This window comes from Hyperoodon ampullatus (genome assembly GCF_949752795.1).
Source record: "Hyperoodon ampullatus genome assembly, chromosome: 5".
Lineage (NCBI taxonomy): Eukaryota > Metazoa > Chordata > Mammalia > Artiodactyla > Ziphiidae > Hyperoodon > Hyperoodon ampullatus.
The window spans coordinates 81,169,317-81,457,674 of NC_136918.1; the positions used below are offsets into that span (position 1 = coordinate 81,169,317).

The following is a 288,358-nucleotide window of genomic DNA, read 5'->3' on the forward strand; positions in this document are numbered from 1 at the left end:
AATTACTGTGTTTTCCTGGTGTCTTGTTTCTTCTGCTAGACTGTGAGCTCTTTGGGGTATTCATTTTTGTAACTCCACCATCTACATAGTCCTTTTCTTAACATAAAATAAGTGCAAGATTTGTGGCTGAAGCACGACTTCGCGGCTCGGTCTCCTTTACCTGGTAGTGACTTGAGCTCAGGTGATGTCTTCGAACCTCCCCCATCTGTAAAAAGGGGGTTGATAACTTGAACACGGTTGTTACTTGGAGTCCATGAGATAACAGGAATGAGCCCTAACATGGTTGTCCGCACGTCGTTGGAGCTTGGTGACTGAAGCCGTTGGAGGAAATACGTTGGTTAGTGCTAGCGGGGAAGGCGGGACCGCGACACCAGCGGAGAAGGCGAGTTCTACTGCGCAGGTGTACGCAGGACGGAGTGCGGTGCTCACTCCCTGGCTCTCGTGTAGTTCCGGGGCCAGTTCGCGGCTGGGGCGGTAGGCCGTCGCGGAGCTGACGTCACCACTGTGCGCTGCCACGTCTGCTCAGCTCCGCGGTAATGGAGGCTGAGGATGAGTGCTGACGGGGCCGGGCTCTGCCTCTAGCTTTAGCTCTGGATCTGACTCTGGCACTGACTCGGTGTCTGGGTCTGGCAGCTCGAAGCCTGGACACCTTTTCTGGACTCTCCGGGAGGGGACGGCCCGCGGGCAAGCAACTGGTTTGGAGCGCCTCAACCTGGGCAGGGAGTTCGCTTGCCTGGGGTCCAGCCTGTAAAGCCGCCTCCTCCCAGGGATCCCTCCCCACTGGCCTGGCTTCCTCCATGCGTGAGTATTACCGAGCTGCCGCGCTGTCCGATTGTCCCTGGCCTGCTTCGGCCCTCCAGGTTGCGCAGCGGGGGGCGCTTTGTCATCCCCTCTTAGGGGCCAGTCTATTGAAGTTTGTGGTCCTTTCGCCGCCCACCTTTCCCCACCCCATCCTCTCGCCCTCTTCCGTCCCAGTTTTTTTGCTCCACACTTTTCTTTCCCTTTGCTGGTTAATTGAGCAAGGACCAGCTGCCCCTACACCCAACGGTTTGAATGCTTTGTCTCACCTGGCGTTTGTTAATCTGCAGCCGAAAGCTGTTAGGAATAGGGAACAGAGGATATCTGCTGTAACGTTTTGAAAACCAGGGTTTTTCCACGGTGTCAGTCTTCAGTTTTTAAGTTGTATTGTTTAGGAAACAGATTTTTGGTATCCATATTGGCGGAGCCGTGATTTTGCCATAGATTGACAAAAACAGTTTCTTTTCAGTGATGGTCTTTATGTATTACTTGTCTTTTAATTCCTGCTGTTTCAGTAATTTCTAAATGATTTTACATCAGTTTTTCTGGAGTGGTCATCCACTTGAGCTCTTTCCAGTATTTTCACTCTAACATATGGAGATACCACTTGAACAGTTTTACTTTTAAAGCGTTAAAAGACCTTCTGATGTACTTCCACGCATCTTTGTCAGTCCTGACAACCACCTCTGTAAGACAAGGAACGCTTTTTTTTCTGATGAGGAAACAAACTCAGAGGTTAAATGCCTCCAAGTCAGATAATAAGTGACCCAACTGATCTCAGAATCTAGATTCCCTTGATAACAAAACCTAACATTCTGGACAGTGCTGATTCTTCTGCATTTCAAGTGACTTACTGTGAAATACTACTTTTGAACTGGAAATGTATATATTCAGTGTTTCTTGTAAATTTCTACCTGATTGTAATATCTTTCAAACAGAGCTTAGATTAGAACTTAGGCTTCTGACCCATTGGAGACTGAGTAGTCCTTTCATTAGAATAAACTAGGTAAGAGACATTGGGAGCATTTGTTTGACAATCTGGTTTTACAAGGTCTGCTCACTCAGTTTTTCTGGTTGTTTTGTTACACTGTCTACTTTAAAAATAGTAAACTGATATTTAAATGTCTCTTTTTGTTCAGTGTTGAAACAGGCTGACAACCGTTAACCTGGGTTGCAGCTACAGGTGGCACTGGAAGCAGACTGGTTCCTGGACATGCCCGGTGGAAGGAGGGGCCCTAGTCGGCAGCAGCTAAGCCGTTCAGCTTTACCTTCTTTGCAGACTTTGGTTGGTGGGGGCTGTGGCAATGGAACAGGCCTGAGAAACAGGTAAAGAAGAAATAAGACTTTGCGTAATTTGTAGTATCCTATGATCAGTAAGGCTAATACAGAAGTCATCATGTTATTCAGATATTTGCTTATCAAGATTGTTTTCTGACACTGAAGTAGAAATCCTGACCCTAAAGATTGAAAACGAAGTATTTCAGAATACTTTGGAGATAGAAAGTTGTGATGCCCACAGAGTGAAAACAGGCTGATTCATACTTACGGCTGATAATCCAAATTCTAGTCATCACCTTTTTTTCCAGCTATTAAAAGAAGGGAGAAATGAATTACAGTTCAAGATGAATGTGATGGTTTAACTACTTACTAGCATTCTTTTTTGGGGAGGGCAAATTAAAATAGACAGTTAACATGAGATTCTAAAATTGTCATATTCTATCAAGGGTCTTAAAAATTATTTTGTTCAAAATGAAATGAATAAACTATCAGCTGTAGCCTAAACATCTTAAGATTTGTGTTATGTTGTATGAGAATAAAGAATTTGATTTTCTTAATGGAAATTTATCTCTATTCCTAATTTTCAAAAGTTAGAATGAATTATTTCTAAAATTATCCAGGATAACTCATTTCATCAGGAGGTTCTATCATGTAGCAGTAGAAAGAGATGGCTTTTACTGGATTGTTTGGTCAAGATAATTTTTTTTTTTCTGCTTCCTCCCTGAATAGAGTTTTCTCTGGCCTGGATTCTAATTTTCACAGCTAGCAGTCAGTACTACTCTTGTATTTTCAGGCCCTCCTGATATTTGTGCACTTTCTCTTTCTGGCCTGCCCTTCTTTCTTTCAGACCTTCCACCCCAAGCTCTACTCAGTCTTCAAAAGCAGTTCTGAATTGTCATTTCAGTGGGGCTCTCCCTGAAATTCCAGTTTGAAGGGACTTTCCAGGCTCTGATTCTCATTATACTAATTTTCAATCCAAATTTTATATTTACATATGTATACAGAGTACTTATAATTTATCCTAGAGTAATATTTCTACTCTCCTGTTCTTTGGGTTTCCTCATTTTAAAAACGGTGGTACTTTCTGCTTCATAAATAAATACTTTCTGCTTGGAAGTAAATGAAGTAGTAAATTGCAGTAACTTTTAAAAACTTTACTCTGAATTTTCCAAAATTTCTACAAATAACGTGTTGTTTTTTAAATAAATAAAAATGAAAAAATGAGACTATGTGAAAATGCTATTGAGGAAAGGTACTGTCCAACATAGATACTGAGATGAAGGATGTTTCCTATTTGAAGTTCATGCTTTAATTTTACTAATATATACTGACCATCAGTTTAGTGATTCAGTGCTTTCAAATTGCAGTAGAAGATCGTAACTGTGCCTAGCTAAGATTCTAGCTAGCTACAGTATTCTAACTCTACCTCTGTATTAACTACAGTAGTTCTTTGTTCATTTACTTTGACTTTGAGGATTTCCCTAGATTCTTAGATTAGATTAGATTCTCATACCGTCCCATGGAAACCCTCCTCAGTGTTTTGGGCTGCTGTAGGAGCACAAAGAAGGGGAAAAAAGTCATTCAGGCCTAGTAGTCTAGGCTTTAGGTTTCCTAGTCCTCTCTTAATGAGACTAACTTTTTCTCCTGTGTATTTTAAATATTAGGATACCATGTAAAATGTCTTTTGGGGGAGGGAATATGAACTGTTCTGCTGTTTAAAAAGAGCTGAAAACCACATTCTCAGATGGTTCTGCATGTACTTGAAGTCTGCAGATAGAATACTGGGAAGAACTAAGAACATTTAGAAAATACCTCTGCTCTTAAATGAGTTTAGCTCTGAGCATGTGATCTGTCTTCCTTGTAGCTCTTCTATCCTGGCTTTCCAGGTTCTAGTTATGGTTGCCTTGATCTACCATTCTCCATCAACTTTCCTCCTTTAACGTATATTTCTTTAGCAATTAATGGGGTTGGTGGGGAGAAGGACTTATTTTTCAACAGATTAGAATAAAGTGAAAAATAATAGTTGCTCATGTTTTGAAAAGTCACTAAAGCTATTATGAAGGATTATTTTGTGACATTTTTACCTAGAGGGGTTATTTTGGAAGAAGACAGACAGTCCTATATTTGTTTCTTGATGGGAAAGAAGCAGCCTAGAATAGGTTGTTTTACAAGACCTGGGGAAAGGGTATAAAAAGTGTGGATAAAACCAGTGTTAGATAGCCTAGAATATAGTTTTAGGAAGGATGTGTATAAAGAAAGACAATGTCCAGATGCAGAGAACTCATTTCTGGAGTGTCTGTAGAGTATTGAAGAGAGAAATAGACAATTGCTTAAGTGTGATGTAATTTTGGATGTTATACTTGATTCTGCAAGACAGAAATCAGCAGCAGAAGAGAGCATTTGCCCCTGTTTCTTAGGTGTTTGTGACCTGTTTGAAGTTAAACTTGAAAATATCAAAGAGGTAGTTTGGTGACACAATCAGAATTGAAATCCATCCTGTCCTGCTTTCTACCTGCGGGGAGCAGGGATTTGTTCTTGGGACTATGTGCTTAGATGATTGCCTTCTAAAGGAGGATATACTGTGAACTGCTGAGTTTTTTAGAGAGCTTTTAGTTGAGGGAGAATCTTATTTGAGAAGGACTAAGAGTGATTTTTTTTCCTTGTTTTGTTCTTGTATGCTTAGTTAATAATATCACCTGAGCATGTCCAAATGATCACTGCTTTCTCTATCCCTTTTAGTTCTTTTTTATTCCTTTAAATTTTTCTTGTTTTATCTGTTTGCTTACCTAAAATTTGCTGCTTGCTAGCTCCGTAAAGGCCAGTCTTAGGTCTGCTATGTTAACTCTTTCCTGCATACAAGGCCAAAGCAGGGTCCACCATAATTCATATTGTTTGCACAAATAGTTTAGGCACAGTGAGCCACTCTTATTATTTAAGGAAGCTTTTGTATCAGTGGAGGGGACTATTTACCAGTCAGGCTCCCAGATGCCAACCTCGTATGCAGTCCTTTCTAAGGATTGTTATGCTGATCATCTGCTTTCCTTTTGGGAGTCTGGAATTTTGGTAGTGCTAGGTAAAGAGTATTTACATGGCTAGTCTCCAGTAAAAACCTTGCCTGCTCAGTCTCTAATGAACCTCCCTGGTAGACAGCACTTCACACATGTTGTCATAACTAGTTGCTGAAGGAGTTAAGTGCATCCTATATGACTCCACTGAGAAAGGACTCTTGGAAGTTTGCACCTGGTTTCCTCCGGACTTTGCCTGGTACCTTTTCCATCTGCTAGTTTTGATTTGTATTCTTTTGCTGTTATACATCGTAGCCGTGAACATGACTATATGCGCAGTCCTGTGAGTCCTCCTAGCGAATCATCAGGCTTAGGCATGGTCTTGGGGACCTGCAGCACGGTTTGAAAGAGAATATTCAGTGATAGCATTGAGAAGAGTTCTTTGAAGAGAATCTTTTCCAACCCTTGTATTATAGATGAAGAAACTGAGGCTCAGGGATATAAAGTTACTTTCTCAAAAACCACAACTGGTTAGTGAGAAATCTGGGACTAGAACTCTCCCACATTGTATCTCAAACATTTGTGTCACTTTGCTCTTCTTGAATCTATTTTTTATTCTTTCAGAGGAACAATACTTTTTTTAAAATTTATTTTATTTTTGTTTGTGTTGGGTCTTTGTTGCTGCATGCGGGCTTTCTCTAGTTGTGGCGAATGGGGGCTACTCTTCGTTGCGGTGCGCAGGCTTCTCATCGCGGTGGCTTCTCTTGTTGCGGAGCATGGGCTCTAGGTGTGTGTGCTTCAGTAGTTGTGGCACGTCGGCTCAGTAGTTGTGGCTTGCAGGCTCTAGAGCGCAGGCTCAGTAGTTGTGGCACACGGGCTTAGTTGCTTCGTGGCATGTGGGATCTTCCCGGACCAGGGATCGAATCTATGTCTCCTGCATTGGCAAGCGGATTCTTAACCACTGTGCCACCAGGGAAGCCCTAGGAACAATACTTTTAATTTTTCTTAAATGATACCTCTGTAATTAATTTTCTGAGATGTATTGACAAAGTCTATTTATTTTAGCTCTTTTTTTTTTTCTTTTTTTGGTTTTAAGATCTTTGGTCATATCTCCTCTCAAACTTTTAACATATAGGAATACTTTCCTCTTTCCAACTGATTCGCTGGATCACTATATTTGATGTTTGTCTCTTTGTCTTTTGGCTTGAAGTATAATAGCCAAGGCTGTATAGGCTATCACAAATAACAGAATTTTTTCTTTTTAACTGACAAAGCAAAAGACTTTATTTGGAAGGGGCACCCGGACAGAGAGCAGCAGGGTAAGGGAACCCAGGAGAACTGCCCTGCCACTGGCTCACAGTCTCGGGTTTTATGGTAATGGGGTTAGCTTTCTGGGTTGTCTCTGGCCAGTCATCTTGCTTGTGCCGTATTTGGTCTGACTTGGTACTTCCTGGTGACGCACGCATCTCTCAGCCAAGATGGATTCTAGCATGAGGGTTTCTGGGAGGTTGGCGGGACATATTATGGACTGGCATCTCCTCCCTCCTTTTGGCCCCTCCCGAATTCTCCCAGTTAGTTTTCAGCAGCAGCACCATGTTCCTTATTGGGATCTCCTGTTATGAGATAACTCGTGCAAGCAGTTATTATTGTGTCTGGCCAAGGTGAGTTGTTTTGGTCAGTAGTTCCCTAACATTTTGATTTCTGATTACACGTGGCTCACTGTCTACCAGGGAAGAGAATATTTCACTACTGTATGAATGATAAGTGTGATAAGGGAACTAGGGACAGAATTTAATGGGCGTACAGAAGAGCGGTGCTTTTCCAAGTATGGGGGAGGAGGATTGAGCACATCATTTTTTAAAAAAATTTTTATTGGAGGGCAGTTGATTTATAATGTTGTGTTAGTTTCTGCTGCACAGCAAAGTGAGTCAGTTATATATACACATATATCCACTCTTTTCCCATATAGGTCATTACAGAGTACTGAGTAGAGTTCCCTGTGTTGTACAGTAGGTCCTTATTAGTTATCTATTTTATATATAGTAGTGTGTATATGTCAATCCCAATCTCCCAATTTATCTCTCCACCTTCTTTCCCCCTGGTAACCATAAGTTTGTTTTCTACATTTGTGACTCTATTTCTGTTTTGTAAATAAGTTCATTTGTACCTTTTTTTAGATTCCACATATAAGCTATATCATATGATATTTGTCTTTCTGAGTCTGACTTACTTCACTTAGTATGACAATCTCTAGGTCCACCCACGTTGCTGCAAATGGCATTATTTCATTATTTTTTATGGCTGAGTAATATTCCATTGTATATATGTACCACATCTTTTCTATCCATTCATCTGTCAGTGGACGTTTAGGTTGCTTCCATGTCTTGGCTATTGTAAACAGTGCTGCAGTGAACATTGGGATGCAGGTATCCTTTCGGATTATGGTTTTCTCTGGATATATGCCCAGGAGTGGGATTGCTGGATCATATGGTAGTTCCACAAATATAGATCTTTTGTACTTTGTTTTGAATATTTTTCTTGAAGCCCAGAGTGTTATTAACTTTGTTAACAGCAGAATTAGTCTGCTTTACTTAGGAAAATTGTGTAAAAACCTTTAAATCATAACAGATATTTTAGCATGTACTTTTGACTGAAGAGGAATAAGAAATTTATTTGTTCTAGAGAATGTTTAGTTTATTCTAGAGTAGAGGCTCCTCGTCAGAATTTTTTGTGTCCATATTTTATGATTAAATGGAGTGAGAGAATAGAATGGCTGCTGGCATTAATTCTCTCCAAGTTCACCAACTTGAACAACTTCAGAGGGCACCTTTCGTGTTGTATTCTGTGTGAAAAATACCTCCTGGAGTTGTGCAGTGCTGTGGCCCATCTCCCAGAACAGATCAGAGGATAGTGGTGTATTAATGATTGGTTTATGATTGAGCAAATAAGGTTTTGAGACCTACTGGTAGATCACAACCTACTCCTTGGTAAGCTTGTTCCATTGGAGTGTACTCTTGAGAATGAGGGGAAGAAATTTTTATAATTTTTTCCGACCCTCCCCCAATCCCTGTTCTTCCCTTCTAGCTCTTCTGAGTTTCTGCCATGGTATTCTTAACTGTTCAGAATGAGCAGAGTTCATACTCCCATGAGTCACTTAAAGTACTGTAAATGTCACATACTAATGGTAGAATTCTATATTTGAAAATTTTAAAGTAGAATGGTAACACTAATATTGTTCCTTCTCTAGAATCTTCTTTGGAAATAACCAAACCAAGCCTCTTTTCCTTGTTCTATTAGCAATAGTAGACCCTTAGATCTCTATTCACAGGCATATAAACAATGGGAAATTTTATTCCTTACCCTCATCTTATCATTTTATTTATTTATTTATTTGGCTGCTCCGGGTCTTAGTTGTGGCACACTGTATCTTCGTTGCTGCGTGTGGGATCTTTAGTTGCAGCATGCAGGATCTTTTAGGTGCGTCATGTGGGTTCTAGTTCCCTGACTAGGTATTGAACCCGGGCCCCCTGCATTGGGAGTGTGGAGCCTTTACCACTGGACCACCAGGGAAGTCCCTCATCTTATCATTTTAGATAGCCCAGCTATTTGTGACTTACAAAAGAGCTTAGGAGAAAGAACAAGAAGATAGGGATTAAAATCTCTACATTTTAATTTGTGTTTTAAGAGATCTCCCTCTTTTTCATGACTGTATTGGTCTGCTGTCTCCTCAACCTACAGGTATGTATTTGCAGTGAACTAGGAAAAGTACTGTCTCTGTCCTTAAGATTATGATCTGATAGACAAAAAGATGTATGCAAAAAAATTATACAACAGTATGAAAAAAACTGTATAACAGTATGAAAAGTGCAATAAAGGCAGAGTTTAGGTATAATGGTGGCACAGAGGAGAGATGAATCAGTTTGAATTGAGTGAGTCAGAGTAAGCTTTTAGAGGATATGTTGATCATTTTAAAAGTCTTGAAGGGTTTTGTCTGTAAATGTGTATGTGAAGCTTTAAGGAAGGTGATTGTGGAGGGCATTGCTGGTAAAAAGAATGGTGTATACAAAGGAATAGCATGTATATTCACAGATAGCAAATAGCATGGGTAGTATATAGGGTGCATGTGGAGGAGTGATAAGAGATGAGAGTAGTCTGTTAAGCAGAGGGCCTCATAGGACAGACTAAACATTTTTGGATATTATGCTATTAGTGGAGAGCCACTAAAGAGATTTAGTCAAGGGCTTCCCTGGTGGCGCAGTGGTTGAGAATCTGCCTGCTAATGCAGGGGACACGGGTTCGAGCCCTGGTCTGGGAAGATCCCACATGCCGCGGAGCAACTAGGCCCGTGAGCCACAACTACTGAGCCTGCGCGTCTGGAGCCTACGCTCTGCAACAAGAGAGGCCACAACGGTGAGAGGCCCGCGCTTGCTGCAACTAGAGGAAGCCCTTGCACAGAAACGAAGACCCAACACAGCCAAAAATAAAAATAAATAAATTAAAAGAAGGCTCAGCATTTAAGAAAAAAAAAGAGTTTTAGGCAAGAGAGTACGCTATCAGTTTCACTTCAGAAAGATCTTTGAAGGCAGATTGGAGGATTTGGTCAAAGTAGAGTTGAATTTAGAGGGATTACCTCAGTAGTTCCAGTGAAAAATGGTAACTCCTTGAACTTAGGCAGTGGGTTTAGAGAGGAGAGTGCAGTTTGGAAAAAGATTTATAAAGTGGAGTATATATGATTTAGAGAAGAAAATTCCTAATATGACTCCCAGGTTTCTGATAGGGGCAGCTAACTGGGTGGGCCGTGGACTAGGGTCAGGATTGTAGGAGGAGAACCACAGAGATGTCCAGTAGACAACTTGATATCATGGATCTAAAATGCAGCAGTGAGCTTTTTGGAGAGAAATTTTAGTTTTCAGCATGTAGGAGATAATGGAAGCCATGACCATGTATTACATTACGGAGAGAGAGTGTACAGAGGGAAAAGAGACGAGCAAAAGGTCCCAGAATAGAGTCTTGAGGAGGGCCAACAGTTATAGTGTAGGTGAAGAAGGAAGCAGAACCCCTTTGTGCTCTTTGACACTGAAAGGTATCACCATTGGAATTAACCATAATTTTCTCTTTTTAGGAATGGTAGTGCTATTGGCCTTCCGGTCCCACCTATCACAGCCTTAATCACCCCAGGTCCTGTTCGTCATTGCCAAATTCCTGATCTGCCTGTGGATGGGAGCCTGCTCTTTGAATTTCTCTTTTTCATCTACTTGCTGGTTGCTCTGTTCATTCAGTACATCAACATCTATAAAACAGTGTGGTGGTATCCTTATAATCATCCTGCCTCTTGTACTTCACTGGTAAGTCTTAACAGGCCTTTAAGTTCTTCATGTTACTTAGCCAAGAAACTAGTAGGAAAACTTATGTGTAGAAATTATTTTTCTTAATTTTTCTTGGAATAAAATGTTTTTATATTAAAGCACAGATTACCTTCAGAATATAATGTCATAAGATTGTTAAATATCTGGCTTTGGTCCATAACCAGAAGTAGTAAAAATATAAATGAAAATGCAGAAAACATTTAAGTATTTATTATAACCATATCACAGAAGGGTTTTGATATTTAGCTTTCTCTACACCATGTTAAATTTGTTGAAAGTTTAAGGTGGAAGTATGATTATATTCCAGGAACTTTACCCTTTTGATGGCTATATGAGGATAATGATAGCTTCTGTAACAAATAAACCGCAAATTGTATAACGCCTCAAACATGTAACAGTCTGAGGCAGTTGTCCTGGTTGGCAAGAGTAGCACACTTCCATTGGCAGGGGACCCAGGCCGATGGAGACTCTTCCATCTTCTAGCAGGTGGCCTCCAAGGTGGCTGTGGTCTGTCCCTGTTCTCCAGAAAGGGGAAAGAACGTAGGGAAGCATAAAGGAGAATTTCTTATAGGCCAGGCTCACGTCATTTTCACATGTACCCACTCCTAACTCTAAGGGAGGTTGGACAATATAGTACCTTAGCTGGGTTCATTGTTACCCTGAGTAAAATTGGGTTCTGTTACCAAAATAAAATGAGATAAGAACTAGCCATCTCTGCTGAAGTACATCAGCAGTTATAACTCTTTCCAGTTATTTAGTGTGCTGTGGTAATCTTGATGCACAGAGCGTTCTCCACAGATGGGTATATAAAGTAACAGTTCAGGATAGTCAGGTGACCTAGTAGGTAAGTGGACAGCAGTGGCAGATTTGGATGGATAATGGAGATATGCTCTAGGAGAAAGAAGATTATTGTTCTGGGTAGCTTGTATGTGTCTGACACTTATAAATGATTAGAAAACCTCCCTGGCCTGGTGAACATAGAAAGGAAATGTGGACCAAAATATTCAAGATAGTATGAGAAGGGAATAAACATTTTTATTTTAAATCCTTCTTTGGCCATGGTATTGTAAAATGAGGTTGGATTAGGTGATCTTTAAGGCTTCTTCCAGCTGTATAGTTTTATAAGTAAATACCTCAGTATCTTAACAGTGACATTGGCAAATACTTGCTAAAATATTTACTGTTATTTGCAAGTATTATCTCATTTATTCTTTCTAAAAACAGGTAGGTACTACGCTAAGACTCCCATTTTATGTGAGAAATATAAGACCTAGAAGTTATGAAACTGGCTTAAAATCACATATGACAAAGTGAACACTCAAATTCAGACCTATCTGCTATGCTTTACTTCCTGTATTTATTCTGTGTTTACTCCATGAGTACCACTGGTTAGTTCTGTTATACTGTTTTCACTTTGACATCCCATGGAAACTTCTCACTTACTGAATTTTAAGGTAATGAAAGAGCTCTTTGCCCAGTCAACCATTTCTGACAGGAGTTCGTGTGAAAGTCCCTTATAAATGTTGCCTTGAAATGGAGGGAGCCAGGGCTGCTATGGCTGCTGACTCCAGAATTATGCTTCCTTTGCCTGACTTATGCCACCAAAAATGGGTGCCTTTTACCCTGCCCCTCTCCCCACTTTACTCAGTTTATGTGATTGGCAGACATTAAATCAAATCTAGTAACTTTAGTTACAGGAAAGTTCGGAAATGTAGTTTTTAGCTTTCCAGTCCCTACAGTAGAAGAAGGCACACTTAAAGGAGGTTATCATGTGGACTGGCTAACTTATCTGCCACACATAATCCTTGATCACACAAAGCTTAAAATTTAATTGTGGAGCTAAGAGTAACATATGTGGAATAGCAAATAAGATTTTAGCCCATGAATCTGAGGGCCTGCATCAGTGAGCTGTTAAAGGTGAATGGGCTGCTACAGACCTAATCGCTTCCCACCACTGAAGGTATTCAAGCATGGCAGGTGGCAACTTGACTGGGATGGTCGCCAAGGGACTTATGTCTTAACTAGTGGTTTGTCTCTTTTAAGTTTTCTTCTGTTAGGCATGCCTGACTCAGAAATTTGTCAGATTTATATATATGGTTTTTCTTTTTCATTTTCAAGATCTTAATAATTATCAAAAAGAAAATGTGGGCACCTGAATATGTAAAGTTTCATTCTAGCTATCAAATAATTAGCTGAGTGAGTCTTATCCCTAAGAAACGTAAAAGCTAAAAGTGGTGTAGTAAGTTATTCAGAATATTCAGGAGTGGAGCGCTTTGATTAATCAAATATTCTGGTTTATAAAGAGTTAATCGTGGGCTTCCCTGGTGGCGCAGTGGTTGAGAGTCCGCCTGCCGATGCAGGGGACACGGGTTCGTGCCCCGGTCCGGGAAGATCCCACATGCCGCGGAGCGGCTGGGCCCGTGAGCCATGGCCGCTGAGCCTGTGCGTCCGGAGCCTGTGCTCCGCAACGGGAGAGGTCACAACAGCGAGAGGCCCGTGTACCGCAAAAAAAAAAAAAAAAGAGTTAATCGTAAGTAGATTACTAGTTTTCAGTGATTTAGAATATAACAAAATTTGCTTAACAATGAGGTACATTAGGCACTTAAATTTTTCGATATAAAAAATGTCTTAGATGGATTGGTGATACATAAGACCCCCCAGACATTAGCTAGGGGGTGTAGTGTATTTGCTTTCATTATTTTGGAGGAGTAGGATGAGCAGGGAGGAATCTCAAAACTAAGAGGGGATAAATAATTGTTAGAATCCAAACACTTAAAGAGAGACAGGGAAAAGGAAAGGGTCTGAGGAATGGTAAGCCACTCTCTTGATACTGCTTTACCTTTAAAATGTATCCCAAATCTGGCCACTCCATCGCTACTGACCCTGTTCAATCGATCATGTTTTCTCATCTGAATTGAAAGCAATAGCTTCTTAACTGATCCTTCCCCAATACAATGTATTTTCCACACAGCAATCAGTGTGATAATTTTAAAATACAAATAGAATCATGGCACCCTTTGCCTAAAACACTCTTATGACTTCCCCATAGGAAAAAATATATAAACTCAATCTTTTATTGCTCATTACCTCATTCCAGCCTTCTTGCTGATTTTCAGACATACCAGGCATATAATTTCCCTGCCTTAGAGCCTGTGTGATTACTTTTTCCTCTGCCTGGAGCTCTCTGCCCCCAGATCTTGTCATGGCTTGTGCTTTTTTGTCATTCAGCTGTCAGCCCAAGTGCCACTTTCTCAGAGATATCCTCCCTAAGCACCAATTTAAATTGGTTCTGCACTTCCCAGTCATTATTGTTTTATTTCTTACCAGCAGCATAACTATTTGAAATGCTTTTGCTTGTTAGTTTGTTTATTGTCATTGCCCTCCCCCCTTAAGCAACTTTATTAAAGATGTGGGTTTAACTGCTGTAACAGGGTGTCTAAAACAGAACAGATGCTTATTTCCCTATTGTATAAAAAGTAGGTAGGTGATATAAGGCCAGTGTGGCAACTCTTCGTATCTGTTGCTCTGCCACCCCCAGTGTGCTTCTTTCAGACACCATGGTCCAAAGGCTCCAACTCTTGTCATCACATGCAGCTGGCAGGAAGGAGGAAAGGAGAAAGAGACAGCTCTTTCCTTTAAGGGCATGGCTTGGAAGTCACACACATGACTTTCCCTCATATCCCTTACCCGCAAGTAGTTATTGCAAGGGAGGCTGAGAAATGAACCTTTAGTCAGCTAGGAGTCAGTGTCCAGTTAAATTCTGTGATGGCAGAAGAAACAACTAGTAATCTCTGCCATCCCCTTTCTCTCTCACACTGCAGTAAAAAGTAAGATCCAGGAAAGCAGGAATCTTGTCTATCATTCTTCAGCTTTGTATCCTCAGTATCTAGAAGACTACATGGCACGCTGTGGGTGTCTAGTTCATATTTATTGAATAAGTTGAGAAATTCTGGAAGGAGGACTGTGGAAACTTACAGACCTTTTGACCATCAAAATGAAAATACATTCCAACTTTTTTTGTTGCTAATGACTTTTCATTTTGTTTATTATCACAGTTATATATACAGACTTAGAACTAGAAGGAACCATACACGTCACCTAGGTAATGCTATCATTTTATAGGAAGAAGAGATCAAATATTAGACATGTTTTTAAATCAAGTTAAGGGGAAAGACTGAATGTATTGATGTATCAGTGAGTAGGGAGTTTAGATTAGTAGATGCCCAATTAGATTAATATAAGCTTTCATAAAGAGAGACCAACAACAGTAACTCTTGAAGCCTGGGAATTTAAATTTGACACTCATTATAAATATGGCATTTTAGATAATTATTCTTGCCATAATTCTGCAGGTTATCACTTATTAACCCAAAACTGTAATCTTTTCTTTCTAATACAGTAAACTTGCAAAAAAAGAGAAGGTTACATTCCAGATAGTTTAAAATAGTGTTAGAAAAGTTAAAGCAATTTGTCATGAAAGAAGTAGAAGGTAGGTAGTCTCTTCAAGGTCCCTCAAATTCCTGTGGTCTGTAAGTGTAAGATGATACAGGACAATCTTTTGAGGGGGCAAACCTCTTCATGTAGTAGTTCCAACTGGATACACGTATTTCTTTCTGATACAGTTATTTGTTTCTCTTACAGAATTTTCATCTCATTGATTACCACCTGGCAGCATTCATCACAGTGATGCTTGCGAGGAGGCTTGTATGGGCCCTCATCTCAGAGGTAACAGCTCATTCACTGTATTCTATCACTTGTAGCTAGAGCTAGTTAGAGGTTGAAAATGTGAAATGTCCAAGTATAATTTGAATGCAATTATAAATTAATTTCTTTACTCTTACATGAATTGTGCTAGTTCTTTTTAAAAGGTTTTCTTACAGTATATTTAAAATTCAAGTGTGATATACTAATTCAACTGTTAGAAATCTCATTTGTCCAATAGGAGCTTAGTTCTAGCTTCTGAGTTCTCCAGTACAATCTTTCTAATTTTGATAGTTGCAGTAAAAATAGGATGGATTTTAGGTAACTATTGTTAAGAAGAGTTGTATGTATGTAAATAAAGAGTTGCATCTAAAACATTGTTTCAAGTAACATTCACTTGAAATTATTTATATACCATTTGTGGAGTTGCTAGCAAGAGACATTTGTTTGAGTTTACTAAAACTTAGAATTTTAAAATGACAGCATCCACACTTGCATAGGACTAATCTTGACCCTCCCTAGGTTAGGATCTCCTGTTACTTACTCTCCAATAGCAACATACTCTTTTCCTCCTCACACTCTTCCCAGTGTCACCAGGGCAGCAGAGCTTGAATGTATTCATCATTTTTGCCTTATTCCAAACCCCAAGTTCTTAACCATTGTGCTACCTATATGTGACAGATACTACACAAGGTCCTGGGGATACAGTGGCAACCAAGACAAGTAAGATGTCTTTTTGACGTCCTTATGATGTCTTTATGAGGCTGCCCAACGAAGAAAGACAAATATTAAACTTAAATTTATTACTAATCCTAAACATTTGAGAATGGAGGCAATGGGGTAATTCCATTGGCTTAAATGCCTTCCCTTGACTTTGGCACATGAGGTACATTGGCATGAGGTATGTATCAGGGGAGTGATATGCAACTGTTTGTTCTGCTGGGCTGAGAACAGCTTGAGCCTACTCTACAGTTTAAGGCCCAGGCCGTAGTATTAATTCAACTGCTTCTTTGCATTTATAAGTAACTACACAAATAGTATATATTGTGTATATATTATATATGCTATGTAGTATGTTGGGTGAACTAAGAAATGGATATATAGGAGGGACCTGAAAAACTCCTCCTTTCCCATGTGCTGTTGACTCCAGAAAATTGTTTTTCTGAGTTCTGACACTGCTGTTAGAGGTTATAAGAATCTGTCATTTTCCCCTGCATTTCACTCATTCCTTCCTAGTTCAGTTTGAAAGAAAATGACATTGCAGAGCTTCATGTTTAGACAAGTATGTTTTCTTACTATATTTAATCAGTTTTAAAAATCTGGGATTAAAGAAGAATATTTGAACAGCTGTGATGTAAAGAACTAGAAGTAATGATCATGCATTATTTTCATATTTGCAAAAGTCAAAAAAGAAACATTTATTTATATAGGGATTTGTCAAATAACATCTGATTATTTTTGAAGTTTCAGTAATTTATTAAACATTAATTTAGCAAACAGATTGGGGGGAGGATTCAAGGAAAAATAGAAACACTGTTGCTGCTGTTGAGGCCATTGCAGTCTAGTCCGGAGCCAGATAAATTAGTGGCTCATTATCCTTACATAAAAATCACTCGTTGGTTTGTTAAAATACAGGTTCCTTGACTTGTGATTTTTGTTCCCTATATCTGGTGGTGAAAGTCAGTAGGAATTTGCATGTTCAGTAAGCAGCCCCAGTAATTCTGATGAGTGTGGTTCATGGAACATACTTTGAGAAGCCCCAGTGTAAATAAATTAGATGATATCATAAGAACTTAAAGGAGGTCTTTGTGAGGGACTATGGGAATTCAAGGAGGAAACAGCTAACTGTCCCTGGAGAGATCGAATCTTCAAGAATGAGGAAGATAAGGTGGGATGGGCAGTTTTTCTTCTTTTCTTCGTTCCTTCCTTCCTTTTTTTTTTCTTTTCCCACAGTTTACCTTCCACTAAATCTACTAAGTCCTTACTTGAGTCACATTGCTTTTGAATAAAGTCACTTTTAAGCTTTTCTTTTTGGTGCTTCCAAACTTACAGGCCACTAAGGCGGGTGCAGCATCAATGATTCACTACATGGTTCTCATATCAGCTCGCTTGGTGCTACTTACGTTGTGTGGATGGGTACTTTGTTGGACCCTGGTCAATCTCTTCCGAAGCCATTCAGTCCTCAACCTCCTTTTCCTTGGCTACCCGTGAGTACTCCAGTTTTACTATTTTATTAGTAAGTCTTAAGAAATTACTTGGGTCATGCAAATGATGGTATAAAAGGGAGGGAAATGAAATTCTTCAATATAAAGCAGGAGTTCAGAAAATTGGAAAAATCAGTGGTTAGAGTGACCATATAATTTATTTTCTAAACTGCGATACAGCTGGGACAATAGACATAAACTAAGATTATCCCCAAGAGGTATGCCTCTCCTACCAATGAAGAATATTTTCATTAGCTCTGTCCACCAAATAAAATTCGTATGCAATAAAATTCACAAATCTTGTGTACATATGCTGAGTTTTGATAAATGCATATATCTGTGTAACTCAAAACCTCATCCCAGTATGGAACGTCACCATTACTCCAGAAGTTCTTTCATGTCCCTTTCCAGTTAGACCCAACCTCCCTGTCTCCCAGAGGCAACAGTGTTTTGATTTTTTTTCCACCATAGATTAGTTTGCCAGTTCTAGAATTTCATATAAATGGAATTGTACAGTATGTACACTTTCAAGCTGTCTTTGACTCAGCATGTTGTTTTTGAGATTTGTCTGTGTGGTTGCATGTATCAGTGATATTTCATTGTATGAATATACCACAGTTTGTTTATTCTCCTATTGTTGGACACCTGGGTTGTTTCCAGTTTTTGACTACTATTAAAAAGAAACTGTTATGTACATTCTTAATACAAGTCTTTTTTTGCAAAGATACCTTTTCATTCTCTTGGGAGAAATATGTAGGAGTGGCACTGCTAGGCCACAAGGTAGGAGTTTGTTTAGTTTTATAAGAATCTACCAGACTTTTTCCCAAAGAAGTGATAGCATTTTATTCTTTCAGCAATTCTATGAGTCTGGTTGCTACACATTTTTGCCAGCATTTGATGTTTTCCATTCTTAAAACTTTAGCTGTTCTGATGGTTGTGTAGTGGTATATTATTGTACATATTAGCTTATTAAACTATTTTGCATAGTTTTAACTTGTTTACATTTGGCTAAAACTTTCTTTGTTAGATGTTAACAGATAGCTATCATTTATTAAGCTCTTGTTAAGTGTTAAGTGTCGGGCTAGGTGGTGCTTATAAACATCACCTCATGAAATCATCACAATGACCCAGGAGGTAGTATATTTAGTCTGCTATAACAGATCCAAAATGCTTGTGGCTTTAGAAAGTTAGAAGCTCATTCTTCTCTCCTGTATAGTGTGTATTTAAGTTATCTCGGATAGTTGTGATAGCTCCATGGTGGCAGAACTCAAGCTTCTGCTATCTTTTTGCTCCACCCTGCCTAGCAGGATAGATTGTAAGGGAGGCTGGAAAATTAAGTCTTTAGCAGGGCAGCTGTATCTCAACTAAAAATTCTGTTGCTATGATCCGCATACTGGGCATTAGTCACCTCACTGTGGTCAGGATAGGTAGACCTTTGTGCTCTCCTATACCCTGGAGTGAAGCATTAATAGGCTGAGCACGTAGGTGTTGTCCTTCTCTTCCATCAACTGGCTAAGACAGGACCTAACCACCTTTGACCATGGAGATCCAGGCTGGGTTCTGCTGGTGGCTCATAGAGGTTTACACCTTCTTTGGTGGCATTGTCTCATGTCATGCTCGGGATGGATTTTTCTAGCTCCAGGTCACCCTTTTTGGAAACTCTCTGTCTCAGTTTGCTCTGCTCTATGCCATAATAAAGACTATTATTTAAGCCCGCTTTCATCTTGGTTTTTGTTCACTGTTAGACTGATGTTGAGAGCCATGTTGGACTGTCCGGATGAAGAGGAACAGGTTTTGTGAGTGTTGCAAACTTTGTATACCTCAGTGGGGATAGTATCATGGCAGAGAATAGTGTTCACTCCAGTTGTGGTCTAATTTGCATTGTTGTCCAAGGCCTCCCAGGGTAGACTGCAGGGCTCTGTGGGACTGATGTTGAGTCCTGGATGTCAGAATTTTTGGTGGGTTCAGAGGTCACCCTGAGATGAGGATAGTTGTGAGAACCACCAGTGATTTTGGAGCTGCATGAGAGTGGAAGTCGTGTAGTCCAGGCATGTGATTTTTAGGACCCAGGCAGAGTTCCTGGATAACTCAAGTGGAAACACCTTTCATTGCTCACCAGTCTTCATTGCTACTGCAACAGAATCCCTCCCATGTACAAGGAGAGGTGATGGAGTTAACCTGTGGTTGGCAGAGTTCTACTGAAAAGGAGATTCAGAAAAGAGATTCAGATTTTTATGTGAAGCCAATTTCTATTAAAACTTAATTGAGCTGTGTAGTTGGTATGCATTGAAATGAACATACCTGAAATGTACAGCTTGGTAGGTTTTAATACTTGTAAAGCCACGGATCCATCATCATAATAACAAACATACAACACCAATATCTACCTTCTGACATGTCTCCCAGGACTCCCAGGCAACTACAGTTGATTTACTTTTTTTCCCCACTCAATTAGTGTTTTCTAGACTGTTAATATCATTGGCATCTTAATGTTTACTTTTGTATTTGTCTTTTTCTTTCATGATGCATAATTATTTTGAGAATCATCTAAGTTGCAGGTGTGAGTAGTTCATTTTCTTCCTGAAAAATAACAGAAGGGGTTTTGTGGTTTGTTTCCAGTTTGGCCACCACAGATAAACTAACTATGAACATGTGCATAAAAGTCTTCATATGAATATATGGTTTCATATTCTAAAATGAATAACTGTACCCTTATGCATTCCCGTCAACAGTATGGAAGCATTCCAGTTCCCCTGTAGTCCTCACCAGTAGTTGATTGGTATGGCCAGTAGTTAAAATATTGCCTGTTTTTAAAGTGTGTAGAGGTATCTCACTATAGTCTGATTGCATTTCCCTAATGATTCATAATGTTGAACATTTTTATTGTGTTCATTTGCCAGGTGTATGTCTTCTTTGATAAAATGCCTGTTCTTTTATTTATAACTGAGAAGACAAAAGAAATGTGTTGGAACTTCACTTTTCTTGACTTTGCTGGGTGGAATAAATGTTTCTGCTATTCACACACACAGAAAAATTCTGTTGCTATGGAAGAAACAGGAGAATAGTAGCTATTGGCAGACAATTAGCAATCTTTGCCATAGGTAAAGACAGATTAAGTGGTTAAAAAATTTTCCCATGGTGAGACAATTAATGAGAAAGACTCAGGTCTTTTTGATTCAGAGCCCTTGTCTTAACCATTACTCTAAATTCAGTAGTTCTCAAAATGTGGTTCCCAGAACAGCAACATCAGCATCACCTGGGAATTTGTTAGAAATGGAAATTCTCAGAATCTACCCCAAACTGAAGCAGAAACTCTAGAAAGTGTGGGACAGGATTTGTCTTTTAACAAGCCTGCTAGATGATTCTGATGCTAGCTCAAGTTTGAGAATCATTGCTCTATACTGTTTATGGTGCTGCAGTGTAAGCATGAATTTATATGGGTAGTGACAGTATAAAATAAAGGCATACTCAGAGATTGTGTGGCCAGGGATGGCAGGAAGAGTCTTTCTATTGGTTGTACTCTGTTAGGTTCTAATTAATTCCTTAAACGATTACTTAAGGCACTCATCAACTCAATTCATACAGAGTGAATTTTCTTTGTTATAAACATTATTTTTCATGATTCAGATTTCTTATAAGTTGTATATTTTACATAAATTGTTTCTATATTTCTAGATTAATATTTCAGCTGTTTGATTTGGAAACAAATGATTTAGTTATTCTATTTATCAACAATAGCTGGTTGAATCATTTAGAAGGTTAACCCTATCTAACTTGAAAGGCTTATTATGGATATATCGAGGAATGTTTTGGCCAGACTGAAGAGGATTACCATCATCAAATGGCTAGCAAACATTTTCATTTTTTTAGATATGTAAACTTTATTCTTGGAGGCTCTCCACATCCCTATAAAACAATGAAATAAGCATGTAATTTAAACAAATTTTATGTCTAAATATTTACTAACCCTCTTTAAAATTCATGAATCATTTTCTTTACCTTACAAAGCTCTCCATGCTCTAAGCCTTTGATGTTACCCTGTATCAGTTATCTATTGACATATGATGCTGTAGCGCACATCCACAGAGCCATGGTAGCATACCACACTATGTATTTACTGTGTATATGTTGGGATCAGCTGGAAGTCAGGAGACTCTCCTGATCTTAGCTGGGTTCAGTCACATATGTGGGATTGACCAGCTGTCAGTTTAGGCAACTAGGACAGCTAAGCTCTGCTTCATGAGTCTCTCATGCTCTGGCAGGCTAGCCTGGACACGGTCACGTGAAACTGACAGAGTGGCAAGCTCAGTTCAAGCTTGTGATCCTAGCATCATACTTCTGCCTTTACCCCCTCCCATCCTGCTACTCCAGGGCACATTCACAGTGGATCCCAGAGCTGCTGCTAACCATCCTCTTAACTTAGCAAGAAGCTCATCCTTTCTCCCTCTGTAGAGAACTATGAACAAGTGACGTTTGTTAATTTTTTTAAAATAAAATTTATAACTAAATGTCTTTTTATTTGCTATTTTTAATATCTAAATTTATGTCAGTGAAATGACCATTTTATTTATTGGGTTGGCCAAAAAGTTCATTCTGGTTTTTCGCAAGATGGCATGGGAAAATGCGAACGAACTTTCTGGCCAACCCAGTACAATACATACCTACGTTACAATGTGGAAGTTACTTAATGAGGACTTGGGAAGGTGTTTAAAACTTTTTTAAGGAACCAAAGTTGGAGCAACTATAAGAAGTTATGAAAAGTCTCACAAATTTTCAGTCCTTTAGCCAAGTAATTTTACTTGTAAAAATTTATTGTACTTTTAGAATTGTTTTCATTAATCCGTCAAGTGTTTATTTAGTGCCTAGTATGTTTCAGCCACTATTCTAAGCGTCAAGGATACAGCAGTGAACTAATAAGCAGACTAAAATCTCTGGTTCTTGGAGCTTACATTGTAGTGAGGGGAGGATAGACCAAAGGGAAAAAACCCAAAATAAAAAACATGTAAAATATATGGAGTGGTAAGATCAGTGGAGAAAAATAACCAGGCAAGAGGAACTAGGAGTGCCTGTGGAAGTATGGTGGGTGCTGTGGTGGGGGGGTACGCAGGGGAGCCCCCTCACTAAGAAGAGGAAGCTTGAAGGGCAAGCCATTCAAAAAATACCAGGTGTACACAAAAATCTGTGTGGGAGGGCTTCCCTGGTGGCGCAGTGGTTGAGAGTCTGCCTGCCGATGCAGGGGACACGGGTTCGTGACCCGGTCTGGGAAGATCCCACATGCCGCGGAGCGGCTGGGCCCGTGAGCCGTGGCTGCTGAGCCTGTGCGTCCGGAGCCTGTGCTCTGCAACGGGAGAGGCCACAAGAGTGAGAGGCCCGCGTACAGCAAAAAAAAAAAAAAAAAAAAAAAAGCTGTGTGGGAAGTTACTTATCCCAATGGTATTTATACTAGTGGAAAGTAAGAAACAGCCTGAGTTTCTAACAAGAGAGAAATAGGTAAGTTATGGTGTAGCTACATGAGAATACTATAGTACCTTTTAGAATTGTTGCAGAAAAATATTTAACGCCATGAGAAAAAGCTCAATATATACATGCTACATAATCACACCCAAAGTTAAAACAGCAGTATACAAAACAGTTTATACTGTATGAGGCTAAACATATAAAAGAAAAAGTATAAAGTCTGTGCACCCAACTGTAAAAATTATAAAAATGATTATTTCAGGGTAATTTCTATTGTCGTGATTTTTTATAGTTTCCTATTCTACAGTGAATATATATTGCCTTTGTGGGAAGAAATTAAAGAGCTTCCCAGATAATGAATTTACCGTCAGCAAAGTCCCCATTATATTATGTTCACTCTGATGAATCATGACTATTTTACTAACACAGTTATATGATCTGATCTTAGGTGGCTTGTGTGGTCTCATTTTCATACTCCCTTTTTTCTACAGGTTTGGTGTTTATGTTCCTCTCTGCTGTTTCCATCAAGATAGTAGAGCTCATCTTCTTCTTGCAGACTATAACTACATGGTTCAGCACCAGGCGGTAGAGGAAAGTGCCTCGACTGTGGGTGGCTTGGCCAAGTCCAAAGACTTCCTCTCCTTATTGCTGGAGTCTCTAAAAGAACAGTTCAATAATGCCACACCCATCCCCAGCCACAGCTGCCCCCTGTCTCCAGACCTCATTCGCAATGAAGTAGAATGTCTGAAAGCAGATTTCAACCACAGAATCAAGGAAGTTCTCTTCAACTCTCTCTTCAGTGCCTACTATGTTGCATTTCTCCCCCTGTGTTTTGTGAAGGTAAGTGGTTACTTGCTTTTATGTGCTTCCTGGATTTGTGTGTGAATGACATAAACTGGGTATTTCTTATTTAATCCCCCTTTTCTCTGTCTCCCCTTTGGCAGCCTGGATGGTGGAGTTCGGCTGCATCTGGAGTGCACTAATACCTGGTTGGTGGATAGATATTTCCATATCTGTGATGCACCCGTGGTGGTCCCCTCTTTTTTTCTTTTCTTTTCTTTCTTCTTTTTTTTTAAGATATTTTTCCCCCCCCAGTTTCTGGGGAGAATAAACTTGTACTTAGAATCTGTATGTGGTAGCTTAAGAGGACTGAGGTTTCAGTAAAATTCAGCCTACCATGGTTGATCTTAACATGGTTATCAGGAGTTTCCTTGAATTTAATCTAACCTTTAAACTTTACTTTAGTAGAAAAGAAAAATGGTCTGGATGTCACTTGGGCCCAAAATCTTTTGGGTCATTTTAGTGCCCTTCCTTCACCCATTGAGAAGCATATCTGCAGCTGGAGTGGTCATTCACAGAGAGCATTCACTGCTAGAAAGGAAGCACTTAAAGTATAATCGCCTCTCCCTCCCAACCCTAACTCATACAGCCAGAAAGTCAGGTTGAAGGATTTTGGAGGACTCTGCTCTTGAACTTTCTGCACAGACAGGAGGACAACAAATGCATGTGTGACTCAGAGTGGCATTTGTCTGCAGGGCGTATGTACACGCACCCATCCCTGCCTTCTTGCTCACCAGTACATGGATCATTTCTCTCTCTTCTGATCTCTTCCAGAGTACCCAGTACTATGACATGCGCTGGTCATGTGAGCACCTCATTATGGTGTGGATCAATGCTTTTGTCATGCTCACCACACAACTGCTGCCATCCAAATACTGTGATTTGCTACATAAATCAGCTGCTCACCTGGGCAAGTGGCAGAAGCTTGAACATGGGTCCTACAGCAATGCTCCACAGCACATGTAAGTAGGTTAGAGGAAAAAACCATTTAACACCTTTTTACATGCTGCTGATCATGTTTATTTGCTTTGTATGTCATTCTTGTTCTTGGCTTTGAACGCTTAATTTTTAGTTTTTGTCTACGTGGGTGCTTATCATCCCTCTAAACTGAACGCAGGGGATATTAACTCATTTCCACCACCATCCCCAGTCCCTCCTTAAACGCTTCCTACCTTTCAACTACCCAGTCACTCTAGAATGTGTAATTTATTTCCCAAGCTATAATCTTGGAGTTTTCTTTTCAGTCCTAACCCTTTGCCCAAATTCAAAGAGTCATGACATATTTTTAATTTTCTTTAGAAGACTGTGAGATTCATCTTCGCATCTTCATTGCCACAGCTGAATAGCTGCTAGATAATTGTCTTATACTTAGGCAGCTGGAATTTGCTTCTCATCTTTTCTTTCTAATAAATGTAAATTTGGGGCTTCCCTGGTGGCGCAGTGGTTGAGAGTCCGCCTGCCGATGCAGGGGACACGGGTTCGTGCCCCGGTCCTGGAAGATCCCACATGCCGCGGAGCGGCTGGGCCCGTGAGCCATGGCCACTGAGCCTGCGCGTCCGGAGCCTGTGCTCCGCAACGGGAGAGGCCGCAACAGTGAGAGGCCCGCGTACCGCAAAATAAATAAATAAATTAAAATTAAAATCCTAAAAAAAAAAAAATAAATAAATAAATAAATGTAAATTTGTTCTAGTGATTTTCCTAGCCCGCATTTTATTTGTTTATTTATTTTTGCTTTTTGGGTTTTTTGTTTGTTTTGTTGTTGTTGTTTTAGCCTGCATCTTTAATTGTGTTTTTCTTTTCTTCCTAAACTCACTAATGAATGTTGCCCTGCTTTTCCTAAATTTAAATGAAAACTGTCCCTAAGTGAGTTCTTTCTGAGTATTCCTCTCATTGTGTCCCCCTATTAGTCATTTCTCTTCATGGTCCCTGTGGTCCAGAATGACTGACTTCAGAACCCTTTTATTCACTTGCTTCTGAGCCTTTCATCATGCCTCTCAGACCTGGACCATCTTCATCTTCCTTTTATAATTTGAACATTTCACAAATTTCATCACCTAGAAATTCTTTCCTAATTAAGTGGGACAGATTGAGGTGACATTCCCTTCCCCCTCCCCCTCAGAGTGCTCCCTTCAATTATTTGCCTTGATGTCTGATACAGATTAGCACAGGCCTTCAAGCCCAGGAACTGAAAGAGATTGGGCCAGGCTGAAAAGAAACCCGACTGTGGGCAAAGGACAAATTTCAATAAAAATTGAAAATACAATCCACAGTACTAGTACTGTGCATCTTCAGGCTCCTGATGGCACATGGCCATGAGGTGTATCATCACTTTAATGCTGGTAAGTGTGAGCAAGGCCGACGGAACATTTTCTGAACTGGGAAAGCTTCAGGGTGCTAGAATTTTTTTTTTCTTTAACATATTTAAAATGCTGTCCCAGTTCTTACCCTAGGAAACTAACCTTTCCAAAATCAGGAAGAGATGAATTAACTTAGATTTTTTAAAAAGCTTAACCTGAAGATCCCCATCCCCACCCCAACTCCATTACGTTGGTGCTGGAAAGAATGAAGCTTCTTCCATAACTTCTTTTTCCTAGAGAAACCTCTATAAAAAAAAAAACCCAAGAAAGTGGTAAAAAGAAAAGTCTGTGTGTCGGTACCTTGTGTGTCTCTGTGTTCTTCTGTATAGCTTCTCACATATATGAAGCATTTGAAGTGTGTGATAAATGAATAGATTTTCTGTAGCTTTTTGGGATGTAATGCTGCAGTAAATGTCATGCTAGTTTGATAATGTGTGAATTTCTCCACTACTCTTATTACCATCCACTCTCTCTTCTTGTTTGTTCCCTCTAGCATTTCCACCAATAGACTCTGCTCACTTGGAATTGAGGTGACAGTCCACCTGCTTATACTGGATTTTCTGGCTCATAGATGCCCTCCTTACACATTTATTTCTGCTTGTTCTCCTAAGCCTCTTAAGTCCTTTGACACTGAGTTAACTTTGCAGTTTCTCTCTACTATATAGCAATGCAGTTATAATAAATCCTTTTGACTGCTTCCAGTTTGACCATGGAATTACTGTATTTTCAGAATTCAGGCAGATGAAGCCTTGAATACTTAATCCTTTCCATAGAAATATAGCTGGCCTTGCCAGACACTGTCTTATCTGTAATTGCCAATAGGCTAACATTGCATTTCTTTCTCCCCTAGTTGGTCAGAAAATACAATATGGCCTCAAGGGGTGCTGGTGCGACACAGCAGGTGCTTATATAGAGCCATGGGGCCTTACAACGTGGCAGTGCCTTCAGACGTATCCCATGCCCGCTTTTATGCAAGTACAGCTTATTTTTTTTCAAACATAAGCTTAGGAGTAAGTGTTAGGAGGTTACTCTGTGTGTAAGCATCTAGCACAGTGTGTAGCACATACTAGGAAATTAAGACAGGGTAATTATTTTACTACTATAATGGCCTCTGTCCTTTGGAAATATCTTCTGAAAGGCAGATTGAAGGTGAAATAACTATATTTCAATTTTAATAGCTTGACTGGTTTCTCTAGTTACATTGGAGTTTGTTGAGTCTAGTATTACTTGAAACAAGTACACAATTATTTAAGACTTCCATTTTTCATCTTACAAATTTTATTTGTAATAGTTTGGTTTAATGGTGTCCTTATTATAATATATCTCTGTATCCTTAAGCAATATTTAATATAGTAATAATGTGATGGTTTTATTTTTTGGTATTTGTCATATATATCATCTCCTTAAAATACTTTGACTTCCCCTTTGAAACTCAGGCAAATGCCATGATCTGTGGCCTTTTACCTTCTCTTGGATTAAAAGGAAAAAAGGCTTAAAAGTTTAAAAGGAAAAAGCAGTAGACACCCACTAAATCCAGCTTCTGTTCCATTTGAATTTACACCTTGGGTTATGTTCTATTTGATCTTTCACTTTTCCAGAAATTCTGGCTCTAGGAAGCAAAAGTATTTACTTATAAGAGAAAGGCCAGCTGATTGACGGGAGAGGGGAAAAGAAGGTACATGCAGGGAACTGTTTTTAGTAAAAACATACATAGTGCAGTGCATTGCCTTTGAATGGAGATCATATTCTGAAAAAGAATTGGAGATTTTTAAAATTTATTTATTTTTTAGATACTTGAATCCCTTTCTCCCTCCCATCACTCCCTCCACCCCTCCCAGATCCTTACGAGGGTACTTGGATTTCCTGGTTCTGCGGGTGTTTGCTACTAAGGGCCTTTTAATTAAATACTGGAAACTTGCATCAGTGCAGGATGCTTATAAATAACATGGTAGGGGAGGATGGGGCAAGGTGAAAGGCCTTTGAATGAGGGAAATACCATAATCTCCTAGACTCCTGTGGGATTGCTTTAAGATGGAGGAGTGGACTTAGGTTACAACTACATAAGCATTTGGTTTCTACACAGAATATTTAATTCAGCCAGCTGAGTTCCACAGGCCATTAAGGACATCTGTTGGCTCTTGCAGTCCCCTGGAAACCTACAGTAACCAGATAGTTTATTAAAATTTTCTGCTTGAAATATAAGTATTTTCCTTGCTAGTGTTGGACAGCTGAAGAATCAGGTGGAATCCATAGAAGAAAGATTAAGGAAATTAACTTATTACTGATTTTGCATGACCAGAGTAAATCAGTGCTTCTCAAAGTGGTGGTTGGGTCACTTAGAGTCAGAATCTCTGAAGGATCCTAGGAATTTGCAGCATTTGCATATTTGGAAATGATTCTTAGGCACGCTGTTTAAGAACACTCACTTAAAATGTGCCTATTACCTGTAGCTCTGGCTGTCCTCACATTTTTACTCATTCAGTTTATAGCTTACCTACACGTTTAATTATAATTGTTATAATTGCCACAGAATCTGAAATTGCCTAATATTTTTTTTTTAGAATGTTAATTCTGAGCCAATTTTATACATGATATTACTGGAGATCATGTAATAAAACCCAGGTTAGGGCTTCCCTGGTGGCACAGTGGTTGAGAGTCCGCCTGCCGATGCAGGGGACACGGGTTCGTGCCCCAGTCCGGGATGATCCCACGTGCCGTGGAGCGGCTGGGCCCGTGAGCCATGGCCGCTGAGCCTGCGCGTCCGGAGCCTGTGCTCCGCAATGGGAGAGGCCACAACAGTGAGAGGCCCAGTGAGAGGCCCGCATACCACAAAAAAAAAAAAAAACCCAGGTTAAACATGTTCTTCCTCCCGCAGAAGGATCCTGAGAACCCAGTTACCTTTCAGAGCTGTCATGATGATTTGGTTTTATTCTCAGATTCGAGTCCTGAGGTCTAAATTATTCTTTTAGATCTGATATACTACCATTACCACAGTTTGCAATCTTTGACCTCTGTCTTCCTATTCATAATACATTTTTATTAGTCAACCAGGATTTAGCCTCTTAGACCGAAGAATTTGGTGGGAATGAAAACAGGTCTGTTTTTAGCCAAACTCGAATTCTGACTAATTTTTCCTTCCTTCCTCATTGTTCTGTCTTTGTTCACCCTACTTTTCAATATCCAGAAAAACTGAACAAAGTAAGACAGCATGGTGGGTAACAGTTTAAGAAAAAAATTAAGAAATTACTGTATTGATATTTCAACTTGTATTACCACTGCTCCCTGCAGACTTGTCTAGTGTAGGTGTTTATGTCTTAGACCAGCCCACAAACTAACAATGATTTTTGTATTTTTAAGTGGTTACATTTTAAGTGGTTATGAGTTACCTACATATAATATCCTCAATTTTTGTCTCTTGACTTGAGAGTCTAAAATATTTCCCATTTTGGTCCTTTATCCAGCCCCTGACTTAGATAAATAAATATACTTTTGGTTATCTCAAATAAAATATATACCTAAGATAAAATCTAGGAAAATTTTTTGAGGCAGAGTTCTTTTGGATATAATCCCTTTTCATGTCTCAGGGCATTGAAATAAAATGTATTTCATTATTCCTTGAGCAAAAAAGAAAGGGTTTGGGTCTCTATAGCAAGAAATAGCCTGATTGATATTCAATAAGCAGATCTGCTTGTTAGTGCCCATAGGAGCCTGTAAATATGAAATGATTTTAGAAGAAAAATGTGAGAATAACTGCAGTCTTTTCTATGAAATAACATTTTGCTTTTTAACTTCCTTACAGTTCCTGTTTCATCGTCCATTAAGGCTGTTAAATCTGCTTATCCTTATTGAAGGCAGTGTTGTCTTCTACCAGCTCTATTCCTTGCTGCGGTCGGAGAAGTGGAACCATACACTTTCCATGGCTCTCATCCTCTTCTGCAACTACTATGTTTTATTTAAGCTCCTCCGGGACAGAATAGTATTAGGCAGGGCATACTCCTATCCACTCAATAATTATGAACTCAAGGCAAACTAAGCTGCCTCTCAACAATGAGGGAGAACTCAGATAAAAATATTTTCATACGTTCTATTTTTTTCTTGCGATTTTTATAAATATTTAAGATATTTTATATTTTGTATACTATTATGTTTTGAAAGGTGGGGAGGGCAAGGGACATTTAATGTATCCATAAACAAGATGATGTGATCTATCATGTGTTAGTATATTTGAATAATATACAGAGGAGAGGTGTGCCTCCCCAGTAAAGAGATTGATTTGTTTGTATGGCTCTGGAATAACTTATTCACTTATGAACACATCTCGTATATCACTTGACACAGTACCTTTTGTGTATTTACTTTCCTTCTAGTCTTTCTCATTATCTTTAGTCCTTAGCTGGCCTTATTGCTACAGAAAGAGAGAGATCAGTGGAGTTGCCTGACAGCACTCATTGTCTTTTTTTTTTTTTTGATTGGCAGATAGTATTGGAATGCATGGGGCAAAAGTGGGTTTTCGTCCTGGTGGGGTTCTCTTTGCTGCCTACTGGGAGGAAGCATTTCTAAGGTAGGAACTCAGAGTTGTATCTGCCGTATGACATTTAAATATACTTTTGTGTAAGCTCTTACCCTGAAACAGGATATTGTTCTCATTTTCCCTGTTCTTTCACTTCTTTTCCTTGTAAAGATTTTCCTTTTATTGTTAGCTGTTTTGAAAGAATACTTTTTAGGACAGAATAGAGTGCCCAAACTTATGAAGGAGCTGGTGTGTGACTAGATCAGTGGGAGAAGATGAGCACAGATGCCCTGGGCTGGGGTCTGGGCAGGTTGAAGACACCAAGTAACTGGAGGAATGGATGCAGTCGAGCAGCAACCCTGCTACAGTGGCATGTTTAGAGTTACCAGCAGAAGTGAAATATGAGAATTTACTTTTTTGTCCTCAGGTAGTTTGATCTGTGTGTGTTTTGAATTTCATACTCCAGAACCTTCATGTCTGTGAGCATTAACCCCTTCCAGTCCATTTTCTTGAGAGGTGATATACTTAGTTGATGTCACTAGTCATCTGAATTTCTGAGGCCTTGTCTTGAGAGCCTGAAATATATTCTCATGTGTTTTCTATGCTCACTTTGGCTTTTTTACACTGAAACACAATATGGCTTATGAAGTGTAAAAAAAAAAAAAAAATCACGTAATTCATAAACTGGCTCTGAAAACAGTTCTTTCAGAAGAGTTCCCAACAGGTTTTCAGCAAAGGCAGCATTGTGAGGAGTAGGTGTGTGTACAGCTACGCAAGGTGACTGCTATGTGTAACCATTGTTTCCTTAAATATTTTGATGGATACACTTTTTTGTTTTTTTAAGTTACGTAATTTGGCAGTCAATCAGAGTGTATTCAGTCATTCAACAAATACGTGTTGGCCACCAGGCACTATTTTATGCACTGGGGATATAGCAGTGAGTGAGAAAAGCAAAGGCCCTGCCTCACAGAGCTTACCATGCAGGGGGGTGTAAAATATGCTGTAAGCAAACATATAATTTAATGTCTCCTGGTAGTAGCAATAGGTGTGGTAAAGCGAAAATTAAAAACAGAGCAAGGAAATAGAAAGTGCTAGGAATGGCATTGCTAGAAGGCATCTTTTTTTTTTTTAATTTCTTTCTTTCTTTCTTTCTTCCTTCCTTCCTTCCTTCCCTCCCTCCCTCCCTGGGTCTTTGTTGCTGTGCCCGGGTTTTCTCTAGTTGCGGCGAGTGGGGGCTACTCTTCGCTGCGGTGCACAGGCTTCTCATTGCAGTGGCTTCTCTTGTTGCGGAGCACGGACTCTAGGCATGCGGGCTTCAGTAGTTGTGGCTCACGGGCTCTAGAGCACAGGCTCAGCAGTTGCGGTGCATGGGCTTAATTGCTCCGCGGCATGTGGGATCTTCCTGGACCAGGGCTCGAACCCGTACCCCTGCATTGGCAGGCGGATTCTTAACCACTGCACCACCAGGGAAGTCCCTAGGAGGCATCTTCGAGGAGATGATTTTTGAGCAAAGATCAGATGAAGCAAGACTAAGGAGAATTCCATGTTACAGTAACAGCAAAGTGAGTGCCCTCAGGTGGGAATAATTTTGGTACATTGGAAAAATAACAAGATAACCAGTGTGTTGGTTGTTTTTGTAAAGTGGTTCAGCCTAAATATGGTGGTTCTTGAGTGGGGGAAGGTGGGAAAGCTGCCATCTCGATATTCTTTCCTTAGGGTCTTGAAGATATGCTTCTTTTGACTAATATTTTGGTGAGATTACTTGACAGCTAAGAGAAAAATGGGTGGCCTGGGCATAAAGATGTCTCATCACGATGGCCCCAGATTGGTCCTGTCATTGAAAAGTAGCCCAGATAACTGGGCTAATAATAGACTAGTCTATTATTAGAGATAATAGACTAGTCTTGAAAGCTGACATGATTCCCCCTTCTGGTTTGACCTGTCTTGGCCATATTCTAAAGAAGTAGCACAGGAGGACCAGATGCCAACCTGGCCAAACAAATGAGTGAATATAATAAATAAAAATTAATTTTGACTAAAGGAATTGCAAAATGCCCCCCCTTCTCCTTCCAGATATGACAGCATCAGGGAGATAAAACCCTTCAGTTCATCATGCTTCTGCTCATTTTAGCTGACATTTGTAGGTGCCACATTCAGATGGGGGAGAGAAGAATTACTAGTTACCCATGTGTCCTGTTACTTAGGGATCATGTGATATAAAGGACACCATCTTTGTTTAGTGATGGGGGAGATGCATGCCCATTAAAGAATGGCCTTTTTTTTGTAATTGTTAAATATTGGGAAATGGTGTGTGGAAAAAGTGGTATAGCAAAAGATCAGTTAGGTGAACTTGGGATACTGGAAAAGGAAAGAAGATGCTTGACCAGTTGTCTGGGTGGCTTAAGGTGAGTAAATGTGTCAGAGTGGAGGAGGGTAGTTCACAGGCATTATTAGCATGATGGAAACGTTCCTCAATATCCTGTTTACTCTGATTCCGTGTTTTATTCTCTAAGCTGCTTTCCCTCCCCTCCCTATCAATTACCTCCACACCACCCCTCTCATTTCTATTTACTGAGCAATTACTATGGCTAGATACTGCTGAGTGCCAGAGATACTCATGTTCAGAGTGCATTTACTAGAAGGCAAAAAAGTAAATCAATAATTGTAACACAGATGTGCTCAGTCAAGGAAGTATATGCAAGAGACAGAATTAATGCAGAAAAATGATCAACTTTGCTGGGAAGCTGCAGTGTCAGGGAATGCCTCACTGCGTCAGTAACACACATGATGCATTTTGAAGCAGCACTAGTTTACTACAGAGATGAGAGAGGGAGGGAGGGCTCATGCAGTGTGAACAGAATAGGCAAAAACTCGCATAGATTTGCACTAAGTTGTTAACTAATAGTTCAGTAATGCTAAAGAGCTAGGCAAGGAATAGATTACAGAGGCACTCGAGTTCCACATTAAGTGGTTTGGATTTTTATTATCTTGTAGGTCACAGATTGTCAAAGGAGTGATCCTTGGGCACTGCATCAGATCTACTAAGTCAGAATCTTGAGGGTGAAGCCCAGTAATACATACTTTTTACAGGCACTTCAGGTAATTCTTAAGTGGACAGAAGGCTGGGGACTTTTGTAGACAGAAGCTATCCAATGAGAGATTTTAAGCCGAGGACTTAACGATGACCCAAAGAGTTCTCAGGTCAAGGGTTCTGGAAGTGTAATTTTTGGACCAGCAGCATTGGCATCACCTAACTGGGAACTTGTTAGAAATGGGAATTTTCAAGCCCTAACCCAAACCTAACAGTCAGAAACTCTGGATGAATACCTAGGTCTGTTTGAACATACTCTCCAGGGGATTTTGATGAGAACCATTATCCTGTATTAGATAACTTTGGCAGCAATATGTAGGGTAGGTTTGGAGAATGGGGGGATGTGAGACTTAAAGCAGGGAGACCAATTAGCCAACTATTTAAAAAGTCCATGTAAGAGAAAATGGGAAAAGTGGGGGTGGGGTGTCACCACTGTGTGATAGAAAAAGCCACGGACATGAATAAGGTAATGTAGGGAAAGTATGTACAGTGAAAAAGGAAGGACAGAATTCTGATGAATAACAACATTTAAGGGCAGAGGAAGAGGAAGCTTTCAAATGAGCAAGACTAAGGAAATGGAAGTCCAAGAGATGAGGTGAATTAGAGTTTCAAGAAAGGAATGATTACAGTATCAAATATAAAAGGTAAGTCAAGAGATTAAGAATTGACTGTTGGATTTGATTGTGAGACCACTGGTAACTTTAGCAAGAGAAGTTTAATGAAGCAGTGAGGGTGGAGCTCGGGTGGCAGTTGGTTCAGAGTAGTGAATTGGGAAGAAGGAGCCGTTTGGAAGAGGAATAGCACTTCTCCTAAGTTAGAAAGGAGTTTAGGGACACACGTATGAATAAGGGAAGTGGCAGTGTATCTGATAGCATAAACTTGTGAAGTAAGAAGTAATTATGTTTTCGAAGGAGTGGTCCATCTGGGAGGGGGAGTAGCCTTTGTGAGTTTTGGGAATGAGGCCACTGCTGAGGTGGTAAACCATAAATTTACAAAGGCTTTCATCATGGTTTTACGATTTTCTGTAGTCTAACTCAATAGACACAGTAAAAGGGTAGTGAGATGGGTGGTAAGTGTCCTGGTCCTGGTTTGGAGGTTTGCCAAGCAGGTATAGCTGAAGGACTAGTAGCCAAGGGAGTTATGAGAATAGCTGAGATGATGCACCTTGGGGTCTGGAAAGGCTGGGGAAGAAGAATGAAGTCTGGTGGGGGTACTGGCCATCAGAAAGAGCAGGCCTGGGTCAGGCATTAGTGATCTTGAGCAAGTAGAAGGAATAAAGGAGCAAAGATAGGAGTTCTGAGAAGAATATATGGGAGTTCAGGATCATAGAGTTCTGGGTTATGAAACAGCCTGATGTGTAACCCTGGAAGCAGATGGTCAAAGTTCAGTAGAGGCAAAAGCTGTAAGCAATTGTAGCAAGGGTGTAGGATGAGTTTTCCTCAGGAACGTTGAAGTCACCCAGGATGACAATGGGACAGGAGGTAGAGAGGAAACAGGGAGTCTGGTGCCGAAAACTGGGAAATCTGGCATATGGACTACATCATGGCCACAAAGAACAGAAAAGGTAAAATAGCTGGATGCCATAAATTTCAGTAATGAGATTTTTGCTAGAGATGGGAAGAAATGGTGCAGAAGCAGGAGTGGGAAACTGGATAAAATTTCTGGGGTTTTTGTAGTCTGTGTAATGTGGGAGAAATGGGCAGGGAAAGAAGTGTCCTCAGGTGAGTGTCAACTTTTACTGAAGTCTAAGAAGTGGAGGCAACGTTCAGTGAAGAGATTCAAGGAGAGAAGGACTCTAGAGGAACTGGAGGAAAGATTAGGAGTGAGGGGAACTGTGTATTGCCAGTTTGGCAGGGGGGGAGGGTGGTCGGCTCACTCAGAGAAACAGGAGTGTGGGGATCTGGGAGTATATAGGATAAAAGGCATTTATGGCAGCAATGAGGGAACAAGAGCAGGCCTGAGTGGTGTAAAGTTCTAAATAGAATATTGCCGAAATGCTAGAATTTTAATATCCTTGGCAACAATATTTTTCACTGAAAATATCACCAAGTTGTGAGCCTAGGCTGTATGATTGTTTTTTTAAGGGCCTGTCATTTCAACTCACTGAGTGCCTCTCTCCCCTCCCCCAACCCCCTTCTGTGATAATATATGCCAGGATAGCAAACTTTTGCTTTTTTTCCCTCAGAGCACCATCAACAAAAATCACTGAAAAAAATAGTCCTCCCTGACTAATTCAAGAAATAGGAAAATTGAGTTCACATCTTTGCAGGTAGACCCACATAACTCCTTAAGCTGTGGAGTTTTGAGAAGTAATAGCTTTTTTTCCTTCTCATTTTTCATGACAACATCCGTTGATTTATACTGGGTATATTGGGTGACATGTATGATTGCAACAGTAAGAGAGTGAAGTTGCAAATATTTGACAATTATTAAGATGTAAAATAACAAAGCAAGAAAATTTTACTGAAGCAAACGATCAGGACTTGTGCTGTGAGGAGACCAAACCTTGAAGTAATAAAAAAATGACATCAAACAGAACAAAGTAGAACAATGAGCCTGAATGCATAAAGTCCACTTTTCCTATTATTGATTTTGCTGATCCCATGTCCTCTAGTTCATAGTGCCGTCATGAGCATTATGTTTTATATCATTTATTAGAGTATATTTTTAAAGCATAACAATCTTTTAATTACACTTAAATGTCTCTAAGGATAGGTTTAATATTTATGTTTTTTTAATCAATAGAAAAACATTCTGATTATATCTTTGGAAACATATTTGTCAAGTTCAACAAACAGCTGAAATCATGTGGCTTTCTAATAGACTCCTTTAAGAAAGTGCTTTACCTTACAGAATTATAAGCCAGGAAGTACTATGGCATTAAGTTAATGCAAAGCATTGTGATTCATCCAGTAAAACACATGGCTCTGTATTTCATAGGTTTCTTATATGTATCCTCCTTCATCCTCATAGAAGTGACCCCTGCATTGCTCATGAACTTCAACGCTACTAAATGTGTGCCAGTTGATCAGTGGTGGCCCCAATTTTATACTATCTGGACTTATCCTGATCTTAGGCAGTCACCCTTCTACCATCTCCCATTCCTCTCCATGCTTGGAAAGGTGCTTGCTCCCTCTTCTGGTCTAACCTTGCTAGGAAAGGTGTTGACAGGGGAGGGCACATGCTTTGTCATTCCACATTTTGAACTGACCTTCCTGCTGGAAATGCCTGAAATCATACTCCTGGCAACATTTAACCCCAAGATTCATGTTGTCATCAGATAGGACAGGCCATGGTAGAATGTAGTCCTAATCAATCCTGGTGGGAATTGGACCTACCCTGAACCTCTCCCATTCCAATCCCAGACAAATGAATCTTAGGTTTCCCAGTAGCTCTTCAGGCAGAACACAAGGCCTGTGTAGACAATCGACTGACCCACCCAACTTCAGGCAGATGTGATTATCATGTGCTAAACATTAGACATGAAAGTAACAATTTATCTTGGACCTATGACTTCATCATCAACAGGAGTTAACCCATTTTGTGATGATGGAAGTGTCTAAAACCCCCTCTCAAGGAGTATGGAACCCTGATGTTACCTGGCTCATTTGCCGAGATCCAACAAGACTTCACAGCCAAACTAATTAAGACCATGCAAAACCTCAGAACTATTTATTCTTAGTTACCACTCTAAGTTTTTAAGTGATCAAAGCAAAATTCTCAACACCTGAATGTCTTCCTGGTACCTTCTACTGGATTTGTAATTGTGTTTAATTTGATTAAAGTCAGTAGGTAACTTGAACACTATTAGCAATCATATTAAAAGATGCTAAGTTGCTACCTGTTTTCCCCTGCTTTCATTTGGTAACTTAATGGTTCGAGATCTTGCTCCTGGTTGCTTATAGGCGGTTTCATTTGCTACCATCCCTCTCCCCTTTTTCATTAGACTCTTCAAGAATTTCAAACTGAGGTACCCAGTGCAATATTACTAAGCTCTTGATAAATATTGTCTGTTGAGGATGATGATGTTTACATTTTGTCTCCCCAGAATTCAGAATTTTGCCTTGGCCAATATTTTGAATTTTAGGGCTTAGATTAGGCTAACAGTGTCTTAATGGGGTTTTTGATCAGGACCCTTCATATTCCATTTGAAGCAGAGAATAAAAACTAAATTCCCTCTACCTGCTACATTTTGGCAAAAAAAAAAAAAAAAAAAAAAAGGTTGGCCTGGGAGGGCCATTTTGCCAATAAATATAGGTTATTATCTTATTAGGCAACCATTAACACTGAAGGAAACATTAGAATATGCATGCATTTCACTTTAAATTCAGCATTTAAAATCAGCCACCCCATTTTGATGACTCATAGTTTATTTGAAGGTGCCTTTTGAGAATTTGTTTCTGTAGCCCTTTCTAGGGCACCATGTAGATCCTCCTATAAATAGCAGTACCTCTTCTCTCCTTCCCCTAGATGGAAGCAGGCAGTCTGATTTCCATCCAGCCATTCTCAGGGGGTTCATTTTTCAGTCCCAAGTGGATGACCAAATAGGTAATCTCAGGAGATTTGGGGGGAACAATTTCAAGGGGAAAATGTAATGAATTTCCCTTGTCATGGAATGGAATTTCATCAGTGCCAGGCTAGCCCCAGCTCACAGGAAGTTTATGATTATAGAGAGGTCCATATTTTAGCAGCAGGACACTGACTAAGAAGGTGAGTCAGCTTCCAAGGCCTTCTGGATTGATTGGCTGGGAAAGCTCAGAGTAGGGAGTATCTCCAGACAGTTGTCACACACACTGTGTGTGTGTGATGACATGTGGATGACATCCACACACACTTCTGAAGATGATGCTACAAATGAAAGATGTCAGAGTCTAAGGAACATGGCAGTCATTTAATAAATCTACATAGGTGCCTCAAGTTGAACTCACTTGTTATGTAAATGGTGGCTTCTCAGTCTATCCTCAAATAAAAATATATCCTCTAAGTGTTACAGAAATTTTAAATAATCAAAATAGTTTAAATATTTCATTACTTGGCTCAGAGTTCTGATGGTGGAGCAAAGTGCAGTTCCCTCCCTCTCACATCCTAACTGGAACATGGTCTTTATCAAAATGTAGACACCACAGTGTACTGATACTGACATAAAGCCTGTCTGCCACATTTTCTAATAAGGCAGAAATGTACTTTTCAAATCTCCTAAACACGGCTTTCCTCATCTGGCACCACTATATTCCTTCACCTTTCTTGCCTAGGGAAAAAATGCTATACCATAGGACTGTTCTTACGGGTTTACATCTCCTTGGCTGTTGGTCCAGTGTCTGCTCACCCAATGCAAAAACCACTGACCAAAGGCCTATTAACTGCTCCCCCTGCTCAGTGCCCTCTGAGAGCAGAACTCGTCAGCTGGCTTGCCATTTATCTCTGTCACAGACACTGGCTTAAAAGGTATAGGACAAGATTTCAAAACTCTCTGTAAGGCTTCTCCGGGAAGAAGGGAGAGAGGAATACATATCTGTTGCAGGACATCAGCTTCCAATTTCTCACTGGAGGAGGTAACTTCAGATCAGCCCCTACCCAGCCCATTGCCAGCCTTGGTTGTGAGGTCTACCCAGAGGTACTGCTAGCTCTTAAGAGAAATGTCTGCAGCGACTGAGGTTCTGGACAGAGTTCAGCCAGCCTTGAACCTGAGAAGAGGTGCATAGAGCTAAAAATAGGTCCTATCTTTCTTTGTTTCTCAAACAAGATAGTTGTCTTGGAAGGTCTGAAAGTGTTGATACCCTGATGGGTTTTGCATTGAGAAGGGCTCCTGTGAAGCCCTTTTTGGAAGAGCACCAAAAATCTGCCAGCAGGTTATGTTAATTCTTCCTCTCTCCAGCTGAAAAGGAAAGAACCATTTGAAGTTCTAAATAACTGAAATAAAATCAGATTGGTTTATTGCTTCTGCTTGCATATAGACAGGAGAAGAGCAAATTTGAGTGCCTGGGGTGGGTGCTGGATGAGGGGGATTATGGAAGGGGGAGGGGTGTCCCAAATCTGCTCTTGACCAATGGGAGAAAGGAAGGTACCCACTGGTTAAAATGAAATACATTTTCAAGAAGGGCAGTTCTCACCAAGCGGGAGTGATGGCCACCCTGCAAGGGTTCTTCCCGCTCCTCCTAGGGCTCCCCCTAGGGCTCCCCCCTTATCCTCTCTGGTACTCTGGCCCCAGCCTAGTGTGGAAGGAGAGTGAAACTGAGCTAGAGGTGTCTTCTGTGAAGGTCCCACCGACTTAAACACTTAACGTTTGGAGGGTAGTTCTGCCTCTGTGTGAGGCTTTCCTCTATGATGACAATCTGTTCGTGAACTCCGATATTGGAAGGAGAGCAGACCACTATCTCGTACTAAATGAAGATTTCACACATTTCACTGAGGTAACCCTCAGCTCAGCCCCCGCCCTGCCCGACTCCTGGATTTATAAATCACAGGGCAGGATCATGGCAGCTGGAGTCCCAAATTAATAAAAGCCAGAGCCAGAAAGTCTTCTTGGATTGTGCCAGTCTCAGAGTTTGCTCTTGAGTATAGATTCTGATTTTCTATGCTGGGATATGGAGCCATCTGGGATAGATCTGCAGGGATTCCAGGGAAAGCACGGCTATATTCACCCACCTGGATGTATTAAGTGTACGTTAGTTTGCATTTCCAAACCTGCTTCTACTCTGGATAGTACACTTTTACAAAGCTTATCAGAAAACTGGTCTAAAAGAACACATGCTTTAAAGAGCATTAAAAAGCATGAAGTAAATAGGAGGCCTTCAAACCTCAATAGCAACATTTTCCAACACAGGCAAAGGATTTCTTTCTTTCAAAAGACATTATCACATCCAGCTCTCAAGAGTACTAGATAATGGCAATGGGGGAGTGATGCAACTTATAAGCCCCAAATATCACTGGAAGCCAGCATTTCATCCTTTTCCCTAACCTGACTTTTCCCTGCCTGCTCAAATAGGCTTATTTAAATGTCATCTCTTGGTCCTTCCCTTGACCTCTCTTCTGGCAAATGGCCTAATTAATAAATGGTCAAAAGGCTGAAGAAAGAGAAGAGGGCAAAATAAGCCCAAACTTGGATAACCTCTGCCTGGAATAAAGGCAAGTTGCCTCTGTAATAACTTCCAGATGAATCATGACATTTTCTCAGACACCAGCAGGTGAACTGATGTCATTCTATTTGCCTCCCACTTCTGCCATCCAGAATCACTGATCTCCGCTGGGGCTGGTAAAAACAGCTTGTTGAGGTCTCCAGTCTCTGGCCATTCTTAGGGATGGTCATTTTATTCCTAAGTGTAACCCCTTCTGGTGTGACCCATGTGTTTTCTGCCAACTCCCCACAAAGAAGGCCAGGGGAAATTGTCTGGGTGGGACTTCTGATGGGGGACAGCAGGACCTTGGAATCTGTCACTGTAGATGAGGGGGGCGGGTGGTCCATGATGGGGAAAGGAGGACTGAATAAGATGAGGCTCTGAGGTCTTCCTGGTCTTGACCTGTGGAAAGGCTTAGAACCCCCTGACGGTCGCTCTATTTTGGAAGAAAGAAGGTTGTCCCCAGATGGCTCTGTCTCTGATGTGCGCTTTCTACATTGCACTACTGCATCCTGAGTGGAGAGCAGGTTAACTAACCCTGGTTCTGGAGAAAGGGTGGATCCCTCGCACATGCGAGATGCAGTGGCGTCCATTGGCAAGGACTCAATGGCTCCTGTATCTTGCTTTGGTTTCTCTTCCTTTGGGCTTTCCAAGGAGGAGAGAGAATCATCTTGGGCAAGTTTCTGAGAGGTGCCACCAGTTGAGCCGGGTTCCTCTTGGTTCCTCTGCAGGGGCTGAGCCCCACTCTCCTCTGAGCTCTGAGAGGGCAAGGGCTGTGGGATCTGGGTGTACTGAATCTTGGGTGGGATGACTGGGACTGCCCTGGCCTTGCACATTTTGACCATGAAGGAGGTTCTCACAGCTGACACACTCACAGGAGCTGAGTTACGGCGGCCCGTCAGGGCATGAGCAACAATGTCCAGGTCCTGAGAGTCCTGGGAGTAAACCCTCCAGGGGTCTACTTCACAGTGAGATGAGGTCATCCATGTGATCTTTGGGTCCCCTGGCTCAGAGAGCTGCATTCCAGGTGAACCAAATGAGGCCACATTCTCAAACCGGAAGAGGTCAGTGATGGGAATGGCAGAGTCCAAGTTGAGAGAAGAAGGCCTATTTTTCCCCTTTAGGGGCCCACATTCAGTGCTCTTCAGCTGTAACTTTGGGGGATGCTCTCCCGGTGAGGTGCTGTCCTGCACACCCGGTGAATTCTCCTTGCTGTTTTCTGGCCCAGGATCACTACCTTGCTCAATTTGAGGGTTGTGTGGCCCCAGGTGTGTCCCCAGTTCCTTTCCCTCTGCTGGACTGACAGGGCTGGATTCTGCTGATTTGGGCTGCAAACCACCTGGTCCCTTCTGGTTGTGAGGAACCTCTGTCCTTTTCAGGCCAGAGAACTCTTGAAAGGACCTCATGGCTTTCTCATCCCATCCAGTAATCTCGCTCCTGGGTGCCGAGGGCTGCAGAGGGTTGGAATTCCTCTCTGCTCCAAGATTAGCACAGCTGCTGGAGGAGGAACCCTCAAGAGTCCACTGGCTCTTAACCGTGGTTTTGCCATCTAGAGAATGGCTCTGGCGAAGGCTGGGCCTGTGGGAAAGCCTCTTCTCCAGTCGGTGGCCCTGGGGGCCCTGCATCTGGGCCTCTTGTACATCTTTGAGGGTGGGTGAGTGCAGGGGACTTGTCACCCACTGGGGCTCCTCCCAGGGCTCCACCATCTCCAGGCCATGCTGGGCAATGTCTGTCACAGTGTCATCTTCATCGCAGTCTGAGGGCTCCTGTACTAAGTGGGCTACATCCTCCTCTCCTTGTGGGGAAATCTCAACCTCCCTGGTTGGGCTTGGAAAGCTAGAGCCTTTGCCCTCAGAAGCAGCATTCTTTGAATTTTGCTTTTCACTTTGTTCTGAAGAGGCCTCCTCTCCCTGGCAAAGACTGGGGATCCCAGGGCTGCCTTTGGACTTTAGCTGATCTATATATGGGTTTGTTCTCAAATTCCCAGATGAGTCTTCTCTCTCAGGGCCACCCTTCAATAGCTGGACTGGAGGCGCCTCCTCCAAAGGAGTTGGAGGAGGAGGAGGAGGAGCAGGCAGGAGCAGAGGAGACAGATTCCCTGGGCCCACCCCCTCCGCTGCTGCTTGTGGAGGAGACTTCTCAAATGGAACCACTTCCAGAGGAGTCAGGCTGGCGGGGTCTGGGCGCTGGCCCTTTTCAGGCTCGGATCTATGCAGGATGCTGGTTGTCTCCGGCTTTTCTCTATTGGCTGCTGCGGAAGTGCCCTGTGTGCTCTGATTGGTTGGATCCTTAGTCCACTCCTCCAGAGGGGTGGAAACTGGAGCTGGGGCGGAGCCACAAGGCAGGCTCCCAGGAGGCTCCGGGGAAGCAAAAGGCCCTGGACTAGACTCAAGAATAGGCTGAATGGCGCCTGTCTTTAGAGCAGGTGGTGGCAAGGAGGAGAGTTCCTCCTCAGATTCAATAATTTTCAGCTCTTGTTGAATCTCAGGCCAGATCAGGGTGTTGGCCAGATCATCTTCATCCTGAAAAACATCAAGAAACTGATTACTTAGAACCAAAGACTCTCTCAGCGCGGACATCCGCACTGTTTCCCAGGGAGAGTCTAGGGACTGGAGCAGTGCGTGGCGGCGCTAACCTCAGCACACAAAGGATACAGCGTTAGTAATAACTGTGGCTGTTTATTTATGCTTAGCGTGTGCCATGACATCATTAACTGTACTTTCTTAATTTCCCCAAGTCCTATTGGGGAAATTAAGGGAAAATCCGAGTCTCCTTCACCAAGTCCTATTCACTTGACCTTCCAAATAGCTCTGAAAGCCTTCCATTTCTATCCCCGGTTCCCCCACTCTAGTCTAAGCCACCATCTTTTCTCGCCTGGTCTGCCACAGACTAGCCTTCTAATTGCCATCCCTGCCTCCTGTCTTGCCCTTCTCCAAGCCATTCTCCTCATAGAATAGAGTGACCTTTAAAAGATAAAATTCTGAGCAAATCAGAAGAGTTTCCTTTGCCCTTAGGTTAAGCTCCAAATCCCTTCCAAGCAACCCTGCCTGACGTGGCTCCTGCTTTGCTCTGAGCCTCACTTTCTCTAGTCCACGTTCCCGTTCTCCAGCCTTGTTCTTGTTCCTTGAATGTTTCGTGCTCTTTCCCGTTTCAAATTCATGGCACATCTTACGCTTTCTGCCTGACAGTCTCTCCCTTCCTAATCTGCTCCGTACCCCTTTCTCCTAGCTAAGTTCTCAATCTAAATATCTATTCTGCAGAGAAGTCTTCCCTGACCCCCCTCCTCCCTCTGACTAGGTTGCATCCCCCTGTTATATGCTCCCACAGAACTCATACTTCCATAGCACCCTAGAAAAGACTTGGTTAATGACCTTTCACCTACTAAGCTGTCAGCTCCAAGAAGACAGTGATGGTGACCGTCTTGTACACTGCAGTGATCCCAGTGCTCAGCAGAGTGTCTGACACAAAATAGGTGTTTAATACATGTTTTTAAATGAATGAATGAATTGTTGCTTTTACTTGTTTCCACGAATCCAGCCTGGTTCTCCTTCTAGCATTAACTTCATCTGCTTCTCAAAGCAATGTCATTCATACTTGATCCCTCCCCAAATTCAATCCCCATAATACTCTTTGCAACCTTCTCCTTCTATAAATACAAACACACCTTACAGGAACCCTTATTCAGCCCTCCAGAGGCCACTTTGGTGTGCTTGCACTACCCTAACTCCCAGTCCACAAGCCTTTCGTGCGTGTCCCAGAAACCAAGTTCCTGGAAGCAAGTTAAAAGGCAAAGTGTTTTCTTTTCCCCTTTGGCACACTCCTCCACGTCACAGAGCTATTTCTCAAATGCAAGACTCCTCCCTGGATGTCCCTGGAAAACCTCCTCACGACTTCATCTTGAGCAAGAATATCCCCCCCACCCCGCAAAAGACCTTGGAAAATCCCACCTCTAAAAAGTGGAAAAGGTTTAGTACGCTCTGGCATCATGTTTTAAGTTCTCCAGAGCCATAGGAGGAAGGAATAGATCCTGAAAATCTTACAGAAGATTTTTACAAATAAACATAGACAACTGTCCATCCAGGATGTCTGGAAGAAGAGAGCTGGCCCCCATGAATAGTCATCACGTTTGGGACCAGGACATGAGAAGCAGGTTTTGTGCTGCTTCCAGAATTGAATGTCATTACATTCCCAGGACATGTTACTGGTTTATGGTGACTTCAGGTCAGAAATATTTAGAGTTGAGTCGGTCCTAGGGAATCTGAGCTGGATGGTTACTTTGTATCACCATAGGATCCCTGATAAGTTCACTGCAAAAAATCCCAGACCTGATTAGAAGGCTGTGCCGTAAAGTCCCTTTGGCAGAAACTGGTTCTTCAAACAAACAACAACAACAACAAAAACTGTACCAAGAGGCCCTGGGAAAAAGAGGACCCTACTGGCTGGACCAGGCAGTGAGTCCACCTTACCATCTCATGGAGAAACACTGCTTCACCTCTGGCCCCAGGGCTCTCCTGCAGAGCGCTGCATTCCACCTGGCCAGTCTCTCCACCCTCCTCCACCGCCTTCTCTGCATCCAACTTCTTCTCTAATTCACTTGAATGTCGAGAGCCTAGGGAGTGTTCTGAGGTTTTCTTCTCCAGTTGGCCGCCTGGCTCCTGGGGAAGGCCTTTGCTGCATTCCAGTGCTCTCACTGCATCTGGTCCTGGCTTAATATTCTCAAGAGCTGCCTTCTTAGGTACAGATGCTGCAATGAGGATGAGAGTTATCAGTGGAAGGAGACTCCATTCAAGAGAGGCCATTCCCCGCACAGTCTTTGTCCCGGACTAGTTCTGTGTCACATGGATGGAGGGAATTCTCCCAGCTCACTGCTCCCTCACATTCTTTACCCTTTCCTCCTACCAAAGATCTGTCCTCTGATCCCAGAGTCTCAGACTGTTGGAGATGGGAGGGACCTCGAAGATCATCTAGTCCAGTGGTTTTCGATTGGCAACCATTTGCGCCTCCCCTCTCCAGGGGACATTTGGCGATGTCTGGAGATGCTTTTGGTTCTCACAACCGGGTGGGGGTGGGGGGAGTGGCTACCAGCATCTAGCGGGCAGAAGCCAGGAATGTTTCTAAATATGCTACAAAGCATAAGACCACCCCCCACAAGGATTACCCAGTCCAAAATGTCAATAGTGTTGAGGTTGAGAAAGCTGGTGCTAATCCAATCTTTTGCCTGTTGTCTAAGGTCACAGAAACCTGTGATTTACACCAAGCTACAAAGATGTATTATGATTATGATTGCAGCTTCCCGTGTGACTCTTCCCAGGGGTGATCTGCACATCAGTTTGGCTATATCTTTATATCTAAAGTGATTAAGCTCTGATCTTAAACATCTACCAAGACACTAGAGAGGGAGGCAGACTTCATGTTTAGCCCCTACTGCCTTGCCTGAGGAAGGTCCTATTTCACTGTATAAGGCTGTTTCCACAATGTAGGATTACAGACTCAGTACTTAGCACAGTGCTTGTTACATAGCAGATCCTCAGTGATATCATTATTGTTTACATTGGAATTAAAGAAACCTGAGCTCAAATGCTAGTTTCTCAATGAATCTTGTAACCTTGATACCATGGCATAATAATATATAATAATATATTACAGGGCTGTTGTGAGGATAAAGTAGATTAGAGAGGCAAAGCACTTAGTACAGTGTCAGACATACAGTAGAAGCTCAGAAAAGTTTACTGACTGGGAATGAACTCTTCTCGTTGCCACTAGTTATGCTGGTGACATAAGGCCTCTGACCACGGTGCTGGCTTTGAAATCAGACCCAGTAGTAGCATCCTGATGTCAGAACTAATAATGCTTCAGAACTGACAAAGTGCTATTTTCCTCTGCCCATCACGTAGCAGGCTTGTTTTTTGAAATTTAACTTAATTTTTGAATATGTAAAATAACTACAGAGTTGAAAAGTTAAAATTATATAAAAAAGTGGTCTCAGAAAAGTTTTGCTTTCATCCCTGTTGCTTCCATTCTGTTCCACACCCCCCACTGTCTCCTATGGACAACCATGTTTACTAGTTTCTGGTTTATTCTGCCATAGTTCATTTTTGCATACATAAGCAGATACTTGTACCATATATGTTTTATTCCCCACCTTTATTACACAAATTATAGCCTGTGATTTATACTATTCCATGTTTTGCATTTTTTTTCACTTAAGAACGTATCTTGAAATCTATGCCGTATTAGTAATATACGTAGGTTAACTGTTCTTTAGGATGTGGGCTAGTTTGAGTTCCCCTCCAAGTAGAGCCTGAGCCAAGGTCCTGGCAGCAGGTCGCTTATTTGAAAGGTGGTCCCAGGAAGCAGGAGTGAGGAGGTGAGACAGTGATGGGGGAAAAATCAATAAGTGGTTTTACCACAGTGAGCAGCCAGAACTCAGTCCCTGGTGACCCTCTGAAGAACCACGAGGAATGTGCCCCATAGTTATGCCACCAAAGGGTGTACGGCTGGGGCATTAATCCCCTGACTCCCATCTCCTATTGGGTGAGAGCTGCCTCAGTTAACTCTCCATATACTTCTAGGCTTTCCTGAGCAAGGGCTGGGTGAGTTCCTCCCTTCAGAAAAAGCCCCAAGGCAGAAAACCAGAAACACAAGGCAGACACTTCAGATGCAATGCCTTCTGGGTGCAAAGAAACTGTCCCCCACAGATGAACAGGAGTTTGAGGAAATGGTGCTGGGCCCACAAAACTATGGACTCCATGGGACTCAACTGTGAGTGATGCACCTTAGTTATTCAATCCATCTCCTAAAGGTGGACATTTGGATTGTTTCCTGTTTTTTGCTATTACAAATAATGCCATGATATGCATAAACATTTTGTACTTGTGCAGCTATTTATTTAGAATAAATTCTTGGAAGTGAAACTTCTGGGTAAAAGGGTAATGCGTCAGTGATTTTTTTTTTAAATATATCTTTAAAAATATTTTTTTCCCATTTTACTAAGAACTCTTAGTTGGATGTTTGCCAGTGTCTCTTTTTGTAAAGCTCAGGGTCTTCCATTCATTGACTGTGGACTGTTAAAGTGAGGAGTGGAGGAAGGGTCTGCATGACATGTGAGCTTGTTCAGATCACTCACTGTCCTGCTCAAAGCCCTCCTCACTCTGGCTCAGCCACACATCCCCTCTTCTCCACTCCCCTGCGTGACACTGAGCAGACCTGCTACCCCTGACAGGCCTTATACTCCCCTGCTCTGGTCCTCCCTGAGACTCGACTCTAACCCAGTCTTCAAGACGCTAACCTAATAACACTTCTTTTGGATCCTCCGCAGACCACGCTCTCCTTCCCTCCACTTCCTGCAGCACTCACTGTAATAACCTGTGCGGTGCCAAGCCATCAGGTTACCATTTTCTTTTCACTTGTATGTGGTGCCCATCCCTGGGTTAAGTTCCTCAGGACAGAGGCAGCATCTATGTCTAGAAACTATCTTCTAAGGGCCTAGGAGTCCAATACATGTGGTTGCTGGATACTTGTAAGCTATAAAAGAGTCTCTGCAGCTCAGAAGGGAAGGACATTGTCAGGTTCCCAGCATGGGATGCTTTACGCATCCACTTTATGAAGTGGATGACCATGGAGACAGAGACTCCTAACGTCCCCTAGTATCCAGTCTCTTCCTCATTTTGAAATAGAACCTTCCCTGCCGCTCAGGTTTCGCTAGGTACCTGGCCATCCAGCCAGCGATGCTTCTCAGCCTCCCTTGAAGGTCAGCATGGCCATGTGAGTTTTGGCAGATGGGATGGAGGTGGAAGTGACGGGTGCAACCTCTGGGTCCACCCTTAAGTGGAAGCTGCTTGGGCGCCTCCCCTGATCCCCTTCCCACAGGCAGGAATGTGGTGGTGGTGGGGATGCTGTTGCGCTCACTTTGACCACACAGGCAGGAACAACACCCCTGGGGATGGCTGAAGGAACCTGGGACCCCAGAGCATCTCCCCGAGCGCATCCACCTACCTCTGGTATGCAAGATAGAAATCAACTCCCATCTTGTTTGAGCCACTGTGTTTTGTTCTCTATGTGACAGCAGCTTGGCCTGTACCTTAACTAACAGAAGCATGGGTTTATGAGATAGGCAAAACATATTTTTGTAGGTAGACTCCTGTTTCAGATGCACTAAAATATAACTATTTAAAAGAATTCTTTTGTACATTCTTCAGTAGAAGAATGAGGCAACTCCTAATATCTCTTAGGGTAATTCTGGAGTTTGATTGATCGGGCCTCCTTAAATTTATATGGTTACTCTGACCTCCCTCTAATAAGCATTTCTAGAAGGGGACCCAGAGAGTGTTAGTTGTAGCTTGTAAGTCAGCCCTTTCAGAAGGATCCAGTTTGTGGTCCTTTCCCGCCCCCCCGCCCCCCAACCCAAGGATGGAGGTTACCAAGACGTAGCCTTGAATCAGGTAGAAGTCAGATAATTCATTATTATGACTAATTGAATAACCTTTTTTTTCATTCAAAGCGATCAGTGATCTAACTTTCAACACTTTAGTTATAATGCAATACTTACTTGGTATCTCTTACTTTTTGGGTTGCACTGGAATTTTGCCTAGTTTGGCCAAAAGTAGAAGAACGGGTTTGAGCAGAGTGACTAAAAATTTAAATCAGGTAACCTGGAAAATTGTCTTTAATTCTATTTCTTTTACCTATTGCTACCGTACAAAAGAAAGAAAAAATAATTTATTAAGGAAGGTGAAGTTCTTCATTTGGAATAATTATGGAAGAAGATAAGTAACCTACGTGAACCTAACTCCATCAGAGAGAAAGGTGAGGGGCCCTCTGCTGTCGCTGAAGCTTTTGGCATCTCCCTCTGGCCACTGGTCCTAGATCCACGTGGCTGCCTCCTACAGGGTCCCTTGTTCTGCCCTGGCTGCCACTAATCACAGTCAGGGAAGCAGACTGGAGTCTCCATCAGTGTCTTTCCAAGACCAATTTGATACAGACTGGGTATTCTGAATTACAGAGAGAAGGAAGGAGAGAGGGAAAAAAAGTAACACACCGTCTGCCAAAAACCCCTTGGGGCCTGGGGACCCTCTCTTTTGGAAAGGACAGCCAATCACATAAACGCCTTTGGAAACACTTTTCTCCTCAAAGGCTGCGCTTCCTCTTCTAACCCTCACTCTGTTCCACCCACAGCAGCCCATGGAGCATTCTCCAGACAGGGCATCACTTAATTCCCCTACGTTTTTGCTCCTCTTGTGCCCCATCCTGAAGGGAAGGGGGAGGGGAAAGGGACTGATGTTTACTGAGCATCTTCTGAGGGCCACACCCTGAGCAGGCATTTCATGAATATTTTCCCATGCGGACCTCATCCCAGCCCTTGAGATAGGAGCCATCCCTGCTTTGCAGAAGAGAAACAGGCTCAGAGATATCAACCAGCTGTCACACTGCCCCAAAGTGGTGAAGCTCAGATCTGAATCTGCCCAGCTGGGGACCAAAATCTATACACTTCTCACAACAGTCAGCACCTCTCAGCCCATAATGCCCTTTTCCATCTTTTGTGCATGCGGAAGTCCTACCCATTTATGAAGGCCCAAATGTCACCACTTCTGAGAAGTGTTCCTGGAATCCTCCTGAGAGGGCTGCTTCTTTTAGATGCCACTGAAGTCCTTTCTGAACACCCCTTTCATGATACTTTGGGTACTTACGCTCTCCCTCATTCAAAAAGCCCAAAGGAGCACATATCCAGACAAAACTCTCATTCAAAAAGATAAACGTACCCCTACGTTCATAGCAGCACTATTTACAATAGCCAAGACATGGAAACAACCTAAATGTCCATCGACAGATGAATGGATAAAGAAGATGTGGTACATATATACAATGGAATACTACTCGGCCATTAAAAAAAAACACAAAATAATGCCATTTGCAGCAACATGGATGCAACTAGAGATTATCATACTAAGTGAAGGAAGTCAGAAAGAGAAAGACAAATACCATATGATATCACTTATATGTGGAATCTAAAATATGACACAAATGAACTTATCTACAGAACAGAAACAGACTCATAGACACAGAGAACAGACTTGGGGTGGCCAAGGGGGAGGGGTGTGGGGAGGGATGGAGCGGGAGCTTAGGTTTAGTAGATGTAAGCTATGATATATAGGATGGATAACAACAAGGGCCTACTGTATAGCACAGAGAACTATATTCAATTTCCTATGATAAACCAAATGGAAAAGAATATAATAAAAGAATGTGTATATATATGTGTATAACTGAACACTTTGCTGTACAGCGGAAATTAACACAACATTGTAAATCAACTATACTTCAATTAAAAAAAAAAAGCCCAAGGAAGGTGTTAGGCTACTTCCACAAGCTGACCCTGTGCTGCAGGTGGGTGCAGAGTTTCAGTTTCCCTTTCTAGTTTGTGAGCTTGCTGGGGGAAGGGATTGCATCTTAACAATCGTTTTAACTCTACAGCCCATAGCAAACACGTGAGGGATCATGGCAGAATGCTTAAAAGCATGGATTTTTAAAAATCTGGATGAAAATCCTGGCTTTTACACTTCCTTGCTATGAGTCCTCGGGCAAGTTAACAGATTCCTCTCTAAGCAAACGGGGGTAATAGTAACTACCTATACCTCATGGAGTGTGGTGAGAAGAAATGCAATAATACATGTAGAACACTTAGGACAGTGCCTGACACCATGATAGGTGATCAGAAAAAGCTAGCTTATATTAATTTTTATTTTTGTGTATGGTGTTGGGGTGTGTTCTAATTTCATTCTTTTTTACATGTAGCTGTCTAGTTTTCCCAGCACCACTTATTGAAGAGACTGTCTTTCTCCATTGTATATTCTTGCTCCTTTGTCATAGATTAGGTGACTATAGGTGCGTGGGTTTAGCTAATATTAATTGAAATAGAAATATTCTTAAACCACAATGAGCATTTATTGGTTTGTCTCTCAGCCAGCCTTTCCTCTGAGGTTCTCATTACTTCCCTTTTGTGTGACTCACAGTTGGTTGTTGGTTCTCACTCCAGAGACGGCCCAGGGACCCTCACTTGGCCAATCTTAGAATCCTATTAGTCTGACAACAGTAACTGGTCCAAGGCTGGGCATGTGACCCAAGCAGGCCCAAACACAGAGTCCTCCCCGTGTTTTTTTTTAAAAGGAAATTGGGAGGAGGATGCTCTTTCTCACCGCTAGGGCAGCTAGCCATGTTCTCTGCAGATGTGAGGTAGAAATGTGGGATGGGTGGATTGTGTCTGGAAGAGTTAAATCCCCAGTTCCAGCTCTGCATTCCATTCCATAAGCTTTCCCTCCTGCCTTACATTTACTGAGTCCTTACTGTGTATTAGACCCTGTTCTGATAGCTTTACATCTATTAACTAATTTAATATTCACAACTTAATATTAACATTATCCCTATTGTACAGATCAAGAAGCTGAAGCATGAAGTGGTTATGTTAACTTGCTGAAGATTGTACAGCAAAATGGCTGAGCCTATACTTGTACCAGGCAGTCTGGCTCCAGAGCCCGCAGTCTTAACCACTTCACTACATTGCCTCGCAAACTCTGTTTAAGCCTGGTTTTTCCTCTCTTGCAATGGAAAGAGACCCTCTCCCTTACTTTACCTGTAGAAGTCTCAACTCCCAGTGGCTTCTCTTCAGGCCAATCTCCACTCTCTGAGCCTTGGAAAGAAAACTCTTCCAGGCTGGAAAGAGACTGTAGCTCCTTTGGGGGGGTTCTGCATGGGGTGCTGTTGGTGCTGATGACGGCTGACACGCGGAGCGGCACGGACACAGCAAAGGGCTTGGAGATGTTCAGGGCCTTGCGCTGGTGACGGGGAGAGGGCTCCACCTGGAAGAGGCTGCTGGTAAAGACAGATTTGCTGGGGCTGTCGTTTGAGGTGTAGAACATACCCAGCATCTTCGGGGCTGCTTGCTCGCTCTCGGGATCCTCGATGGGTCGGAACACCTTCAGCTGCTCAGGTGGGGCCCGGGCCTGAGCGCCCTGCAGCTGGCTTCGGTCACTGCTCACGTCAAAGCCCCCCTCGGCCCCCGTCGGCATCCCCTCCTGGCCCCATTCGCCCTCTTGCTTGCTGAGGTCACATGAGCTGCCAGTGCTAGTCGAGTGCATTTTCGCTGCTGGAATGAAAAATCCACCAGTGGTGACTGTTCGATTGAAATTTCCTTTGGTTTCTTTCCCTAGTGAAAAAGCAAACAAACGTGGTCAGCAGCCGGAGCACACACATCACTGAGCAGCCTTCCTGTAAGGGCAGGCACACGATACTTGAATATTGGAAAGGCATAGCATGATAATAAGGGCATAGCTATCCTAATGAAGACAGGTACATAACATTTGGTTGACAAGAGGAAACATCTCCTTATGTGCACCGAATCTTGTCATAATGCCCTGATAGAACCATTTTGTTGTATCATATGTATCTGTTTTAAACTTTGCAGGTAGAGCAGTTTCCAAAAGAAAGACACTGCTGAAATTGCTAAGCAGAGCAGTCATCCACCAAGCATTAAATGTAGATCATGAAAAAATAAAAAGATGGGAGATGACAGAATGATGTTTGCTCAGAATGAAGATAAAAAGGCCAAAATAACAGAATCTTGTTTCATTTTAAAACTTTAAAACTTATTGTTTTAAGTCTTCTCTGGCAGATGGATCCAAACAGGGGTTTGATTTCCCAGCAAGGAAACAAATGCTGTTCTCAGCTAGTTCCGCCTTTTCCCAGGCTTCCTCCTGCTGATTCAGAGGATGAGAAACTAGAAATGTAAATTCACTAAATGTTAGAAAGCACAGTTGTGAGGAGTGAGTTCCTGACTGACTTAGAAGTGAAGGCAAAGGAGAGAAAAAATCTGTGTGTGAAATAAATAAGCTGGGAGACAACAACTGAATTGCCAGGGATCTGGAAAACAATTCCCAACTAGGCACTAAGTGCTACGTCTTAGGTAACATTAGGTTTAAAATTCTTAGGAACCACTCTGTAGGAGAAGTGTAATTATCTCCCTTAACACATGAGGAAACCGAGACTTGAGAGGTTAGATAACCTGCCCAATGCCCACGGAAGTGGTGACCTAGCTTTTGGTGTCTTTTTTGTTTTGTTTTGTTTTTTAGCTTTTGAAATATTAAATCCTGCCAAACTGGGCAAGAACTGCCCCCAAGAGGTTTCAAAACCAAGCAAATTGATGAATATAAAGGTGAGAAAATGCTAAAAGGATTGAGCCAGCTTAAAAAGATCTCATTGAATATTTTACAAGTTTAGTATTATTTTTTGAAAGTTGTTCTAAAGATTTTGTTTTGTTTCAGGCTGCCTCATTTATCAAAGAGCAACATACCTTGTATTAAAGGGATTCGAAAGTCATGGTACAATCATGGGGGAGTTTAAACAGTCTGCTGCTAGGGAAGCCCTGTGTCTTGCCAGTTGTAGCAGTGCTTGTTGGCTGCTTAACAAAAACAGAAGCAAGGGCTACAGCCAAGTCAGCCCTTAAGGCTGGAGCTGTAAGAACTAACATGGTGAGGTGCCGCTTTGGTGACGGGTGTCACCTGGCATGCAACTGTATGTACATCTGCTCCAACCAGCAGTGACCAGCTACATGCCAGGCTGGTGCCTGTCAGTGTTTATTGATGAATGAAGGAATGAGTGACTCTACCAACGCAAAATCATGACTTGACAAACACAATGAAGCTAATGCCTACGGAAACACCTAAATTCAAAACTCTTCTTTATGCCCCAGGGGGGAGCCTCTTCTGCCTTAGTTTTCAGGTGTTGACCTTTTACCTGGCTCAGGATTGAATGCAAGGAGGCTGCTGTCTCCAGCTGTGGGGAGATAGGCTGGAGAAAGAGGCCTCGTGGAGTAGCGGAGGTTACTGCAAGGGCTGTGTGCGCCCCTTGAGTTCCGGAAGGTCGGAGGGATCTGGGCCTGGGGGATTGTGTGTGGCCATGACTGGAGATGAGCAGGGTCTGCGGTTTAGGAAGGCAAGTCTGGTGTGGGAGCGCCAGTCTCGCAGTTGTAATCCCCAGTTCCAAATCCAACTGAAAAAATCTCACCTTCCACGGGCACTGAGCACAGCGAGTCCATGCTTTTAGCTGGTCGGATAGTAGCCTTTTCCACTAAGGACAAAAGAAAAAATATCCCTGATGAATGCTTGTTCAGAGAAAGTGTTTAGAACAATAGGTCAGGCTGTAGGTACAAAAAAGAAATTTCTTTAGGAAAGTTTTTCAAGTATTTATAATCTTCCCCTTTGGAAAATATTCCCCACTCCACCTTAGATGTTCCTCCTTTCTTGGTGGGACTGACCTTATAAAAATAGGGCATTTGTAGATCAAAGGTTTATTAACATTTTACAGATAAAGGTAGATTACAATTTTGTCACATAGCTATTAACAAATGAGGAGTCCTGAACCCGATTTTATTGTACAGAAAAGACTCAAAGATTCATCCATGGAGTAGAATCCATGGGGCTCCAGGCAACCCCTCCTATCTGCCAGGCCAGAGAGCAGAATTCTTGGCTGCAGCCACATCGCTCAACGCCCAGGAACTTGGTACAACAGGTGAGAGAGAGCCCAGGGGTGCTTTTCTCCCTTTCTCCTGTGTGTCACCTTTCTCCACGTGCAGCTCTGCTCTTTGATGTCTGCAGCCTGGTTGCTCCCCCAATGCTCTCACCCACCAGCCTCACCCTGGAGCAGATCCCAACCAAACAAACCTTTTCTGAGCACCTGCTGTGTGCCTGGTAGACGCTATGCATCTTTGTTAAGCCACCCAAGTAGGTTTTCAGAAGAGTATGGTTTAAATAAATAAAAACGTATTATTTCAGGCATAGGCTTAGGCACTTTCACAAACATCATCATGTCTTTTCAGGAAGGCGTCCAGGGCAAACTTGCTAGGAGGGGAGAGAGGGCAATTTAGAAGCTGACCGGGAGCCCCAGGACTTGTGGCTTTAAGGTAACTCTGGATCCAGGCAGATCTGGCTTTGAATCCCAATTCTCCCACTTTTGGGGCTGTGTGACCTCAGAGAAGCAACTTACCTTTTTGAAACTTCAGTGTTTTGGTATGAAAAGGAGGAACAGTAGAGCTGTTGTGAGGATGAAATGAGTAGTGCATATAAAATAGGTTGCATTAACCTAGAATAAATGCTCAAGAAGAAGTAACTATTGTTGATGGTTGTTGATGTTATTCAAGATAAACTAGGGCTCAGCAACAAGGGTAAACTCAGGAGATGGTTCTAAAAGAAGCACTCAGTGTTGGCTCTAACCCAAATCGGGCGCTAACTCACACTTGCTTTGTCCCTCTTTTAAAGATCCTTTTTTCCTTCTTGCTCCAAACCCTGCTCCTTCTGAGAGGCTCTGAATTAGCCCCTTGGCCTCCCAGGCTCTGGGCTTCTCTCTGCCTGGGTCCCACTGGGCTCTGGAAGGACACAGCAACGTTCACCCAAAGCCTTGGTGACACCAAGATTGCCTTCCACCTCCTTACTTCCAGAGGTAAGCCAGAATTCTCATTCTTGGAAGATGGACTATTCCCACAAGTTTACAAAATGACTTTTTTTTTTAACATCTTTATTGGAGTATAATTGCTTTACAATGGTGTGTTAGTTTCTGCTTTATAACAAAGTGAATCAGCTATACATATACATATGTTCCCATATCTCTTCCCTCTTGCGTCTCCCTCCCTCCCACCCTCCCTATCCCACCCCTCTAGGTGGTCACAAAGCACTGAGCTGATCTCCCTGTGCTATGCGGCTGCTTCCCACTAGCTATCTATTACAAAATGACTTCTAAAACTGCCTGGCCAGCCTCCCTTCATTCGTGTATTCTTTTTTTTTTTTTTTGGCCACACCATGCGGCTTGCAGGATCTCAGTTCCTGACCAGGGACTAAACCCAGGCCATGGCAGTGAAAGTGCCGAATCCTAACCACTAGACCACCAGGGAACTCCCCGTTCGGTATTCTGAGACAAGATTTTGCCTTTGTTTTCCAAGAGCTGCATTTCTTGGCCTTCCTCTGGGTTTCATGTATCACCCTTCAGGGGTAGTGACCAGGTGACACTGAGTGTCACGGAGGATGGGTAAGCGTTCTGGTTGCAGGGCCATCAGTGTTCACCTTTCCTGCTGGACCCTCTTTCTGACAACACAGCTCCTTCTGGTCCTGGTGGCCACAGTAGCTGCTTTTGGGAACAGTCTCCAAGAATTCCCTGGCTCCTTGTCTGGATAGAAACTAAGCACTCAGAAATCCTTGGCCTATGACTACACAATCGTCCTTGGTATTCTGGGGGGACTGGTTCCAGGACCGCCACGGATACCAAAATCCACGGATGCTCAAGATCCTTATGTAAATGGTGTACTGCAGTCGGCCTTCCCTATCCACAGGTCCTGCATTTGCGGATATGGAGGGCTAACTGTATTTAGATTATATTTTTCTGTCTGGGACCTTGGCCTCATGGAAATGCATCCACCAGTTGTCTTTGGGTCCTTGGGTTCCCCTCTCTTGGTTTATCTCTATGGCTTTATTTCCCTACTCAAGGGAGTTCACTCTGGAGGGTTCCCTGCAATCTTCCTGTTTGATAATATACAAATTCCAGTACACCAGTGTCTGGGAGACTCCAAAGTTTATGCATCTCCATTCAGTCAATACCCAAGTTTTTCTTATCCTTTAGTATTTCCTATTTCTGTTCCATTTTCTAAACATGGTTAAACATACCTTCACCTGCCCCCGCACCAAAAAAAACCCCAATACTATATACATGGTGAATCAATTTTTAAAATGCTCTTAAATATGGAGTTTTTAAAAAAGATTTTAAAAATTATTTATCAATAAATATGTTAATCCACTGATTTCCTTTTTTCACATGCATATTTCAACGAATAGCAAGCCCACGTGCCATTTACAGTGACCATGCTGGTGGGTTATGACCAGAAAGCTCCCTACTCCCTACCCCCCAGTCTTTAGCTTCTAGGGATCCAGCAACACTCTTCTGGTGAAAAGCAGCCACTCGGGCAGTAGTCAAGGTCACAGAGAGCCACTTATATTGACGCTGATGGTTCTTTAATTTCACCCCTGCATCCCATCAAAATTCAGCCAGTTTGATGAACTATCTCTGATTAGCTTATTCATGAGATAGCAGTGGTTTTCAACACCGGCTGCATATCAGAATCACCTGGGGAGGTTTTTAGAAATTACCAATACTCTGACTTCACCACCGAACTCCTGAGGCAGAGCTGCTGTGGGTGTGGACCATACTCTATGGCCGAGCTGAGAAGCTGGCCAGGGACGTCCTGTGCATTCTGTGAGTTTACGACTGTTTGATCCAGCACCTGGGGCTTCTTCCTTTTGAAAACCACATGGGGGTGGAAATCTTCATAAGTCAAGATCAAAGAAAATCATTTAATCTATTTTTACTCGATTGTTTTGTTCTATTTTTTTTAACTTTTTTTTACTCGGGGAACCTCTTTCATTGTGTCACTGATTCTGTAACTGAAGGGCTCTCTGATGTGCTTCAGCAAATCTGTTATTAGATCAGGGGTTTCCTGCCAGGTACTCCCCCTTATATTCTCCTTTGAGAACCCTAATTTCTGATTTGTATCTGCTCGACCATACCTATAGCAACCTGCCCTCTTCACCTGGCCATCTTGCCATTTTGTGAAAGATGTTTTTCCCTATATAATGAATACTGTAGACGCCTACCCAGAATCCATTTCCCTTTCCCCTTCTCACAGAGCCCTGTACACCTTGAGTGCATCTCATTCCTCATACAGGGGTGTAATGCCATTCCTCATGCCAGTGATTGGTTCAGGAACCCAGGCCTGAGCCAGTCAGCACAGGGCACTCCCGTAGCCATAGGGATTGACCCATGTGACTCAGTGAAGGCTACTATTGTGGGGTGGAGGGAGGCGGGCAGACAGACACTTAACTGGGGTTTCCGGGAAAGAAGAGTCCCTGCCCTTAGGAGCAAGCTACCAGAAATGATGTTCTTTCTCCTTCTGGATATAGTGAGAGTCAAAGGTAAAGCCTAGAACTACTGTAGCCACTTTGTGGAGGCAAAGGAAGCCAGTCTGGGGACGAGGCTGACCGACAGAAGAGGGCATAGCTGAGGAAAACGTGGGAAATGGAGACAGAGCCACTGTACTAAACCACCCCTGAAGCCTTCCCTACATCTGGATGTCCCAATAAACTCCCTCCTTGCAGAAGCCAATTGAGTTGGATTTGTCATTACTTACAGCCTAAACCACTGTACTTGCTATACCCTGTGACATCCCTCATTACTCCAATAGGCCAATGTGACAATTTCTAACATCTGTGCTTTATGATCCTTGGAGTACAATTATCACTGGGCTTGAGGAAGGTCCTTAAAAATATTACCTCATTTTTTCCTATTGGCATTAGTTTTTCCTCCCAAATCTTTATTATTAAGAATTTCATACATTCAGAAAAGTTGAAGACCTCTAAACCTATTACCTAGGTTGACATTTGCCACATGTCTGCTGTATCTATCTCTTTTTATCTATCTGTCTACCTACATACATATGTTTTGCTGAATCATTTGAAAGTGAGTTTCAATATTTTGACACTTCATCCTTAAATACTTCAACTTTAGCATATGTCTCCTAAGAACCATCAGCACACTATGAGAATGTACTATTCTTCAATATCATCTAAAATCCAATCTATTTGTCCCCCAAATTATCTTTTGTAGTCCTTTTTTTTCAAACTAGTATTCAATCAAGTTTGCTCATTACATTTGTACATTTACCTTTTATTACTTGCTTTCATAACAACTGCCCTCATTTTAAAAAAATCATGCTTTCAATTTATAACACTAAATGTCTTTGTGGCAAATTTCTATGGCCTCTGCTTTCTGACACAATATTCAGCCGGACTGGTTATATTCCCCATTATATAGTGGTTCCCTCAGTTTCCTCCTGCATCAATTCCTATTCACTACTCAGATATAATTCCCACAGGGCAGCATTCCTATTTAAAAATCATGATCCTGGGGCTTCCCTGGTGGCGCAGTGGTTAAGAACCCACCTGCCAATGCAGGGGACACGGGTTCGAGCCCTGGTCCGGGAAAATCCCACATGCCATGGAGCAACTAAGCCCGTGTGCCACAACTACTGAGCCTGCACTCTAGGGCCCGCGAGCCACAACTACTGAGCCCACGTGCCACAACTACTGAAGCCCATGAGCCACAACTACTGAGCCTGCGCTCTAGAGCCTGTGAGCTACAACTACTGAGCCCGTGTGCCACAGATACTGAGCCTGCACTCTAGAGCCCGTGAGCCACAACTACTGAGCCCACGCACCACAACTACTGAAGCCCGCGCACCTGGAGCCAGTGCTCTGCAACAAGAGAAGCCACCTCAATGAGAAGCCTGCACACCGCAAGGAAGAATAGCCCCCGCTCAACACCACTAGAGAAAGCCCACGCACAGCAACAAAGACCCAATGTAGCCAAAAATAAATTAAATAAATAATTAATAAAAAAAAAATCATGACCCTCACCCTGGGGGAAAAGGGACAGATCTTCCTTACAGTAGAGTTCAATTAATAAATGTAGAAGGAATGAAGGAAATGGAGAATGACCATTTGGCAAACACCACAGTAATAACTGTTGCAGACAAGAACCACTGATGGATGTTAAAATGCATGGATGAAAGTATGATGAAAAAAGGATATTTGCATAGTCTGAAAATATCTCCCACAAGATACTTATTAATTGCAAAGGAAAAAAATAGTAACTTTGCAGGGACAAACCTTGTAGATAGCACTTTAACCAAGTGCTCAAAACTGACATTACCAACAATAAAATATTGACTTCATGTGCCCCCTGGTATGACACATTGAGACATAACCTCAATCTAACCATGAGAAAACATCAGACAATCCCAATCTGAGGTATATTCTACAAAATAAATGGCCAAAACTCTTCCAGAGTGTCAAGGTCAGAAAGACTGAGGGACTGTCCTAGGTTGGAGGATTAAAGAGGCATGACATCTAAATGCAATGCAGGTTCCTGGACTGGATCCTGGACCAGAAAAAGGACATCAGAGGGACAACTGGCCAAATATGAATAACATCTGCAAATTATTTAATAGTATTATATTGATATTAATTTTCTGGTTTTGATCATTGTATTACAGTTATCTAATATGTTAACATTTGGGGGAGCTGTGTGAAGGGTCTACAGGTTCTCTGTGTACTATTTTTGCAAATTTCTTGTAAATCTAAAATTATTTAAAAAAACCAAAAAGACTTCAGTTAATTTATAAGTTTCTCTTTCAGGGTTAGTGAGTTTGACATAATCAAACCAAAGACTTAAGAAACAAAACTGAAAAAAAAAATATATATATATCTTATAAACATAACTGCTATTGATTCTTACCTGAGAGCCTCTGTCCTCTCACAAATACACTCCCATTTCTACTCAGCTTTGATTTAGAGTCTGATCCAGAACGTCCCAGGTTAAATATTGATTTCCACTTCTTTGATTTACTGGAGAGCTTTCTTCTAAAGGAGCCAAGCCACAGGGGGTTAGTTTGGTAACTAGCTATTTCAGTGGGACTTTTAAACTAAGAAGGAATACCCCAAACATGTTCTTCATTATGAACAGCTCTGACATATCAGGAAATTCCTCTCTAAAATCCAAGTTGAGCCTGACTCTCACCCTGTCTGGGAATGCCCATGATGACCAAGCTAGGTTTTCATGAGTCAGAGTGAAGGACCACATTCCCCAGAGGAAGGGACAAAGATGTGCTATTACAGGCAGGGGAGGGGGCAAACAGAGACAGGGGTCGGTGGCAGACTCAGAGGTCACAAGCAACCACAGTTCTGGGAATTCCGGTAAGCAGTTCAGTCCTGGGTTATCAAAGATACTTATTTTTTTTACAGGAGTAAACACTAAAGGCCAGAGACCTCAGTCCTGTTATGCTCCTTGCACTGCAGCCACACTGCTGGGACATCCACAGGCGAGGAGGGGGCTCGGGTAGACTTTAGTGGACTGCAAAGGGGGTGGATGAGAAAGCAACTTAGAAGAGAGCCTGGCCTGGGAGAGCTGCAGGCTGCTGGGTGTGGTCAGCGGTCACTGCAGAGAAAGGCAGAGGGTAGTCACTGTGTTTCTGGCTTTGTCTCTCATTTCTCTGATGAAGCAGGGAAAGCTGAGTGCCAGACTGGGCCAGAGGGCCTGGTGCCACCAGGGTTCATCACAGAGGCCTTGCCTGGCTCTCGCCGGCCTTGCTCTCAAACTTCATAAAGTTCCAGGATGAAACCCTGCAACCTGTGGGCTCCACAGAGGACCTTTTCTCTGCAGGGTTCTTATAGAACATCCAGGTCTCAAGCACAGCATGATTTTACAATCCATCAGAGACAGATCTGCCGTGCTTAGTGGTTTCTATTGGATCTGGCCTGATGTTTTCAAGCACTAGACCTTGGGGTGGATTTTACATAATCACATACCTTGAGGTATGGTATGAAGGCACAGAGAAAGTGAACTTGATTGTCCTTCAGAGGTAGTCTTCCTGACCCCTGAGTGGAAGTCTTATTCTCCAGGGATTTAGGGGGAGGGGCAGTGGGGATCAGTCTTTCAAAACAGAGAGAGAGAGAGAGAGAGAGAGAGAGAGAGAGGACCATCCATGCACTTCAGGAAGTAGAGGGGTTTCTCACCAGGTGAGTCCCAGGTGCCCTTCCCAGAGCACACAGTGTGACAGGCGCCCCCTACCCCTGTGCAACGTGGCAGCACTCTTTCTCCCTCCCCAGGGGGAAACAGCCTCTCCATCGTGTGGAGGACGCCGATGAGAGGTCTGAGAGGTCTGTTTTCATACCTCCTTTCACTGACCAAACAGCGAGGTGGACACTCTCCAGTGAAAAGATTGCCTTTTGGCTCCTCCACCTACTGTCTGCCTAGGATTTCGGACCCCTGCTTCAGTCACTGCCTCCTTTTTACAGTGGGGCATGGGGGTGGGAGAGGCATGTGTGGAGACCAGGGTTACCACAGAATAAGTGAGAAGGAGAAGGGAGGGAAGATATGAATGAGAATCGTGTTTGTTTTTGGAGGGGAGGGAGGGCTCTAACAGGTAAGAGAGGAGGAACAGAAGCCAGGATGCACGTCCCCAGGTGCCATGTTCCCAGAGGTCTCAGTCCAGAGCGGTGCCCTCCGCTCATCCCTACGCCTTCCATAGGTCCCGTGGGAGGTGCAGGATGGGAGGAGGGGGTCAAGTTTTTGTGTTTTGCAACCTTCCTTTTGAAAATGTCAAGCTTATTTTGTCTCAACTAAGGAGTAAAGGGTTTTAGTTCTGACTCTTGACACCTATGAGCCCCACCCACACCATGGTAACTAGGGATCTCCGGTGGGAACTCAAGGTCTTGATGACTTCGGGGCAGTGAGTGAAGGCATCAGCCGCTGGTGAATGTCGTGGGGGCAGCTCCCTTCTCTTCTGGAATGCTTCCTTACCCCCTAACCCAGACCACACCCCCAGCCCATGCTGCCATCACAGCCCCGAGACTCTATCGCTTCCTCCTCCGTCCCCCTCCACCTAAACATCTCCCAGAACTTGGAAGAAGGACACTTACTTGTTGTCTGGTAACTCAAGGACAGTGTGGAAGAGGGTGCCCATGGGAGGGACAATCTCAGGCAGGCTATTCTCTCTCCTCTCCTTCCGGGCAGGGTGATTAGTAGCTAGGCTCCGGGCCTGAGCTTCCTCCAGACTCACCAACTTCATGGGCAGGGAGAGGGCTGGCAACGTCAGGCTCTTCATGATCGGCCGGTTTTCTGTAAAGAGGAGAGAAGAGCTCATAGACCTCCTGGGAGGAGGCCTGGACACTGGCTCCAGCCAGAGCCCCCATCCACAGCCCCTCCATTCCTGACCTCCTGACCGGGGCTTCTCCTGGGAGTGGTGGGGTCTATAGGGCAGAGACTACACGTGGGGATCTGACAGCCCTCCTGGCCGGACCAACCAGGGGGCACACAGGGGCTTCAGAAGGCAGCCTGCATTCCTGTACTTTTCAGACTATTCATTCATTCATGCACACAACAAATGTATTGAGCACTTACTGTGGGCCAGAGTGACGGTAGTGGGTATTTGCCCCTGGGAACCGTCTAATGCTTTGGTCAGGTGGGAATGTGTGTTCAGCCACAGAGGCAGCCTCACTCATCTAGGGTAGGGCAGGATAGTGCCCCTCCTCTCCGCAGCTGGAGAACATAGGCTCCAGGGGAATTGAAGGTTGCAGCCTCGACTTTCCTGAAATTACCTAGCCTTGTATCTCTGCAGTAGAAAGACATTTTATGGCTATGCTATTCCCTAAGAGATAAGTGGCTTTTTATTCACTACCTAATCATCTTCAAGTGTAGGCAAGCCAATTCTTTCCTTGTAAGTTTTTTTAAAGAATGGAAGTGATGATGACAGATCAACGGTGTCCACGATTATCTTTTTTCTCCAAGTCAATTTTTTTTTTTTTCAAATTGGAGCAATCTTGTACCCCCTGTCTCCAGCCAGGGACATTTGGCAATGGAGACATTTTTAGTTGTCACAGGTGTGTGGGGGAATGCTACTGGCGCCTAATAGTTAGAGCCTAGGGATGCTGCTAAACATCCTACAATACACAGGACAGCCCCTCGACAAGAATTATCCAGCGCTAAATGTCAACAGGGCCAAGGCTGAGAAACTCTCATCTAAGCAAAAACGAAGAGGTCTAAGTTTGCCTCTACTTAGTATTTTGGCAACCTTGCCAGTTTTCTGTAACTCTGGAAGGGGTAAAGAGACTCAAGGGTAATTTGGACCAATTGACACTAAGAAATCACTTTTGGTATAGGACTCAGCTAATTTTCAGAAAGCACCTCGGTGGTGGTGCTATTTCTCTTTGCAGAGCGTGACCCTCTCTGAGTGAAATAAAACCACTGACAAAAGGCCTTGCAGACCATGTGACTGTATGTGACTCTGGGGCGTTTCCAAGGAGGAGAGCATGGCCGTCATTCAGCAGGACTACAATTAGATAAATTTGTGATCCTAAAGATGTTTCAGTGAAGTTTCCAACTTTAACCCAGTTTTCCCACTGAATCCAAAGGAGATTAAAAATATTTAAATTTTATTGACTCAATATTTGTTCATAGATCCTAGGTTATGTATGACTTTTTTAAACTTAATTATTTATTTACTTAAAACATTAAATCATTCTGGGAGCAACTGGAACAACAAGAAAAACATAAAGTGCAGGATCAGGAAACCTAGCACCCACCTCTTGCCATGGTTGCAGGCTCCAGTATACTAAGGCCTACTCATCATTTCTGCTTAGATGTTCGATAGGCATCTCCAGCTTTACATCTCATCACAGAGCTTGTGATTTTTGCTCCTTATCTCGAAACTGGTACCTCCTCCCATCCTCTCCAAATCGGTAAATAGCACCATGGATCACCCAGTTGTGTAAGCCAAACCTGGAGTAGGTATTTTTCGTTGATTCCTGTCTTTGATGTACCCCTTCTCCCCCACATCCAGCCTATAAGCAAGTCCTGAAACTCTACCTCCAAAATATATCCTGAATCCAGCCAAATTCCTCCTTTCCACTGCTAACATGCACAAACAGTCCCCAACTTCAACAGTGGTTCAACTTACAATTTTTCGACTTTAGGATGGTTGTGAAAGCAATATGCATTCAGTAGAAACCGTACTTTGAATTTTGATCTTTTATCAGGCTAGTGATATTCTGTACAATACCCTCTTGTGATGTTGGGTGGGCCTCAGCTCCCAGTCAATCATGCGACCCCAAGGGTAAACAAGCAGTAAACTTATAACCATTCTGTTTTTCACTTTCAGTACAGTATTCAATCAATGACATGAGCTCGTCAACACTTTATTATAAAATAGGCTTTGTGTTACATGATTTTGCCCAACTGTAGGCAGGCGCAAGAGTTCTGAGCACGTTTAAGGTAGGCTAGGCTAAGCTATGATGTTCAGTAGGGTAGATGTATTCAATGCATTTTCGACTTAATGATATCTTCAACTTATTGAAGATACGTTTATTGGGACGTAGGTTGAGGAAGATGTAGTCCAGTCCACCATGATTTCCCTCCTGACTTCTGCCATAGCTCCTTAACTGGTCTCCCTGCTTCTAGCCTTTCAGTCTCTGCTCCACACAGCGACCCAGATGCTCAGATCCCACACGCCCTGCTCAAACACCTCCAGTGCTTTCCCCAGCACAGAGGACAAACCAGACTCTTAGTATGACCGACCAGGACCTTCCATCTGCTTTCCCTCTCTCCTCTTTGCCCACTGACACAGTGGTCTATAAAAATATACAGTGAAATTTTTTCAATGTATACTCCCATTGTATACACATATATATAGTTGTAAATTACACATATATACCACTGTATTTGTTTTATGTGTAATAGAAAACATACAACATCATAGAATTACAAAGTATACAATAAAACCAATGGAAAAGAATTCTAATAGTTTCTTCCAACACCCATACTTTGGTACTTTGGTCTTTGGCGTCCCCTGGGTGGGGCACCCCACTTTGGAGACTGCATTTCTGTAGCTACACTGGCTGACTTTCTGCCACGCGATGAGCTCCTTTCCACCTCAGAGCTTTTACACTCCCTGTTCTCTGTGTTTAGAACGTTCATCCCCCAGATCCTCACATGACTGGTTTCTTTTGTCATTCAAGTCTCAGTTCAAAGATCACTTCCTCGGAGGCCATGTCCACTCTGTACCAAAATTATACCCCCAAGTCATTGACCATCGCATTATCCTGCTGTACTTTCTTCCTGGCATTTATCGTCTTTGAAGTGATAATGTATTTATCTGTAAACTTATTTATTGTTTGTCTTTGCAACCAGACTATAGCTCTATGCACGGCAGTGGCTTTGCTGTTTTGGACACTGTCCCCAGTGTCTGGAACAGTGTCTGGCACATAGGAGGTGCCCGATACTACATATTTATGTTTTAATAAACCTTGGCATATCACAATCTCTCTGGCCTCATTGCTCTCATCTATCAATTAAAGGTGTTGGATTCTATGACTTCTAAAATCTTTCTAATTTGACGTAGAACCCTATTTCTAAATCTCAAATTCCAGAGTGTATGACTTATTCCATTTTGTGTAAACATTAAGTATGGTACCAAAGTCCATAAGAATTCATAACAAGAACACTTAAATGAAATGCACTGAATAATAATTATTGGAGGCAATCAAGAGTTAAAGGCTCAAGAGGAAATTGGATTTCAATATGCAGGACAAAAGCTGATTAAGGCAATGGTCATAAAAAGAACAGGCATTTCCAGGTTGGAATTAGAAACATCCTTAACACTAACAGTCATGAATGGAATCTGCTGTCAAGAAGAACATTTCCCAAGAGTCATTAATTCTCCGCAATGGTTTATTTATCTGTTTAACTATTTTTTCCTCTCAGAGTCAGCACAAGGTAAGGAAAGAGCGCAGGCTGGAAGATTTAGGTTCAGTGTTCAGTCCTACCAGACACTAAGCTTTTCTGGTTCTCTGGTTCTTCACGTATAAAAGAGGGTTGATAACTTTATGATGGTTGTTGTGATAAGACCACAAGATGATATATGTGGAGCACCTGCCATGGTTCCCGGCACAGAATAAGTCCCCAGTAAATTACTGGTTGACTCAAAAGGATGAATGAATGAAAGCATATTATTTCTCCTTTACTTTCAAAAAGGATTTATATAGCTTACAATAAAAAATACATCCGTAATGTGCGAGTTAAAATAAAGATAAAAGAAACGTCAGCCACTCCTAAGTATATAGCCAAGAGAATTGAAAACATATGTTCACACGAAAACTTGTACATGACTTCACAGCAGCATCATAATAACCAAAAAGGAGAAACAACCCATATGTCCATCAACTGATGAATGTATAAATAAAACGTGGTATAGCCATACAACAGAATATCATTCGGCCATAAAAAACAGAAATACCGATACATGAGAACATATGCTAAGTGAAAGAAATCAGTCACAAAAGACCACATATTGTGTGATTCCACTTATATGAAATATGCAGAAGAGGCAAAATCCACAGAAACAGAAAGTAGATTAATGGTTGCCAGAGTCTGGTGGGAAGACAAAATGTGGAGTGACTGCTTAATGGGTGTGGGGTTTCTTTTTGGAGTGATGAAAATGTTCTGGAATTAGATACTGGTGATGGTTGCACAATTCTGTGAATACACTAAAAACCACTGAATTGTACACTTTAAAATGATTAAAGTGGTGAATTTTATGGTATGTGAATTTTAAAAGAAGATCATAAACCACATGGAGGACAGGATGGGGGTGGGAACAATTACACCAGAAATCAAAAATTGATATTAATTGCAATTGATTACTTTGATGGTTATACTTGATTTTCCCAAGTATATTAGCCAAAGTAGAAAAGAATGCCTTGATCAGCTAATACAAATATTTTGCAGATACCGCTCTCATACACCACTGGTTCTCCAAGTGTGGGCCCTGACCAGCAGCAGCTCCATCACCTGGAAACTTGTTAGAAACACAGATTTTCGGCAGCACTCCAGACATGCTGAATCAGAAATTCTGGGGATGAGATCCAGTAATCTGTGTTTCAATAAGCCCTCCCAGTTATGTGACATATGCTAATGCTGGAAAATCACCCTCACACAAATCGTAGTTACCAGGCTTATTGATCAGCTGGATTTTTGATTTTTACAAATTAGGCTCATATGAGTTCAATCAGCATAAACCAATACCAGTGCATTCCTAGGGTTACTTATGTTATTATGAGACTACAGGACTGAAACATCATATCTTGCATCTCATCACATCCAGCATGAAATAGCTATATTTTTCTTGTATATAGTGGATTTCAATGCTAGCTAGTCTCTGCATACATGTGCCCACACACTCATTGCTGTATGCCTAGTGCCCTATGCAGGGCAGAACAAAGTAAGCACTCAAGAAATGCTTGAGAAAAAGACAAATATCATATGATACCACTTATATGTGGAATCTAAAAAATAGTACAAATGAACTTATTTACAAAACAGAAAGACTCACAGACACAGAAAACAAACTTATGGTTACCAAAGGGGAAGGAGAGGAGGGATAAATTGGGAGTATGGGATTAACAGATACACACTACCGTATGTAAAATAAACAACAAGGATTTACTGTATGGCACAGGGAACTATATTCAATATGTTGTAATAAACTATAATGGAAAAGAACCAAAAAAAGAATATAGGTTCATATATATATATATATATATATATATATATATATATACACACACATACATACACATACACACTCTTTGCTGTACACCTGAAACTAACACAATATTGTAAATCAATTATAGTTCAATTATTTTTAAAAAATGCTTTCAAAGAGAAGGCATTCTGAATATATATTTGAGTATGAATAGGATGCCTCTTAATTCATTCACTTAGGACTTCTGAAATATCATACTGAAAGTGAAGATGAAATCGAATAGTCAGAGGAATGTTGCCAGTGTCTCTAGCTAATAACTGGAAGAGTTTAAGAACTCACTAAAAGCAACAGAAGGTATTCCAGTTCACCACACCACACTCATGGGATGGGCCATGTATGCAACTGATCAGAAACATGCTGCTAGAGCCACACGTACACATACCACACTTTTGTTGCACAGGCACACATGTATGTATGCACGATCCCCACACACACGCAGTGGAGTCAGCACACACACACAGTTGACACTGAGAGCTAGATCCCAGCCCACTCTAACCTATTCTTGGGCCCCATGCCTAAGGCAAAGAACGGTGATTGGTAGGGTGTATGCCAGAAGGAGCCATTACCATCGTTCTCCAGAGACCCGGGTGCACCGTTGTTAAAGATTTGATCCACATGATTCAGTATGAATTCAATCACCACCTGCTGGACCCGGACTGCAAGGAAGGCTGCATCTCCATTGCAACCAGTGGCTTCAATTTCTTTGGACCTGAACCGTGGAAGAAACACATTCAGTGAATGAGTCTGCCCTACCCCATGAAGCATAAGGGGGAGCCAGTGGGCCTTTTGTACAAGCCCCCAGTTCCTAAATGTATAGTTTGTTAATTTGTATTACTTTAACTATTTAAGATCAATTAAAGGGACTCTCCAAACAAACTGAACAAATTCGAAACAGTTACCAGGTATTATACATTGCAAAACTGTAAACACTATATTAGTGAATAGATAGGAATTGATTGTTTTCTTCATAGGATCTTCTTCCACCTCCACACAATTGTTCTAAGGGCAGGTCATCATTTATGAAGTCATATGAAGCAGTTGATTCAGGTTATAGCCAGCTAGGACCCCACCAAAACCAACAAAAGCAAAGGAAGCCCCAAAGACCCAGAAAGGCCTTTTCAGGAAATTATAACATACAGACCCATAACATTGGCCACATCCTGGTAATAGCCAGAAGATACTTCTGGGTTCCAGAGTTTCCATGGTTAGCAGGCAAAGGCTATTAAAAATCACATTTGGGCTTCCCTGCTGGCACAGTGGTTAAGAATCCGCCTGCCAACGTAGGGGACATGGGTTCGAGCCCTGGTCCGGGAAGATCCCACATGCCGCAGAGCAACTAAGCCCCTGTGCCACAACTACTGAGCCTGCGCTCTAGAGCCCGTGAGCCACAACTACTGAGCCCGCGTGACACAACTACTGAAATCCATGCAGCTAGAGCCTGTGCTCTGCAACAAGAGAAAACACTGCAATGAGAAGCCCGTGCACCGCAACGAAGAGTAGCCCCTGCTCGCTGCAACTAGAGAAAGCCCGCACGCAGCAACGAAGACCAGTGCGGCCAAAAATAAAATAAATTTATTTAAAACAAACAAATAAATAAATAAATCACCTTTAATTCCCACGTGCGACAACCACTTAGCCAAAGGTTTGTCTACAAGGGGCTTCGGTTTTGAAGAGTCCAATCTTTGTTTGAATTGGGGGCTGCTTTGAGCTCACTGGGGTAGTGAGGTGAGGGGTGGTGGTTACCTGAGGAGGTTTGGAGCCCACACCAGGGCCAGGTTCCTGGCATGCATGTTTGTCTTGCTGCTGAAGGAGGCGATGTGGGCCAGGTGTCGAATCAGGTATTCCAAGGTCCTGTAATGGTTCATTTTTTAAAAAGCAAAGTAAGAAACTTTGGAGCCTGTGTGAAGCCTGAATCTGGAGATAATTTCTAAAGTTTGAGTTTAAGAGACTCTAAAATATTTCTATCTCATGAATTTTGGAGGACTATCAGGAAGATATCAAGATAGATGGAAGCAATTTTCTTAGCCTCAGGAATACTGGCTGTGGGTGGGGAAGAGGTGGGTTTGACAGAAGTCAGCTGAGGCCCTTGGAGCACCAGCCAGAGACAGAACAGGGGACTCACATCACTTGGAGCCTGTGCCTCCTTTCACCCAGGGCAGCACTGCCTCATACTGTGTTGAAACTGGGCCCCATCTCAGCTTTTATTGTAATTCTCGCAAATACAGGTACCCTGGCACTTGTTAGGGAGCTCATTTGATGGATGAATAACATCTGTTATTGCTGGGAAGCCCTTATACCACATCAAAACCTGCCCCCCTGGTAAAAGCTGGGCAGGCTTAGGGAGCAATGGGAAAGGTGGTAGGATTAGGGGCTAAATTGTGAGAATGAAATGAAAGGATGAAATGATGGAAGGGATGGTACTGATGAGCATACAGAGAGATCAGTCAACCAAACGCTCAAGAGCAACAGTCAAACCCTGTTTAAAAACCATCTTGGTTTCCATAGATTTGGTTATGCTATGAACCTCAGTAAGAACCTAGACTATCTCTGTGAGGCTGGCTTGTGTGATCAGAATGATTCTTGTGGGACTCTGAGGGGTGCTCTGAAAGTAACTTAGACATGGGCTGTCTCTTCCCGCCAATGTCTCTGGTCAGGCACCAACTCACTCTGATAAAAGTGATCTGTTGGGGCTTCCCTGGTGGCTCAGTGGTTGAGAGTCCACCTGCCGATGCAGGGGACACGGGTTCGTGCCCCCGTCCAGGAGGATCCCACATGCCGCGGAGCGGCTGGGTCCGTGAGCCATGGCCGCTGAGCCTGCACGTCCAGAGCCTGAGCTCCGCAATGGGAGAGGCCACAACAGCGAGAGGCCCGCGTACCGGAAAAAAAAAAAAAAAAAAAAAAAAAGTGACCTGTTCTCTCCCCTCAACCTGCCCTGGGAAAGCCACTGTCCACAGAATTTGTTCCCTTTTATGATGCTAGCCTGCATCTATGGTATTACAACACATTGAGAGGCTGTGAATTGCTTTTACCAAGGATTCTTACCTGTAATGGGATGGGGGGAGCTCCTGGATAACATTCTGGATTCGGGCCAGTTGGCCTTCTTCCGGGCAATGGGACACCGCTTCCTGCAGAGAGGAAATGAAGCAGTCCAGTGAGTGCTCGAGAAGGGGGACACCCACCTGTGTGTGCAGGTTTTATTTAGGCTTCTGGTACTCCAGCCTCCCAACCATGCCTAGAGATTGTCCTTCCAGAAGGCATGCTTTTCTAGAAAAAACAAACCACCTAAAATCTCTGAGGGTTCATGATGGGAGGTGTCTAACAATGTGGGCACACAGGGTCTCTGTGCATCCTCAGATGTTTGGCAGGTATCTGGTAAAAAAGGTGTAGAATCTTGGGTGTGTCCCGTGTGGCAGAGAGAGTCACAGAGACTCACACTGGGAGAGAGAAACAGAGACGGGGAGACAGAGTGAGACGGAGATGAGAGGTTGGCTCCCTGTTTACTCAGCCAGCTATCTTTTTGGGTGCAAACAGCCACTCTCCACCTAGCCTGAGACTATCCCTTGACCCGGCTGCCTGTCGTTGATGCCAGGAAGCAGGAACGACATGAAGCCGTGCCTTCTCAGCAGGATAAGAGCTTTGCCCCTGAGACCTGGTGGCCTTGTCCGGACTTGCTCTCTGGTTGTTTCCTGTGTGGGTATTTGGTTCCCCCCTCAGCCCAGGCCCTCAAGGAGAGGCTGGGGCTTCAGTAAAGGCAGTGTGGTCACAGTCCTGCCCAGGGCTCCTGCACAACACAGGTGTCCCTGGGCAGAGTCCCCTGTGTCCCGTCCTGAGGCTCTGTCCTGCCTGTGCTCAGGCTCAAGGGCCCCTCCCAGTGCAGTGGCTGAGTGCTCAAGACTGCCAGCATGGGAGCCATACCTAAGTTCAAGGTCAATGGTAATTACATCTTTTTTTTTTTTTTTTTTTTACTGAGGTATAGTTTACATATATTAAAAATGTACAAATCTTCTGCTACAGCTCCCTGAGTCCTTTCATATGCATAATAACTATGTAATCCCACTCAGGTCAAGAGATACTTGAAAAGGGGCTCCTAAGCTCACTTCAATCCTTGTGATCCTGAATTCATAGGCATATGTGACTTACACAGTTTTGTATTTCTTCACAGTGCTGGAAGCTTGCTTTGCATTTATATATAATGAAAAGTATAATCAGAAAATATATTCTCTAATTTGAAGATCCTAACTGTGGTGTGGTTTTCTTATGTTGTTCAGTCATTCACTGTCATTTCTTGCTTGAATGTAAAGGCTAAAGTTCAAACCCTCAGTAATGAGAATTTGGGGGCACAGAAAAGTGGAAGGAAATGAACTTTATGGGGCACCTTCTGTTTGCTCACTTGCTGTGTCTGTTCTGGTCTCACTTGGAGGAGAACTCCAACACGTCAACCCAGACCGTCCAACCCCCCTCGCTTGTCTCCATTTCTTCCCACAGCACTTGCCATCATTACTTATACATATAATGTACTTATTTGTTAGGCTTATTGCTTGTTGTCTGCCTCCCTTGCTAGATGTAAGGTCCGTAAGTGCAGGGATGTGATGAGTCCCAGTGCCTAGAACGTGCCTGCCACACAGTAGGCGCTCCCTGTCGATCTGTTGGACTACCCGTGCTCCATTTCTCTAAGTGGGACATCATGCCAGAGCTTTGACCACCAAGTTGTTTTTGTTTGACTTTTTTACTTAATTGAAGTAAAGCATTCACAGAAGTTAACAATTTTCAAAGGCAATCAAAAATTTCTATGTGGGAAAACTAGATTTCATTTCCTAATCAGAAGTGGGGAGAAATTCGGGGTTGGGAGGGTCACAATCACAGGTGTCTCAATCTCTTGGTGGGTTTGCAAGCCTGAGAACAGAGCCGGCATAAGCATGATCTCTGTGGCAATCCTTGCAGGATGTAGAGGGTGAGGACAAGCATGCGGCCTGGAGTAAACACCTGACACCTCTGCCCTCTTCTTGGGAGCTGCCATTTAGAAAACAGATTTGTGGAGAAGACCCTGATTGCCAAGACAGGGAGAACCTCATAAAGCAAGTGAAGGGAGAGAGCTCAGGGGAAGCGGGGGGCAGAGGAATGCGGGTGTGGATCCTCCCACATTCTATCCTGCAAACGGGGAGGAGAGGTAGGCCTCTCTTCCTCTCTCGGCAAAGCTGGGATGAGCTTTGCAAAGCTTTGCACACACCCCCTTCCCAAGCCTCCCTCTCTTCCCCCCACTTTCTAAAAATGTGTCTGGGGAAAAAAAGGTGTAGGTCAATTCAATAGCCCTCATGGAAAGTTCCTTTAATATTTTAGGAAGATGTTAGTCACTTTTGTTCTGAGAGGCTGGGCGGGCTCACCCCTGATGCCTGCAGGTCCCATTTGGGACTGGTGTTCATTTCACTACTTACAGCCTCTCCCCATCGCACTCCAATCTATTTGGAAGCTCTCTAGATCTTCATTTTTCTCCCAGAGGGTCTGCTCACTGCAAAGCTATTTTTCCATCTCTTTGTGTTCCCCCATTAGGAGAGCAGAATCCATCAGTGGGGAATTGAGGGAAGGGAGTTGAAATTTTGCCCACCCCAATTTTTTGCCTGAAAGAGAATTTCACTCAACATTAGCCAAGCCAATCTTGCTAACAGCTAAACCTTAAAAGATCTAGGCTGACTCTGTGACTATTTGTTCTCTTCCAATCAGTATCTCTAAGACCAGCTTCCTGCCCTTTGAGGACTCTAGCGAAGGCTGGACTCCAGTCCCCTCTGGCGGGGCCCAGGCTCTACTTTCCTCTGCTTACCTGAATACCACCTCTACCCCTACCGCCCGGGGAAGGCCCATCACCAGGGGGGACAAACAACCCGTGGCTGTCCCTTCCAACTGCGCCCAGCCGCAACTCAGTTTTTACCCTTTATTTTGTATTAATTATTTAAAAATTATTATAAAGACACCTTTATTATTTTTAATTATTTTAAGCTATTAGGTTTAAAAGTAATTCATGCACACATGATTTTAAAAATGCAAAGCATTCAAAGGAATACACAGAAGAAAGTTAGTCTGCCTTCCAACTGCAGACCCTCAGTCTCCAGAAACAACCACTGTTCTCTTCCAGACAGTCATTATACCTACCTGTCTGTGTCACACCCACGGCAGCAAGCACTACTACGTGACCTGGCCCATCTGCAAATTCCCGGTCTCCCATCATTTCCTCCTTGCCTGCCCCCTATGGGCCATGCTGGTCTCCATATATTCCCTCAAGCAAGCTCGGCATGTCCTCGACTAGGGCCTTTGCACCTGCTGTTTCTTCTTGGCACCCTCCTCCACCAGATATTTGCACAATTTGTTCCCTCACTTCATCCTTGTCTCTGTTTAAATATCACCTCATAGACAGACCTTTGATTATCCTACCAAAAATAGCAGTCCCCATCATTCTCTGCCCTGTACCCTGCATTAACTGGCTTTGTATTGCTTATCAACAGTTCAGATTATAGAGCTATGCTTTAAATTCGTTTATCATCTATCTCCTTCATTAAAATGTAAGTTTCATGAGAGCAAGGATTTTATCTGTCTTGCTTACCATTAAACTCCCAGCACCTGGAACTGTGCCTGCCTGGTATACACAGCAGGTGTTCAACAGACATTCGTTATATGAAATGAGTAAGTGAATGAGTCCGTATTTTGCTGTGCATTTGAAAATGCCAGAAAGCCCCATTTTGGCCACACTTCCAGGACAGTACCATTGAGAACCAAACCTCCTGAGTGAGGAGTACCAGGTTTGCTGAGATTATTCCCCTCAACTTTTGGCTCTGGCAGGGTGACCAATCAGCAGAGTTTGCCTGAGATTGAGGAGTTTCCTGGGACACAGGACTTTTCAGAGTTAAAAGTAGGGGAGTCCCTGGCAACCCAGGACAGTTGGCTGCTGCCCCATTGGCAGCTATCTTGAGCTCACAGCCAGTCAGCCTCTGCCTGATGCCACACACCAGTGGTCCACCCCCAGTGACACTTCAGATGACATGTGTGGGTCAAGCAACCTGCCAGCAAATGTTTACTAGGTAACAGTCACAACATTCTCCAGTAGCTGGAGAGCAGGGAAAGGAAGCACAATAATTAATAAAATAAATACAGTTTCTGTCCTCAGGAAGCTTACAGTTTAATGAAGGAGACTGATACACAAAGACGTAATTTCAATATAAAATTTAATACCTCTCTAAACTGCCTTCTCTAAAATTCCCGAATCAGCAACTTTTCTCTATCTTGGGTGTAACAATTTTAGCTGAATCAATCTGACCCAAATTGAATTTTTCCTAAAATGAACTTTTCTTCTGATAAAAATAAAATGTAGTGTAGTAGGTTGAAGAGTTGCTTCCAAAGATATCAGATCCTAATCTCTAGAACCTGTAAATGTTACCTTATTTGGAAAAAGAGTCTTTGCAGGTGTGATTAAGTTAAGGCTTTTGAGATCAGGAGATTCTCGTGGATTATCCAGGTGGGCCCTAAATCCAATCACAGGTTTCCTTAAAAGAGGGAAGCAGAAGGAGATTTGACACAGACGGGAGAAGGCAGTGTGACCATGGAGGCAAAGATGGGAGTGATGCAGCCACAAACCCAGGCATGCCAGTAGCCACCAGAAGCTGGAGGAGGCAAGGAACAGGTTTCCCCCTCGAGTCTCTGTAAGGACCATGGCCCTGCTGACACCTTGATTTCAGCCCAGTGAAACTGATTTCAGACTTCTGCACTCTGGAACTGTGAGAGAATAACTTTCTGTTGTTTAAGCCACCAAGTCTGTGGTAATTTGTTACAGCAGCCTCATGAAACTAATACATGTACTCGAAGGAAATAAAAAGCACCTGCTATCCCACCACCCAGACATAACTACTATTAACCTACTCACATGTGAAGCATTAAAAGAAGCAATATGTCTGGGCTCCCCAGCACCAAATGTGAACTGGCATCATTTCCTATTTAGTTGCCTATACTGCTTTTTTCCATTTAACTTTATATTGTGGAGAGCAAATAGTCTTCAGAAATATGACTTTTCACAGCTACACAGGATTGAAAACAATAGATTTATTATCATTTATTTAACCCATTCCTTAGTGTTAGAGGCGTAGATACTCCCCATTTTGTTATTGTAATATGGCAGTGAAATATTTGTAAATCAATTATTTGTGTGCACATCTGATTATTATCTTAGAATGGAGTCCTAGAACAGAGTTACTGTATTAAAAAATATGAGCATTTTAGGACTCTTGATAGTAATTTCAAATGACTTTCTGCAACGTCCAGCCAATTTACACCTGCAATAGAAAACTATGAAAGAGCCAGTGTCACCACAGGCTAGGCAGCATGAAATACTAACATTTAAAAAATGTTTCTTTAATATGCAAATATATTTTTCTAATACATTTATATTTTTAAAGTTTTTTTTAAATTAATTAATTAATTAATTTACTGGCTGCGAGGCTTGTGGAATCTTAGTTCCCCGACCAGGAATTGAATCTGGGGCCTCGGCACTGAGAGAGCAGAGTCCTAACCCTTGGACTGCCAGGGAATTCCCCGTTTATACTTTTTAAATAATTATATTTCTTCTATGAATTGTCTGTTGAGGTTCTTTGCTCATTTGTTTTGCAGGGTGTTATCTGTTTATTTTTTATTGATAGGTAGGAGTTTTATATAAATGAAAATATTAATCTCCTGTCATCTTTATTGTAGATGTTTTCCATAGTCATTTGCCTTTTAATTTTGTTAATGTATTTTAAAATTTATTTATTTTATTATTTTTGGCGGCGTTGGGTCTTGGTTGCTGCACACGGGTGGCATGTGGGATCTTCCTGGACCAGGACTCGAACCCATGTCCCCTGAATTGGCAGGCGGATTCTTAACCACTGCACCACCGGGGAAGCCCTGTTAATGTATTTTTAGATAGAGAAAACAATAATCTATGTGTAGTTTAGTTTGTTAAATTTGTCTTTGGTGATTTTTTTTTCCTTTGCTTTTATTCTTAGAAAGCCCTTCTCCACCCTGAAATTCGCTAAATGGTAAGAATGTAACTTGACTTCTCCCCTTTCCCAACACTTAGCCAATTTTCCTAACATTATTTATTGAATTGTTCCTTCACCAGTTTGGGATGTTTTCCTTATTTCATATTAAATTATTTAATGCCTGAGCCTATTTAAGAGCTGTTAAATCTATTTTGAAAATAGTGTGGTAGTTCTGAGACAGAATGGTAAATCTTTACTTCCATTTACTAGCTGTACAAACCCAGGCAAAGTCACTCGGAGCCTCAATTTACTCATCTGTAAAAGAGGCAATAAAACCTATTTCACAGAGTTATTTGAGGATTGAATGAAATAATATTTTTAATAAGCTTATCATATAGTAAGCACTCAATAAGTGGCAGATATCATAATTATTATTCTATTAATATTTTTCTAATTCTGTTATATTCCATTGAAATGTTATTCTACTTCAGCTGTGCAAGTGAGTTTAAATAAATCATTGTAAGAATGCGTGACAATGTGATAGAGCTGTTCCCATGTCCCTGGAGAAGGTCTGCTTGTATTTTCATAATTCGTCACTGTGATCAAAGCAATCTACTCAATGATAAATTTTTCCACATAGTTAACATCACTAGGTCTTACGTATGTAGAACTCAGTTGTCACAACAAAACATTTTTATTTCATTTCTTAGTGTCACTAAACTATGTTTAAATACAATGTTAAGTTTTCTTGAGATTTGACAACCAGCGGACAATAACATTGCTTTGGTATTTTTTGTCGCTGTGGGAGATAGAATGATTAGCAATGTCAGGGAACACAAGTGGGGAGAGATCGGCATGGGTTTTCTTCTGAGCCTCTAAACAAGATCTAAGAAGAAACTTGTATTTCTCAAGTCTCTAGACAAGAATTCCTATCTACCCCCATCTATCATAGAATGAAATTTAGTTAAATTAGACTCATTCAGTTAGTTAACGTGATGATATTGTAGTCTTATTCAAGGATGAAACTGTATAGTGATAAGAAGACTAAAACTATGCAGAAAACAAACAAGAAAGTCTTATGCACAAATTAAAAGAACAGTAAGATATATTTTTGGTTGACTGAGATTGTCAAACAGTTTAACAAATTGAAAATACCCAGTGTTGGCAAGGCTGCAGGAAAAAGAACATTCTTGTCTCTCTACAGAACCATTTGGCAACATGTGACAAAATTTTAAATAAGCACTTTTTACTCAGTAAATCTTTTTCTGTGATTTTTTTCATAAGGATATAAATAGACAAAAGTATAAACATATATGTACAAAAATGTTCACTATAATGTTGTTTATAAAAAGCAAAGTGTTAAGAAACAAAAAGTCCTGGGACTTCCCTGGCAGTCCAGTGGTTAAGACTTCCACTGCAGGGGGCATGGGTTTGATCCCTGGTTGGGGAAGTAAAATCTCTCATGCTGCATGGTGCAGCCCCAAAAAAAAGAAGAAGAAGAAGAAAGAAAGAAACAAAAAGTCTAAATGTCCATCAGTAGGAAACTGGTTTAAGAAATCATTGTGTATATGAGACAATACTCTGTAAAAATAGTGCCTCTCTGTATTTGTTACCATGGAAAGATGGTCACATTGTTGAATTAGCACCATTCCAAAACAGCAATATGTAGTATTGAGGAACAAAAGTTGGGAGAGAGAACGGGAGAGACAGAGAGAGAGAGAAAGACAGAGAGATCTGTAAGGATGTCTCCTGAAATGTTAATAGAAAATATGCCTAGGATGTGAAATTTCAGGTGATTTATACTTTGTCCTTTATATTCTTCTGGATTGCTTTAATTTTTACAATAAAAATTTAGTTTGGTTTAGAAAAACAGAACACAACAAAAACACTATGCAAAAAGTAAAAGAATGAAGGAAATAACCCTGTGTTAATCATAGTTGTCTCTGGTCTTTAAGAAGAGAGACCAAGGGTTCCTTTCTACTTTCCCCCATTTTCCAAATTGTCTTTTATTGAGGATGATTATTTTTATTGAGTATTATATATCATGATGATGATGATAATCTGACAGACACACGAGACCTACAACCTTTCCTCCTGGTTTCTGGGAAAGACTCCTCTGTAGTGGGAGGGTCAAAGGCTGCCGTTATTAATGACTTAGCCATGCAGAGTGGAGGCTCATTTGCCTTCTGCCCTAGATCTCAAGGTTCTCTCAGAATTTTTTTTTTTTTTTTTTTGCGGTACGCGGGCCTCTCACTGTTGTGGCCTCTCCCGTTGCGGAGCGCAGGCTCCGGACCAGGAGGCCCAGCGGCCATGACTTACGGGCCCAGCCGCTCCGCGGCATGTGGAATCTTCCTGGACCGGGGCACGAACCCGTGTCCGCCCCATCGGCAGGCGGACTCTCAACCACTGCACCACCAGGGAAGCCCCCTCTTAGATCTTTAAGAGTCCCCTCAGCTGGTTTATGTTGGCTTTTCAAGTGGTCAACACTTATGCCCACTTTTGTTTGTTTGTATGTTTTAACTAATTTTTTTATTAAAAAATTAATGGGGGGCTTCCCTGGTGGCACAGTGGTTAAGAATCTGCCTGCCAACGCAGGGGACACGGGTTCAAGTCCTGGTCCGGGAAGATCCCACAGCTGCAGAGCAACTAAGCCCGTGCACCTCAACTACTGAGCCTGTGCTCTAGAGCCCCTGTGAGCTGCAACTATTGAAGCCCGTGTGCCTAGAGCCCGTGCTCCGCAACAAGAGAAGCCACCACAATAAGCCCGTGCACCGCAACGAAGAGTAGCCCCTGCTCACCACAACTAAGGAAAGCCCGCACACAGCAACAAAGACCCAATGCAGCAAAAATAAATAAATAAATTTATTTATTTATTTTAAAAAATTAATGTATTTTTAGTGGATTAGATTTTGAAAGTTAAAGTATAAAGAAGCAGGGAAAACTATCTATAATCCCATCATTGAAATAAATAGCTATTAATCTTGTGAACATCTTTCTTTTTAATCATGTCTTAATACACAACTGTGTACCTGCTTTTTCCAGTTATCATAGTGAGTGTTTCCCTGTATCACTGAAAACTCCTAAATCAATTTTAATGGTCCACACCCAATTTTTAAAAAATTTATTCATTTATCCCTATATAATTTCAAACTGAAGAACATTTATATGCTCAAAATAAGTTCATTTCAAGAGCCATAAGAAAGATTCCTTCCCAGGGTTAGAGCCTAGATCTGGTCCTTACCAATAATTGCAACTCCTTCATAATCTTAATTTCAAACATCCCCTCTGACCACCCTACTCCAACAGTCTGCTGACCTCACTGGGATGAATGACCCATTGATCTACTTTTTCATTGTTACTCACTTGCCTTAGGCCCTCATTTCCCTTCTTATCCAGACAAATTTCTACGGTCAATTATTTCAATCACTCCCTTGCACACACTTTCATATCCCTCCTCCTCTTTTTCTAGCTGAGCCTCAACCTTGGTCAAACCCAACTCTTCACCTACTCTGCACCTCCCCACCTGCAGCCAAATGTCCAAGCCCTATTTTTAATGCTGTCTTTAAAGACATGCTCTAAGGGTGAGAGGGAGGGAGACGCAAGAGGGAAGAGATATGGGGACATATGTATATGTATAACTGATTCATTTTGTTATAAAGCAGAAACTAACACACCATTGTAAAGCAATTATCCTCCAATAAAGATTTAAAAAAAAAAAAAAGACATGCTCTAAGCATTTATCCTCCTTTCTCATTTTCCTCTGGGGACCCTATTTGGTGACCATACAGCTGCTATATAGGTGTTCTGCTCTTGCCCATCCACCCTCCACCAATCCAACTCACTGGCCTAACCTGCACTCCCTCTCGGCTGCTTTTCCCAGAATCTTTTCTCTTCCCAGCTTTCTGACCTCTCGGTTGACTTCTGTTTGTTCTCTCTCCCTTCTCTACCCACCTACCTCTTTGTGCAACCCCCAAAAGAAACACAGAAGGAATAGCCTGAAATGAATTAGCCATGGGGGTAGCATCTGGAGCCTCAGGGTCCTGTCCTGCTAGGGGGCAGAGTGACCTTGGGCCAGTCACTTCATTCTCTGGTTCTTAGTTTCCTCCCTATATAATGACACGCATTTGGTTACATAAATGTGGAGATGATTTAACCCAGTTCTTACACACAAACAAACATGATTCTGAAAATTTAAGAAAGGAAAAATTTAGCAAACAGTCCCACTACCTTACTTTCCTCACTATACCATCCTACTTCCATCACCAAGATAATGGCAACCATCTGGTGAGTATTATTATTGTAATTTTAGTGCTGAAACTTTCCTTGGCCCATTCGTGCATCCCACCCAGTAACCATAACGGAAATCCAAACACTCACCGTGAATTTCTCATAGAGCTCATAAGTCAGGAGAGGGTTGGGCAGCTCCCTAAAGTAGAGCTTGCAGAGGGAGCCCACACAGTGGATGTCCTGGAGGTACACTTCCCTTGTCAGATCTGGACATTGATCTGAGCCAAACTCTTGCCTGAAACAACACAGACAGAGACATAACAATCCCAGGAACATGTGTTCCATGTCAGCAGCTACTTGGCTGCTTAGGGGGTAAAAAGACCCTAAACTGCTGATTTGACCATATTTTTGACCTTGATTCAAAAAGACCTTCTATTTCAGGCACAAGGAAGCTACAGGAAAGATTTCCACTTCAGGTCTGGATCTTCCCTGCAGAAGCTGCTGTAATTAGAAAGACATAATCCCATTTACAAATGGATTTCTCATGTCTGTAGTCTCAATTATGAACAGTGGGGAAATATGAAAACAATTTTCCAAAAACACTGTTGAGAGTTCAGTTTTTCCAAAATATTGTTTTAAATGAACTTCTCTTTCTTGGAGGAGAGACCAAAACCAGGGTGAGTCAGATTGTTATCATTCACGTCCACATATTCATGTCAGCAAACCTGTTTTATCTGGAGACTCAAACTCAAGGTTTGAGAACTTCAATCAACTCTCCCTTTGATGCTGAATGGAAACTTCTAGGCTGCTTGATAGTGACTCCCACAGGACAAATGAGCTTACAAATATCTTCTCTTTTTTTTTTTTTTTTTTTTTTTTTGCGGTACACGGGCCTCTCACCGCCGCGGCCTCTTCCACTGCAGAGCACAGGGTCCGGACGCACAGGCTCAGCGGCCATGGCTCACGGGCCCAGCCGCTCCGCGGCATGTGGGATCTTCCCGGACCAGGGCACGAACCCGTGTCCCCTGCATCGGCAGGAGGACTCTCAACCACTGCGCCACCAGGGAAGCCCACAAATATCTTCTTAAACAACCTATAGTGGGGTGCTTGGGAGCATTGTCAGATTCCAGGCCTCATTTCTAATTTAAAAAAATTTACTAACAAGGTTACATGAATATACTGCCTCAAATAATATATACTTACAAGTTAAAAATCGATTTAGGGCTTCCCTGATTGCTCAGTTGTTGGGAGTCCGCCTGCCAATGCAGGGTACGCGGGTTTGAGCCCTGGTCTGGGAAGATCCCACAGGCCGCGGAGCAACTAGGCCCGTGCATCACAGCTGCTGAGCCTGCGCTCTGGAGCCCACAAGCCACACCTACTGGGGCCCGCGCGCGCGCCTAGAGCCCGAGCTCCGCAACGGGGAGTGGCCCCCGCTCGCCGCAACTAGAGAAAGCCACGTGCAGCAACGAAGACCCCAATGCAGCCCAAAATAAATAAATAAATTTATTTTTTTAAAAATCTATTTAAAAGATGATAAATCTGCGCTTTAATGCAGAAGAGAAGTTAGCTTTCTTGAGAGTATTCATTTGGTCAAACATGTACTGACAAAGTCAACCGGACTCTCAGAACCAGCATCTTGAAACAGCTTGCTGCCCATTCTCCTGTAGTAGGGTTCTGCCCCTTTAATAAAGGGAAGGGAAATCCCTGATGCTGTCAGAACCTGACAGGAACTGAGTGAGGCCTTGAAAAGCAAACCATGCAATGGCCTCAAATTCATAGGCATGTGTTTTTCTTACCAGGGCAGAACACAAACAATCTAGAGCTTATTCATTTAGTTAGCCAGAAATTTCCCTTGTCAAGGCTAAGGTCAGTCCTTAAGTGAAAAAGAATTGGCCATTGTCCAAATGTCCTTCCACGATACCAGCTACTGTGTAGTATGTTTCAGAGCTAAGAGTAAACCGTTAAAAATACTTGCTGTTGGGCTTCCCTGGTGGCGCGGTGGTTGAGAGTCCGCCTGCCGATGCAGGGGACGCGGGTTCGTGCCCCGGTCCGGGAAGATCCCACATGCCTCGGAGCGGCTGGGCCCGTGAGCCATGGCCGCTGAGCCTGCGCGTCCGGAGCCTGTGCTCCGCAATGGGAGAGGCCACGACAGTGAGAGGCCCGCGTACAGCAAAAAAAAAAAAAAAAAAAAAAAAAAATACTTGCTGTTGAAACTCTGAAAACTGTCACATGAGTAAATTAGTGAAATGATGTAAGCACATAGATCTGTTAAAACCCTTTGGCTGCAATAAACCAGTAATTTTTTAACAGCTATCACTTCTCTGGGAGTAAAAAGAATGTTTTATTCCTTTGGTATAGTTTCATGACAATTGAGATTTGAGGAGGAGGGACAGAAAACTAAATAGGAGGAAGAAGATAAAAAAATGAATTACCTGCACGATGTAAATTTTACATATTAATCTTGTAACAAGAATGTTTTATTTGAAAAGTCTACATTTGTAACTAAAGAATGTATAATAAATATATTAAAATATGTTATTTTTGTATTAAAGAACAATATTCAAAATACATAAACCTATTCTTTTAGTCATGCAATAGTACATATATTATATATAATGTGTATATTCTATATATACACTATAGGCACTCCCTTTATTTTACAGATATAATACATATAAAGAAGATTACTGTCCTCTTAATTCAGTGTGATAGAAATTTCTTCCAAAAAATTCTAGGATGCATTTTAGAATTGTTTAGGATAAATCCATAGAATTGGAAATAGTTCCTCTATCAATAATTTTAAAAACACAGGCATCCATTAGAGAAATGCACAATCATGCAGACTTCTGATTTCTCGACCAGATGAAATATCAAATGTTGAGTGTGTGCCAGCAGAAAAACTCACGATGACCTGCAAGTTCTGAATACCATGTAATGGGGATCTGAGCTGTGGGTAGGCAAGTGAGTAATAATACATCATTTTTTCCCATCTTGCAATTTAAATCATTTGAGTTCAATTGAATCTACCTAAGAGGGATAAATCTGGTGCAAGGCATAGGAACAGATGAAAAGCCCTCAGGAGTTTTTGTTGGAAAGAATTACATCAGACTGGAGAGCTTCCTGATTAGATTAAGAAGAGTTAGGCATGTGAAAACATCAGCACTTGATCCTCTGCCCTGCCATCCTTCCCTCAATCCCTTCAGCTTTTAATACCCCCAACACCTGCAGATAGACGTATGGACAGAGGAAGGATCATGGAAGAATCCTTTGGGGGGGCTATTCTTTGGCTTACCTTAGCCGTTGTATGTTTGAGGTGACTCCTGAAAGCCGATAAATTCCATCCACAATGCCGTGAGTCTCTATAAATTCTGCACAGCTCTTCAATACATATGGAACTATGCAACGGAAAAGAAAAAATAAAGTATTAGGTATAAGTCTGACTGTCTTTTAAAGATAGCCTTTTAAAAATCCAGGTAACTTCAAAGAGAAGTAAGTATGGAATGCATATGAGCTACAAGTGGAAACAATTACTTGTAAATGGTAGATGATGTTCTTCGATATTTAAAAAAAATCATAGGGTTTTGTTAAAGTTCAGAAAACCCATGTGTTTTAAAAGTTAGGTTTTTTTTTTTAAGAATTTGTAAAATATGCTAACACTTAGATTTCTGAAACCAGCAGTGACCTTGGAAATCCCACAACACAATCTCCTCATGTCACTGGTTCTCCCAGTGTGGTCCCCTGACCAGTAGCACCGGCATCTCCTGGGAACCTGTTGGGAATGCAAATTCCCAGGGCCCACTCGCACCCACTGAATCAGAAATTCTGGAGGTGGCGCCCAGCAATCTGTGTTTTAAAAAGCCTTCTAGGTGACTGTTGTGTGATAAAATTAGAGAACTCTTGCCTAGTCTACACATGAAGAAACCAAGGGGCAGGTAAATTTATTTACCTCACTCAAGAGTACTTGTTGCTTATGAAAAGTGATTTAACACATGGAAAAATGCTTCTGATGTAGGTAGGTAAAAGAAGAACAAGGCACAAAATCAAATATACCCTGTGAATACAGCTATGTTTAAAAAACTGCAAGGGGAAAAAAGACTGGAAGAATATCTGCCAAAATGTTAATTTAAAGGTGATTTAAAGGTGTTAAGTGGTTTTTTTTAAAGGTGAGAACCTCCCCCCCACCCCCTGCCGGCACCACCACCAAATGGGTCAAACCAGTCATTGATAGAATGGACCTCATATAAGGGACCAACATGGCCTCTCAAATTCCTGCCACTCCAGAAGTCCAGTGTCTGGGTAGAAGGGTCTGGCTATGCTGTTCTCTCCTCAGGGCTGAACCTGAGGAGAGAAGCAGCCCAGCCAGCTCAGTGACCCAGAATGGCAGCCACAGGCCTTCTGGATGGCATGGAGAGAGTGGCAAGTCACTTGCCACTTTGGTCCTTGGGCAGATCCACAGGAGGTCCCTCTGTGAGAGTGTTGTAGATGGTCTGGAACTACCAAAGCCTTGGGTGCTGAAGTCCTCAGGCACAGAGGTGGTATGGGAACTCCATGAACCAGGGCTTGGGTTAGCACTGTGCTCACTCCCCCAAAACATACTCAGTCCATTAATGCCTTGGATTAGACTAAAGCCCATCCATTAATGCTTAATGCACATGATCATACCCACACACAATACTAAGCTGGACTGGACCTTTACATGGGTAGATACTAGGTGTTCAGGCTCAATGTTCTTCCTGGATTCTATATTACAATACTTCCTAAACAATTCCCCCATCATTTCCTTCAACCACTAACTATCATTTTAGGTGCTGAGTAAAATTCATCATACTTAAAGTATTCCACCCACCTCTCAAAGGCTGTGCATCCCCAGAGCCTTTCTTCTCCAGGACACATCCATGTTTTGCCCCTTTCATTCATGACCAACTGGTGAGAAGCTTCTTAGTTACCCAAGGTGGAAAGAGGGCAGGAAGTGAACTTGGGATTGGAAATATTGAGATCAGAGACCACAGAGGTGGAACTATTCCCTGTGAGTGAATACAGGGTAGGAGTGGGTGTGGCGGAGAAGGGGCTGTGAGTATGGGCAGGGGTCCAGAGCCCCCTGCCTGGCTTCAATTAGAAAAGCTATACTTTGATCTATTTTATGAAATGGGGTTCTTGTTGAGAGCCCTATTTATGCCTCATGCCTCTAAATAAATTTTATAAATAAATAAATAAGCAAACAGAGTTCCCATGCTTTAAAAAGCTGTATTGTTTAAAAAAAAAAAAAAAAGCCCTATTGTGCACAGTAGGTTGACTCTTTCCCACCCACAACAAGATGTTGTTCTGTAACCTGCCACGCAAGGTCATGGTCAAGAGCACAGGTTTGAATGCCAAACTGCCTTTGTAACCTTGGGCAAAATATGCAATAATTCCATTTCATAGTTTCCACATCTGTAAAATGAGGATAACAGTGATATTAACCTCATAGCTAGGATTGAAGTAATACTTGTAAATACTTAGCACAGACCCTGGCATATAAGCAGCATTCAACAATGACAGTTATTTCTAGTTGAAGCTTCTATATGATGTAAATTTATCATCTGTGAGATTCAGTCTTGGTGAAAACAGTTTGCTGCTTCCCATCTGATGGGCAGTTGGGTTAGCGCTGACCAACCTCTTACAAGTCAACACTCACCTCCCTATTCAGAGTGGCTTTTGTGTCCCTCTCTGGTTGAGGTCATTTTTCTATGCATTGAGGTGTATCTTCATAATACAAAGGCAGCAGTCCTGACCCAACAGTGTACAGATTTCGTTAGCAGTCCTGGAACTGTGCTTGACCATGATGTGTTTCACAATGTGAGTCTGTACCAAGGTATGTGGCTGTTGCACAGCACAGGTGGACTTGAGAACTCGGAGCATTCCCAAACAGGACTCAAAGACAAAAGCCTCAGCCTCAAAGGGCTTCTATAAGGAACACTCCACAGACGGGCAGTGCAGGGCCACCAATCTGTCCTATCCCATTCCCAAAGACCCACCTCCCAGTAGCATGGCTCTCAGTTGTATAACCTCAGGCTCCATTTGTTTTAAAGGTGAGGAAAACACATTCCCGGATGGAGCCTCTGCCATAAATTTGGTACCGAGGCCCCAGAATCTCTAGTCCACAGCTCTGTTTAAACAGGAGGCAATATTAAAACAACCCAAGGGAAAAGGCCATGGTCCTGGTCCCTGAGGCGTGTTAGCTTTCTTGGATTCTCGTCTTGGGCCGAGTTGGAAGACATAGGAATTCTCCATCATACTCAGTAAATGAGAAAGGATCCACCTGATCTCTGTAATCATCCAGCTCTAGAGCCAGAGCAGTGGTTCTCAGACTGTGGTCCCTAGATGAAGTCCAGCAGCAGCAGGTGCTTCCCAGGTGATTCTGATGCACGCTGAAGTTGAAGAACGACTGTCTAGACCAGAGCTTCTCATATTTTAATGTGGATACAAATCCCCGGGGATCTTGTTAACATGCAGATTCCAATGGGAGGGTGGAGGGAGGGAGTCAAGAATTTGCATTTCTAGCAAATTACCAGGTGATTCAGATACAGCCAATCTGCAGCCCATACTTCGGGGAGCAAGGCTCTAAAGGTAATACTGGTCGGTGGTGTTGCAGGGGCTGCCAAGAGTATCATCTCAAAGTCTCAGAATTCTTTAGGCTGTTGTTCCTGGGGCCCAACCAAACTGGGGACGCCCTAGGATTCTGGACAGGATAGAAGCTTGATACAAAATGGCTGAGTAGGTATAGATGGAAAGAAAGCCTCCATTGTCTGTTTAGGTCGCTACAGAAAGTTGGAGCCACAGAACTAGTTCTGTGGGATTTATCATGGACCCAAAGAACATTAAGTCTCCTCCTACAGAGGTACACACAGTTGCTGATTATGATATAACATTATGACTTCTTTGAATTATCGCACTGATGGTTTTCTAAGTCCCTTTTTTGTTTGGTTTGGTTTGGTTGTTCCTGGAGCAGCGATCTTTAACGTTAAATTTTAATCGGAGCACAAAATAAATCCTGAGGTGGTTTCTGACGGAACAGAAGGCTTTGCCTTTGATTTATGCTTTACAATTTACAGAACGTTTTAAAGTCCTTTGTTTCATTTGGTCCAACTTGCTACAACTAAGAGTCATTTTATACTCATAAATAACGTGGGGGTGCTTCTCTCCTCAATTCCAAACGTCTTCAAGGGTTTAGGGCAGAAAAGGTCAGCAATCAAATCATTTCTCTGAATTCCCCCAGAGGTAATGACTGCTAAGGTGCCCCACTTCCCTGTATGGCTGGAATCTGATCAGATCTGGAGATGGAGATTGGAACAAACACAGTTTTATTTGATCAGTTGTGTGATCATGGCAGCCTCATTCTTTCACAGTGCAAATTGCATTTGTGTTTTAGGGAAATACGGCACTCCTCCCGCCCCATTCTGGATTTTTGTTAAGGTCCTGTACTGGTCATATTTCATTCCCTCTCTGGGTCCTGCATCTCTAACCGTCAGAGTAAAGTCTAGTGGTACATATATGCAATGGACTACACTCAGCAATAACAAGGGATGATATAGCATATGGGTGATAGAAGCCATTCTATAGAAGAGTACATGCTATATGATTCCATCCACATAGAACTCAAGAAAATGCAAACTAATTTATAGTGGGAGAAAGCAGGGAAAAGGCAGGAGGCAGGAGCTGCAGAGGGGCCGAGGAAACTTTTGGGCATGATGGATATATTCATCACCTTGACTGAGGTGATAGAGGACCAAGGATCACTGGTGGATGAAGAACTGATACTTGCAGGGGGAGAGTCAGAGAGAGGTAAGCCGCTGAACAGGGAAGAAATCTTTGAGAATCTCCTGCTGTGCACAGGGGAGAGAGTGAGGGCTTCAGGCAGCTCTGCTGTGCTGTGAATAAGCCTGCTGTACTACGGCATTTTTAAAGAGATGAAGTAAAGATTTCAATCACTTTTCTATTATTTCTGGTTGTCAGCAGAGAACTTCCCAGCTTTCCATTCTGCAGGAATCTAAGAGTCGTCAGAGTGGCTCCTGTACCTTCTCCCTCTGCCAGCTCCTGCTCTGTATTTCTCTCCCCTCCTTCCTCGATCCTGCAACTCCATCTCTCCTGTGCATCCATGTCTCCTGCGCCTCCATGTCTCCTGCGCCTCCATGTCTCCTGCGTCTCCATGTCTCCTGCGCCTCCATGTCCTGCGCCTCCATCTCTCCTGAGCCTCCATGTCTCCTGAGCCTCCATGTCTCCTGCGCCTCCATGTCTCCTGTGTCTCCATGTCTCCTGTGCCTCCATGTCTCCTGCGCCTCCATGTCTCCTGCGTCTCCATGTCTCCTGCGCCTCCATGTCCTGCGCCTCCATCTCTCCTGAGCCTCCATGTCTCCTGAGCCTCCATGTCTCCTGCGCCTCCATGTCTCCTGTGTCTCCATGTCTCCTGCGCCTCCATGTCTCCTGCGCCTCCATGTCTCCTGTGCCTCCATCTCTCCTGAGCCTCCATGTCCCCTGAGCCTCCATCTCTCCTGAGCCTCCATCTCTCCTGCGTCTCCATCTCTCCTGAGCCTCCATGTCTCCTGCACCCCCATGTCTCCTGCATCTCCATCTCTCCTGTGCCTCCATGTCTCCTGAGCCTCCATGTCTCCTGAGGCTCCATCTCTCCTGAGCCTCCATCTCTTCTGTGCTTCCATCTCTCCTGAGCCTCCATGTCTCCTGTGCCTCCATCTCTCCTGAGCCTCCATCTCTCCTGTGCCTCCATCTCTCCTGAGCCTCCATCTCTCCTGTGCCTCCATCTCTCCTGAGCCTCCATCTCTCTTGCGCCTCCATCTCTCCTGAGCCTCCATGTCTCCTGCACCCCCATGTCTCCTGAGCCTCCGTGTCTCCTGCGTCTCCATGTATCCTGAGCCTCCATCTCTCCTGCATCTCCATGTCTCCTGCGCCTCCATCTCTCCTGTACCTCCATCTCTCCTGTGGCACGCTCCTCCCAGCCTCTGTGGGCCTTGGCTTGCCTGAGGGGTCGCTGTCCTCCTGCAACTCTCTCTCTTTGATTCTTCTTTCTCCTCCCTGTTTTAACCTCTTCTCTCTTCCTCCTGACCTAATGTAGAATTATAGAAAAGTCTGAAAATTCGTGGTGTTTATTTTTTAAAGTATAATGTTCTCTGTTCTTTACAAAAAGCAAATTAACTGCTTTCCAATTTTCCAAGGAAAAATTTTTTTTAAATATGTCAGGATTTAGCCTGTCCTCCTTGGAGTAAAGTTTCTTTTTCTGTTTCTCTAAACTTTAAAAAAATTGAGATATAAATCAAATGTCATAAAATTCACCCTTTTAAAGCACATAATTAAGTGGTTTACACTATATTGACAGTTAAGCAACAAGCACATTTCAGAACATTTTCATTATTCCAATTCTAGAACATTTCTATATCTACAAGGTTATTCATTGCAGCAATTTTTGTAATAGCATGAGATTGTTCATCAATAGGAAGCTATTTATATAAATAATGGAATATCCATATAATGGAATACTATATAGTCATCAAAAAGAATGCGGAAACTTTCATGTACTGATATACAGCAGTCTCCAAGATATATTGTTAAGCAGAAAGAATGAGGCACAGACCAGTGTAATGGTATACAAGCATTTGTTTTTTTAAAAAGAGAGAATAACAGAACAGCTATACAATTCCTTTGTATATGCATTAAATATCTATGGAAGGATGCATAATAAAGTAATAACTATAGTTGCCTATGGGAAAAGAAACTGGGAAGCTGATGCCAGGGCTATGAGTAAGAGGGAGACTCCTCATTGTATACTCTTTTATACTTTTGAGGGGTTTTTTTGTTTTGTTTTGTTTTTTGCAGTACGCGGGCCTCTCACTGTTGTGGCCTCTCCCGTTGCGGAGCACAGGCTCCGGACACGCAGGCCCAGTGGCCATGGCTCACGGGCCCAGCCACTCCGCGGCATGTGGGATCTTCCCGGACCGGGGCACGAACCCACGTCCCCTGCATCGGCAGGCGAACTCTCAACCACTGCGCCACCAGGGAAGCCCTACTTTTGAGTTTTGAACTGTAAGAATATATTACCTTTCCCCAAAACTTTTCATTAAAAAAATCCAATTCAGCACATACATATTGCAAACCTGCTCTTATCCAGCACTAAGTGCTAGGTGTTGCCTGAACCTATGTCATCTCCATCACTGAGTTGTGAGCTCTTTAGGGACAATGAGGATAGTTCTGTCTCATTCATCTAGAATAGGCTTGAAAACACAAGCACTTGAAATGTTTTGCTAAACAAGGGATTGGTCATTACTCTCCAGATGGGTTTTCAGTCCTCCATTGATTTCTGGGTCTTTCAAAGAAGAAAACACTTTTTATGTGCCAGGCACTACATGAGGTGCTTTTTTTTCTCTCTCTCTCTCTTTTAACAGCATTCTCCATTCTATAATCATAGCCAATCCACAAAAGACATAAAATTCTCCATTTTGAAAATGTGAAAGCTGATTCTCAGAGAGGTTAGGCAAGTTGCCCAGCATCACAATTCCTAAGTGTCAGAGTTGGGATCCAAACCTAGGTTTGTCTGACTCCAAAGCTCATGCTTTTTTCATGGTACCACACTGAGGAGGAACTTTAGAAAAAGCCCCAAGCTACACCTACCTGACTCAAACCCTCCCCATCAAGAGGGCAGATCCCATGAGTTAGTGGCCAGGTATGGAAGCACCATTTAAGGAGAGCTGTTTGGTTCCTTGCCCTTGACTACCCATATGCCTGAAACTCTACCACTGAAGTCCCTACCTTACTGTGGTGATGGCTTTTAGGTGTTCAACACCTAGTGGTTAACATCTATTTTTAAGTTCCTTTTGAAAAAGTTACAGAAGCAATATATACTGATAAAAAAATGAAAAACACTTCCTGACTTCAAGCCATACTATGAAGCTATAGTAAACAAAACATTATGGTACTAGCATAAAAACAGAAAAGAAGATCAGTGGGAAAAAACCAAGAGTCCAGATATAAACCCAAGAATATATGGTCAATTGTATTTCACAAGGAAGCCAAGAATACTCAATGGAGAAAAGACAGTCTGGGAAAAGATTTGTGCTGAGAAAACTGGATATTCACACGTAAAAGAATGAAACAAGACCTGTACCTTATACCACTCACAAACATTAACTTGAAATGGATTAAAGACTGATATGTAAGATATGAAACCATAGAATTCCTAGAAGAAGACATAGGAAAAAAGCTCCTTGACATGGGTCTTGGCAATGATTTTTTTGGCTATAACACATAAAGCACGAGCAACAAAATCAAAAATAAACAGGCAGGGGCTTCCCTGGTGGCGCAGTGGTTGGGAGTCCGCCTGCCGATGCAGGGGACACGGGTTCGTGCCCCGGTCTGGGGGGATCCCACGTGCCGCGGAGCGGCTGGGCCCGTGAGCCATGGCCGCTGAGCCTGTGCTCCGGAGCCTGTGCTCCGCAGGGGGAGAGGCCACAACAGTGAGAGGCCCGCCTACCGCAAAAAAAAAAAAATAAAAAAAATAAACAGGCAGGACTAAATCAAACTAAAAATTTCTGCACAGCAAAAGAAACAATCAACAACATGAAAAGACAACCTATGGAATAGGAAAAATATTTGCAAATCATGTATCTGATAAGGGGTTAAAATACAAAAGATATAAAGAAGTCAAACAACTCGATAGCAAAAAACCAAATAATCCAAATAAAAAATGGGCAAAAGATAGACACTTCTCCAAAGAAGATATACAAAAGGCCAACAGATACATGAAAATATGCTCAACATCACTAGTCATTAGGAAAATGCAAATCAAAACCACAATGAGATATCACCTCAAGTTAGAATGACCATCACCAAAAACACAAGAGAGAGGGCTTCCCTGGTGGCACAGTGGTTAAGAATCTGCCTGCCAATGCAGGAGACACGTGTTCGAGCCCTGGTCTGGGAAGATCCCACATGCTGCAGAGCAACTGGGCCCGTGAGCCACAACTACTGAGCCTGCGTGTCTGGAGCCTGTGCTCCGCAGCAAGAGAGGCCACGATAGTGAAGAGGCCTGCACGCACGGTGATGAAGAGTGGCCCCCGCTCGCCGCAACTAGAGAAAGCCCTCGCACAGAAACAAAGACCCAACACAGCCAAAAATAAATAAATTTATTTATTTAAAAAAAAAAAAGACAAGAGAGAAATGCTGGCGAGGATATGCAGAAAAGGGAACCCTTGTGCACCGTTAGTGAGATTATAACCTGGTACAGCCACTATGGAAAACAGTATGGATCCTCAAAAAAATTAAAAAGTAAAACTGTTATATGATCCAGCAATCACACTTCTGGGAACATATCCAAAGGAAACAAAACCACTAACTTGAAAAGATATCTGCACCTCGCAGTTCATAGCAGTATTATTTATAATAGTCAAGACATGGAAACGTGTCCATCAAAAGATGAGTGGATAAAGAAGCTGTGGCAGGGACTTTACTGGTGGCGCAGTGGTTGGGAGTCTGCCTGCCAATGCAGGGGACACGGGCTCAATCCCTGCTCTGGGAAGATCCCACGTGCCTTGGAGGGACTATAAGCCCGTGCACCACAACTGCTGAGCCTGTGCTCTAGAGCCTGCGAGCCACAACTACTGAGCCTGCATGCCTGGAGCCCGTGCTCCACAAAAAGAGAAGCCACCGCAGTGAGAAGCCCGTGCACCACAGCGAAGAGTAGCCCCTGCTCACCACAGGTAGAGGAAGCCCGCGCACAGCAACAAAGACCCAGTGCAGCCAAATAAATAAATAAATCTTAAAAAAGAAAGAAGTTGTGGCATATATATACAACAGAATAATATTCAGCATAAAAATAAGGAAATCCTGCTGTTTGTGACAACATGGATGGACCTTAAGGGTATTATGCTAAGTGAAATAAGTCGGAGAAAGACAAATACTGTATGATCTCCCTTATATGTGGAATCTAAAAAAAACATGAAGCTCATAGAAAAAGAGATCAGATTTGTGGTTACCAGAGGAGAGGGTGGGGGAGGTGGGGAGCAGGAATTGGATGAAGGTGGTCAAAAGGTACCAACTTCCAGTTACAAGATAAATGAGTACTAGAGCTGCAATGTACAGTGTGATGATTATAGTTAGCGTTGCCGTACATTATATACGAAAATTGTTAAGAGAGTAAATCCTAAGTGCTCTCATCACAAGGAAACATTTTTTTCTTTCTTTTCTTTCTCTTTTTATTGTATGTATATGAGATGATGGGTGCTAACTAAACTTACTGCGGTAATCATTTCACAATATATTTATGTAAGTCAGACCATTATGCTGTACACCTTAAACTTACACACTGGAGTATATCAATTATATTGCAATAACACTGGGGAACAGAAGAATAAAAAATGAAAAAGATATACAAATATAAACAGCCAAGAGTGACTGTCCCGTTTACACAACCCTTCACAATCTCTCAAATCATAAAAGACACACACACTGAAAGGCTAATAGTATGTTTTTGCTTTTCTATATTCTTCATTTTGCTTTTCCGAATTTTCTATAATGAGGGTGAGGTACAAATAATTTTTGTAAAGAAAAAATTGGTTTTTAAAAAAACAAGTTTCCGGCTTCCCTGGTGGCGCAGTGGTTGGGAGTCCGCCTGCCGATGCAGGGGACACAGGTTCGTGCCCTGGTCCGGGAAGATCCCACATGCCGCGGAGCGCCTGGGCCCGTGAGCCATGGCCGCTGAGCCTGCGCGTCCGGAGCCTGTGCTCCGCAACGGGAGAGGCCACAGCCGTGAGAGGCCCGCGAACCGCAAAACAAAAAACAAAAAACAAAAAACACCCAAGTTTCGTTAAAGAAGCCCAAGGGCTTTCTAAAGTTAGTGAGGCAATTTCCATGTTTGTTGAAGTCCTTTCCAATGACCCTGTGAGGTAATTACTCCTTGTTAAATGGAAGTATTTGCCTAACCTGCTGGCCTGCTGTGACCAAGAACCAGCTCTGCTCCGCTGCTGGGTGAGGCTCCTGATGGAGGACTATAGCCTGGAGTCCCCTCCCCTCCTCACTTCCAGGGTTTCAGATGCCAAATCAAGTCAGCTCTTTCCCACACAAGTGTCCAGGTCCCCCCTCTGCTCCACACCCTGACTCATCCCAGCTGAGCTCTCAGGTCTCTGTCATCCGTACACCCACTCCTCCCAATGACAACGATTCTCCTTCTACCAAAGTAGATGTACCACAGGGCTATCCAGCCCAAGGGACAAAAAGGTGAATAAGATCTTTGCCCTCAAGAAGCCAAGAGGGAACAGACAATTACTGTGTACCTACTACGTGCCGACCCCTGAGCACTACACTTTCATGCATTATTTGTACCCAGTGCAGTCCTCACAACCACTTTCTGAGGAAGGTATTTATCTTTGCTTTGTAAATGAGGGAATTGAAGCTCACAGGTATTAAGTAACTTGGCCGGTATGAAATGATCAAGCAAAATATGTTAAGGGCCCTTGAGAGACACAAAACCGTGACAGAAGTTCTTCTAAAAGATTACACAATGGTGGGGGAAGTCAGGCAGGGCTTTTAGGTGTTGAAAAAGAACAGGAAATTGTGTACATTATAGAGAGCTGACAGTCTGAGAGGGACCTTGTTAGAGAGGGCTGAGGCAGGACCCTCACCCCTGGGCCGCACGATGCTGTGAGGTTGATCAGTGGATAAAGGAGGATGTATAAGGCCATGCAGTAAGAACTCAGACGCTGGTTCCTAGGGGGTGATTTGAGATGCTGTGATGTGATAAGATACAATGTGATGCAACTATATACTGTGATGCAACTATATACTGTGATACATGCAGAAAGCTTAAATAAGCCTCTGGCATATAATAAGCACTTTGTAAACGTCACCCACTTTCTGATGCAGCTAGAGCAGGGAATGGTATAAACAAGACGGGAAAACAAGAAATAACGTGGTGAATTCCAGGAATGCTGACTAGACCAGTCTGGTGGAAGAGAAGGTAAATTCAGGTAAATTGGAGGAGTTTTGACAGGCTAGGAAGACTGCATTCTATCTTGAGCTCCACTACCAAACAAATCTTTTAAAACACTATGGAAAAGCTCCCCTATTCCAAAACATTCACTGGCTTCCCATTGCCCTTAGAATAATGTCCAATCCATGCAGCTGCCTCAGTAGGGGTAACCCTGGAATTCTTCCCTTCAAGGGAACAGGCTTTTGAGAAAGGTGGGTAGAGGAGGGGATGATATGAAGGAAAAGACTTGCCACAAACATATCGATCCAACAAAGGAAAATAAGGTGTCCCTTTAGGGTCAGAGCAGAGGACCTCGTACGCTTTGCCGAGGATGAAAGGGGAGGTGAGAAGCCTCACTCTTTTCTAGTTGCTTCCGAAAATTTCTTTAAGAAAGGTAAGTGCCGGGCTTCCCTGGTGGCGCAGTGGTTGCAAGTCCGCCTGCCGATGCAGGGGACGTGGGTTCGTGCTCCGGTCTGGGAAGATCTCACATGCCGCGGAGCGGCTGGGCCCGTGAGCCATGGCCGCTGAGTCTGCGCATCCGGAGCCTGTGCTCCGCAACGGGAGAGGCCACAGCAGTGAGAAGCCCGTGTACCGCAAAAAATAAAAAATAAAAATAAATAAATAAATAAAAAAGAAAGGTAAGTGCCTGGGCTTCCCTTGTGGCGCAGTAGTTGAGGGTCCGCCTGCCGATGCAGGGGACACGGGTTCGTGCCCCGGTCCGGGAGGATCCCGCATGCCGCGGAGTGGCTGGGCCCGTGAGCCATGGCCGCTGAGCCTGCGCGTCCGGAGCCTGTGCTCCGCAACGGAAGAGGCCACAACAGTGAGAGGCCCGCGTACCGCAAAACAAACAAACAAACAAATAAATAAAACGAAAGGTAAGTGCCTTTGTGACTCAAAGATAAAAGGCTGGTTGAGGGCAGTGAAATATCTGGGACCACACATCATCAGTTAATGAGCAAGTGGAAACAGCCTAGGAGGGACTGTGAAAGGGGCCTCCGGGGTGTTTTTTGGGTTTGGGGGAGGGGAGGGTTGTGACCATGAGGGAAGGCAGAGCTGACTAGGGAAACCGGGTGGGGTGTGATGAGGCTACACATAGAACAAACCTGGAGGAACCCTCAGACGGCCTTGGGCTTAGAACTGGCCCTGTTCACCTGGTACACAGGAATGGTGCAGAAAATGTCCCTTTGCTGAGAATGTCCCTTTTGTCCCTTGCTGAACATGGAGGCTTTGTATAGGCTTTGTATAATTTATGAAAACTTTTTTGGCTTGTGCTTCCTACTGTCTGACGTCGCTCTCAGGGGAGTTGTCGGGCAGACGTCACTCACTCCATAAGGCTGCTTGCAGATGCCAGAAAGCTCTTTCAGGCATGCCCCAGCACACTCCCAGGCCCAGCTATGAGCATCAATTCCCTTATCATTGCCAACAAGTCGTTTAACTCCTCAGTTGAACTGCGTCAAGACCACAGTCAGCTTGGATCACCCAATCAAGATTTTAGTTCCTGGACTAACAGACCCTCTCTTTCTTGCCACCTGCTCCTTGAGACGTCACGGATGGAGGCTCTTCTGCAGTGATGGATAAAGAGGATGGCCACGTCTGCCCCCAGAGAGAGTCCCAGAAGGAGAAGGGATGGAGCTGAGCAGGCTAATGAGACAAAACAGGGAAAATAAACCTGCTTCTTGAACTGTATGGGTCACTAACACCAATCATCTGAAGAATGAGGACAATGTAAGTTTTTTTCTCGTCTGAGTGTGTCCAGGCCATTTTTTTCTCTTTTTTTGCATGCCTTAGTAGGTGGTCATGGGATGCACTAACCAAATGCTATGTGGGGTCCCATGCTTAACGATCATTATTTCATTTAATTCTCACAACTCTGAGGTGTACACATTACTATTCCTATTTTATAGATGGAAAACTAAGGTTTGGTGTGGTCGGATGGCTTGCCCAAGGTCAAACAGCTAGTGGCAAAGCTGGGGTGCAATTATGAGTCTGTCTGAATTCCAAGTTCATGCACTTTCCAGAACATTGTATAAACCTAACCTCCACACCAGGAAAACCCAGGCACAGACCAGGCATGGGGAAGACCAGAAAACCACAGAAAGCTGAGCTGATTTCATGTCTAAGAGCAACCTGATGACAGAGAAGGACTTAACAACAAGGAGTTAAGAAACCTGGGTTCTAGTCCTGACCTCCAGGTACTAGATTTCAGACCTTTGAGGAGAGTAACTGTGTTCCTCTTTGAGTTGCCCCCAGGTGACTCACAGGTACTCGGTGCTGGGTACCTATCAGTTAAAGCAACATGAACCAGCTGTATATCCTTGACCAAAAAAATAGCTACTCCCAGCCTCAGATTTTCATCTGCACTAGGTTCAAGTTCTGAATCTAGACGATTGCTAATGTTCCTTCCAGGTCTAACATCCCATGACCTGTGAACTTCCTGGATGAAGCTGGGGAGAAGGTGGGCTAGAAATTAAGAAGGCAGATCTGACTTTTACCTGCAATGTTCAGGTCCTCACTCCTACTTGTTCTGGTTTTTATCTAGGTCTTCTAGGGCAAAGCATTAGCATTCTTTTTTATTAGTTTTGTTTTTGTATTGTTAATTGACTCCCCAACTTGTCCCACCCATGAGAACAGAAATTTGTGTTAAATAAATATAAACTTCAATCTCAGGAGGTTTACACGTATCTCCTTTGGTATGGCTGGACTCCTATTAACCCCAGTGTTATTCTTTTTTTTTTTGAGGTACGCGGGCCTCTCACTGTTGTGGCCTCTCCCATCGCGGAGCACAGGCTCTGGACGCGCAGGCTCAGCGGCCATGGCTCACGGGCCCGTCCGCTCCACGGCACGTGGGATCTTCCCGGACCGGGGCACGAACCCGTGTCCCCTGCATCGGCAGGCAGACTCTCAACCACTGCGCCACCAGGGAAGCCCCCCAGTGCTATTTTGATTACCAGGGAGGCAGTCCTTCCAGGAACCAAACCAGGGAACTCCAAAAAAATGGCCTGAAGTTCCCCCCCAACTGAAGGGGACCGTGCCCTCAGAGCAAGAAATACCTTCCCTTGCTTATTGTACTTCTGGTTTCCTGGGAGGCTTAGCTTCCTAATGGTTTCCAGACCTGTGGCACCATGGTTCTTTTCATTTCTGTGTTTTCCTAAAATCATCTTTGCTAATGAAAGATGGGGAGCGTTTAGAAAAACAACTTCATCATTGGCCTGCTAGGCCTAAGTGAAGAACAGCCAGGTAGCGCTTATCAGCTCCTCTGGCACACCCCCTCCCAGCATCCTTTCATTTCCTGCCCAATATTCCCGAGCCACAGGCAGCCATTGTTTCGAGAACCGCTCTGCTTGAAAGCCTGGGTACTGCGGCCTCCCAGAGCTTCCTGTTGTTACAAGGCCCCGCTTTCCTGCTGAAAACAACGGCACTTCCCTGCCTATGTAACCCTTTTGGGGCAACTCATTTCTTCCATGAGCTTGTTCCGTGCTTGCAAATACTGGATGCTCATTAAATTTATCTTATTTAGCGTTTTCTTTTTTCTTAGTATACAAGTACTGCAAGTAGAAAAAAATGTAAATACAGATGAGCAAAAGAAAAAAAAAATCACCAAATCTCACCCTCTTCTATTAGAACTTGAAACCTCTTTAGTGTTCATGGTTTATGACTATTCATCAACATACACAGAATTTACCCTGGACCCAGGGCCAACCATTCCCAATGGTTGAAACGGAGGCAGGGAATCCTGCCTAAAAACCAGCCTCCTGGAGGTTCTCATACATTAGTGTGCAAAAGAGGCTCTCAGCAGCTTAAGAAAAGTGCAGCTTCCCAGAGAGATGCCCCTGCAAATTCTCAGGACTACTCTTGGAGAAACTCTGAAAGAGATCCTCTTAAAAAGCTTGTTAAGGACTTCCCTGGTGGCACAGTGGTTAAGAATCCGCCTGCCAATGCAGGGGACACGAGTTCAAGCCCTGGTCTGGGAAGATCCCACATGCCGCGGAGCAACTAGGCCCGTGCGCCACAACTATTGAGCCTGCACTCTAGAGCCCGCGAGCCACAACTACTGAAGCCCCCGTACCTCGAGCCCATGCTCTGCAATGAGAAGCCCATGCACCACAACAAAGAGCAGACCCTGCTCGCTGCAACTAGAGAAAGCCTGCACACAGCAACGAAGACCCAACGCAGCCAAAAATAAATAAATTAATTAATTTTAAAAACCCCACAGATCTGATTGCGTTTGTCCCTAGCGAAGACCAAGAGCCACATCGGGGCACGCTCGGTTCTTTGTGATCCCTTGGCCCACACTACCCTCTGTAGTCACAGCAAACCCCCCATGGGTCCCTGAAGCCCATGCTTCATGCCCTTGCGTTCTCCTTCTTCTGACTGAGATGTACCCCCCACGCAGATGCTCCATGGTCCTTCAGAACACTACTCTAGAGCCTTTCCTGTAAACTCAAATAGAGTAAATCGCCAAAAAACTGGACACAAAGCTCTGCTGTATAGTCTAGAATTCTGGACACTAGTTTATGATGCAAATCAAGATAGTCTAATTTCTCTGAGTTTCTGTTTTTTGGCTCTGGGAACATAGTTGAGGGATATGACGTCGAGTATTTTGGAGACTAACACTCCTCCCTTCCCCGCCTTTCTCTCTGAATCGCTGACACATCACAACAAAAAGATATGCTCCTTGAGAGACTGCACCTTTTCCCTTGCAGGGAGTGCATTATTCTTTATGTAAAATCAGGCAAAATTAATGGCGATCTGCGGTTTGTTAAAACAGCGAGGGATGATGATATTCAAGCTTTTATCCTGAGGTTTTGCGACTCATGAATTACTTAGTATTCTCTGAACGTTTCCTATGCAGAACTAGCTTCATTCAGAAGCCAGATACTATAATTCCTTGAGCCTGATCACTCCTCCCCTTACCACTCTGAGACCCCTCCTTTCAGCTCTCTCTCTAGACAAGATCCTCACCAGATCTGTTTAGGACTAAGGCTAAATGATAAAGATGGCACGAAGGATTACTGTCAAAGTTCTGGGCACTTTCTCAGAAGAGGAGCAGTCATAAATAATACCTAAAGAACAGATAATTAATAAAGAAAATGCTAGTTTACCGTGAAGACACTTACTTCTAGAGTCAGAGAAGCTAGGTATCAAACAGCTTTCTATGCTTTTAATTCCTAACTTTTGGGGAATTCCCTGGCAGTCCAGTGGTTAAGACTCGGCACTTTCACTGCCGTGGGCCTGGGTTCGATCCCTGGTGGAACTAAGATCCCATAAGCCGCGCAATGCGGCCAAAAAAATTATTTTTTTCCTAACGTTTGTTCTCCTCACCTTTTCCTTAACAGCTTCAAAACTGGAATTTTCTGCTGCTTGTTTTTTTTGTTTGTTTGTTTTTTTGCAGTACGCGGGCCTCTCACTGTTGTGGCCTCTCCCGCTGCGGAGCACAGGCTCCGGACGCGCAGGCTCAGCAGCGATGGCTCACGGGTCCAGCCGCTCCGTGGCATGTGGGATCTTCCCGGACGGGGGCACGAACCCGTGTCCCCTGCATCGGCAGGCGGACTCTCAACCACTGCACCACCAGGGAAGCCTGCTGCTTGTTTTTTGCTATAGAAAATGTCAGTGGTCAGATCTGATCCAACGGTAGCCCAAGAATGGGCAGTTTTTAAATGGTAAGGCTCAGGTTCTGATCCCTTTTCTTGGGTACCCAGAAGGGGTCAGGGATTCCACCCCGGGTTCTCTGGCACCAGAGGGCAACAGCCTGTGCTGGGAGTAATAGCCTAAAGAGGCTCCAAATGGGGACTGAGTCTCTACCCAAGCTTGCGCACAAGGAGGCCACTGTAAAGCTTCCATGAAGAAAACAATGGCAAGAAATTGGTGTTTTAAAAGATCTGTCAGTACCAATTACAGTGAGGAGAACCTAGAAGCAGAGAAACCTTCTGGGAGAGAATCTAGGCACAGGGTGACTCACCACCAGGTCACCTCTTCGGGGAAGCCATCCCTGATCCTCAAAAGGACTGAGTACTTGTTATATAGTCTTAGAGGAACCTGTACAAAATTCATACTTGATTGAGTAGGTTTTGTTTCTGTGTTTTTAAACATCTGCATTTTTTTCAGTAAACTCCATGAGGAGCTATGTCTATCTTACTCAATTTATAAGACACCGCCCATGATCTAAGCTCATAGTCTAGTCCTCAAGCAGCATGCAGAACAAGGCAAAGTGCACACACGGATGGATGATGAAAAGAAAGGTGGGGCCAGGTGCGTGAGCGTCAGCTGGACTTTACGTAGGACGTGGCAAGATGACATTGTCCTAGCAAGGACCAGATTAGATGCAAAGTACACATTTGTTTCCAGGGCTTTTTCCCTTCCCAGCTCCGTATTTATTTTCTCCCCCTCAGCCATCCCATCCCCACCTGCAAGCATCTGCTCCATACTCCATTCTCGCTTTCCACTGGTTAGTCAACCAGAATCCTGGAATTTTGGACTGCCACAGTTGGAAGGGACCTTAAAATCACCTGCTTGGGGGCTTCCCTGGTGGCAAAGTGGTTGAGAGTCCGCCTGCTGATGCAGGGGACACGGGTTCATGCCCCGGTCCGGGAAGATCCCACATGCCGCGGAGCGGCTAGGCCCGTGAGCCATGGCCGCTGAGCCTGCACGTCCGGAGTCTGTGCTCCGCAACGGGAGAGGCCACAACAGTGAGAGGCCCGCGTACCGCAAAAAAAAAAAAAAAAATTCACCTGGTTGAACCTGCTTGATTCAGTGTCAGGAAACTGAGGCTCCAGGAAGTTTGGGGACTTATCCAAGGTCACTCAGCTGGACGGTGGTAACGCCCTAGCGTTAGAGGGAGACTGAGAAAAGGGTACAGGAGTGTTGAAAAGTCATTAGGATTTCCTTTCTTTCCAGTTTTGAGGATTAGGCTTTAAGTGCCTGGAAGGCCTCTCTCTGGTCCAGACTAACACTTTGGTGTCAGAACTAATTTAGGGTATTTAAGCTGAGGCGCACCCTTAGCAGTCAAACCAAATTAAGTATGTTTATTGGATCTTCACGTGTAAAACACTGTGCCAGATTTTGGGGATTCAAAGAAGTATCTTATAAGACGCTGCCCGTGACCTCAGCTTATAGTCTAGTGAGTTCAATTACATGCAGTTAAACTGCGGGTAGAACAAAAACGTCAGGAAGAGTTCTTTCTTGTTCATTCTACATCTGTCAGGCAGGAGTCAGCTGGGTTTAATGATATCTTTCTGGAGACAGAGGAAAAGGAGGCAGCTGCCAGAGGCTTGTCTCTCCCCTTCTGAAAATGTACTTTCTCTTCTTAAAAAGTAAGTAGCTGACCCTGAGCAAGGAGGAGGCCTTTGTTTATTGTCTTAAAGACTCCATGATTCCCATTAAAGAGGGTGTGGCCTTGCAGTGGCTTAAATTCCCTGAAGAGAAAGAGACGGAATAGCAGCCTTTCAGGGCGCTCTCCCAGCAGTGTGGCAGGTGTGGCCTGGGGACACAGAGCAAAGCGGGCCTGAGCTGGTTGAGGAGACTGGGGAACCTACAAGGTGGATCAGCTCTATATGGAGGATAGAGCAGCTCTGGTACCCTGTGGAGGACCCAGTAGAGGGCAGTCGACTGCTCAGGATCCAGGCCATGTGATGGATTCTCAATCCAGGGGGTCTGAGAGGGATTGGAGAGGACAGGCAGTGGGTGCCTGGGTGTCCACATAAAAGAGGTGGGCAAGGCTTACAGAGCCTTTCATGACTCAGTCTTGAGAGCAGACTTCACAGTGTATGTCCCGACATCTTTGTTTGGAGTCACTTGCTTAGCTCACTTAGTAGTCCTCTCTCACTTACCTTCTCTCAAGCATCTGGGAAGAGGGACAGATCAGGGAAGAGAAAAGGGTCCCTGCCCTAGTCTTCCACACTGTTCAAGCTGTGCTCGTGTCCCACCCCCACCATGAAGGCTTCCCAGACTCATCTGTCCATCAGGTATGTTTTGGCAGCCACTCTATGTGTTGGGTGCTGCATGCTAGTCGTCAAAGATGCCACGGAAAGCAAAACAATAGGCCCCATCTTCAGGGAACTTAGAGTCTATAAGAGGGAATTCATGTAAATGAATCTCCTCCTCTACTGTTCCTGGTTAAGGGGACGAGGTCTGGAGCCATTATGCCTGGATTCAAATCCTCCCGCTGCCACTTTCTGCCAATGAGATGTGGGCACATCTCCTAGAGGTCGATGCCATAATCCTAGTGTGCCGGCTAAGTGCCAGGTTCTGCCTGTCGTTCTGTGTAATTACACATAGTAACGCCTTTCACTTTACAATGTTTCCCAATTTGGGTAAAGAATCATATGCTTATAAGGTTCAGTTTCCTTATTTGTAAACTGGAGTTAATAATAAAGTCTACCTCATAGGGTGAGATTTAAATAAAATAATCTGAAAAGTGCTTGGAACAATATCTCAATAAACTTCCAATGCATATTGAAAATTGCCACTGCTGTTTGTATAGTGACTATCATCCCATTGGACTTGGTCGTCTGGAGTGAGTGGATCCTTATATCCAGGACTGTTTTACTCCTCTCTGGATCCCTAGCGCCCAGCATCATGCCCTGAACAATGGCGATTTTGACTCCATGGCTTCCCAAAGGAATTGTGTCATAGGCTTTAACCACACAAGGGTACACTTGCAGAACAGCTGATTGGTGGCCTGTCCAGAAATGCTGCTTCCTATCTGGTATCAGACAGAATCACAGGAGAATGGAGGATGTTCTCTTAATTCCCTTTCTGAGTAGGGTTGCCAGAGAAAATATAGGGCTCCAGTTAAATCTGAATTTCAGATACACAATGAATAATTTTTAGTGTAATTTTTCCCAATATTGCATAGGATATATATTAAAACATGATTTGTAATTCACCTGAAACTCAAATTTAGTTGAGTGTCTTGTATTTTTATTTGCTAAATATGGTAACCTTATTTCTGAGTCCATCTCCTACTGTTTGCTGTCCCTTCCCCAAAGCAGTGTTCCCTTTAAGCCTCACACTCACAAAGCCACATCCATAAATCTTCGCTGACTCCTATTTACCCTATTGACCCACCTTAGGCCTATCCATGGGATACCTCTCATGATTTAGCTCCCCGCAACCAGATGACAACTGAGAAAGGGGTGGGGCAGCCCCAGGTGTGGATGTGTCAGGGAGCCGGAATCCTCACTGGGTCAGAGGCATCAGGATGTCCAGAAGTGTCGGTGGGCTCCCCTCCCAGTAGAGATAAGGGGAGGCTATTTCCCCACCTGGTCTCTCGGAGAAAAGGGAGAGAGAACAAGGATGAAGCCAGTCTTGACAACCTGATCAGGTTTCTCTTCTCATAGGTTTCTTTGTCCTCTAAGCCTGCCTCGGCATGTTCCCACCTCCTGGTGGCCCTTCTCCTTGCCTACAAAGTATATTTTTGACTGTATGAGTGGGTGGATGGGTGAGGATAGAAAAGGTGGGAGCAAGATACCAGGGTATCTATGACTTGAGGGAATATAAATTTTTGGAGTACCACTTCCTTTTTCCTTAGAACATTTATTGTGTGCCAGGCACTGGGCTAAGTATCTCATATGTATTACATCATCCAATCCATACAACCCTGCAAGGCAAGTATAACTATCCTCATTTTACAGGTGAGAAATCAGGGGCTGAGAGAGGTTTACTGCCTTGCTGATCATCATTTGGTTTGCAAATGGTGGAGCCAGTATTTAAGCTGAGTTTCTCTGACTCTGAATCCCTCTCTTTATTAGCTTCCTATTATTGCTCCTTTTTCAGAATACACCCTGGCACCTACTAGGTGCTCAATCACTGTTTCTTGAACGGATGCTTGATTGAATGTATGAATGAATGTATCTAGACTCAAGGAGCCACACTTAACCTCTGTAGACTCACCAGACAACGATCACCAAAAGAATGATTTATCATGATGTGTCTACATATTTTTTATTTTGAAAATTCATCAAAGTATAATTTGTGATCAAATATTTCATGGCTACTAATTTCATTACAATCTTTGGTGTATTTGTTTATAAATGGAAATGTTTTGGTTGTGGGTCCTGAGTTCCACAGACCTTGATGCTCCTAGTTATAGTCTGCATTTATTACAGTGTTTTGGGGAAACATATTCCCTGTGTAATTCAGGAGTCAGCTGGGTTTTTGAGGAATCATCCTTGTGGGATTCTCAAATCATAGACTCTGGCTGGTCACAGCCTTTTTAAGAATTTTACTGACACATGCCCTGACCTTCAATTTTATGTGAACCAGCAGTAACCAACGGTCTCTGCATAGCTCTGAGTATTCTATTGAGAAATTTATTTTTTCTTTTGATCTTGATGTACATTTGGTATTAATTTTTTTCTTGGTGTGTTTCCATTTACACATGAATGACCTCAGTTTGTTTTTAGCAGGGCATTGCTATATCTGGATGAAGATGCAGGGCTTATTAAACAGAAAAAAATCCTTGAAGCTGCTGGCCTAGGACAGAACTGCTTTTTCAAAGCACATACAGTCATAGCACACATTCTGTTACATACAAATACACACACACACACACACACACTGAGTCAGAGGACATCAGGCTGTGAAACACAGAGGGACTTTACTTTGAGGAATGTGACAATGAATATAAAGAAGTAAAACAATCATCATCTTAAGAAAAAAGTGATGGGGACCAGGTTGGGTACAAGCTGTGCTATGCAGTCTGGTATGGTTTAGATCATCATTCCAGGAATGCCCAGAGCTTCTAAGTCTTGTGTTAGAAAGTGAGAGGACACCTGGGAGACCCCTGAGAGGTAGCAGGAATGTCTTGTGCACAGATTTCTGGTTCTTACATAACATCAGCAATGGGCTTTTCAATCGAGATATGTGCTTGGACATGCATTAGCATACTTCAGAGGAGAGCAAGGCAGAATAATAAATATGGGATTGTCTCATATTCTTGGCCATATGGTCAACAGAATTAAACTGTTCCAGAAAGAGAGTCACTTAAATTCCTCCTGGAGACTGCAGCCTTTGCTTGTGTGTGAAAACAGTACCCACACTCACACTGAGAACTAGGCTGGATACCTCATATCTGTGGGGTTTGATCTGATCCTCACAACACCCTGCAAGGTAAGAATCATCATTCTCATTTCCAGAGGAGGAAACTGAGTCTCAAAGAAAGAGGTCCCTTGTCACATCATCCCTTGTCACATCACACAACTGGTAAGTGGCCCAGACTCTGTCCACCCCACGTAACTATTGCTATTCGACAGCTGATGGGGTCAAATGGTGCCAATTTTCATAGACACTAGAGCTACTCCTATATCTAATTAGTTACTAAATCATACTGGAATTATATACCGCATTTGGAAGAGATACCTCTGGAGACTTTTATGGAGCTCCAAATTTGGAGATACCACTAGAGCACTGAATTTATATGATAAAATGAAAAGACAACAAGTCACCTTAAGAGATGGCCACAGGGGTGAGCTAAGCTCTTTTGCTGGCTAAATTATTAATTTCTATACACCAGACCCTCAATGTCTGCCATAAACGTGTGGCTCAGCAAAATTAAAAATGACTACATGACAAGTATCTCATTGTGGTTTTAATCTGCATTTCCATAGTGGCTAATGATGGTAAACATCTTTTCATGTGCTTATCCATCTGTACATCCTCTTCAATGAAATGTCTGCTCATATCTTTGGTCTATTTTCTAATTGGACGAACTCTCAACCACTGCGCCACCAGGGAAGCCCAGAGCAGGTCCTTTTTAATGCCATCTTCCTTTATATAAAGGAATTATTTTCAGCAATAAGCATATAATAGTAATACAGTAATAATTGTTCATTGTTATTTTCTTATTTTGTCCTTTTGTTTTAAATCAATTTACTTGAAAAGGAAAAATAGAATTCTATTTTAAAGATATTCCTATTCAGTAAAGTGTTTCATGTATGAAATAAAATTTGCACTTATGAAACAAAAATATTATACCTTGTAGCTTACACTCTATTTCACTATTTTAAATTTTGGCCATAAATAAAAACCTCAAGTTCTCATATAATGACTTAAGTTTTGTTTCCCCCTATTTGTAGTCACTCTGTTACTGTTGTTTACTTGACACCTACTGTTTAAATGCAGGAATGTGCAGAACCACGGGGTTGGAGACACAAGCTGCATCTGAAACAAGCTCAAACTATTCAAACCAACACCTGTAGTCGAATCCACATGTGTTGGGGGATGGCTGTACGAGTTGGAGGTCTCCAGACTAACGTCCTTGTAGAATACAATGTTTATTAAAGGACAAGTATTAAAAATGTACCAACAAACCAGATATGTTTCCACATATATTACTAAAACTCACAGTCCCTCAAAATATTAAACATAGATTTACCACATGATCCAGCAATTCCACTCCGAGGTATATCTACCCAGGAGAAATACAACATACATCTGCTCAAAACCTCATACATGAATGTTCACAGCAGCATTATTCATGAAAGCCAAAAAAGGGTAAACAACCCAAATGTCCCTTAACTAATGGATAGATAAATAAATGGTGGCATGTCCACACAAAGGAATGTTAATCGACAATAAAAAGGAATGAAGTACTAATACAGGATACATGGGTGGGCCTTGAAAAGAGTCTGTTAAAAATGAAATAAAATTTTATATAGCTAAGTGAGTCTTCTATAGACTTTTTGTTCAGAAATCACTGTTTTTAAACTCAACCCCAGGATCTAGATTCCCTGTACAGTTGATCAACACAGAGCACCCTATACTGATGAACTGTGAACAATCCACAGATATGTCTGCTGCTCTTTCCAAACCCCAAAGCAGTAAGAGCCCCTGTTCCCATGGCTTTGGAGACACTAGCCCCGTGGTTATCCCACCTCCCAGCCATGGCCCAATGCCGCTGCTCCTCTGAGTCCAGGTCCCCACGGCAGCATGGCTACCACATATGGCCCTTCTCCTGACTGAGCCTCCAAACCCTGTGCGACCCTATGTGTTCTCCCCCTCCACACCCTTCTCCTCCTGTATCCCTCTTCCCCCCCACTCACAATGCCACCAGCTCCACCTCGGGAGGACACATTTCCCCAGAGGCTCTCAGACCTGCCCACTACCCCACCCAGCTCACAAGAGATTTTGTCTCCACTTTGAGGGTCAGAGTTAGGGTTCTTGGAAACCTCACTTGCCTCCTGGCAATGTCATAAGTGGTTGTCAGTTCTTATAGTACTACAAGTGCTATTTTTTAAAGGACATTCATGTACATTGTCTCCTGTGATTCTTGCACTTTTTAGAAGCTAGACATTATTTCTAGCTTCTAGAACATTTTCTAGACATTTTCGCAATTTTGATGATAAAACTGAGGCTCAGAGAGGTTAAGTAACTTGCCCCAAATCACACAGCCCATAAGTAAAGGAACTATGATAGAAACCTATGGCTTCTGTTTCCTATTCCAGTTCAGTATTACATAGAGGAGTAAACCACAATGAAATTATAGGCTGCATAGACTTTTGTTGATTGGCCTTGGAGCCTAACCACCATTTTAGACCTTTTTTTTTTCCATGGGAAAATGCATTTCAAATTCTAAGCATTCAATGTACAAGTGTTCCCCTGCAGCATAACTCATTTTTAATTTAGGGGCTGACTCTATCATCTCTCCACCAAAGTTTCATTTTTATTGATTCCATTATTACACTGGTCAGGACCCAAAGGGAAGATTCAAAACAAAGATTTTGGAGTCAGGCCTGGGCCCGCCACTTATTAGATGTCACCTCAAGCAAATTATTTAACCTTTTTGAGCTTCAATTTTCTCCTCTGTAAGATGGGGGTAACATTATACATATAGGATTATCATATGTATATTACCTGAATAGGCAGGTGTGTAAAGTGCCCATTGTGGTGCTTGGCATTGAGTCCATCTGCAGTAAATGTGTAATGTTGCTTTACAGAGTGACTACAACCCGGAATATATCCCCACTGGCCAGGAAGGGCCCCTGTTTATCCAGTTGTGCAGGTGAAATTAGTAATAGTGCCCCCTTCCATTCTTAAGGTGCTCCAGTATGGATGATAAATTACATGGTTACCTTACATGCAGATGGCTGGCCGGCAGGGCCCAGGAATGGTGACTTCAGGGGAATCACACGGCCCCAAGGCCGGAGCTCCCTAATTACAGGAAAATCTGGCCTTTGTCAAGAGCATCTCACCAGGGAGCTGAGAGCTACTGTTGGGATGTTTCCAGAAGCAGAGTTGAGGGTCTGAAGCCAGGAAGAGAGCTTGCAGGGATTAGGGAGCTCAGCCAAAGGAACCAACAGTCACGCAAGTGTCTGGTCTGCCAGGACTCCTGCCAAGGAGCCAGGCCACAAGGACAGGGTGGGAGTTGGAGAGGGGGCCAAGACGGCAAGCCAAACAGGAGGTGAGGGTGAACCAGGAGACAAAGTGTCAGGGACACCAGTAAGGGAGGTCAGCAAGGTGCTGGAAGGGCGACGGGTCTCACTGTGCATGGAGCGGGTGCCTGGGCATCAGGCCCCCGTGGTATCTGCCTCCATCCTTCCTCATCTTTAAAGGGGTTGAGGCACTGTCTAGGGCACATCCAGGTTGTACCCTCCATGACACTGCACATATGCCAGGGTTGATCAGTGACTCTGAGACTGCCAGTGATAACAAGGACCAAACATAATGTAGGCAGTGCCATTTAAACCTCCCAAGGCAACGTTTCCTCCATCTGCTCGTGTCAATTTGCCATGTTCGATAAATAGAACTGGCAGCTTATTTCAGTTTTACCCGAGTACTGACTTCTCACAAAGTCCCGACTTCTCACGAAGTAGCTGTCTCATAAATGAGGTGTAATGATCAAAAGGCCTACTAATTAAGAGGCAAGCTTGATTAGAAAGAAAGGAATAACGGGGTGAGAGTCAGAACTTCTATCCTGGTTCTGCTTCTTTGTGATCTGATTCTTGAGATGAGTCATTGCACCTCCCTGGGCTCATTTTCCCCAGCTGTCAATGAGGAAATAATTGTTGTGAAGGTAAACAGAGACTATGGGTACACAAGCATTACAAATACAAGCTAGACATAGCTCCAATATAACAATAATGTAGCAATCTCTTCTAAAACAGACATTTATCATCTGTATTAAGAAGCTCAGAGTATAACTGATTCACTTTGTTATAAAGCAGAAACTAATAAAAAAAAATTTAAAAAAAGATCAGAAAAATAACATTATGTTTAAAAAAGAACACACCTGGGGTAGATGTAATGAACAGATTCTAGTATACTAGAATCAGGACCACTTCAAACACTAAAGAAATACTCCTTTACATGTTCCTTGAATACGTTAGTGGGAATTGCTAATCTCACCTCCCTCTAGAAACACACAACAGTTAGAAAACATAAATATCTTCCCCCAAAGTTGGGATAGATACAGGGATGATAGGCCCATACTAGAATATTCATACTAATGGAAATTCAGAGTCCTCTTTTGAAGAAGGAAGGACAACCTTTTCTTTCCAACAAACACTCCTGGTTCAAACCGGAATGCTGAGTTGATCGGTTCTGGTCCAATATTTCAGCAGATGGAACAAACAGCACCTTTGATCAAGGCAGCATAGCGTTATAGAAAATGTGTGGGCCTGGAATCTGACGAGCCTGGGCTCCTTACCAAGCCGGCCCTGACTGCTTCTCTATGACTTTAGGCAATTTATTCAGCCTCACTGAGCCTCGGTGCTCTCATCTGGAAAATGGAAGTGCCAGTAGCTACCTAATCGAGTTGCTATGAGGACTGAATTAAATAACATGTAACACATTTCAAGTATAGCACCTGGCACAGAGGAGGGGACTCATTGTCCCTATGAGAGCACCTTGACCTCTGCCTTTCGCTGCCAGGAAGCCCAGGACAAAGACCATGGCAGTTGCCTGCTACTAGTCAGTGTGGGTGAGCGGTGAGACAAGGCCTTGGGAATGGAAACATAGGGTCTCGAACTTGTGTGTGTGTGCGTGTGTGTGTGTGTGTGTGTGTGTGTGTGTGTGTGTAGTCTGCTCCAGTTAGAACACATCCCACATCTGGAGCTCTGGCTGCAGCTTGCAGAAGCCCATCTTAAAAAACAGGGCATCCAGGGCTTCCCTGGTGGCGCAGTGGTTAAGAGTCCGCCTGCCGATGCGGGGGACACGGGTTCGTGCCCCGGTCCGGGAAGATCCCACATGCCGCGGGGCGGCTGGGCCCATGAGCCATGGCCGCTGAGCCTGCGCGTCCGGAGCCTGTGCTCCGCAGAGGGAGAGGCCACAACAGTGAGAGGCCCGTGTACCGCAAAAAAAAAAACAAAACAGGGCATCGAGAGGAAGGTGAAGAGGAGTCCAGAGGACCTGAACACTACCTCATTTGAAGAGTGGTTGAAAGAGCTGGCGTGGGGGCGCTGAACCCAGAAAAGGGAAGTCTTAGGACAAAGTGAGAACTGTTTCCAAATAAGTGAAGGGTTTCATGCAGGAGTAGGTGAAGACATATTATCCGTGACCCTGGAAAGCAAATCACGACCCAGAGGTAGAAATGACAGATGCACTGTGTGGCTCAAACGCAGGAGGGGCTCTGGATCATGGGGAGCTCTTCACCTAGGGGAACGTCACTTCCCGCAGCTCCTGGTGGTCCAGGATACCGGCGCTGGGCTAGGCGGAGATTAGCTGCCCTGTGAGGCCCCTTCTGAGTCAACAGGCGCTCAGCAGAGCCCTGGGTCTTACAATCCTGTTATAATTTTCTGGTCCTTATTAAATCATATTTTATAAATCTCAAATTTTTAAAAATGGGTGATCGAGGTGATTATGCCTGAGACATGTTAAAAGCCAGAGGAGACAGTGAACATGTTAAAGTTGTTTGCCTTTGGTTATTAGATTCAGAACACTTTTGACGATTTCCGTTCCAGTCTGGAATTAGAGAATACTTCCTAAAGTGCCAGGAGCTTCATATACATAACTTCCCTGACTCCTCCTTCCCACTCAAAATCCATCTTGGAGTCAGAGTCCTATTTATTACTGCTTTACCCAAAAGTTAAATTATTTTCAAATTTAAAATCTAAAAATAGTTTATATCACTTTCCTTAAGCCCTTCCATTTTTATTCTTTCCTCTCAAATCGTTCTAAAGTACAGAACATATTTGTGCAGAAATACTACACACACACGTAGAAGGAAACTGATTAAAGAGCCAGTTTTGATCCTCTTTCTCCCCCAAATACAACTGTGTAAATGACATTTTTTATCTCGTCTCAAGCATGAAGTGCTACAGAAGTACGATTCACTGCTCACACAATGTTCAATTATTCAGCGTGGGACCCTGGGGCTAAAGGAGAGCTGGGAGCCCTAAGGTCTTAGCCAAGCACCCCTTGAACTCATCAGAGCAAGGGCAGACCATCAGAAGTGAACGTTTGAAATATGTCAGCAGTTTCAGAGGAGCACCCAATGACATTTTAATCTGAAAAATTATAAACAACCCCACTCCCACCACCAACCCTGCCACCTCCTGAGGAATGTGCAGCGTGGTGGATCTGAAGGAGCCATTGATAAGCGGAGCAGCTTTAAAGTGCCCTGGTGAGGGGAGAGTTTGACAGCAGAGATTATTTCTGATGCTTTCAAAGGCACACACTTTATAAATGTTTTGCACATATATGGCATAGGTCTGTTTCTATGCACAGCATATATACATGACTGTCTATTTAAAAGCATTTCAAAGCTCATTTAGTAACGGCTTCTCCTAAGTGCTGTGGGGTGAAAGACAAAGAGATAAAGAAGGCCAGGTCTCTCCCCAAAGTACTACAGAATGCCCTATCTGCCAGCTACTTCCACGCTATCTCCATCTTCCTAGTTTAACAGATGAGGAAACGGGGATTCCAAGAGGGGAGGTGGTAGGGTTGTCAGAAAGTTAAGCCTAGGCCCAGGTTTCTTGATTCTAAACCTAGAGTTTACTATGTGATGGTGGAAAGAAAATATCCACACTGTAAACCACAAAGCAATGCTAAAAACGGGCAAAGCCACTGGGGGCCTGGAGCCCTGGTTTTCATCCCAGCAAAGGAAGGCACACCCTGCCCCATTTTTTGGCCACTGCAATATAGACCACAGGGTTCTCACCCTGGGTCACAGAACAGTCATGCCGCTGACATGCAATGCAAGACGGTGGGTCATTCCTACGAAGCTAGCTGGCTGAGCTGCTGGCATCACCCTGCCTGCAAAGAGCAGAACTAGCCAGCCCACGCTCCACCCCTGGTGCAGCCCTGGGTTCTCTGTGATTGCTGTTTCACTCCACTAAGGATTTGAAGAGGCCAATGGGAAAAGACACAAACCCCATCTCCTACATTTCGCCAACGTGAAGCTCTTGCCTTTCAGTCTGGTTTGCGCCTTTCCTGAAGGCTCAGACTACAATACTAACCAGAGAGATTAGATTAGTTCAGACATCTGTCAACTGAATGGAAATGTCTACCACACCAGTTGGGTTTATGAAGCAACTGGCGGAGTCGCTGATGAGAGTGGAAAAGCCGCTCGCCTTAGACACAGCCTCATTCTCCTCTCCATGGTGACTCCCTCCGTGTCTCTGTTTGTTTACCCAGATGAGGTCTTCGTTTACCGGTTTCTCGGCCCCAGCGAGGACCCACACAATGAGGCTTGGGGACACTGTGGTGGGGACACTGCAGATGCGGCGCGGCCCCAGAACAGTCTGTCCTTTCATGGCTGCTGTGGAATGAGCGCGGCTCTGCTAGCGGGCACGCAGGGCATCTTCTGTCTCCCGGCCAAGTCCGGTTTCCAAGTTCCCTGCCGTAACCTTGGATACGGCTGGATGGGGGAGGCAAGGCCCTGTGAGGGGTCTTTGTTTGTCACTGGAGGCTCTTTATAAGGAGGGTGTGGATAGCTGGGTTCTGGGCCTGGCAAAGAAGGAGGGAAGTGAACAGGAAAGAGGGAACGGAACTGCTGCAGGCCGACAAAGAAAGGATCCCAGCCGGGACAGACCCACCATATTAAGCTCTCCGTGTCTCTAACTCCCCTTCACCGCTTCTTGTTTCCTCTTAGCTGCTCCCGCTCACACAGGCTGCGAGGATTTTACGCAGGAGGGAGCGTGTGGGGTTTGCACGGCACATGGTTCTGGTCCTGCAGCGGCACCGTCAGGCAACCTTACGGGACTCAACGCAGGCTGTGCTGACCTGTGGCTCCAGAGACTAAGCAGCAGAGAAAGAAGAGCTCGGTGACCATCTGCCACCACGACATAAAAGGCAAAAGTAAAAGTGGCAGGGACCCCCAAAGTTCCTAACTCAGGGTGTCCTTTGGGGACTCTACACCCTGAGCTCATATTCTCAGACAGACTTCCTTGCCATAGGCTTTTTAGGTGCCTTCCAAGGTATGTGATCATGTCATGAAGTCTCATCATGGGTGATTTAATTGTCCAATAGATATTTCTTGGAATAATAATTATTATTATTTTTCCAGGAGCTATCATTTCAAGCAGCTATTATATGCCCGACATCTACATACATGATTTCATTTCGTCTCCCCAACAATCCTGAAAAGTGGGTATTATAATCCCCTTAATAAATGAGAACACAGAGGTTCAGAGGTTAAGCCTGCATGACGAGGAAAGGGCAGAGGTAGCTTGTCTGTCTGACCACAAAGCTCGCATCTTTTTTTTTTTTTAATTTTTATTGGAGTATAGTCACTTTACAATGTTGTACAAAGCTTGTATCTTTATAATAATATAGACGAGAAAGTAGTAGGGAAATGCCACATTCAATTTTAAAACTTTTTATAAGTTTTTTTACTGCCATATAATGTGCATTCAATTTTGAGTATCACTTTTTCATCCCCGAGGGCACAACTCACTGCCCTGCTGCTTCTACCAGTCAGAGAGCACATGACTTCCAAAGTGAGATGTGGCTGACAAGGACAATGAAATCTCTCAGGCTGCATTAGCAGAAAGCACAGTGTCTAGAAAGAGGGAGAACACCGCTCTGGGCTCCTCAGCTGACACCCAGCACATCAGGTCTCTTTTGGGGGAACACAGTATAAGGGAGGCACAGGAAAACTGGGCCAGGTTCAAAAGAGTCTGACCCTGAAGTTCAAGTGGACCCTAAACAATATCCTATGCAGAAAAATGAAGGAACTGAGGTTATTTGGATCGGAACAGAGTTGGAGTTTCTGGCAACATGTAGGAAGTGGGGTGGTGGGGAGGAGAAGGGAGACGGTAGATATCTTCAAACTTTGAAAGCTGTCCAGAAGAAGAATTCTCCAGTGTGATGGTAATGAGCAGTTAGTCCTTTATACTTGCATAGTGTAAGAACGTTGCCAACGGCTCAACAGAAGGAAGGGTTTCCAATATGTGGAGCTGTTCACTGACAGAAGTGTCTGCTTTGTGAGGCAGTGAGTTTACCATCACTGGAGAAAACAATCATCCGTGACCTTTAAAGTCACTTCTAACCCCTAAATGCCACAACTCACCAGTACATTTACCGTCGTAAACATCCCCTCAGATTCTATATTTCTTCCTCCTAACAGCTCATTTGCATTTAATCTGTTATACTTGGTGGACTTTACTTTTTCCCGTCACTTGAATTAATTCTGTTTTTTAAATACTTCAATATGAAATTAATAATTGATGGTTTTATGAGGTATCCTTGAAAAAAATATTTTTTTTCAGATGCTTGACCTTTTTGATCAGCCAAACATTTAATCCTAGATTTATAATACAGGACATTTAAAGCAGATCTCTTGTCCATCGGGGAGGGCAACTTATCTTTATGGACACATTATTCCAAATTTTCCTACCTAGTGACCAAATACTGTCATCATTTCCCCTTCTAAAATGGAACGGTAGCAAGATCAATTCTTTTGGTTTCTTCTGCCCCGAATGCTGAAGTTATTTGTGTTGGCAACAGCATTGTATATGCATTCAATTCGGTTCATTCCTTCCTTCATTCATTCAGTCAATATTTGTGGAGTGTCTAATATTGTCCTAGGCACTGGGAAAAGGCAGTGAATAACACAGACAAAATTCTCTGCTCCTGTGGAGCTGCCTTTTAACGGAGTGAGACAGACAGTAAGCAAGATTTTTTAAAAGTAAATATATACAAGATAAATGAAATATACATTAGATGGTTCCCTTTAGATGTACTGAAGAGAAGAATAAAGCAGGAAGAAGTGTATGGGAGGGGTGGGCAAAAGAAAGGATGTTTCCATTTAAATAGGGTGGTCAAGTCCCTTTACATACTGTTTAAATAGTGGGAGCCCCACTATGTAATGTGACAGTTGAGCTTAAAGTCTCAAAGGAAGTGAGTGAGCAGGGTAAGTATCAGAAGAACACTCCAGGCAGAGGGAATAGCAAGTGGAGATGCAAACCTCAGTCATGTTCTGGACACTGGCTGTGGGCTTAGCATCACATGTGACAAAAAGAAGTAAAATACAGATCTCTGCGCAAGGATCTTGAAGAGGAAAGCACACATGTGCACCTGAGACAATAGGCAGTCAACTGCCAAGGGCTAAATAGTGTAGATCAGTTCACTGAAAAACTTCTCCTCTTTAGTCACAGTGGGCCAGCCATCGTCCCCCAAAGCACACCTTGCATGCTTCTGACTGTCCACCACACAGGCCAGAATGCTTCTGCTCTAGATCTTACACAACCTTCCAAGCCCAGCCCGAACCTGTCCTCCTCCATGGAACTCTTCCGGGCCATTGGATTGTATGGCTAAATGATAGCAGGCCTCACCCTCCACCTACTGAATAAGAACCCCCATCTTCACAAGACCCACCGGTGACTCCTGTGCACAATGAAGTCTCAGGAACTCTAAGTCACTCATCTTCAAATGTGGCTGCACACTGTAAAACCCTGGGGAGCTTTTATTTGTTTTTGTTTTTGTTTTTTGCGGTACGCAGGCCTCTCACTGCTGTGGCCTCTCCCGCCGCGGAGCACAGGCTCCGGACGCGCAGGCTCAGCGGCCATGGCCCACGGGCCCAGCCGCTCCGAGGCACGTGGGATCCTCCGGGACCGGGGCACGAACCCGCGCCCCATGCATCGGCAGGTGGACTCTCAACCACTGCGCCACCAGGGAAGCCCCTGGGGAGCTTTTAAAAATACCAAGGCCTACTTCCACCTTCAGAGATGCTGATTTAATCAGCATGGGGCGAGAGCTGGGTGCTGAGATTTTTTTTGAAATTCCCAGGTGATTCTAATATGCAGCAAAGTTTGAGAATTACTGGTAGCTCTTCTCTCATTTCCCTCAAAGTCCTCTCCCCACTGTCTTTCCCTGGCTGTCAAACACCCTGCCCTCGGGCCTGGCCATTTTTTTCCTTAGGTGGATTCTTAGGCATTGGCACCAGAAGTGGCTTCCCCTCTACCCTTTGTCCCCTCCCTCTTGGAGGTCTGCACAGAGTGAAAACGACAGTTGAAGGAGAAGAGGGCAGTGGGAGAAGCAAACTCTGAGCAGACTCCCCACCCGGCAGTGTGGCCTTGGGCAAGCCGCTTAAAGTCCTTCTTTGTGAAGAGGGAGCAACAGTACTCTCCAGTCTGCCTCATGCAGTCACAGGGTCTTGGGGAAGATCAACAGAGGTCGTGTGTGAAAGCGTTTCCAAAATAGTACGGTACTAATGTGCCTGAAAGCTGGCACGGCTTCCTGGCCAGGAGTCCTAGGATGTTCATTTCAAACTTAAAAATCTGCCTTTCCCCTACTTCTCAAATCTAAGCAAACGATTTTAAGCAAAATTGGATTTTTTTTTTTTTACATCTTTATTGGAGTAAAATTTGATCTTTAACATCCCAAAGGAATGGCTATGACTGTACAGGGTCTGTACTGACGTGGGTAAGTGCCATTTAACAGTCAGACCTCGCTGCACCATCAGTTACCAGAAGGCAGTGATTCTGTGGCTTGAGGATATTTTGATTAGCACCAAACACCCTGTGAGTGTTCAATAAATATTAACCAATGAGGCCTAATTTAAGATGGTACGATGTTAACACCACAGTACGCCACTATTGAAGTGAAGAGTACTTACTTATCACTTATCCACATGACCAAATTTTCACCTTTTAAGGAAAAGCATAGCATCTTCATTAGCCTTCCTGCTGATGTGCAAACTGAAAGACCAAGAGACCCTAGCACATTCAAAATAGGTTCTCTGTTTTACTAAAAGGAGTGGTCCACTGAAAGTCATGCTAATTGCTAAATGCCAGAAGTTAAGAACAGATACAACTGTACTGCCTTTAACTAGACCAAGCGCTAGCTGTTGAGAGTCTAGAAAGGCCTCTTTACCGTATATTTTCCTCACATCTCTCCTTAGAAATTCTTTGAGGTTCTCATTCTGGCAGTTTCTTTGAATAGATACAAATGCCCTCGGGAGGGGCCACAAGAAGGCCCTAGCATCTCGGTGTGAACCAGATGTTGAACAGAACAATGGTGCCCAGGCTTTCTGGTTTTCAAGAATCAATTTTAGGGGCTTCCCTGGTGGCGCAGTGGTTGAGAGTCTGCCTGCCGATGCAGGGGACACGGGTTCGTGCCCCGGTCCGGGAAGATCCCACATGCCACGGAGCGGCTGGGCCCGTGAGCCATGGCCGCTGAGCCTGCACGTCTGGAGCCTGTGCTCCGCAACGGGAGAGGCCACAACAGTGAGAGGCCCACGTACAGCAAAAAAAAAAAAAAAAAGAATCAATTTTAAAAGATTTCGGGGGATTCACATAGGTTTACTGATTTTTTTATTTTTCTGAGAGAGGGCATCAACTAAAACCAATAAGAACTATTATTATTTCATAGTAGAATGGACAGCTCAAAATAAATAAAGTTATAAAGAACATAATTTCAGAATAAAGGACTGTCCTTTACAAGAGAGGACAGTTGAAGTCTTACAGTTGCAATGATACCACAGATACACACATTACATGGTCCCTACTTTTCCTATGGCTCTGCATTTGTGCTAGGAGGATTTGAAGTGAATCCAAAATATTTAGTGTCCTGAAGATGGGTGGGGGGCTAATGAAGGTGGCATATTCTAAAACGGTGGAAAGAAAGAAGAGAGGAAATCTCTACAGCAATCATTTTGCCTCGGATTAGTTGCAGATACAGATAACAGATCCCCATCACGTTGTTCCTGCAGGGAACTTCATCCCTTGGTTAAAAAGCAAGGATGGTAGGAACCTCACATATTATACTTGAAGAAAGAATGCTCACAGTGGCAGAACGTCCCTGGTGACAACTTTTCTTTTTCACTCATGAGTGTACCTTCTCTGTCTCCTTGGGGGACCCAGCTGGACAGAAGGGCAAGGATGAAGGAGAGGACACATGGAAACAGCATCAACAGTCCAAACCTACATTAGAATGTAACTAAACTCCAAGGCGAGGAGAGCCAAAGGAAATCTCTCATTATAGCTGAAGATTTTCACAATGAAGTGAATCCCTCCCTTTGAAAGGATATGAGCCGCAAAGGTGATATAAACATTTCGTGATAAAAGATTCGCTCCATTTCGCCCGAGACCCTGAAGCTCAGAGGACCTGCCCGACACCCTCCAGCTGGTGAGATCCAGCCCCGGACCCCGCCCTGCCCCAGATGGCCTAACCAGGCCTTGAGCCAGGCCCACACCGGTGTTTCCACAGGTTTCACTCTCTCAACTGATAGTATGTCACATGAGGCAGTTAAAACAATTTCCTAAAGTTCTGATGTATCCTCTCTCTTTCTTCCTTCCCTGTTATCGGACAGGTTTCCCTTCTTCCTGGATGTGGTTAAGAAAACAAACAAACAAAACCCGTGTTTGATGTTCAGGGCACCCCTCCTTCTTCTGTTCTTGCTCTGGGTGCGGACCCCACCCTCTGCCGGGGCCGCACCGACGCGAGTTGCCGGGGCGGAGTCGGGGCGATTGGTGGCCGGGGACCCCGGCTCCCGGGAAGGCGGCGGGAGCGAGTGGCCGGGCTGCGCCCAAGAGTCTGTCGGGCGCCGAGTGACTCAGTGTGGTCCGAAGGGTTTCGGGAAGCGGCGGGAGGCGCGCGGGGGCGCAGGGCTTTCCCCGAAGCCGCAGGGTGTCGGGCTCCGGGCGCCTAAAGGGGATCAGAAACCCGTGGGCGGAGTGGCGGGAGAGGAAGCCGAGGCGTAGGGAGCAGAAGCCAGCGTCATTGTTTCTTTTGAGAGGGATCTGAGGGAACCTGGCCTTGACGTTAGGAAAGCTGAAGAGGCCGCCTGAAGGGACTGAGCGCGGCTGTGCGACCCCGAGTCCCAAGGACCTTTAGGGAGGAGTTTCCGTCTCCCCAGCTGGCGGGGGTGGGGGGGGGCAGGGCTAGGGATGCGGATTGGAGGAGGGGAAGGGAGTGGCAGGGGGAAGGGGAGGGGGTGTTGCAGGACCCCGCCGCCTGCGCCGGGCTGGGCCGGTGCCCCTGTCCCCTGTCCCATCCCTGACACGGAGCCCGGCGCGGGTCTGACCTAAACCCAGGTCAGCAAGCGAACGACAGAGGAGCAGGCAAAGAGGGAAATGGAGTGAAGTGAGGGGCTCTGCCGAAACAGAGCGCCCCGCGCACCTCCCCTGCTTGGCCTGTCCTTCCCAAACCAGCCGGTTCTCCATCAGAGATGCCTTTGTTTTCCACGTTGGCCTCCCAGCCCTGGGGTGGGAGGCTGGGGTGGGAGATGGTTGGGCAGGGCGGTCCGAGTGGAAACAGAGATGGGGGTGTGAGGTGCAGGAGCTGGCTGGCACGCGGGAGACGTCCAAGGAACACAGCAGGAGAAAAGGTGCCAGGAGGAGTGATGGGTGAAAGCTAAACCACCACGCAAGGCAAGTTGATAAACAAAATCTTGGCTCTAAAAAAAAGATGTAAGATGGTGCAGGGTTGTCACTGTGGGTTAGGCACTTGAATTGCATTATATCTGTTTTCACTTATCTCTGTAAGCTAAATGCTATTATGTCATTCCAGAGACAAGAAAAAATCAGAAAGCTACAATTCCAGCCTCAGCCTCCAGCTTCCTGAAGCCAGCACCCCCAGCCCCTACCCTTGCTTTTGCTCAGGTTTGCATATATGAATCAATAACCACCAGCCCCTTTTTTTCTTAGTAGTTTGAGTTCCTTCACTCCCAGCCAAAAAAGTCCTGACTAATTATACACCTTTTAATCCAGTAATTATACTTCAAGAAATCTCTTCCAAAGAAATATTATAACATAACCAAAGAGCCATATGCCTCAAAATAGTCAGTGTCGCCTTCTTTATAATATTAAAAAATATATAATCTAAATGTCCAATAATGGGGAGGAGTAAATAAACTGGTACATTTACATGATAAAATATTACAGAGCCTTAAAATAATGTTAAAAGTACAGTTTGATGACTAGAATAAAGACTTAGGTTATAAAGCTAAGGGAGAAAAGCAAGACACAACATTAGATATATGCAATGTAATCACAATTATGTGGAAAATATACATAGAAAAAAAATCCTGGAAATAAATTATATCTTTCTGTGGTAGGATTAACCCAAGTACTTTTTTCTTTCTAAAACACGTATTTTCTAATTTCTGTACAATGGGGATAAGCATGTATCATTAATTAAAATATTGAGGCATTTATTTCAAAAACTTTACATATATAATGTATCTTTTATGGATATATATATATATTCTTAAAGATATAAATATATATTCAGTAGCAATTTCATTCACGTATGTGTGTGTGTGTGTGTGTGTGTGTGTGTGTGTGTGTGTGTATAAAGGAAGTCACCAGTCCTGGGTGAAAGAAGAAAAGAGGTACTTGAGCAATTTTCCCATTAACTGAAAGATTTTCCACAACTTAAAGGGTATGTGGGAGTTAAAGGGGATGCGTAATTTAAAAAAATTTTTTTTATTGAAACATAGTTGATTTACAATGCTGTGCCAATCTCTACTGTGCAGCAGAGAGATACATATTGACGTTCCTTTTTTCGTATTCTTTTCTATTGTGGTTTATCACAGGATATTGAATATAGTTCCCTGTGCTAGACAGTAGGACCTTGTTGTTTATCCATCCTATATAGAATAGTTTACATCTGCTAATCCCAAACTCCCAGTCCTTCCCTCCCCATCCCCTCCCCCTTGGCAACCACAAGTCTGTTCTCTATGTCTGTGAGTCTGTTTCTGTTTCGTACTGGGTTGGCCCAAAAGTTCGGGTTTTTCCATAACATCTTACAGAAAAACCCGAATGAACTTTTTGGCCAACCCAATAGACAGATTCATTTGAGCCATATTTTAGATTCCACATATAAATGATATCATATGGTATTTGTCTTTCTCTTTCTGGATGATGATCTCTAGTTGCATCCATGTTGCTGCAAATGGCATTATTTCATTCTTTTTTATGGCTGAGTATTCCACTGTCTATATATACCACATCTCATTTATCCATTCATCTGTTACTGGTCATTTCAGTTGTTTCCATGTTTTGGCTATTGTGAATAGTGCTGCTGTGAGCATAGGGGTGCATGTATCTTTCTGAATTATGGTTTTGTCCAGGTATATGACCAGGAGTGGGATTGCTGAATCATATGGTAATTCTATTTTTAGTTTTCTGAGGAACTCCACACTGTTTTCCATAGTGGCTGCACCAACTTACATTCCCACCAACAGTGTGGTAGGGCTTGGGGATGGGCAATTTTTATGCATCCAATAGATTAATGAAAGGGAAGGACATGCCTCCAATGGGCCAGAGGAGGGGCAAATATCTGAGTATTAGAATACACAAAAAGGAACTGATGTGATTGTAGCTGATTCCTAATTGGCAAGGACATGCTGATTCATGGGCGGAAGGGAACAGGATTGGAATACAACTCTTAATGGCAAAGGAAAGAATACATTCATAAACATAATTACTTAGGAAAGGAGATAAGGGAGTAAACGGTAAGGTAATGGCATCATGAAAATTTCTTTTATAATAAATGTATTTATCAGGAGAATATTTTCTAATCATGGAGATTAGATGTGCAAAATGAGCTCGACATGTTCCTGTTTAGTCCAAGACTGTTGATAGCAGTATTTTGTATCTCAGCTCAAGCAGATGATTATGGATTGAGAAATGCTTAAACAAAGGTTTAACAAAATGGGCTCCCTTATTTGGAGCCCATTCCTTTTACATAGCGGGGGGAATGGGAGAAAACCAAGAAAGCCTCATATCTACATGCTGTGTGTTCCTGAGGTCCTTATGCAGGAGTGCAAATATACACTAATTAATAAAAGCAGGTTTCCTTTGGTTTTGTGTGAGGATCTGGTAGAACGAAGAAAACAGAAGTATCCTGCAAATCATCTAACACTAGATACTGTATGAAAACAACTGATGGAGCTGAAATTATGTTGGAACTGTGTTAGGTAGAAGGCAAAGCTCTTGTTCTGGGATTGAAATCTAGGATTCCCTGGGTGGCGAACACGGAATTTACCAAACCATACACAGAAAGCTCTCTGTTTGGGCTTGATGACGACTTGGGTGATTCCACTTCCCCTCCCTTGATCCCTCCCCTGCCAGGGGAGACCCCTTGCGGACCTCACCTCTCCTGCTGTTCTCAACATGTGCGGATTATTCCTCACTCCCCCTCGCCCCCACCTAATGAGGTGGGGGGACCCACTCAGTTGAGGGCTAGAATCTGGACCTCCGTGGATTCACTGTCTTCCCCTAACAACACTCTAATCTCCCCTACATCATCACCCTCCAGCCTCCCCAACTTTATCACTCTATTTCCATTCACTGGAATAGCTTAGAGAGTGGGCAGGAAGAACCAATTATGGTTCTTTTCAAACTTTCACAGTTAAAGGCTAACTAGAGTCTGTCATACAGAGTGAAGTAAGTCAGAAAGAGAAAGACAAATACCGTATGCTGACACATATATATGGAATTTAAGAAAAGAAATGTCATGAAGAACCTAGGGGGAAGACAGGAATAAAGACACAGACCTACTAGAGGATGGACTTGAGGATATGGGGAAGGGGAAGGGTAAGCTGTGACAAAGCGAGAGAGTGGCATGGACATATATACACTACCAAACGTAAAATAGATAGCTAGTGGGAAGCAGCCGCATAGCACAGGGAGATCAGCTCGGTGGTTTGTGACCACCTAGAGGGGTGGGATAGGGAGGGTGGGAGGGAGGGAGACGCAAAAGGGAAGAGGTATGGGAACATATGTATACGTATAGCTGATTCACTTTGTTATAAAGCAGAAACTAACACACCATTGTAAAGCAATTACACTCCAATAAAGATGTTAAAAAAAAAAAAAAAAAAGGCTAACTAGAGCCAGGAGATAGGATGTTTCAGCACTGGGACAATGGTAGGATTTCTACAAACACTTGTTGGTTAAATGAAGAAATAGGGAGCACGATGTTTGGGTTGCATATGATTTTGTATGGGTACCTAGATGGGAGGTGGGAACTGTCTTGTTTGATATCCTGCAACTAATGGAATGCAGTGAAATTTAGCATCTTAAAAAGTCTTATGCTACAAGGTACAGTGATTTCTTAATATCTTCCATCAAAAAAAAAAGCAGTAGAGAAATCATCTTATTTAAAAATTATAATAGTGGAACAGAAAGCACTTCTGTTTACTTTGCCTAAAATCCAAACACCAAACATAAGCATTTATATGACACTTGGGCTCACAAAATGGAAGAACTTTTTTACCTTGTCCTAAAACACACAAACAAACAAAAACCCTCTAGACTGTTTTATAAAAATATGTGATGAAATCCAGAAGGTGCTTTTATCTCATAACACCCATACCAGAAGATTAATCTCTGTGGTTGGTGTCTTGTTCTGGTTGGGGATATGTCTGAGCCCAGCTTTGGAATCTTCTTCAGTTAGAACATCTGCTCCACAGTTGTTAATGTTTGTTTGGTATTGCCCAAAGGAAGGCAGCAGAAGTGAAGAATTTTTTAACAATGAATCCCAAGATAGACTAGATCAGCAGCATCGCTTATTTTGAAAGGCATTTTTTGGGGAGCAATGTGACCTGTACGTAAAAAAAACAAAACAAAACAAAACAAAAATGGGCATGTCATTGGACCAAGAGATGGATGTCCATCCAATACTGGAATGTAGTTTAGCTTGTTTTCATTACTTCTCAAATTTTTTCCCCAGAAATATTTGCTCATTGAATTATTACTACATTCCACAAAACTAGCTGAGCTTAGTTTTTAAATTTTAGACAGAGATTTGAATGTTTAACTCAAAATAAATCATAAATGAGAGACTGACTCCACAGCATTCAATTAAGAGTACGCAAGTATAAAAAAGTCCTAGTTATCTTAGGAAGTCTAAATAAAATATGTAAATAATCTATATCATTTGGAAATTTGCTATGTTAGGCAAGAAAAAAGGACAGTGTCATTTCTTTAGGCTCTGTGAAACTAAATTAAATTAGTTGATCAATAAGAGAAATATCTCATTTTTCTAAATAATGTGAATGAGGTTCATGAAAAATCAAGCGTACTTGCATTTGCAGAGTGGAAAAGTTACAATCAAGGCAAAATTCAAATTATTAGATGATTTTTTAAAAAAAGATTAGAGTATAACCCCTCTGTCCATAGTGTTATCTTTAAACTATTCTTATCACAAGAGTTATTATTCAAGAGTTCCAATGGAGGGAGTTTATATCAATTTTAAATTCTACCTGGTGAAAAACCATTGAGACCTAGCATTTGAAAAACTGTAGACACAGCTGGGTTTAGTTTCAAAGTTCCAAAATTAAAATGAAAGAGGGAAAGACCCTAATCCTTGAAACCATCTGTTCAAAGAAGAGTGAAAAAAAAAAAATGATGACAGTCTTCAGCTGGGGAACAACAATGGCCTCTTAACTGAAATCTGAAAGTCCCCTTCCTATTCACAGTTTCAGCCGATCCTCACAACATCCCTGTGAGGTCTATAAACCAAATATTTTGATCCTCATAAAGCAGATATATTATATGTTACTCCATGTCACATGGAGTACTTAACCCCACGTCGCACAAAACATCATTAGCAAAGGCAGGACGTCAACCTAGGTTGGCTGCTTCAAACATTCTGAAGTTACTTTTTTGTACCAACTTCCAATTCCATTCTTCCTTCCTGTCCCCCTTTCTTTCTTTTTTCCTCTCTTTTCTTCTCTTTCATTAAACATTCATTGGGATGCATCTGCAGTGCCAGAAATTATTCTTTGTTGCCAGTGTTCACATAAGCAACATTTACATCCACAATGGCGAAAAGGCCAGGAACTATTCATAGAAGTTTAGAGAAGTGGCATTAAGGCCAGCCCTTCAGCTCCGCTTCATTTCTTTACTGTTTCCATTGAAAATGGAACCTTCTCACATCATGTAAAACACAAAACAGCACGTTACATATCAGGGCAGTCTCCCCGCTCCCTCACCCCCAGAACTGACTTTGCATGTCTATTCTGCAGGCTCTGTGAAATGTCTTATCTCCAAACAAAACAAGACACAGCACAACACCTGGACTGCCCAGAGGAAAGGTTCCAGGGCAAACCTAAGGGCAGCAGATCTCAGAGAGGAGGTATTAGTGAGGTCAGGAGGGGGCATGGGTGATAAATAGTTGGCTGGGTGGGTGACCATGAGACAAAAAGTTTTGCTGATTTGCAGATTTAAGTAGTAGTGGTTTTCAGACTTTTCTTCTAAGCATGAAGTGCTTTGTTCAGATAAATTTCACCCTGAAGCATAAAACAAAGAGCGCTGAAGAAAGCAGAGTTCTGGCTTAAGCAAGGTGGGGGGACCCCAGAGCCCTCCCTTCAGGCCTCTCTAGTGGCCCCTGCTATAAGAAAAGCATAGCACAGATTTTTAAAAAATAATTAATTTTTGTTGGAGTCGAGTTGCTTACAATGCTGTGTTAGTTTCTACTGTACAGCAAGGTGAATCAGCTATACATATACATATATCCCCTCTTTTTTGGATTTACTTCCCATTTAGGTCACCACAGAGCACTGAGTAGAGTTCCCTGTGCTATACGGTAGGTTCTCATTAGTTATATATTTTATACATAGTATCAATAGTGTATATATGTCAATTCCAATCTCCCAATTCCATACCACAGATTTAAAGTTATTTGTACTTAAATAGCCCTCAAAATAAGCAGGCAAGCTCAGTCTCTTAGGATTATAGTGTGGTCCCCCCAAGCAACTATTTCAGGAAGAGCCCCTAACTCAAGCCCACTCCAACCCAGGGGATTTGGAGAGAAGAAGCAGCTGGTCAGGGATGCCTCTCTTTTCCTGGAAACCTGATTACTTATCTTCAAAGCAGAGAATCTACCCGAAGCGGGACAGGGGATGTGAAAATAGAAGGTTTGGGTTCCTAGGGAGCTGGCTGGGGGTTATTGGATTGTTGTGGGCTGTATTAAGTTTATCCAGTCCTAAAATAACAGTTCTCTTTAGCAAAAGTTACTCTCAAACACATATCCCTCAGTACCACACTGGGAAATTAGTCATACTTTATCATCCTTTAGCAATTCACCATTTTCAAAGCACACTATTTTCACGTCCATTGTCTTGTCAGATCCCCACCCCATGAGGCAAGCTAGACAGGTATTATTAACCCCATTTCACAGATGAGGAAGCTAAGGTTCAGAAAGATGAAGGGAATCCCACAAGGTCACATGGCAAATACCTAGGTCTTCTGATTCCCAATCCAGAGCTTTAAACATGTACACGATGTACATAACTCTTGTATCCTAGTGAGTAGTAAGTAAAGGCCACAGATTTGGCATAATTAGTTTTGGGAACAGCAGTGTCCTCGTTATGCATTAGGTGTAATGATGACCTGCTTCATCTAACTCACAGGTCTGTGAAGCACAAAAGAGATGATTTGGTGCAAGCACTCTGTAAGGTGCCATCTAAGGGTTTGTTACTCCCCAACCCTCAGTCCCCTGCAGTCTTGGTAGGTTCTCTGTCCTTCTAGTAGCTTGGACCTCACTTTTACAAGCCCCCCCCCCACAAAATGTATCTCACACTCTGTTGGTAACATGCAAGTCTCTTATGAGTGTCAGCCAGTGGCCAGAGAAGCCAGCCAGCCATGCTTTTGCACAACCTCAAACCAAAGCTCTCTCCCTACGTTGGGGCTTCAGGGATGTGATGCCAAAGGTTTCCAAGACTGCTTTACCCTGAACCCCAAGCAGTGGCCATGAGGACTGTTGGTCTAGCTGATGTTTAGGGAGGGACTCGAGAGGTGTGTGCATGGGCCTCCGTGGAGTCATCACAGGTAGGAGGGTCTTTGTCTTCTTGGCAGAATCAGAGCCTGAATTTGGCAGGTTCATCTGAGAGTGATCTGTCCTCTGCAACCAAGTTCTGAGGGGACGACTTTGTAAAGTCAAATGGCAATGTCGTCATTTTTTATAGGAATTCACAACTGGGTCTAGGCTCTATATAGATGAGTGCCTTGCATAGGAGAGCAAGCTACAGATGACAAAAGGTGTCCGATGAACACAAAATCAGAGTAAAGAAAGTTGAAATTTAGAGAATATGTATGCTTTTACAAAAATGAAAATACCTTATTGTTTTTTCAAAGTATAAACATACATGTTCATCATTAAAAGAAAAATTCAGACAGTAGCAACACAGCAAAGTATACAGAAGAAAGAGAAAAGGATCCATCCAAAGAAAGCCACTGTTAACGTTTTGAGCATATTCCTCCAGAATTTTTCTTACATGTATTGTTACCAAAATGGAATTACGTATACTTTAGGTGTTGTTTTGTAAACTCGTTTACTTAAATGTTGTTGGACATTTTTCTATGCCAGTAAATATATGTCATCCTTTTAATCAGCTGTATAATAAAGGATATTTTCCTCAAGCTGTGAGGTAGTCTTATGAATCCTCCTTCTCTCCTAAAGACATCATCATCTGAGCCTCTTCTCCTGTCTCAGGGATCCCTGATGCTGGTTGGTTCTGAGAAACATGCTGACCCGTGACTTCTGGCCAACACCAATGAGCAGCCAGAAAACCTCACTGGACCAGCTGCACCTTTTTGGGCAAGCAGCTGTACTCTCCAGGGCCCCAGATTCCCCATGTGTTAAATGAGAGGTTTGGATAGATAGACTTCCTAAGATTCTTCCAGCTCGAACATGATGATTTAGCTTCCGGTTCACTTATCTCTGTGTTTGCCTTGGTATAGGAGGGTCCTGGTACTGAGTGAACGGGGTGCCACTGGAGCCCCAGCTGTGCACCTGCATGACCTACTTCAAGACCCTGAAGATCCTCTGCTGGGAGCGGATGTTTGAAGCTGGAAGGGCTGGGGGAGGCACAAGGCTGTGTGGGAGGGTCACATAAGGGAAACAGCTCTCCTGATTTCCTTCCAGTATGACAGTGAGTGACGTGTACAAGGAGACATCAGATTCACAGTGTATCAGTAAGTACAGCCTTTGGGGCCATTCAGCCCTTTCTGAGCACTAGTGTCTAAAGTGTAGCATAATTACAGTATTTATTTTCCATTTTAAAAGCCCTCTTCCATATACTATCTCATCAAATTCTCATTCCTGTCTTTTAGATGAGGAAACTGAGATTCAGAGAGTGGGATGACTTGCCCAAAACCAGATGATGATTATTTGCCGAATGAAGACTCCCTAAGCTCCACCAGTGCTTCACCAGAGCTCACCCAGCTTCTCCTCCACCTCCACAGTCTCCCCATTGAAACACAGGCACATGACAGATGCACACATATGTGCAAAATACTCATGCAGAACACACCCTCCATCCCCACCCCACCACCACACACACCCAAGACAGCATTGCCCTTCCCTGGGTCCATCCACTCATTCAACACATATCTGTGAGCGTTATGCTAGGCGCCAGTGGTAAACTGATAAACCAGGAGACATGGTTCCTGATCTCACAGAGTTGGTCCAGGGTCAGCTAAAGTCTAGAATGAGGCAAGAATAGGGTGGGGGTGAGAGTGGTACATTCAGTGCAGGGTACAATGGGAGCACTCAGGAAGGGCCCCTAACCCCTCCTCAGAGGGATCAGGGAGGGCATCCTGGAGGACGAGACATCCAAGCAGAGACCCAGAAGATGGGTTGGAGTTGGCAAGACTGAGGTGGAGGAGCTAAAAAGAGAGACAGGGAGAGTGTTCTACACGGAGGGTGGGGAGCACGGCACTTTCGAGGAACCACGAGAAGTACAACGTGGCCAGGGGACCTGCTCAGGTGGGGAGGTGGTGTCCATTGAGGCCGCAGAGGATGCAGGTGTCTGAGTGTGATGGGCTGGTAAACCTTGTTGGTATTTATGGAGTTGATGTTTGTCTCGAGGGCATTGGGAAGCCATTGAAGGGTTTAGTGAGTGACCTTAGTGACAAGCTCTCATCAAGACCTTCTTCTTCTGGCCACTGTAAGAATCTATGATCGTAACTAATTTCAATCCTACTTTAAGATACACTCTGGCTTTAGTTTCTGCAAAATATATGTATGATCAACTTTAGGATACTTTTCCTGTTTAGGCTGCCACCTCCATTTCACCTGCTTTTGCTGCTCTTCCTGGGTCTCTGTGGTCTGGGCCAGGTTGGCTCAGATGACCGGAGCACTGTGATCAAGATGCCATGGATATGCCAGCAAATAGCTTCTTACTGTTCCCTGCTCCCAGCCTCAGCCTTAACCTGGGGCCTGGACTCCACACTGACAGGATATGGGCTGACTAACCAACATCCCTCAGGAAGAATGGAAAACAAGTTTAAGGTATAATAAGAAGTAAGTGAGCTAGGAAATTCTACCCTCATCATAAGCAAAGGGAAGCAGTATTACTATTCAATAAGTTACAGATAATAGAAGGTGTCAACAAAAATGATGCATGGCCCATACAACACACTCAATAAATGCTAAATCAATTGAACAGTATTTAGACAATAAGAGAAGCTTTATAGGAACTTGTAAAAAAGAGGAAGATTTCTATATAAAGAAATGGTTAAATAAACTATGGTATTTTTATGATATCACATATATGTGGAATCCAAAATATGACACAAATGAACCTATCTATGAAACAGAAACAGACTCAGAGACACAGAGAACAGACTGGTGGTTGCCAAGGGGGAGGGGATTGAGGGAGGGATGGAGTGGGAGGTTGGGGTGAGCAGATGTAACCTTTTATATATAGAATGGATAAGCAACAAGGTCCTATTGTATAGCACAGCGAACTATATCCAATATCCTATGATAAACCGTAATGGAAAAGAATATTAAAAAAAGAATGTATAGGGACTTCCCTCGTGGTGCAGTGGTTAAGAATCCGCCTGTCAATGCAGGGGACACGGGTTCAAGCCCTGGTCCGGGAAGATCCCACATGCCGTGGAGCAACAAAGCCCGTGCGCCACAACTACTGAGCCTGCACGCCTAAAGCCCATGCTCTGCAACAAGAGAAGCCACTGAAATGAGAAGCCTGCGCACCATAACGAGGAGTAGCCATCGCTTGCCACAACTAGAGAAAGCCTGCATGCAGCAATGAAGACCCAACGCAGCCAAAAATAAATAAATTTATTTAAAATATATATATATACACACACATACACATAAAAAAGAATGTGTATATATATGTATAACTGAATCACTTTGCTGTACAGCAGTAATCAACACAACACTGTAAATCAACTACAATAAAAAAATAAATTAAAAAAATAAATTATGGTATTTTATAAAAAGTATATATATATTTGCTTGTACATGCACAGAATATCTATGAAAGATTTCCAAGAAAATTAACACTAGTTCCTTCCCAGGTGAGGAACAGGTAGGATGAAGACAGGAATAGGAGGGAGATTTTTTGCTATATCTTTTAAATTCTTTTACAATTTGAACCACAGGAATGTAATTCCTGATTTTTTTTTAAAAATTAACTTTAAAAACCATCCATTCAGCAGAATCTCAGGCAGTAATTAAAAAGAGTGAGATCGAACTATACTTACAAAAATGGATCATTCTCCAAGATCTATTGTTATTTAAAACAGCATATTTCAGAACGTATGTATGTTGTAACTTTAACTTTGTAGGGAAAAAAAACAAAGAGAATCATTCAATATGTGTATTTTTAGTACAAACACAGAGAAAGGTCTCTGTGTTGTTTGATGCAGTAGTCATGAGCCACATGTTGCTACATAAATTTAAATTAATTAAAAGTTAATGTTCAGTTCCTCGGTAGCACTAGCCACATTCAAGTGCTAACAGCCAGATGCGGCAGTGGCTGCCATATTGGATAGTGTAGATAGAGCATGTTTCCCTCAGTGGGAAAGTTCTCCTGACAGAACTGGTCTCAATGAATCCAGTCCAGACTGTGAACTGGCAAATGGGACTGCAAGGATGTGAGAAGGGACTCTGTACTTTATAAATCTCTGTATCGTTTGGATTTCTTTTTAACAATTACTTTTATAATTTTACAAGAGTAGAGGATGGCTCACACCTGTAGCAGGTATGTATTGCTCATTAAAATCACATCCTGCATCTTTTCATGACCCCTGCCATCCCTACTCAGGAGCCAAGGGATGGCAGAGCACCGCTAGAGGTGTTACCCCAGTGAAGGGGGAAGAGAGATGCCCGTTGTCCGCAGTGAACACAAGCCCCTGTTGCCCCCTCAGGCAGCGGCTGACCGTGCTGCCAGTCTCACTCCCTTCTGGGCCTCTGCTATTCAGTCACAAGGGACAAAATCAGTTTGAGTGCCTGCCAGCAGGAGAAGCAAAAACTGAAGTATTTTTAGTTCTTGGAGTTCTGGAATTTGGCAAGGGCAAGGCGGGCACAAGACAGGGAGGCCCACCTCCAAGGGACCCTGAGGTCTCCTCCGAGATGGGACCTAGGCCGGTGGGGAGGGGAGACCGGTCTGAGGTGGGGACAGCCAGCCTAGAGTGGAATGGGAGCACACGGGGCGAAGCTCAAGAGGGCACCTGGGAGTAGAACTGGCAAGACCAATAGGTCTGATATCTGCTCTGCGGTTTCTTAAATTGGGGGATGACAGGATGAAGAGAAAGCTGGAGGGAAAAAGAGACGGAATGGAGTAGAAAGGTGAGCGGGAGGCAGGTGGGGACGAATGTTACAAAAATTTTCACCTCAAATAAAACGTGGATTTGAAATGTTAAACATCACTCTGGTTATCATCCATAAGACAGAGAGAAATGAAATTTCCTAAGATGGAAAATAAATAGATGAAATGAACTCTGAAAGCCTGAGTTACAGCTGCTTAGGGCACCTCACTTTTCCTCCACCTGAAGGAAGTTTATTCCTAGACTGGGGTCCAACAGCAACAATAGAAACAGCAAAAAGGACACACGCTTTAAATGTGGCTCGAGATTCTTCTTCCTTTCTCAATCTGGAATTTACTATAAACCTCATCCAGGCAGGTAGGTGGCTCAGGCTTCAACCTTGTTCCCTTTTTCTTCTTTCCAGAATGTTGATCCTGCCATACTGTTTTACACCTCGACACCTTTGCTTATATTGTTCCCTCTGTCTGGAATATTGCCCCTTCAGGCAGAGACTACTTAGATTCCACTCATCGTAGAAGATCTAGCTCCTCTGAGTCAGAACTGATGATATCCACTTCCTCCTGTGGTTTGTGTGAAGCTCAGCAGAGGATGTGTCCATCCCCTGCATGGGATTGTGAGCCCGTACAGGAACAGACAATGCCTGATCATCCCTGTGTCCCAGCTGACCCCGTGCCTGGTGCATGGAAACTGCTTAGTAAATGCTGATGTCCATCTATTCCTCCACTCTCACAATCACCACACTATTCCCTTCATTCACATTATTAATATCTATGGAGCCAACCATATGCTGTGGGGGAAACAGACTGTGGTAGGTTGAGTAATGGTGCCTCAAAAATGTCCAGGTCCTTATTCCTGGCATCTGTAAACGTTGCCTCATATAGCTAAAGGGGATTTTGCAGATGTGATCAAAATAAGGATCTTGAGATGAGGAGATTATTTTGGATTATCTCATGTAGTCACAAGGTCTTTATAAGAGAGAGGCAGGAGATCATACAGAAGTCCATGTGAGAATGGACCAGAGGGAGCAAAGATTCTTCCTGAGAGCCTCCAGAAGGGAACCAGCCCCATAGACACCTAACACACAGGTGAACAGAGAAAGGTCAGTCTTCAAGGAGCTCATTTCTTTCTACTCAAGGAAGGAGACAATTTAGGAAGCCATGACAGTCGTTGGAGATGAGACGTAATAAAGGTCTAAACTTCACCATCCTGATCACCTTCTCAAGATACTCCTGTGTATAAGCTTCCTGCTTCAAATGGAGCACTGAGAAATGAACACAGACTCCCTATCTGATTCAACCTGTGAAGAGTGCAGTGTGGATCCCTTGATCCACACCCTCTACAGCCTAAGATGCTGTTCATACAGCCTAATGAGCCAGATACACCTCATTCAGTCAGCTGTCAAAATGCAATTGTGGAGCAAAGAAACAGGCACATGTGAAATGTCATACAGGCCAGCTAAAACCCTGGCTTTACACTGTTCCATCAATGACAGAAACAGACTCATTTTCCAAATTTATAACTCTCCTGAAATACAGATGGAAAGTAGAAGGTTGGATGGCGGTCACTATGATTATAGCCTTTTGCCAGAACCCATAACCCTCATTTTATTTCTTTCCAGTTTTGCTTTTAAATTGTTTTCTTTTTCTGATTACTACAGAAATGTAAAATTTAGAAAGTTTACCACATTCCCACCCCAGAAATATATATCAACAGATATGCATCTTAAAACCAGCATTTTTATGCATTCAACGAAAGAAAATAAATAATTATATGTATATAAGAGAATTAAAGGAAAAAAAGAAAGAAGGAAACCTCTAGGGATATATGGGAGACTTGGAATATTTGTTCTCATCTCCTTCTCAACTTCCTTGTCTGTAGCATTACTCAGGAACCACATTCTGAGTAATGAGGCTGAAACAGGATAAGATTTCTAATCACCAAGGAAATAAGAACCACAGTTAACACTTATGGAAGGTTAACTAAATTCCAGGCAGTGCACTAGTTTATTTAATCCTCATAATGACCCTGTGTGATAGGCACTATTATTCTCACAATCCTCACTTTATAGATGAGGAAACTGAGGCACAGAGAGGTTTGGTAGCTTGTCCATGGTCACACAGCTAGCATGGGGGTAGAGCTGAGATTTGAACCAAGGCAGATTATCAGCATAAAAGCCACATACTAGCCACTTTGCCACAGGCACTGCTTCTCAGAGAGGTTAACTGATTTCACTAAACTGCATCTATTAAGGCAGGATACCAAACTAACAGGCTTTATGAAGATTATGTTTTTAAATAAGGAGTGGAACAAAAGGGCTTTATGAAAAATTCAATGAATCAAGATACCACATTCCCATAATAATTTGTTTGTTTGTTTTTGTTTTTGTTTTTGTTTTGCGGTACGCGGGCCTCTCCCTGTTGTGGCCTCTCCCGTTGCGGAGCACAGGCTCCGGACGCGCAGGCTCAGCGGCCATGGCTCACGGGCCCAGCCGCTCCGCAGCATGTGGGATCCCCGCGGACCGGGGCACGAACTCGTGTCCCCTGCATCGGCAGGCGGACTCTCAACCACTGTGCCGCCAGGGAAGCCCCTCCCATAATAATTTTAAAAGATTTTTTCCCCTCAATTTAAGTAGTAAAAATACATGTTCACTGTTGAAATTTGGGGCAATATAAAAACTGTAACGAAAAAAAAAATCATGTGGTTTCACTTAGCTGCTTCTTTTTACAAGCTAGTCAAAGTGAGATCAGTAGGCCAAAGATATCACAATCGCCCGGAGCTCATCTTCAAAATGTAGATTCCTAGGCCCCATCTCAGACCTCCAAGAGCAGAATGTCTGAGGGACTGACCTCAGAATACTGACCTGCAATGGCACTTTACAGCTTGCAGCCCTAAAAACTGTAGAACTCATTCCGTGGGATCGTGTGTTCTCCACAGACCCAGATACTACGGGACCTATGCAAATGCCCATTTGAAACTTTTATTAGATGTCCATTTTGTTTCAAGGAGTCCAAAAGGGAACTTAAGGAGTATTTCTAATACTCCTTAGAGTGTACTAAAATTTAACCAATATTTCTCAAATTCCGAAATTAAATTTTAAATGAAATTAAATTTTAAAAGTAAACACTCCATTTTTAGTCATCCTGATGCCCAGTAAAGTTTGAGTATCATTGCCAGAGCCTTAAAAAGAGAGGTCCAGGGCTTCCCTGGTGGCGCAGTGGTTGAGAGTCCGCCTGCCGATGCAGGGGACACGGGTTCGTGCCCCGGTCTGGGAAGATCCCACATGCCGCAGAGCGGCTGGGCCCGTGAGCCATGGCCGCTGAGCCTGTGCGTCCGGAGCTGGTGCTCCGCAACGGGAGAGGCCACAACAGTGAGAGGCCCGCGTACCGCAAAAAAAAAAAAAAAAAAAAAGAGAGGTCCAGAACTCTTGGACCCATAATTCAGAACTCAGACTCTCCCCTCCCACCTGCCCCCAGAACAGCCTCCCCTCTTTCCTTTCTGAAACCAAGTTGACTTTAGGAGCAGTAAAAAAAAGGGGAACTGAGGAAACCAAGTCTCATTTGAGAGTCAGGCTTGGGTGAGGGAAAACAGGTTACTGGGTGGATGTATTTTCCTGACCTTCAGCTGCAGGCTCTGTGCCCAGGGTCCAACAGCTATAATGCAGCCCCTGAGAGCCCTCGAGTGGGGTTTGTGCCCTCAGCTCTGAGCCGGATTCGGAGCCCTGCATCCAGCTTTGCTTTTCCAGAAAGCAAAATGGCTTCTCTCCACTAACAGCAGGCCCATACTCTAGCTATTAGCCAAACAAAGGATTTTCCAAATATGGACCCAAGAAGCATCTGCACTTTGAAGGCCACAATGAAGCTTAAATAGCTAAAACATATTAAAAAGAAAGCCAACAACTGACGCCAAAAAGCGTGAGTCCTTAAAGAACAGAACAGCAAGACAAAAGCCAGAAAGAAGAACAAAAATATGCATTGTAGGGGAGGGGCAATAGGGAGGTGTACATTTATATGGAAGAGTTGACATCATTGTTTCCCAATAATACTCAGCATGCAGGAAACAGATGGGAAAGCAGTGGTGGAAGGGGCTACTTATGGTAACAGGGCATGCTCTCTGTTTAGAATCCTGCCATTTGGAACCTAAATGTTTGACTTTGAAAAACTGGGGATGGGAACTCCATTGCCAGCAGTTTTATTAAAGTTGAACTAAATCCTGCTGAACTTATCACCTTGGCAATGCATGGTTAAATGGAGCTCTGCATATCAGACCCTGATTTACTGCCAGCATAACCGCAGCTGTTTGGGTCCAGAGGAGACAAAGCTAAGAAAGCGGAATTTAATGTCGGACAGACATGGTTTGACTTCTGGTTCTCCTAGTTCCTAGCTGGGTGATATTAGGCAAGTTGCTTAATCTCTCTGAGTTGGTTTTCATATATAAAATGGGGGAGGGGGAAGATCCCTGGTGGCCTAGTGGTTAGGATTCCGAGCTTTCACTGCCATGGCCCAGGTTCAATCCCTGGTTGGGGAACTGAGATCCCGCAAGCTGTGTGGTGCAGCCAAAAGTAAATAAAATTTAAAATAACAATAAAATAAAGTGGGGGGGGCAAAAGAGAACTTTCCACATGCAGTGGGGAGAGATTGAGGCTGCACATTTATGCACATTTAGATTTAATCAAGAAACATACTTAGGGGGGTCAGTTGACATCATTTTAAAAGTTTTACATTTTAACAGAATCTCCCATTCCCCTGCTCTTGGGCCGGGCACAGACACAGCCAGACCAACTGCCACACTTGTGATCAGCTACAGTGCCTTCTCCCGACAGTAGGCTCACTCTCCTGCCACTGAAGACAGCTTCTGTCACCCCAGCCAAGGGTGCAGCCAAAAGGGTTGCAGGCTTGGAGGTCCCCCCCTCCAAGCCTGGCCATGACAAGTCACTCTCAACTACCTTTCCCACAGTTTAAGCATCTTCTCCCCCAGGGCTCAGGAGGGTGTGACCAATTACAAGCATCAGGCAAAACCATGTGGTTTGCTGTCTGTAGAAACCAACCACTCTATCTCCCCGTATCTCCGTCATTCCTCATGGGTCAGATGATGTTTATTGTTTTATTGATTTATTCCCCCCTTACAAACAACCCACTCATAGTTCTCTTTCACTCGGTTGCCTTGAATGTTAGCATCTCCTGCTTGCACCTTCTGTAGAACCCTCATTTCATTCTTGGTACTCTTTTGGTTATTTTCCTGTCTTATGCAACCCACTAGGCTGAGAGCAACTTGAGAGCATCTTTGTAAACCCCAGAGTGTCCAGCATATTAGAGTCCCATTAAATATTTGTTGCATTGAATTGAAAGCCCCATACAAGATGGTTTCTGAATAAAAACATGAAAAGAGCCAGGGAAAGAAATATGCATAATTACACAAATTAGCTCAGTTCACAAAGGCTATAGATTTATTTAGTTTGCCAGCCTCCTACTTTTTATGTCAGACTGTTTGCTGCTGTCTGTAACAGCAAGAGCTGGTATAAGTTGCTTTTGGGGAGGGTGACATTCACCCCTCTCCCTCTGGGGGTGGTGGCGAGGGTGCCCCCAGAGGCATACTGGGTCAGCATCAGGCCATGGGCATGGCACCAGGGCATGGTATGCATCAGCCAAGCTTGAACTAGAACAAAGAGTGCCTGAGACTCGATCCCAGAAACTCAGTTGGTTCTGGGGCCCCGCCAAGAATGTGCTTCATACCAAGGAGTGACTGGTGAGGCACTAGGGAAAGGCAGCATTTCTGGGGCACCCTGTGCAAAGCCTGGGTCCGTTTCTAACTGGGAGTACCTATGCGCCCTTGTGGGGAACCTTGAACAATCTTGGATTCCTGCTGTTCCAGCATATCAGCAATGTCCCAGGTCCTGAGCTTCCTAGAAGGGCTCTAACTCTGGCTTCCTGAGGAGGAAACAGGGTCAATCAATCATCTGCTGTGTGTTAGCCTCAGGGAGGCCAGCGAGCTACCCAATCTGCAGAAGCTGCCCAAGGCCACCCGCCTTTAGCCGAGCTCAGCGTCCACTTGCAAACACAAAGCCAGTGAGAAAACAGAATATCAGGTAGAATGAGGATCAAACTGGGTGCCTCTGACTCTAAGGCAAGTGCTGTTCCAGAAGGGAAGGAGGATTGTGGCTGCAGTAGGCAGGGAGGGGCCTGGGAGGAAAAGGTAGGGGACTTGAAAGTTAGTAGGTGGGGTTAGAGTAGGTGTGTGTGAAAAGCTCCTGGCAGAGGGTGAAGTGCTATGCAAACGTTAGCTGTTATTATTACTACTGTCCATCTAGGCTGGGGGAAGAAAAACGCAAGGGAGAAAAGTCTACTTTTTGCAGGTTAGTTCTATTTTTCTTTTGACAAAACTGTAACATAAATGTCAAATTATGAAATATGCTATTTTGGGAGACTGTGTTTGTGCCTAAGACAGGCATGGCTTTGGGAGTCACACTAGATCTGGATTTAAATCTTGCCCCTCTTATCTCTACAATCTTGGCAAGTGATTTAACCTCTTGGATCTCAGTTTTCTCCTCTGTAAAAAGGGTAAAAATGCCCAATTCTTACAGATTTCGAAAATATAACTTTGTACGTATAAAGTGACTGGCACCTAGTAAGCAATGAATGCAGACTGTAACTCTACAAATAAAAATAACAGGGCTTCCCTGGTGGCACAGTGGTTGAGAGTCCGCCTGCTGATGCAGGGGACACGGGTTCGTGCCCCGGTCTGGGAAGATCCCACATGCTGCGGAGTGGCTGGGCCCGTGAGCCATGGCCGCTGAGCCTGCGTGTCCGGAGCCTGTGCTCCACAATGGGAGAGGCCACAAGAGTGAGAGGCCCGTGTACCGCAAAAAATAAAAAAAATGAAAAAAAAAAAAAAATAACAAGCAGGTGTAGCTTGGGGCTCAGCTTTCATTTCTGGGTCCCTTCTCTCCTTCCAAGACACCTCCCTTCCTCCCCCTTCCTTTAGCAGCCTAATGTTCTCAGCTTTCTCTATCAAAAGCTGCTCTTAAAAAAAATCTAGCACCAGTATCTGTCTCTTCTGAGTTGAAGTCAGCATGCTTTCTCAGGGGTCCCTTATCTTAAGGCTTACCTAAAATTGCATACTGGGGGGAAGATTAGCGGGACAGTGGGGGGCTGTTATCTAGACACCTAAAGTTCCATCAGGCCGTGGCTCCACCTCAGTCAGGACTCGAGGACAGTCCTTTGAGGGAGGAACACCAAAACCTAGAAAACTGAAGGGTGACATTTGTGTTGGGGCATAGAGAGAAACAGAAAATCAGGTGGGAATGCATCTGTAAGCAAAAAGAAAATTAAATCTGAAGTGTGACAAGTGGGTAAATGCCACCTTGGCTTCAATACAGGGCAAGCAATGAGTGAAAAAGAAAACAAAATAGAAAACTGAAAGAGCTAGTAGCGCCATGTTCCTGGGCCTCAAGACTGGGATGAAGGAACCAGACCAAGGAAAGTGGAGACCTGAGACCCAGAAGGTGTGGGTCGGGTGTGGGGAGCGGGGGAGGTGCCCGGCAGTTCACACTGACTAGCCTGTTCTGGAGGAAATAAGCACTGGGTAGTCCCAACCAGAGGGTCTATCACTACTTTGTTCCAGAAATTTTTAGCTACAATATCTAATGGAAGAGGAGTTGGGGGGCACTTCTTATCCCCAGACTGAGTCCTGAACCTCTCAGCCCTGTCCTCCTCTTCCACCCTCTGCCACGAAATCCCAGGAAACTTTCTGCAGAGAGGTGACCCCCAGGAACAATCGGTCCCTAGCAAGTGCTTCAGAACTGCCTTGGTCAGTCAGCTTCCGGAATTTAGAATGTGTTCTCCCCTCATCCCCACTCCCACAGGAAAAGGTTTCCAGGCTAGCCCACAGATGCCTAATGGATTAAGGGGGGAAATAAAAAGAATGTATCAAAAACTACAGCTCTAGGGCTTCCCTGGTGGCACAGTGGTTGAGAGTCCGCCTGCCGATGCAGGGGACACGGGTTCGTGCCCCGGTCCAGGAGGATCCCACATGCCGCGGAGCGGCTGGGCCCGTGAGCCATGGCCGCTGAGCCTGCGCGTCCGGAGCCTGTGCTCTGCAACAGGAGAGGCCACAACAGTGAGAGGCCCGCGTACCGCAAAAAAAACAAAAAAACCAAAAAAAACCCTACAGCTCTAATGGCATTGGGGAGCTTATCCACCACTTACAGCATCATCTACGGGAAAATGTGTTCCCAGTTCCAACTTGTTTCCCTCTGCCCCAGAAGATGGTCCACTGGGCTCTAGGGCAGGTCTGGGGCAAAAGGGCCGAGGGCTACCTTAGCAGTCCCAAGGCCTGGGCCTCCAGCGGCTGGTAGGCATCTGGGCAGCTGCCAGTGGGGGTGGTAGGGGTGGAAGAAGGGCGAGGCTATGCCTGTGGTCAAGGGGCTCCTGGCAGAGGTCTGGAGACTGGGCAGGAGGGAGGGATGTGGGTAGGTGGAATGGCTGTTTCCATCCTCTGGGTGGGTTGTTTGCCATATCCAGACCATACAGAGTCAGTTACAGTTTGGCTTCATGCTATCAGTGAGCTTGCTCCAGGTTTAAAAGCCTTAATTCTCCTATTTTAGTTCTTCCTGTTTCACTGTGGGAGCCCAGATTCGGGGATGCCCCTCTGAACTCAAGCCCATGAGGTGGCTGTTCTGTCTGCACAAACTCCACCTCCAGGACCTGACTTCTTTTTCAGTTCCCTGCAGGTCCGGCAGTGGCTGGGTACCTTTCTCAGATCTTTCTGAGGGCCCTTTAGTTTCAGGTTGACATTTTGCTCTCCCACCACTGTACACTGAGGGTCCACTCCCCAGAGGCTCTGGGAAATCCCTCTGTGAACTCTCCGTTCAGTGGGACAACTAATCTGCTTCCTGTCCCTCTTGGTGCTTAATTAACCCATCTGACCATATCATTTACTCGCTTCATCGGAGCCCTCATGCATTCAGTCGTGGGTAGTATGTGGTTATGCTAGGGCAAGTCCAGGGTGTTATGATAACAACAGCTACATTTAGAGCTTACCTTACGCATGCCCTCTGCTAAGTGCTTTGCCCATAGTAACTCATTTCTCTTCACACCAGTCCTCTTATCCTCAATTCACAAATGAGGAAAGTGAGACCCAGAGGGGGTAAGTAACTTGCTCCAGGGTCACTCAGCTGGGAACAGGCAAAGTTAGGATTCTACCCCAGGCTGTAGGCTTCCAGAACTCCTAATGGGAGCCCCCAGCAGGGGGCACCTGACTTGGGAGGATCAGGGAAGGTTTCCAGAAGCAGCTGAGACCCAAAGGATGAAGAATTAGCTAGGAAAGGTGTGATAACGATGTGCCAGGCAAGACGCTGGGAAGGAGACCACTAACCCAAAGAGAATACCCCTGCCCTGGGTCTCCATTAAATGTTAAATCTTCTCTTGAACAGAAAAATATTCACCTTCCTTGCTAACACTTTGCTCCTGTTTATGTTTGGATTTTTTGTCTATTTAATTGAAGATAAAAGCTTTTGCATTTTCTCCTTCAGTCATGACAGCTAACTTCAAAGCTTAATTGAGCCACTGGTTTCTGAAAGTTTGTTCACATCCCTTAGACTGTAAATTTCTTGAGTCTGGAGTGCCCGTTTCTTTCTCTCCCTCCGTACCTCCACAGCGCCTTATACTGGTTTGTTAAATAAGTGAATAAACAAAGTGAGAGAATGACTTAGCTTCAGAAATGCAGAATAACTACGTCTCAAAGTTCCCATTGCCTTATCCTTGTTCTTTGAAATGCTGGGGCCATCTTACTCTCATCAAGCTTAAAATTATATTTTGTAATGGGTGTTTATTCGTTACGAACCTTTTGTAACCCCTCAATTCAAATACATATATATTTTTTCTTTTCAACCTGATAAGAACTAGAAAAAAACCTTCAGGAATAAGGTTCTTATCAAACATTCAGAGGGTACATTCTGAATAGTCAAGGCTGCTTATCCAGGGAGAAAATGATCTGTAAACCCCTGCACTACAAGCAGTGGTTCTCAACTCTTCCTGCATTCCAGAATCATCTAGGAAGCTTTTATTTTATTTTATTTTATTTTTTGCAGTACGTGGGCCTCTCACTGCTGTGGCCTCTCCCGTTGCGGAGCACAGGCTCTGGACGCGCAGGCTCAGCGGCCATGGCTCACGGGCCCAGCCGCTCTGCGGCATGGGGGGTCTTCCCGGACCGGGGCACGAACCCGTGTCCCCTGCATCGGCAGGCGGACTCTCAACCACTGTGCCACCAGGGAAGCCCTCTAGGAAGCTTTTAAAACATACCCATGCCTGGGCACCAAGAGATTCTGATTGAATTGTTCTGAGAGGGGGCCTGGACATCAACTTTTTTTTCATGCTCCCCAAGTGATTCTATTGTGCTACCATCATGGCAAAACACTGCATGGACAATTATCCCTTTTTACCAGGGAGTGAGTCAAATGGCAGAGATTGTTGGGAAGGGTGAGGAAGTCCTCAGCCCTTAGAGCGGGACCAGCACGGAGGCAGAAGATAGCTTTCCTGGAATGCTCTCTTACTGGTCCCTTGACTCCTGGCCCCAGCATTTTCAAGCACTGTGGGAAGACCCAGAGCACTTGATTCAGAGGGGAGAGGTAGGAAATGCTCATGGATGCACTCTGGCCTCACAGGGCTTCATCCACAGCCTCCCAACTACAGGTGACACAATGATGTGGTTTTCATCACATAGCTGCAAGCAAGGGTCTTCGCATTCAGTGGTCAAAAAGAAGGAAAAGAAAGCTATACTATTTTCAGCATCAGCAGTGAGGAAGTGATGATCTTCTCCCTCTATTCCAGACAGGAAGAGAAAGTTCTCTGGTTCCCAGGGGAGAGCTAGGGGTTGGGGCAGCAGCCACCGTGCTGGAGGGGAAGGGAAAGAAACACTGGCCAAGTTGACCAGGAGCAACTTCATGCCATTCTTGGGTGATCTCACCAGCCTGGCGAAAAGTGGCCAAAGAAGCAAAAGGGGGAAATTGGCCATTCGTAGCAATCCTATGTGCAGCTTGGGACGACCAACAGAGAGCCTGAACATGGCATCTGTGTGGCTGCCTGAAGAAACTGTATACACGATTTGTGTGTGTGTGTGTGTGTGTGTGTGTGTGTGTGTTTCTAAGGAAAGGTTTCTGCTTTTCATCAGCTTCCTAAAGATTAAGGACAACACTGGCCCCGAGCAATGTCTGCTCTAAGTTAAACACCTATTTGTCACCCTGCCTCATTAGATTTGTCCAGTTGAAGGTAGCAGGACTGGGTTACAGCAATTGGCAGAAGTGGATGACATTTTTCCTCTGTGCTCAGTCCAGCGGTATAAATTCCTCATGTTCAGGTGGTCTGAGCACAGCTAATTGTCACCAGCTTTGCCTTGTACCCCAGCTCAGGGATTTCCCTCCCTCCCCAAACACATGGGTTCTCTTGGATTCCCCACATCTCTGTTCTTTCCTTCTGCCCTTGTGTTCCCAGACCTGAATCCACTTTTCTGCCTCATTCTATCCTTGACCTCCAAAGTTGAGTAACTGTGATGTCAGTCTTGTGAGGCCCTCCCCAGCCTTCTAGATCCTAGTTACCATGCTGACTTGTCACCCTCAGGATTCTGGGCTGAACTTCCAAGGTGGTGAGCAAAGGGGCACTGCCCAGGTCAGCTTTTCCTCCCTGTGGGCAGAGTCCAGGCCTTGTCTATTAACCAATACATGTTTCAGAAAGTCCATGAGGAGGACACATTGTTTTAGAGAAAACATTAGCACTGACTCTATTTATTGATGCTACACTAAAAGAAAAACAAGAGACAACTGCTTAACTAGTTTTAGATGTGGGAAAAAAGAAATCCTAATTATTCTCATTTATATAAGCTGCTTACTATGCCTGCCTAATTCCTACGTGGCACAGTAATGATGTATGGATCATTAAGTGGGTCAATTTCCTTCTGCTTCAAAGGAACTTTATTCAGGTATGACAGTCTTGAAAGTTCGCTGATCCTGGGGCAGGGCTGTCTGCTTTCAATTAACGAGAAAAAAAATCATTAGAGGAGAATGTTGGCCTAGACAAGGATGCCAGGGAGGGGAGAGGAGGCTAGTGGGCCAGAGCCCTCTGCGTCCTTCATGATCGACTGTATGACCTTAGGCCGGTCACTTTACCTCTCCGGGCTTCCCTCCCTTCTCCCCAGGGCAGGAAGAGCACGGGGTACTGGTTTCAATTTTTTTTTCTTTAAGAGTAGCCCCTTTTCTTTTTTTTTCCTGAACGAACATATATATACCCAAATATACCCAAATATATACCCAAATATACCCAACATATAAATCAGGTGAAAGAGGAACTGTTTAAAGCTGCCTTTGAGGAGTCTTCACAGAACCCTAGGATTCCTTGCTCATCCTAGGATCTGTGACATTGTAAGAATGAGTCAGGACTGATAAGCACCTCCATGAAACTCCCAGCTTTGGAGTGAGGGCCCAGAAGAGCACCCACGTGGTGAAAGGTGGTATCCACGAGCATTCGTAAGTGAACACGGACATGAACCTGAAGGCCCCCTGCAAAAACAGGTGGAGGAAAACATTTCATTCTGAACTTCTGAGGGTAGTGATTAAGATGCATAGTTGGAGTTCTCTCACACTCAAAAAAACTCAACCCAAGGATGTTACTTCAAATCTACCTCTCCAGATTGTTGGAGAGGATTACATGAATTGACTCAGTTGCGTCCCAGTTTCAAAAGAGGCAGTTTTGAAACCTGTGGTCCCCCAAGCTGTAAAATACTAAGCCATCTGTCCTAATGACATGGCAGCCCCTGAGCTCAAGGACACCACAGGAATATCACACCACTGCAAATTACTAGGTGGTGCTAAGTCCTTAAAAAAATGAAATAGAAACAAAAGCACTGCTCTGTTTTTGAGATGCACATTTGATATGAGCTAATCTAATAGTTTTTGAGATGATTTTCCTGGAGGCAGAGTTATTCTGCAGTTAGCCCTTCAGTTTCCCCCCTTTGTTGTATCTATCTATGTATAAACACAAGGCCCATATAGTGGACTTTTTTCTCCCTCACTGAAATTTCTGAAGACAAGGCCTTTTTGTCACGGGTAAGTGCAGGGCCAGTCAACCTTAACAAAAGCAGTCATTTAATGCTAAATTTCCTCAACTTTCCTTTGATTAAAAACTTCTCACTTCAAATGCTGTTACTGTATTCTAGATTGTTTTCTTTCACCCTTCCCCCACAACAGACGTTTAATAAGTTGTCTCTGCGCTGGAGGGTTCCCTTTTTTCCCCCCCAATCCGACCTTGAAAACAGAGAGGCTCTCCTTTTCATGTACATACCCTAAACTATTTTAAAATCAAGGCCCTCTGACCTTTTTACAACACTCCTCTTGTCAGACACACCAAACGCTAATCTGAAAACCAAGGGGAGGTAGAGGGTCTGAGGGGTTGGGAAGGGGAGGGAGGGAGCTACTATACATTTGGCATCAGTTCAGAAATTCAGAAAATGTTTGTGCAACCACTCCCCCGGCCAGGATCCACCGCACCCCCGCCTTCCAGCACATTAATAAAAAAAGATGTGAGCGGATGAAATCGGAGAGCCCGGGAGGGACACCTAAGGCGGTCATAATTACGTACCCAGAGAATCCCACTGAACACCACACCACAGATCGAGCCCTCCTCCCTGCCCTCCGACATCCAAAGTTTGGGAACAGGACCTCTCAAGCCCCCCCACCGCCAAGCCCCAGAGGTGGCCGGTTAAACGTGTAGCAGCACCGCCCATTAATGGCTTGGGTGACACAAACGGAAGGGCTGACACAACCTCTGCACGTTGGGGTGGCAGCGTCACGCACCTTAAGAATCATGTATGTTTAAAAAAAAAAAAGCACAGTGAGCGCTCAGGCCTGGAATACATTAACTTGGGAATTGAAGGCAACACGCCCTGCGAGAGTCCCTCTCTCTCTCTCTCTCAAACAAAAAGAAGCGGGGTGGGGCGTGGGGGCGGGGGAGGGGGGCGAAGGCACTTTACCATCCTGTCCTGAGCTTTCCAGATACTCCGTCAGGTCACAGCCAAAGGCGCTGGCGGCTCCCTTTCGTTTCAGCTTCTGCTTGGCACCCTTGTTCTTCATGAGTTAGTCCCAAAGAGGTTGCCCCTCCGTCTCCCCCTCCCCGCTGCTTGGCACCGCGCCTGCGATGGTCTCCGGGGGAGGTTAGATCAGTGGTTGCGGCGCGGCGCTGGGGGGCCGCATGGGCGTGGGGAAGAGCCTGGGCCCGGGGCAGCGCGCATGGAGCCCGCGGGGCGCGGAGCCCGGCGCGGGCGCGGAGCCTGAAATCCACGGCGCTCTCCTCCAGGGCCGCGGTGCCGCAGGCCGTGTGGAGCTGGCAGCGGCGGGCCGGCGCGCTGGGAGTGTCACTTCCTCACTTGGAGTCCCAGGGACTTTCACGGGCTCCCGCGGTGTCTTCGGGTGTTCTCCTCCGCTTCGGAGGGAGGGCGAGCTCTCCGGTCCGTCTTCTAGAAGCCCGGGAGTGGCCGAGAGCGCGGGGAAGCCGGCGGCGGCCAGGGGCGCGGAGACAGCCCGGGGGCTGCCGTAGGTCCTCTGCCCGGCGCGCGCTGTCCTGCCTTCAGACGGCTTTGGTAGAACGAAAAACAAGCATCCTGTCTCTCTCGCCCGCCCTCACGCCTTCCTTTTTTTCCTGTCTTACAAATCCTAGGATCATCCAGCTCAGGAAATGCTGGAAGGAAGTTAGCTAGGGAGGGGGGTGGAGGGTGGAAATTTTTGGCAGCTCCGTGCTGGTGTGTGTATGGAGCCGGAGGAAGTAGGTGGGTGGGTTGAGGAGGACGGGGTGGGGGAGAGAACGCGCTCTTCGGAGAGCTGTTCTGCGACTCTGGAGATAACTGGGCAGCTCGGGAGGAAATCGCCGCTCTCCTAGGAGCACCCGCAGCCCGAGCCGCCCGCTTCCTGCCCCACCGACGGCTCTTTGAAGACAGCAGGAGGAGGCGCGCTGGCTTTCTGGATGGAGGGGGCTAGGTGGGACTGAAAAAAAGTGGCCTGCCTTGTTTTTATCGTCATTGTCATCATCTCTTTCACACTTTCTATTTCGGTGCCTGTCTGCTCCTACACAGACACTTAAAGAGTAATAACAGAAACAAAGACAGGGATTCCAGCGGAGAAACCTGAAGGGGAGCGGTTTTCAGCCGGCCACTCCCAACCTTCCATCCTCCCTTCCGGCGCCCAGGTACCCCCAACCCAGCCAAGTCCGCTCCCAAGCTGAGGGAGGGATGGAGGCTGCCGCTTTGTAACCACTGCTCAGGAAATCAGATTTCTGGTTAGAGATTCAAGCGCGCGCGCGCGCGCACACACACACAAACGCACACACAGACGTTATTGCAAAGTTTGCTAAATGGAAGTGATCTGGGGGGGGAAGTCTCAGATTTAAGGTGACTCTGATATTCTGACCTACAGTGGAGAAAGCAGTTTCCCAGGTTATTTCATAATTTATCTCAAGTGTTCAGGAGGGCATGTTTTTTCTTCTCCAGTTAATTTGACTTCTGTGTACTCAGCACACAATAAGCACTCAAGTTCTTGTTATTTAACCATTTTAGGATTAGATTAAACTTCCTGGGTAAATTCAAATCCATGTATAGGCTTGAAGGGTAGGGACATTCATACAGCTCAGAAGGCTGGAAAAAGCTTTAGGTATAGTATTTTAGTAACTGAATCCCTTTACAGTCTCTCATTTCCCTATGTATCACCAAGACAGTTTATGAACTTTGACCCTTGACCTTCTCTCTTTGTCAGAGCTTACAAGTGATAGCGTGCCTGCCAAATCTGGCTCACAGATGTGTTTGGTTTAGTACATGCCATGCTTTAAAATTTTTTAAAATTAATTGCCAACATTAAAGAGTTAACATTTTTCACATAAGAGATCTGGATTTCTGGCTTCTCTTGCAAAAATGGAAGATCTGGTCACACCGAAAGGGCATTTCCTTATGGCAAGGACCGCTGATGCCAAGTTGTAGCAGCCTGTATGGCGGCACCACCTTCTTTAGAGAGTAAGCTCTCCAGTTTCGAAGCCCCCAGTGCCCGTCTTCCCCACTGGAGTTTGCGGCCCAAGCTCTGTGTATGGTCTCTCCTTCCTTCTATTTTCCATCGGTCTCTCTGTGACACCAACATTGCCCCAGTCATCTTGGCAAGACATCTTCAAGTAACCACTGACTCATTTCTCTCCGCCGCCACCTCCAGTCTAGTCCCGCCCAGACAGATGAGTCCTTCAAAATGCCTCTCCTCTGGGCTTCTTCCGTCCAGTCCCATTCAGTGAGGACCATTCACTACTAAATTATTAGAATAACTCCTAGTGGGGTTTGCTGAGTCCGGTCTCTTCCCATTTCATGCTGTGCACTAAAGGCCTGTTGAGTCTTCCTGAAGTATTGCTGTTGTTGTTTGCCTGCTTTGCTCAGAACCTGTCAATGACTCCCTGTTTCCTACTCCCACGACAGCAATTTCTAAGCATCTTGTAAGCTACTTGGAGAATATTTGGTAGGGTGTTTAGTATAATGACTTGTTCCTTTATTTATAGAGAAGCATCTCCACATGAGACTATAATTATTACTATTACTATTTATTTAGGAGTTTACCGTACCAAAGACTTTCATATTTGACCTACAGTGCATTTCATCATTTTGGTAGCAAAGGAGAGAGGCTAAAGGGTTGCTCTTTTCCTGGGTCCAGGCCCCTAAGCACAAATTATGGATAAGTTGTCAAGCCCTGTGAATTACCTTTCTAAAGCTTTAAAAACATTCTTTTAACTTTTTATGTTGAAGTAATTTCAGCTTATAAAAATCTTTACAAGAAAATAGTCAAAGAATTCCCATATACCCTTCATCGAGCTTTCCCAAATATTAATGTCTTATATAACCAGAGTACAATTATCAAAGTTAGGAAATCTATATTGATACAATAATATTAACTAATCAGCAGACCTTATTCAAGTATTAATTAACTTTAATTATATAAAATTTTTATTAAATATGGTCTTTCTGACAATAAAGTTCACCAGTTAAATAAACAGTAATTTACAAGTAATTCTCAAAACACTTCGCTTTATAACATTAGCTATGTACGAGATCCCCTTAAGCACCATCAAACCCAGCAGGTGTAGGTTGTCACAAAACAGGGCTGCCTAGATGAACCATGAAGCTAATGACTGACTCAAAGTTTCTTCTATGCTTTACTGAGAATTCCCCAAAGGGACCCCACAATCACAGAATTTTCATTCTGGAAGAACAGCCTGAGACCTTTCAGCCCCTGCTTCGTGATAAGCTGGTTTCCGGTTTTTTAGGGTTCAGGGTTGAGGTAATACTGAACAATGGACAAGGTGTCCATTACGTCTGGACCGACTGAACAAACTTTATTTGAAAAGTGTACATGGTGGTTCTTTGTCTCTACATGATAGCTCTCAACTATCTACACCTTACGGTGGGAAGGACTCACAATTTATCAAGCTGGATAATGAAGCTACACGGTGACAGCCTGACCCAGGGAGCTGGAAGGTCGCTCTCTCCCGGTTTTCTCCCTGCCCCCTCTCATTGTTGAGTAAGCCCTGTGATAAATGCTGAGTTTAAATCTAGCCCTTGTTCTGGACACCCTCCTTCTATTTTTCTTTCTCTTCCCATTTTTCTTTTTCTCTTTGCTTACTCTAAGATGTGTACCTTTCTCTGGGTCTGTGGAAGGAAGTCAGATTTGGGTTCCAATGGGTTTTTTTCGCAGGGCTGAGGATTTCCCAGGAAGCAGGTTAAATGGAAATAGTGTAGGAATGTTAACAGGAGGACTAATTAAGCTATTTGGTGATAATATAAATTATGCCTGTAGCAGATTATCATGGTGCAAAAAGCACTTAGCTCACGTGGATATACAGGACCTTGTTATTTATCCATGCTTTATGTAATAGTTTGCATTTGCTAACTCCAACTCCCAATCCATCCCTCCCTCACCCCCACTCAGTATTGGGAGATTTTAAAGTCACCTGTGATTTAGCCTTTTCTTTTACCCAATGGGCCCATAAAGCTAGAGTAGAAATCAGCAGTTTTAGAGTTCTCCCTCCTCTCCTCGTGCCCAGCCAATTAAGTATTCATATAACTCCTTGTTCATGGACTGTGGTTAATATGCTCTGAATTCTTTGTTCTGGGGTACATCCTTCTGCTACGTACATTTTCTCTCCCTCTTTCTTCTCCCCCTTTCCAGTTTAAAGATGCTAGTGTTGGGACTTCCCTGGTGGCGCAGTAGTGAAGAATCCACTTGCCAATGCAGGGTACACGGGTTCGAGCCCTGATCCGGGAAGATCCCTCATGCCGCAGAGCAACTAAGCCCATGTGCCACGACTACTGAACCTACGTGCCACAACTACTGAAGCCCACGCACCTAGAGCCCATGCTCTGCAACAAGAGAAGTCACCGCAATGAGAAGCCCACGCACCACAACGAAGAGTAGCCCCCACTCGCCACAACTAGAGAAAGCCCGCATGCAGCAACAAAGACCCAAAGCAGCCAAAATTAAAAATAAAAACAAACAAAACAATAGTTCTCTGTTTAAAAAAAAAATAAAGATGCTAGTATTGTCACTGATTGTTGGGTGTGATGGGCTGAATTGTGCCCCCCTCCATGTTCATATGTTGAAGCTCCAATCCCCAATCCCTCAGAATCTGACTGTATTTGGAGATAGGGCCTTTAAAGACGTGATTAAGTTAAAACGAGGCTATTAGATTTGGCCGTAATTCAATCTGACTGGTGTCCTTGTAAGAAGAGATTAGGACACAGAGAGACACCAGGGATGTGTACCACAGAGAAAAGACCATGTGAGGACATGGCCTTATGAGAAGGTGGTGAGAAGGTGGCCATCTGCAAGGCAAGGAGAGAGGCCTCAGGAGAAATCAAACCTGCCAATACCTTGATCTTGGACTTTCAGGCTCCAGAACTGTGAGAAAATAAATTTCTGTTATTTAAGCCACCTTCTCTGTGCTATTTTGTTATGGCAGCCCTAGCAGACTGATATATTGGGTGAGGTTCTTCCATGAGAGAGGTCTTGTGTCCCTTCTGAGCCCAGCCACCACTACTCTGAGGGTCTGAAGCCAGTAGAGGATGAGGATGGCCAGAGCAAAAGGGCTTCTAGAAAGTTATGTATCCCAAACTCATTATTGCATTACCCTGTGCTATGGGTTCCCAGTGTAGGTTATAATGCAAATTGTTGCTTCTAAGTGTCCAAATGAGATTGGATAAGCATCCTTAGTGGGGTTGAGGGAGGTCCACATTACCAATCTCTAATCAAACAGAACAGAGTGGAGGAGAGGTCAGCTCAATGGGAGAGAAGGAACGAGAACCAGAATCAGTCTCCCCATCCTAGAAGCAGGAATAACCTTCAGCCTGCAGGCGGTACATCCTGAAACATGGCAGCTGACCTCCCATTGTTCCACCAGCTCTGCAATCATGAAAGCCAGTTTTGCTTCTAAATGGGGTTCTAAGAGCAAGCAGGTGTGGTGATAACGAAGAAGGAGGAAGGCTTTAAATGGTCCCACTCCCAGCTTAAAAGGTGAAAGACAGACATAGTTACTATTATAAATGATATTCTCTCTCTCTCTCTCTCTCTCTCTTTGTTTCTGAAGCATTCTGTATTTAAGTTCCCTTTCAGTTCCTAGAGTTGCAAAACTGTATTGCTCAGGGCAAAAAATAAATAAATAAATGAAAAAACATTGGGAAACACAGCTTTACAGCCTCAGTTCCCTAGCTGAGAAGGCGATTCAGTTGCTTCCCCATCAACTAGGCATTTTGGAGTAGAAAGGGCAGAAGGTGAGGGAATAATGAGAAAGAAAAAGACTTGGTTTCAAAAAAGAAAGTCTTGCTAACTTTTTATAATAAAATTGCATCGATCAATGCCCCTACCTGCTAATTCAGAACCTCAGACTTTTATTTAAAAGACGAGATGTAGGAGCGGGTAGAGTCCAAGATGACTCCAAGTTTATCGGATTGGGGGCTGGTAAGGGTAAACACTATTTTTTTGGAGGAAGATAAAACATACCTGTCAAGGGCCATGTCAGAGCTTTCAGGAGGAAAAGTCCTTTGATAGTGTAAAATGCAGGACTGGGTAGAAGTTGAGAGGTTCGGACTAGAGATTAGATGAGACACACACTAGAGATTAGATGAGACACACAGTATTTGAAATTATTTGAGAAATAAGTTTTCCCCCTCCAATATTTTAGTAACATTCTAATTTCTTTGCATTGAATGTTGTTCAAAAACAAGAGGTTTCGAGATCTTTTGCGTCCTGCAGAGTGTTTTAAAAACCGTAGCCGCGTTTGACCCATAATGCACAGTGTAGCACTAAATGAATCTTCAGTATTTCAGAAACGATGAACAAACCAGGCAGCACAAGATCCTCTTGTCCCACTCCACATGGGCGCTGGACTCAGCCAAACAGCAGTGGGAAACTTCCTTCCTAGAGTCACATGCAGAGAAGAGACTTCACAAGGCCAGAGGGAGAGCCAAGTGCCCTGGGTAGAATCACTATTATACCGACATGGGAATCTGTGCGGGGTCTTTTTTTTTCTTTAGTTCTTTTTAAAATTTTATTTTATATTGGAGAATAGAGAGTTGATTTGCAATGTTGTGTTAGTTTCAGGGGTATAGCAAAGTGATTCATTTATACATATATCTATTCTTTTTCAACTTCTTGTCCCATTTAGGTTACTACAGAGTATTGAGTAGAGTTCCCTGTGCTACACAGTAGGTCCTTGTTGATTATCTATTTTATGTATAGTAGTGGCCTTAGTTTCTAAGTCTGAATTTGGATCCCTTTGGGTGGAGGTGTCTGTTCGGTGGCCCAGAGGGAAAGATGTCTGGGTTGGGGGGTGTGGGGCGTCGCTGGAACCGGCAGCCCCCGGAGGCCTGGCTGGGTCTGTCCTGAGGACCTAGCAATAGGTTCTGGGGTCCCTCTCAGCAGCCGGGCTTGGGATCACTTCTCTCACTCCCTGCTCTGTATCTTGGGAGTTCCTAATCTGAACAGAGACTCTGGGAAGAAAAAACTAGATTCCTCATAGAATTCAGGCGTCCTTGGGATAGGGGATAACTTAGTTATCTGGCTGATTTCATTTATCTTAGTGTCTTGTTTGTTTTGTTTTGTTGCCTCTTATTTTGCCTCTGCTTCCCGTTTTACTCTGTTCTGCACCCCTTTGGGAATGTTGCCTCCTTTCTGGCTCGGAGAAAGCCAATAAAAGGAGCAGAGATGTGGTTCCAGCTCCATCTGTCTCCCCCAGGGTCTCTGAATACTGAAACAAGTGATTTTCTTAAGTGGGTGGGGATCTGTCTCCACCCCGCTCATTGTGTTCCAGAGTTTCCTGTGCATTGCCTGTAACCCTTTACCAATCTGCCAGGAGCCTTTTAACACAAAAGGGAGGAGATGGGGGAAGGGAGTACTGAGGAAAAACATCCCTATAAATAGCCCTCTTGAACAAAATTGTTTTCCCAGCGCACAGTTGTTCTTAGGCCTCCAGGCCCCCGTGATCTACCTCTGCACTCTCCTCCTCATACATTACAACCTTCCTCAACATGCCTGGTGTTCCTCCTCAGTCCTCTCTGGATGAAGATGTTCTAGAGGCACAGGATAGAAGCTTCAGAGCCCCCATAGGCCCCTCACCAGCTCTGGGTGCATGGGCTGTGGTCTGGGGCTGACCTGGGTTGAACAGATTTCTTAACCTCTTCGAGCCTTAGTTCCTCCACCTGATAAATCAAGGTTATAATAACTACCTTGTAGAGTTGTTGTGAGGATTAAACAAGATAAGGGAATAGCCTAGCACTTGGCCTGTATTTAGGCCAGTGCTCAGTACACAAAGGAGAGTGATTTTTTAAAATTAAAATATAGTTGATTTACAATGTTGTGTTAGTTTCAGATGTACAGCAAAGTGATTCAGATACTTTTCCCATATAGGTTATTACAAAATAACGAGTATAGCTCCCTGTGTTATATAGTAGGTCCTTGTTGGTTATCTATTTTATATATAGTAGTCTGTGTAGGTTAATCCCAACGTCCTAATTTATCCCTCCCCTGCTTGCCTCTTCGTTAACCATAAGTTTGTTTTTTACGCCTGTGAATCTCCTTTCTGTTTTGTAAATAAGTTCTTTTGTACTTTTTTTTTTTTAGATTCCACATGTAAGCGATACCATTTGATATTTGTCTTTCTCTGTCTGGCTTACTTCACTTAGTATGGTAATCTCTAGGTCCATCTATGTTGCTACAGATGCCATTATTTCCTTCTTTTTTATGGCTGAGTAATATTCTATTGTAGAGAGTGATTTTTATTATCTTCTTACTGAGCAATATTTCTGTTTCCTCCATCATGATCCAGTTCCTTGGGATTATTTTTCCCATTTCCCCATCCAGGTCCCATTGCCCATATAAAACACATTTATAAGACTTTATTTTATTTTCATTTATTTATTTATATCTTACCCAGTTCCAACATGGTTTGAGATGATTTACTTTACATTTAAGTGTTTAGAACCAGGAAACATTTTCAGAAAAGGTAAGATTGCCTCTTGTTAGACAGTTTTCTAACACTGAAGATATATTGCCTTTTGTGGGCAATTTGGGAAGCAGTTCTGATGGTGGCTCACGCTTTTCTTACATCTCTGGTGTCCCCAGACCTGTTTTTACTCCTATCTTGAAAGCACAATACGCAGAAGTTAGTTTGAGGACAGGAATTATCAGAGGTTACAGATATGTTACCTCAATATATAATTATATCCCCCAAATTGTAAACATTTGGAAGTTGGACAATATATTCCTATTGTTTTTCATTATATCTTTTGGATATGTTTCAAGGTCATGGGGGTTGGCAGTGGTGGGAAAATTGTACGAGTTTGTAAAAAGGATTATACTTGAAAAATCTTACATCTATTTCAGGGAACATTCTGCTTTTTTCAATTTTACACAAGTATTTAATTCTCCATGCGGATCCTAAAAGAACCTAGTCAGATGTACACAAATATCATTTACTGGTGCACTTTTTCAAAGTAAGATTGTGTGTGTGTATATCTATCTAACACCTGCTTATCACACATTAATTTAATTTCATGGGAAGTCCTCACAGATTTCGTGGGAACTGATTATTTAAAGCAGCTGCAGGTTTCTGCTCTAATTCTCTCTATTTAGAAGAACTTCTTCAGTTGGATATCTACCTTGTGGTGTGTTAAAACCTTTCAGATTAACATGCACATGCCTGGACTTACTCCTAAAATATCCTCCCTAAACCCCTACATTTCCCAGACAGTCCTGATTTCAAATATTCTGCCCCATTGTCAAACCACATGCCAAAGGATGTGTACTGATTTTTGCTTTAGAAAATACGGCCAATGTTATAAGATGAATTGTGTCCCCCACCAAATTCACATGTTGAAGTTTTAACTCCAGTACCTCAGAATGTGAACTTCCTTTGGAAAGAGGGTGGTTGTGATGTAATGAATTAAGATGTGATCAAACTGGAGTAGAATGGGTTCCTCACCCGATACAAAAGGTGTTCTTAGAAAAGGGGGAAATTTGAACACATTCACGCACACAGGACGAATGCCATGCGAAGATAAAGGCAGAGATTGGAGTGATGCTTCTACATGCCAAGGAATGCCAAGTATTGGCAGGAAACCACCAGAAGCTAGGGGAGAGGCATGGAACAGGTTCTTCTTCACAGCCCTTAGAAGAAACCAACCCTGCCAACACCTTGATCTTGACTTCTAGCCTCCAGGAGTGTGAGATAGTAAATTTCTGTTGTAGAAGCCACCCAATTTGTGGTACTTTGTTACAGCAGCTCTAGTAAACTAATGTAGCCAGCATAGTAAACAAGCAGAGCTAGCTCCCAGTCCTGCGTTGGAAACTGTTACTGTAATGATCAGTTTGGTAAGAGTCTAAGTAAACTCAGAAGTCTCTTGGTGGAAATATCTGTATCTTTAGCTGGTACTAATGTTAAGCACTTTTATACAGAGAATGCTCACTTCAGCAAGGAGCTCCAATGGAAGTCAAGGAGAAGAGTTACAGAAGTATACAGGGTTTCACCTGATTGTACAGGATGGGTGGGATATGGGAGATTGGCGGAGGTGGGGGGCAGGCTCCTTCCCACATACCTTAATGTTTTGAAGCATGTTTGGGGTACCAAAGAAAGGAAGCTCTGTGGGGCCTGTGTGATGGCGCTGTGGCCTCTTGCGTGGGCCACTCTGGCTCCGGCCCCTTGCTCTTCGGTCCCTTCTCACACCTCTGCAAGGGATCCAGGAAGGAGCTACCTTCCTGAAGGCTGGAATTTTCAAGAGTCTGCAAAGTCTGTTTACACTCAGCATTTACTCATTTATTCAGCCAGTCAAATTTCCTGAGCGTTCTCTGCATGCCAGATACTGGGTTTGGTGCTGAGGACACAAAGCAGAAAAGACTCCATCCATGCCCTCGGGAGCCCTCACCCTAGTGGCAAGAGAGCCAAGCACACTGGCAACTGCAATATCAGGAGACAGATGTCACGATGGGAGCCCTGAAGTCGGAGTGACTGATTGCCTGGCTGAGTCGAGGGGATATCCTAGAGGAGGTGACTCTGGTGGAGGCTTGAAGCGTGACAATTTCTCCTGCTCATCATAGGGGAGAGGATTTTCAGAAAAACAAGGACAGCATTTCTAGGGACACAGACGTGTGTGAGACCAGGACTTGTGCAGGGAGTGGAAAAACGTCAGCGTGGTTGGGTGTGGGAGAGACTGGTGGCATGGCTGGCTTGTGCCAGTCCGGAGTTGATCCTGCAGTGGGAAGTCACTAAAGAACTTGGAGCAAGGCAGTGTCAGCCAAGCCTGGCAGAGATGTGGGGGTCAGGACAGGGACAGAGGGAGGCGGCAAACTAGGGGGAAGGGCGCCAGCGTCCCTCCTTGCCTACCCTCTCACCTTACTGAGAGCTGGAGATGCATCCTGGTTGATGTCTAGTTTCTGAAGTTGAACTACTTGGGGTCAAATCCTGACCTTGTCACTTGCTTTAGTCCCGCAACTAGTTCATTCTGAAGCCTAAATATGAAATCAGGTGGTCTATTAAGGGAATTTATCTGTATTAATACTACATTTTGCACAAAAAATAAGTCACAATAGATTCTAGAAACTGTGGAGGTGTACGTTTAGCTTCTCTCGCTGGGAATTATTTGTAAGAACATCATCACAAAGTTAATTTGCATACGCCTTAAACGGTATATCATACCTTGGCCTTAGAGGAATTTGGCTTGAATTATTAAAATGCCCACAAGGGGCATCCCAGTAATCGTTAACGTCTGAGATGTGGGTTTGCCCTCTAGTGGGCATTTGTGAGTGTGTATGCATTGTAGATACACATACAGCACACATACACACACACAGAGTTTCCATCAATGGTTCATAATCTTCCTCCCCTCCCCTCGACACTTAAAAGTCAAATGGTATTTCGGACACATCAGTATTTGTAAAAGTGTCTTCGTTTATATGAATCAGGGTTACGAGAATGTTGTATTATGTGTGTGCTTGCACACATAGTGGGGAATAATAGTCTCACATGGAGGTTCATTTCAAATTACATGTACTTATATAGGTATATACATATATACACATGTATAACCAAATCACTTTGCTGTATTCCTGAAACTAACACAATATTGTAAACCAAGTATACTTCAATTAAAAAAAAAAAACCAACAAAAAAACCTTCAAAAAAAAAAAAAAAGCAACAACCTGCATGCACTCCTCCACATCTGCTTTTCTTGCTTCCGTTTGAGAATTACTGGTCCAGAAGAGAAAGTAGAAATATATATCACCACCATAAAGATATAGTGCCTGCCTCATAGTAGATACTCAGTAAACATTAGCTTTCTTCCTCTTCTTTTCCCTATACTTTCCCATAAAAGCTATTCCAAATTATAATTCAACAGTAAAATGTGCATTTGGTGTGAAGCATTACTCTGTGTGAAGCATGTTGTTGTCTCCTCAAATACAAAGATGAATAAAATTCCACTTCTATCTTTAAGATGCTTACAGTAGAGAAACTTCTAGCTTGTAACTAAATTCCAGCAGGATATGTCTCAAATATTTGTTTGGGGTAGATTTTGGGGAAATTAGAATTTGGTTTTCTTTTAGAAATAGCATCATAATAATGCCAGTTTCTCCCGAATAAGAAGAAAGACCCTGTGGTAAAAGATGAAATGAACATCAGGGGAAGGTTGATTTCTATTTGAACGAGTAGAGACTTAGAATAGGCCCAGAAAGGAAGAGGAGTAAAGGAGACTAGAGTCAGCGTGGGAGGTGTTTTGTTGAAGTTTGAAGAGGAGAGAGATTTGGGAGCAGTTACCATATGATGTGAGACATTGAGAGAGGGGCAGGGAAAGAAGATTTGAAAAGGTTTTTTAATGTATTGTGAGTGGAGTCCCCCTTTGATGTTTTCATGACACTGTAGTAAAGATTTAACTTGTCTTTCTGTTATCTTTGGATGTGGGTTAGTGTTTTTCTGTTTTGTTTTTTTTTTTAAATCAGACCGTGAGGAGACAGGCTGTGAAGTGTCTTAGGTTTATCTGGAAAACATAAGTGTTCAGACCATAAAACTTTAAAAATAGGTACATTATAATTTCTTCATGGGCCTTAAACCTAAAATTAAACAAAATTAAAATGATAAAATTGTATAAGAACTGTCTATGATAAAAGTAATATATGCACTTGGTTAAAAAATTCAAAAGGTATGGAATGGTATTCAATGGAAAAAGAAAAAAGCTTCTTGCTTCGTTCCTTAAACCTCTCCCCCACCCCCATGTCTCACCACCCAAAGGTAACCACCTTTAAGAATTTGTTTTTAATTCTTTTGATGGTTAGCACTATAATTATAAACTCTATGCTTATATCACTATTTCTTAATTTATATACTTTATCCAAGGTCTGTTAACCCCCAAGCTATGAATGATAATAAATCTAGTTCATTGAAACTATCTCTCCATTTCTTTTCCCCTTCATGCACTCTGTTAATGATATTATTTCCCATGTATCTTTTGGTTATCATTATAAATTTAAATACCATGTTTAACCTTTGAATTCTTGCTCCATCAAGAATAGGTAGTGACTCTTGATTCCCTACTAGGTAGCAAGAGAGAAATAGCACCCTCATATTACTCTTCACCTCTCCCCTTCCCCTCACTTCCACCCAATCTCTCTCTGTACCTCTCAATTTCTATCTTCTCTACCTTTACATTTACAATGTTAGGGTTTATAGCATTTGCATTTTGTTCTATAAGTATTATTAATTTTTCAGTATTTTATCTGTTGAGTTTAAAAATTGAAATCAATAAGTTACTCTGTAGCATAGTTTGTGCTTATGTAAATATAATTTACTATAGAATTTTGAGTGGTTGGCTCAGAAGATCAACATTGAATATCTCCAAATCTGAGCAATTCAAAGGAGAATGAAACAAGCATCAAGGCCAAGTAGATTCTTCTTTCTTATACTACATAACTTGCTCAATTCATATCATATTTCATGCTCCATTTTTTAATTTTATTTTTTAAAAACATTCATTTATTTATTCATTTACTTGGCTGCATCGGCTCTTAGTTGCAGCCCGCGGGATCTTCGTTGCGGCTTGCGGGATCCTTTGTTGCGGTGCGTGGGCTCCTCATTGCGGTGCACCGGGCTCTAGTTGTGGTGGGTGGGCTCTAGAGCGTGCGGGCTTAGTTGCCCCGAGACGTGGGATCTTAGTTCCCCCACCAGGGATCAAACCCGCGTCCCCTGCACTAGAAGGCAGATTCTTAATCACTGGACCACAAGGGAAGTCCCCCATGCTCCCTTTTTAAAAACTTTCTTTTTTTGGTTTTACTTAGAGTTTGTAATTGTTCTTTTTCAAAAATTTTTTCAGAGTCCTAGTTCCTTTGCATTTTCATATGATTTCTAGAATTAGCTTTTCAACTTCTGGAGGAAAACAATCTGCTGGGATTTTGATTGGAAAGGCATTGACTGTACAGATCAATTTGGGGAGAAATGACATCTTGACAATATTGAGTCTTCTGACCCATAAGCAAAGTATATATCTCTATTCATTTAGGTCTCTTGAATTTCTCTCAACAATGCTTTGTTATTTTCAGTATAAAACCTTTTACATCTTTTGTCACATTTAGCCCCTAAGTTTTTCATATTTTTTATGCTATTATAAGTGGTATTTTAATATTTCAAGTTCCAATTGTTCATTGCTAATATATAGAAATTTGTTTTTGAATATTCATCTTTTTCTTGCAAACTCACTAAACTCATTAGTTTTTGTAGCATTTTTGTATGTTCCATTGGAATTTTTATAGAAACAATCATGTCATCTATGAAAAAGCCAGTTCTTTTCTTCTTTCCAATCTGGATTCATTTTATTACTTTTTTAGAAATATTATTTCATCTGATTTTTCTTTTTAGTTTGCTCATATGATGAATTACAGTGATTTTTGAATTACATTGATTGAATGAATTACGTTGATTGATTTGTGAATCCCATTCGGTTATGATGTAGTATCCTTTCTATATGTTGTTGAATTTGATTGTTAAAATTATGTTTAGGGTTTTTGTATCTACATACAATGTTGAATGTAAGTAGTGACAGAAGACATCCCTGTCTTGTTCCTGATTTTAGTGAGAAAGCATTGTCTTTCATCATTGAACATGTTGCTAGTTATAGATTTTTGTAAATGTCTTTTATCAGGTTGAGGATGTTCCTTCATATTCCTAGTTTGCTAAGAATTTTTTGTCATTAATGGCTATGGGATTTTGTTAAGTGCAATTTTTGCATCTATTGAGATGATTATGTGGTTTTTCTCCTTTGGTTTGCTAATATGGTGAATTACTGTTTGATTTTTTTAACATAAAGCAATCCTGCATTCTTGGGATAAACTCACCCTTCTTGGTCATGTTGCATTATCCTTTTCATACTGTTGGATTCAATATGCTAAAATTTTGTTTAGAATTTTTGCTTCTATGTATATTTGAGATATTCATCTGTTGTTTCATTTGTTGTAATATTTTTGTCTGGGTTTGATATGAGGGTAATGTTGGCCTCATAAAATGAGTTAAGAAGTATTCCCTGCTCTTCAAATTTTTGGACAGTCTTGTGTAGAATTAGTATTATTTCTTCTTTGTGTAAAATTGGTATTAGTACAAATACTAATTTGTGTAGAATTTGTGTATTATTTCTAATCTTGTGTAGAATTAATATTATTTCTTCTAGCTAGTGAATTCTATAATTTTATAATTTACTAGCTATCTGGGCCTTGAGATGTTTATGTGGGAAGGCTTTTAAGTACAGTTTCAATTTCTTTAATAGATAAAGAGGTGTTTAGTTCATCTATTTCTTCCTGTGGGAGCTGTGGTAATTTATGTCTTTCAAGGGACTTGTCCATTTTATCTAAGTTGTGAAATTTATTGGCATAAAGTTATTCATAAAAATCTATTTTTATGGGCTTCCCTGGTGGCGCAGTGGTTGGGAGTCCGCCTGCCGATGCAGGGGACACGGGTTCGTGCCCCGGTCCAGGATCCCACATGCCGCGGAGCAGCTGGGCCCGTGAGCCATGGCCGCTGAGCCTGCGCGTCCTGAGCCTGTGCTCCACAACGGGAGAGGCCACAACAGTGAGAGGCCCGCGTACCACAAAAAAAAAAAAGAAAAATCTATTTTTATCCTTTTAATACCTATAGTATATGTGGTGATGTCACCTCCCTAATTCCTGATATTGAGAATTTGAGTCTTTTTTCTTTTTCCTGACTAGTCCAGCTAGAGCCTAATCCATTTTGTTTATCTCAAAGAAGTACAAATACCATATGATATCACTTATATGTGGAATCGAAAACATGACACAAATGAACTTACCTATGAAACAGAAACAGACTCACAGACATAGAGAACAGATTTGTGGTTGCCAAGGGGGTGGGGGGTAGGGGAGTGATGGATTGGGAGTTCAGGGTTAGCAGATGCAAGCTATTATATATAGAATAGATAAACAACAGGTCCTACTGTGTAGCACAAGGAACTATATTCAATATCCTGTGATAAACCATAATGGAAAGAATATGATAAAGAATGTATATATGTATAACAATCACTTTGCTGTACAGCAGAAATTAATACAACATTGTAAATCAACTATACTTCAATAAAATAAATTTAAAAAAGAATAAAGTCACTCTCCTATATAACCACAATACAAGGATCACATGCAAGGAATTTAACATTGATACAATATTATCATATAATATATGGTCAGCTTTGATTATCTATTGCTATGTAACAAATGACCCCAAAATTTAGAGGCTGAAAACAACAATGTAGTACTATTATATCTCATGAGTCTGTGGGTCAGGAATTCAGATACGGCACAGTGGGGAGGGCTCATCTCTGCTTTATGATGTCTAAGCCTCAACTGGAGGTGAATCTGAGTGGTTGTTGGCTTTTTCACATGGCCAGTGTGGGCTTCCTCATAGCATGGTAGCATCAGGGTAGCTGGGCTACATACATGGTGGCTCAGGGTTCCAATAAAAAGTGATTCTAGAGATCACCAATAATAAAAATAGGTATCACACATAAGGCGATGTTTGAGGACATAATATCATCTTTATCATATTTCTGCCAAAAATGCACAATTTGAATCCAATCATGAGGAAACAACCAGATAAGCCCAAATTAAGGAATATTCTACAAAACAACTGGTCTGGGGCTTCCCTGGTGGTGCAGTGGTTGAGAGTCCACCTGCCGATGCAGGGGACACAGGTTCGCGGCCCCGTCCGGGAAGATCCCACATGCGGCGGAGCGGATGGGCCCGTGAGCCATGGCCGCTGAGCCTGCACGTCTGGAGCCTGTGCTCCACAACGGGAGAGGCCACAACAGTGAGAGGCCCACGTACCGCAAAAAAAAAAAACAAAAAACAACTGGTCTGTAAACTTCAAAAATGTCAATGTCATGAAAGAAAGGGACAGATGAGAAACTATTTCAGATTAATGGAGACTGTTTTAGTTAGCTTGAGCTGCCATAACAAATACCACAGACTGTGTGGATTAAACAACTGAAATGTATTTTCTCACAATTCTGGAGGCTGGAAGTCCAAGATGAAGGTGTTGACAGGTTGGTGTCTTCTGAAGATTCTCTCTTTGGCTTGCGGGTTGCCACCTTCTCCCTGTGTTCTCGCATGGTCATCCCCAGTCTGTGCTGTCTCTGTCCTAATCTCCTCTTCTTTATAAAGACACTGGTCATGCTGGATTATGGCCTACCATAAAAACCCTATTTTAACTTAATGACCTCTCTGAAGGCCAAATTTCCAAATATAGTCATGTTCTGAGGTACTGAGAGTTAGGGCTTCAACATCTGAATTTGGAGGAGATTCAATTCAGCCCATAACAGAGACTAAGGAGATTTCTTTATATGTGATCTTATATTGGAAAAAAGTTGTTTTGAGGTATATTATTGAGACAATTGGAAATGAGTATGTACAGCATGGTAGATTAAAAATAGCCTCAAATTCTTTGACAGTCCTCTCACTGAGAAATGGGGCTATATTTCCCCTCCCTTTAAATCTGGGCTGGTCTATGACTGCTCTGTCACATGGGAGAGAGTGAAAGTGGAAGCAGAAACTGCCTTTAAAAGGCTGGGCTCAGAACTGGCATAGCTTCACTTCCACTCTCCTTTTTTAAATCTACCATGTTGTACATACTCATTTCCAATTGTCTCAATAATATATCTTGTAACAAAATTTTTTTCCAATCCAGGAGTTTGTTTTTTTTTAAAGATTTATTTATTGTTTATTTATTTATGTTATTTATTTTTGGCTGCGTCGGGTCTTAGTTGCAGTGCGGGTTCTTCGTTGTGGTGTGTGGGCCTGTTTCTAGTTGTGGCATGCAAGTTTTCTCTTCTCTAGTTGTGGCGCGGGCTTCAGGGCATGTGGGCTCTGTAGTTTGTGGCTCGCGGGCTTCTCTCTAGTTGAGGCGCACAAGCTCAGTAGTTGTGGCACGCAGGCTTAGTTGCCCCACGGCACATGGGATCTTAGTTCCCTGACCAGGGATCGAACCGGCGTCCCCCCAAATTGGAAGGCAGATTCTTTACCACTGGACCACCAGGGAAGTCCCAATCCAGGAGTATTGATGTCAAATCTCCTCAGTCTCATTTAATCTGAAACATTCCCCATCTTTCCTTGTCTTTCATGACATTGACATTTTTGAAGTGTACAGGTCAATTATTTTGTAGAATATCCTTTAATTTGGGCTTGTCTGTTTCCTCATGATTAAATTCTAGTCATGCATTTTTGGCAGGAATACAAGAATGGTGATGTTATGTCCTCAGAGCATCACCTCATGTGTGATGTCAGTTTGAACTATTGGTGAAATTAACTTTGAGTACTTGGTTAAGGTGTTATCTGCCAGATTTCTCCAATGCGTAGTATATCCTCTTTGTAACTGGTAAGTAACCTCTAGGATATTGTTTTTTCTTTAAAATTTCAAAAAGAGCTTTCCTGTATCCTGTGTCAGACAATTCCAGTATCTGATGTCCTTGGGGGTCTAAATCTCTTGGGTGTTAGTTCTGCCGGCTGTCCTTACGTGTGGGCCTCCAGTGCTTGGTGATTTTTTAAAAAATTGTTTAAATTGTTTTTTAAAATTGAATTTGTTTGAGTCCTATGGAGTGTGTATTGAGGATACATCCTCTAAAGTGTGTTTCCATTGCTCAGAGCACAAGAGACTAGGGAACTCCTTAGTGCTCTTCCGCAGCCTTGGCTTGACGAGGAAGGCGCAGGTTTGGCTCTTCTCATGTCGGTCCCAAATCAGTGTCTGCGGAGACTTTCCATATGCCCTCAGCCCCAGGTCTCCTGCTTAGAGTCTAAGGATCCCAGCACTGGTTCTTCCCATGGTTTGTTCCTTTTGGGGTAGGGGTGGTTCTTGGAGACTCCCTTACTTCCCCATTGAGTGGAAGGGTGTCTTGGAGAATCTAGTCTTCTATCCTGCCTGCCTAAGCAGAACCCACTCTGATTTTTCACTCTAATCTTTAGTATAAATATGATTCTCCTTGGCTTTCTGTAATAATATCTTTGAAGAAATTTGGATGTCTCACAACTGGTTCAGTTAATATTCTCAGTAGTCCTGTGAAATGGGAAAGTCAGTTAATTTGGTACATTGTGCAGCTGACAAAGTTGAAAGCTGTCAGGGTAATGTAAGGTAAATTTATTAACTTCTAAAGCCTCCGTTTCCTACTCCGTAAAATGGGAAAGTTCCCATCTCCTTCTCAAAGTTTTGTGAGTATTTACGAGGATGGAATTTGGGAAGTGCCCAGACCCTAGCGCAGTATTGGCACAAGGATTTATTAAGATCACCCAAAGAACAAGCTGTCCTTTTCCCTCCAGGTGCTCCTTCCATCGCCCGGGGAGGGTGGGCTGGGGTGGGGGGCGGTGGCGGAGTTGGGGAGCAGGGAATCCGTCGGGCGGGTCTAGTGGAGGAGCGCGCAGACTCGCCCCCGGGCCCGGCCGAAGCGACTCCCGGGGCGGGCGGGGGGCGGAGCCGGCGCGCCGGAGCCTCCTCCCGAGCAGCGGGGGCGGTCCCTGCGGCCGCTTCTCACCGCCTTCCCTTTCTCCGGGAGGTGCTCGTCGAGGCTGCGTGTGGGGTGAGTTAGTGGGGCCTCCGCTCCGCGGGCGCCCGGAAAGCGCAATTCCGCGCGGAGGGCGGCGGGCGCCGTGTGGGCATCCCCGGGCGGCGGGCCGGGTCAGTCCCCCGCGCCGAAGCCGGGCGCGGGCTGGGCCTCGGAGGGCCGTTCTGCCTCCGCCCAGGCGGCGGGGCCGGGCAGGGGGCCTGCGGAGGCCGAGCCCGGCAGGAGGCACCGGCTCAGGTGCGGGCGGCACCGCGGCGCTCCCAGGCTAGATGCTGCCAGGTGGGAATTCAGGGGTCGGCCCCCGAGGCCCCGCGTCGCGGTTCTGGAGTCGCCACCAGCACCTCTCTCCCTGCCGGGAGAATCAGCGTGAAGAAGCCCCTTCCTCCTTGGAGCCCTCTTTCCCCAGCGTTTCTACTGGGAAACGCATTGCTGATCCCAGCCTGGGACCTTCAGGGGGCGACGAGTGGTGAGGGTCGACAGGATTTTAAAGTACCTGAGATACCTGCCCTTAGTCTGGCTCTGCGTCCATCCAGTGCTTGTCAATCCATATCTGTTGGAGTTCGGTCTTCCATTAGATAAGGGCTAACTCTAGGTTTGAAGAAAACAGAAAAGTCCATGAGTATTGGGACTGAGAAAAGGCTTTTGGGTTGGTAGGCTCAGGAGAGCAGTTATCAACAGGGTGGGCGTGTGCCGGGGTTGCAGAGTGTGCAAAAGTGGGTGAGGGATGAGGACGTGGAGGCGGCCGGAGCACAGGGAGACCTCTCCAGCCGTTTGGTGATGAAAGGGAGCAGGAATAAGACAGAAATTTGAGGGTTGAGGCTGTTGTTTGTTTGTTTTTTATAATTTCTAAATTTCTGTTAAGAAAGGAAAATAACATTGAGGATGCAAGAAAGTCAAGGAGTCTTGGTTAGAGATAAATAAGATTCAGGGTCCAGGCTGAGAAAGTGGGCTTAAAAAGAGGGGCCCAGGGCTATCCTAGGCACCTGGGCTGGGCTGGTGGGCCAGAGTGCTTTAATGTGTTCTGGGGGAGGAGATAATGCTTAATAGGACCATAGTTTATCTTTTTGGAATTTTATCTTCTAGAGCAGGATTGGCCTTTAAACTCCATGAAATTGCAAAATTTTCATGTGCCTGTTTGTGTTGTAAGGGAGAAAAATTTTTCTGCTTGCCCCTTCTAGGTTCCTTGAATGGTCTAATAATTAAATTGAATTGACATAAAACAGATTAACAGGAGAGAAACATTAAATTTCATACCCTTGGGATCCCATAAAAATATGAGGCTCAAGGAAGTAACCAAAGTAGGCAGCTTTTATATCTTTTAGACGAAGAAACAATACATATGTGAAGAATTGGCAAGACAACTTCGTTGCCGCGCGCGGGCTTTCTCTAGTTGATTACAGTGCTTTCCACCTTGAATTCTTTTTTTTAAAATTTATATTTTGGCTGCATTGGGTCTTCGTTGCTGCGCGCAGGCTTTCTCTAGTTGTGGCCCGCGGAGGCTACTCTTCGTTGCGGTGCGGGGGCTTCTCAGGGCTTCTCATTGCGATGGCTTCTCTTGTTGCGGAGCACCGGCTCTAAGCATGTGGGCTTCAGTAGTTGTGGCACACGGGCTCAGTAGTTGTGGTGCACGGGCTTAGTTGCTCCGCGGCATGTGGAATCTTCCCGGACCAGGGATCCAACCCATGTCCCTGCCTTGGCAGGTGGATTCTTAATCACTGTGCCACCAGGGAAGTCCCTCCACCTTGAATTCTTATCTCTGATAATAAGGATGCCTGATCCTGGTATAGAAAAGGTACCTTTCACATGGGAGATTTATTTCCTGCTTTCAGGGGGAGAAAAGAGGATGAAAGTGTCCTTGCACTGGGTGTTTCTTAAGTAACTTTAATTCAAAGTAATCAATATGCCAAAGTGGCATATTTTGGTGTGGCATATTTGCTTCCCTTCAGTGTGCATTTTTAATCTGATTAAAAATGTCTGCTAAAGAGAAGTACTGAACTGTTTGACTACGCAGTCTTGGAGGGGGCAATAAAACTAACTCTCTTAGTATATTTTATGGGCCACTTAGTATATTCTATGGGCCACTTTATAGGATAAGTATTTAGTATCTACTTTAAAATGAGATAATAATGTGTGTTTTTTCCAGAGATGCATGCAAGACTTGAGAACTAACCATTTCTTTGAAGATCTTTAATTCAAAGTGGAAACATTCAAAGCAAGTCAGTGGTGGTGTTCTTCTCTTTTTTAAAAGCCACCAATGAACAGTGGTTTCTCAAACGTACCTAGGTTCCTGTTGAAAATGTTGATTACCTGGCTGCACGTCAGGCCTTGGAGATAAAAATCTCTCAGGGCGGAGCCTAGGAATAGGAATAGCAAACAGAAACCACAGAATTCTGTGGCATGGAAAATTATTGACAGCCTGTGAGGTATTTCTTTAAGATTTGGGCTTGTTGAGACCTATTTAGAACAGATCTCCTTAAAGGTTATGTGAATGAATTGCAACTAAACTTAGGTAAATTATAATCCCTGTCTATTGTGTCGTCTCTAAATTTTAATACACTTTAAAGGAAAACTATATAGTCATTTTATCAGAAGAAACAACATTGTTTCTGATCATAAAAAAACCCTATTTTAGAAAAAATAGAAGATTGAGAAGAAATAAAATTTCTCTAATCTATAATTAAGAGACAACTACCAGTGATTCTTTCTGGAATTTTATATATAAAATGCATGCACACCACACATACATAGCATAATTTGTATTGTATTCTATGCACATTTTTATATTCTGTTTTTTTTTTTTTCACTTAGCTATCATGAGCACTTTCCCATGTAGTTTTGTTTTTTTTTTTTTGCGGTACGCGGGCCTCTCACTGTGTGGCCTCTCCCATTGCGGAGCACAGGCTCTGGACGCGCAGCCTCAGCAGCCATGGCTCACGGGCCCAGCCGCTTCGCGGCACGCGGGATCTTCCAGGACCAGGGCACGAACCCGTGTCCCCTGCATTGGCAGGTGGACTCTCAACCACTGCGCCACCAGGGAAGCCTCCCCCCCATGTAGTTTTTTGAGCACCATTTTAAGGAAAGCATGTGTTCCATTATATGTAGGTATTGTAATTAATTAAATCAGCTCCCTATTGTTAACATTTTGATTCTTTTGAACTTTTGGTTATTTTAGTAATGTTGGTTTGAATATCGTGGTCTACCTCTCTGATTATTTCTTAGAGTAAGTTTTTAAATGATGGAGTTGAAAGCTATTCAAATGCATTTTTAAAATCTCCTTTTCGCATATCTTCTTACTGCTTTTCCTCACCCAAAGGAAAATGAACGTTTCTGAGGGATCTGTTGCATTACAGGTCCGATCTCTTATTTCAGTGGTTCTCAAACTTTAATGCGTGTAAGACTCAACTGGGGAGCTTGTTAAAAATTCATTTTCCTGAGTCCCAGGCCCAGTTGTTCTGACCCATTAGCTCTGGAGTAGGGCCCAGGAATCTACAATTTTAACAAATTTCCCTCTGTCTTTGATATAGGCACTCTTGGAACCACACTTTGAAAAATGTTTTTAAAACAAATGACAGGGCTTCCCTGGTGGCACAGTGGTTGAGAGTCCGCATGCCAATGCAGGGGACACGGGTTCGTGCCCCAGTCCGGGAAGATCCCACATGCTGCAGAGCGGCTGGGCCCGTGAGCCATGGCCGCTGAGCCTGCGCGTCCGGAGCCTGTGCTCCACAACGGGAGAGGCCACAACAGTGAGAGACCCGCGTACCGCAAAAAAAAAATAAAAAATAAAAAAATAAATGACAAAACGGAATCAAATTTAGGTCACTTGCCCAAAGCCATTCATGCATCTGGTAACCAGATTTGTACTCAGCTCTTTGTGACTTCAAAGCCTTTGTTTTCTCCATTACCTCAGACCTTCAGACCTTCTCAAGCCTTCTCATTGATGTGCCTCTAATAACTGCAGAAAGGGAACTGCAAGTGACCCCACTACAGGATTCTCTGGGATAGCTGAGAATGGCACATTAGTACACGACGAGCCTCCATTAAAATCCCCCATTGGAAATTCTTAGGAATTCTTTCATGCTGCATAACAAAGACTAAATAAAATAATTTCAGTCCCTTGCTTGTTAAATTGATTTCATGTTTCCTGACTGTTTCATGCCAGCCCCTGTTGTAAAACAGTTGATGCAGGACCTGCAGGCAGCTCTTGCCCAGAGGCAGGGACACTGCTCTGGTGTGCTCTGTGGGTTCAGGGAGGAAGTGGCAGACTAGACAGCAACTCGTCCCAGAGTCAGAAGAGAGGAGTACTGCTTTTGGAAACTCAGTGACAGAGAAGCAAAAGGTGGTGGGCATGACTAAGGGAAAGGGCCATTTGTTAGAGATGGGGCCCTCTGTCCTTAGGAGAGCGTTGGTATTAGTAGACCGAAGGGAGCTAGCATGGGGGTGAGACTTTTTCTTTTTTAACATCTTTATTGGAGTATAATTGCTTTACAATGGTGTGTTAGTTTCTGCTGTATAACAAAGTGAATCAGCTATACATATACATATATCCCCATATCCCCTCCCTCTTGCGTCTCCCTCCCACCCTCCCTATCCTACCCCTCTGGGTGGTCACAAAGCACCAGCTGATCTCTCTGTGCTGTGCAGCTGCTTCCCACTAGCTATCTATTTTACGTTTGGTAGTGTATATGAGCCTTTTTCAATTTTAAAAATCTTCCCCAAATGGAATTTTAACCAGTTAATTTTCCCCTTCTTTATTAGTCTTTATTTTTTCCTCCTTTTATACCATGTCACATTTATTTTAGTAGTAACCTGGGATTATTGTGTGTCCTTGTGTGTTTCAACTAGTATATCCTAGAAAGTCATTCATTATTTACCAAATTTAGCACCTACTATGTGTCAGCTCAGTTTGAGGCACTAGGAATACAAAAAACAGTGATTCTCTTTGAGAAGTAAGTTAATTTTACTGCTGTGTGTTGACTTGGATTATACACAGTCTTTGACTTTTTATTTTAACTTTTAATTTTAATTAATTTTAGACTTAGGGAAAAGTTGCAAATATTGTACAGAGAATTCACTCATCTTCCTCTAATATTAGCCCCTTACATAACCATTGTTCAGTTATCAATACTATTAACTAAACTATAGACTTTATTTGAATTTCATCAGCTTTCCTGCTAATGAATTTTTTTCTGTTTCCACTGGCTATCAAGGATCTTACCTTGCATTTAGTTATTTCTCCTTAGTCTCCTCCAATCTGAGATAGTTCCTCATTTTTGCCTTGTTTTTCATTATTTTGACCCTTTTGAAGAGTCCCAGTTAGTTATTTTGTAGAATGAAGTTATTCTGTAGAAAAGTACTGATTAGTTATTTTGTAGAGTGCAATACGTCACTGATTCATGAGGTTGATAGGTCTCATCACTGGTGATATTAACCTTCATCACTTGGTTAAGGTGATACCTGCTACGTTTCTTCATATAAAGTTACTGACTTTCCCTTTGTAGCTAATAATCATTTGAGGGGAGATACTTTGAGACTATGCAAACTGTTTAAACTCAAATTTTTACCTACTAATTTTAGTACCCATTGGTGGATCTTGTCTGCAACAATTATTTACAGTGGTGTTTGCCTAATGGTGATTCCGCCCCTCCATTTCCTGCTTCCTTATTTTAGTGTAAGAAAGAGCTGCCGTTTCCCATTTATTTATTTATTTATTTATTTATATTTATATATATATATTTGCGGTGCTCAGGCCTCTCACTGTTGTGGCCTCTCCCGTTGCGGAGCACAGGCTCCGGACGCGCAGGCTCAGCGGCCATGGCTCACGGGCCCAGCCGCTCCGCGGCATGTGGGATCTTCCCGGATTGGGGCACGAACCCGTGTCCCCTGCATCGGCAGGCGGACTCTCAACCACTGCGCCACCAGGGAAGCCCTCCCATTTATTTATTTGATCATTTATATCAGTATGGACTCATGGCTATTCATTTTATTCTGTGGGTTAAAATACAATGGCATCATTATTTTCTTGCTCAAATGCTTACAGTTTTGGTCATTAGGAACTCAGTCTGAGTTTAAATGACCTGTACACGTAAATGGCTGTCATCATTTGTATCCCACCCTTGCCTCCTGCCCAGGGAACTGTTAACCTAAAACAATAAAACAGCCAGTTATTTTACAAGCAAAATGGGTTTATTCTGGAGCAGCAAAGAATTGCAATTTGGGGCATGCAACTATGGCAAACCACATGCAAGTCCAGTAAAGCAAAGGAAAAGAAACTTTTTTATAGAGGAGAAGGGGAAATTGGGAGGCTCTGTTATAAACAAAAAGTCCATTGGAGGAAACTAGGAGATCGAAATATAGTGGCTTTTCATTGACTGAGTTGTGACAGTCTGTCATTGGCTGAGGTGTTGCTGGGCAAAGAGAAGAGCTTCTTCCTCCTGCTGGTGGTAGTAAAGTGGGGTCACTTCCTGCCAAAGATGCAAGGTAGGTCTCTTCCTATTGGGATCTGTATTGACGTGATCTGTATCTCCCCTTCTGGCCTCCCAGTTCCACTTCAGTGAGGTTTCCCTTTATTAATTTTCACAGAACCATTGCTTCTTTAGGGTCTGGGCAGTGATCACTCAGAAGCCAGGTAAAGGAACTATAATTGGGAGAATGAATACCAGAGGTCCACGGAAGGTAGGACAACGTGTTTGCAAATAGTCAGCTCTCAGGAGCTCTGCAGGAGTAAAAAGAGTAGCAAAATATCAGCCTTTTAATTGGTGCTACCCCAGAGAGGCCCAAGGGAATAGGACCTTGTGCCTGGGGCCACATCTTGCCCACTATGAGACATCCAGTGTCTGCAGGATTACCAGATGGATTTAGAGACATTGAAATGCTGATTTTAGTGCTCTTGGCTGCTGAATGAAGACCACATTCTTTCTCCTTGGTACTAGGTGCTTAGTGAATATTTATGGAGTGACACCTGGTGTCCTCCCCTGACCTCCCATGGTGGTGTAAAAATGTGTGCATATAGAGATTCTCTGAGAATGAGAATGATACTTGGCATTCATGCTGATAATACCCTTTGTTATAACTTGTCTTCCATGCTAGATTTTTGTTTATGGAAAATTTCAAGCATACAAAAAAGTAGAGTGAAAAAGAAAATGAACTCTCAGATACCTATCACCTTGCTCAGTACTTTTCAATATTTTGCCAATTTTATTTCAACTATTTCCCCCATTTTCAGGGTTGGAGCTGGCGTATTTGAAAACAAATTGCAGACATTAAAATCTAAGGAAGGACTGAAATAAACTCTGAGTGCAAGGACTATACCTTAATTCCCTTGGTGCCTAGCACTATGCCTGAAAATAGCAGGTGCTCAGAAAAGACTGGTTGAATTGAGAGGAGGAAAAACAGAATTATGAGAACATCATCATTTTGAACTAACCCTAGGGCAGACCTAGAAAGAAAAAGGGTGGTGAGTCTTGCCCTAAAATAACTTCTTTCATGTTACCTGAATTTGTTCTCTATAACCATGATTCCCCTGTCACCTTAAGACAGCCTTGACTGAAAGGGAAAATTCTTTTTAGGGAGAGTTCAGGGTCTCTCATTTATTGAAATGTTTTTACAAAGAAGTCCAATCTGATGATGTTTTCCCAAACACCAACCAGGAGTGACCTGCCCTAAAAAGAGCTCTCTTTAAAAAATCATTATTTTTTAATTATAAGAGCGGTATATACTCATTGAAAGAAAAACAGGAAATTACAGAGAAATAGAAAATAAAATTATTCAATACGTATTTCAATATGTAATTCCAGAGATAACATCTTGGTTAGGATTCTGATAAAATTTAAGCATGAATCATTGGTAATCAGAGTCAACAGATATTTATTATATCCTTGGGAATGTACTAGGTGTGTTTGCTGTGTCATCTCATTAAATTCTTACAGCCATGTTGTAAATTAAGATAATTTTTAAAAATGGTTTTATAGCTGGGGAAATGGAAACATGGGGAGAGTGTTTGCCTTCAGTCACTTAGCTGATAAGCAGGCGGGGCAGACCTCTCTTGAAACATTATCCCTCTGTAAGCAGCTCTTAGAAAAAAATGTTCCCTGTCTAACTTTTCCAAGAGTGAGATTTTATCAAAAACTGTTGCCAATCCTAGCATTTAAGCCTCCTGCAATTAAGTCTACAAGAGGTAGTCTGGCTCCAGAAAACTGCAGACTTACTGTTACTTGGAGGGAAGAAAACAGACATCCAGGAAGCCATTTCAGTGACAGTCCCAAGGAAAGGGACAGGAAGAGACAGGTAGAAGGCTGCATGTTTCAAGGGTTTGTGCTGGGCACACCCAGGTACCAAGGGGAGGAAAGAGCCTGAAACGTCCATGTGAAGGATGTGGCAGAAGCCCAGGCTTTGGAGCTGAGCACGTGGGCTCAGACCCCAGCTCTACCACTTAGTAGTTTTGTGAGCTCAGGCAAGTTCCGTAATCTCTCAACCTTCATTTTCTCCTCTATAAAATGAGGAGACTAATAATTCTTACCTCACAAAGTTGAAATGAGAATTAAGTAAGTTAATACAAGTGGTTTAGCCCCAGTGCATGGCACAGAGTAAATGCACAAATGGATCACTCTTCTTATTAGCGATTAATCTTCTAATTAGTTACTACTGCCTTCAGCAAGACCCTAAGCAAGGCCTAAAGACCCCAAACAAGACCCTAAACACAGGCCATACTGTTTAATTGCTTCCTGGGCCAAATCTTCACTCTTGTGGTTTGATCCAGGAACCTAACCTACGTTTATAACATGGTGTCTAGAGAGAAATGCGTTCTAGGTTTCCCTCAAACTCACGTAGAGCTAAAATTTTGGAATACTACCCTTTAGTAAGTAAGAGGCTATCTTGAGAGTTGCTAAGGGTGTTTTTTTAAAATTAATTATCTAATTGATTAATTAATTTTTGGTTGTGTTGGGTCTTCACAGCCGCGGGCTTTCTCTAGTTGCAGCGAGCGGGGGTGCTCGTTGTGGTGGCAGGCTTCTCATTACAGTGGCTTCTCTTGATGCGGAGCACGGGCTCTAGGCGTCTGGGGTCAGTAGTTGTGGCTCACGGGCTCTAGGTGCGCGGGCTTAGTAGTTGTGGCTCACGGGCCTAGTTGCTCCGCAGCATGTGGGATCTTCCCAGACCAGGGCTCGAACCTGTGTCCCCTGCATTGGCAGGCAGATTCTTAACCACTGCGCCACCAGGGAAGTGCGGGTGTTTTGTTTTGTTTTTGTTTTTGTTTTTCACAGTAAATTACCACATCCCCACGTCTCATTTATTTATTTATTTAATATTTATTTAGTTATTTATTTGGCTGTGCCAGGTCTTAGTTGCTGCATGCGGTGCATGCGGTGCGGGCTCTTTGTTGAGGCATGTGGGATCTTCGTTGCGGCCTGTGGGATCCCTAGTTGCAACATACAGGATCTAGTTCCCTGACCAGGGATGGAACCCGGGCCCCCTGCATTGGGAGCACGGAGGCTTATCCACTGGACCACCAGGAAAGTCCCTCACATCTCAGGTAAAAAATCAACTTTGTTTTCATTACAAAAGGACAAAAGTGTGTCATACTTTTACAAAAATGAAAGAAAAGGGTAAAAAGCACCTCTGGCTAATCCCATACTCCTAACAGAATTATTGCTAGCTTTTGGTAATATTTCTTTCTAGAGTTTTCTTAACTTTATAATTTTAGTGGTAATCCTATGCAAGAGTTTGTTTTCTGTTTTTCTTTTTGTTACTTAAGATTTAATCATACATGTTTTTGTGTTATTTTGGCACAATATATTTTGGTCTCCATTCTGTCCATTTAATTGAGGATATGTTTGCTGTGGAGATTCTGTGTCCTGGCTTTAGCATTTTCCGCACTCTTCTGATAACACGTTTAGAATTTGAGGAGAGACGTGGTTTTGGTAATGCAGAGAGGATGTGGGGTCTTGCCAAGTAGCCTTCATCATCTTAGTGCATTTACCATGGTCCAGGGAGGGCCCTCAGCTAAGTGGCCTCAGAAACTGGATTTTTTCAGGAACTAAGAGCATAGGTGAATTCATACTATCCCACTACATGCAACTGAAGTGTGAAATCAAAATAACAACCCATCAACTGACTGAAATACAGTAGAGTGGTGATTCTGGCAGCCACCCGTGTGTCTGCCTATAGGTTATCCCTAGTCTAGAGTCATTTACTGTAAAGTAAAATAATATAACGATCACAACAGTGATGGTCCCCACTTAGTGGGTGCTTACTGTGCATCAGGAGGTGGGCTAACACTTTGTGTGTTAATATATTAGGTCATCCAATCCCTCAATAACTTCTCTAGGAAGGTACAATTTTTATCCCCATTTTACAGGTAAGGAGACCAAGGCTCAGTGAAGTGATGGGCTCGAGGTTTCATAGTTTCTGTCTAAACCCAAACCCCAGATCTTAAACACTGTGCTATAGTTCTGTTATTCTTACAGATATTTGGCCTCCTGTGTTGGCATCCTTTTGTGTTCCTTGCCGTCTCCCCAACCTCTTGGGATGTGCCGTGTGCCAATGTCTCATTGTGACGATAACATTGATAACTGAAAAATCCTTGATTTTTCATCCTCTGTTTCAAGGAACATGTTTTTCCAGCTCTTACAGAGGGAGAAGAGCTTTTGTCTTTTCCCTTATTTTCTCTTTGGATCAAAATATGCCCTAGAACAAGAGTTCACCTTCTCTTAAAGCTGTGCCAGGAAGGGGCAACTAAGAAAGAGAACCATTAGGACTGAATTTGGTCCTAATTTGGTCCACCCCAGCTCAGAACTGAGGAGGCACTGACCGTCTCTTCTTTGCTTTCTCCACCGGTGCAGCATCTGGAAATGGCTTTTCTTCTGGGGTGAATGACAGCTGGGGTGAGAACCCAGAGAGAACTCCTGTGGTATATAGATGGTTGGATCCTTCTACCTCCAAAATCTCTGGTTTTCTGATCTCTAAACTCTCGTTGGAGAACTCCCACTACTGTTAATCGGTTGGGGATAGGTTTTCAGTTTGTGCTGATGTGAATAATTTCAGGATAGGATTTCCATCTGAAACAGCATGTCTTTGTGATTGTATTTTAGGGATTGCTGGAGCGGAGCTACCAAGCAGAAGCAGGCATTGCACTGTCAGTTGTCATCAGGTTTGCAATCAGATTGGAAAAACTGAACTTGAAGCTTCCTGCCTTCAGTGAGGCCGAGAGATACCTACTGCTCGCATAATAAAAGACATGAGCTTCAACGTAACTTTCCACCTTTCCTATAAATTCCGATTACTGTTGCTTTTTACTTTATGCCTGACGGTGGTTGGGTGGGCCACCAGTAACTACTTTGTGGGTGCTATTCAAGAGATTCCTAAAGCAAAGGATCTCATGGCTAGTTTGAACAAGGGTGTAGTTTTGGGGGAGAAAGGAACTGTGACAGAGGAAGCCTCTGTGAAAAAAGCAAACCTTAACAACTGCTCTTCTGTGTCTCCACACCTCAGTAAGTATTTATTTTTTTCTTTTCAACAAGTAGTACATACACTTTTTATTTGAATATAACAAATGTACAGAAAAGTCCAAAAATCAGAAGTGTGCAGCTCACTTAAGTTTCACAAAATGAACATACCAGTGGAACCAGTATGTAAATTAAGAAATGGAATCTTCCCAGAACCCCAGAGATGCTTCTTTCAGTCACGACCCTTACTCCAAGCTTATATTCCATCCATTAGATTTTTTTGAACTGTATGTAATTGGAAACATACACTAAGTACTCTACTGTGTCTGGCTTCTGTTGCTCAGCGTTATGTTTGTGAGCTGTATTTGTATTGCTGACAGGTAGTATTTATTATGTGAACATCCCCAATTTGATCCTCCAGCTGCAGAAGTCTCAGCAGGCATGTCACTAGGCATGTGTGATGAGCTGGGGGTCAGCTGACCCAGGCCGGTGGCTCTGCTCCCAGCGTTTCTCATCCTCCTGGGACCAGCGGGCTTACCTGGGCATGTTCTCCTGGCATCTGCAGGGAAATGACAGCACATCCAAGCTTCCACTCACATCTATTAACATCCCCTTGGCCCACCGTATGGAGTCGAGGGACAGGATAGTATGTTTTCAGTGTTGTCTTAGTTTATTTCTGTGTTTATTTCTTAAATATGTTGTATGTTTTGATTCTCCTTTGACATCTTGCCTTTCAATGTAAATGAATAAGAAGTTGGTCTTTGGGAGCACATTAATTAGGAAAAACTCCACAGCGATATTCTATATAACCCACAAAGGTTCTGTCAGACCTCTGATTCTCCAGAACATCGAAGTGCTTATAGTTCTCCAGCTAATCCTTGGAGTGTCTTTCCAGAATGCCTTTCCTCAGCCCATGTGTGTCTGGTGGATTCCTGTCTAGTCATCAGAAATCTAGTTTAGATCACTTCTCTCCCAGAAAGGTTTCTGGGACTGCCCCAGAGTTAATCTTAGGCTCCCTGGGTGCCCACCTTTGTTTCTGTTGTTGTACTGGTCAGTGTATCGTGTGCATGTTTGCCCTTCTTCCCCAGGAGACAGTGTGCAGGCAGGATGAAGGCACGGTGATCCTTTCCAGCTCTGTGAAGTCCAGAGCTCCTCCCTGGTCCTACAGAGGTGGCTCTCTGCATACACTTAATTAGCTATCTGTGGGGCAGTCTAGGGCTCTTCAGAGGTTTCTTGCTCTTAGCGGCACAAAACCTTCAGATCCTTTTTTCCTGATTGCATCATAGACTTGTAGTGTGATCATACTGGCAGGCTGCTTCTCTTTACTCAGTCACGGAAAAGCCAAAACATTATTCCAGATTGTTCAAGGGAAATCGTTCTGCTCACAGATGACACAAGTTGAGATAGCAAAATGAGTTACTGAAATGCAGATCTGACTGTATCATCCCCTTTGTTCAGAATTCTCTCAACATACTTAAGCAACAAATGCATTCATGAAAACAGATGGGCAGTGACACAGTACTGAGTATGGATCCAGAGGGCGACATAAGTAGCGACAAATTAAGATGGGCCATTAGTGACCCGAGGAGGAATAAAACTTGAGAAAATATCACGGGGGCGGTAAGGGAGATTGCTAGAGTGAGTGGAAGTAGGCACCCGAAGACTGGGCACATAATAAGCTACTACAGTGAGGGAGTGAGCAAGGGGACTGGTTTACATCAGACCTGGTGCATGGGGCTCTTTCCGGGGCCGAGAGCAGAGACATGGTCAGGTTAATTCAGATGATGGAGTTTATGAACAGGCTACACCGGAAGACATCTCTACAGCCATCCCATCGTCTCCCAGCAGCTCTGGTAGCTTGCCTTTCCTTGTAACTCCTTTCCTTACTGTTTGTTTGTAGGGATTACTGCCTGCTGACTCTATGTCTTGTGTGTAGACCCTTGTGGAAAGGCTCTTGTAGGTCAGTTATTTGCTCTTGGTGCTGTTGGGCAGAGTCTGTCAGCCATGCTGTGGACAGTAGAGCCTGGTCTAAGCAGCCATGGCCAGGGTAGAAGATGGTCACATGGAGCAAGGCACAGTGACGTACACCGGAAAGGTGGGTGACTGCTTTGCTCCAGAAGCAGATAGCTCAGTTAGTATCTTGAACAGTATATGCGGAGTTCTTCTTGTTCTTGTTTTTTTTCGGCCATGCTGCGTGGCATGTGGGGTCTTCGTTCCCCGACCAGGGATGGAACCCGTGCCCGCTGCAGTGGAAGCACAGAGTCCTAACCACTGGATGCCAGGGAGGTCCCGAGTTGTAAAAAGCGTGTTCCCTAACCGGAGCTCTGCCTCCTCTCCTACCAGTCAGTATTCCCTGTTCATTTGGGTCTGAGGCAAGGGTCAGTGGCTTCAGCCTTATCTTTAAAGCCTTGCACGAGATTGGTTACCATGGGTGGTCTTGCATTTCATCCAGTCAGGCTGTGTCCAGACTCACTGAGCAAATGCCCCATTGGGGATTTTGCCACGTGGAACAATGGGAGGATTCTTCTGGTGTTGCTCATACCTGTTACTGCTGAGTTAGGGAGGGAGGCTAGTTTCTATTTCCTTTCGCTGCCTTACCTTCAGGGAGTTAGAATAGCCCTCAAGAGCTTAGGGCAGGACCTTAGGGAAAAGGGCCTTGTCCGTGAGCTTGATTCCATGGAATGCTCTTGATCTTTAAGAGACTTCACCCTCCTTTGGAATTTTTTTTTTTATGACAACCAAGAAAGTTGGATTGATTGATTCATTCATTCCATGGGTGAGGCTTCCGTTTTTTTCCCCTCCTTTGGAATTTTGAGAAGGAAAAGAGGTTAGAGCAAATTTGAAGTTGCTCAGTCTACCCCTGACCTCTGCTCTTCACGAGGGTCCTCAGAACAGAGTGTATTTCCTACTTACGGATGAATCATAGAGCCAGGACTGGTTACCCAGCACAAGAGAATGCTCTTATATGTCATTTGCTTGTTTTTGCAGCCAATAACCTGAGTCATAGATTCTGTGGTTATAGTTCGTGACCAAATGAGGCTTTACAATAGTGCTCATTGTGTGCCCGGCAACTAGCACAAAGTGTGTGATGTACTAGCTCCTGTAAGCCTATCAGCCTTTGATGAGCTTGCTCATGTTAGTTCCTGTGTCCTGTTTTTATTGTAGAAGGCCAGAACAAGCTCGTTTTCAAACCAGATCTCACTCTGGAAGAAGTACAGGCAGAAAACCCCAAGGTGCACAGAGGCCGGTATCACCCTGAGGAATGCAGGGCTTTGCAGCGGGTCGCCATCCTCATCCCTCACCGGCACAGAGAGAAGCACCTGCTGTACCTGCTAGAACACCTTCACCCCTTCTTGCAGAGGCAGCAGCTGGAGTATGGCATCTACGTCATCCACCAGGTGAGTGTGTGGGCAGACCAGGCCTCTGCCCGCCACACCCTCCTCTCTGTGAGGCGTTTTGTCCGCCTTGGGTAAAAGGGCATCAAGCTATCATCAAAGGTGAGGTCTCTTATCTCATTTATCCTTGAAAGTAGTAAAGGCACTTCTTGTCCCAGAGTGTGGAATAATGAGATAAGTGCTGGGAAATTTTACTGGCTCTTAAGTGATCCTCTGGAGGAAGCCTGTTTTCTTTTGTGAGCCCTTCCATGTCAGACAATGACAACCCAAAGATATTCCCCTGGGACTGACCTTACATTGCCTTCTGCATTTGCTATACACTACACAATGAGATGTTGGAACTGTGCTTTATTATTGAGCCTGGCTATTCAATGGGGATCTAGACAGAGGAGTTGACTACTGTGTGTTAATCGCCATGGAATTCTATGACTGTCTCCACCTTTCTGCCTTTAACTTTGCCACTATCTATTATGTAGAACACTATGTTTAGTTTTCACTTTTTTAAAAAATAAATTTTATTAATTAATTAATTTATTTATTTTCGGGTGTGTTGGGTCTTCGTTGCTGTGCGCGAGCTTTCTCTAGTTGCAGCGAGCGGGGGCCGCTCTTTCGTTGCGATGCGCGGGCTTCTCATGGTGGCTTCTCATTGCGGTGGCTTCTCATTGCGGAGCACGGGCTCTAGGCATGCGGGCTTCAGTAGTTGCAGCACGCGGGCTCAGTAGTTGTGGCTCATGGGCTCTAGAGCACAGGCTCAGGTGTTGTGGCGCATGGGCTTAGTTGCCCCGCGGCATGTGGGATCTTCCCAGACCAGGGATCAAACCTGTGTCCCCTGCATTGGCAGGCGGATTCTTAACCGCTGCGCCACCAGGGAAGCCCCTAGTTTTAACTCTTATGATTCACTTTTTTGGCTTCCAAAAGCATGATTTAGTAGGAACACGGTAAGTATTAGTGTAGCCTGCTTTGAAGAGTTTAGCTCTAAGTGGAGTGGGTGATTTAAGGTGCCTCTATCTGGTATTAACATTTATTGAAAGAAAAATAAGACATCAACAACTATACATGGCTGTCTTTTCAAAATTGTCCTGGGCCATCCAAATAATTCCCCCTCAAATCCTTACAAATGCTCCGAATGCAAGGAAAATCATTAACTATATGCCTAATATTGGTCATAACTGGTAATATTTGTTTTAGGAAAACTTTTGACAGATCAGAGGATGCTATTCTGCAATGTATACTTTATAATAAACTGGGGGTCTTAAAAATTAATGTGCATATATATATTACATCTATCCCCATTTTATGAGGATTTGAAACAAAATTTAACTGTAATATTGGTTTATCATTATTTTTGTTTTTAACATTGTTAGTCATTCAGAGTTCTTACTCAGGACAGCAACCCCCAGTATATATTTTTATGAATAGAAAAATATGTCTGCTTTATGTTATTCTTTTCAGGAAAGTACTGTGGTGAGTTTTGAGAACTGCCTATACTTTTGTTATGATAAACTGTTTATTGAACTGGAATTTATTCTTAAGGAATTTGATCCAAATAGCCATGAAAAAATTACTACTGTAAAAAAATGTTTCATACTATAGCTTTGATTATATTACTGGTTTATTTGTGTTCTTTCCTTACCCAGTAACGAATCTCCTCTGTAAGGCCACTATGAGGATTAGTGTCTGCCATGAAGTGTTAAATCCGGGTTCTCTTACAGTGATTCCACGAGACTTTTAAGTAGCTTAGGTATATGAGCAGTAACCTTCTCTGTTTATAGGCCAGGATTTCTTGATCCTTTCTGGCAAGCTATATTTTTTGGGGAGCTTAGTGTAAATTTGTTACATGGGGTAAGATTGGGATTAGCTAAGAGCTGAACAGCGAAGCAGTGATTCTACTTGGCATGACTGGTATGTAAGAAAGGTTTTGTGGTTTTACACGGAATAAATAAAGGTATGTTTAAAATTTTTTTAGAGTTACCTTTATTAGTGTTTTAAAACTATGGTTTTTTAAAAATATTGTTGTAAAATACACATAACATAAAATTTACCATCTTAACCATTTTTATTGTAGAGTTCAGTAGGGTTAAGTTTGTTCACATTATTGTGCAAATAATCTCAACTAACCTTTCATCTTGCAAAACTGAAACTCCAAACCTATTAAACAACAACTCTTCATCTCAAGGTGTTTTTAGTTATGGAATACAAGTATGTATGAAGCATAAAGAAAAGCACAAAGGGCCTGTTATTGTTATTGCATCTACTGTGTCAGATTTTCATGTCATATGTATACTCTTGTGCATTAGCAAGAATAATACCAGCTCCTGCATGTGAACTGAACAGGGGAACAGTGTGAAATCTTGTCTCAGGAACTTTTCAAGTTCTAATTTCCATATCTATAGGCTGGAAGTAAAAAGTTTAATCGCGCCAAACTCCTGAATGTGGGCTATCTAGAAGCTCTCAAGGATGAAATTTGGGACTGCTTCATATTCCATGATGTGGACCTGGTGCCCGAGAACGATTTGAACCTTTACAAGTGTGAGGATCAGCCCAGGCATCTGGTGGTTGGCAGGAACAGCACTGGGTACAGGTAAGGCGGCTCTGCTCACAGCTGCCTTAGGTCAGAAGCCTGGCCTGTTATCATCAAGGCTGTGCAGACACTGTGTCCACGGTGTCTGCAGAAAATGAGAAATAGGAAAAATGGTCCCTGACATATCACTTAAAAGTTCAAAACAGGAATTAGAGAAATACGATTTTTTTTCTTATTAGGAAAAAATCCGCCAGCAGCCTTGGCAGAGGATCACAAAGATAAAAAGGGAGAGAAGAGGGGAGGGAAAATAGTCCAAGCTTTGCAAATGGCGGCCAGCCTCGCCTGCAGGGCCCACCTGGTGGAACGTTTGCAAGGGCTCCCACGCTGAGTAGAACTCAAGTAACTTAGCTATCTCTCCCTGCCTTCTGCCTCTAAGAGGCAACAAGAGTGTGCCTCCAGGTCAGCTTTTAGGCCTCTTTTGTGAGACTGTGATGTCTCTTTCCAGACCGAGTCTGGAGGGAGACTGGGAAGGGGCATGTCCATCAGGTGGTCTGCTCAGGAGCCAGGACACCCAGGACAAGTTCCCTTCTCTCAAAGTCACTGTGGGAAGAGCCAGGCACCGTCATTTCTGCTTTCATGCCCCCCCGCCCCGCCCCATCCCACCCTCCACCACACACACACATGGAGAGGCATAGCTGCTTTTCAACCTTATTTTGTACCAGTTCCTATTTGAGAACAACTGAGGGGAAATAGCGACCAAGAAAGTTCTCCACAAGGGAAACTATATGTTCACTTATATGTGTGCACACTTACCTGTCAGCCTCCACCAAGCCCTGCCCCTCGTGTGTGCTCACATGTGGGGTGCTACTGCACTAGGGGCCCTGAGACCGATCTGAATGAGGCCGAGTGCACATCCCCACAGCACTCCCTGGTGTGTACTGCTGTGGGGAGACGGGCAGCTGCAGTGGAGCTGTGTCAGCTTTGCACTTCACTTGTGCAAATTCAACTAGGAGCACATGCTAATGGGGGGGAGAGTTCGGGGTGGGGGTGAGGCCGAGGGAGAGAGAACTATAACACTATAAAATAAAATGGGAGGTTCCACCAGCGTCTACTCTGGGAAGTGAGCGTGAGATGCAAACCATGAATCTCTTTTTGTGTGTGTGTGAAATATTCTTCTTTTTATTTTTTCTCAGTCATTTAGAAAAGTAAAAACCATCTTTACTTCACAAACCATACAAAAACAGTTGGTAAGCCGGATGAGGCCTGCGGGCTATAATTTGTTGGTCCCTATAATAGCATGTCCACTGGGATGACAGGATCAGATTTGCATTTTCAGCCAGTGAGTCTGGAATTCAAATGTGCATACGAATCATCTAGGGATTCTGTTAAAAATGCAGATTCTGTTGTGAGATTCTGTATATCTAACCAGCTCCCAGGTGATATTTTGGCAGCAAGGTTTGATCTGTGAATCACACCTCGACTACCAAGGCTTTCAAAGATCCCAGGTTGGGTCCATCCATGGAAGAGAGCCTGGATTGGAGAGCGAGGGTGAGGATGGAGGGGAGAGCTCTGTAACATCAGTTAGGAGTCTCTTGGGAGGTTGGCTCAGCAGGCCTTTGTTGCTGGGAGGAAGTGAGAGCTGGGAGAGAGGGAGAAGTTGAAGATGACAACAAGGTTTTGTTGGTTAGTGGTGCCTTAAGCAGAGATCCCAGTGATCTGTACAAAACTGGGTACAGAATAGTGCTAAAGAAGTTTTTGCAAACCATGAATCTCTTGATGCCTCCCTTGCTCTTGGTTTCCATGTTGCTCTTACTGTGTAGGTTTCTCACTTTGGACTGTTTAAGAGATTTCCAAGAGTAACGCTGACTGCAAGCGATCTTTGCCTCAGGTACAGACTTTAAGCCCGGTCCCTGTGTAAAGTGTGGGATATAAACAAATACCTAGAATAAGCCACAATGGGTGAGAGTACACTCTCTTTAAGAAACAGCTAGGGAAGGGTTTAAATTAAAGCTGTTGTCCAGGAAATGTGGCATCTCCATCTTGTGGAATCAGTGGGAGCTTCCCAGCAGAGTTCCAAGATGTGGAAGCAAGAGAAAACATGGCACAGGTTTTGAGGAAAGGCGGGTAGTTCATTAGTGCTGGAGAATGAACGTCTGGGATGGTGGAGGGAGGAGACGCTAGAGATGAGGGTAGGCAGGGGCCAGGTTAGGCAGGCGTTGTTCAGTCTGGTAAGGAGTTTGGAGTGCCTGTGGAGGGAATTAGAGTGCTGCTGACACATGGTTACAGCCAGGAATGACAGGAGAAAGGTCAGTTCAGCTGGCCTTTAGTGTATGGGATGGAGCAAGGCAGGAGGGGAGAAGATGAGGGGCAGGTGCCCACTCCTGCCTCCATGCTCCAGGGGCAGTGGGGCCAGAGGGCAGGAGAAGGGTCTGGAAGAGAATCCCAGGACTTTTTCTTTTGGGGAACTTGATCATTATCTGGAGGTTTTGCTTTCTGGTCTGTGAGCCACCTCTGCACTGAAGAAAGCAGCATATCATGGCCGGGTACCTTGGTATTTTCAGAATCGTGTTAGCCATCTGCTCACTCATTGGTATTAAGATGTCACTCTCTATGACATAGATTACCTGTACTTCAGACCCTTGACATGGGTGATAACTTCCCATTGCCCAGTCTTTCTAGACATCTGTGGTGAGAAATTACAATCACACAGGATTGTTTTCTCATTTGTTTGTTTTTGGAGTATGGATACACAGGATTGTATCAAGGACAGGCCTTTTGTTGGGATTCTAGATTTTATCTTTGCATTAAGCTGGACCATAAGAAAATGAGTTCTTGGGCATTCCTGCTGGGAGCTGATCTTGAGTAAAACTTTGGTGTGATGATCCTGGGTTTTATCAGATGCCACTCACTCTAAAAAGAGCCCCTGTACGAATGTTGCTGTTTTAACTTGCTATTGTAATTGGCCAGACATTTCTTTTATAACTAGAACTCAGGAAGCCTTTGTCTTCCTTGAGTAACTGACAGTTTTCCTAATGTAAACCAGGTGATTGAATGTGTCTCCTCTTTTGATCTGGATGCAAGAAGCTCAGAGTCAAATCCATGACCTTCTTTTAGAAGCTGAAAAGAATCTTATTTGCAGATCAGAGTTCTAATATATTTCCTATTCTAATCTTCTGTCTGATTGAAGTTTTCCTCTCCTCCTGGTTTGTCATTTATGTTTTTCTACTTTATTGTATGTATCATGTAAACTGCCTCATCTTCTGTGGTTTGAGGGAGGTTGGCATAGGTAATGTAGGAGTTGTCTTCCTCCTCCTTAGTTATTGCCTTTCCTCCTTTGGGCAAAGTCCCTCTAGTTGCTGGCAGGTGCAGTTGCAGGTGGCTAAGTGTCTGCCCTCTGCTGGTAACTGTGTGTCCCTGTGCCACAGAGCTTAAATCAGCACACTATTCATTGTCACAACTGCCCCATGAGTATGAAGGGAAGTGCAAGAAGTGTTTTCACCTTACACACATGCAGAGGGAAGAAGTTAAAGCAACTTGTCTCAACTATCTCAGACTCTGATGAAGACAGAAATAAATCTTGTTTATGCCAGTGATTATGGGTCCGTGATAAAGATCTGTACTAGCCTGTGGGAAATTTTATTGCCAAGAATTCCTTTGGTACCTGCCTGCTTTCTACAAGGACTTTACTGTTATTTAATGACCCCATTTTCCCTACCCTTGGGCCTTACAGTCCTTTAAAAATAAGTAAAACTGTTTCAGGGCCAATCAACTATTCATGCTTTTCTAGATAAGAAGAAAAACCAGAAGGAAAGATCAATAAACATGTAGATATTTGGCACCTAAGAGGCAACTGAGGAACTGATACTTCTTTAACCTTTCTTTCCAACTGGTCTCCTCCTGCGCCTCCCACTGCAGCTAAACTGGCCTCTCGGTGCTCCTCACACAGCCTGCCCTTTTCTCCCTCTCGGCCTTTCGTCACGGAGTTCTGATCACCAGGAGTTCCCCCAGTTTTCTACCTGTCTGAATCCTCCCAGGCCCACCTGCCCTGACGTGTGGCATCTCCTTCCTCAGAACCCTGATAACATTCACCTCTCTTGCTGGACTATCAACTGTGTGTGAGGGCAGGGCCCACTTACTCTAGCGTTTAGCCAGCTGCTTTGCACACAGCGGGTAGTCGTTACTTAATAGGTCACTACCAAGTCATCAGTGCTGGTTCCCTCCTGGTGACCCCAGGAGGGTGGCGCGTGGTAGGTTATGCCTGGGCAGTGGTTCCACTCAGTGTTCTGATGAAGCTGCTAGTTTTCAGGTAGTTTAGGAACCCCTTCCCAGCCAAACAGAGTCCAGTAACCATGGCAACAAGTCACTGCAGTCAATGTCTTGGTCAGTAATAGCTGCCTTCTGAGCACTTTGTTCTTTTTGTTTGTTTTGGGTTGTTATTTTCCAGAATTTTAGGTTGGGGGTATGTAAGTAAATCTATTTCCATCGTGGGTTAAGCAGGGTCCTCCCCATCTGTACTCAGAACACAGAAACAAACAGCTGAGCTACAAATTAACTTTTGGGACTCCACCTATTAGATGGCAAGTGTCTACATGATTATTGATGTTTCCTTTTGGTTTTTATTATTATCTAGAAAAGCAGACATTTTATTGGTCCTGGAATACTTTGAACTGACATTAATTAAAGTTAGAAATCCTCCATATATATTCACATCCTCTTATTCAGTAACATCCAAGTTATTAAGCTGCCTTCATTAACACTTCTGAATTGTTACAGTGTTCTATTCAAGGGACATCTTTATTTCTCAGATCTGTTAATTTGTCTACCAATAATCCATGAGTCCTAAATGAGTGGGAAGCGCTCTCTGACCAGGACCTCTTGACCTCTTTTCTTTCCCCTTTTCCTTGTTGGTATACCCACAGCTCCACCCTTTTTACTCTCCTCTTTTCACTTACTACATTGTCTTCGGGCAGCTTTCCCTACCCTTGTGCCTTCAGGTACCACCTCTTGACAGCTTATTTCCAAAGCTATCTCTGTAGCCACTCCTCTGTATTGAACTTGGACCCTGTATCCTTTTTCCCACTGGCAAAAGCCCCAAGGGTACCTCATATTCAGTTTATCCAAACCGTAATTTGTCTTCTTCTCAAAACCTAATTATCAGTTTGTATACCCTGTTTTTGTGAGAGGCACTGTCACCTACCTAGTTGCCCAAGCCGGAAACCTCAGGGTTATTAAGGTATGTTGGGTTCTCCAGGAAACAGACTCTGAGACGGAGATTTGTATGCATATAAGTGGAGGTCTGCATAAAAAGTGTTTACAGGAGCTCTCTCCTGCTCTCCACCCCACTCCCTAAAAAAAAAGGAGAAGTAAAAAAGCCACTCGTTCACACCGAACCTGGATGCAGCCTCAGAATGCTCTTAACCCAGAGCCCTTGGCAGCCACAACTATTCACTGGATTGGCACACGAGGTGAAATCTATCATCCAGATCTGATGTTATAGTGCACATTTACAGGTACCTCTGTAGACCTCTGCACACAAACACTAACAATAAAAGGTGGGTGGCACCTTGCTTAGTGAGCAGATGTGAGAGCTTGTCTAGACAGAGGACAGAAGGCCAAGAACGTGGGGAGGTGGATGTCAAGCAGGAGTGGGTGGGTGGAAGTGCATGGTCTTCAAAGTGTTCCTAGAATGCCCGCCCTGCAGTCCGAGACTTCTGAAGCATCTGTGGAGAACAAGAGGACTTTGCACTAACATTCTTACCCTTTCTCTTCTCTCTTTCGCTCCAGGTTACGTTACAGTGGGTATTTTGGGGGTGTTACTGCCCTAAGCCGAGAGCAGTTTTTCAAGGTGAATGGATTCTCTAACAACTACTGGGGATGGGGAGGCGAAGACGATGACCTCAGACTCAGGTGAACAACAGAGACAGGTCCCCTTCACAGGGCTCTGCTAGCAGTGGTTGTGTATAGTTCCTGTGGATGCCAGGCCAGCAGGTCATGAGGCTCCGACTTGGGCTTGAAGGGTGGCAGGGGGTGGGGGTGAGCAAGGCGGCCCGAATCGCTCTTTGCCACTGGCAGTTCAGAAATGATGGAGGGTGGTGTAGTCCTGGCTAATGGGGGTCCGGGGTCCGGGAGTGTTGGTGGAGGTCTCTGTGGACTTGTCAGCAGGTATTACCTACTGAGATAGAGTCTCACCTGTGAATGGCAAGTCCCAGACCAGAGCGTTTGCAAAACTGCCACCTGAGGAAGGTGGCCAGAGGCCTGTTCAAGCCTCTGCTTTCTCTCAGACCCCAGGCGACCCTGGTAGTTCCCAGCGTGCAGAGCAGGGAGTGCCAGCAGCCTGTGAGGAGTTGCACGCCCCGAAGCAGGCCAAGATGTCCTCTCCTTATACATGAGCCAGCCCCGCACTCCGTGGGAGCAGCTGCTGGCCTGACTCCCTGGCCTGACTCGGAGCTGCTGGCATGACCCTCAGATTCCCTTGGACTCCCTTCTGCTCTGGGGGATTCAAAGGGGATATGCCTGGTCTCCCCTCTCAGCCCCCTTCCCTGAACTTGGGTTTCATGGCCAGATAGTTATGGGTATCCCTAACTCCCAGAAATAAGTAATTATTCAAGAGCCTGGGGCCAGTATCTTCAGACTTGTAACAGCAAAAGGTCTTTCTATTAGGAGACGCCCTTTCCTCCTGTTGTTGCCTCTTAGAAAGAAAATTTCTCAGCTGGTGTTCTGAATTAATAGACGTGTGGCTGCCAGATGTTTTCCATTGCTTTTCCATTGCATGAAGAAGCCGGGCTCCATGCTGGGCTTGTTCCCAGGTCTAGGCTGAGAGTCTCTGGAATGTTTCTGGCAGGAGGGAAAGGATCTCCCTGACCAAAGGCTGCATAGAAATGGCCGTAGTGATGGGCAGCGGCACTTCACGGCCCAGCCCATCAGCAGCCTGTGTGGCCCTGGCTTATGAAGTGGACAGAGGTACCTGCTAGATTTCAGGGCAGGAATAGCAAGGGCTCGGAGTCAACTGTATCCATCATGTTCCCCAAATCCATTTCACTGCCCAGAAGGGACGGTTAGTAGAATTTTACACTGATGATGTATCTTCACTCTCTTTTTTTCCTGTTGCCCCTCGGTTTCAAGGTAAAGGGGATCCCCAAGTTTTGCTTTCATTTGATGAGAACATCATGGCCTCCAGAGTGGTTCTTGACTAATGCTATGGATAGACCAACTGATTTGAGCATAAACATTTGCTGAAATTTCTTTACTAAATACTTATTTACTCACCTGTGCAACAGGCACCCCTCTTTCTGCTTATATAGTACATTACAGTTTGCAAAGAATGTTCCATGTGGACAGTCTCATTTGAGCCTGTGAGATCAACTCTGTAACACCATTGCCATTTTACGGTCCGGGAAACCCAGGCCTGGAATAATGAATTGACTTACCAAGGTTGTAAATAACAAAGTCTAGGTTTGAACCTAGGTTTGTGACAGTTAACAGTCATTACTTTGCCTGTTAAAAGAAGGAAACGCTAAGTAAATTAGGGATACTAAGAGACTTGATTTTTTAAAGATGTATTTTCTCAGTTGTTTCTGGAAAATGACAAAGTGTAAATTGACACATCTTCTTTGTACCTCAGTAGTAAATATTAAGGGCGATTCTTCTATGGACTTATTGCCTGAGGCCCAACATAAGAAAATTCTTTTTTTTTAATACCTAAATAATCAAGATATGTGTATGTGCACATATATGTAAATTTTTGCAAATGATTCTTTTTTAAGTGCCTAGTGGTAGATAATTGGGATAGAATTTTTTTTTAAACACCTCTGTTATTTTTCCAGGGTTGAGCTTCATAGAATGAAAATAACCCGGCCACTGCCTGAAGTGGGTAAATATACTATGATCTTCCACAATAGAGACCAAGGCAATGAGGTGAATATAGAACGGTAAGTCCTGGATCCACGTGCCTGGCAGGCTACCTGCGTAGTCTCTTCTGTCAGTAGTCCTATGCCAGATTTGATCAGATAAGCCAGTTTATTTTGTTCAAAGCTTTTCATTGAGGTAATTTTCGGACAGACCCAAAAGCAGAGGGAACATTTATTGAATTCGCATGTACACATACCACATTCCCAGTTTCAACAGTTAATAACTCATGGCTTCTCTTCTTTCTCCCACTTTCTTCTCCTCCCCCACTGGATTCTTTAGAAGCAAATGAGATATCACAGCATTTCCTGTGTAAATATTTCAATAGTATCCTTAAAAGAAGTCTTAAAAAAAGAACTGCAGAGGTACTGCGCGCAGACCCACTGCACTCCTGCGAACACGACGCTGCGAGCGGCGCAGAGCGTGCGGGCCATCTCTGCACCCAGCGCGCCCTGCCCGCCGCTGCCCTGGGGACTGCAGGCAGGCGCAGTCCGGGCGCTGCGCGCCGGACCCGCTCTGCTGTCAGGTCGTAAATTCACAGACAAACGTGAATGGGTGACAACAGAAAACAGTGTTGGAACAGTGGGAATCAGCAATTTTGCACAGGAGGCTTTTTTTTTTTTTTTTTTTTTTGCTGTACGCGGGCCTCTCACTGTTGTGGCCTCTCCCGTTGCGGAGCACAGGCTCCGGACGCACAGGCTCAGCGGCCATGGCTCACGGGCCCAGCCGCTCCGCGGCATGTGGGATCTTCCCAGACCGGGACACGAACCTGCGTCCCCTGCATTGGCAGGCGGACTCTCAACCACTGCGCCACCAGGGAAGCCCACACAGGAAGTTTTGGGAGATGTTGTTTACTGTAGTCTGCCTGAAGTTGGGACAAAATTGAACAAACAAGAGGAATTTGTTGCTTTGGAAAGTGGGAAAGCTGCTAGTGAACTCTATTCTCCTCTATCAGGAGAAGTAACTAAACTAATGAAGCTCTAGCAGAAAATCCAGGACTTGTCAACAAATCTTGTTATGAAGATGGTTGGCTAATCAAGATGACACTCAGTAAGCCTTCAGAACTAGATGAACTAATGAGTGAAGAAGCATATGAGAAATACATAAAATCTATTGAGGAGTGAAAATGGAACCCCTAAATAAACTAGTTTGAAACAACTTAATCTAGCATAGTTGTCTTATATTAGTGGTGGATAGATTTTTAAAAAGCAACTTTTAGCAAAAGAAACAACTTGCAATGATGTTGCCTGAAGAAAATACCCCTTAACTTCCTAATGACTTCAGATAAACACTATGCATCTTTTTCACAATACCCTATGGTTTTTAGGCTAGTCTCCAGTTATAATATTCAGAATTCCTGAAATTATCTGTGGTAAAACTAGTTATGAAAATTATGTAATTCAAGGATAACATTGTTATCTTAACCTTATATAATGTTGTAACTTGCTTACAACCATCCCTGGATTTGGGTCAAAATACTCAGTTAACTTCCCACTGGAAATAAATGGCAGTGGAGAAAAGTTGTATAGTGTATAGTTGTATAGTGTCCAATGAAGAACATTACTCTCATAATTTTGCAATATACTATGTTTACTCGTGCTGTTTTTATACAGTGAATCAACAGCCTTACAGGAAAATAAGAAACGGTTTAATAAAATATTCAACTTCCTAATTAAAAAAAATACTGCAATACTATTATCATACCTAAAATAAAATTATCAATACTTCCTTATTGTCATCAAGTGTCCAGTCAGTGTTCAGATTTCCCCGATTATCTCATAAATGCTTTAATAAATTTTTTTAAACAGTTGGTTTATTCAGATCAGGATTGTAGACAAGGTCCACACATTGCATTTGAATGATTTCTCTGAAATCACTTTTAATCTGTAGGTTCCCCCTTCCCTCCTTCCTTTTTTTTTTTCCCTTGTAATTTATTTGTTGAACAAACCAGCTCATTTGTCTGATGGAATTTCCTACATTGTGGGTTTTGCCAGTCACATCCCTGTGCTATAACTTAATTTGTGCCTCTGCATTTCCTTATAAGCTAGGTCTTCGATCTGGAGGCTTAAATAGATTCCGGTACTATTTGGGGGCAAGAACGCTTCCTCTATAGTGCCATGTATCTCCTTTTGTATCCCAACAAGGGGACATGATGTCTGGTCATGTTTTGGTGATGTCAGGATTGATCTGTGGGTTCACGTGTTGTCGGCCTCATTCAGTCATTGTGAGGGTCCCCATTAGTCTTCACCTAATTATTTTAGCAGCCATTGGTGATCATTGCCTAAATTTATTATTCAATTAGGGATTGCAAAATTATGATATTCTGTCAATCCTTCTGCATTTATTAGATAGATTTTTCTACAAAGAATGATGTGCCTTCTTTAGCTGTCTGAGTACCCTGGGGTACGGTTCTTATAGAAAAGGCAGGATAAAGGGAAAGAATCAGCATTGATTTTTTATTTCAAAATGATGAGTTGATGCTTCCTACAGCCTTCTGTATGTAGTTAATATTCTTTTCGATGCTCAGATTGTCTTTGGCAAATGTTGTCTTTTTCCAGCGGGCTCCCGAATTCTTTGACATAACTGCAGTCGTTTTGCGAGCTTAATTCCCTTTGCTCCGGTGTGATGAGCTGTTCTAGGCTCATCTTGTGCTCCTGCCCCAGGAATTAACCCTTTCACGAAGGAATCCTGGCAGATAAACCAATTCTTTTGGGGGCTATGTCTGAAAAATCTACATTTCTTTGTTCTGGTGGGGTTTTTTTTCCCTAATGTTTGAAACTGAATTAAAGGGCCTTTAGCCTTTTTGCTAGAGTCTACATTTTAAAACAATATTAAAAGACTTTTAGCCCTTTTGTTAGAACCTACCACTTTAACAAAACAGCTATTTCTATTTTCCATGTGTCTTTTGAGCCTTTGCCCATAGGTGTGCATTTTTCTCTCTAAATTAAAATAATAATAATTAATGAATAGATACAAAAGAATACTTATCAACTGTATGAAGAATCTGAAGATTCTTGATACCATGACCACTGGTCGTGTCCTCTAGCCAGTTTACGCCCTTTACCTGTATGGCCCTTCCTTATCCCATATCTTCCCCCTACCCCAAGAGGAAATACTTTCCTGAATTTTGATGATAATTAAAATTATTTTTGCTGTTTCTTGGTTTTCTTATTTTCCCATGTGTTTGTATCCATATACAAAAGATTGTTTAGTTTTGCATGTATTTCAATTTTATATAAATGAAATCATGCTGTATTATTTTTCTCTGACTTTATTTAGCTCAATTTTATGCTTGTTTGAATCCATATACAAAAGATTGTTTAGTTTTGCATGTTTTTCAATTTTATATAAATGAAATCATGCTGTATTATTTTTCTCTGACTTTATTTAGCTCAACTTTATGCTTCTAGTCTCCATCCACATTGTTACTGTAACCGAAATGCATGCTTTTCACTGCTCAGTTCCTAGTGACCAATTCAGTTCAACACCACCCCTCTCCCTGCATCCTCGGGCTCTGGCCACACAATTACTTCCTCTTCTTCAAACACATCCTGCTCTTTGACATGTCTCTGTGTCTTGCACAGGGTGGTCTCTTTTCCTGGGTGCCCTTTCCCTCATCTTCTCTGCTGTACACTTCTTCTCTTTCAAACCTTGGTCAAATTTACCTTCTCTGTGACCCTTATGAAGTTAGGTGCCACTTCATTCAGCCTCCTCTGCATACAGTTTAACTTTGTTTGAGGTTCCTATGAGTCCCCGACCTGCCTGCAGACACGAAGTTCTCCCAGCAACATTGGAGGATTCATAGATGCCCTGAAGCTTATCTAAGGACCTGTCAGCAGTGGATGAGATGTATCATTGTACATCCTTCTGTCCTGTAGACGGGGGGGCTCACTGCATGAAGGACTCTTCTGATCATTGGTCCTCAGGGTCTTCCATGGGGTTTGCCATGTGAACACATGGCTATCGTTAGTGTCGGTTACCTTAGATGGGGAAAATAAACTTCTTTTGCAGTAGGAAACCCAACAAGTGCAATAGTTTACAAAGATGCGTTTGCCAAACTTTGTGACAAGGCAAAAAGCAGTGGAAATAGATGTTAAATTCTTATCTTTCACATTTGTTCTTTATCTTCAGGATGAAGCTCTTACATCAGGTGTCACGTGTCTGGAGAACAGATGGGTTGAGTAGTTGTGATTATAAATTACTCTCTGTGGATTACAATCCTTTATATGTCAACATCACAGTGGATTTCTGGTCTGGCCCATGACCCTGGCTCTTCTGGTGACATTTGGAGGAACTGAATATTTGATTGCAATAATTTTGGCCTAGAGACTTCCCCTAGTAGCACACATTAAGAACTTGTTGCAGCCAATTATTGAGCTGATTCTCCCTCTTTCATATTTTCTTAGCAGAACTCCTGGTGATATGGAATGTAAAACAATTGTTTTGATCATGAGGGTTAAATATTGTAATGTAGATACTTGAAGGACTAAGTATAAAAGGACCACTCAGAAGATACCATGAAGGCTATTTGAGAACTCTGATTGAAGGAGATTTATTTAAGTTTGAAGTGACACATTTTCTGGGATAAAAAGTGCCACAGGAGATCAGATTGCCGAATGTTCCAGAGAACCAGAATTGTTCTTGTCCAAGCAGGAAAGGGTTGAAGATATATTTCTGTTACTCATTTATCCTGCATGGTCATCTGGGAAGAGGCGGGTCCCAGGTGAGAAGAAGGCTGAAGAAGAGGGGAGAAAGGTAAAGAATGAAGATGCCGCAAACTTGGGACCAAAGAGGTGGCATAAGGACCGCATCAGGCGGAGAGCGGCTCCGGTGGTTGTACCGTTGCTATGGCTGCTGCCCTGTGGCAGGTGTCACCTGCCCAGATATGCCTTCCAGTAACATTTTATCTACTAGTTTCTGGAACATTTTTGTAAAATGATTTTGTACATGTAGGATATGAAGTAGCAGTTTACAAATTACATATTAACTAAAAATACATCAGAAGTACCTCTGTAGTAAAATGTGAAAAAGCTTTGGGTGTTCAATCTTGTTTTTTACTATCGTTTTGTTACCAAACCAAACTTGGGTCCGCTTGCCCACATGCAGTGAAGCCAATCTACTGACACTGGGTTGTGGTGAAGGAAAGTGCAGCGTTTACTGCAGGCGCCAAGCAAGGAGTCCAGGCAGCTAGTGCTTAAAAGCCCAAACTCCCTAAAGGCTTTCAGGGAAAGGTTTTAAAAGACAGGGTGAAGGAGGGGTTGTGGGATGTGTGATCAGCTCATGGACAGTCTTCTGATTGGCTGGTGGTGATGTAATCAGGAGTCAACATCATCAACCTTCTGGTTCCAACTGGTCTGGGGTCTGCTTGCTTGTGGGCAGCATACAGTTAACTTCTTCCACCTGATGGGGGTATCAGTATCTGCCAAACAGCTCAAAGGATATGGCTCAGAATATTATCTGTAGCCCTTGAGAAGGAACTAAAGGTCCTTGACTTTGTCTAATGGCTAAAGTATTATTATTTGGTCTTGTTTGACTGTTTTCCTTCCTTTCTGCATTTTCTCACTTCTCTGATTAAATATACTCTTTGGAACTCAGGGAAGGCCTAGGAGGCGAAAGTTTCTCTGCAGACAAGACATGGGGGAGGACATGGGGGTGGGTCTTTTCCAGGAAGGCCCCGTAGGGTCCTGCTCGGTTCTAGCTTCCAGATGTATTCATGTCAGTAATCCTACTGCTTAAAAACAAAACAGATGAGACTAAGCCTTCCCCCACCTCCCGTCTTCATCCTTCTGTTGTTCCATCCTGTTCTTCCGTGCGCAGCCTCCTTGTGAGACAGCTCCAGGCCTGTGGCAGGTGCCTCTTGAGTCTCGGCTCCTGGGGCGTGTTGTGTTTTTGTTCTCTTCATCCTCCTGTGCTTGACTGTGATCAGTAATGGGCGCAGCAGGGCTGCCTCAGGGGCACATCTGGTTGGTGAGAGGATAGGAAGGGGTGGAGCCAGGGCTCCTGAGGCCTTTGATTTGGGAGGAAGGCGGGGCCATGGCACTGATTTGGTACTGCTGAGCTTCCTGGGAAAGGGGCGGGAAATGTGGGAGGATAATCTAAGGAAGGTAATCGGAGGTGGATACTGGCTCAGAACAGAAATAAGAATATTTTGTTCGCCTAGGGGAATGGACACAAATAATGTAGATGTGGATGTTCTTGAGCATGTATTATGCAACTGTGCCCCAGGGTTTCTCCATCATTATTACATGACACTTTTTAAAAAATTCAACATGAGTGCGTGCCAGCCAGTTAGTGTAAATAATATCCTTCCCAAACAGGGAGAGGGAGGGAATAGGAGGATTTGGGGCTTCCAGAAAGACAGCAGTCACCACCCAAGTGGGGAAGGAGAAGAAAGGAAAGTGCATTTTGTGGACGTGACAGGTTTACCTAGGGCTGGCCTGGTTTACCTTTAACCCAGTAGGGACAAGTAAATGCTGTGTTTTTTCTTTATTTAGAAAAGAAATAATAATGGTTTTCTTATTTTTCCCCCACCCTCTTGTCTCCTTTGCAGAATCTTCCTCTAGCTTTCCATCCCGATTTTTTAACTGAGGTATAGTTGATTTACAGTATTGTGTTAATTTCAGGTGTACAGCATAGTGAGTCAGGGTTTTTTTGCAGATTCTGTTCACTATAGGTTATTACAAGATATTGGGTATAATTCCCTATGTTATACCGTAAATCTTTGTTGGTTATCTATTTTATGTATAGTAGTTTGTATTTGTTAACGATCCCAATTTTCTTAATTATAATCTAATGCAGGCTGAACTATTGTAATTGCCAACAGCCTATGCCGGGGCCTCCAATTTGGAGGCTGTGGGTCCCTGGTCATGGCTGGGGAGGGTAAAGGAAGAGAATAGTGTGTGCAAGGAATTTGAGGACCCATACTGAGAACAATTTCTCATTCAATGGAAAGAAAATACAATTAGTACCATGTGGGAACTCCCTATGTATTTTCAGCTATTAACAAGGCATCTGCATTTTTTTTTTTTTTTTTTTTTTTTGCGGTACGCGGGCCTCTCACTGTTGTGGCCTCTCCCGTTGTGGAGCACAGGCTCCGGATGCGCAGGCTCAGCGGCCATGGCTCACGGGCCCAGCCGCTTCGCAGCATATGGGATTCTCCCGGACCGGAGCATGAACCCGTATCCCCTGCATCGGCAGGCGGACTCTCAACCACTGCGCCACCAGGGAGGCCCATCATCTGCATTTTTTTAAATGTTCAAAACCACTGTCCTATGCCTATTGATATTCTTCAGGTAATTCTTTCAACCAAGATAAAGTACAAGTCATTTAAATGACTCACTGTGAAACTTCTTGAGGTGGAAGATAGTTTTTTAAGACCTTTATTTTCCTTCTCTGCCACTGTACCTGCAACGGGATTCGAAGCCCATGACTGGCAGGAGGCATATGGCTGCCTGCTTGCTCTGCTGGGCAGTTTGGCCTCAGAGGAACCGAGCTTTCCCAATTTCCCGCCCTGTGTGTCTCTTGCTGTCATTTGCCACAAAGAGGCCAAGCTTCCTGAGTTTTGTAGATAAGCCTACTATACTTGCTGAGGATTATATGGATGCAGGTCTCTTTGAACGCCACAAATACTTAACATAAGGATTGTACTACTTTAAAAGTTTTTATTGCTTTTTCTCACTTATAGTACCACTCCTTTTTATAGTGCTTTATGGTTTATGACATTTTTATACACATTTTATTGATTAGAGTTAAGTAGGGTAGAAGAGCAAGTGGAGGTTCCATTACACCATATTGCCTCCATCTGGGCTTCTCTCATTCTTTTTTTTTTTTTTTTGGCCGTACTGTGCGGCTTATGGGATCTCAATTCCCCAGCCAGGGATTGGGCCCTGGCTCCAGCAGTGAAAGCGCCGAGTCCTAACCACTGGACCACCAGGGAATTCCCTGGGCTTCTCACATTCTTTAAAGAAGGTTTCCTGACTCTACATCCCTGTCCTAGCTCCTAGAGAAGTTTGGTATCTTCTGGACTTGAAAGTGCATTCCATTCTAGGGACTTCCCTGGTGGTGCAGTGGTTAAGAATCCGCCTGCCAATGTAGGGGACACGGGTTTGATCCCTGGTCCGGGAAGATCCCACATACCGTGGAGCAACTAAGCCCATGCACCACAACTACTGAGCCTGCAGTCTAGAGCCTGCATGCCACAGCTACTGATGCCCGCACGTGTAGAGCCCGTGCTCCGCAACAAGAGAAGCCACCGCAATGAGAAGCCTGCACACCGCAACGAAGAGTAGCCCCTGCTCACTGCAACTAGAGAAAGCCCACACACAGCAACCCAATGCAGCCAAAAATTAATTAATTAAAAAAAAAAAGAAAGTGCATTCCATTCTCATCTAGTCTCTAAACTTTTTTCCAGACTCCCTCCCTAGTTTTTCTGCCCTTTGCCCCCTCACTTCCACTCAAGCCCCTGGGGTTTTCCTGGGGCCCCAACTGCTCTGTGAATGGACTCTTGGGAGAGAGGAAAGACATTTTCTGCTGGACTAAAAACCTCCATTTTCCCCAAGTCCTATACATATATAGTCTCTCTCAAAAGCCATTAGTATGGGGCTTCCCTAGTGGCGCAGTGGTTGAGAGTCCGCCTGCCGTTGCAGGAGATACGGGTTCATACCCCGGTCCGCGAAGATCCCACATGCCGCGGAGCGGCCGGGCCCGTGAGCCATGGCCTCTGAGCCTGCGCGTCCGGAGCTTGTGCTCCACAACGGGAGAGGCCACAACAATGAGAGGCCCGTGTACCGCAAAAAGAAAAAAAGCCATTAGTATGTCCCACAAAATGGAGCATATTCAGGAACATTTCATAAGTTCTTTTTTGCCCATCACTTTCTAAAAAAAAATTTTTTTTGTCAAAGTCTATTCCTTAGTACTTTAAATGTTTAAGCTATTGCCACCTTCATTAGTTTTAAGTCCACTGAAGATCGTCTTATACCTGCTGAGAGGGCCAGACCAGTCTCTCAAAGATATTCACAGAGGAGGGTGTGTGATTGTGTGTGTGTGTGTGTGTGTGTGTGTGTGTGTGTGAGATCTGGGGCCTTGGTGGAGAGGTTGGTGAAGGGTGAGGCACACTAATTGAATGCTTGCTCTGTATTTCAATTTTCCTTGCTTTTTAAATTTTAACTTTCCAATATTCCTATAGGTGTGTATGTAGTACTGCAAAGAAAAAACAGATTCAAGTTAAGTAACTTCCCAAAGTTGGTAAGAGGAAGAGATAAGATTTGAACCCAAGTCTCTTGCCTCCAGTGTCTTGTTTTTTCCCACCAAAATATGACATTGTCAGGCGATTATGAGATTTCTTTGTGACGGCAGTAAGGGCAGAGATCTCATTTGTAGCTAGGATTCTGGAAACAATGTACAGAACTTGAGATATATCCACTAAAATGCCTTATCTTGATACCCTAGTACATTCTTCCACTATTGAATAGGAGTTTTGCTATTACTCACAACTATTGTTTGAGGGCCAGTGAATTTGGACCAGTGTATTTGGTCATTAAGCTTGTTGCAGTAAATTGAAGTAACATGATATTAGTTGGCATGTTCCCAGGGAATACAGGCCAAGCAGAGATCTTCAGGCCAGATTTATGGTATAACTTCCTGTTGGTATTTCTTACAGGCTGTTAGCCGTTCTAATGCACTCTTTACATATCTTACGGAATCCTCCCAGTGAGATCTGTCTTCCTGAAGCAGGTTCCAAGAGGCTGACTTGCCAAAGTCATGCAGAGCTGGGATTTGGAGCCAGGTTTTTGACTCCAAAGCTCATGTTCTTAACAACTTCATGGTATCGAATAAAACAACAAATACACAAAGAGAGGCAATAGGATGGGCAGAGTTGTTCAGAGATTGTCTAGCCCCTTCAACCACAGATGCCCGGGGACACGCTTGCAGATAAGGTGAGTCAGATTCTGACTCATTGCAAAAGCTCTTGAGAACACACCATGGGGAAGCTCGAGGTGTCTCAGGAAAAGAAGTCGGACAAAGTCTATGAGAGCGTTTGGGTTTGGGGTGGGTCATTTGGGGAGGTTCTAAGCCAGCAGGATGTGTTCTGTGTTGGACGTTGTCAGAAAGCAAAGACAGTTCTGATTTACCCACAGGGAGGAACTAGAGGAAGAATAGAGCTGTAATTGTGAGCACGTAGCAGTCACTTATTTTAGCAAAAAAAAGGGTGTGTTTGGTATTTTAAGGGTGGCATGGTGACCTTGTTTTTGTGCTTGGACAGAATTATGAAGCGGCCTCACTTTGCCTCATTTTATGTGACCTTATCTGAGGCTGGAATTCTGTGAATTGTTTACGTCTAGCAGGAGAATAGCATGGCTTAGTTGTGAGTGCCAGGCTAGCTTCTGGATGTCAGGGGCTGCTCTTTTTTCAAGAGGAACTCAGGGTGGAGGCCACTAGAAAGTAGGGCATGATGGCACCATTTAACTCCAGGATTTGGCTATTTGTCTTTTTCAAAGGAGGTGTGTGTGTGTGTGTGTGTGTGTGTGTGTGTGTGTGTGTGTGTGTGTGTTTTGGGAGTTGATTGGGAGTGAGGGGGATGGTGGGTTAGAGAAGGGTCTAGGAACTATACATTTCTCAGCAATGCGCCTTTTCCCAAGATGTTTTTGGATCTCCTCATTGGATGTGGCCATTCAAGCCTTGTGATAAAAATGTCACATGTGAAAGCAAACTCAATAGCTTACAACTAGTCTCCTCTGGGTTTCTTTAATTCAGTCTCACATATAGGAGATGATAAGGATCTGCGTGAGGTGAAACAGGAAAGGGAAATGACACAGGACAAAGGAGGTTGTTCATTCTATAGAAATGAGAAGGCAGCTTAGTTTCCAGTTCCTCAACCACAGCTGGGCTTGTCAGTCACGTGGATGGGGGTGGGGTTTTAGAGGAGATGTGATTTTCAAACTCGCATGACTGTCACTATCCCTTCTTTTCTTCATGGGTAGTCAGAAACTACCTGGTCTGCTGCTTAGAATGGGAGCAGTTCCCGTTTATTACAGCTGATGTGGGAAAAAAGTTATAGGGCCCAAAAAAATGAGCAGAGGGCTTCCTAACGTTCAGGGTGAACAGCCTGCCAGGAACCTGAGTAACAATCTGGGGAGGAAAAAGCCAACCGAGGAGCGTGATGACCCGTCTGGTATTGCAATCAGGTAAAACCTACCCCAGAGTCAGCCTGACCCATGTTTCGGTGTTAGATGGTAACTGTTCTTTGCCCACCTGATAAGCAGGCCTGTTGCAGGATTGGGAGATTTCTCGAGATGGTTTTTTCTGGGTGTGTCTCAAGCGCAGCAACCTGCCAGCAACCCAGAGCCAGGCCCTCCTGCTCTTCTTCACCCCCCGCCCCCCGGCCTGGTGGGGCTGGTGAGGGTCTCACCCTGAACAGTGTGGCTTGGGTCTCACTGTGAGCCCCACTTCTGTCCCAGAAGCCAGATGGAAGAGGGACAAGGCTGGGCTTCCAGGGAAGGTGGAGGGGATGGAAGCAGAAACTGGGCAGAGCACGAGCTGCCCTGAGATTAAACTGAAGACCCCCGTAGCAGGAAGTGCAGGAGTCCTGAACGGCTGGACTCTCTATAGGGAAGTCCTCAGGCCCGGGTCTGTGTCAGCTGAAAGGTGTGTCCTCCCCAACTGCTGGGGGCTGGACATAGTGAGTACCTGGGTTCAGGGTCTTATTTTGTAGGAAGCTAGCTGGAGAGGGGGCGGACGGTAATGACCAATTGAAGACCCGTTGTCTTTCTAGTTACTTCGTGGTAGAGAAGGCAGGTGGTAAGATTTAACGAGCAGCAGGTGGGCCATCTTCCTCCACAATAGCTCTTTCCTGCTCCCACTGTTGCACTGGATTCCGCCAACTGAGATCAATTTCAGTTATTAAGGAAAAATCTGCAGAGAAGATTAAGAGAGTGGGGACTGGCTGTCACTCACCCTTTAGTATGAATTAGCTTGCAAGAAGGCTTTCCCTTAACCTAGCTGAGATCAAGTCACAAGGAGAATGGAATCTTGTAGGGAGAGAGAATTTTGAAGCTCCGAAGCCTTGGAGGGGGAAGGCAGGAGTGGGTCTGGGACAGCATTTGCTCACGCATGAGGGCACTGGAAAATCCAGTGAGCAGCAGAAGAAAAAGGCACCAGAACACATGAGACAGGATGGACAGAGAGAAGGGAGAGAGGCGCTTCAAAGCTTTGCCCAGAGTAAGCTCTTTCCTCCTCCTCCTCTCTTCAAAAAGACCACAGAGAGAACCTTCTCAGCCAAGTGCAGGTGTCATTTATCTTGACACCCCAAGCTCTGTCCTGGAGAGGCAAGCGAGGCAGGGGAGGGGCAAGCTGGTCGTGTGTCAGAGCAGGAGCCTTTGGCTCCCTGTCCTGGGAATCAGGGATCCTGCTGCTGCCCCCAGCTTTACCGCCCAGGTGCAGGCTAAAGCGCCCTCCCCGTCCTTGCCCTTCCCTGCCCCGGGGCTCAGACTGAGGCACAGGATCCTGGGTCGAGGCCTGGGAGTGCGCTACTCCATGTGACTGAGTCAGCTGCGAGTGGGACCCTTAAGTGACAGGTACGTTTCCTTCCTAGGGGACACAGTTGAGCAGTTGGAGTCAGAGATGCAGGGGGAAAGGATCTGAGGAGCAGCAACTGCATCCCTGCTTCTGGGCAAAGGGCAGCAGGAGCAAAAAGTAAACTTGGAAGTTCCAATCGTTCAACTGTACAGCAGGGTTACCCGGCATCCAGAGGGAAGTCACACCTGACTGCATTTTCCATCTCCTAAATTTTAATTCCCGTGAGCCTACTAAGCTCTTCTGTTGGAACACCCATTTTGCTAGCCTCATATATGACCAATTATGACACTGGTAAAAAGAAAAGAAAGTGAACATATTTAAAAGCCCTCTTTATTTATAAGATTAGACAAATGTTGTTATAAGAACTTCCTTCAGGATCGCAAAAGGAAATATAGATCAGAAGAGAAATATTTTGACAGTAAAAAAAATCACCATAAATCACCTATCTTACAGCCAGCTTTCTTCTCCCTTATTTGAAAGGGGCTTTCGGATGGGATGAGATTGGGAAATATATAACAGGTCCCTCCTTTGTCCCCCAGAGTCCACATACTTTTAATTAGCGGGAGAATTGAGGTTACTAACACCTATCACTCTGCAATGTCTGAGAGGAAACTTCAACCATTGTTAGCTCAAGATGGGGCATTGTCCTGGAGAATAAAAGGACCCCAAGGTGGCATTAAGAAAATCACTTGAATCTCTGTAGATGGGAGCCACCATAGAACAAAGGCAAAAGATATATTTCAGCAATCTTTTCCTTAGTTCTCTCACGTGGACAATACTGAGATGAATGAAAGCCTTTGACGGTTTCTTTTAGAAAGCGGAGAGAAATACAGGCAGATTTGCTGTCCAAATACAGACTTGGCTTGCTGTGATAAGACAGGCTCCTGTGAATGTCTTTGTGCCCCCAAATTAAAAACAAACAGAGATGGGAATAGTTATTATCTACTCTCCTAAACTCTCCCTTTCCTACGGTCTATAACAATGTTGCAGAATCCTAGATCAGGGTGAAATCACTAGTGGTGAGAATTTCAGGAGTCTGAGAGCCTAAAGAGCCTAAAGAAACTCCACACCAACTGACTTGGCAATTTGAGAAAGAATGCATAATTCCCCGGGGAGCATAGAGGTGGAATATTAGGAGTTCCAGCACCAAATCCAGAGTCACTGTGGGGAGTGGTATGGTGGCTACACTTATTCTTCTTTTTTTTTTTTTTAATTTATTTATTTATTTTTGGCTGTGTTGGGTTTTCGTTTCTGTGCGCGGGCTTTCTCTACTTGCAGAGACCAGAGGCTACTCTTCATCGTGGTGCGCGGGCTTCTCATTGTAGTGGCTTCTCTTGTTGCGGAGCACAGGCTCTAGACACGCAGACTCAGTAGTTGTGCCTCACAGGCTTAGTTGCTCCGCAGCATGTGGGATCTTCCCAGACCAGGGCTCGAACCCATGTCCCCTACATTGGCAGGCAGATTCTTAACCACTGCGCCACCAGGGAAGCCCTACACTTATTCTTAATATTCAATTCTGCTCCAGTAGAACATGGTACCTAGGAGAACCCAAAACTAGAATACAAAGGAAAAGAAAAATAAATAAGGAATTGTTTTAGAAACATCTGGTACTTGCGGAAAAATGATATGAGGTTCGTTCAGGCTTAGATGACACTGGATTTTTAAGAATGATCTTGCCTTAAGCATCATCACAGGGGCAGAGGTGACTCTGAGTCCATCCTGTCACACAGTGAACCAATATTTTCCCAAATGACCAATGCATGATGTTCTAGAACCACGAATGGGTAAAAAATTTATGCAAACTGCAAGACAAACCAATATAATGTATTTTAATGTAACAGAGTCCTAAAAGTTCTTTGATGAAGTTTCAGATTTCATATTGCAACTAACCTTTAAGAAACTACTACTTAGCAAGTTTTGTGTAGTACCAAAGGAGAATATTCACAATTATTTTTAGATAAGGCTACCAAAACACTTCTGTTTTTTCAACTACATATCAGTGTGTAGGATGGATTTCTTTCAAATCCTTCAACCTAAGCAACATATTACAACAGATTATATGAAGATGAAATATGAGAAGCCAGCTGTCTTCTATTAAAGCCAGACATTGAAGAGATTTTCAAAAATGTAAAAAAAAAAATACTGCCACTTTTCTCATCTCTTTTTGTTTGGGAAAATAGTTGCTTTTTTCCCACAGAGATATATTGTTAATAGTAACGTAATTAGCTTGTTATTGTTATTTTATATGAATTAACATGTGTTTTAAAAAATTCTGTCTTAATTTCCAGCAGGGTAACTATCAATAGATACAGCCCTCCATAGACAAAAGCTTTTGGGAGTCCTCAGTAATATTTGAGAGAGTGTAAAAGAGTTCTGAAACCAAAAGTTTGGGACTGCTTCCTGAATGCAGTGGCTCTTAATCCTGACAACAAGTTAGAATCATCTGGAAAATTAAAAAAAAAAAAAAAAAGACCTGGGTCCTGCACCTAGATCAACTGGAATCTGAATCTCAGAGGTTGGGGTTCAGGTATGCTTTTGTCCCCCAAGCTCCCCCATGAGGTTTAAATGTGCATTCAGGGCTGAGACCTACCATTCTACCCTCTTGCTACATGTGCATCACATAAAGTGGTCAGAAGGACAAGGTGAGACTGGTGAAGGCAGTTCTTTGGAAGGAGGGAGGCAGGTTAGAGGAGGCATCTAGAGAGATGACGGTCTTTGATATCCACTTGAAATGAATTTATGAGATCTGGAGAGATGGAGGAGCACACAAGTGCATCCCAGTCAGCCAGAGGAGGATCTGGTTGGTAGGGGAAGTTCACGCCCTACCTCCCAAGGGAATCCACTGTCCTTGCCCTGGTGCCAGCAGCTTCCTGACTAGCCTTCAGGTCTGAGCTTTTGTTTCTAGTCAGTCTAGTGTGCTTGGGTTAACCAGGGGCAATCTCAAGGTCTCTCCTTATCACTATCCTCGCAGAAATGAAACATGTGGTGGGAAATACTCACAGTCCAACAGAGAATGGCAAATCCAAACCACGCAACCCCCCAGGCGTGTCGGTTCATTGGTCCAGAGATCAGTTCATAGCAGCCCTGGGGGAATGGGCGATTCCATATCCACATGAAAGGGACCAGAAAAAAGATGTAAGAGATGGGTGGGAAGCTGATTTGAATCAATGCCACCCCAAAATCCAGTTTAACATAACCAGGCTATTTCTACATTCCTGTGGACAACTAGGTATTAACTGTGCTGTACTGAAGAAATAGGAATAATCCTGATGAAGAACTATTCTATATCATATTTATCTGTGTTTTTTCATTCAATCTAACTAACCGAGGTGCTGCTATTTTAGCATAACATTTTTCTCATGTTGAATATGTGGCAATGTAAAGTATTCTTAATAAAATTTGAGTTTTTTTCCTCTCCCCAAAGATTTTATTGGTGATTTGTTTGAGGGCAGGGTCACTTTTTGATTTGTTTTTCAATAAAAGTGCTTCCAGTTAGTGAAAATTAGAGGCTTTATTTTTTAATCATTAAAGGAACTCCTCCTATACCATGCTTTCTAAATTCTCATTTGACATCATATTTCAACATATCTTTATAGGATTCTAGAAGAGCCACGGGGTGCGTGAGAGAGAGTGAATCATTCTTTATTCATCGGGTCATTCATTCATGCATGCCATAATCTGGTAAGTTTTATACGTAGCACATTCTGTTCTAGTCTCTATGCAAAGTACTGGAGTGATACACACGTATGGGCTAGACCTGCCATCTGAGCGACCTCCACTAAAGCCCTTGGAATCACAGGAATGCCTAGGACATGCCATGACCAGGCTGGTTTTATGAACACTGAGATCCAGAGAGAAATGTTTTAGAAAGGCTGACCTTGAAGTCTAGGCCCCGCCCAGGGTCTCCAGGTAGCCACTTGAAGTTCTATCCTTTCTAACCCTGCCCCAGTCCCTGGTTCATCCACTTGCATGTCCTGCCTTTGCTATATACGCCTTGATTTCTCCCCCATTTACACCTCTCCATCTACCTGACTCCCCCACTCACCTAGATGCTCAAATGAAAAATCTTGGAATTATCCTTAACTGTTTTTCTCTTAAGCAAACACTTTTGGGTTTAAAATATATCTCAAATCCAAACACTTATTACTTCCTGCTACACCTTGGTCTACCACGGCCTCACTTCAGGATTCCTACAATCTCCTCCTGGCTGGTTTCTCTGAGGCCCGAACCCACCCACGGTGCCCTACTAGTCTTTGTACAGTGCCGGAGGGATCCTTGTAAAACATGTCAGATCACTTCACCCTCCTTCTCAAGACCCTCTGAAGGTTTCCCACCACCCTTAATATGAAATTCTAAGTCTTCACAATGGCTACGAGGTGCTGTATGATATGGCCCTGCCTCTCTCTGTGACCCCAGCCGCCACCAGAGGAGGTTGTTTCACTGCAAAGCTAATGAGCTTGGGTTCAGGGCTGCTTCCTTGCAAGACTATTTCAAAGTCCTGTACCTAGTTTTGCGTGTGTAGTTTAAACTGTTTTTCCTGAGGAGAACCCCTCCCCACAAATCTGATAAGCTTCAGGCCCTACAAAATATAGATTCATGCTTGCCTCCTACTCTTCCTTCACTTGTTCCAGCCTAGCCATACGGATTGCCTGGATGTTCCTCCAAAAAGCTAAGGGCCTCCACCTCAGGGCCTTTGCACTTGCTGCTTCCTTTTTTCAGAACTCTCTTCTTCAATCTTTTTTAAGTGAGGGTCTCCTTTCCTCATGTAATTCAGAACTCTGTGCAAATATCATCTTACTAAAGCCTTTCCTGACAACCATAGAGAAAAATACCTTTCCCCCCATCATTTTCTATATCCTGCTTTATTTCTGCTCATGGCACTTATCACTACCTGGAATTTATTGTGTATTGGTTTGGTAACTTGTTTGTGGTCTGTCTCCCATACTACAGTGCAAGCTCTACGAGGGCAGGGATTTTTATCTTGTTCATTGTTGAATCTCTAGAACTCAGAACAAGTGCCTGGCACAAAGCAGGCACCTGATTAGGATGAATGGAATGTGATAAGAAGTAATAACTACAACGATATTATTTGTGACACACTTGATGGTTCACAAACACTCCTATATCCATCACTCATTTGGTCCCCCTGACAATCCTGGGAAGTGGTCATTTGTCCAGTAATATGTATGAAAACCCACTTATGCCAGGTGCCAGGCACTGGGCAGGGCATTCAGCTGTGACAAGGCAGAAATGGGTGTTGCCCTCATGAAGCTCACAGACAAAAGCCCCAGTTTTTCACCTCTTCTCATTTAGTGCCTTTCATGATGCTTTTTTCTCATTGTAGTGGTGCTTACCTTGATCTTCCTGAGTTCCATCATAATGCTCTTGAGGTGTAGTGATTAGAATTTGCACACAGCATTTTGGGGGCAGATGAACCATGATGTAAGAACATATATATTTGCGTCTGACATGCTATGTGACATTTGGTGGGTTTCTATTATTACTACGCTTGTGACAACTTCCCTAATTTTGTTAGCCTTTCTTTGTGCATATCTTGCAAAGCTACAGTGTGGATGTGAAAAAGAGTCATTCACCTCTTCATTTGCCCACCCACCAAACATTTATTGATGCCTGCTTTGTGCCAGGCATTATGCTAAGTACTGAAGATACAGAATTGAAGGATGCATGGTCCTCAAGGAGACTCATAGAAAAAATAGGCTTGCAAACAAATAATTATATTTCAAGGTATCAACTGCAATAATAGAAGTAAAGTATATGAGATACTGGGGTGGCATACTTTGCTTTGTGCTAAAGGATTGTTATAGGAGAATTAGCAGGACCTGTAACTCGGAGAGAATGGTGGCGTGTGGGAATCTGGGAGACCAGGGTAAGGAGAAGCAGGAAGGATGAGTAAATAAGAGATTATGTCAGGGGTGAAGAATGAGTGAGATTGAGAAAGTAGGAGCACAGGGAGTGAGGGACAGAGAGGAATTTCAAGATGCAGGAATTTGGTGTGGGAGTACTGCTCAGTGACATGACTTTGTAGTTGTGGTATAGCTAGTGGGTAGAGGAGGTGGTGAGGCCAAGGACTGTTAGGGAGGGTGTGACAAAAGTGTCCCTTATTACTAGAATGTTCTATGTGTGAGGGAAAATAGTGTGGCTGTGAAATAAACCAATCATCTGATGGCAAACATCCTTTTTGCTCTCTTTCAAACATATGATACAGTTTGTATGGAATTACAATCCAATCAAGATACGTCTGCATGGACTAGTTCCAAGGTTGAAATGTTAAAAGCAGTTTATCATTCCTCAGAGTGATCGTTATATTGCATATTGTGATTATAGGCAATAAATTTAATATTTTTAGCAGTCTGAATATAACTCATTAAAATGATACCAAAACAATGTTGCTAAAAGGCTAAATGAGGGTTGCTCTGAACAACTCTGCAAAATAATCTATATCACTCCCATGTCATTTTCCGGATTAATGCAACCAATCCTAGTCCAGCCACCCTTCCAGGGGTGGCATGATGACCAGCAGTGCCATGTCATTCATTCTGAAAATGCATTTTGTATTATTTCCTGCAAGACCAAAGAGTCCGGCATTTCTCAATTATTTAATGTACTGGCACACAACTAGCTTTCCTCAAAGTGGTAATGCACAGCAGTGTAAGCATTTCAGAGGCTGACTTCAAGTGTATGAGGATTCTCTTCAGGGCTTTTTGGGATTATTACCAAGTTCTTTCTTGGCTTAGAGTCTGGGCTCTGGAGCCAGGCTGCTAGCATTTGAATCCTGACTCTTCCACTTACCAGCTGCATGACCTTGGGCAAGGCAATTATTAGCATCTCTGTATCTCAGTGCCTCTTCTGTAAAATAAGGATCAAAGTGGCACTACCCACTGAGCAATAAATGAATTAATATCTGTATTGTACTTGGAGCAGTGTCTGGCATTTGATAAGTACTCAATTGATGTTTGTTTTCATGATCACCATATCATTCTCATCAGGCTGGAAACACTTTTTCAAAAACCACTTGTATGTGAATTAGCTTCTACCCAAATCACCAATCTAATATTTTATTAAGACTATCCTACATTACCACTGAATGAGGCAGGTGGGTGTACCATTACTGCATCTACCCTCAGCAATTGCCATTGCTTTGGAACTGGCAAAACATTCCTTTTGTATACCATCCCTTTCAATTTACATTTTGCAAAAATAGAGCAAATCTTTGATATAAATATTTTTCAAAATACTAATTCGATACATTATACAAATAGTGTTCATTTAAACAAAATTGGATACTGCTATTGCAATTCTCGCGTTCTGTTCATTTATTAAAATGTAAATTTTCCCAGATCAGCCCTAGATTAGCACTTACATTTTACTAACAGAGAAGGAAATAGTTAACATGAGGTTTAGGAAAAAGGGTGCAGAATTCCTTAGTGAGAGATTATTACCTACAGTTAACCAGTATTTTCTTCACAAAGAGCAGAAAAACCTTCTGGCAGGTCTTGGGAGAAGCAAGGACTCACCTGATTGTGATAGTATCCAGGTACCCCTAGTTTGCAGGCCTCCAGGTTGAGAGGTTCTTTAAGGTTGTTCATAACACAGCACTGACGAGGCCAGGGGTAGTCAGCATCGTTATTCTCAGTCCGGAAGGCAGAGGTGTATTTCTGCCAGTCTGATGGTCCATTTACACCACAGCAATTGTCCTGTCAGCACATGAGAGAAACAAAATTCTCTTCCATAATCCTTGCTAGAGCCATCAAGGTGGCAACTGAGACTTTATGGAGAAAGAAGATATGGAAATTATACCGTATTTTACGTTTACTAAAAATCCCCTAATGAGAGCTGAAGGTGTTTTTAAGGTATTACATTGTAGAGTTTGCAAAAATACTTTTACATTTATTACCTTACTAGCCATTAATGAGCTCTGTAGCCTTTGACGAGTTAAACTTTCTAAGCCTCATTTTCCTTAACTGAATTGGGACAAATATAATGCCTACCTCAGAGAGCTGTGTGAGGAATAAATTAGTCAATACATTTAACACGTTTAGCACAATGCCTGGCCCATAGTAAACCCTTAAAAAATGTTATTCATTATTAGTACTAATATCTTGATACAATAATGTGAGAGAGTTATAATTATTCTCATGTTACATATGAGCAAATTGAGCATCAGAAAATTAAAATTTTTGTGGTGAAGAAATCATGAGTAATTCTTCTTGTTTTACTTTTCTGTATTTTTAACATTTTCTGGAGCAATTATGTATTATTTTTATAATGGGGGAAAGCAAACTGGAAAAAATAACCAAAACCCAGTGGCACATGGTTATGCCTCTACATAGGAAAGGAAGATTACTTAACACATAGCTCATATTACTCTGGATAGAATTGAGGATAGGGGATAAAACACAATTCACATCACTTTCCTTCCATTTTATAAATTCTGCTAAAATGTTTCAAGGGAAGAAATAAAAACTATGGCATCTCTCAACTTTTTTTTTTTTTTTTTTTTTGCGGTACGCGGGCCTCTCACTGTTGTGGCCTCTCCCGTTGCGGAGCACAGGCTCCGGACGCACAGGCTCAACGGCCATGGCTCACGGGCCCAGCCGCTCCGCGGCATGTGGGATCTTCCCAGACCAGGGCACAAACCCGTGTCCCCTGCATCGGCAGGCTGACTCTCAACCACCGCCACCAGGGAAGCCCTCTCAACTTTTAAGATAAATATATTCAGCAAACTTGGTGATAAAGCGACTATCTTAAAAGCATGTCCTGTTTTGCCACTGGATTATGGAAAATATCTCACCAAAGAAAATAATCATTCTGTAATTTGACCTGAGCATTTTGGGGGGAAATGGTTAAGTTTGAACCAGACTCATTTCAGACTGGGCTTTAAAAAGTTGGTAAGTGGATTTTCAAATGTGTGAGCATTCACATTTTCATTTGAAGAGCTTAGTTCTTTGCTAACGTAGTGGGGAAAAAAAATACTTGCCTTAGAAGAGTGATAGGAAGTGAAAAAGTGGCCAATAGATTGGAGGTCCTAATGGGCTAAAAAACTATAGAACAGGAATATTAGACTAAATGAAGGGAAATTTTAGAAGATAGAGGGTAAAAAGAGAGTTCAAAGAAGGGGTGGAGGCTATAAGGGGGTTTGCTGATGATGGACTGGGAAACATAGGTGGTGGGGTGGGGAGGGTGTTGGCGGGGGCCGTGGGATAGTTGGGTCACAAGAGGGCTTATGCAGGGATAAGAATTCACATACTTACGGCAGTGTAGGGGTGAGAGTGGGTATTCTGAAAGACTTGTACTTTTTTTTTTTTTTTTGCGGTACGCGGGCCTCTCACTGTTGTGGCCTCTCCCGTTGCGGAGCACAGGCTCCGGACGCGCAGGCTCAGCGGCCATGGCTCACGGGCCCAGCCGCTCCGCGGCATGTGGGATCTTCCCGGACTGGGGCACGAACCCGTGTCCCCTGCATCGGCAGGCGGACTCTCAACCACTGCGCCACAGGGAAGCCCAAGACTTGTACTTTTGATGGTATTTGAGGTAAATGTGGATATAAGGTTACGATTACCAGTTAGAGAAAAACAGGTGATCAAATCAAGTCATAGCCTCTGGTCCCTAACAGGACTAGCCCACAGGTGTGAAAAGGTACTAAACAAGCAAAACAGACAATAATTGCCACTTGAGTTCATTGTGGGGTGGAGGCAACATTTTTTTAATGTAAGTGATGCTTGAGTTCTAAGAGGCAGAGTGTGTGATTAATCTAAATTTCTTTACCAAATTTCTTTACCATTGTCATTACTCCTATAAATGGAAGCTAATCAACATCATGGCTTAAAATAAAATATAGATCTAGGGGTCCCACTGAGTCATGTGTACACCCCTTAGTCCTTGCCAGTAAATGAGAGGAATAGAGGAACTTGCCTATGTCAAGTCTCTTTGTGAAGGAAGCCCCCTTGGAGGCAGTGGTCCCCACACTTTAACTTCATTCCTAACCATCCATATGCCCTTGGATACTGGTTTAGGTACCAAATGGCATCTCCCCAGGACTTCGGGCATTACCTGGAGCATGAGCCTGTCCCAGGTCTTGGTGACTCCATTGTTTTTCCACTGGTCATCATTGTTTGGAGGACTATTGTTTTGGTACCTCTCCAGCATCTGCTTCAGGAAGAGGTTGGGTGTGAACTATTATGGGAGGAGGCAACACAAGAGGAAGAGTTAGCACAGTAATCCTTAAGGAGGCGAAGTGATTTGCTCGGCATGTTGCTGGGGTCCCTGAACATTGTCTCCTGGAGTAAAACTGAGCTCAGAGTCACTGAGTAGGGCTGGGGGTGGGAGTAAGGCTGCTCTGGGTGGCCGAAGTCCCCCTTGTAGGGAGAAGACCCCCATCTCCAAAGAAATTCCAATGAGATAAGGGTAGACAGGCATTGTGGGGTGGCCTAGGCCAGGGAATGGCAAAAAGGAGAGAAAGCAGGATGCTGAATGGGGGGATGTCTCAGATGTGGTGGATTACTGCTCATCCCATTGGAAGGCCAGTGGCTGTGGCAGAGTAGTGAAGAGCATGGCGGTGCAAGCTTGGGCCCTGGGAATCACACGGTCTGGATTCAGGATTCCACTTTCACTTACCAGCTGCGTAACCTTGGACAAGTTACTTTATTTTTTAAGTCTCATTTTATTTTTATTTATAAAATGAATACCTATTTCTTAGAGTTACTATGAGGAGAAAAATTGTATATTTATTATTAATGTGCATATTACAATGCCTGGTATAGGGTAAGGGCTTAATATGTGTCAGTTATTATAGTGTTATGATGGTAATGATGATTCATATGGTCATTTCTGCTCTGTCTTTTGAGGTTGTACTCACAAAGTCTCGTTGTGTTGCTGCTGTGATACAAGATGCCACTTCAAAGCCATATACAATAAACATCAGAATGAAATACTGGAAGGGAAACAAATGGAATACAAGAATTACATCTACCTCCAAAGAGAGTTTTTTGTTTTGTTTTGTTTTGTTTTTACAAATAACTATTATGTTTTCTGCAGCACATTCACCTAAATATAATTATCTGATCATTTACATAATTATTCAACAAACCCTCGTTGATCAGCTGCTTAGCGCCAGACTTGGTGCTAGGTGCTAATCAGATCAACTCTTCTCCTTTCCCCAGAGAACAAACGACTATTGAATACAAAGCTTTCTCAGTTCGGTACCCTGCATTTCCATTTTAACTGGGGAAAACATAAAAGAGAATGAACTGGTGTGTGTGTGTGTGTGTGTGTTCGTCCAATGGCTGGCAAGAGAATCAGTGTATCACACACTATGTAGAGCCCCATAACTCCCCTCTCATTGGGAGACATTTTCTTTATGGTTTACTGAGAATTGAGGATTACTGAGGTCAAAGATGAATAGGGCTGCGTTTAATATCCGTTTTCGGGCTTCCCTGGTGGCGCAGTGGTTGAGAGTCTGCCTGCCGATGCAGGGTACACGGGTTCGTACCCCAGTCCGGGAAGATCCCACATGCTGCGGAGCGGCTGGGCCCGTGAGCCATGGCCGTTGAGCCTGCGCGTCCGGAGCCTGTGCTCGCAATGGGAGAGGCCACAACAGTGAGAGGCCCACGTACAGCAAAAAAAAAAAAAAAAAAAAAAAAATCCGTCTTCCCTCTTGGCGACGTCCAGTCTTATCGGAGAGGAGAAGGCAGCCTCCAGGTACACAGCTCTTCACCGGCATCTTCTCTCACTCACTCCCACTCCAGTTGCATCAGGTCAGTTGAGTGAAACAGCGCATCGTGTGTTTTGTTGCTGTGTGTGTGCGTGTGTGTGTGGTAGGGTGCGCATGCACATGTGATGGCTCCACAACACACTGCCCCTGTTTATGGCTGGCAAATATCTGGAGGACAAATGTTCTCCGAAGCTGGGATGGGGACTATGTGCAAGAGTCCTGTCTTTGCTGTCCTCAGCCTTGCACATACGCTTATGGGGCTTGGGTTCTTCTGCGGAAGGGGCGCTGCGGCGGTGGTAGCGGAGGAGCGCAGGGCAAACGGATCTCCCTCCCTGGGCAGGGGCGGTTCTCAGAGAGGCACCCTCTGCTGCCCTAACCATTCCGCCCAGAAAAAGGCTTTGGCTACTGTTAACTCTCAGTTAACAGCAGGAGCCCCTTCAGAGGCCTCAGAACATTGCCCCCTTCTGTATGAGCGGCTGCCTTGCTCTTTGTTGAGAGCTTTGCTGGCTCCCTTTAAAGAGGCTCAGAAGCCCCTTAGAGACGCTCCAGAAAGGAAGCACAGGGTGTAGGTGTTCTCTCCTCTAGCCACGTGGCGCGCTGCTCCGTCTCTTTGCCAGGCATGGTGAAGAATGTTCCCGGCTGTGTGAGACACACATGACTGGCCCAGAGTGAGGCTGGGATGCAGCTGAAGCTCGTCTCTAAGGACACCTGCCTCTCCTTTACCTTTCCCTGCATTCCCTAACCCCACCCTGAAAACGTGGGTTCTTTTGCCCTGAACTAACTCACACTAAAGACCCAGAGAATGTAAACATTCTACATTCCCTAGGTACCAGGATGATGTTAGTTCACAGGAAAAGCCAACCAACAAGCACCTTAGCTTGCTGGACTCGTTCCATGAAGGTGGAACTCAGGTCCTGCAGCCTTTGGCTAGGAGAGTTATTTCAGGTAGGGAGTGGGGATGGGGCCCCATTACAGGGCGAGAAACTGCTGTCCTGAGCATGGGGGAAGGGAGTAGAAGTTTAGACCCAACACCGAGGGTTCTTAGCCCGGCTGGCTGCAAATTTGCTCCCATCTGCAAAGGCAGGGCACAACCTGCTGTCTGAGGTTTGGGGCAGAAGCCTCCCTAAGGGTGCACAGAGTTAGAGCCTCCACAGGCAGGTGGGAGCTGCAACTGTTCTCTACATGTTGCCCATCATGGGTTTCTAGGGTTCCTAAAAAGCAGAGGGAATGCATGAAATGGGAAGTGTAGGCCATCCCACAGCATCACCAGCCTTGAGCTCAAAAATGTCTACAAAAGCTTGTGCTTTCTCTTAAAAATTCGTGCCTATTTTGTGATTTATATCCTAATATATCAACACTTGATTACTATTAAAACAATATTTTAAACTACTTACTCTCAAGAGAAAAAGTCTAATTATCGAGTTCTCACTGTCTCTCCTTTGGCCTGTGTAGCTCCTGGCTGTTTCTGTTGGGCCCATGCAGACACCAGTCAGAGAAGCAAAGATCTGGCAAATACTCAACAGGTGACGCCCAGGTGTCTCCCCTTCAGCTTCTCTGTGCTGGACCCTTCTGGACTTCCAATAGAGGAGAGCATCTGTGACCCCACTTGGATAATCTTCACGGCAGGGAGGGTCTTCCTCTCTACTCCCTCCTCACCTGGCACTCTGTGCTCCCACCTACCCCACTGAAGACCAAAGCACTGTGCTCAGGGAAGAAGAAACAATCCATCAAAATTGGTCCAGGAGAGAAGTGTAGAGAGTTTTAAGGTCTTACCACCAGAAGAAGTTTCCTGTTGGACTTCATGATGCCTACAATGCCCAGGACAGACAGGCAGAAGAGGCAGATGCCGACAAACATGCCGATCCAGGCTGCCCCATAGATGTCATCATTGTCAGTGGCTTCAAGCAGCGGGTAGAGGCTGTGTTGGTCGGATACAAAGAAGATGCACTCTGCAGTCAGGGCGATGCCGCACATCTGGGGGCAGAGGGGGTTCTGTCAGGCTGGAGGCCATGAGAGCAGCACTGGGAGAGGGATAGAGGAGTAGGGGCCTGGTGGTAAGAGAGACTAACTCTGTCCCCTGCATAGGTTTTAAGCCACTGACTTAAACTCCTCATTGCCAGGAAATCAGACAGCTCCTTCCATCCTACGTATTGGTTTCATGCCTCCTTCCACATTTCGCTCTATCTTCTCGCTCTTTGGGAGGAGACCCAGACAATTTTAGACCATCTGTAAAACCCATGGGGTGTGAACCACTCAAACAATGACTTCTTGTACGAAGATAATCTCTCACTCCCATTCCCACTGCCCACTGTCCAAATTCCTGGATTGTAATATTAAAACTGGTCCTGGTCATGTTCTCTGTGCCAGAGAACCATGGAATGTTAGAGCTGGAAGGAACCTTGGTGGTTATCTTTCCTGCCCCCTGGATTTCATAGATGAAGGATCTTGGCCCTGAAAGGCAATGAGCTGTCCGGAGTCACGCAGAGTCATAGTCAGGGCTGGGCCCAGAGCCAGCGATCCTGACTCCTAAGTGCTCTCACCACACTGTGCCCACACAGCCTAGCCTCTAAGTTACTCTTACATCCCAGTACTGCCCGCCCCCACCGTGTGACCAGCACAGGAAGATGCAAACATCTGTTCCCAACAACCTTAACAGTGGAGGCTGTGGAAATCAAACCAAGGAGGGATAGGAAAGACACACCAAAGCGTGTGTGTTGAGAGTGCTTGGACACTGACTGTGGTTAGCATGGCTGCTTTTAGATTCTTGTGTTTTAAAGTTGGGAGGGAAATCTCTTTTTTTTTTCCCATATGGTCTTTTGATATATTACATAGTTATATAGGATTATTTATATAGTTAACTTCTAGTTAGCCTGTTTTACTAACACACTTCTTAAAAGGAAGAAAAGATGTAGGGAACCAGTCATTATATCATTATTTCCCTTTAAACTCTCACTTTCAATTGATCTAAAATCATAATTACAGGAAGAGCAGAATTTCCTGGAAAATACTCATTACTTACACCAATAATCACATTTCCAAAAATCAGCAGGCCCTGGAAGCAACGAACAGTGGAGTCATCTTTGGCCATCTTCACGGTTTCCCACAAGCTGAGGACACAGCTGAGAAGATCACAACTCATTAGGAGCAGGGGATAAAGACTGCTGCTGCAAGTTCCATAGCAGAACTAAGTCACACCACTGTGCACCGCCTTCTCGTGTTCCAGAGCACCCAAACCAAGTCATGTGATCATTTAGCCATGGAAGAAGTTTGGTTATTCAATTCAGTGATCACAGTAATTTTATAAAGGAGAAAAAAAAAAGTAAAGCCAGCCTGAGTCTGATCACCAGCTTTCAGGAGTTCTTTAGGGTATGGAACATATAGGCTGCATCCTTCTGAGTGATGAACTGAGGCCCCATAGTCACCGAGGGCAGACCGGAGGTGGTGATGAAGCACACTGAAGGTCCCTGGTATGGCTCTTCCTGCCCTTGGTCATGGCAAATGGAAGCCCAAAGGATAAACCTATGGGCAGAGTGGGCAACTGGTTCCCATATGGGAACTGGGCAACGGTTAAAACCCATCATTTTCAGAATGTATTGTTATCTTCAAATATAGTTGGCAAATGAAAAATACCCTGTCACATAAGGCGGGGGGCGAGGAGAGAAAGAGGGGCTAACATTAGTTCCTTCTCTGTGCCACTCTACTAAGTAATTTACATACACACATGTCATTCTCATAACCTAATTAGGTAGAAGAAGAAAAAGGTGAGGAGGCTCCAGTTTGCAGATGAGGCAACTAAAGCTTAAATTGGTAAATTAAGTTCCTTGGGGTCATACAACCAATAAGTGGAAGAGCTGGGCTGGAGGTCTTGGTCTGCGTGACTCCAGAGCCCAAGTGCTTCTCCGCAGCCCATGCTGGCTCCCAGAAATTATTTACAAGGCTTAGCACTGTGTCTGGCACTTTAAAAAGTGGGTCTCTCTCTCCCTGAGGATTGTCTGGAAGGACTACAGGGTAAGTGTTTGGGTGAATTATTTTGGCCTTTGCACTTGAATTACCTTGAGATAAGCCATCTACATCTCTCAGTGTTTTGTTAATTAAATTATCCACTTCATGCACTCAGGCTCTAAATCAAAATGGGTTATATGACACAACTTGCATTTTGAGGGGTACAAAGATATGTAAGAGAGGGCTTCCCTGGTGGCGCAGTGGTTGAGAGTCTGCCTGCCGATGCAGGGGACATGGGTTCGTGCCGTGGTCCGGGAAGATCCCACATGCCGTGGAGCGGCTGGGCCCGTGAGCCATGGCCGCTGAGCCTGCGCGTCCGGAGCCTGTGCTCCGCAACAGGAGAGGCCACAACAGCGAGAGGCCCGCGTACCGTAAAGGATATGTAAGAGAGATTGTTGTATTCTAGAATTTCAGGCTTTAGTAGGGAAGCTGTGTTCCCAAATCATTATAATGCGTCTAATAAGACCCTAAGTATCGTGGGAGTTCTGAGGAGGGAAGAGGTAAGGCGTGCAGAGTATGTATGGTTTTAATGGGTCAAGAAGAGGTGGGTGGGAGTGGGAGGAAGATGGGGGTGACATTCCAGGTAGAAGGAAAGGAAAGGTCAGGGAGTAGAGGCTTAGAAGAGTAAGGAGCCCAGGAGATAACACACTAGCCAGTCTGGCTGAGGTCCCGGTGTGCGTGGGAGGGAAGCCTTCTATTCAACTCAGACCTTGCTAAATTGTAACTTCATTATTACAGTCTAAAGTAAGTATTCACAACCTTCCAAGTAATCTTAAACATCTCTAAATATTTTCCCTTACCTGTTCACCTGGGCAGTGGTGGGAACTGGAGTTGAAATTTATGAGTGTTTTCTGGCCCGGAACTGGGCATGTGGTGTACTCCATTAGTGTTTGCCAAGTGAATAGAAGAAATGGGGCCATTGTTACAAGATCCCTCTGCCGTAGCTTCTGCTTAGAAATGCCATTCCTTTCTTTCCGCTTGGAAATGTGCTTTCAGGCTTAGAAATGTCATTCATTCTTTCCCGAGATTGTTGCACACTAGACAGAGTGGAGCCTGAGCGCCCCGAAGGAGTTAATGCACAGCCTCCCCCAAAGGGGAGCCTTACTCACGTAGCTGGATCAGCCACATTATAAAGTTCCTCACTGGAATGCACAGATACTGCTCCTGACCAGTTGGGTTACTGTCTAAACTAGAGACACAGATAAATAGGCCATGAAAGGTAGAAGTTCAGACAACACGAGTACATAGAGTAAAGGGCAAAAGAGGCCAAAAGCAGCCCCATTATCACCCAGTACCAATTAGGACCCATTTGCAGATAGCAGCCTATTTATGGACATTAGCTGGGCTTAAAGAACAGAAAGAAGACAATTTGTTCTTTCAAGGAATTTAAAGTGTGATTGTAGCAACATGGATGCACAACAAAAATGACTGTACACTGTAGAATAAAGGAGGAAAGTAGGGCTACGGAGAAAAAGGAGGAAGGCCGGTAGGTCACCAAAGAAAGAGGGTTTTATTGGTCCAGAAGGAGCTGACAGGACCCTGAACAAGAGAGCTGGCCCCAGTGACCCAAATGTATCCCGTAAGGATGCATACTTTCCCAAAGATGACTCTGCCACACAGAGTTTTTAAAAAGGGGAAGAGACATATGAATACTCTGTGGGAGAATTGCAAGTCAGAATTAGGGTGGGGAAAGGCAGACCAGAGTGGGAAAAAAGAAGGAAGGAGACAGGTGGGAACTTGGTTTGAGGAAAAAGGAGAGTAAAGTGAGGAAATCTAGACAAGCATGAGGTAGGAGATGCCAGGGAGGGGCATCTGATTTAGGAAGGCAGGACTGTGTGGATGGGCACAGAATGCTGAAGCGGCTGCTCACTAGATGTTTCTCCTTTTCCACTATGCGTTCCTTCTCCTCCTCCTTCAGGGGTGCGTAATAACTTAGATAATGGCACAAAATAAAGTGATGGTGAAAGCTGTCATTTAATGTCCTCAGCACATGCTGGCACTCTGTGTTCATCCTCTCAACAGACCTAAGAGATGGGTATTTTTACCAAAATCTGTCCTGGTTTCTTATTGCTGTTATAACAGATTACCACAAACTTAGTGACTTCAAACAACACACAGGGAATTATCTTACAGTTCTGGTGGTCAGAAGCATGAAATGAGTCCCATGGGGCTAAGATCCAGGTGTCAGCAGAGCTGTCCTCCTACTGGAGGATCTAGGGGAGAATCTGTTTTCTTGCCATTCTGCAGATGCAGAAAATGAGGCTTAAAGGGATTAATTGCTTTGCCCAGGGCACGTTGCTAGATAATGCAAAAGCGGAGACTCAAACCCAGATCATTTAGTTAACACTGCAGTTTGTAAAGACCTGCCATATGGCTAATACTTTCAGCAGAAAAAGAAACACCTGCCTTGTTTCCTCACCAACTCTGGAGCAGAGAGAGTAGGTACCACTTTTCCCTGCTCAGGTGATCCTGCCTTTGCAAAGGTCAGAATCACTGGGCCTCTCTTCACTCACTTCTCTAAGTTCTTGCCTCCTTAGCCCCTCAACACTGCACTCATATTTGCACATTTGCCCCAAACCCAGAGCTGCACCCACACGTTGTTCCAGAAAATCTGTCTAGATGTATCCCAGACCTGCAGCTTTCTCACGCACCCCTTGGGAACAAAATTCTTAGAAGAGGTACAACTGTGCAGGTTAATGTGAGAGCCAGCATTTCATAGCCTCTCCTCGGCCACTTGTAGTTGACTAGGTTGTTGTCTAGAAGACCTAAAATATTTATTGCATCCCCCAAACAGCCACAAACGTCAAGAGGGGTGGCAGTTAGACAGCCAAGTGTAGGCTTCTGGCAGCTCGCAGGGTGGTCTACTAGCTGTGGTCTAACGGTGTCACTTAATGTCCTACACTGGACTTGGTGTTAGAAAGCCAAGGTTCAAACCCAGTCTTGCCCAGTCCTTACAGTATAACGTTGGCAATGCCACTCAGTGTCTATTTCCTCATTTATAAAATGGGTAAAACACAACTTGTTGATGGGATTGTTGTGATCACTGAGATAAAAGATGTCGAAGTGATTGGTAAACACCAAGATCATTTACAAGCATGAGAAATTATGAATAATAACTAGAGGAATATTTAGGAAGGGCAGGCTACTGGGCTGTGGCTTTGCTTTATGTACCAGTGACCCCTGGGGCCTAGGAGGGAGGTTTTAATGGTTACTGATACCACAGCCAAAGGCGTCTAGGTTGAAGTGAAGCAACCTCTTTCACCTTCCTCCTGTTCCCTACTCAAGGGCTGCTCTTTTGGAGGGTGCTAAAAGCCTTACCCATCTCCCATCTGTACCCCTTTTTATTTTCCATGGAAGGATTCATTGGCCGGGGGAGGGGGGGAAGCTCTTTGGGAGAGGGAAAAAAGCTTCCCAGTTGTGCTTGGGGTATGGCCAGAGTCAGGTACCAAACAGCACATCTCTATGGCAGGGACCCTCTGCACATTGCACCAGCATTCCTGAACAGTTAACACTGCCATTGGGCCTCATACCTAGGCTTTGGCCAGCTCTGGAGCCTCTGGTCCAGACTATGAGGTGATGCAGAGATGACCCTTGAGGTTCCTCCTCTGTACTGGGGCTACTTCCCCCCTGACACAGAAATTACTCAGAGAGGACTCTGTTCTGCTCCCCTTGTGCATTATTTCCTCCTGGTATCAACCTATGAAGGGCTTCCTGCACTTTACTGCAAGAGTCTCCAAAGCAGAAGAAGGCCCTGGGACCCTGTTTTATTTGTCTTTTTCAGTCCAAAGTGGCACTGCGCTTTACATGTGTTAGGCACTCAATAAATTATTTTACTCAGTAAAAAGGCAGATGAAGTAAATTTTAAAAATGTATATTTGAATGAGAAGAATATATGAGTGAATTATTTGCCTAGACCTTTATTGCAGAACAGGTTAGAGTATGGTGAAGTAGAAAGAGGATGGGCTTTGGACAAATCTAGGTTTGAATCTTAGCTCCACCACTTAGAAGTTTTGTGGCCTTTGGTAATTACTTAATCTTGTAGAGCTTTATCTCTAAATGGGTATTGTAATACTTAACTAAAAGGGTTACTAAGAAAAGTACATGAGAATATGTGTGAAGTTCTAACACAATATTAGTTACCCAACCAATATTCATTTTCTTTACCTTTGCCTCAGTTTGTTGAAGCAGACAGACCAGAACAAATAGTGAATGATGAAGGCATCTAAAACTAGTGATTTAATTTTGTTTTAAGACAGAGCCACATTGGGAATGTAAATTGGTACAGCCACTGTGGAAAGGTTTCTCAAAAAACTGAAAATAGAGCTACCATATGACACAGCAATTTCACTCCTGGGTATATATCTGAAAAAAAAAGCCCCACTAATTCAAAAAGGTAAATGCACCTCAATGTTCACAGCAGCATTATTTATAATCGCCGAGATATGGAAGCAACCTAAGTGTCCATCAACAGATGAACGGATATAAAGATGTGGTATATATATACAATAGAATACTACTCAGCCATAAAAAAGGATAGAATTTTGCCATTTGCAATGACATGGATGGACTTGGAGGGTATTATGCTAAGTGAAATAAGTCAGACAGAGAAAGACAAATACTGTATGATGGGACTTCCCTGGTGGTGCAGTGGTTAAGAATCCGCTGCCAATGCAGGGGACACGGGTTCAAGCCCTGGTCCAGGAAGATCCCACATGCCACGGAGCAAGTAAGCCCGTGTGCCACAACTACCAAGCCTGTGCTCTAGAGCCCACGTGCCACAACTACTGAAGCCATGCCTAGAGCCCGTGCTCCACAACAAGGGAAGCCACTGCAATGAGAAGCCAGCATGCCGCAACGAAGACCCAGGTGCTCCCTACAGCCTCAGTTCAAAGGAGAGCCCTCCAGAGCCCCTGCTCCACCACAAGCTCAGCCATAGGCTCCTTTTTGCTTCCTGGTGCCAGATGGCTTTACTTGTCCACCCATTCTCTCCTGCTAACCAATCTCTCCAAATCCAAATTTCTCCTCTCCTACTCTGTTGTGCTTAAATTTGAGAACTTTTTGGCTTTTCAGCTCTTAGAGACAGACTAATGACTTCCCTTTCCCTGTATCTACAGTATTTATCCAGACCCAATCATTTTATTCTCTTTCTGGCCCATGGAGGGGAGGCTGGACAACCAAAGAGATAAAGTACAAACTCCTTGGCTTATATTCAATCAGTACCAACCAGGCTCCAAATGGCCAGCTACTTACCTTCTTCTGCTTCTCTGAGTGGTCTCTCATTTCTTCTTCTTGAACCCTTTACCACCTTCTGAAGCTCAGCTAAAAAATGTTTTCTTTCCCCAACTACCTTTGCCCAGAATTATCCTTCCTTCTCTACCTACCTCTCTTGCCCCAAGCAAACAGCTCTCCAAGGGAGCCCACACTGGGTCCTGTTTGGTGGATGTGTGTGTGTGTGTGTGTGTGTATGTATGTGTATGTGTGCGTGTGTGGCTTTTCTTCCCTACTGGCCTCTGCCATGGCAATCTAACCTGACACCTCATTACCGTTTTTCTTTTTCTTTCTTTTTTTGTTACTTCTTTTCTTTACCCAAGTTTGTTAATAAGTTAATTCTGAACCCACAAAGGAATAGATTGCTGTACATTTTAAAAAGTCATTTGACAAATAATTGCAGTAAAGAAACAAAAATTATAAACTTCAAATTACTTGCTGAGTGACACACTTAAAAGTCAGTGACTACACTCCTAGTAGGTTTTGTCTTACTGAGAAGGTATGTGATTAGGGAGAAATTAAGATGTCATTTATCCCAGGACCACTATTGACCATGTGCCCTTTCATAGCATGATTGAATATCACCTCTGGCTGCAAACCGAGAGGCTTCATAGTCAGCTCCGTCACGGTGCAGACAAGGGAACCAAAGCTCTGGGAGGGAAAGTGACTTGTTCAAGATCATCGATGTGTCATTTTCAGGGTCAAGATTTCAGTCCTGACTCTTAAACCAGGCCTTTGTATTGAATTTGTTGCTGATCTTTCTTCTTTTTAAGGTAGGGAGATACCACCTCCCTTTATGTTTCTTTAAAATTAAGAGATACTCCCAATGCCCTGCCCTTTTTCCTTACAAGTTTAGCCAGAAGGGGAGTCACATAAACAAAGTTGACAAGGTGAGAACCTTCTCCCCTCAACCTCCATTCAAAGCGTTCCTCACTCTTCACTCTAATTTCCAGATTCCCACAACTCAAGAATCACTCTTTTGCTCCTGGTTAAAATGCAAATACATATAAGAGAGGCACCGTGAGCCTCATGAGCCATCAATGTCAATGCCTCATTGTGAATGATTTTAGTAGAAACCGTTCTTGTATTTCCAAAGGGAGAGGGAAGACACCCTGAGAGGGAAAGAGGCCTGAGGAGAGAGAAGAGACGAACAGATGAACTTCCTAACCCATGAGTTGGGGGCTTGGGGCTGTGAGTAGAGACTGACTCCTGACAATATGGTGTATCTGCCCTTCCCTCCTTCCTTTTTAGCATCCAGTATGGATGAGTTTTTCAAATATGGGGTTTACTGAAACTTTCCTGTGTTATTCCAAAGCAGTTCTTTCCTCAAATATATTCGATTTTTTTTGTTTGTTTGTTATTTGGGAGGGCTAGTAAGGAAGTGGATGGGATGGGGTGAATTGTAAAAAATGGGATTGGTAGCGGACAGAGGATCGAGTAGCAGCTGTCCCCCTTCAGAGACGACATTGTCCCTGCCTGAAAGTGCACAGTTCACCTCAAAATGTTTTCCACACACAGGAATAGCCCCTGTGAGCCCCACCCTGTGGAAGACTGCCCAGTGGCCTGGCACCATGATGATTTATTCAAATTGTACAACATCCAGGGAGCTCCTTTGCTCTGAGGAGTACAGATTTTTGAAAGGCTGGAGTTTTCTTTATATATTTTTCTTGTGTCTTCATTCAGTTTGTTTTCTTTTAAAAATTATTCATCCCTACAGTGTTGATGTTTCCAGACACATTGAATAGGTCTAAACACCATTCCTCACTAAACAAACCCATTTTCAAAGCAGGAGGAAAAGAAGTGAGACTCACTCATCAAGCATGAGATCAGTTTTTCAAGTTCATTACCTCTTTTCCTCACCCAAGTTTGTTGGACCAGAGAACACACAAACCACACCTCACACTTTAGCTCCTATTAGTGAAATTTGGATTGACAGAAAAAAAAAAAAGAAAAAAAAAAAAAGGAGAAATAGGAGAGGATGAAACAGATAATAGGCTATTGCTTTAGCCCAGATTCTGAAACCCAGAACAAGATTAGACACTTGTATGACTCAGAGGTGGGGATAAAGATGGCTGTGGAGATTAGATCAGGGCAATTGCTGGTCTGCTTACACTTAGGGTATGATGAAGCTGTGGAAATGATGAAAAGAGAAGCTTTCTCCCATGGCCATGACCCCCATGGCCCACAGCATCCATTAGTTTTTCTTGCTTTACAGCTCTAAACCTGCTCTGACCAGTGTGGTGACTAGTAGAGGCTTGTAGCTATTTAAATTCAAATGAATTCAATTAAATAAAATAAAAAATTCAATCCTTGAGTTGCACTAGCCACATTTCAAGTGCTCAGTAGCTGAATGTAGAACATTTCTGTCTTTTTTTTTTTTTTTTTTTTATAAAGAAGATGTTGCGGGTAGGAGTTTATTAATTAATTTATTTATTTTTGCTGTGTTGTGTCTTCGTTTCTGTGCGAGGGCTTTCTCCAGTTGTGGCAAGCGGGGGCCACTCTTCATCACGGTGCACGGGCCTCTCACTATGGCGGCCTCTCTTGTTGCAGAGCACAGGCTCCAGACGCGCAGGCTCAGTAGTTGTGGCTCACGGGCCTAGTTGCTCCGTGGCATGTGGGATCCTCCCAGACCAGGGCTCGAACCCGTGTCCCCTGCATTAGCAGTCAGGTTCTCAACCACTGCACCACCAGGGAAGCCCGAACATTTCTGTCTTTGTAGACAGCACTGCTTTAGATTCCTGGTGCTTGCTGTGCTGAGCTGAGTCACTCACCCACCTGAAGTCACGGACTAAGATGTAAGCAATGGCTCAGGCATTCTCAGCCAAGTGAGGACCTCGGGTGTGGGCAATGCCAGTGGGATGCCCAGCCCCAGGGCAGGAGTACCATGGAGCTTCCTTGGGGCAGGTGAGATTAAGACACCTCCTCATGAATTTGGTCTCTGCCCCAGTTAGGGAACAGTGACGCATCAGGGGTGTGGGTAGCCTTCATGGCCATGAGGCTCAGATTTCAGCATCAAGGGGAAGCATATTCTGGGGCTGATCAGTGTTTGCTCTTCGTAAGAATGTAAGCAGGAGAGGTCAAAAGAAATTCTGAGTGTTCATTTGTTTTTCTTGACTAGATGATGTCTAAGATCCCCTGTGTACTTACAAGTCTATGATTCTTTCCAGATAGTTAAAAAAAATATAGGTGAGTTGATTTTTAAGCCCATTGTTGCAGAAAGCAAAAATAGTCTGTTGTAGTAGAAAGAAAAATAAGGAAATTTTCTCCTCATTGAGAAAGATTAATTAAAAAAAAATGCCAAACATTTTTTATAAGGTTTGAAAACTATACAACCCAAGTTATATATATAACTTAAAAAATATATATATATACATAAAATCTAAGTGAGTTCTTCTTATGCTTGGTGATTCTATTCAGGTAAAAGTGATCAATAAACATTATCTTTAATTTAAAAAAGACATTAAAATTCATAAAAATTCAAAATGTCATAAATATCTTTAAAGCTAGTTATAAGTGGGGTTTTAAGCTCATAAACATAAACAAAATGATACTATTATTATTTGAAACTTAATCTGTATTATGTGCAGAAATGTTGTTAGAACGAAAAAATACAACCTGCAAATCCTGGTGGAAACACTAACTGGTGAAGAGTAAAAATAAGTTATGTAAAAATAACATTGCGTAGATAAAAGCTAATTTGTTGACCTATTTCCACATTTATTAAGCAGAACTGTTTGCCGAGAAGAAACATGAGTAAATTGCCTCACAAATCCCATTACGAGTAGACAGGACCAAATGATTTCTGACAAGAAGATTAAGAAACTTTCTCTCTGCTAGGCTAATTTGCCTTTTGCTTTTTTAACTCTACGTGGAAACCGGAGGTCCTCAAAGGTGTCTGTCTATCTGAGATTTAATCAGGAGATAGAGGTTTTCCCAGGGTTCTTGGATTTTTCTTGGTCTTTCTGTGAAGAGGTGGAAATCAGGATGGGTGAGTAACACCCCCTGGAAGAACTTTATCTCAGTTCTGAGAACTGGACAATATCAAAGAGGTTAAGAAAGCAGTTTGTGCAGTTCAAAGAGAACAGAACAGTCACAATATCCTAAATTACAAAACATGATAGACTCTGTTCATCAGGAAATGAACTTCTTCCCCTCTGCCTTTCAGACAGCTTCCCTACCTCCCAGGAAAGTAAGCCAACCCCTAAGAGTTCAGTTATCTTCCCTGCCCAGTGGAATGGGTCTACTCACCTGCCTTCTCCCCCTCTTCCTCCTCCTGGTACTGTGCCGGCCCACTCTGCACACTGCTCTGGCCTGAGGTGCTCTTCTACCCTGTACCAATCCTTTGAACCTCTGGGATCAGGGAAGGGTGGTCTGTGATTGGGAGAAGGCATCTCACGTGGGCTGAGCCCAATGCTGCCTGAGCCTGCCTCTCTGAGACCGGAAGTAACAGGAAACTTTCAGCCAGTAGATTTCTGCTACTTTGGAATGTGTGGCTCTGTCAGATGGAAGCACCTTCTGGATTCCTTGCAGGTCTGGGCTTCCTCGAACACACACTCAGGGCTTTTGTTTTGATTTTGATTTTGATTTGTTTCTATTAGCGTGATTTAATGCTTAATTCTGCTCTTGTGCATTAAAAGGCCTATCCACTGTTCCAATTCTTCACAGTCATGCTGGTACACATTTATGTGTCCAGGCTCATGTCTAATTTCAGTTTCTATATCTTGCACACTCTACATTTACGGGGATAGTACTTGCCCAAGTAAATGCTCCCATTGGGTTGGTCCAAAGCCTAATAAGGGGCAAGAGATCTGGAAACAAAGAGATTGCGAGATAGAGAGAGGGCTCAAGTAATCATCTGATGTTATTCAATTAATTTCTCCCCTCCCTCTCTTCCCTTCCTTTTTCTTTCCTTCTTCCCTCTGGAGCCGCCATGTGTCATAACAGCACTAACAACGCCTAAACAAAACAAACGTTTCTTTCAATGGCTGCATAACACATCACGGATACGTGCATCACAGTTTATTTAGCCTGGCATGAGCCATGGGTCCTGGCAGTAATGTCAGGATTTACTGAGTGCCTTAATCAATAGACTTCGGGAGTTCTCATGGGTCAGGACCATCCCTGTAACAGGTTAGGTTTTTCAGGAACTGACTCTGAGACAGAGTACAGTGTGCAGTATATTTATTAGCGAGTAAACACCCATGGAAGGAAGAGGGAAGAAATAGGTGGGCAGAGAGGGAAGTTGAGCTGCCATGCGTGGGGTGGGGACAGCCCCAGGAAACTCTAGAGGAGGATGCCCTATCACAGTCACTCTGCCTTGGGCCCCTCTATAATCAGTCCTTAGATGTGGGTTGCCCTGGGAAGGTGCTTGTAGCTAAAGCAATCCCTAAAGGGGGCTGGTAGTGGAGGCTGGAGATGCCAGTACTCCCAGCAGCTGGGCAGCATGTTCCCCCTTGAGGGGGCCTGCACGGGACATCTCTGTGTCCATCACATGCCTTATTCCTCCTCAGCTCTGCAGGGCCTGCTTAGAGATAGCAAAATTCACACAGTGGAATCCTATGCAATTGTGACGAACAAAATGAAGCCACAGAAAAATACTTCATGAGCAGCTGCATCCCATGGGGAGATCAGCTTGGTGCTTTGTGACCACCTAGAGGGAAGAGATAGGGAGGGTGGGAGGGAGACGCAAGAGGGAGGGGATATGGGGATATATGTATACATATAGCTGATTCACTTTGTTGTACAACAGAAACTAACACAACATTGTAAAGCAATTATACTCCAATAAAAATGTTTAAAAAAAAGAAAAATACTTCATGACATGGAAATATGTTCAGTTATTATATTCAGTATTTATTTATATAACTATTTATCTAGAACTTATGATGTGCCAGACACTCTTCTAAGTGCTACAAGTGAAAAAAGCGGGTTACAAAATAGTGTGTACAATTTGTCACGCTTTTATTTTTTTTTAAGTGTATATATATATATGAATTAAAAAGTTAGGAAGAAATTAAATATCAACAGGGTTATATCTGTATGATGCGATGTGGATGACTTTTTTTTGTAGTTCATTATGTTTACAAACGATCTATGTTACAGAGAAATAGGTAAATTATTAAAAACGTGTTCTTTTGGAAATTTTATGGTAAAGTAGCAAGGATGCAGACAAGGACATATGTTTCCATTCATATCTTAGGCATTTTATGTTCTATTACTAGGATTATGTGGGGAGAAAATAAACATGAATCTTTTCAAAATAGATAATGTGAACACAAAACCCATAACAAGAAACCAGAGACTAGCTAGGAAAAGGAAGATTAATTTTCAGACAATATCTGTAAGTGATTAGATGAGGCAGTTCGGGTCCTGAGTGTGTAAGTATGACTGGTTTATTTTTCTAATACTGTAAGTGCTTTCTAACTGTGTTCTGCTAATCTCTCCTTCCCTCTGGTTCGGTGGCTCCCTTAACTATTTTTAACCCCATTCCAAAGTTCATCAGTGAATTCTCATTACTAAACATCTCAGTTCAGTTAGAAAGACTTAGATAGTTTCTTCCTATCATTACAATTTAGACTTGAGACTCCAGTGGTTTGGGAGGGTATGGGGAGGAGATGGGGGTATCTCCCAGGTATCCCCCTTCAGATTCCCTGTATACACTCCTCTGAGAGTGAAGTGATGTTGTCTTAAGTGACTGGGCCGGGAGAGGCTGCGGTCCCTTCCTTTTGGTCCTTACCACCATCCACCATCTGGCTCACTGCCAGCAGCCTCAGTGTAGACAGGGGGAGCTGTACAGGTCTAGCTGATGACGATGCTCGCCCAACCCTAAACAGCTCCCCTAAGCACCAGAGGATGCTCTGCCCCCTTCACTGGTTTGCAGCCAGTTGCCAGTCTCACCTACACTCCAGGACCCCAGTTCGCAAACTGGATCCATCTTCAGTGCACCGCAGGAACCTGGAATTAAAGGGAGGTATGTGTGCCCAGTCTCTGCCTGGCCATACCACTGCCCCATCACCCTGCATTGCTATTCCTTCTCTGTGGTAGTTCCAAGGCAGTTTAACAAGTCTGGTGACTAATGTGATTTCTAACTGGACTACCAGATGTTGGTCCTATACACACCCTCAAATTTTCCAACCCTCATGGGACTTCTCTCCCATCTTTGGAACAAAGAACCACTGGAATGTTTCTATTCACAAACACTGCACTCCTTAAACAGACCCCTTACTTAAAATCCACTTTTTTTTTTTTTTTTTTGTGGTACGCGGGCCTCTCACTGTTGTGGCCTCTTCTGTTGCGGAGCACAGGCTCCAGACATGCAGGCTCAGCGGCCATGGCTCACGGGCCCAGCCGCTCCGCGGCATGTGGCATCTTCCCGGACCGGGGCACGAACCTGTGTCCCCTGCATCGGCAGGCGGACTCTCAACCACTGCGCCACCAGGAAGCCCAAAATCCACTTTTTAATGGGGGAGGGAGGGAGCTGTAGTGTAAACTGGGTGGGAAAGAGACTGGCCCCATATCTGGAAGTTCTTTGAAATAAGAATGTGGGTTATAGAAAGCCTTTTGCTCTAATCACTAATTTCAGGGGAAAGAAAGACTTCTCCAAACCATCATGTTGTCTACCATGTTTTCAGTACTTACTAAAAGTCCCAGGCATTGTCATATTTCCTCTTCACTGTGAAGTATATACTATTACTAAGCCCCGCTTTATAGATGAGGGGGCTGGAGGTTAGGGGAGAATAACTTGCCCATGGTTACAGAGCTATTTAGAGGGAAAGCCTCTGGTTGGTCTGTCCTCACAGCCTGTACTCTTAACTACTAGGATATACTGTTTGAGTGTAGTTAGGCAATCAGTGTAACTTTTTAAATGTTATTAAAGCTCAGCTTCTATATTAAAAAACAACTGAGCCAAACCTTAGAACAGTGAGCCTGCAGGGCCCAGGTCTGCACGATTCTCTAGTGCTGCTAAAAATGGCTTTTTCTCCAGCAAGTCTTGACTCTCTTTGCAAATTTTACTGAAATATTTAAATTCAGGCTTTCTGACCTCTAATGGGTCCTCTCTCTAACTCAGCAACCTTTTTTTTTTTTTTAATATTTATTTATTTATTTATTTATAGCTGTGTTGGGTCTTCGTTTCTGTGCGAGGGCTTTCTCCAGTTGTGGCAAGTGAGGGCCACTCTTCATCGCGGTGCACGGGGCCTCTCACTGTCGCGGCCTCTCTTGTTGCGGAGCACAGGCTCCAGACACGCAGGCTCAGTAATTGTGGCTCACGGGCCTACTTGCTCTGCGGCATGTGGGGTCTTCCCAGACCAGGGCTCAAACCCGTGTCCCCTGCATTGGCAGGCAGATTCTCAACCACTGCGCCACCCGAAGGGAAGCCCTCAGCAACCCTTTTGTTCAAGTTAATTGACATTCTCATTTTCTCTTCGGCTCCTATAGACAATGAATGCTTCAGTTTGTTCATATTGTTTAGATGATGGTCACCAAAAAATGACTTTGGAAAGCAAGTCTAACCCTTTCCCTGGAAAAGGACATACCAGTATTAATAGACTCTTACAACTGGAAGGGACTTTAGCCCATTTCATAACCATTTATGGTTATTATAAGGAACTATTATATGGAATAATATTCCAATAAAATAACAAATTAGTCCAGTTTTTTACCCAATGAAGAAAAGCCTCTATATTATCTCTGATGTCTGATATTAGGAGACAAGTCTATGAAACTTGCTGTGTTTATTGCAGAGGTATTGAGGATGTTGTGTACAGTCTTACACGTTGGGTCTGAGAGGTCCCAAGGGAAAACATTATCTCTGGTCTCAGTATGTGGAATGAGTATACTTTTCCTAATCAACTAGTTTGTTTTGATGTATTGGACTCTGTTAATCTTCAACCAAATTCAACCTTGCCTCCGTTCTTACCAAGCCATTGAAACTGCTTGGCAAGTTACTACCTCTATTTTGCCAAATGCAGAGGACTCGTCTTTTTGTTTTTTTAAATATAAAATTTATTTTTATTTATTAATTTTTATTGAAATACAGTTTATTTACAGTGTTTCAGGTGTACAGCAAAGTGATGCAGTTATATGCATATACTTTTTCAGATTCTGTTCCATTATAGGTTACTACAAGATATTGAGTATTGTTCCCTGTGCTATGCAGTAGGCCCTTGTTGTTTATTTATATATAGCAGTGTGTATCTGCGAACCCAAATTTCCAATTTATCCCTAAGCCCCCTTTCCTCTTTGGTATCCATAAGTTTGTTTTCTATGTCTGTGAGTTGGCTTCTGTTTTATAAACAACAGTGGACTCTCCTTTGTCTTCATTTTACTCAGTCACTCAGCAGCAGATGATGCAGCTGATGACGCCATCTTTCTCATACTGCTTTTCTCTTCTGGCTTCCATCATACCATATTCTCTTTGTGCTTCCATTTCTCTGGTTGTTCCTTCTCAGTCCCCATAGCTGTCTCCTTCTTGGCCTGACCAATTATGTTAGAAGACTCCAGGGCTTGGGTCCAAGTCCCATTTGGGAATCTAGCTCTGAAATGGCACCTCCGTCAGGAGTCAGCTGGCCCCCTTACTCATTCTCACTACTTCCTGGTTAGAAGTCCAAATAAAGATGAAGCAACGCTGTCTGGATGTAAGGGTAAGAGTAAGAATTGTAGACCTTTGTCTTCTTACAAATACAGCTGTGTTTCTCTGCTTTCCCCCCAGAAATTTCTTTTTCTTTCCCTGGCCACCAGCTTTTGAAGAACAGTGAGTAGGTTGTGGCCTCTAAATTTGGTATTTACTAAGTATATATACTTTTGATTTTGAAAAGTTTTTCTTTATTTTATTAGATTTTGGGGGCAGAAGATTCTGTAATGCAATTTAAAGCTACCCTCTTAATCAGAACTGTTCTGAGAACTTTCAAGACAATAAATCAGATTTTGTCATTCCTTTGTTTAAAAAGTCCAATAGTTCTCTCTGCCCTCAGCATAAGATCCAAACTCCTTACTATGGCTTACAGCTGCCCATGTACTCTTCTCCAGCTTCATTAGGTACTACTTTCACCCTATGTATGTTCCAGCCACAGGGCTTTTGCCCTTGCTATTCCCATTAGCGGAAATCCATTTCTCCCAGTGGTTCCCATCAACCTTGAAGTGCAGCTCAGCTCTCACTTCCTCTGAGAAGCCTTTCCTTATCTCCCTACCTAAAGTACCCTGCCTTCTCCATGCCAGTGACTTTTTCTCATATAATCATGTTTTATTTCCTTCAAAAAATAATCACAGTCGATTATTATCTTGTAAATTTATTTGTTGTCTTTTTTCCTCTGCCCTTGTTGCTTCACCAAAACTAGAGTAAGTTTCAAATGAATGAATGAATTTCTGATCTGGGAGGTTTAGGGTGAGTTAGGTCTACTCAGTCCTGGGGGAAAAAAAATCATTTTATTAAATAGTGTTTGAGTAGAGCCACAAGCACAGGACCAAAGTGCCAATTATATGGAGGTATCTGCATTTCTTTAAGTATTGCCCTAAATTATTCTCTGCTTTAAAAACAACATTCATTATTCTATTCTGATAACAAAATGAATGAATGTTCATTGTAGAAAATAAAAATCACTATACTTCCTTACTCAGTGATAAACACAAGGAACATTTTGGTGTGGAATCATCCATTTAGGAACTATTTGAGGTAGTATTACGTGTCAGGTACAGTACTAGCTGGAATAAAACATGGCACTTACCTTCATGGCACGTTCAATCTTTCTTCTTTGCATTTTCTCGCAAAATAATTGGGATCATACTTATTTACAGTCTTCTAAACCAGTTATTTTTACTTACAATACAGTGCAGACATTTCCCTATGAGTTTATTCTACAACATAATTTTAGTGGATGTATTGTATCTCACCATATGAATATGCTATTATGTACTTACTGAACCTCTCAGGTTGAAAATTCAGATTTTCAATTTTTCAATATTATAAATAATGCTATGGAAAATTTTAAACACATTTCATTATTTTCTTCATACAAATTCCTAGAATTAGAATTTCTGGCTAAAGGGTATATTCATTTTAAAGTTTTTGGATTCATGGGATCAAACTACATTCCAGAGAGGTTGTAAAATATATACTCCCCACAGGAGTATAAGAAAGTGCCCATTTCTCTCCACTTTAAGCCAGGTTAGGTATCATCTATGAAAGTTTTTTTTGTTTGTTTATAAAAAATATTTAATTGGTATCTAATTTTTATTTTAATTTATATTTCTTTGGCTATTTATATGTTATCTTCAGTAAGTTTCCCACTCATATTCTTGGCTCTGTTCTTTGACTGGGGGTATTTACAGTTTTAAAAACTGATTTCTGGGAATTTGTTACATATTTAGGATATTGACCTGACATATTCATTGCATCTATTACTCTCAATTAATCGTTTGCCTTTTTGCTAACTTTTTCTCATACAGTTAAAAATATTTCATGTCAGTTATATAAATATTGTCCTTAATAATTTCTGCCTTTGGCATTACATTTAAAAAGAGCTTTCCAACTCAAGATTTCCTATTTTCCTATTCTTTTCTCTCTTTCAGTCTGTCTGTCTCTTTCTCTGTTTAACTCTTTATATGTAAATATGTATATTGTTGTGTATGTATATGTATGTTGTTAGATGATACGGGGTAGATCCAACTGTACTCACCCAAATAATTAAACAATAATTACAGCAACATTAATTGGATGAATAGAATTTCATTGCATGGATATGCCACAATTTATTTGATCAATCTGTGGTTGGTCAATTTTGAGGTTGGACAATTATCCCCACTTTTCTCTCATTATAAAAATGTGATACAAATGTTCTCTATAAAATTCTCCAGGTTCAGTGTCATTTCTGGAAGTGTAATTTGACTATATGCATGATTTCATTGTGGGACAGTTTTGGTGATGACAAGGTGTGGCTCCAGTGGTGGGTGACTAGAATAGAGTATAAAGGTCATAAGAAAGGAGGAGTCCTTTGTTACTCACAGCTCACTCCTCTCCCCTGTACCTGCCCACGCTGACTGTGGAGCTGTCTGAGGTCTGCCTGGAAAACATCCTGCACTTAGCTGCTTCTGTGGGTTCTTAGGTGGGTTGTCTGCCCTAATTTATCCATTATTGTTGCCCCATCTGCTTTCCGTTTACAGAAATCATAAAAATCTCTGGTTTCTTCTCCATTTGCTTTGAGTATGAAAATGGATTTACTTCTTTTTGTAAATATTTACTGTAATTTTAATGGAGTTTGAGGAGAACTGCTTTGGCTTTAAAAAAAAAATTAAAACACAGAATTAGGCAGACAACTTAACTCTACCCATTGGACCCATTGGAATCCTATCTGTTCATAAGAATAAGCCACACTACCACTGTATATCTGGTGTCAACTTGTTGCAAATTCTGCCAACACTGCAGGGAAAAAAAATAGCCTTTTGAAAGCCTAATAAGGCATTGGCACACTAATATTGTTTGCCATTCATAACAACACAATTCTCTTTATCTGAGTTTTAGCCTTACAATGTTTCCAATCAAATAATTGGCATAAAGATTCAAGCATAGGTACACAGCCATCTGGAACCATACCTATCCACACCCCTATTATACAAAAACATATCTGGACAAATGTGAGTACAAAAACATCAGCAGGCATAATTATATACTCACAACTTCTTATTCACAAGAATAGGTGGTTTGCATGGGACTTCCCTGGTGGTCCAGTGGTTAAGATTCTGTAATCCCAATGCAGGGGACATGGGTTCGATCCCTGGTGGGGGAACTAAGATCCTGCATGCCACACGGTGCAGCCAAAAAAAAAAAAAAAGAGAGAGAAAAAAAAAAAAGAATAGGTGGTTTGCATAGTGTTGACATAAAGGTTGATGACATAAGAGCAAAAGAAGGCAAGTGGAGGAGAGAGGGTGAGTAAAACTGAGAATAAGTAGGTCAAGAAATAATAAGAGCCTTTATCATGGAAAGCATCTCCCAATATATACATATATCAAATCATTACACTGTACACCTTAACCTCATACAATGTTATATGTCAGTTATATCTCAGTGAGCTGGAAACACACTCACATACATATACACACAAACATGAAATAACAGGAGGCCAATTTAAAAGAAAATAAAGTGTATGCAAGCAAGAGACTGAAGAGTGAAACAAGGGGATTTGTAAAGAATGGGGGAAGTAGAGGGATAATTCTGGAAGGCTGGGGTATTCCTGTTTATTTTTTGTTTGTTTGTTTGTTTGTTTTGCGGTATGCGGGCCTCTCACTGCTGTGGCCTCTCCCGCTGCGGAGCACAGGTTCCGGACGCGCAGGCTCAGCGGCCATGGCTCACGGGCCCAGCCGCTCCGCGGCATGTGGGATCTTCCCGGACTGGGACACGAACCCGTGTCCGCTGCATCGGCAGGCGGACTCTCAACCACTGTGCCACCAGGGAAGCCCCCCTGTTTATTGTTTCTGAGTTTCATAGCTATTCTCCTTCACTCTCCTCTGTCATAAAGTGGACTTAAAAATATTTATCTCCACATTAATTTTTTAAAAACAGCTTTATTGATATATAATTCATATACCATAAACTTCACCCTTTTGAAATGTACAACTCGGTGCCTTTTAGGACAGTCAGAGTTGTGCAACCATTACCACTATCTAATTATAGAACATTTTCATCACCCATGAAAGAAACCTCATTCTCATTGCATTCACTCCCCACTACTCCCCCTCCCCTATCCCTGGCAACCACTAATCTACTCTCTATCTCTATGGGTTTGCCTCTTCTGGATATTTCACATAAATGGGATCATATACTATGTGGCCTTTGGTGACTGGCTTCTTTCACTTCACAGAATGCTTTTAAGGTCACTCAAGTCATAGTAATATATCAGTACTTCATTCCTTTTTATTAATAACCAAATAATATTCCATTGTGTGGATACATAACTTTTTTCATTTTTAACTTTTTAAAATTGTGGTAGAAAACACATGCCATTTACCATCTTAACCATTTGTAAGTGTATGGTTCAGTAAAGTATATTCGCATTGCTGTGCAACAGATTTCCAGACCTTTTCCATTCTGCAGAGATGAAATTCTATACCTATTAAACAACTCCCCATTTTCCCCTTCCCCCAGTCCGATAACCACCATTCTACTTTGTCTCTATGCATTCGACTACTTTAGCCACGAAGCATGTGGGATCTTAGCTCCCTGACCAGGGATCGAACCTACACGCCCTGCACTGGAAGGCAAAGTCTTAACCACTGGACTGCCAGGGAAGTCCCTGAATTTGACTACTTTAGACACCTCATATAAGTAGAATCACATAGTATTTGTCCTTTTGTGACTAGCTTATTTCACTTAGCATAATGTCCTCAAGGTTCATCCATGGTGCACCATGTGTCAGAATTTCATTCCTGTCTAAGGCTGAGTAATATTCAATTGTATATATAAACCACATTTTGTTTATCCATTCATCTGTCAAACATCACATTTAAAAAATCCATTCATCACTTGATGGGCATTTGTGTTGTTTCCACTTTGGGGTTATTACGAACACTGCTATGAACACTCTTGTGCAAGTTTATACGTGGCCATATATTTTCAGTTGTCTTAGGTATATACCTAGGTGTGGAATTGTTGAGTGATATGATAATGTTTAACTTTTTGAAGAATTGCCAAACTGTTTTCCAATACAGCTGCACTATTTTACATTTCCACTACCAGTGTAAGTATTCTAATTTCTCCACAGCCTTGTCAACACTTGTTAGTGTCTGTCTTTTTGATTATAGCCATCCTAGTGGATGTGAAGTAGCATCTCATTGTGGTTTTGGTCTACATTTCCCAAATGACAAATGATGTCATGTTTATTCTTTAAATGGAAGAGAGGAGGGGGTATGCCCAGGAAAACTGTTCTAGTAGCTTCATTCCCTATTACTGTGAGGAGATTGGTGTGGCTGGGGAACATAGTGAGGGAGCGTCACCAGGATTGCTCAGGTAAAATCTAATATCAATACCTGAGACACTCACACCTCATATCTATGGGAATAACTCCTTTTTTTAGAAGCATCCTTGGGGGATTCCTTCAAGGGAGATCATATCTTCTGATCTCTGCTTGTTCTGACATTGAAACTTTTATTCCCATTACCTTTATATTCCATGTGTCCATCCATGTCCTCTGTCAGTTTTACTCTGAAAAGGTTGGGACTCCTCTTCCTCTTCTACTTGACAGCCAGCTCTACCTAGAGTCTCACCTTTACTTCTGGTCTGGGACTACTTCCTACCACTTAGGGACTAAGAACTGAATATACTTTTCGCTGACTGATCTTGTGCACTATACAGATCTTTTAGTAGAGAGCCTGAGTCACTGAGAGCAAGGCCTGATCTCCATTTTCTCCCTTCTCCTTTCAGTCAAACATGTTCAGACAGGATCACTGGACCATACCAAGCCCATCCCCTCTGGTCCACTGCCTCACTGTGAAAGGTCAAAATGAGAGCTCTGAAATGCATCACAGAATGCCAATGAGAAGGGCTGAAGTGGCTGAGGTGGACTAGTTTGAGGTGTTCTGCTTTAAGAAACATAGTAAAGTGTTAGGGCTGAAAACCAGTGAACTAAATTCAGTATTTAATTTCAGATGTTATTGATAACATCCAAGTTTTTGATCACTAATGATATTGTTGACCCTTCAATATTTGGGTTATTTTGTTCTATCAACTGATTAATTATAACCTTAGTCATGTCACTCAAAGTTTTCTCACAGGTTCACTGTAAGTTTATCAGCTTTTACCTAATTATGCCAGCCCACAATCAACAGAAAGGCTGCTTATCTGCCTGGAGAACATTTATTGAGTCTGGGCACTGGCACATTTTGTGGACAATTGAAGGAAAAACTAAAGAAGCTTTGAAGTTGTAAGTAGAGATTTTAAAACTATAATTATTAGACATGAAATTCAGGTATTAAAAAAAGGGATTTATGCATGATTGTTCAAACAGAGGCTTAATTCATTGCAATACACCACATAATTATACCAAATCGCCAGGGAAACAATATGAAGAATCAAGGCTGCTATAATGTTCAAATAGAAATTAAATGAAAGGTTCAGCTCACAAAAGTAGTATCAGATGATCATCTCAGTTATGATTGCTGGGCAGATACTCTCATACCAGGTAGATCACATTGAGGCTTTTTGCTTTTAAATACCAGTTCAACTGGCTACACATTCCACACGATGCAGACACTTTTCAGAGGATAAAGGTAATAAGGAAGTGACATTCTGCCTCTCCCACAGGTGTATACAGAGTAGTATAACATGTCTGAGTTTTGCTTTAGGTTAAAAATCAGAAGAGGACTATCCCTCGGAATAGATTAAATCACTCCCATTAATTTCAGAATATAACTGGCAGGGTCAAAGAGGAAAATAGTAAAAATTTGTTGGCGGTATTAAGAAACAAGAAAAGAGATCTTACAACAGTTACCTTCCATTAAGAGAGAAAAAAGTGCTGTTACGAATTATTTTCCACACATTTTCCAATTGAGAATATAAACAGTTTTGAGACATGATGGGTTTGTATGCTTTTGGGAACTGCGTATAAATTGCTAATATTCTTTTCTTGATCCTCTCTGGGATTTGTGAACATGTTTCTGTTCAGTACTTTGGAGGAATGAGTACTGAAATATCAATGCATGGATAAGTATATGTGCCTATGTTTTTGTATGATGAGCCAGAGGTATCTGTAACTGTTATGTGAATTTTACGAAGCTACTCAGTAGATTTTTACTTAAAAAATAAGAACACATTTAGGCAGAGTCACTACAAATGACCATTCAAAAATGATTTTTCAGAGTGGGAAACAACATAGTGTTGACACTGATGTTTGTAAACAATGTTGAGGAGAGATTCATTCTTCGTAGGTTTCATGTTTCTTTCTGTTTTGTATCATTTCCTGTACCTGAGGAGAATGAAAAAGATTTTTTTCCACTTGCAGTTTTGGTCTACTTGGAGTTACCTTATCTTGTAAGGTTAAAATATATAGACATTTAAAATACTGAAGTCCTTTAAAATTTTTGCTATCTTGTGGTTTTACATATTATCTTACTGTAAATTTAATTTGCAGGTTTCCTGACTGTTAAAGATGCTCAACAGATTGTCATGTAAAAAATAAATAAATAAAAATAAAATAAAATAAAATAAAATAAAATACAGAAGTCCTTGTACTGACTTGGCACAAATAATTTAGACTTTGATAAGTCACGAATATGTGTTGTAATATCTAGGGACACCATTAAAAATATTAAGAAGGTTATTAGGGCAGTGACCTTATTCTGTATGATACTGTAATTATAGATACATATCATATACATCTGTCAAAACCTATAGAATGTACAACACAAAGAGACTTTATTGTAAACCATGGACTTTAGTTAACAATAATACATCAAACCGGCTGATCAACTGCAACAAATCTACCACACTAATGCAAGTTGTTAATAATAGGGGAAATGGGGGAAGGAGAGGGAGTAAATGGGAACTCACTGTACTTTCTGCTCAAATTTTCTGTAAGCCTAAAACCATTCTAAAAAATAAAGTATATTAATTTTTAAAAATCACCCCAATGTGAAACCAAAAAAAAAAAAAAAGATTAAGAGAGTATAACTTCTAAATAGAGAGAAAAATGGAACAATAGAAGAAGATAAAAAGTAGAGGAAAAGAAACAAAACAGGCAGGACAAATAGCATATGGTAGGACAATAGGCTTAAACCCAAATATATCTTTAATAACATCAAATATAAAGGGACTAAATGCTCCAATTAAAAGCTTATCAGATTTGAATAATTATAAAAATTATAATACATGCTATATATAAAAAACTTATCTAAAAAACAAGTTAAAGTTAAAAATAATAAATATATACCATTTAAATATTGACTAAAATAAATCTGGTATAGCTATAACAATATTGAAAGGAGTAGTTAGAGTTCATGTTATACCTCTTAATGATAAAAATTCAATTTACCAGAAAAATATAAGAACTCTAAATTCATATGCACCTAATAACATAGCCTCAATTACATATACACAGCGTAAATTGACAGAACTATAGGAGATAGGCAAATTCACAATAATATTGGACAACTTGAACAACACGTTTAGCAAACCTGATCTAGTGGATATATTTAGACACTTCCCAATAATTGCAGAATAAATATTTTTTCAACCCCAATTAATTCATTCATGGCAATTAGCCATATGCTGCATCATAAAGCAAGTCAACACATTTCAAAGATTTGAAATCTTGCTCTCTGAGTAAAATGCAATTGACTTAGAAATCATAAAAAAAAGGGCAACTAGATATCTAATATTTGATAATTTATGTAAATAATCTAATGTAAAAAAAGTCCACAAGTTGAAGAAGAAATCATAATGAAAATTAGAGAATATTTTGAACTAAATAAACTAAAAACACCACACACTTAAATTTATGTGATAAAACCCATATGTATATATTATATATTAAAAAGGAAGATCTCCTTCCTATATGCAAGAGTAAGCAATAAAAAAATGAATTCTGCAAATAACAGCTATGTATTCATGGATAAAATACAACCCCCACCCACAAAAGAAAAACCCCACAAACCGAAACAAAACAAAAAACCTCACAGCTACCTGAAGGTTCTGGTGACTAAGCAAAGACAGGCAGATTTTGGAGAGGAGTCTAAACTTAGAGCAAGTGACCAAATGGAGCGAATTTCTCATTTTTTGTAATTTTGACCCAATGACAGTCATGACTCACAGACATAGCTATGGCTACACAAGAATGCCTCAAACTGTGACAGAAAGCCCCCTGTCTTTCTGGATGGAAGAATTACAGGAAGTAGACTGGTCAAATATGGCTAGATGCTGAAGAGTGAGGGGAAATCCTAGAAGAGGGGAGGAGATTCCTTAATTCTGTGCATGAACTCTGCACGAGCCTCAGGTTGACTTCTGAATCATGCATTCATAGGACAGATTCAAAGTAGTAGTAGGCTTAAGGAACTGACCTGAGCTATGACCACAGAAGGCAAGAGAGAGAGCTTACAATTCAAATCTAACCATGTTAACTGCCAGCTAAAACAAAAACAACACCATCACTTGTCAGAGGAGTATGACAGAACTCAAGTCCACACAGCATAATATTCACAATGTTAAGGATACAATTGAAATTATCCTAGTTGTAGAAAACCAAGAGAATGCTACTCATTTTAAATGGAAAAGATAACTTTAACTTCTTCCTTTCTGATTTGGAAGCCTCTTATATTTTATTAAAAATTTTTTGTTTGTTTGTTTATTTATGCCTAATTGCTCTGGCTAGGATTTCCAGTACTATGTTGAATAAAAGTGGCAAGAGTGGGCATTTTGTCTTATTTCTGACCTTAGAGATAAAGCTTTCAGGTTTTTACCACTGAGTGTGATGTTGGCTGTGGGCTTTTCGTATATGGCCTTTATTATGTTGAGGTAACCTCCTTCTCTTCTTAGTTTGTTGAGTTTTTATCATGAAAGGGTGCTGAATTTTGTCAAATGCTTTTTCTAGATCTCTTGAAACAATCATGTAATTTTTATCCTTTATTCTGTTAATGTGGTGTATCACATGAATCGATTTTCATATGTTGAACGACCCTTGCATCCCAGTGATAAATCCAACCTGGTCATGTGGTATGATCTTATTTATTTATTTATTTATTTATTTTGCGGTACGCGGCCCTCTCACTGTTGCGGCCTCTCCCGTTGCGGAGCACAGGCTCTGGACGCGCAGGCTCAGCGGCCATGGCTCACGGGCCCAGCCGCTCCGCGGCATGTGGGATCTTCCCGGACTGGGGCACGAACCCGTGTCCCCTGCATCGGCAGGCGGACTCTCAACCACTGCGTTACCAGGGAAGCCTGTGGTGTGATCTTTTTAATGTTCTGTTGGATTTGGTTTGCTAGTATTTTTGTTGAGAATTTTTGCATCTATATTCAACAGGAATCTTGGCCTGTAATTTTCTTTTCTTGTGTCTTTGTCTCTGGTATCAGGTAGTGCTGGCCTCACAAAACGAATTTGAAGTGTTCCTTCCTCTTCAATTTTTTTTTTTTTTTTTTTTTTTGTTTTTTGCGGTACGCGGGCCTCTCACTGTTGTGGCCTCTCCCGTTGCGGAGCACAGGCTCCGGATGCGCAGGCTCAGCGGCCATGGCTCATGGGCCCAGCTCTGCAGCATATGGGATCCTCCCGGACCGGGGCACGAACCCGTATCCCCTGCATCGGCAGGCGGACTCCCAACCACTGCGCCACCAGGGAGGCCCCCTCTTCAATTTTTTGGGAAGATTTTGAGAAAAATTTATATAAATTCTTCTTTAAATGTTTGATAAGAGTTCACCATGAAGCCATCTGATCCTGGGCTTTTTCTTTGTTGGGAGGTTTTTGGTTACTCAACCTCCATGCTAGTTAAAGGTCTATTCAGCCTTTTTATTTCTTTATGACTTAGTCTTTTTTTTTTTTTTAACATCTTTATTGGTATAATTGCTTTACAATGGTGTGTTAGTTTCTGCTTTACAACAAAGTGAATCAGCTATACATATACACACATCCCCATATCTCCTCCCTCTTGCGTCTCCCTCCCACCCTCCCTATCCCACCCCTCTAGGTGGTCACAAAGCACTGAGCTGATCTCCCTGTGCTATGTGGCTGCTTCCCACTAGCTATCCTTTTTACATTTGGTAGTGTATATATGTCCATGCCACTCTCTCACTTTGTCCCAGCTTACCCTTCCTCCTCCCTGTGTCCTCAAGTCCATTCTCTACGTCTGCGTCTTTATTCCTGTTCTGCCCCTAGGTTCTTCAGAATCTTTTTTTTTTTTTTTTTTTTTTAGATTCCATATATATGTTATGACTTAGTCTTGGTCAGTTGTATGTTTCTAGTAATTTATCCATTTCTTCTAGGTTATCCAGTTTGTTGGCATATAATGAATTGTTCATAGTATTCTCATAATCTTTTTAATTTCTGTGGCATCAGTTATAATGTCTCTTCTTTCACTTCTGACTTTGAGTTGCCTCCCTTTTTTGTCTAGCTAAGTGTTTGGCAATTTTGTTTATATTTTTTTAAAAAAAAACTTAGTTTCATTTTTTTTTGTTTTCCTATTTTCTATTTCATTTATTTCTGCTCTAATCTTTGTTATTTCCTTCCTTCTTCTGACTTTGGGCTTAGTTCATTCTTCCTTTCCTACCTCCTTGAGGTGTAAAATTAGGTTATTTGAGAGATTTCTTTTTTAATGTGTTTATTGCTATGAAATTCCTTCTTAGAACTCTTTTTGCCACATTCAATAAATTTTGGAATGTGTTTTCATTTTCATTTGTCTTGAGGTATTTTCTAATTTCCTTTTTAATTTTTTTAATTGAATGAAAGATTCTTTAAATTCTATAGTGTTTTACAATTTTAAAAAGTTTCACACACATGATTTCATATAATCCCCAAATAACCCTTTCTCCCCCACCCATATATTGTCCCTCCCCACTTCTCACTCCCCACTGGTAACCATAAGGTTATTCTCTATATCACATTAACCAAGATTGGCCATATACTGGGCCAAAAATAAGCTTCAGTAAATTGAAAAATATTGAAATTGTACACAGCACAATAAAACTAAACTGGAAATCAATAATAATGACATATCTAGAAATCCCTCAAATATTTGGAAATTAAACAACACAATTCTAAGTAAATAACTGGTCAAAGAAGAAATCACAAGACAAATTAGAAAATATTTTGAATTGAATGATAATAAAAACATGACATATCAAAATTTGTGAGATGCAACTAAAGCAGTGCCTAGAGGGAAACATTTTTAAATGTCTATATGAGAAAAGAAGAAAGGTGTAAAATCAACAATCTAAGGCCTGACCTTTAGAAGCTAGAAAAAAAGAGCAAAGTAAACCAGAATTAGGAAGAGGAAAGGACATGATGAAGATAAGCACAAAAAGTAATGGAAATAAAAAGGTAATAATCAACAAAACCAAAAGCTGGTTCTTTGAAAAGATCAACAAAAGTGATTAATCCCTAGCTAGATTGATTAAGAGAACACAACTCACATGAGAGGGATTCAACCTGCTGTCCTTGGCTTTGAAGATACAGAGGGGGACCATAAGTCAAAGAATGCAGTGGCCACTAGAAATTGGGAAGGGTCCTCAGCTTATAGCCAACAGGTATGGTCCTACAAACACAGGAAGTGAATTCTGCCAATAACCCAAATGAGTAGGAAATGGATTCTCCTCTTAGAGCCTCCAGAAAAGAACACAGCCTGGCCTGCCAACACCTTGATTTTAGTATAGGTAGACCTGTATCAGACCTCTGATCTACAGAACTATTAGAAATTTGTGTTGATTGAAGCCACTAAGTTTGTAATAATTTGTTACAGCATCAAAAGAAAACGAATACAATACCGTACACAAAAAATAACTACACATGGATCATAGACCTAAGCTTTAAAGTGACGATGATAAATCTCCTAGAAGAAAACATAGGAGAGTATCTTTGAAATTTGTATTAGGTAAAGATTTCTTAGATAGCACTCAAAAAGTAAAAAACTCTAAAAGGAAAGACTGATGAATCATATTTTATGAAAACTAAAAATGTTTGCTCTTTGAAAGACATTGTAAAGAAAAATCAAAGGAAAGCTACACCATGAGAGAAAATATTTGCCATACACTTACCTGATAACAGACTGGTATATCCAGAATATATAAAAACTTATAGTTCAATCATAAAACAACAACGTAATTTAAAAATGGATTGAAGATTTGCACGTACAGGTCACAAGAGCAGATATATATAAATGGCCAAAAAGTACACGAAAAGCTGTTCAATATTTCTACTAGGGAAAGGCACGTTAAAGCTACAATAAGATATTAGTGGAATGGCTAAAATAAGAAAGGCTGACAGATCAAGACTTGATGAGAAGAAATGGCTGCTTTCAGATTTGGGGCAGGAAAAGTATGAGTTTCTTTCTAGAACATCTTGTTATAGCACAAAGCAATGAAGTGATCCAAGATTACGAGGAGTGTTAAAAGTGCTAGGAGTCATCCTCAGAATGTTCCCATTGGCTTCAAACAGTAACATTTGAGCATCATCAAGAATAATAACTGCAAGGGATTGAAATACACAAAACACATTTAAATCTATGAGTTGATAATAATACTAAAAACATGGGTTACCTTTAGACAATTCTATGAAAGATTTTTATTCTGAAAACTGGTAAATAAAGAGAAAGAGTTAAGTATTTTCTCTGTTTTCCTATGTAATCTATGTCTTAGGGCAACCAAATAGTTGATGAGATGTATTATGACCAATAAATGAAAAAAGAATGATAAAATAAGAACATCACCATGTTTCAATCTCTATTGAATTAACGGGTCAAGCAATGATCATCAATAACTTCTTACAGCAAAAAGATCATCAATGGCTGGATCATTATGCACTGACTTATGGAGACAGACAAGAACATTATGGTGTAGTCTTTATAAGACAAAAAAAATTGAATCTGAATGTAAAGAAAATATTAGATATAACTATAATCAGCAATTTACAGAAAATATAGGGTTCCAAAGAACATGATAAGTGACATCATTAGAAAATAATCAGCAAAATCCAGACTAGGAAACTCTTCAGTACAAATGATCTGGTTACTTCAATAAAAAATACTGTAAAGGGGCTTCCCTGGTGGCGCAGTGGTTGAGAGTCCGCCTGCAGATGCAGGGGATGCGGGTTCGTCTCCCGGTCTGGGAAGATCCCACATGCCGCGGAGCGGCTGGGCCCGTGAGCCATGGCTGCTGAGCCTGTGCGTCCAGAGCCTGTGCTCTGCAATGGGAGAGGCCACAGCAGTGAGAGGCCCGCATACCGCAAAAAAAAAAAAAAAAAAAAAAAAAAAAAAAAAAAAAAAAAAAAAAAAATACTGTAAAAAAAAAATATATATATATATAGAAATGAAGGGTGAATCTTTATACAAACTTTATAATGTCCTAGATCTAATATATATATATATATATATATATATATATATATATTAGATCTAGGACATTTATCAATCAGTCAAAATTTATGGACCTTGTTCTGATGGAGTTAAAACAACAAAAAGTAGACAACTGGTGAAATACAAACAGTAACTTGTTATTTGATATTAAGGGATCACTGAAAATATTTTAGGTGATGATAGTATTGTGATTAGATTTTTAAAAATTAATTAATTTATTTATTTTTGGCTGTATTGTGTCTTGGTTGCTGCACGCAGGCTTTCTCTAGTTTCGGTGAGCGGGGGCCACTCCTCGCTGCGGTGCGCAGACTTCTCATTGCAGTGGCCTCTCTTGCTGTGGAGCATGGACTCTAGGTGCGTGGGCTTCAGTAGTTGTGGCGCACGGGCTTAGCTGTTCCATGGCAGGTGGGATCTTCCCGGACCAGGGCTCAAAACCGTGTCCCCTGCATTGGCAGGTGGATTCTTAACCATTTCACCACCAGGGAAGTCCCGTGATTAGATTTTAAAGTCCTTATATTTTATAGATATGTACTGAAATATTTACAAATGACACTATATTATGACTAGGATTTACTTCAAGATAATCTGGGGGGGAGGAAAGGGGGTAAGGTATATATCAAATAAGATAGACTTGTGGTAATAGTTATTAAATAGGAATAATGAGCACATGGAGAGTAAATATACTATTCCCTATTTTTGCGTATGTTTGAAATGTTTGATAGTTGAAGAAAATTTTGAGAATTAAATAACATACAAGGAATCTCCAGCAAATATTCCATCACTTGAAGGAGAAGAGAGAGGAAAAAAAGGGATAGAAGCAATATATGAAAAAATGCTAGCTGAAAAAATTTCAAAACAGATGAAAAACATTAAAACACAAGGGTCTGGAACTTCTATTTCCTCTAAAACCAGATTTCCCTCTTGTTTGAAACAACTAAAAATGGACAACATATAAGAAACGATGGTTTTCAAGATATCAGGCAACAAAGGACAGTGCTCTGTGAAAGTCAGGAAAGAAATGAAGTGACCCTTATGATTGCTCTACCCTACTGTCTTCAGAAAATTTCCTAGCCTCAGAGTAGGGAAAGTGAACCTGAGAGGAACTCTGCAGATCCCTGAGTTGAGGAGATGGAGCTGAGATCCTGGGGAAAGCAAGGCAGCTATAGTTCACAGGACAGAGTGCCAGAGAGGAGAGAACTGCACAGAAAGAACTCTGGAAATCTGCAGAAGGTCCCCTTCAGGTAATCCCCTGTGTATATATCAGTACATGTGTGTGAGGAAACTACCTGAGGCCATGGAAAGAACCAAGCCCGGAATACTGCCTATTATCATCAGTCAAACTGGAAAAACTTGTGATTCATGGGGCACTGGGTAGAGTACTCGAAAGGGTTTTGCCTCAGTAGTGGGGAATACTTAGCCCTAGATGAACACTGCTCTGTTTCACTCTAAAAAATTCTTAAAGCAAAATTGGAAAAGATCAGATTGTTTCCAAGTAAATTAGCTGGGTCCTGAAATAAAGCCCAAGAATATATATGAATACAAAAAAATCCAGCACCTACTAAGGTAAAATTCATAATATCTTGCACCAATCAAAAATTACCTGGCATACACCTAACTATTACAAAGTTATATGTCAATTATATCACAATTAAAAAATTACCAGGCATAAAAACAAGCAGCAAAAAGTTATTATAACTATATTCTCTTAAGTTCAAAGAAGTTAAGTAAAGATACTGACACTATAGAAAAGACACAAATAAACTGGGGATAAAAACTACAAAATTTATAATGTATGCAATGAAAAATACACTGGCAGTTTATTATTAATGGTACTGTAGACACTGCAGAAGAAAAGATCAGTAAACTTGAAGACATAGCAATAAAAAATATCCAAAATGATATAGAGGGGAAAAAAGGAATTAAAAAACATTAACAGAGCATCAGGGAGTTGTGAGACAACTTCAGCTGCCACAACATATGTGTAACTGGAGCTCCCAGAGGAGAGGGCTGGGATAAAAAAATGTTTGAAGAAATAGTGGCTAACAAATTTCCAAATATGCTGAATACTGTAAGCCCACAGTTCTTAGAAGTTCAAAGCACCACAACACAAGAAACATGAAGAAAACTACAACAATACCACTTTAAGTAGGAGTGTAAACTGGTCTGAGTACTTTGGAAAACTTTGGAGCAGCAATCTTTTAAAGCTGAACTTATGTCAATAACCTGTTACTTAGCAATTACATTTCTAGGTCTGAACCCAATAGAAATGCATGCACTTGTGCACCAAGAGACAAGTACGTGAATGTTCACTGCAGCCTTATTCACAACAACCAAAAAACTGAAAACAACCAAATGTCTAACTCATAATAGAGGATACAGAAATGAAAAGGAATGAATAATATGCACAAGATGAAAGAATCTCACAAACATACTGTTGCTCAAAATAAGCCAGCCCCCGAATAGCACAGTGATCTGATCGCATTTATACAAAATCTAAAAAAAGTCAAACTAAAAGTCAGAATAGTGGTTATTTTCTGGAAGAGAAAGAGTAGTGATTGGAAACAGGTACCATGTGGGATTCTGAGGAGCTGGTAACTTTCAATCTTTTGGTGGTTTCATAGCTCTATTTAATTAGTCAAATTGTACAGTTTTGATCTCTGTAATTTTCTGTATGTGTGCTTGAAAAGTTTTAAAAATGCAAATAAATATATTTTAACACATTAACAGCAGAAGGGAGAAAATCATACAATCACCTCAATAGATATAGAAAAATAATTTGATAAAATTTAATAATTCATGATAAAAACTCTCAGAAAACAGACTATAAGGAAACTGCCCTAATATGATTAGTAGTATTTATAAAACACAATAAACACCATAGTTAATGGTTAAATAGGGAACTTTTTTCTTTTTCTTTTTTTTTTTTTTTAGGATTGAGAGCCAGCAATGTGAACCACTGAAGCTATTTGTATTCACATTAATTCTACTGGAGATCCATAACCACTGTTCTATATCAGTGTTCCAACAGGAACAGCACTTTCAAAATAGAGAAATTCAAAGACAGTTTATTCAAAAAAGGACTATTTAAAAAGAATTAGGCATAAGGTAGTTACAGGAGATAATGCAATAATCCAAAGCTAGTAAAAACTGAACTAACTTTAGGACTGAAGGTCAAGAGGAGGGAACATTACTATAATTCAGAAGCAAAGAATTATGTAAAGTAAGATAGCTTAAGAGAAGCAGTGATTTCCAGACAACTCAGGACAGACAGACTGTGCAGCAAAGGACAGGGGAATAAATCTGACTTCACCCTCTTTCCTCCTTCCAGTCTTTCTCCATGGTTTCCTACTGGCTTAACCCAACTGGAAGTCAGAAGGAATAAGAGCCTATTGATCTAGTCCATACAGATTAGCTTCTCTGCAGGGTAAAGAAGAGAGGAAGGTAGATCTGAAGGGGCAAAGAGAAAATAAATAATACATACAATAAGACAAAAAGAAAGAAAAGGATAAGGATTGGAAAGGTCAAATAAAACTGTCACTATTTGTAAATGATATGATTGTATATGTAGGAATACCCAAAGTATCTACAAATGCATGATTATAATTAATAAGTTGAGTTTAATAAGGTTGCTGCATATGAGATCAACAAAACTGAGCTATATTTCTATGTCAGAAATTAGAACCTGAAATTTTAAAAGTTTCTACTTATAATAGCAACAAAAATGATAAAATACCTATGGATATGTCTATCAAAAGATATGTAAAATCTTGGACTTCCCTGGTGGTGCAGTGGTTAAGAATCCGCCTGCCAATGTAGGCCACAGGGGCTTGAGCCCTGGTCCAGGAAGATCCCATATGCTGCAGAGCAACTAAGCCTGTGTGCCACAACTACTGAGCCTGAGTGCCACAACTACTGAAGCCCATGCGCCTAGAGCCCATACTCCGCAACAAGAGAAGCCACCGCAATGAGGAGCCTGTGCACCGCAACAAAGAGTAGCCCCCGTTCACCACAACTAGAAAAAGCCCGCGTGCAACAACGAAAACCCAACCCAGTCGAATAAATAAATTTAAAAAAAAAGATATGTAAAACCTTTATGCAAATAATAACTATACTGGAAGAAATTAAAGACCTAGATAAATGGAGAGGATAAAGCTTATTGTTTCAAGCCGGTACTTCTCCCCAAATTGATCAACAGAGCCAATGCAATCCCCCCCAAAATCCCATCAGCGTTTGCTAGTGTGTGTGTGTGTAACCTGACAAATACTTCTAAATGCTGAAATGGAAATTCACAGACCTAAAACATCCAAGATATCTTAAAAGAAGAATAAGATGTGAGGACTTGCTCTGATAGATACTAAGACTTATCATGAGGCATTCTAATTAAGAGATTCTTGTAGTGGAGCAAGGATCAACAAATGTACTATAGGAATCAAATAAAAAGCAGTGCGGAAAGTACTGTCTTCATATAAGGTGCTTGGTCAATTGGATGTCTGCTTGGAAGAAAATAAAACTTGACCCCACCTCACATCCTACACAAAATCAATTCCAGATTGATTGGATATAAATGTAAAACAAATAAAATTTAAAAACAAAATAAAACCAAATGCTCCCCCCCACAAAAAAAACCCCATAAACAAACTTCTACAAGATAATACAGGGACTATGATGAGGAGCTTGGACTAAGGAGAGGCTTCTAAAATAGTACACCAGAAGTAATAAGAAGATTATTAAATTTGACTATGTAAAAATTCAGAATTCCTGTTCATCAAAAGATACCTTTAAGAGATAAAATAGAAGGCAGAGAGTGGGAGAAGATACCTGCAACAAAGAGTTCATAACCAGAATATATAGAAAACTGTTACAAATGATTAAAAAAAGACAAACAATACAATAGAAAAGAAGTATTTCCAAATGGCCAATAAACAAATGAAAAGGTATGCAACTGCTTCAGTACTCAGGAAAAACAAGTTGAACCTGCAATGATTTATTACTGTTCATACATTAAAAAGGCTAATGCTGTGGACTTCCCTGGTGGCGCAGTGGTTGAGAGTCCGCCTGCTGATGCAGGGGACATGGGTTCGTGCCCCAGTCCAGGAAGATCCCACATGCCGCGGAGCGGCTAGGTCCGTGAGCCATGGCCTCTGAGCCTGCGTGTCCAGAGCCTGTGCTCCGCAACGGGAGAGGCCACAACAGTGAGAGGCCCGCATACCACAAAAAAAAAAAAAGGCTAATGCTGAAAATACTGATAATACTAAGTGTTGGGTGTAGGTGATAAGGATGTAAGACAACTGGAACTCTAAAATACACTGCTATTGGGAGTGTAAATTGGTACAATTGCTTTGGAAAATTGTTTGAAATACTCTACTAGAGCTGATCAAACACATACCTGACAATCCAGCATTCTCTCTTGTGGGTATACACCCAAGAGAAATGTGTGTATATGTGCACCAAGAGATATGCACATGAAAGTTCCTAGGAAAATTTTTTGTAATAGCTCCAAGCTGGAAATAACCTGAAGGTCCACATCTATCACAGAAAGGATAAATTGTGGCATTTCATACAATGAGTACTATACAGCAATGAAAACGAATGAACTACAGCCACACACAACAGCACGGATTAATCTCACAGACATATTTTGAGAAGAATGAACCAATGAGTCCCTACTACATGGTTCCCTTTATATAAAGTTTAAAAGGTTGACAAGCCTACACAGATATAGGGAACAAGCTAGTGGTTACCAGTGGTGGGGGGCAAACTACTGGGTATAAGATAGGCTCAGGGATGTATTATACAATATAGGGAGCAGAGTCAATATTTTGTAATAAGTGTAGATGGAAAGTAGCCTTTTAAAATTGCATGAAAAATTAAAAAAACATTTTTAAAATCTCAAAAGTAAAGCTTTTGGCTCTAGAAGTCATGCTCTTAACCACCAAAAAAAAAAAAAAAAAAAAGAAATTTAAAAATAAATTTAAAAAAAGCTGACAAGTCTAAACCAAAGTGCTTCATGATTCATGTTTCATGGTAGAATTATAAAGAAAAGTGAGAATGTCATTATTGTAAAATTCAGAATAATAGTCCCTTTGTGGGGAGTGATAACCATGAAGAAAAGAAAGGGGGCTTCTCAGATGCTGGCAATGTTTTAAATTTTTTTTTAACTTGAATGGTAGTTACAGGTGTGCTCACTTCATGATAATTCACTGAGTTGTATGTGTTTTGTACACTTGTATGGGTGCTATACTTTATAATGAACAGAATAAGAAGCTTGTTCTTTTTTTCCTATTCCATACCTGGCACAGCATAAAACTCAGGGGGTCTTCTGGCTTTTCATAGACTAGGTTTTCAGTGATTTGCTGAGAGAGAGAGAGAGAGAGAGAAAGGCATCACATTATGGTTCTGAGCTAAAGCTATATGGTCAGGTTATACCTGAAGCAATCTTTTACATTAACCTAACATGTACCATAGCATTTTAAAGAAATTCATATATCTCTACATAGTGACAAATTACTTTCTTACTGCTGATAAATTTGGGCAAATTAAGGTAAAATGTGGAGGGATTAAAAATTTAGGAATAAATAGTAATGTATATTTTTCTAGTTTCTAAGATCAAAGAGTTTTGGGGAAAGATTTTGAGAATTGTGATTTTGCTAGACTGAGAAATCAACAAATTATTTGCTTTGAAGAATAGTCAAAGAAAAAGTTTTGAATAAAAATTTTAAAACACTGCATGATTTTTACATAGAAACTTCCTTCTAAGGCATTTGATTCTAAAAGGTGAAAATGATGTTCAGTGTTTGTAATAATAAACGAGAAAGAATATATAAAACTGCAGAGACCCCCTTCCATATGTTTTGCTGTTGTTGAATAACTCAAAAAATTATAATAAAGCAAGCAAAATTCTCACTTGCAGGGAATAACAATAGGGCAAATTTCTGGTATAAAATATTCTGGTCTGTTTAATGCATCCATGCTAATTAATTATTTCATATATGTTTCTACTGAACACATATTTATAACTAATTTTTCTGATAACAATGTTCAATGCATAAGCATTGTTTTTTCTTGACAGATAAAAGAAAATTGCTTACAGAACAATTAGAATTCTACTTTCTACAGCTTTCATCCTTGAGTTTAATAATTAGTATTTCTTTGGTTAAAGCCAGAAAATCCAGCCATTAGCATTCTCCCACAAAATGACATTTTAAAGAAAGAAAAGGCATACAGCGGTGTTAATAAAGCAAATATCACTTATCTCTATTTTATATGAGGAAACTGAGATTCACAGAAGTTAGGTAATTTCCTCCAAATCACAAAGATGAGAAGGGACAAAGTTAGCTTGGAGCCCTGGGATAACAGATTTAAAAATTTGTGCACTTTCCTCTATTTCCTACTTCTTTAAACTTAAATTCTTCCAGTTTAAATGCTTTCATTTGGGGTGGGCCACTCTTACTTACAACTTTCTAACCACAAAGTTACTTCATGTATATATGTCATTATATATGTATGTATACCTTGCTGCATAATAATATTAACATAAAGATACACGTGTCAGGAGAACAGAAACAAAAACAACCCACAAAACAGCAAAAACTTCATAAATGTGATAACATTTTATAACTCTGTATTGGCCAAGGAACGTTATACTTTAGAGAATGTTCCAGCCCCATATCCTGAGGTCTATAAAATTTGTAATTTCAAGAATTAGAAGCAACTTTTAACTATGTCATTTTTCTCCTAAAGAATGTGGTTTCTTAGATGGTCACAGGTTGGTCATCTTTTTTTTTTTTTTTTTTTTTTTTTTTTGCGGAGCACAGGCTCCGGACGTGCAGGCTGAGCGGCCATGGCTCACGGGCCCAGCCGCTGCACAGCATGTGGGATCCTCCCGGACCAGGGCACGAACCCACATCCCCTGCATCAGCAGGCGGACTCCCAACCACTGCGCCACCAGGGAAGCCCGGTTGGTCATCTTTTGAAAGTATTATATTCCTGCCTGGAAAGTCTTTTTCTCTCCTTTGCAATTGCCATTATTTTGTCCTTCCTTCCTAGTCTGGCTCAAACTTTAACCCTGGGCCAAATTTTTTCCCTAGCAACCAACCTATCAGACCTCTAATTCCTCTGAAGGGCTTCATATCATGGTAAGAATCATTCATTTGGTGTTTATCATTTACTACTTTTGGTTAATATGTCTTAATGCACTTACTGACTTCTCATTAAGATTATATCCCTTTTATAGCAAACACCCTTTCTTGTACCTCTTATAAGCCAGGTCAAAGTTTGTTGTTTACATTATCATTACTTTAAAACTCACAATTAAAAAAGAGGTTGAGCGGTTTACCTGGAATATTTGCAGAATGTGGTGTTTCTCCATGTATTGCAGTGAAACTTGATAAGGATCTTCATATACTATAGGAGGGAACGGCTTCTTATAAGGTTGATTGTATGCCTGAAAACTCCTTCTTTCCTGGTATTCTGAAATATCAACCTAAAATGGAAATATCCCCCAAGAGAGTCTTTAATGAATTGAAAATCCCCAGGAAGTTTTGTTGCTATTGTTGCTGTTATCAGCGGAATCTGGTATTGATGGGATCTGAACACCAGGAATTAAGAGCAAAGACATTATTATGAGAGACCTGGCTGATTCTCCAGGCAATGTAATGCACCTTAAGTCCTGGGAGGTACCTTAGACATCCCCAATCTACTTCAAATACTTTTCCCTTCACAGAGATTTCCAACTGACTCCAAATTCCTTTCCTTTGGTAGAAGCCCAGAGGGGGAATGACTTAGTGTCCCAGTGTTAGCAGCAGAACCGGGACTTGAAACCCAGGTCTCCTGAATCCTGGTAATTGATCCTTCCTGAATGGGCTTACTTAGTGTAGCAGAGAAGGCAATCCATCTCTTTATTTCCCACCCTTCTCCTGCCCTTCCTGAATCCTATGGGTCACACATACCACAACATGTGCCCTCTTCCTGCATTCTGCCAGACCCCTGGCTTAACCTCCAACCTCCCAGGTGGGTATCAAATGCCCCTTTAACCTACAGGCTTGGTTTCCACGGGTTGAGTTTTTCCTTGGCTGATGATATCGTCCAATTTGGATGAGATGGAGGGAAATCTTTGGGAGTAGGCTCCGTCTTTTGTTTGGAAAGTACTGGTCAATCTGTGATCAAATGGGATGAATGCTTGCAGATCAGCTACATTTTCTGTTTTGGTTTCAAGGGAAGCCTTGGATATGTTGCCATCTGCCTGGCCAGGCTCAAATTTGCAGGGTTGTACTCTGAAGTCAGCCTCTTTGTCTTCCTTGTTGTAGCCAAGCTGGTGGAATAATCTATCATCAGACCGGCTACGTTCTCCATAGTCAAACAGGTTGTCTTCTGTGTAATCATCCTCTGCTTCCACTAAATCATCAGCCTGGTCAGATTCACCGCCAGCCTTGTCAGGGTCAGCAGCCTGGTGTTCAGCTGGTTTAGTAGCTTGATCATACACTTTGCGGTGTGTCTTTACAGATGTTCTGTGGTCAGCTTGGTCAGACGATCTATGATCAATCTGTTCAGAAGTTTTTCCCTCAACCAGGCCGGACAATATACTTTCAATCTGTTGAGAAGCTCTTCTCTCAGCCAGGCTGGACATTCTGTGATCAATCTGCTCAGAAGCCCTTCGTTCAGTCTGTTCAGAAGTACCTTGTTCAGGCAGAGCAGACATCTGGCTGTCAGTCTGTTCAGACTCCACACCACCAGCTTGGCTAGATGCCTTGCTGTCCATCTGTTCTGACATGCTTCGGTTAACCTGATCAGATGCTCTACGATCGGCAACATTAGCATGGTTGGATGCTCTGAGGTCAGCCTGATCAGATGTTCTTTCTCCCATGGATTCATATGCTTTGTGTTCAGCTTGATTAACTACGTTGGGTTCAGCCAGGGCAGACACTATCTGGGCAGTCTGGTCAGCTGCTCCGTGATCAGTCTGGTCATCTGCTTCCACTTCATCCTGGTTCTGCCTGTTGTTTTCCTGGCTGTCTGTGTGGCTGTCATTTGGGGACTTGGCTGTACTTTGGTTTTCCGACGATTCCGCCAGAGCCTCTTCTGGAGGCTCTTCCATTTTCTGGCTGGTACCAGACTGGTTTAGATTGCCAGACGCTGTGGGTGGGGCCGGGCCGGGTAGTCTAGGCGACCTTCGGAGCGCACCAGACAACAATGCCCGCCGGCTTTGTTTGGACCTCCGAGCTCCAGCTCTTCCGGGCGCGCGGGCGGATGCCGGTGGATGCCGGGAGGTGAGCGGGGGAGCCCCGCCGCTGCCTGGGGAGGGGATGCCTCCGGGCGCCCAGCGTGGATGCGAGTGCAGGGGCGGACACCCTCTCCCAAGAAGTGGTGATGCCCACAGGCTGGCGTCGCCACCGCCCAGTGACTGGGCCTCAGGTCTCTGTGAAGGGTACTGCCTTAGAGCAGTACCCTCCCCGTTTTCTTACGGAGGTCCACAGCTGTGTGTGTGAAATAAGATCCAGCAGGTTATCACTCGAACCAACAAAATGTTAGCGATGAACACGCGTCCAACCACATGAGGGCGGCAGACCTGAATAGAAGTTACTGTTGCCATCAACCAAATCCACGTTTCATCGGCCACTGACTTTTGTATAACCACAGTTGTATCGCAGAGTATGATATTACTGCTGGGCATGTGCTAGTAAATGGTCCTGCTAAATGTTATTTTTCTTTAGACTCTTATCGGTATTGGGGTGATGTGGCCAAATTCTGTAGTTTTTCTTTTAATTAAAAAAACAAAACAAAACAAAAACTTTTAAAAGCCAGCCTGTCCAAAGAGTGTCCTACTGTTTTCAGTGGTACCAGGAAGGCTTTAGTCCTTCTAACACTCACATTACCAAAGTCAAACGTATCTTTCTTTCTTCACACCCCTTGGCAGTTCATTGCTGCAGGAGCATCCTCTTCTCTGTCTCGCGGGACAGGTGAGAAGCTGTTTTCCATCTTCTCTGGGAAGAGCTGTCCTGACTGTGGAAACTCAAGCTCCAAGTGTTTTCTTGCTGAAGTAGTCATATATGGTTGGAGGGCTGGAGAGAGGACAGGAGATCTAGTGAGAATGGGCTCTAAAATCACCCCATCCAAAGGTCTTATAGCAGAAGGGAGGGTTAGGGTTAGGAGCCAGAGTTCCAGAAAGAAAAGGAGTAAGGAAGGTGGGAGAGAGATAGGAGAAGGAATACTTAACAGGTGGGGAATTTGCACTTGATGGTGGTGGCCAGTGGGGTACATGTTTTGAGATTTGCCCCTCCCTTTTTGAAATAAACCTTAAGAATCCACTTCAGGCCAGCGTGCCCTCTACTCTCTGGAGCGGGGTAGTACAGAGGTGGTGAGGCGGGCCAATGATTGGTAGTGTGATGCCAGATATTCTTTTAATGTGGGTTTAATTGCATTCAATAATTAGAGATAAGACTTAAAATCCAAATGCAAATAGTAGTAATTAAGGAGTGAGAGGGAGAGTGCGTACCTTTGGTGCCATACTTAGGAACAGAAGGAGAATTTAGACGCACTGAAATAAAATCATTTACCTAACAGTACCTAGAACATATTTGGTGCTCAAGATGAGTTTGTCGGATATAAATATATTAAAGATTTGCCTTATTTATTTATCTAAAAATGTGTGAAGCAAATGGATGCTACGTTTGAAGTAAAATAGGTGATGTTCTATGGTTTGCAACTTCAAAGGGGCATTGGTTTTGTAGATTTGTTTTTCCATTTATAAATTAAATGTAATTATTGTAGAAAAGTAAGAAAAACAAGCATAAATTTAAAAAAATTCCCCAAACACCCCAGGGATAACATTTATTAACATTTTCATGTATACCCTTCTAAAATTTTTCCCATGCAAATCTATACGTCTAATATATATAGGTATGTGTATATTTTACAAAATGGAATCAAACCATGTAACTGTTCTATCAACTACATTTTCATTTAATGCTATGGTTTAAATGTTCTTCCATGTCAAGAAATGTAATCTAAATTAAAGAGCATTGGCTTTTGGAGTTAGACCAATTTGTTTTAATTCTGTATCTGCCACTTATTAGGTTGTTGAGTTTGAGCAAATCTCATTATTTTTCTGAGCTTCAATTTTCTCATCTGCAGATGAAAATGGGAATAATAGTTCTCAGAATTCTTGTGAAAACTAAATGAGATAACAAATATAATTAGCTCATATGTGCTTCATAAAGAGTAGCTATTTTAAATATATATATATAATTTATTATATGAATTTATTTTGTTGCTTGTAACAGTGCTGCATTGACCATCATTGTATAAACATTTTATAAGTTTGTCATATTTTTTCCTTAAGATAAATGTTCTGTTGTGGAATTCCTTAGTTAAGGAAGTGTGCTCATCTTGGTGTTTTGAAAGTACTATATTTAAAAATGCCTTCCAGAAAAGTTGGGCCAATCTCTAGCTCCACCAGTAATATATGAGAATGCTATTTCTCAATACCAAGTCCAGTTCTGTATATATTTTTCATTTTTGCCTATCTGATAAGTGAAAAGTAGTATTTTGTTTTAATTTGTATTTTTTTAATATGTTTAATGACTTTGGGTTTCTTTTTTTGTAAATTTCCTAGTCTTGCCTTTGTCTTTTCCTTATTGATTTGTAAGAGCTTCTTACATATTAAAATACTTAATTCTTTGCTATATAAAGACTATATAAAACTTTGCAAATAAAGTTTTCTGGCTTGTTTGCCATGTAGTTTTATATTTTTTCGCTTATGAAGTTAAGTTTATTTTTCCCCTTCTAGTTTTTTTCTTTGGGGTCATGTTTAAGAAGACCTTTGTTATCACTTATGATTATACAAATATTCCCCACTTATATTTTCTTTTAGTACTTTTCAGTATGTGTGTATTTCTTTTTTTCTTACATAGAGTTAAGTGCACAAAGTTAAGTGTGCAGCTTGATGAATTTTTACACACATATACATCTATGTACACATTGCCCAGATCAAAATATAGAATATTTCCAACATTCCAGCAGGTTGCCTCATGTCCCTCCCTAGTGACTACCCCTCCCAAAGTTAAGTACTGCTGTCCTGATCTCTGTTTCCATAGCTCAGTTTTTCTGGTTTTGGAACATCACACAATATGATTCTTATTCTGGCCTCTTTTAGTCTACACTATGTCTGAGATTAAACCATATTCTTACACATAGCAGTATATAGTTATTTTTCATTGCTCTGGTACATTCCATTGTATGATTATACCACAAACTATCAACTCTGATGTTGATTGACACTGGACTGTTTGTAGCTTGGAACTATTTAGAACTTTCTTGTACATGTCTTTTGGTGGACCTAAGTGCTTATTTCTCTTGGGATAGACCAGTGTGGGATTCCTGGATCATAGGAGAGGCTCATGGTTGGCTTTAGTAAATACTGCCAGACAGACGTGCAAAATAGTAGTACCAATTTGCACTCTCACCAGCTATATATAAAAGAATTCAAGTTGCACCACATCTTGCCTCTTACTGTTGGCTTCGGGTGTATTGGTTAGAGCCTTGACATGTGAATTTGAGGGCATAATTATTTAGTCCATTACAGTCATAGATGTGAGGGCTTATTTCTAGATTCTCAATTCTATTCCATTAGTCTATCTATCTGTCCTTATGCCAGTAACACACTGTTTTGATTCCTATTGTTTTATAGTAAATTCTGAAATCAGGAAGTGTGAGTTATCCAACTTTGTTCTTTTTCAATATTGTTTTGAATTGCTAGGGCCCCTTGAAGTTGTATATGCATTTTTAGATTGGCTTTTCCTTTTCTACAAAGAGCTTATTGGAATTTTGATAGAGAATGCATCGAATTTGTAGATTGCATTGGGTTAGTATTGCCGTTTTAAGAATACTAAGTCTTCTAATACATCAACATGAGATGTTTGTCCATTTATTTATGTCTTCTTTAATTTCTTTCAGCAATCTTTTGTAGTTTTCAGTGTACAAGTCCTTCACCCTCTGCTTGGTTTAATTTATTCCTAGCTATTTTATTTTTTTTATATATTTATGATATTGTAAATGAAATTTTTTACTTAATTTCATTTTTTGGGTTGTTCATTGATAGTGTATAGAAATACAGCTGATTTTTGTGGGTTGATCTTGTATCTTGCAACTTTGCTGAATTTGCTTATTATTTCTAATAGTTTTTTGTGAGTTTTAAAGGATTTTCTATGTATAAGATCATGTCATCTGTGAATAGGGATGGTTTTATTCTTTTTTTCCAATTTGAATGCATTTTATTTTTCTTGCCTAATACTCTTACTAGAATTTCCAGGACAATGGTGAGTAGAAGTGGTGAAAATGAACATCCTTGTCTTATTCCTGATCATAAGGGGAAGGCTTTCATTACTGAGTATGATATAGGGTTTTCCTCAAAGATCTTTATCAGATTATCCTTGTTTTTGAGTGTTTTCATCAATAAAGGGTGTTGGATTTTTTTTTTTTTTTTGCGGCACGCGGGCCTCTCACTGTTGTGGCCTCTCCCGTTGCGGAGCACAGGCTCCAGACGTGCAGGCTCAGCGACCATGGCTCATGGGCCTAGCCGTTCCACGGCATGTGGGATCTTACCGGACCGGGGCACAAACCCGTATCCCCTGCATCAGCAGACGGACTTTCAACCACTGCCCCACCAGGGAAGCCCCGGGTGTTGGATTTTTAAAATTGCCTTTTATGCAGCAATTGAGATGATTATGTGTTTTTTTCTCTTATTCTATTAATGCAGTGCATAGCATTGATTAAGTTTTATATGGTGAACCACCCCAACAATCCTAGGATAAATCCTACTTGGTCATGGACTGTGATGCTTTTTTTATTTTTTAATTGAAGTATAGCTGATTTACAATGTTTCAGGTATACAGCAAAGTGGTTCAGGTATACATATTCTTTTTCAGATTCTTTTTCAGATTCTTTTCCATTATAGGTTATTACAAGATATTGAATATAGTTCCGTGTACTACAGTTCATTGCTGTTTATCCATTTTGTATGTAGTAGGGTGTAGAGTGTGATGCTTTTAATATGCTTCTGGATTTAGTTACTAATATTTTCTTGAGGATTTTTGCATCTATATTCATAAGAGATATTAGTCTGTAGTTGTTTTTTTTTTTTTTCTTGTGTTGTCTTTGTCTGGCTTTGGTATCAGGGTAATGCTGGTGTATAGACTGAGTTAGAAAGTGTTCCCTTCTCTTATTCTTTGGAAGAATATGAGAAGGATTGGTGTTAATTTTTCTGTAAATGATTGGTAGAATTCATCAGTGAAGTAATCTATTTCTGGGTTTGTTCAGTTGTTGTTGTTGTTGATTTTTTTACTTTTGTCGATATAGTCTCTTTATGTGTTATAGGTCACATAAAAAATAGAGATTTTCTATGGGTTTTTTTTTTTGAGTCAGTTTTGGTAGTATGTGTGTTTCTAGGAATTTGTCCATTTCATCTGGGTTATCTAATTTTTTTGCTACACAGTTGTTCATAGTATTCTCTCACAATCCTTTTTACTTCCATAAAGTTGGTAGAAATGTCCCCACTTTCATTTATGACTTAAGTTATTTACTACTTCTCTATTTTTTGTAAGCCTGGCTGAAGGTTTGTCAATTTTGTTGATCTTTTCAAGGAACCAACCAACAAACCAACTTTTTGGTTTGTTGATTCTATTTTTCTATACTCTATTTCATTTATCTCTGATCAATTCTTTAGAATAGAATTTCTTTTCATCTTATAGTTTGGGTTCAGTTTTCTCTTCTCCTTATAGTTCTTTACAGTATAACGTTAGGTTATCAATTGAGATCTTCTTTTTTAAGGTAGGCATTTACAGCTATAAATGTCCTCTGGAGCTTTGCATTCCCTATATCCCATAAGCTTTGGTATGTTGTGCTTTTATTTCCATCCATTTCAAGGTATTTTCATCAATCTCAAGGTATACATTTCCCTTGTAATACTTTTTTTTCATCCATTGATTATTTAAAACTGTGGTTTAATTTCCACAAATTTGTGAATTTTCCAGTCTTCCTTCTGATATCTAGCTTCATTCCATGGTGTGTATCAAAGAAGATACTTTTTGGGATTTCAATCTTTTAAATTTATTAAGACCTGTGGCCTAACATAGGGTCTATTTTGGAGAATGTTCCATGAGAAGAATGTGTATCTGCTGTTTTGGGCGGAATGTTCTTTATATATCTGTTAGGTCTAGTTGGTTTATAGTGTTGTTCAAGTCCTGTATTTTCGTACTGATCTTTTGTCTTGATATTCTATCCATTAGGCATCTTGTGTCAGTCCTTCAGGTAAAAGCCCTCAGACAAGTAAAAAAAAGACAAACATAATTCTTTGAGAACAAGGTGTGTTCTGCTCCCTCTGGAACCAGGGGCTATGGTCCCACACTGTGAACATGGGCTGCTATCTTCAAAATTGTTGCTGAGTTGAGAAGCTGGGAGCAAGGACAAGTAAAAGTGCTGCAATACTTTCCTACTCTTTGTAAGTGCCTCTTTCTTGACTCAGCATTCATTAGGTTGCTGAAAACCTTTCTAGGGTCCTGACAAAGTTGACTGACAGTTTTTGCTTATTTTTTCATTGTTTCAGTGGAAGGACAGGCCCCCAGAGCTACCTACTCTGCCATTTTCATCACTCCCCACCCCTCCCCCCTTAAAGTTTTGAAAATGGAACATTGTATATCCACATCAGATTTCCAGTTTCTTTTTAAGAATGGGAAACTCTGCCAATACTGGGCTCACAGTTCCACATATCAACAGTTGCCTGGTGAGTAGTAGTTTACCAGTTCAGGGAGGACATACATTCTTCAGTTGCCCCACACTTTCCGTTCTGCCCCTTAATCATTTAAGTTACCTGATTTGTTCCTCCATCCATTTTAATTTTCAATCTCTTTAGTATTACATAGTGACTAAGAGCTCAGGCCTTGAGCCAGACAAAACTGGATTTGAATGTTGTCTTCACCATTTAAATACTGTGTGTCCTTAGGTAAGTGGTGTGCCCTCTGTGATCTGTAGCATCATCACTTATAAAATGAAAATAAACACAACTACTCAGTGGGGTTGTTGAGATGAGTAAATGACATAATATTGATAAAGAATTTAGGCCAATGCCTAACATTCAGCAAGTAAATAATAGTATTTATGTGTTTTAATGTAAATTTCTTAAGGCCATCTTTTATGTCCTTTGGTAATGTTTGGACTTTATTTTTCTTATATGTTGACTGTATTTGTTTAAAAACTTATTCTTATGTAGTTTATGAGTTTTATTATTGTTGTGAACTGGATTTTTTTCTAATATATTTTCTAAATGGCTAATATGTAGGAAAGGTAATTCCTGTTTCTTTTATACTGCCATCTTTTTAATTTTCTTATTAGATTGAACAGATTTTCAGATTAGTTTGATTTTTCATAATAGACAGTGGTAATGATAACTTTCCTCTTCCTTTATAATATTTTTACCTCATTTGTTTCTTTTCTAATATTGAATAAGACTGCCAAACAATGTTTAATAATTATGAAGATTATAGATGTCTTATTTTATTCCTGAATATAATGAGAATATTCCATTAAATGCAAAGCTTAATTTTGGTTTCTGATATTTATAAGAATATATATATATATATGTTTATTTCTGTTTTACAAGAGATTTTAATTGGCTTTTGAATTTTATCAAATAATTTGTAGCATCTGTTGAAATAATTATATGATTTTCTCCATTAATTCATTCATGTGTTTATATCAAGAGATTTTTAAATGTTAAATCGGTTATCCATTCCTGGAATAAACCTTACTTGGTCATCCTATATTTTCCTTTAAAAGCACTTCTGGAGTAAGTTGCTAATATTTTATTTAAGGTGTTTGCACTTTATTAATCAGTAAGATTGGTCTATTGTTACCTTTTCTTGTTTTATATTTGTTAAGTTTTGGTGTCAGGATTATGCTAGCTTTATAAAATAATTTAAGAAACGTACTGTCTTTTTCTGTACATGTTAATAGTTTTTATATGAACTATCTGTTCTTTAAGCTTTGTTAAAACTCACCTATAAAATCTCATGGTCTGGTCCTTGTAGGGTGCAGGGGTTTTTGGTTGTGGTGTGTAGACATCTTTTATAAAACTTCCAATTTCTTCTACGGTTATTGATCTACTTAGATTTTCTCACTCTACTTGAAAAATTTTTGATAATTTGACTTTACTAGAAAAATATTTCATTTCCTCTCAAATTTAAGATTTATTGAGCATAAAAGCATTTTCTTACAATATTATTTCAATCTTCTCTATATACACTTATATTTCCTTTTTAATTTCCAATACTGAGTCCTCTTTCTTTCTTGGTTCTCAGTTATACTCTAATATTTTTTTTCAATATTTCTTTAAACAGCCTTTTAAGAGAAACACCTCTTTTGTTTATTCTACTGTGAGTTGTTTCGGGGTGTTAAGGCTGTAATAAACAGTGTACAGTTTTGTGCTCCTCTGACTTGTAATATCTAACTCTGTGTGGACTGCCAGACCACTACATTTTGGGTGTGCATCCATGACATACAAAGGGGTCAGTGGGGAGCCAAGTCGACCCTCTTGCATCCTTTCTCATTTATATTCTTTACCCTATTTATGTATTACTTTGTGAGAAAACGAAAGTGAAAGCAACTCTAAACCTAGTTCAAGCTGTCATTCTTGCCTATGCCTAAAACCAGTTAAGAATCTGTGGTTTGGACTAGGGAAGACAGTTTTCTCTTGTTTTTGCTTGTTTTGTTCTTTTTGGTTGGTGTATTGGAATTTATTGTTCTTTAAGCATGAGGCTGAGTTTTTAACATAATTATGTATTTCTAAAATAGTTTTATTAATATATATTTCACATACCATAAAATTCACTCATTTAATGTGTGGAATTCAGTGTTTTTTATATATTCACAGAGTTTTACAACTGTCACCACAATCTAATTTTAGAATATTTTTAACACTCTAAAAAGAAATTCCATACACATTAGCAGTCATTCCCCGTTCCTCACCCTGCCTCCTCCCCCACTTCATCCCAACCCCAGGCAACTACTAATTTATTTTCTGGGTCAATGGATTTATCTATTCTAGACATTTCACAGGAGTGGAATCATATGATCTATATCTGGATTCTTTCACTTAGCATAATGTTTTCAAGGTTTAGCAACAATGTAGCCTATATCAATATGTCATTTTCTTTTTAGTGGCAAATAATTTCCATTATTTGGATATGCCACATTTTGTTAATCCATTTGTCAGTTGATGGAATTTAAGTTAGTTCTACTTTTTGGCTATTATGAATAATGCTGTTATGAACATCTGTGTATAAGTTTTTTGTGTGGATATATATTTTAATTTCTCTTTGGTATATACCTAGGAGTGGAATTGCTGGATCATATGATAACTCTCTCTGTAATATTTTGAGGAACAACCAGACTGTTTTCCAAAATGGCTGCACATTCCCTACTAGTAGTGTATGTGGGTTCCAATTGATCCACATCCTTGTCAGCTCTTGTTATTATGTCTTTATTATTTAGCCATATTAATAGCTGTGAAGTGGTATATCTTTGTGGTTTTGATTTGCATTTCCCTGATGGCTGATGATGTTGAGCATCTTTTTATGCACTTATTGGCCATTTATATATCTTCTTTGGAGAAATGTCTATTCAGAGACTTTGCCCATTTAAATTTAATAAAGGAATTAAAAATTACTTGCATTTACTATTGAGTTGTAAGAATTCTTTATATATTCTAGATATAAATCCCTTATAAAATATATGATTTTTCAAATATTTTCTCCCATGCTGTGTGTTGTCTTTTCACTTTCTTGATGGTATCCTTTGAAATACAAAAGTTTTAAATTTTAATGAAATCCAATGTAGTTTTTCTTTTGCAGCCTGTGCTTTTGGTGTCACATTTAAGAAACCACTATCTAATCCTAGATCACAAAGATTTAGACCTGTTGAAGAAAAGCAGTAAATGCTGTCTTCCAAGTGAAGAGACTCAATGTACCTGTGATTGCCTAATCTGCTTGTAAAGTGCTTGTAACCTTTAACTCTTTTCTGATTATGCAGAGGAGCCAGAATTTACTAAGGAAGATTGGATGAGTGTATTACTGTTCTGATAGCTTGTTGAAATTCATGTAGATGACTTACTACAAGGAGTGATACAGGACAGAGGAAGGTCAGAGCTCCTGGATGGGTGGCAGCTTTGACAGAGAAGTAGCATCCATCCTACTACCTGATTTATGTTGGAACAACTACAGATGATCCCATACAAATCTAAATTGAGTTAGCTTTAAGTAATCCATTCTATTTTAAAGGTTTGTGTGTGCTTCAGTGGTCTAATAGAATGGGTCCCATCCTAATATTTGTACTGGAATCATGTATCCAAAGAGGACTTTCTAAAAGTAACTTTTTAAATTTTAAGATATGAGATTTATTTATTCTAATCTTCCTTTCTCCTTTTCCTCACCTCTCTCAGGTAAGAAGAGGACATGTCCCTGGTGGGACTTTTTGCTCTGGTGGGACTACTTTTCTAGTACTGGTGAGTGACTTGGCATTGATAAGGTTTTAATAGTCTTAGCAGTTATTATCTCTGATGACCTAGCTGAGGGAAGGGCTTTTTATGATTCTGACCTCTCGTCACATTCTCCTACATATTAAAAAAGAGTCTCCCATTTTTCAATCCTGGGAAAAAATTTCATTTCAAAAAAAATGTATTGAGCACTTCCTGTGTGTCAGGGAAGGTGGATACAATAGGAAACAAGACAGATACAGTTTTTAACCTCAAGAATCTCATATTCTAGAAGGCATCTCTGGTAAGAAAACAAGAAATTGTAATACTGTGCCTAAGAGCTATGAAGGGAGAAGTACAAGCAGCTGTTGGTGCATGGAGGTGAGGCAATTAACCCAAAGCTGAGGGGTGAGGAGCAGTGACATAAGAGTGGCATAATATCTAGCCAGTTTGTTGTTGTAGGACCTTTTGCAGAGCTGCAGTCTAGCTGCAGCTCCAACATCTACTAGCTTGTCACCTTGGACACATTTTCTTAATCTTTACCCCCTCCAGTTTCTTCATACTTGAAATGGGGATAATAATAGTGGTCATCTCATTGGTTTTCTATGAAAATAAATGAGTCAATACATATAAATTGCTTAGCACAGTACTTCAGTAAACAATAAAAAAAATGGTAACTCATTATTATTCTGAGACCTGAAGGGTTATCAGGAGTTAAGAAGTAACTGAGTGGTTGGTGTCAGGAGAAGAATATTGCAGGCACAGAGAAGAGGACATTGCATGCCTGGAAGAAGAACAGATCACAAAAAAAAAAAAAAAAAAAAAAAAGAACGGATCACGGAGAGTTTGAATAAAGAAATTCATTGGGCTCCAGTACTGTGTATGAGGGGGTTGCAGAAAAATAGATGAGGCAGGAGAGGTGGGCAGGGGCCAGATGACAGAGATGTTTGGCCTTTATCTCAAGAGTGTACAAAGTCATGAAAGGGTTACTTGCAGGGTACTGACATGATCAGATTTGCATTTTAGGTCATTCTTGTTGTAACTGAAAAAGTGGATTGAAGGATAAGATTGGAGGTAGGGAGACTAATAAAATTCTGTTACAGAGGCTTCTATTTTTTAAATGGCCATGTAAAGATGGCACTAAACTCTTCTGTCAGAAATCAATGCAAGGTAAGAAGAACAAAAGACAGAAAATGCAAATGCAATCTTTGAAAAAAAAATTAGATGAAATCTATAACCCTGAACCATAATATATGAGGAAAAGCTACTGAGAGCAGCTGTGGTTAAATAAGAATATGAATAGATACAGAAGGATGATTGCATCTACATATTTCAGGCAAAATTGGCAGAAAAAAGTCTTCCAGAAAAGACACTATACCCTAAGGGGAACCACCCCCCCAACATTTCCTTATTCGAAATAATGGGAATGTGCCATTATTGGAGTGAAGAGGAGAGTGCAAAGGAAATAGAAATATATAAATTTAATTGTTGCTGATATTATGAGTAATAGATACTGTCCAATAAAATAGATGATTAATATAAGTTTATAGTTATCCCACAGATATACTTGTGAATGTGAAAAATAAAGTTTGTGAAGAGATATTCATTGCAACATCATTTGTAAAAAGCAAACGATTGGGAATGGTATAAATGTAATGTATATCTGTAGAGTACAGCTATTGTAAAGAATGAGCTCTATGTATACTTACATGCAATGATCTCCAAGATGTATTATTAAGGGGGAAGATAAGATACAGAACAGAGTGAACAGAATCAGGAAAGAAAACCAACATATATACAATATATGCTTGTATATGTATAAAATATCTCTGAAAGGAACACAAAACTTTGGTTAGCTTGGTTTCCTCTTATTAAGGGAATTGTGTCCCCTGGGGGCCTGGGGTGGGAGGGAAATGTTTATTGTATACCTTTTGGAAATTTTTGAATTTTGTAACACTACTTTAAAAAATAACATTTTTCTTAAAAAGAGGGTATTTAAGTCACATATGTAAGAGAGGATGGTAGCGAAATGGCAGTGGGGATGGAGAGAAGTAGATGGATTGGAGGTATTATCAGTTAGAATGATGGGTAATGAGGAAGAAGGGGTCAAAGATGGCACCTAGGTTTCTACTAACTTGGGCAACTGGATAGGTGTGTCATTCCACAAGATGAGATACTCAGATTCCCTAAAGATCTGTGCACAGGCTTCATCCTTTATCTGTAGAATTCTGTTATTTCACACCTTTCTACCTTTCCACCACTTCAGTTTTCACCTCTTTGTGAACAATTTTTATATCTTTTACAAACTCTACATTACCTTGATCATCAGGCACCAACTAGAAGTTAATTCAAATACATACCCTTAACTAATTTTTGGACTAAAGATCATAAAATTTAGATCTAAAATGGACCTTAGAAATTTATCATGGTCTCATCATTTTATTTTACTAATGAAAACCCTAAGACACAGAGGCAATATGTTACTTAGATTTTTGTTAAAAATTTATATAAGTTGGAGCATGAATTTACATATTTTTGATCTCTCTTCTCTTCCTGTATCTTTCTTTTTTATTTTACTGTAGTACAGTTGATGTACATTATTATATTAGTTGCAGGTGTACAACATAGTGATTCAATATTTTTATACATTACAAATTGATCACCATAAGTCTACAACTACCTGTCACCATACAAACATATTGCAATATTATTGACTATATTCCCTATGCTGTACATTATATCCCTGTGACTTACTTATTTTATAATTGCAAGTTTGTACCTCTTAATCTCTATCACCTATTTTGCCGAACCCCTCAACCCCTTCCCCTCTGGCAACCACAAGTTTGTTCTCTACGAATCTGTTTGTTTTGTTTTGGTTTTTAGATCCCATATATAAGTGAAATCATACAGTATTTGTCTTCCTCTAACATATTTTTCTTAGAGTAATACCTTCTATGTCCATCCATGTCACAAATCGCAAGATTTCATCCTTTTTTTAATGGTTATATTCCATTGTATATGTACCACATCTTCTTTATCCATTCATTTATTAATGAACATTTAGGTTGCTTCCATATCTTGGCCATTGTAAATAATACTGCTATGAACATTGGGGTGTATGTGTCTTTTTGAATTAGCATTTTCATTTTCTTTGTATAAATACCCAGAACTAGAATTGTTGGATTGTATGGTAGTTCTATTTTTTAGTTTTTTGAGGAACCTCCATACTGCTTTCCACAGTGGCTACACCAATTTACATTCCCACTAACAGTGTACAAGGGTTCCCTTTTCTTCACATCCTAACCAACACTTGTTTTTTGCTGTCTTTTTGATAATAGTCATTCTGACAAGTGTGAGGCGATACCTCAGTGTGGTTTTGATTTGCATTTCCCTGATAATTAGTGATGCTGAGTATCTTTTCATGTGTCTGCTAGCTATATGTATATCTTCTCTGGAAAAATGCCTGTTCAGGTCCTCTGCCCAATTTTTAATTGGACTGTTTGGTTTTTTGATGTTGAGTTGTGTGGGTTCTTTTTATATTTTGGCTATTAACTCCTTATTGGATATATCATTTGAAAATATCTTCTCTTATTAATTTGTTTTTTGTTTTGTTGATGGTTTTCGTGTTTTTTTGGGGGGGCCCACACACCCCATATATATATATATTTATTTACTTAATTGAAATATAGTTGACTTACAATGTTGTGTTAGTTTCAGACGTACAGTGCAGTAATTCAGTGATTCAGTGGTTCATATATATTATATATATTACATATATAATATATATATTTTAAATATATATATTCTTTTTCAGATTCTTTTCCCTTATAACTTATTACAAAATATAGAGTATAGTTCCCTGTGCTATACAGTAGATCCTTGTTGGTTATCTATTTTATATATAATAGTGTGTATATGTTAATTGTTAATGGTTTTCTTTGCTGTGCTAAGGCTTTTTAGTTTGATGTAGTCCAGTTTGCTTATTTTTGCTTTGTTTCCCTTGCCTGAAGAGACAGATCCAAAAAAATATTGCTAAGACTGATGTTAAAGAGCATACTGTGTGTTTTCTTCTAGGAGTTTTATGGTTTCAGGTCTTACATTTAAGTCTTTAAACCATTTTGAGTCTATTTTTGTATATAGTGTAAGAAAGTGGCCCAGTTTCATTCTTTTGGATGTACAGTTTTCCCAACCCAATTTATTGAAGAGACTATCTTTTCCTCACTGTTTATTTTTGGCTCCTTTGTTGTAAACTAATTTCCCATATAAGTGTGGGTTTATTTCTTGACTCTCTTTTTGTTCCATTGATCTATGTGTCTGTTTTTGTGCCAGTACTGTACAATTTTGACTCCTATAGCTTTGTAGTATAGTTTGAAATCAGGAAGCATGATACCTTCAATTTTCTTCTTTCTTAAGATTGCTTTGGCAATTTGGGGTCTTCGTGTTTCCATACAAATTTTAGAGTTATTTGTTCCAGTTCTGTGGGAAAATGCCATTGGTTTTTGATAGTGTTTGCACTTAATCTGTAGATTACTTTAGGTAGTATGGACATTTTAGCAACATTAATTTTTCCAATCCATGAGCATTGTATATCTTTCCATTCATTTCTGTTGTCTTCAGGTTCTTTCATCAATGTCTTATAGTTTTCAGCGTCAGTTTGATATTGATGAGCTCCTTTAGTTTTTGCTTGCCTGAGAAGTTCTTTCTCTCTCCTTCAATTCTAAATGATAATCTTGCTGGATAGAATATCCTAGGTTGAAGGGTTTTCCCTTTTAGCTCTTTGAATATATCACACTACTCCCTTCTGGTCTGCAAAGTTTCTGCAGAGAAATGAGCTGATAGCCTTATGGGGGTTCCCTTGTATATGACTTTTTGTTTTTCTCTTGCTGCCTTTAGAATTCTCTCTTTAACTTTGCCATTTTAATTATATGTCTTGATGTGGGTCTATTTGGGTTCATCTTTCTTGGGATCCTCTGTGCTTCCAGTATCTGGATATCTGTTTCTTTCTTCAGGTTTGGGATGCTTTTGGCCATAATTTCTTCAAATTTTCAATTCCCTTTTCTTTTTCTGGAACCCCTATAAAATGAATGTTGGAACACTTGATATTATCCTAGAGATCTTTTAAATTGCTTTCATTTTTCTTAATTAGTTTTTCTTTTTTGCTCTTCTGTTTGGGTGATTTCCATTATTCTGCCTTCCAGATCACTTATGCATTCTTCTGTATTATTTAGTCTGCTATCCATTCTTACTAGTGTATTTTTTTAAATTTCTGATGTTGAATCATTTATTTTTGATTGGGTCATTTTTATATTTTCTAGATCCTTGTTCAAATGCTCAGTGTTTAGATCAATTCTTTTCCCTATATCAGTTAACATTTTTATTACCAATGTTTTGAATTATTTATCTGGCAAATTGTTTATTTCTGTTTCATTATCTGTCTTTTCAGGGATTTTATTTTGCTCTTTCAATTGAGAGTAGTTCCTCTGCCTTTTCATTTTACTTAACTTTCTCTGCTTCTATGAATTTAGGTGAAACTGTTAGCTATTGTGGTCTTAAAGAGGTGTTCTTATGTGGGAGTGGCCCTGTGCAGACTGTGTGCCCAGTGCCTTCGGTGGGAGGGCTGGATTTGATGTGGACATCAGTCATGTCTTTCCTCAGTGTGTGCTGGCAGCTATCACCTTGGTAGGAAGTGGGGTTGGAGATAGAGAGGCTAGAACTGGCACTGGATGTGAGGCGGGACTTCCTCTCTTCACAGTGGCTGTCACCACCCTGTCAGGGACAGGGTCTGATCTCAATTTGCTGGAGCAGAAGCCCTGAGGGTCAGGCTTGAGCTACCTCTATTCCCTTTAAGTGTGTATTTTTCCCTCTCCCTGCACTGGGGCCTTTGCCCCAGAGGAGGGAGGGGAGTGCTAAAGCAAATGGGGCTTGTGGGCATACAGGGGTCCATGGCACTGCATGTGGTTCCACTTAGACACAGCTTATTTGGAGTCTCTTCCCCAGTCCTGGCTGCCCCAGATCCAGTGCTGTAGGGCTGGAATGTTCACTGGGCTTGGGCTGGGGCAGGAAATTGAGCAGCCACAGGGCAGGTCTCTCTCTGCCCTGCCTGGGGGGCAAGACCCCTTTGTGTCTCACAGCTGCTCATTGTCCCCAGCCCCTGCCATTCCTGACCTGTCATGGAACTGCTCTACAGGGGAGGCAAGGTCTGTGTGGTCTCTTTGCATGTATTAGGGGGTGAGCTGTGGCAGAGCGGCTGCTGTCAGAAGTCTGGGCTGCTTCTGGGGCACTGCTTGAGTAAGCGCCAACAGGGGCCACTGCTGCCCCACCCAGGGTCCACCCCGGACTTGAGTTGCCTCTGAGTCCAAAGGTTGAGTTTTCTCCCTGGTCCTTGTTATCTCAGATCCAGTGCTGCACTGTGACATGAAGTGAGCAGGGCAGGAACGTTCATTCGGCTCAGGCTGGGGCTTGAGACGGAGGTGGGAAACCCATCAACTGCTAGACCTTTCTCAGGAAGCCAGCCCGTGCACACTCCTCATAAATAGAGTCTAGGCTCCTCCAGCCTTTCTCTCTGTCCCAGTGGTTCTCTGGCCAGCCAAGGGGGCTTGTCTCCTTCACATAGGACCCTTGGCTTGGGATGCCCAATCTGTGGCTTGACCCACTCACTCCCCGGGGTGAGTGTCTGCCCATCCAATCTCCCTTTTCCTCTGAGACCCCTTCTAGGGGCACAGGTCCTGACCCAATCGGTTTAATTCCTGTCCGACCCAATTACATGTGTATCTTTCTTACAGCCTTGGTTGTATAGTTCTTCTGACAGTTTCCAGTTAGTTTGTAGTGAGAATTGTTCCACATGTAGATGTATTTTTGATGTGTTCATTGGGGGAGGTGAGCTCCATGTCCTTGTACTTGCCATCTTGATCTCTCCTTTCCTGAAGCATCTTATGTCAGTGTCTATTTATTTTGCAATTTATTACAATTGGTGCAAATTTTAAAAAAGTGAAACGTTGCACTTAATATGACTGACTTCCCAAAGGGACTAAATTATGAATACAAATAAATTTGTTACTGGAGATACTAGTACAAATTTTGAAACATTCAAAAATGTATACGAGTATTTGGAAAAATATTTGAGTAGAAAAATTGTTTTATTTCTTCAGAAGATGAGTTGCTTAGCCGATAAGGATGACCTTTATGTGCACTACACTGTGTCTTCCACTAGAGGGTAGCAGTGACTCATGATTGCACCAGGCAATAGTAAAATACTTTGGGATTACCTTGGATTGTAGCTTCCAAAGCAACACTGGACAAAATGCATTTGCCATTAATTTAAGAAACATATATTTTATTGACTTTCTGTCTAGGTGGAAATTAAGCCCTAGTATTAGCTGTTAAGTTTAGTAGACAAATTGCATTTTGTGTTAGACCAATGTTCTCACCTTAGTTTTCAATTTCATTTCTCATTTCACATATTCATGTATTAAGCTCCGTTCTGTGGCAGGCACTGTGCTTTTCCTGGGAATATAAAGTTGCATAAGACATATCCTAGCTTCAGAGAACCTTGCTTTATTAAAAATTGTTTTAGTATTCCTATACTAAATACAATAGGGGATACAAATAGGTGTATGACATAATAATATAGAGAATGAATTGAATGTTTACAATGGGTGAGGCCCTGTTCTATGTGCTTTACTTCTATTATGTCACTGCTCACAACTCTAAGAAGTATTAGGCATTAGTATTCCTGTTGTACAAGTGTAAATGGAGGCACAAAGAGGTTAAGTACCTTGGTAAGTATCACAGAATATTTAAATGGTGGAGACAGCATTTGAATTTAGGCAGTATTAATATGACACCTGGACTCTTTACCATTGTGCTACTCTAATGTTTCCCGCAATAAGCTCTGTTCTCAGAAAATAATCACTTATGCGGAAATGAGACATCCTGGGGAAATAAATAGCATCATATGAATTAAGTGCTTCCTCTTGAGGTCTATGATAGAGTGTCAGTAAATGTACTCCTCTTTCTCACCTGGATTCTGAACAGTTTAAGGAATAAGAAAAAGAGTTGCGAGATGGGGCCAAAATATCACCTTTATTACAGATAGAAGCCAAATTGGAGGATTTGGCTTTAGGTCTATTATGCAAATGGGCTTGCTGATACTGAGCTGCAGAATTAGCAGGTTTCTCCTTCACCCTTCATGAAGGGAAGCCAGGCTCAGGTAAGCCTTACTCCCAACCCTCCATCCAGCGCTTACTCCCAGCAGGGGCAGAGTCCCTGGATGAGCAGTGAACTGAGTGCTCCCTATAGATACCTCACACCCCCAAAAAGAAGGCAGGCTCTGAGCCAAGCATGCCTAATTTATTCTTCCCAAATTACCTATCAGATAAATCTCTCCGTCTTTTTGGAGCAGAGAGAATCTAGTAATTACAGTGAGTGAGTTTTCTCTGGGAAGTAAATACCAGAAGTAGTGGTGATGCATACCTCCCTATCATTGTCTAGCTCTTGTCAGCTACTTCCTAGTTACTATTTTTGAGAAAGCCGTTGGGGTAGACAGAATAATGGTCCCCCAAACATGTCTACATCCCAATCCCCGAACCTGTGAATGTTAGGTTACATGTCAAAGGGGAATAAAGATGCAGATGGCATTAAGTTTGCTATGAGAGATTATCCTGGATTAACCAGGTGTGGTATAGACTAAATATGTTCCTCCACAATTCCTATGTTGAAGCTTTAACCACTAACGTGATGGTATTTGGAAGTGGGGCCTTTAGGAGGTAATTGGTTTTGGATTAGGCCAGGAAAGTGAGGCTCTCGTGATGGGATTAATGCCCTTAGAAGAAGAGGAATCTCTCTCTCTCTCTATGAGCACCCAAGGAAGAAAGGCCCTGTGAGCATAAAGCGTAACGAAGGCAGTCATCTGCAGGCCAGGAAGAGAGCTCTCACAGGAGCTCACCCGTGCTGGCACCTGATTTTAGGCTTCCAGCCTCCAGAACTGTGAGCAAATAAATTTCTTTTGTTTGAGTCACACAGTCTGTGGGGGATACACACACACACACACACACACACACACACACACACGCCACGCTGCGCAGCTTGCAGGATCTTAGTTTCCCAACCAGGGATTGAACCCATGCTCCCTGAAGTGGAAGTGCAGAGTACTAACCACTGGACAGCCAGGGAATTCCCTGTGGTATTTTGTTATAGCAACCCAAGCTGACTAAGACAAGGTGGGTACAATCACCCTTAAAAGTGGAAGAGTCACACAGATGGCAATGTGATAAAGACTAGGCCCCCAAATTGTGAGAAAACAGACCTTGTGACAAAATAGTATTTGATAAATGTTGGACTTCTGGTCCCGAAGAGGGTATAGTATGGATCAGAAGGAGTAAAACTCAGTGAATTTAAAAGCAGGAACTCCACGGCTGTCTGCCTACCTAAGGCCCCAGGAGATGAAATGGGGCCTGTATGACACAAAGTTATAGCCAATCAAGGTCGATGTTACTCTCTCTGTTTCCCTTATGATATGGCTTAGCATTTAATAAAGGCATGAATGTCCAGTCTTTCCCATCTATGTTGCTCGACATAAAGAAAAGACACATTTGCGCAGCTTGGGGTAGACAGTTAAATGCAAAGTAGTGCAACTTTCCAGCCTAGAGGCAAATATGATTATGGCATTAGTCATCTGCAGGGAGACAAGGGGAAGGAAGAATTTCATACAGGGTCAGGAATTGTAATCTAGTTGCTTTCACCATTTGAAGAGTCCTTGGAGTGTCTGGACTTTATTATAATCAATAAAGATTGCATTTCCTTTTAGGAAGTGAAAGCCATCTCTATGTCCATTTGTCCTACTTCCACATGTATGCCCAAGAGTCTAGGCTGTGAGGAGTAAGCAAGTTAAGAAAGCGTTGGGGACAAGCATGCCCACCAAGAGGTGCTTTCCCACCAAGAAGAGTGCTTAAGAGATGTCACTATAACCATGGAAGATTTTATTCAATACATCCCTTACTTATTTGGTGACCCCCTATAAAGTGCTAAACATTGCACTAGGTAGTTGCTAGAGATAAAAAATATAAACAGATAGTCCCTGTCCTAAAGGAGCTCAAAGTGTACTTGGAAAAAAGACATGTAAATGAGTAGTTAGAACACAATATGAGTAAAGAATGAAGATGTTGGGCTTCCCTGGTGGCGCAGTGGTTGAGAGTCCGCCTGCCGATGCGGGGGACACGGGTTCATGCCCCGGTCCGGGAAGATCCCACATGCCACGGAGCGGCTGGGCCTGTGAGCCATGGCCGCTGAGCCTGAGTGTCCGGAGCCTGTGCTCTTCAACGGGAGAGGCCACAACAGTGAGAGGCCTGTGTACCGCCAAAAAAAAAAGAAGATGTTTATGAGGCAATCTTCCATGGGCCCTGAGCACCCCTGTGTGTGCTGGAAATTACAAGAATGCCAGGCCTGAGCTCCCTTTACCTGGACCACTCCTCAGAGCTGGGCTGCAGCAAGCAATCTTGAGGGTAAGGTGATGTCTCCCCGGGACAAAGAATTGCATATTACTCGCTGTAAAAGTGGTGAATCTCCAAGTGTGGTGTTTCTCTCCTGTGATGCAACCCACTGCATATGTAGACAACTATCTAGACCCACCTGTGTCATCCCTGTGAGACTGAGAGGACCCAAGGAACTGGTACACACATGAAGCTTTGGCTACTACTTTTGTCATAATGAAGTCCTTTGTCTCTGATCTAGGAATCTCATGTCTTCTGCCAGCACCATGAAACAGTAATAAGCTAGCTTGTTAGCTTATGAGTTGGTCCTTCACAATTTCTGACTGTACTCTGCCTTGGGTAAGTAACCTGAGACTTGAAGAAGGAATACGGATTTTCTAGGCTGACAAGAAGGTCAGATAACACTGAGTCAGGCAGAGCTGCCCTCTGAAGGCTTTAGCTCTCTTATTAATTCCGACCTACCTAGATCTACTTGGTTCATTGGTTTTATTCTTGGAAACATTATGTGCCTATTCCCTTTGCAATAGATCTTTAATAGTTCATGGTTCTTAGTGTAAAGGAGAGGGTATCAACAAAAAGAAAGATTACACATTCTCCAACCTAGACATGAACCATAACCTGAAGCGTGTGAGTGTGTGTGTGTGTGTGTGTGGGGTGGGTGAGAGAGAGAGAGAGAGAGAGAGAGAGAGAGAGGGAGGGATTGATTCAGTTCCTAGTGTCATTTTAAAATAATAATTTTGTTTGGGTTTTGACTTTGATACTTTTCCTTAGCTTATTTTAATGTGAAAATTTCCTGAACCTTTAGAATGAAGTGGGTTTCAGGAAAGGTTTTTGTTTGTTCGCTTGTTTAATTTCACAGAGCTTTGTCTTTTGTGTGGTGTTAAAAATATGGTGGCTTTCGGGCTTTGTTCACGGATACTATTTTGATCCAGATATGCTTGTTCCTTTCCCCCTATTCTGCTCGATTGCACTCACATCTGTTTCTCCTCATTGTTCTGCCCTTTCCTAGCACTCCTGACTCCGTATCAGCATCTCCTTCCTGAAGGACCTGAATTGATAAAGGGGTTCTATTGTCAAATCCATCAGAAGATGCCTAATTTCTGCTTTGTTTTCCCTACAAAACAGACACCAATACCATACAAGTTTTGTGGCTATTAATGGTTTCCCTGCACACCCATTTGTGTTTCGTGGTTTGTAAGCATATCTTGTCATTCAACTTTTAAATAAATGTTGTTCATGGGTTTCTGACTTTGCTATCTAGTTGCCCTTCCTGTTTTTTTGTGAGGATTTGAAAAAATGAAAAAATGATGCTGCCACTGCCCCCTCTTCCTGGGATCCATATTAAAATTATTATCAAGTATAATTATTGATAGTATTAGCTGAGCCACTATAATCCTGTATATAATCCAAATGCTGTCCCTGACGCATATACCTGAGGCATTTTACAAGGGTACTTCAGCTTTATGAAGGTACCTTTTAAAATGTCTCAGGATCATTTTCCTTATTGTATCTATCTTCTGACCTTAATTTCATTTCTCCCTTGGAAACAGTATTGTTGATTAGCTGAGATGAATAAATACCCTTGGTTGTTCTATTATCATGATAAATTATTTACGTATTCAATTCAGGTTAACCCTTATTTTGGTCCCATTGTTTGTGCCAGGCACTGTGAGCTAGGCACCAGAGACACAGAGTTGAATAAACCATAGACCCTACACTGAAGGAGCTCACAGGTACATTTGTTTGCTGGCATTAGGGATCTGTCCTTACCTCAGATGATGTCAAACCCCTAAGAACAACCTCTGATGTGGAGAAGGAATTTGGACACTCTAACTATTAAAGCCTTATAAAAATAACTAGTAAAATTTCTGGGAGGTAGAAGGAAACAAACTGTACCTGAACCTCAAATTGATGTGGAGGACAAGACTCTGAGTATTGATATTAAAAATTCCTGGTGTTTGTTAGTTGGATAACGTCATTTAATGACCCAAGCTTTCCTAAGAGGTAGGGTTAACCAGAGTAATGTTTAACAGTCTGGTGAGAAAAGGCTGCAGAAGCCTAAATATATGAATGGCCAACAGTTTCTGCAGGGAGCGATCCACAGTACAGTACAGGGTTTGGGTCTGTCTGAGCTCACTCCATTAACATGGAATCCCTGGGAAGCATTCCAAAAAGTGCAGTACTAATGACTGAAGGTGAAATAGATGAGCTTTGCAGGCAGAGGTAGCTTAGCAATCTTCAGTTTCCTACATAACATTAAGACAATTAGTGTGTGGATTGTATGATCCAGCATTTTCACCCCTCATTATTTACATTTTATTATATCTTTGTGATATTATATATATATATATAAAATGGATTGAATGTTTATGTCCCTCCAAAATTCGTATGTTAAAACTCTAACCCCCAAGGTGATGGTATTAGGAGGTGGGACCTTTGGGAGATAGTAAGGTAATGAAGGTGAAGCCCTCGTGAATGGGATTAGTGCCCTTATAAGAGAGACCCTAGAAAAGACCCCTTGCCTCATCTACCATGTAAGGCCACAGAGTGAGGAGATGGCAGTCTGTGAGGAAGAGAGCTCTCATCAGACACTGAATCTGCTGACACTTTGATCTCAGACTTCCCAGCCTCCAGACCTGGGAGAAATAAATTTCTGTTGTGTATAAGCCATGCAGCCTATGGTGTTTGTATAAGCCACCAGCCTCCCAAACAGACTAAGACTATATATATAAAATCTTTGTGGTAAGAGTGCTTGCCCTATAGATCAGTTAGATCACTTATTCCCAGGAAGGCTAGGAGAGGAACTGGGAATATATGATAGAGAAATAGTCCATGAAGCCAACTGGGGGCAATCGGTAAAAGAATCCACAATTTATAGTGCTACATTTGTATTTCAATTGTCAATTTAGGCTTCTTTTTTTTTTTTAAATAGTTTTTTAAAAAATTAATTAATTAATTAATTTTTGGCTGCGTTGGGTCTTCATTGCTTTGCTTGGGCTTTCTCTAGTTGTGGCAAGCAGGGGCTACTCTTCACTGCAGTGCGTGGGCTTCTCATTGCAGTGGCTTCTCTTGCTGCGGAACACAGCTCTAGGCACGTGGGCTTCAGTAGTTGTGGTGCACAGGCTTAGTTGCTCCACGGTGTGTGGGATCTTCCCGGACCAGGGCTTGAACCCATGTCCCCTGCACCGGCAGGCGGATTCTTAACCACTGCGCCACCAGGGAAGTCCCTAGGCTTCTTAACTATAGTTTTATCTTAAAACATAATCCTAACAATTGATATTGAAGCTGTATTATCTTACCTGGTACTATTCTTTTTATACCCCCTTGAGAAAGGATAGTTTTGTTTGTTTATCTTTGAGAACCCTGCTTTTCTTTGTAGTTTTGGTCACAGAAGCATGCTAAGTTGACATTTTCAGAGAAAGTTTATCATGTCTTCCAGATCCTTCTCTTAGGATTTCAGTAAAATTAGTTTTTTATCGTTATAAATATTTGAACATACAAACTCTGAAGACTAAACATAGATGAACAGAATTTTATGTTGTAATCAATGAAACTTAAAATGACATCAATTAATCTGAAATATTTAATGATTAGCATGATTACTTCTGTGCTTCATGAAATTTAAGGACACATGGTAAGCACTGAAATTTGGCATTAAAGTATTCATCTGTTTAAGGACAGTATAGACATAATCCATAAAACAGTATTGCATTAACTGTCAGGATGATGTTGAGGTTATGATTTAATACATTATACATTATTGTCTGTATTAGTACTCCTGGAAGAAATTTCTCTCTGTTCTTGGTACCTGGAATAATTATGCTGCTCCTAAACTACTGTTTTGTTTACCTTTTAAGGACACTGTACCTTATAACTGGTCATGTTCCTCTTTGCACTGCCTGCCAGGAAGCTCAGAGTCAAATTTATGGCTGACCCGTAGTAAGTTTGGGGGCTATTACGGCATACATTATCTGTCCTAACCTCACACTTCATCTTACTTTCACCCTGCCATTATTTCTTACCTATTAATTTTTGTTATAACATATTATATTATATTTATTTATTTGGCTGCATTGGATCTTTGTTGCTGCGTGGGCTTTCTTTAGTTGCGGTGAGAGGGGGCTAGTCTTCATTGCAGTGCGCAGGCTTCTCATAGTGGTGGCTTCTCTTGTGGAGCACAGGCTCTAGGTGCACGGGTTTCAGTAGCTGTGGCGCACAGGCTTAGTTGCTCTGCAGCATGTGGGGTCTTCCTGGACCAGGGATCGAACCCATGTCCCCTGCATTGGCAGGCAGATTCTTAACCACTGTGCCACCAGGGAAGTCCCTATCACATTGTTTTAATTTTTGGATGAGCCTCTAAATTTTAATTAAGAGGTCTGAATAAACAAAGTGAGCAGCTCATATAAGTAATTACAGGTGATAGGTATTTACATAGTCAAACTCAATTGTGCTGGGTTGGTACTGAACATGGGCCAACTGGATGAAGCAGGAAGTTGCTCTGAGTTCTATATGACGAACTCAGGACGCATAATGTAGGGGGAAACAGGAAATCAGGTTTAACAATTTCTCTCGTTGGAGCGTCCCACATCTCGGGTGTTCTAAGGACTGTGACTTCAAACTCTCTCCTTTTTTTTCCCCTCGTCTCCATGTTCAGTGCTTGCCTTAGCAGTATAGATACAAGAAGTGTATTACAAGGGGAGATTTCTTGCCCCCAAATATCTTCCATGTTGCCTAAAATTCCACCGGACATAGACTTATTTGGACAACAGCAAATGCCTATGGAAGGACTAGGAATTGGATCTTCCTACTTCCTTCCACAAATAGGTGTGGGTAAGTAACAGTGTTATGAAACTGAAAGGAATTTTAGGGAGCCCAAACAACTCTTCTTTTTGAAATTAAGTAACTAATTAATTAATTAATTAATATTTGGCTGAGTTGGGTCTTCGTTGCTGTGTGTGGGCCTTCTCTAGTTGTGGCGAGTGGGGGCTACTCTTCGTTGCGGTGCACGGTTTTCTCATTGTGGTGTCTTCTGTTGTTGCGGAGCATGGGCTCTAGGCATGCGGGCTTCAGTAGTTGTGGCATGCAGGCTCCGTAGTTGTGGCTCGAGGGCTTTAGAGCACAGGCTCAGTAGTTGTGGCCCATGGGCTTAGTTGCTCTGTGGCATGTGGGATCTTCCCGGACCACAGTTTGAACCCGTGTCCCCTGCATTGGCAGGCCTATTCTTAACCACTGAGCCACCAGGGAAGTCCCAACTCTTCTTTTATAAATGAGGAATTGAGGCTCCCTGAGGTAAAGCGATTTGCCCAAGGGCATACAGTTTATAAATGTTAAAAACCAGGACTGGAATTCCTAACTCAAAACCCAGTGTATGTGTCAGAAAATAGATTTTTAAAAGAACTGTATGGCATGGTATAGTGCTTTACATATATTTAATATATACTTAGCATATAAACATACTCTACTGAAGAAGTGTCACCTTTGGACCTGGAGGGGAACCACCCAGCACTTGTGGATTCAGTATTCATCTAGGTATTACGGTCATGAAAATGAGAATAGAGATCCAGTAGAGCATGAAAGAGACTGGGAAAAAGAATATGTGAGAACAAGTAGCAATAAACAGCAGAGGGAAAAGGAGTAAAGAAAAAGACTATGAGGAGAAGCAGAGGCAGGTGGGAAAGACAGAGACAAAAATAGAAGTGAAAGAGACAGAAAAAGGAGAATAAAAATGAGCAAAATGAAAACA

The 288,358-nt window shown here is 42.5% G+C and overlaps 5 protein-coding genes and 1 pseudogene across 7 annotated transcripts; 3 read left to right on the forward strand and 3 right to left on the reverse strand.

The window, feature by feature from the left end:
• Positions 1-2,011: 2,011 nt before the first annotated feature.
• TMEM39A (transmembrane protein 39A) lies at positions 2,012-30,284 on the forward strand (the record flags this gene model as incomplete). Of its 2 annotated transcripts, none has more annotated exons than XM_079704701.1 (8): positions 2,012-2,124; positions 10,204-10,426; positions 15,089-15,172; positions 17,201-17,355; positions 23,301-23,649; positions 24,424-24,611; positions 26,857-26,977; positions 29,806-30,284. In XM_079704701.1, the coding sequence occupies 8 exons, from the start codon at positions 2,012-2,014 to the stop codon at positions 30,037-30,039; spliced, it is 1,467 nt and encodes a 488-aa protein (XP_079560827.1). In that variant the 3' UTR covers positions 30,040-30,284. The 2 variants fall into 2 exon arrangements, with proteins under 2 accessions (XP_079560827.1, XP_079560828.1); XM_079704702.1 differs by having other exon boundaries at positions 23,511-23,649.
• A 10,518-nt stretch (positions 30,285-40,802) lies between these two features.
• ARHGAP31 (Rho GTPase activating protein 31) lies at positions 40,803-149,218 on the reverse strand (the record flags this gene model as incomplete). Its single annotated transcript, XM_079704767.1, has 12 exons — positions 40,803-43,244; positions 45,189-45,466; positions 52,349-52,921; positions 54,778-54,840; positions 61,105-61,229; positions 63,288-63,486; positions 69,532-69,674; positions 70,709-70,816; positions 72,008-72,090; positions 82,339-82,483; positions 85,481-85,583; positions 149,119-149,218. The coding sequence occupies 12 exons, from the start codon at positions 149,216-149,218 to the stop codon at positions 40,803-40,805; spliced, it is 4,362 nt and encodes a 1,453-aa protein (XP_079560893.1).
• A 30,759-nt stretch (positions 149,219-179,977) lies between these two features.
• On the forward strand, positions 179,978-198,270 carry B4GALT4 (beta-1,4-galactosyltransferase 4; the record flags this gene model as incomplete). Its single annotated transcript, XM_079704795.1, has 6 exons — positions 179,978-180,230; positions 183,351-183,583; positions 185,974-186,161; positions 191,886-192,008; positions 193,925-194,029; positions 198,138-198,270. The coding sequence occupies 6 exons, from the start codon at positions 179,978-179,980 to the stop codon at positions 198,268-198,270; spliced, it is 1,035 nt and encodes a 344-aa protein (XP_079560921.1).
• Positions 194,295-195,130, forward strand: LOC307053169 (glycine cleavage system H protein, mitochondrial-like; annotated as a pseudogene). Its single transcript has 2 exons — positions 194,295-194,612; positions 194,838-195,130. The product of its transcript is annotated as a glycine cleavage system H protein, mitochondrial-like (transcript).
• Positions 198,271-208,082: 9,812 nt separating the features above from the next.
• On the reverse strand, positions 208,083-229,176 carry UPK1B (uroplakin 1B; the record flags this gene model as incomplete). The annotated part of the gene is made up of 8 exons (XM_079705101.1): positions 208,083-208,133; positions 209,580-209,663; positions 214,115-214,294; positions 216,648-216,770; positions 217,453-217,527; positions 220,081-220,281; positions 221,327-221,414; positions 229,073-229,176. 8 exons carry the CDS (start codon positions 229,174-229,176, stop codon positions 208,083-208,085), a joined length of 906 nt encoding a protein of 301 aa, XP_079561227.1.
• Positions 229,177-244,475: 15,299 nt separating this feature from the next.
• Positions 244,476-261,703, reverse strand: TEX55 (testis expressed 55; the record flags this gene model as incomplete). The annotated part of the gene is made up of 4 exons (XM_079704990.1): positions 244,476-244,526; positions 257,901-257,963; positions 259,946-260,092; positions 260,648-261,703. The coding sequence occupies 4 exons, from the start codon at positions 261,701-261,703 to the stop codon at positions 244,476-244,478; spliced, it is 1,317 nt and encodes a 438-aa protein (XP_079561116.1).
• Positions 261,704-288,358: the final 26,655 nt, after the last annotated feature.